Source organism: Furipterus horrens, unplaced genomic scaffold, assembly GCF_987537825.1.
Source record: "Furipterus horrens unplaced genomic scaffold, mFurHor1.1.pri manual_scaffold_2, whole genome shotgun sequence".
Taxonomy (NCBI): Eukaryota; Metazoa; Chordata; class Mammalia; order Chiroptera; family Furipteridae; genus Furipterus; species Furipterus horrens.
The window spans coordinates 48,320,604-48,572,216 of NW_028327172.1; the positions used below are offsets into that span (position 1 = coordinate 48,320,604).

General features: G+C 41.7%; 2 protein-coding genes and 1 pseudogene across 2 annotated transcripts; 2 read left to right on the plus strand and 1 right to left on the minus strand.

The window, feature by feature from the left end:
* The first annotated feature begins 43,953 nt into the window (after nucleotides 1-43,953).
* TSKU (tsukushi, small leucine rich proteoglycan) lies at nucleotides 43,954-58,137 on the plus strand. The gene is made up of 2 exons (XM_090267782.1): nucleotides 43,954-44,182; nucleotides 55,630-58,137. Exon 2 carries the CDS (start codon nucleotides 55,638-55,640, stop codon nucleotides 56,697-56,699), a length of 1,062 nt encoding a protein of 353 aa, XP_090123908.1. The 5' UTR covers nucleotides 43,954-44,182; nucleotides 55,630-55,637; the 3' UTR covers nucleotides 56,700-58,137.
* A 44,101-nt stretch (nucleotides 58,138-102,238) lies between these two features.
* On the plus strand, nucleotides 102,239-242,434 carry ACER3 (alkaline ceramidase 3). The gene is made up of 11 exons (XM_090267783.1): nucleotides 102,239-102,411; nucleotides 187,530-187,640; nucleotides 195,803-195,855; nucleotides 201,578-201,630; nucleotides 203,629-203,710; nucleotides 206,112-206,147; nucleotides 215,293-215,351; nucleotides 229,573-229,674; nucleotides 232,436-232,540; nucleotides 241,564-241,609; nucleotides 242,146-242,434. The coding sequence occupies exons 1-11, from the start codon at nucleotides 102,309-102,311 to the stop codon at nucleotides 242,197-242,199; spliced, it is 804 nt and encodes a 267-aa protein (XP_090123909.1). The 5' UTR covers nucleotides 102,239-102,308; the 3' UTR covers nucleotides 242,200-242,434.
* On the minus strand, nucleotides 212,217-212,422 carry LOC150018532 (beta-defensin 1 pseudogene; annotated as a pseudogene).
* Nucleotides 242,435-251,613: the final 9,179 nt, after the last annotated feature.

The following is a 251,613-nucleotide window of genomic DNA, read 5'->3' on the forward strand; positions in this document are numbered from 1 at the left end:
GGTCTGTGGCCTTGGAGCCTAAGTCTCCTTACTGTGAAATGGAGGACAATTGTGGCTGCCTCCAAGGTCACTGTGAGGTTTGTGTGAGATGGTGACAGGTGCCCCAAGCACTGGGAGGGAGCTGCCTAGTGAGTGCATGTTAGCTCTCCATTCTGGAAAGCATGGGGCCAGACTGCAAGGTGCAGAACCTTTGCATGTGATGGGACCGAAGCCACATCCTAATCCATGATGGGTCAGAATTCTCTCTTCCTAATGAGTCTTGTTCCCTGTCTGTGTGGAGAACATTCCAAGAGCTGGAAACTGCCAATTAAGGCCAGAGTAGACTCCAAAGAGAGGAAGCACTTTTCAGGTGAATCTGAGGCCCAGCAGCAGTCCCCATGAGAGCTGTCCACCAGGGCCTGTGCCCAGTTGTGTGTATGCAAACATGGGATGAGATTACTTGTGCAGCTGATGCCTGCTCTGTGGGTTTGGGCTTTGGCAGGATGGGACACCCTAGCTAAGTGAATGCTATGTCTGATTTTCTGAGACAGAGGCAGCCAGCTGGGCCCAATATGCCTCCTGGAGCCAGCCTCGCAGCTGCCGTTTCCATTACAGGGAGGAGCCTGGCTCTGGTAGGGGCCCTGGGGCACAGGGTCCCAGCTCCCAGCCTCAGGCAGGGACACAAATGGGAAAGGGGACTCTGGGCAGGAATAGGAAAGGGGTGGGGACCCAGAAACATTGACTCAGGAATAGGCTGAGAAAGCAATACAGGGCAGGGAGTTGGGGAGTGGGAATCAAGTAGTACTGGATAAGAAGAAGAAACAGAATTCAAAACAAAATTGTCATAGACGGCGAAGGGATAGAAAGCCAGAGAGAAGGGCAGAGAGAGACAGAGACTATGGAGTCGGGAGCAGTGGAAACAAAGGAAAAAGAGAGAAATAGATTCAAGAAAGAAAAGTTAAGATAGGAAGTAGATGTTCAGAAAGAGAAATAAAGTCACAGAAAGAGGAAGTAGAGACTATAAGAGAATCAGAGACAGGGGAAGAATACATGATAAGACAAGGAGCACAAAGAGAGGGAAAAATAAAAGGCTGCGGGCTAGAGTCGGGAGCTAGGGGAGGGCAGAGCCAGCAGGAGCCTTAGAATCTACCACAGTCAAACCTCTCCCATTTTACAGAGGAGAAAACTGAGGCCCAGCAAATCAGTGACAGAATCAGGCTTAGCATACAGGCAGCAAAGATGGTGAAAGGATCAAGAAACTTGGCAAAAAGCTGAGATCCTGGAGGAAAGCCCCAAGGGAGAGAGGAGCAGGAAGAGACGCGGAAGGGGGCCAGGGTCTGGCCCACAGGGCGGGCCACTGTGGCAGGGAGACTCAGGACCCCCAGAGCAGTGAACGTCTGGCGTCTCCCTAAGCTGAGGATCTGGCAGTGGCAACAGACCAGAGAATCTCCTGCCTGATCCAGGCCCCAGCCACAGGCAGGGAAACTGAGGGGTGGTGTGGGCTGAACAACATTAACACAGTGATTTTCATGTTCACACCTTCTCATTGAGCCCAGTGATTTGGCTCCTCAGACCTCTTCAGATTAAAACTGGTAAATCAGGAGGAAGACACTGGAGACGGGCACACTGGTAGGCCTAAGAAACGTGAGCTGACAGTAGAAAAGGAAGTGGTGTAATTATGAACAATAAATACAGAAGTCACCAATTCTTAGTCTGGGACCATGCAGAGCAGAGGCATCAGAATTATAACCGTGAGTGTGCTTAGTAATGATTCATGGTTATCAGGAATAGGTAAACCACCCTTAGTGAACGCTGCTTACAAAGGCATAGAAGCATAACATGAACTTTATAAAGAGTCTCAAATCAGGAGTCCAGCAATGTACTCTGAGGGTACAAGATTCCTATGTGGATTTTCAAGTGTGTGTTTTCTTTATCTAACATTATTTTTAAAATTCTCTCCCAGTATGAATGCAAATGGTTTCCTTTTCAGTGACAATCCAAAATAAAAAGAGATGTTTTTAGAATAAGACTTGAATTTCTTCTTCAGGATTACTCAAGAAAGACTGAGTATTGAGTGATTCAGCAAATGCTGACTTACTTCCCCTTGCCAGGCTCTGGGCCAAACCAGGAGACTGGCCCATCATGGGGTATTATCGGAGCCCAGAACGATGTCCACATATAGCAGGGGGCAGTGGCTATGATGGAAGATTGGTTATATGTGATCAAACAAGTAACTGTGTTAAGGATAATGAAAGCCAGGTTTCTCACTGTTAGAAGACGGAGTTATAAATATGGAAAGGGAGAAAAACAGAATTAGCCCTCTGTTGTTGGACTGAAAACCAATCCACAATATAAACTCATAATTTTCCAGAGAGGTATTCTTTCTAGCTCTCACCAGTGAGAGGATCTGGGCACAGTAACACCCCAATAGCAATGAGCACCCCTACCACTTATATCCAGGGTCTAAAGGAATAGTTTATTTCAGGCCTGAGGTAGGAAAAGAACAAAATGATCCTGGAATGGCTTGTTGTTCTGGAAAGGAAGGAAGTGATCAAAGAATGATGGGGACATATGAAAAAGACACAGAAGTTTCTAGTCAAATCCAGAGCACTCTGTGCATCAAAATAAATAGTGATAGTAACAGATTATAATGCACTGACAGAGAAGGAAAACTCTGACTCCAAAAAACCTCCGCTGCCTTGTGGCATACCTCTTCAGGGGAAAGGCTAAGGGAGTAAACCCCGACAGAAAATCCGGAGCCAGAATCCTTAAGGCGGTTTGACGTTGTAGTCAACACCGGCAACTCCTGCGGCGCACCTGAAGCCAAGCTGTATTGACTCCGTCTTTCCCTTGGACCCTTCAGCTGCGAAGAGAGGGGGGGTCTGCTGCATGGGCAACAGCAGACCCTCCATATCACCCTGCCCAGGCTCTGTAGCTTCAGCTTCACTGGAGAGGACACTCCAGCGTCATCGCAAGATGTCGATTCAACACGGGAGGAGACAGATACCGTGTCACTCCCGAGTCGGACTGCACAGCCATTCTTGGCGGTGCAGATAGACTCTTAAGAAGCTACACCATCGTCTCTCGAGACGGACGGCTGCCGACAATAATGCACTGAATAAAATAAGAAACCATGAATTTTAACTGTCAGGGAGGGAGAGTAGGAAGGAGGAGAGAGGGAGAATTTGATGAGGAATGGAATATTTATATAGTTTCACAATACTTTCCCACATAATACTTATTCATTACAAATAAAAACGGTATAATTTTCTGCAGTACTTTTCCTGTGGAGAAGCTTGGCAAACACCATCAAAGTGATCGAATATCACCATTAATGGGACAAATTGAAATTGTGTGCTACCTGATATGATGCAATGAGAAGACTATAGTGTCACTTCTGTGATACTCCTGCTAAAGATTCAAAACCTAAATCTGATCATAAGGAGACATCAGACCATCCAAAATTGAAAGGCATTTAAAAGTATCAAGATCGTAAAAGTCAAGGAAGGACTAAAGAACTGTTTCAACCTGAAGGAGAATAAGAGACAGGACATAACATAAGATTTTGAACTGGATCCTTTGGCTTTAAGGGACTTTATTGGGGTAATTGGAGAAATATGAATGAAGTCTATGAAATCTAAGGAATAGAGTGTAGTAATATGTAAGTTGAATTCCTAATTTTGATTATCCTGTTGTGTGTGATTAGACAGGAAAACATCCTTGTTTTCAGGAAACTCTAAAATACACATTCAGGGAAAAATAAATTATGTGTGCTCTACTTGCAACTTTCTATAAATGTTAAATTGTTAAAAGAATATTTTAATCTTCCCACAACAAAATTCACAAGATAAAGAGTTTTTTTTATAAGCAATGTCAAGCCTTCAAATAATGAATAACTCTAAATTCATACAACTCTTCAGAGTTAGTACGGTAAAGGACAATTGTAAGCTTATAGAACTTAGGAACATGTATGTAAAAATCCCCAATAAAATACAAGCCAAGTCTAGGACACCAGACTCCAAGAGCCTCTCTTGAGAGCATTTTACCAGCCCTTTGCCCCGTGGTTCTCCAGTTCCTGCAGAAGGGGACTGTGCCACCGCAGCGCCATCCTGGATCATGAGGGCAAGCCCCCTTGAGAGGTGACCGAGTGCCAAATGGGAGAGCCTGTGGCTCTGGGGACTTCCTGGAGCAGTGTTGCTAAACTACCCCTGAATTGCCTATTCCAGACTTGTACGTAAAAAAAGGCAAACTCCTCTTATGTTTAAGCCATTCACAGCCAAATCTTGTCTGAACTAAAATTCAATGATAGTATATTAAAAGAGAAATACCATATTTTTACCTTAGATGAAAGAGGTTCAATAAAATTTAATCTTCATTAATAATTTTTTTAAAAACTTGATATGGGAGAGCTGCAATGCAGGTGAAGAAAGGAACATTTGCTGAATGGTGCTGAGACTTTTGGAAAAAAGTAAAATGTGATCTGCACCTTACACCATACACAAAAATCAATTCCAGATGGATCAAGGGCTTAAATGTGAAGGCCAACTTTTTGTTAATTTTAGGAGAAAATATAGGAACATTCCTTTGTGAACTTAAGATTTCTCTCCCTCTCTTTCTCCCTCCCTTCCCTCTCTCTAAAAATAAATTAATAAAATCTTTCTAAAAACGCAAACAGAGCCCTGGATGGTGTGGCTCAGTGGACTGAGTGCCAGCCTGCGAACAAAGGGTCACTGATTCAATTCCCAGTCAGGGCACATGCCTGGGTTGTGGGCCGGGTCCCCAATTGGGAGCGTGCAAGAGGCAAGCAGTCATGTTTCTCGCACACATCGATGTTTCTCTCCCTCCCTTTCTCCCTCCATTCCCACCTCTCTAAAAATAAATAAATAAAACCTAAAAAAATAGTGTCATAAAAATGCAAATATAAAGGGAAAGAAAAGTGCGATAAGTTTGACTACTATATAGTTTAGAACTTCTGTTCATCAAAAGATACCATAAAGAAAGTGAAAATACAAACTGCAAAACGGTATGACAAATCCTATTTTCCAAAGATGATGGCAAGAGCATTTCCCATCCACAGGCTCTTTAAAGCCTTGCCACTCCCCATCAAGAAGTAGAATTTATGTCCTCTCCCCTTGGACCTGGCAGGTCCTTGTAACTGTCTTGACAAATAAGGTGCAGCCAAAGTGATGCTACATGACTTTCAAGGCTATAGGTCATACAGATGTCATACAGGTCAACCTCCATCCCCACCCACTGGACTTGGCAGGTGACATAGGACTGCTTTCTGGCTCAGACCCTGGCTTCAGCCCATCTGATACATTTACGTGGGCTTGACTTCTCCAACTGTCTCAGCAAAACCAGGACTACCTGGCCTGAAGACCTGCTTTGCCCTTACCTGGAGGCAGACACTTCCACAGTCTCCAACCTGAGAGGTGGAAGGAGACAGAGAAAACAGAAATCAAAGGCATATCCAACATCCATCTGTGCTGAAGAGTCGGGGAGAGAGGTGGCCTAGGGCCAGCTCATGTGGGTACGCTCAGAATAGCAAGCCATATCCCCACTAGCTGCCTGGTGTTGTCCTCCAGAGTCACGCCCAGGAAGGGTGGGGAAAGGGTGGCACTTGGTGAGTCTGAGTCCTTGCTCTGCCCCGACTATGCTGTGTGACTCCGAGCATGCCACTTTGCTCTCTGGGCCCCAGGTTCCTCAGCACCAGAGCTCTTGTGTTTCTCATTCTCATATAGCTACTGCCTCACAGGGGGCCTGGTCCATGGAGCAGGCGCGCCCTCGAGGGAGCGGGAGGTATGCCCTCTTCCCCTACTCCTCACTCTGATCCATGCCAGCAAACTTCGATCCACTCAAGACCCATCTCATCTATCATCCCTGCAGGAAGTCCTCCTTGACTCATCAAGGGACTCAGGGGTCTCCAAGCCTCCCTCCATCAGAGCACTGAACTCTACCTCTCACTTCAGCTACCCCTCATGGCGAGCCCTCTGAGAGCAAAAATCATGTCTGAACCACCTCCGTGTCCCAGACCCAGCCCAGGGCCTGGCACCAAGCAGGCACTAGGACATGGTTGCTGAACTAATTATTTAATTAGCACATAATGAAATTTGTTCCTGTAAGAAGACACAGAAAGGTCTGTTGGGCTGAAGGCCATGCAGCATGTTTCCAACAGAGTCCCCAGGCTTCTTTGAGATTCCTGAGAGAGTTATGGGGCTGTTGGGGAAAGTCACCAGCTTCCAGGCAGCTGCCTTCTCAGCTGGTCTCACGATACACATGAGTCTCTAATTTATTCATTTAATTTTCCAATATTGGCATCCTTTCTTTTCTGGTAAGATCTACAGACATAGAAGAGGATATTAATTGGCACCAATGCTGATTTAAATACATCTTCAGCCCTGGCTGGTGTGGCTCAGTGGATTAGGCATTGGCCTACGAACCAAAAGGTCACTGGTTCAATTCCCAGTCAGGGCACATGCCTGGGTTGCCAGTCAGGTTCCCAGTTGGGGGCGTGCGAGAGGCAACCAGTTGATGTTTTTCCTGCACATTGATGTTTCTCTTCCTGTCTTTCTCCCTCCCTCCCCTCTCTCCAAAAATAAGAAAGTAAAATCTTTAATTACATCTTCATATCTTCCATGCTTTAGTCAAAAGGCACAGGGTAAAACTCTCAATTATCTGCTTGGGGATTGTCCATGACCCCTGTAGACTCCCAGGTAGCTTTTCCCCCCTCATCAGAAGCTAAGAACTCAACCTTTTCCAGTGTAGCCTGAACCAAATAAAATCTGATGTCCTGAGGCTTGCTCACACACCTCTGGCCTGTCTCAGTTCAGTCCTATGAGATTTTATAAAAATACAAGATGGTGTATATATAGGATTGTATATCACTCAATGGAATGTTAAGACAATTGTAAAAATGATGATGTAGAAGAATATTTAATTTAATGACAATGAGAGATGTTTACAGGATTTTATTCAGTAAAAAGAACATAGCCTAAAAATTAGTATTTTATAGATGAGAGTTTCTGTGTGATTACGTATTTACCTAGGTATATGTAATGAATCCCAATTGCAGATCAGTCAGACTCAGAAGTGTAAAACAAAGTGATAACTTCATTTTTTAAATTTAATTTCTGTTATGAACCCCCATTCTATGTGGTGGAAACTTAATCTCGGTCACTCCTGGGGTCCCCACCCACACAAACCACCCCCTCTCCTACTCCCTGTTCTTACAGATGGGTCCTCAGGTATCATCTGTTCACAATAGTGTCCTCTGAAACCTCCCATCAGCTTATCTGAGCCCTGCCTGTTAGTCCTCAGGGGGTGCTGCCTGGTCAAGCCTTGTTCCCCACCACGTGGCTTTTCAGTTCCAGGCAGTTTTCTTGGCTGCAGGACCCCTGTGGTAGGCAGAGAAAAAAATAAAATTTTCCTCCCTCAAGACATATTCACTTTCTAATCTCCTAGAACCTTGTGATATGATCCTATATAGTAAGAAATGAAATTGCCTTATATGACAAAATATGGGATTAAAATAAAGACCTTGAGAGGAGAAGTTTATCATGAATTATCCAAATGGGTCCTCACTGTGATCACACATATTCTTATAAGACAGAGGCGGAAGCTCTGACCACTGTGACTCAGTTGGTTAGGTGTCATCCCACAAAACGAGAGGTTGCCAGTTTTGATTCCTGGTCAGAGCACATGCCTGGGTTGTGGGTTCGGTCTTTGGTTGGGGCACTTACCGGAGGGAGCCAGTTGATGTTTCTCTTTCACATTAATGTTTCTCCCCCTCCCTTCTCCTCTCTCTAAAAAATAAATAAATAAGATCTAAAAAGAGAGAGAGAGAGGAGGAAGGAGACTGGATAGACATGAAGATGAAACAGAAAGATGCAGCCACAAACTAAAAAATGTCAACAGGCACCAGAGCTGGAAGAAGCAAGGAGAAGTTTCTCCCTGAGAGCCTCAGAGGGAGCATGGCCCGGCCAGCACCTTCACTTCGGTTCAGTGACACTGATTTCGGATGTCTGGCCTCCCGAACAGTGAAAGAACACATTTCTGTTGTTTTAAGCTAACAAATGTGTGGCAATTGGTTGCAGCAGCCACAGGAATCAGATACAGCTACACATTAGGTGTACTGTGATCTTTCCACCTGTGTGTGAGCCAAGGGGACCCCTCGAAGCTTTCCATTATGCCCTACAACCCCCTCCCCCAGGGCCAGGACATCCCTCTCTCATCCCCAAGCCTCTCCTGGGCTGGAGGGCACCCTGCCAGGCTCCCTTGACCCATCTGCTTGGACTTCTGCAGTCATGTCTATTCTACTCTCCAGAGCCTCAGCCGCGTGAAAGGGCATCAAGTGCTCTGGCCTCCTCCCCACCCCTGGAGTCCCACAGCACCCCTCCAGCACACTGGCTTCCTCGGAAAAAGTAAGGTGAGGTAGGAGTAGATGATGCTGGGCGCCTTCTTAGCACTCCCAGTTCTTCACCTTCCCTCTACCTCTCTTTTTCTTCTGTCCATTAAAACATTCTTTATCTGGTCTGGAATCTGACTCTTCATCAATTCTTTCAAATATGTTGCTTACGTTCAAACCTCAAAAGCCAACTGTTTGCTGCCTTTATTATCTGTGCTCCACCATGACATAAAGTGAAATTCCCCAGCAGCCTAGGCAAGGACAAGGCCTGGCTGCTGTGGCTCAGTGGATTGAGTGTTGGCCTGCGAGACAAGGGTTGCTGGTTCAATTCCCAGTCAGGGCACATGACTAGGTTGCATGTCAGGTCCCCAGTTGGGGGCGCAAGTGAGAGGCAACCATACAGTGATGTTTTTCTCCCTCTCTTTTTCCTTTCCCCTCTCTCTAAAAATAAATAAATAAACAAATAAATAAATAAATTATTTTTAAAAGAAAAAATAATTGCCTTTGGGTTACATTTTCTTCAGGGTACTTTACTTGGCCATTTCCCAAAATAGCTAACATTAACATGTATTATTTTTGTAATTGAGGAAACCTTGTTATATTAAGGAAATTATTTAAAGTGTATAACATTTAAAATATTTTTAAAAGAAGGCATGGAAAGAAACAAGTGCAAGAATAAAGCTGCAACTGCATTTGCTATGGGTAGGACACCCACTTTGCTTTCGGCTTCCCAACAACCAGTAAGCATGAGAAATGCCGTAACAGTGTTCGTGAGGTTGGAATGGACCAACTGCTCAGAAGGACTGCTATTCTTAGGCCTCAAAGCAGACAGGAATTTCTGCCAAGGATCTGATAGACACATATTCTTAATCTGCTTTTTCACAGAGAGGAAACTGAAGCTGAGTGGTAAAATGTCTTGCCCAGTGATACAGCTACAAAGAGATGGAGCTGGATTTACACCCATAGAATAATCATGCAGGGTGATCCTTTTAAAAGATATGTCAATCGCCCTGGCTGGTGTGGCTCAGTTGGTTGGAGCGTCGTCCCATAAACCGAAAGGTCATGGGTTTGATTCCCAGTAGGGGCACATGCCTGGATTGTGGGCAACTGATGATGTTTCTCTCTTGCATTGATGTTTCTCTTCCTCTCTTTCTCCCTCCCTTCCCCTCTCTCGAAAACCAATAAGTATGTCCTCAAGTATTAAAAAAAAAAAAAAAAAGGTATGTCAAATCATGTCATTCTTCTGCTCAAAATCTCCAATAACTTCTTAGTTTATTCAAGGCAAAGATCAAAGTCCTTTGACTGACCCAGTGACGCCTGGCTTCTTGCCCTAATGTTTCCTGTTCCACTTCTCCACCCCAACGGGTCAGGTCAGCTCACCCGAGGTCCTTTGTCCTGGCTATTCTCCTGGCCAGGAACACACCTCCCCCAGATGTATCAATATGGCAAACTCCCTCACCCCTTCAAACCTTGGCTCAAAGGTCCTCTTCTAAGCAACCCTACACTGACCTCCCCATTTAAAATTGTGACCCATTCCCCTTCCCCCACACTCCCCCTTGTACTGCTCTATTTTCATTCATAGCACTTGTCACCTTCTGACACTGTTTGCTGTTTATCATCTGCCCCCTCTGCCAGAAGGCAAGCTCCACGAGGACAGAGCTTGTGACTCTCATTCACTGATGTTACCTGAGTGCTGTCGACAGAACCTGATGCATAATAGATGCTCATTAAGTATTTTTTGAGTGGTTGAATAATGCTCAGAGAATGCTTCCCATGTTGCCTGGTGCAGAGAACGTGGTTTAATTTCTCTTGTGATGACCAGGGCCACTTCCCTTCATGTGTGTTGTGTTGGGTCAGGCCTGTGTTTAGCAGGGGGATTGGGAATAACTCTGTCCTCAAGGACTCCCCATTCTGATGGGGCACATATCCAACTAACATAAGGGGAACAGCAAGATGAATGTTTTATTGGAAAAAGAAAGTGTCAAGATAAGGGAGAATTTATGTGCCAAAATCATGTTGGACACCCTCACGTGAATTTTCGCACTAAATATTCATGAGACCCATAAATAGGTATGAACAGCCCTATTTTAAAAATTAGGAAACTAAGGTTCAGTGGGTCAGGTAACTTACTCAAGGTCAGGTTAGTGAGTGAGTCATTCTGGCCTAGAGAAATCTTAGGGGGTTGCAGTAGAGCTGGCAGAGGAAGGGTGAGCAGGATAATAACAGAAAGAGAAGGCTGGCCTGCGCGTCTCAGGTGGTGGGGACAGTGGGAGCCAAGGCACAGATGGAGCAGTTTGGGGGAGGAAGGAACGTTCCTCTACCCTTCAAGGTTCTTCTGTTTGATCTAAAAATTAAATCTACACAAGAAAGATTAACAAGAAAAAATAACCAAATTTAATTACATATGTATGTATGGGAACCCCCCATATATATGAGAAAGCCAGAGCTATCTCCCCATCACCACCACCACACACATGCCAGGTTGAGAGACAGAAAGTTAAAATGAAGTACATATGGAAGTCTGTGCTAAGGATGAGGTAGGTGCCTGGGGCTTCAGAGGAGGTCATTGCAAGACAATAAGAAGAGCAGATGCTCAGTAATTAAATGCTTTCCCTGACTTCTAGATAGTTCATAAAAGCTTATTTCTGGTGATAATTCTTACTATAGGAAGACCCCTAATTTAGATTCCTTACAGGAAAGGTAAAAGTTTCTGGTGAACTCACTGGGTCTCAATTGCCTTCAGCTCAAAACAATTCACATGCCAAAGTGACACATCTGGGGGAGGCCTGTTTTGTACCTCTTTGGGAGCATGTGGGATTGTTACAGAGCAGGTCCCCCTCCAAATCCCCAGGGGCTGCAGCTGGGGGATGGAGGGGGGCAGCTTTCAAGATGCCTTTGCATATTTATAGCTGGTAGACAGTATCTTAGTTATGCAAATGACTTTAGTTCTTCCAAGGCACCAAGGAGATGGGAGGGGTTTTGACCATGGAATGACGTGGAAAGTGCATACAGGGCCTGCAAAAGGTTCTGTGAATGGTCAGAACTGGTTACCACACCCACTGCATCACAGGCCATGGTCAGGGATTTAAAAATAAGGCGGCAGCCATTTTTGGTAGAGTAGAGAGTTCCATGCAGTTTGCAAGGAGGTAGAAAGGGAGAACCACATGGTTTGCAGAGAGAAGAGATCCATGCGGCTTTGAAAGGGCAGAGAGAGAATCATGCATGATCCAGTGCAACACAGCACATGTTTTCCTGGACTGTTACACAGAGGCTGACATCGTACCCCAGATCCTGAAGGAGACAGTTGACAGATAAGGGATGGGGAACTTCTGGGCATGTTTTTGGCTTCTAGCCTTTTGGGGAGCAAGGGAAGTGCTGGGTCTCATGGGAGAACAGGGTTCTGAGCTGAAGTGCTCACTGCCCTCCCCAGGTTGGAATATTCTAAATAAAGACCTGTTTTCCTCAACACTAGTTGTTGGGTTTTACACCAAGGCACTGAAAGGGATAAAGAAGCCAGTGACTCTCAAACCAGTAGGAGATAATTATCAGGTGAATCATGGAAAAGGGGTAAGGAAATGACATTCCGAAGTTCTTACACATACCTCTGGGATCAAAAGGAGGAAGATGTAGCTAGATAACTTTGCAAATAAGTTGGAGATAGACCTATAACTTGATTACCCTTAGTTAATCACACCCTTAGTTAAATAGTTAATTGCATTAGATTGTGAACCTGGATTAACTAGTAATGGAGAAACAGGGAGAAGGAGAGGGGAGGGGAAGCTCATCGAATTACTATAAAACCAGTTTTCTTTGTCTACTTAGCGCATGCATGCCCCTGGCTGGCTGTGCACCTAACTGTGCAGACTCATGAATAAACTCCTCACTTTGCTGCTGAAGTCCTGTGTTTTACTGTGAGCGTTTCTGACAGCGCCACATGAAAGAATCCCCTTTCGCTCTGTAACAGGATGTGTTCAAGGTCAGCCAGAATCAGGTAAGGGTAGATCTGTCTGCCTGGCCACTGTGGCCCATGCTCAGGTGGGGCAGGGGCCTGGTACCCAGCCTAAGAATAGGATATGCCCAGGCTCACTACCAAGATGGGATGAAGCCTGTAGTCATGGAAACAGCCTCCCCGCTGGGTCTCCACTCTCACTGGCAGGACTGTCCCCCAGACCCTGGTCTTCTTGGGTCTGCCCCTAGCCTGAAGTTCCCCGGGGTTTGGAGCTCTGACACGTCAGCAGCCACCCGGTCAAAAGCTTGTCAAAACAACTTCCAGGTACCTTCACTCAGTCTGCTCTGAGCCCAGGGGCCAGCAAAAAGCAAGCCAGGCTCTTCGTCCATGCCTTTAGCACTGTGAGCTTAAATGGGGCAACTGGCCTATTTTGTATAAGGACTGACCTTAGACACTGACTTTTTCACCTTAATTCTCGTGTTAAGATTATTATAATTTATATAAAGGCTAAGATTTATTGAACAGTAACCATGCATTCTTACATTTCTTATTTAACTTCATTCATATAACACCCTTGCAAGGTAAAAATTACATCTCTATTTTATTAAGGATCTGTGACTTTCTTTTTTTTGCAAGGCCACAGTTGATTCGTGACAGAGATTCAGTCATTCGTCCCCTCATCTCTTCATCTACTCTTCCATCCTTTTCAAGCACCTCTGCCCTCAGCCCCTGCACCAGCTTCAGAAGGCATAGATGGGATTTGAACACGGCTCCTGACCCTGAACTCATTTCTTTGTCAGACATTCAGATTTCATGTCCATTGACATTTATTGTCATTGTGAGCCTTCAGTGTTGGATGTTTTATCTATGTCTTGACTTGTAATTCTCCTAAAAATGCACCTGGAGGAATCAGAGAAAAGAAAACAGGGTCAGAAAGCAGAAGCGATTTACCTAAGACTACCCTGCGGAATCTAACATGTTTAATTCCCACCTCAGCTTTCACATTCCAGTCTCACCATCTCTATCTCATGTTTGTTCTTGGGTTCTTACATCCCTCTGGCTGGGCCTTGAGGTCTAATTCCTCTTAACCAAAGTAGTCCTGATATCAACTAGCCCGGCTCCCAGCAGGCTCTATGGGAAGAAGCCAGCAGAGGAAAGCAGCCCTCTCCAGGGGTTCATGAGTGCAGCCCTTGTTTGGGGGGCCTGCTCCCTGGCCAGGGCACTGGGGCAGTCAGAGACAGAAAGGGGGCCTGCTTCACACAGGGTGGGGGCAGGGTAGCCCCAGGCCAGAGATAGCCAAACAACCCTGGCCATGGGTCACGTCACTCCCTTCTCTTCTGTGGAAGGCAATGCTAGGATGTGTGAGTCCAGCGTGCCCCTTTGACTGTGCTGGGGCCAGTGGCTGTCCTGGAGCACTCTCCCAACAGTGGGTTAGGGGTGGGGATTCAGGCTGGCCAGGGCTAGGCAGGGGAGCCAGGATCCAGGAATGGGCTTTGGGAGAAACTGAGACCAGCCCTGAGCCAGGCTGGGGAGGCTAAGGCCTATGGGGTGGAAGGGGGCCAGTAGGTGCAAAGGGGTTCTGGAGAGAAGAAATAGAAGAAAAGAACACAGACAACCCAAAACAAGAAGAAAGGGACAGAGAACGTGTGGACGATAAAGGGGGTCTATGGAAAGTAAACTCACAGGGCTATCTGATCACAAATTCCTGGCAGAGCAGGTCATGGTGGATAATCTCCCCCAGGCCTATAACTTCTGTAGTAAAAGGATTATCTTTGCCTTAAGCAAAGCTCTCCATTGTTTTTGTGCATCTGGGTTAACACAGCTTTGAAATGCCTCTTTTTAGATTCTTCAAGAAAAACCCACCCTTGATTACCAAAGGGAAAAGGGGTGGGAAAGGTAGAAGCGGATAAAGTGGGGGATAATGGTCATGGAAGGAGAGTAGACTTGGGGTGGTGAACACACAGTACAGTATACAGATGATGTGCTGTAGAATTGTACACCTGAGACCTATATCAATTTGTTAACCAATGTTACCGCAATAAATTTAATTAAAACTTTTTTAAAAAGAGAAACCACGCCGACGGAAGCACAAAATCATGTTAACTAGACTGCGATCTAATTCCCACCGTGCCTTCTCCCACCTTCATGTAATGCTCCCTGGGTTCCCTCCTCAATTCCAAATTCACAGAAGCTGCAAACAGTCATTCTGAGAAGCACTTATCTCCGTTAATTGTTTCCGGGTGTGTCCTCTGTTTGGCTCAAATAAATTTTAATAAAAATTCTCTACAGGTTTGGATGTTTTTCCATTAACAAGGGAAAGAAGTGCAAAGAACAAGTAGAGAGAAAGGCAGAGGGAGAAGAAAAAAAAACAAAGCCCAAGGCACAGAGGCTGAGAGACAGGCACACAGAGAGAAAGGAGAGAGACACACAGCGACAGGCGGGGGGATGAATGGCACAGAGAAGGAGTCGAAGAAGAGAAGAGGGACTCCCCGTGCAGTGCAGGGCCAAGAGAAGCCGAGGGCAGCTCTTTAGCTGGGGCTGGGCTGCCGGCCTGCTGGACTCTGGGAAAGAGGCAGGGATCACACCCTTCTGGAAGCTTCAGGGTCCCTCAGCGAGGAGGGTGTGGGGAGGAAGCCAGACATGAGCCAGGTCTGGAAAGAGGAAGTGGAAGGATTACGCAAAGGCCTAAATTGGATGGGGAGGGGAGGTTGCGTAGCCTTGTTACAGGAACCCCTGGGCTGCTCCAATTGAAAACAAACCCACGGGCTCTTTAGTTAGGGGCCCGATTGCCCGCCGCCAAAACCACAACTCAATACCAGAGTTTAGTGAAAAGAAAAAGAATTGTTTATTTAACAGTTATATAGATTTAGTTATTTGCGGACAAACACATATCCTTGCCTCCCCCCCTACCAAACCAGGCAAGTTTTAGGAAAGTTAGAGAAACCGTTTCCCTACTTTCCAAGCACAGTTCAGCTTTACCAGCAGCTGCCAATCACTCAATTCTGATTGGGGAGGTCCTTTCTGTGCTGTGCTGCTCTCCAGCTCTCAATGCAGGACCGCCTGGATTCTCAGCCTCCTTGCAAACTGCCTTCTTCCTGCAAACCGCATGGATCTCCTCTCCTTCTCAAAACCGCATGGCGAGAGCCTCTTAAAGCAACCTGGAGAACCCTTCACCAATCACCAAGCCACATGGAGGTAGCACGAGAGAGAGAGAGAGAGAGAGAGAGAGAGAGAGAGAGAGAGAGAGAGAGAGATACAAACAGTTCTGACCATTCACAGTACCTTAAGTAGGCTCTGTGTGCTTTCTCCATACCATCCCCTGGTTCAAGACTCCTCCCATCTGCCTGAGGCTTTGGATGCATTAAAGCCATTTTGCATAAAAAAGACACTAGTCACCAGCCTCAGGCATGTGGAGGCATTCCAAAAGCTGCTTCCTTCTCCCCATCCCCCAGCAGCAAACTCTGGGGATTTTTGGACTCCCCTGTTTCTGTAACAGCCTGGTTTCTCTGGTCTGCATTTTCTCTGTGGGCAGACAGGACAGAACACCCCAGGGTTTGGGGCTCCTGGACCAGAGAAGGACTGGTGGATGGGGTTGTCAGAGAAGCCCAGCTCCCCTACCCTCACCTCTTTGAAGATGAAAAACAGGTTCCCCCTCCCCACAGAGGGGAAAATAACTAGCACAAGGTCACATGGTTTTCAGGTCTACTCTATATGCAGCCCCTCTCACTCATTCATTCATTTATTCACTCTTATTCAACAAGCACTAACTAAGCAGCTTCCATAGACTAAGAACTGTGCTAGGGACTAAGATGTAGATGGCCTCTGCCTCCCCAACCACGACAACACAGTGAGCTAAATGCTGTGATAAAGGGAAGCTCAGGGGTGTGGAAGCCAGTCTGGGGGTTCAAGGGCGGCTAAATCAGGGCTAAATTGAGAGACACATAGGAGCTATGGGAGCAGGGAGAGAGAGCATGGCAGGCAGAGGAAACGGACCCAGCCAAGCGCACTACAGCGCCAGGGTCACAAATTTATCTCCCTGTGTGCTCCAGCGCTCAAGGAAGCTGTAATGTTTTGCTTGTTACTCAACTGACTGTCCTCCCAAACCACTTCCCCTGCCCCCACCTTGCTTAGCAGGAAAAAATTACATAATGTCCTCAATTGTGGTTTAAAGCTTGGTCTGATCTGGTCATTTAAACAGTTTCTTTAAGAAATATTCATTCTGTCTGGTCTAAAAACGCTCCACTCCTCAGGTAGCTTTCACCTCCACCTGCATCCCCAGGGGTGTATGTGTGGAGAGGCCTTAATGTGAGTCAGCAGGCAGGCACAGGATTGCCCTGAAGATGCAGATGCAGCCTCTATCTCTCTAGGGTGATCCTGTGCCTACCTTGTTGCAGGGCTCCTCACATGAGGTCTTGAGTTAGTGAACTCTAGGTCTTCTTTCCACCCAGACCATGCCCCAGCGGTGGCCCTGGCTGACTGGCTACACCTTGGCTCCAGATGCCTACAGAACCACAGTCTCTGCCTTGTTCCCCATTAGTTCCCTGCCCAGTGGTCTCCCCTCAGCCTTTGCCTTTACCCTCCTGCTTTATTAGCTCACTAGCTCTCAATTCAGCCTCCAGGTCACTTAGAATACAGGACAGCTCAGGAGAGCAAACACTCAGGCCTCCTTCTCTTGGGCCAGCTATAAGTCCAAGTTTACAAGGCTACATGTCCCTGTTGTTGCATGGTAGTGTATAGAATGAACGCACCATCCCTTATTCTTGTATATTTCCCTCCAATTTTTTACTCTTATGAAAAATCCTGTAATAAACATCTTTGTACCTTCCTCTTTGTGCCCGTATGCAGGTGTTTCTCTGAGGTTGATAATAAGAGGCAAATTGCTAGGTCAAATACACTAAAGTATGTGTAGTTTAAATTCTCAGAGTCTGCCAGTTGGCCTCCAGAAAAAGCCATACCAACATTCATTGCCAGAAACTGTTATGAACATTGAATAGCATAGATATTTTTCAACATGTGTCAATCTTATAGGCAAACGCTAATTTCCTGACCCATGTTTATTTTAAACTTTTGTTTCCCTGAGGACCAGCAGGGTGGGCATCTTTGTGTGCAGAAATCCTTTTCTTTCTTTTGTGACCTTCCTCTTCAAACACTTTGTCCAGTTTTATATTGGCTTGTCTGTCTTTTCTTTTTGACTTATAGTTCTTTCTGTCTTCTAGACATTGCCTTCTTCTAAGATATGGGGCAAATACCTCTCTTGATTTGTCATTTGTGTTCTAACCTTATGTTGTCTCTTCTAACAAAGAAGTTCCTAACTCATACATGTTCAAATGTAGCAAACTGATCCTTTGGGACTGTTATCTTTTTTTTTTTTTTTAATTAAAATAAATATTTGCTCAGGTCTCCAGTCTGGTCTCTCTCTCTTTGGGAGAGACCTCCTGAATTGTCCCCCACACAAAGGATTTAGTTCAATTTTTTCAGCACTGAAAGAGCCCTGTGTCCACGCAGCCCCTGCCACCACAGCTCCTGCCTACCACCCAGCATCGCCACACAGAAACCTGGCCCCCACAATCTGACAGCAGCAGCAGGGCCCTCTGTCAGGCCACATGTTCCTCTGAGGGGCTATTCTGCCACCTCCATGCCACACTTAGATAATCACACGCACACCTGGGCTCCTCGCCTAGCAGGTCCCCTTGCCATGGCCACAGGCAGCCCTAGCAAGGCAAGGTTTGGCCTCCAATCTCGTTTGGATAAGAATTTGGACCCTTTTTCTCCTACAGTATCTGGCAGCTTTTCCTTTCAACCCACAAAACACACTAATTATGCTCTAATTATACACCCTCTCCCTGACCATGTTGCTGGCCCACCCAGGGACAGCTTTTCCCCATGTCTCCTTCCCTACTCCTGTCAAAGGGAGGCTGTGTTTCCCAGAGCAGGGCAGAGAGGAATGCTCTGGCATGCCCCCTCGCCCTCTCACAGCCCCTCACACCAGGCAGCCTCAGCCACAGTGTTGCAGCTCTTAGGAGGCCCTTTCTCAGTTTTCATTTCCAGGCCTCCCCAGAGCCAGGGATTCAGGCAGCTTCCAGTGTCTGCCTTCTCCACAACCTTGACCTACTGCCCCTCCCAAAATGAGGATTCTAAGAAAGGCTGCCCTGGGGGATTCCAAGGCTGTTGTCTGCCTATAACTTCTCTCCTTAAATAAAATATAACTTAATTCCTTACAGGACACTCCTTCTGATAGAGTACCCAGTGCCCATCTGAATTCTAAGGTGACGACTAAGGTGCCCCTAGACATTCAGAGTAGCACCCATCAGTCACTGTGCTGGAAATGTCACCACATGTGAACTCCATTCTGTTGTGCAAAACCTACGCCTTCCCTCCCTGTTCCTAAAAGTAGTTCCATTGTGTGTTAGGGAGCAAGGGGGCCAACACGATAGGATGGAATTTTCTCCTGGCTGCATGATCCTTAGCAAGTTATTTCCCCCTCTTGGAGCATCTGTTTTTCCCTCCAGAAAGTGAGGATTATCACCTACCTGCCAGGGCAATGATGAGGGGGAACTGAGTCATACATGAAGGGCCAAGTGCAGTGTCCAAGTGAGCTCTGCCCGTTCCTTCTTCCATGTGTGGTTGTCCTCACTCCCTCTCCCACCAGAGGCCAGAACTTCTGCATGGGCGGATCCAATGATGGCCTTTGCTGTGAGGTCTAGGTTAGGGCCATGTTTGCTCTGGTTGACCCAGAATTTCTCCCTGGCCCCTGACATTAGCTTCCCCCTCACCTTTCAGCCTGAGGAACTCCTCATCCCAGGACACCAAAGGACCCTGGGGGAAAAAAATCAGACTGGAAGTTTTTGGCTCAAAGCAGCTAACCTGGCCTACCAAGCAAGCTGATGGTGGGTCTGCATTTGAAATACACACTTTGATTCAAAGGCTGAAGAGCAATAGGACTGGATGGTCTTTGTTCCATGTTCTCTGTTTTGTTTTTGTTTTTTTTTTAACTTGATGAGGTTCCTGGAGTGGGCGCACATTCTCACATGCAAGCCTTGTTCTTGCTTATGCTCACAGTCAAGCCCACAGTCGCACAGACTCAGAGCCAAGAATGGATAATCCAAGCAGTCACTGCTGCCAACTGAGTAGGGGGTGCAGTTGGCAGTGGGTGGGCAGGAGGTTCTGTTCCAGCTCCCACTCCAAAAGGGGCATGGCACGTCCAGCTGGAAGGGGCTCTGATGCTCCCCCCATGACGGCAAAATGGAAGGTGCTTACCTGGGAGGCCTCTGACACAGGCTCAGGTGGAGAGAGGGCTGGGCTGCATCAGCCATGCTCATGCGTGCACAGGGGCAAACTGCAGGCTTCACTTCTGCTGTTGATGGAAACGACTCTGGTCAGTTCAGGGTTCTCTCAGGCAATTTAAGGCTTTCCTTTCACCTCCTACCTGGGGTGCTGGGGTTTTGGAGGTGATCAGGGTGCATAGTGCTAGGGCAACGGCAAGGACCACCCGTCCTTGGTCACCTTCATTCCATAACGTCAATCCCCTGCTGCCCTCACATTCCCACTGGTGGCTCTGGTCACGAACATCTCTCCTCACTGGCTTCTGTTGAAGGGAACACATTCCCATCTGAACAGATCCATTCTGGCATCTGACATATGACAAGGGCCCCTGTGTTCTGGAGGCTCATACATATCACAAGGACCAAAATACACATATAAATACAGATATAGATATACTATACAGATATAGTCTTTCAGAAATTATTCTGGAAGCCCACTAAGTGACTGAGCAAACAAAAAGACCAGAAAAAGAAGGAAGAGACCAAGTGCCCCATCCCCACCAGATCACAGACTCTCGGGCTGAGAATACTCTGTGTGAGCATCAGGCACCCCTGTGTGGGACACTCTGAGATGTCAGGAGGCAAAGGAGCATCAGAGAAGTGGGCCCCTCACCCCTTCACATATCCAGGTGGGATCTCAGCTGCACAAACACCCACCCCTGGCAAGCCTGAGTCCTTTGGACCAGCACTACCAGCACCACTAACCTCACAGCAAGTTAAGCATCCAGAAGGAATGAGTTTGGAGGGGGTTCGGTGCAGTAATTAAATCAGGCCAAGGGGAGCAGGTGGTTGTTACATGATGGGATGTGAGGCAGCAACCTTAAGGTCCTAAAGGAAAACAAGAACAGAGGCATCCACGTGGGCCTGTCAAAAGCTCTGGGGAGGGGCCAGGAAGGGGACAGGGAAAAGGACAGGAGTCCACAGCTGTGGCCTCCTCTCAGATTCAGCAAACCGCAAAGCGAGAGATTCCAGCAGCCTCTGTACAGCTGAGGAGGTGGCCCAGAGGGAGGCAGGGCCCCTTCAAAGGCACGCATCTGAGCAGGAGTGGAAGCCAGGTCTTGTGATAGATGGGCTCTGCCTATGTCCCCATGTACCCCAGGAGCCCTAGAAGTTCTGGGGCTGTGACTTGGTCTCACACGACTGGGGCTCTGTTTCTTCATCAGAAGATAATGATGTTAATGAGATCAAGACACTGAGCCTCACCTTGGCCCTGACTGTAGCTCCTATCCCCAAAAGACAAATACAATCTTAAGAATAATTGGTCAAATTAGCAAGTCAGCAAAGAGGTTTTCTGCTGGTTGGACTGCTTCCACCTCATCTGATCCACCCGTAGACCTACACAAGAAAGCAGAGAGCCTGTGTCACCTCTCAGGATCACTTATCAGTGGTTTCTGAGCAAACCAAGGACGGGAGCTGGGTCCCACTCCTCCCTGGGTCCCTAGCACCCAGGACAGAACTTCTTACAGAGGTCTCAAGGACACTTGATGACTGAATGAATGAATGAATGAATGAACTAACAACACCTGTTTTGCCTGGAATAATACTCTCATACCAACAGCAGAGCCTCACACTGCATGGTGACAGAAGAGACACATAAGGCGACTGGGTGATGTCTTCCCTTTGCCCCTCTCGATCTGTTGTCCACCTTTCCGCCCCCTACTCTGTGCCCCAGATGCTGACCTGAAGGGACTGCACCAACAAGCTCCAATGTCTTTTGGCTTCTGGTTAGTTCTAGACAAAGGGGAGCCCAGCAGGAGACGGAAGAATAAGGGAGGAATCCAGAATACTTATTCCCCAGGCGCCCCCCTCTGAGTGGTGGCCCAGACCGCTGCAGCTCTGGACAAAGGGTGCCACTCCTGCCAGGCCCTCTCCAGGACTCTTTCCCCGGGTCCCACCAACATCTCCCTCCCCTCGCCCCTTTCACGTTCTAGGTAATATCAACTTTGCTCTTCCTGACTCCAGGATCCTGTGGGATCCTGTGTGGTTTCCCTTCACAACACATCCTGCCCATCTTTATGCATAGTCCCTTTATGAAGTCCACTTTGAACTATCCTAATTAAGTGAGAATCTGTTTTCTACTGGGGCCCTGTCTGATACAAATGGGTAACTGGATGGATGGATGAATGGATGGAACTAGTATAATGTCATAGTTAGTCCAAGTTTTATAGCCTGGATTTGTATCTTAACTCTACCACTTACTAGGTGTCTGAACTTGGAAAAGTTATACAATATCTCTAAGATTTTATTTTTCAGCTGTAAAATGGGAATGCAAATAGTAATTTACCCACAGGGCCGTTGTGAGGATCAAATGTGAGAATAAATGCAAAGAATTGAGCCCCTTGCTTGGTGCACAGTAAGTGCTCAATAAATGGTCACAGTTGTACTACGGCTGTCCCATGAGATGGTAAAATGAAGGCCCATATGCCTCCCTCATGAGCCTCCTCAAGTTCATGAACCTGGAGGTCCACCCAGGTCGTGGTGTACAACACCTACATGCTCTTTCCCAGGCACCACGGGCTGCCCTCCCTCCCCGGAGCCCGCCTGCTGTTCTCACTAATGTACAGTAGTTCTCATTCCTCCCCTCTGAGCTGGGGCGCGGCTGGCGGGTAGACCTGAGGCAGACGGACAACTCTCTTTGTCTCCGCTGGGCATTGCCTTGGATTTGCTCTTTTTTCTCTAGAATGAAGTGAAAGGATATGACTGAGTACTTGATGACATAAGTGACTCTGGCAGTTCATGGGAAGGTTCTAGAAACTGCAGCCCTTGAGCCAGCTTCTAACTCTGATCTGTCAGAAGATCCAGTAAAGATCAAGAGCAGTGGGCCTTTCTGTTGAGGGGTATCCCAGGCTATGAGCCCTCCAATGAGGCTGGGAGAAATTCCCCAGAATCTCTCCCTTTAGAGACCTGGGCAGAGGGGACACACCGTCACCAGGAAGGCAGCCTCCCTCCCCACGGGGAGCAGCCCTGAACTCCAGGCACAGTCACTTGGTGCCTGTGAACCACCCACCCCCTGCCCAGCCACACATACCCCCTCCCACCCCTACCATCAGTGCAGGGTCACTGAGGCCCTCTCTGAACCAAGGGCCACCCCAGGCCCTGGGAGCACATACAAGGTAGACGTGGTTCCATGAACATCACATATCCAGAGATGGTCACAGTGAGAAATAGTTGAATTCCACCCTTCCCTTTACAGATGTGGGCAGTGGGTCCCAGAGAGGGCAGAGATCTGCCCAGGACCTCACGCTTTGGGACAGAGCCTATTGCAGCCCGGGTTTCCCAGGCCAGTGTTGTTTCACCTCCTGAGTCAGCATGAGTTTCAAGACAGGAGATTGTACAAAGTGGCTCTTGGCTTGAGGTCAGGGAATTGAGGGTCTTTGGAAACTGACCTGAATTCAAGGCCTGGCCCCACCACGGGCTGGCTGGAAGGCATTGGCAGGGCACCTGAAGTCTCTCAGCCTCCATTTCTTCAGCTTCGAAATCAGAACAATATCGCCTTCCTTGCAGAGAATATGGACCATCCCGTGTTGTGCCTGAATAACATGTAATAGGTTGAACCATAAGAAAGTGTTGGTTTTTCAAATAATGGTTTTACCTAATAATTATCATTTTATTAGTAATAGCATAGTCATCATTAACTGTGCGCTCTTGTAGATGTAATTTTATCTCAGTCTCCTCATCTCGAAAAAATGGCACACGGTGGATGCCCACTAAAGATTAGTCTCCTCCACCTCATGCCCCTTCTCATGCAGTCGCTTCTTCTTCCGTGAGTGGTCACAGGGCAGCCTGAGCTCTTTTCTGAGAACCATAGCCCCGTGGAGATGAAGCTGAAATTGTGACAGAACTGGGAGAAGAGTAAGAAGCTGGCTTCTATCATCATCTTCTCAGAAGTTTTCAGAGTTAAAAGAAAAGAAAAAAAAAAAAGAACAGGTCATGCTTTTAAAAACCTGACACAGTGCAACCCTATGAAGTCATGCCTGGAACTTCTGGTGAGCTTGGGGACAGGACACCACATGCAGGACTGCAGCCTCTCCCTTTTCCATGCTCCCTGCCAGCGCTCTCCCAGACTCCCTGAGCAGGATTTAACAAGAAAGTCTGTTCAGTGTGTTCTGGGTCACAGCTAAGCCAAGAGCCAAAATGTTCTTTCGGCAGCTGCTGCCACCTTGGAGCTATGGCAGAACTGAAGGTTGCCGCTTTGGGGAGGCCCCAGCATCTCGGAGTCCAGCTTCCTGTCCCTGGATGAGTGAGTGGCTGTCAAACACTGAGGCTGGTGCTCTCCAAGGAAGGAGACGCAACCCCACCCCTAACTCCCGCTGCAGGGTTTTCTCTCACACGGGTCAGGCAACCATTGAGTCCAACCTCAGCCCTTCCTTTCTTTATCTAATCATCAACAGCTCCTGACAACATATCTGTGCTGGCCTTAGGGACACAGGGACAAACAGAACAGCCTTGTAGATGCCTTAGTCTCTCTCACTGTTGAGCAGCCAACTGCTCCACCAGCCTGGACTCAGGTAGCACAGGACACACAGGAAGTACCTCCTGAAGAGTTGTTCAACATCATATAAAGGGATGAACAAATGAATGATCAGCTAGATGCCATAGGAACAGTTTCAGTAGCAAGATTCTCACTGCTTCCCAAGTTGCCCTCTTCCCTGGAGGGAACAGGTTGGAAGTGGAGGGCCCAGGTGGGGCAGGGCCCCCAGGTCTCCTGCCACTGTCCATGAGAGAGGCCACAGACCTTCCTTTACACTGGGCTCCAAACCAGGAGCTGGGGAATCCCCAAGTCTGAAAACTCCCTGGTGTCTGGCTTGTCCCCCGCTCTCACCCCTCCCCCACAGGCCTGGACACTCTCGGCACCATTTCTTGGAAGGAGACAATGGCTGATGATTAGAAGTTTTGGAATTCAGTGCAGGAAATGGTCATTTAAACAAGGGGAAAGGCTGCTGACTGGAGAGACAAGAATTCTGGTTCTGAGCCCCACAGGCATGGGGTGCAGGATCAGATGGACCTGGGTTCACCGGCAGCTCTTATGCTTGGAAGCTGTCCGATTTCTGGCAAGTCAGTCACTCCCCTCACTGAGCATTGGGTTTCCTTCTTTAAGAAGGGATTATAACATCTGCCCCAGCAGATTCCTGTGGGGATTATATGAAGAACCAGGAGTGCAGATAGATATTCAGCTGGCATGCAAGGATGCTAAATTGACGCTTACTGAATAGCTGCTGCTCAGACCCCCCCCCTCGGTGCCCCTCACATCCAGCACACCACCCTACTTCCACAATCCAGCAACTAAAGGGTTAACATCTGGCCTAACAGTGAGTCTCCAGGACCCTGATGACCCTTCTGATTGGTTGGTGCCCATATTAAACTAATCGCTATGCAGAAATGTTCTGTAAACTGCCAGAGCTGGGGAACCCCGATCCACACCTCCAGCTCAGATCCCTTCTCCTGATCCTGAGTACTCAGCCCCGCCTCCTGGGCTCCACCTGGATGTCTCACAGGCACGGCATGCTGTCCACTCCCAACTGAACGGAGTCCTGCTAAATCCATTCCGGGAACTGGCTCCACCTCTGCCCAAATGCTCCAGGCAGCATCCATGCCCAGTCTGTCCCCTGTCTGGCAATTCTGTTTCCTCTAAGTCCTCCAGATCCATCCCTCCTTCCTGTCCCCACCTGCCTTGTGTCCTCATCATTCCTCTACTAAATCAGACTGACCTTCTCACTGGCTCTGGGCTCTGGTCTCTGCCTCTATTTCATTCTCACACTGTGCGCTACCTTCCAAAAGCAGGGTCTCTCTTTGACCCCTCAATGTGATGACAGCTATCACTGACAGCCCCCAATGATGGCTGTCTCAGTTTGGGGAGCTTCTCAGATGAAGATTTGTTGGCAGAAGGTTTATTGAGGATTGATCTCAAGAACAATACCTGTGGGGGAGTGATTGAAACAGGACTGGGCAGCAGGACAGCTGGGGCTCTGATGCAGACTCCACACAGGCCTCAGCCCCCTTCTCGGGGAGCTCTGGAGCTGGAATGACTTTTCATAGTTGTCCCGAGTTGGGCAAAGAAGCTGAGCCTTTATACCACCATCCGGACCCGTCATTGGATGCTGGCTTGTCCAGGAAAGTGGAGTGACAGTAGATGAGGAGTATCTCTTCAGCCTAAGGCAGTGGCAGTAACAGAGTTTCATCTGCGAGCTGTCAGCCAGCGGAGGGACAAATGCTCCAGTCTGAGCAGGGAGGCATAGGCAGCGGGCAGTGTACCACAGGGCCCACTACAAAGGTGCTTTGAATCGAGTAGATCTGCAGGAATGTTTGTTTCATGGTGAAAAGAATAAGTCACCATTGTCTTCAAGATATATTTTGAACGTCTTATTTAGCACACAAGGCTCTTCATGATCTGCCCCCAACACCCTCTCTGTTCCACTCATTTGTCACCCCTCCCCACTTGCTTCCAACTTTCCAACCATACTGTGCTTCTTGCAGTTTCCCAAGCTCAGCATGCTGTTCACACCTCTCTGCTTTTGCACATGTTATTTCAGCTGCCTGGAATGCCTTTAAATGGAAAAAAGAAATCCTACTTTCTTCTTCCAGCCCATTCCTACTCATCTGCAAGACTTGGGCTAACCTCTACCTCTCCTGGGAAAACTTCTACTAATTCCTGCAAGCTGGGTGCTCTCACGTGATCAAGGTGCAGTTGATGAGTGCTGATCTGCATGAGATCTTTGTCCAAGCTCAGATCCACAGGGCCCGGTGCCACGAGGACCCTTGGTCACTCGGGACGCATTTATGGAACTGCAGTAGGAGAGCCTCAGGGAACGGTAGCCAGGGAGAAGACACAGTCCATGCAAAGCCTGGAAGCAGGAAAGTACTCACATACCGGGAGAGAGCCAGCAGTGCCTCATACTGTGCGACACAATTGTTGTCAACCTGCCTCTCCCCTCTCTGCCATCATCATCGTAATCATCAAGGCCACAAAGTAAACTACACACCGGGTCGGTGCCAAGTGCTTACTACGTACCAGGCCCTGCGCCAGGTGCTTTACAGACACACTTCCCTTTAATTCTTATTTTATCCTCACTATCAGTAGCCCCCAATAGTGGGTACTATTATTACCAACACTTTACAGATATGAAAACTGAAGTTCAAAAAAGTTAGGAGCTCTGACCAAGGTCACACAAGTGCATAATGGACTGTGTGACCCAAGGATGCTATTCACCTCACCAGCAGGCAGCTGGGAGACACTGATCCCATCCACTCCTGCTCCTCCCACCCCTCACTGACTATGGCACTCCCTTCCTAAATGAACACCCCACTGAGGATGTAGTGTTAGCCCAGCTGCTGCCACTAGAGACTTGGGTGGGGCCTTGGGGAGGACATTTAGAATCATGTCTGCCCTTCTAAATCAGCCCAAAACTGTATTTGATTCAGCTAGTTTTGACTGTTGCTTGGAGAGCTTTTCCCCTCCTCCCTGAAGGGAAAGAGACCCATCCCAGAGCCAGCCACAGCCAAAGCCTGGACTTGGGGCTCCCAGAGCAGGGTCAGGCTACTGTAGCAAAGGCCATCTTTATGGCCTTTGAGGGTGCTGGGAAATCCTTCCTCACCCACACGAAGGCCCCCCTCCCCAGGCTGCTGGCAGTGCTTGAGATCCCTCTGCAGGGAGGAGCATCTTGACCCCTGCTCAGGCCCAAAGTCTCCCCCCCAGCTCGGATCCCCCTGCCTTGGCTCCCTCACCTTAGCAAATGCACAAGCAGCCAGGGGCTTGGTCCTAGGGACTTGGGGAGGGAGCAGACCCCAAATCAGGACACAACAGGGACAAATGGACACACAAGAGGCAGCATAGTCGAGAAAGAGGTTTTTAGTCAGACTGGTTTAAATTGGGCTCCAACAATACTGACCATGTGAACTTTGGGAGGATACCTGGTTCTCTGGGCCTCAGTGTTTTCATCTACAAAATAGGATAAGAATTACTATCTGGCAGAGTTGTTGTGTGAATTCAATAACACAGATATTGAGGATATTTTATGAGGCAACAGGAACTGGTGCCCAGAACATATAGATGGCAGCTGAGATTATTAGTCATTCTGGGGTCACACAGAGCTAGTGGACTTGTCACATCGCCCCAGTCCTTGCTGGACAACATAGAAATCTCTTGGCCTGACACTATATATGTATCTGAGAAAACCCAAAACACTAATTTGAAAGAATATATGCACCTCTATATTCATTGCAGCATTATTTATAATAGCCAAGATATGAAAGCAACCCAAGTGCCCATCAATAGACGGGTGGATTTAAAAGCTGTGGTACATATACAAAGGAATATTACTCAGCCATAAAAAAGAATGTGATCTTACCATTTGCGACAGCATAAATGGACCTATAAGGTATTATGCTAAGTGAAATAAGTCAGTCAGAGAAAAACAAATACCATAGGATTTTACTTACATGTGGAATCTAAAGAACAAAGCAAAACAAAACAAACAAACAAAATAGAAACAGATTCACAGATACAGAGAACAGATTGATGGTTGCCAGAGGGGAAAGGGGTTGGGGGACTGGGTGAAAAAAAAGTGAAGGGATTAAGAAGTACAAATTGGTAGCAACAGGACAGTCACAGGAATATAGATTACAGTCTAAGGAATATAGTCAATAATATTGTAATAACTTTATATGCTGCCAGGTGGGTACTGGAAATATTGGGGGAAACACTTTGTAAAGTGTATGATTGTCAAACCACAATGCTGTACACCTGAAGCTAATACAAAAATGATACTGAATGTAAAGAGTATTAAAAAATAAAATTAAAAAAGAATGCTATTTTTTTAAAAGACACCTGCTCTACCTTTTCACGTCCCTCACCTGTGCTTTGCTCCATCACTTCCAGCTTTCCCTTTCATACCCTAAGTTTTTACTGAAATTACATGTTCACTATGTGTTTACTGGCCTTTCTCCCAAGCTTGATGTGGTTCTTTAGGGAGAACCTAACCATTTCTGGTTCCCATGTGTCCTTAGAGGCCAGCACAAGATCTGACCAGGGCGTCCAGTGCCCAGGGCTTATTGAACTGTATGGAGCTCTGTGGCTTCTGAAGGCAGAATGGACCCCAGTGGTCCAGTGATGCAGGGAGGAAGGTACAACGCGAGGAAGGTGTTTCTGCTGGGATCATCCAAAGTAGGAGGAAGAAGTGGTTAGTCTCCTGGAAGCATGCAAGCAGAACCTGAGAGGGTGTTTGGTGGGGATGTGACCAGCAAGGCCCAACTGGATCCACAGAATCTATGAGCCTACGGAGAATGTCTGAGTTGGAAGGCTGTTCAGAGACCCTCAAGTCCAACTCCCTCAAAATACAGATGGGGAGACTGAGGCACAAAAAGGGAACAGATTTGCCCAAGGTGAGCCAATGCCAAATCCAGAATGAGGAGCAGGTATCCTGGCTCTGAAGGAAGAGGATGGGTACCATTTTATCCATTTTACAAAAGAGGAGACTGAGGCCCAGAAGGAGGCAGAAACTTTCTGAGAAGGTCTCCAAGAGAGTCTATGACAAATCAAAATCCATCTCTGGCTCCAAGGCTCCCCCATGGTTGCCAGGGCAAAAGGTTTCTGGCTGGAGGAGTAAGAGTCAGAAGTCTGAACCCCACGCCTATTGAGGCTAGAATGAGTCACACTTCCTGGGGCCATTGGTCAGCACTGGAAAAGCCACCTCACATTCCCCTGGCTCCATTGACCAAAACACCAAAACTCTGAGAGGGGAGGCCTGCAAGTCACTTATTACCCACCCACTGTGGTGTTGGGGGTGCGGGGGCTCAGTCCTTGGTCACAAACCCTTCCTCTCTCAGGAAACAGAGACAGAGAGAGCCAGAGAGGCTCTCCAGCTCTGAGGGGAGATTGTGCTAACCTGGGAAAGTCAGGCAGCAGGGAGGAAACATCTTCAGCCACCAGGCAAACAGCTGCCTCCCAGCTTTTGAGAACCAGGAGAAGAAACAGCTCAGACTTTGCACGTGCCTCTCAGCTGTGCTCCCATCAGACCCCTGCTCTTCCCTTTGGTGCCCTGTCCCTGCCCCCAGAATCCATCTTCTCAGTTGCTGCCTGCCTCTAAAGCACCAGATGCCTCTCACTAGACATGATTTCTCATGGCTTTGTGCCTTTGCACATGTTGTTCTCTGCCTGGAATGCTGCTCCCTCCCTAGTCCCTCTAACTCCTACTCATCTTTCATTTCTCCGCTGAGGCTTCTCTGAGAGGTCTTCTAGGCCCTTCACTCAGCCCCTCCTGCTCCCTGAAGTGAATCACCTACTCTGGCTTCCCCCAGCCCAGGTGCCTCCTTCCCTCTGTCACGGCATAGGTCACACCAATGGTCACTGTCTATGTCTGTGTCTGGGTCTGCCTTAGTCACCAGTCTGGAAGCCTTTAGGAAACAGGGTTGGGCTTTGACTTAGGCAATAGCCCCAAATGCAGCAAAGGGCTGACCACAAAGGAGGATCAGCTCATTCATTCATTCATTCATTCACTGCATAAATAATGACCAATTATCGACTATAAGGCAGATGTTGTTCTAGGTGCAAGAGAAAGAGCAGGCAACAATGCAGACAAGTCTCTGCTGCATGATAGTCAATTATTCTGGGGGTAGGGGGGAGGTTCAGAGGACAGTGTCAATAAAGGAACCCAAATTAGTTTGGAGATGATAGGTACTATATGAAAAAAAGTAAAACAGTGTTTATTGAACCGGAAACTACAAATATGAAGGCAGGGGTTTCAGATAGGCAGAGTGAACTGGAAGGCAGTAAATTCCAGACCTACCTGCCCCCACCCCTGCCCATAGGTCTCTCTGTTTCCTTCACTCTCAAGGGCTGCCAGCTGGTGGGGTAGGAGGCATGTGAGAAGGGAGCCTGAACCACCCCACCCCCGGAAGTGCCAGACGGCTCTCCCACCCACAGACACGCTGCCTGGCTCTCCAGGAATTCAATTCAGTAACAGTTACTGAGCAGTTAGTTATGAAATAGTCACAATAACTGTCAATTATTGCAGGCCTGTGAATTTCAGGGGCAGAGGTGGCCTCCCTCTCTCACAGAGCCTGTCTGAGGCCTGGCCATGTGGGGAATTGCCTAGGGTCACACAGTTGGTCCCTGGTCCAGCTGGGATTTGAGCCTCCATCTGGAACTTCTGGGTCCATGCACTTCCCACCACACCCCACAGCCTCCTGAAGCCTTAGAGGATAAGCAAGTAGTACCAGTGGTGGAAAGAGCCAGAACCTGAGTCTGGATTCCAAGGTCCTAATCTCAACACAGTTTTGCTGACTCAAGAGAATACACTCAACTCCTCTGGGCCTCAGTTTCTCTTTGTGTCAAGAGGAGCCCTTAGCCCAGGCCACCTGCAAGGAGTGCTGTGAGCACCAGATGAAATATGGTATATAAGTATTTTGGAAAGTACCATCATAACACACAGTCAGCCCCTCTGCCCCTGAGACCTCCTGGGCTACGCTCCCTACCCCTCCAACTCAGCCCTGGTGTCGGGGCCTAAGCCAAGCTGGCTGAACACTCGTGGAAGTTTGGCTGCTGAACATGGGCACAGCCTCTATGAACCCTGTTTACGTCACAGTCTGGCAGACAGAAAGCCAGCATCAAGGTCAGGAATGGGGATTGCCATCTGGATAAAGGTGACAGCTGGGTCAAGGGTCAGGAGTCCTGCAGGTCCATGCTGAAGCAGGATGACTCAGTAATATCTCTGCTTCCTTGCTGCTATTTCCATGCTTAAAGGAGGAGGGACTACTATGTGCAGGTGCTTTATCAGGCATTATCTCATTTAATCTACCGTGCACATCACAGATATGTCAACTAACCAGCTCGATGTTGCATGCTGATATTAGCCTACTCAGGCTACCATAACAAAGGCCACGGACTGGGCAGTTCAAACAACAGAAGTGTATTTTCTCACAGTTCTGCAGGCTAGAAGTCTGAGATTAAAGTGCTGGCAGTGTTGGTTTCTTCCTAAGGCTTCTCTCCTTGGCTTGAGATGGCCGTCTTCATGTTTACATGGTACCTTTTCTGTGTCTGTGTGCATATTGCATTAGGGGCCACCCATATGACCTATTTTAACTTCATTACCTTTCTAAAGGCCCTATCTCCAAATATAGGCACATTCTGAGGTACTGGGGGTTAGGATTTGAAGATATGGTTTTTGGCGGAGATGCGATTCAGCCCATAACAATGAGTAAGTGACAGATCCAGACTCTGAAATTGGATCTTTCTGGCTTAAACATCGACCCTTTTTCTATCATAACACATTATCCCTCTCCCTTTCCCCCAAACCCAAACCTTTCTCTTTGGCCTGCCACAAGGGGAGCTAACATGTTCTGAACATCATTTAGTATAACAACCCTGTGAAGTGGACACCTTGAAGAAACCGAAGCTGAGGAAAGGAAAGCAGCCCGAGTGCACACAGGATGTTAGTGGCCAAGGCAAGGCATGCACTGGCATGTCTGAGCCTCTCCTCCTGCCACAGTGCTTCCCCTCCTGGGTTGATATTCACCTTAACGACCACAGTACAGCCACACAGCAGTATGGCAGCATAGCCAAATGGAAGCTGGCACCACTGGCTGGGACACAGGGCTGCCAGGCACTAACCATTGAATTGCTGAACTACCTACGCAAAATGGAAAGCACTAGAGGAAATTAAGGGAAATGGCTGTTTACCAACCAATCTAGAAGTAAAGCAATCTCCTTATAACCAGTAAAGCAGTTCTGATACATAGAGTCTGAACCAGTCCCATTCGCCTCCCTTAGCCATTCATTTGGGAGTTAGGGCCACAGCTAAAAGCCAGAAGTAGCTGATGGGAGTGCAGTCACTGCTAGGAACTACTTCTGATCTAGAGGGTGCTTGATAAGATGTTTCCTTCCTTTGAAACGAGAAGCCACGTCTAAGGAGTAATAACTCAGAGCAGAAGGAGCAGGGCTGGAAGGGGCCTGGGAAATCATACTGTCCAAACACCTTACTGCACAGGAAGGGAGACTGAAGCCCAGGGGTAAGAATATGCCCAGGTTAGTATGGTGAGCCTGACCAGAGCCAAGGCTGACTACATCTGACCAAGCGCTCAGACTCCACCAGAACCAGCCTTCCATGCGCACTCATTGCCTTATCCCGTGAGGGCTACATGTGAGTTCAACAGCCTTTTGGTCCTCTGGTTTTTCCTGGAGATAGGAAGCCAAGAACACGGCACCAGAGTCCCCTGGAGTGCCCTCACCTGAACTGAGCTGACCTAGGCTGAATGAGGCTAGCAGCCACCCCCAGAAGAGATGCCTTATCCACCTGCCTGTCCAGGGCCAGGTCAGCTGACCATGCTGTCGACCACAGGGCCTTAATGGACCGCTATCCATGAGTGAGAGGGCAGGGGCCTCACGGCATAATTGGAACTCCCTCCACCCTGAACCCTATGTAAGTGAAGCTGTTAAGAACACAGACTATGAAACCAGAGGACCTGGGTTCAACTCTTAGCTCTATCACTTACTAATTCCATGAATCCAGTAAGTTACTTAATAGCTCTATGCCTCAGTTCCCCTTTCTCAGTTCCTCATCTATATTTTCTGCAAATATGGATGACAATAGTAGTGCCTTTCACATACAGAGTTATGAGGATTAAGTGAGATAAGACAAGAACTGTAGCTTGTGCGTTGTAAGTTTCAGGGAAGTTAACTTGAAGTTTTATTTACTGGGGCCATTGTCCACAGGTGCCAATAGCACAACTAACTTCAAGTCCCAGCTCTGCTCCTTTCTCAGAGCGTGGCCTTAGACAACCACTTTCTCACTCCGAGTCCCCATCTATAAAATGAGGTCACAAGCCCTACCTACTGGGGTCGCTGTGGGCATCAACGCTGACAACGGCATGAGCCCTGGGAAATGCTCTGCAAAGGTTTAATTGCTGTGACTAGCGCAGAAACAAAAAGAAAGGCATGTTGACAGACAAGTATCGTCTTCTTTTTGGTATAGGGCCTCTCCTGCAGCTCCCAATAGTAGGTCATAGAACCAGCAGGGGTGGGAGGGGCCCTGCCACAGCCACAGGCAGTTCATTGACCCTGGCTGCCTGCCTCCCTCCTTTGCGTAATTGTTCCTGGGATATCTGTTCTGATAGCTCAAAGCCATCGCTGATGAACTTTTTTCAACTACCTGGCAGGGTATCTGAGTTATGTCACGCACTGGCCTTGGGCACACCCTAATGGAATTGCACACTGGGTCCTGTTCTGCTCTTTCATCAACTCCTCTCCCTCCTTCTCTCACCTGCCTCTCCCTTCACCTCTTACTCTACTCCTTGCCGCCTCCTAAACCGAGACCACCCTACTTCCTCCCCAAAGGTCCTGGTTTTAAGGACAGACCTTGATCTCCCAGCTCCTGCACCTTTAACTGAACACTCAGGATTTCAATCTTTGGGCATAGGGGAGCAGTTATAATAAATAGTGAACATAGCCAGAGCAAAGGTTGAGGATGGAGAGCCTTGAGGTGTCCAGGGCCTGTCACCTAGTGGGGGTGATCATTAGCTATGTATGGAGGTGGGCAGATGTATGGTGGGAAATGAGGCTGGACAGGTGGGTGGGATCTCACCTCATGGTCCATCAAGAACATGAGAGGTTGCAACTGGCAGAGGCAAAAGGGCAAAACCCTGATGATCAGTGTGTTCCCTGGGGCCACAGCCCACTTGGAGGGCCCAGTGTGGCCCATCATTGGGTGTGACCCAGGGGATCTCTAAGCAGGTGAGCTAAAGCTACATCAGCTGAAGGAAGCTGGAGGGGAGTGGCCAAGTGCTCAAGGGCTCTCTGATCGAACACCCTGAGATTTAAATCTCCATTTAGCCACTCCTAAACTATACAACCACTTCCCCTCTCTGAGCCTCAGTTTTCCCAGCTACAAAATCAGACTCACCTACTTTGTTGTGAGAATTCACACAGGTGATGGTAGCAATTATAACATTTAGCACAGTGCTTGGCACACAGAAGGAGCTCAATAAATATTAGTCTCTTCCTTTGCTCTCCACTCTACTACCCTCTGGTTTCAGTTCTGAGGGCAGGTGTGTGAACTGAGTCACCCCATTATACAATAGGTCTTATTGAATAGCACTTCTAAAATGTTTACTGTAAGATGTTATTATTATTGATAATAGTAAATACTTACTGAGCAGTTATGTGTCCAGAATTGTGTGAACCACTTTATATAAGTGATTCCATTTAATCTCTCCCACCACCTCCCAAGGTAATAATTTTCTTTATTTTATAAAAAATGGAGTCTTTAAGGGGCTGAAAGGAAGTGACAGAGCCAAAGTTCAATCCCAGCTCTGTGTGGTCTAAGAGTTTTGCATTTCCCTACTTTTTCCTGCTGTTCCCACCATGCTTTTTAGCTTGTTTGTTTTCCCAGCGGCCTCCCTGCTCCATTCACTTCCCAGAGCATGAAGCAGTGAGTGCCCAAGTGTGATGCAGCAGAAATAGCATGGGCCTCAGGATCAGAGGCTCAGGTTCAAGTTCTGGCTCTTTCATTTGTGAGCTGAGTTACTCTGAGCAAGTTGTTTTACTTCTCTGAACCTTGGTTTCCTCATCTAGACAACAGAGATAAGACGAAGTAATGGATGTGTGCACTCAGCCCAGAGTCCAAACTAAATGCTTCTTTCCTTCCCTTCCTCTCACACAGGGGTGTAAGAACCACTTTGTGCACATGACCTTGCTGTGGTCACGTAAGGAGTAATTAACCAGAACCCTCTGCTTGGCTGGTAGACCCAGAATGTAATGGTCTGGCACCATTTGAAGACGGGACCCTGAACCTCACTGTCTTCAGAAGTCTCAAACATTGTTCCTGTTGTCCCAGACCAAAGTAGACAGTCTAGAACTAGGGAGAATGGGGATTTAAGAAGACTGACTTGGAGCCCAAAGGAGTAGATTCTAGCTGTAGCTCTGCCCCAACATGTTGTGTAACCCTGAGCAAGCCCCTACCCTCTCTGAGCCTCATTTCTCCGTCTGTAGGATCCAGGCTTCTAAGGTAGTTCAGCCTGTGCTGATTGTCAAGAATCCTTCCTGAAACGTGCTTGCCCTTGCCCCTAGGCTCTGATCTTGTCCAGGCCAGTGCAGAGGCTCTGTCCTCTGGGCCCCCAGGAAAACAGGCCCCAATGCACAGTATGGTTGGGTAAAATAGCCAACCAAGGTCTCCCAATCAGAGAACTAAGACAGTTGTTTATTACAAAGAGACTCACTCATGGCAGACACCCACCTTCCCTATCAAAATAAAGTAAGATATGCATGTTCATAGGCAGATTCCATAGTCTCATTGCTTATAAGCCCCAGTCTGAGCAGGCTAGGCCTCTTATCAGCACTTTTAAAAAAATCATATGGAAATTCAGAAAAGAGGCTTCATTAACTTGCTTGAGATCACAGCTGGGAAGTGATAAAACTGAAATATTCTCTGATCTCATGGTCTACATCCTGTGAATCCAATCACTGTATTTCCATGATTCCAACCTCTTATGACTCTGATTGTAACAGTCTATGTTCCAAACATCTGGTTACTGTCCCTTCCATGGTAGTTCTATTACGCCTCTAACATTCAGTAAGTCTAACTGCCCATTCTTCTACAAATACTCACTGAGTGCTTAGTATGTGTTAGGTCCTGACTTGATGTTGGGGACACAGCAACAAGCTCAGTGGAGTCTCTAGATGCACAGTACAGAGGCAGAGAGGAGAGGTGGGAGCCAATCGTGACACAGCATGGTGAGGCCCACCACAGAAGCAGAGGGTGTTGCAGCAGCACCGGGCAGAGCACAGGACCCACAATAGGGGGTCAGAGAAGCCCCACTGTACAGTTGTCAGCCTAGCTACAACCAGAGGAAGCAGTGGGCTTTAGCCAATGTTCCAGTTAGAGAACAGCAAGTCTAAAGGCTGGTGGGAGGCGAGGGAAGGGGACACCTTGTCCAAGAACTGAAGGTGGTTGCATATATCTGGACACAGAGATAGAGGTGAGAGGTGAGGCAGGAGAGATAGCTGGGGCCAGGTCACACAGCGTTCTTTATGTTGCAGTAAACAGTTACAACTTCATTCTAAAAGCAACAGACACGGGAAGATTTTAAACCAGGTAGAGTCAAGATCAGTATTGCATTTGAAAAGAAATCCTCTTACTTCTCTAAAGAGCTTGGGCTGGAGGTGGTGACATGCAGGCAGGGAGGCCTTGAGGAGGTGACTTCCATGGTCTGGGCAAGAAATGGCATCACCTGAACTAGGAACAGGTGAGGCAAACAGAGAGAAGAAGGCATATTTGAGCAGCTTGGGGAAGCACTGACTGTAGGGACAAGAAAGAGGGTCTTGGACAGCTGGGTGGGTGGTGGCTCCTTTCCCTAAGATGAGGACTAGGGAGAGGCAGGTTTGAGTGAGAGAGAACTCAATCTCTGATTCGGGTAAATGGAGTGTAAGGTAAGACCTATGGGACTGTCCCAAGTGGAGACAATGAGCAGGCAGGAGACCAGAGAGGTGTGACAGAGGCTGACATGACAGATGGCAGCTAAAGGCACAGATGCACTTATTCAGCATGGCGACCAGCTGAAGGCATGGGGCTGGGTGGGGTGGGCAGCCCCAGGAACTGGTTGCAGAGTAAGAGGGGTTGGAGGTACAGAGCAGAACCTAAGGAGCAGTCATGTAAGGGCTGGGGACCGCGGAGGAGTCTGCAAAGGAGACCAACCAGGAGCAGCTATGAAATGGGAGAAAATGAGGAAGGAGACCAGGAGAGTCACCCATGACAAATGTCACAAGGTGAGGGTTGGTGAACCATTGTTGGCAGCTTAGCAATAGCAAAGGCCATTTTATGGTTTTCTAGAGGCGGTGAATGGAAAGTGAAAACAACGACTCTAGACTGTCACTTAAGAAGTTTGACTGATATAAGGTGAGGAACTCAGTAAATATTTCTAAGTGAAGTGAATGTAACAGAGAAAGGCTAGGGAGCGCAACAGCAGTGAGTACAGAGCCACTAGGCTGGAGGAGGTATTCCTTTGTTCTTTTGGCTTGTTTGGTTTGAACATGGGAGATATTGAAACAGAGGTTCTCAAGCTTCCCATGGTAACATGTTAGTGGGATGTAAAATCAATTTTCAGGTAATGACCACCACTGTTATTCCTAATGGAACAGATTAAGATAGAAAGTAGCAGAGTGTATTACCTGTGGTAAGGGTAAGTGTTGGTCTGTCAACTTTTGTTTCAGCCTTATGTGTATGTATATGTACCTGTGTCCCAGGTTGTGTGATAATATCCATTTCTTACTATGGCTGTCATTCTAAAAAATTTGAAAATCTCTTGATATAACTTGTTTGCTAGGAATGATTCTAATGTCCTCCGAGAGTCAACCTCTCTGGAGACAGCCTTCTGTAGTTCTGTTTGTCCTGGGACATAAGGTAATAAATTGAGCACACATCCCTTTGTATGCAATAATGTAATCGTGCACCCCAAGCCTGATAACAAAGTTCCTGAGTTCATGGCCCTCAAGGTCTAGACTAGTCAGGAAGGCTTCTGCACCATGATATAAAGGAGACCTTGTCCCAAGATAGAGGGCGCTGCAATGAGGGGCCAAGGAGACAATGGCTGGACAGACTTTGTCAGCTGGAAATGGCCCTCCAAGTATGCTGTTACTAATAAGCTGTTCTTGTCCATGTTCATTGGGGACAAAGCCCAGGACTGGAATCCCATGTCCTGACTTCCAGTCAGGAGCCCTTTGCCTAAAGAGTGTGGTGGCAGGATACAGTCTGCTTTTGTCAGGAAGACAGGACAAAGAGGAAACAGGGGAGGGTCCAAGTAATTGATAAGGACTGAGAGGCTAAAAGGAGAGAGAGGCACAGAGGAGGGAACACACAGAGAAAGGAATGAGTAGTCCCTATGGGGGAGGGGCTGAAGGCTAGAGAGAGTTGTCAGGCCTTACTTAAGAGACTGACAGGCTATCAAGAGAGGAACAAGGCATCCCAGAGCCTTCCCTCCTCCCTGGGTACCCTTCCCTGGGGTTCTCTCTGATGAACATCTGACAATGCACAGACCATCTGCTCCTGATAGAGGTGTCCTCACGGTACTATAGAAGCACAAAGGAGGGACCTCCAATGGTAGAGTTAAGGGTTGGGAAGTTCGGGAGCGGGGCACTTCCTGGAAGAGGGGATACTGAGCTGAATTTTTAATAGTAAGAGATGCAGTGGGCAAGGGACACTTCTGTAGATGGAACGGCAAGAGCGAATACATGGAGGAAGCAAACTACCAGAAGCTGCAGGGGAACTCCATCAGCTAGGAGCATTGGCTCGTCAAGTCTCAGCAAAAGGCAAGGCTGGAGAGGGGCTGCAGGGACACTCAAACCAAGTGTCTCCAGGCTCAAAGAGAAAGTATGACAAATGAAAATGTCTTTGTGGAGAAGGCAGCCCACTTGGAAGACAGCAAAGACTGCAGCTGGTAGACTGAGGTAAGAAAGTCATTCCAGGCAGGGGAAAAATGAGGGAAGAGTTCATCCTGCAGTGTCTGCTGAGACACTGGCAAAGCCCATGCACAGAATTCCACCTGCCAAGGAATGGCTGGAGTTATCACAGAAAGCCAGTTTTAAGTTCTAGCTGCATGACCCTAGATGAGTCAAGTCTGAGTCTCAGTTTCCACATCACTGAAATGGAGGTGTTAAGTGACTACCTAAGACGTATGCTCAGAGGTTTGAAAATGAGACTGTGTGGGGAAGCACTTTGCAAACCCTAAGGCATTCTGTCTGCCATGTTTCCCAATCCCTGAACTGACATCAGAATCATCATGGGAGCTTTTTAAAAACACAACGTACTACGGGGCACCCCAAATCTACAGAATCAGAGGCGGTCTCGGGCAGACATTCTTTTTCTTCCAGCTCTTCTTTTCTCTTATCTCCTCTCGTGGTCCTGATGCTCTATTAACTTTAGATCTGTCAGCGTCTGACAGTTGGGAAGAAGAAAATGCAGCAAATATATATACATATACAGTATTTAGAAATCCTGGGGGTCCCTGAAAATACATTGGATTTGGAGGGTTTTCTGGTCCAGTCTTGACAGCTATGATAAAGGAAAGAAAAAGAAAGACCTCTTAGCTTTCACAAAACATGGGAATGAACAAGGCAGAAAAAGGGAATGATTGTGCCTTTGACCTTCAGTCTGGAGAGTCCTGAGAGAAGATAGGCCCTCAACTGGTTGCCCTCAGCTGCAGTATGATGGTCAAGTAAGTCAATTAAAAGCATACAGCATTCTACAGCTTACAACATATTTGCATCTGTATTAATTAATTGGATCCTTCCTATATTCCTGTGAGATGGGGCTTCTTACTTATTCCCATTTGACAGGTAAGGAAACTGAGGTCCAGGGAAGGAAATGACTAGGCGAAAGTCCATAGGTAGCCAGGGATAGAGTAGTGATCTGCACCTGGGATGCTTAATTTCCAAGCCTCTCTACCACATTCTGCTTCTTGTGCTGACTGGAAAGCAGGAGAAAGAGAACTGGAGCTCTAACTTGTTCCGGCTCTGCCAGAACATGCTGTGCAAATCCCAGACAGATCTCTTGCCCCCTCTGGACTTCACTACTATCGATCTGGGGTGGTTGTCTTAGGGATTAAATGACATAATGACCTTAAAAGCATCCAACACAGGCCCTGGCATGCAATAATGGCCATGATGACCACAAGAAGGTGAAGAGAGTGGGGAAAGTGATAGTGTATATGTACAAAAGGTGTGACAACATAATAGGAGGGACCAACTTTGCCAGGTGGAGGGCTTCCTTGGGGAAGGGAATTTGGATAGAGACTTGAAGAATGCAGAGGCCCTTGTTTCCCTTGCTCCCCAGTTCCATATGACTAGAGGAATAGAGCTCGGGGTGTATAGGAGGGGATGGCCAGAAATGAGGCTAAAGAGGTGGAGGTTGTGAGGGCCCCCCAAATTAATACTTTTCCTCACAACTTCTAAGCTCCTCTAGTTGGGCTAATAATTAAATTAACAGTGGCAGAGTGGGCATACATGACACTTTGAACAAAGGAGAAAGGGGAGGAATGGGGTTTTAGATTTCAGAAGTGAAGAGCGGGCGATTTTCAGGTAGTTGAGAAGGAGCAGAACACACATGGCAGACAAATTATTGCTAGGCAACTCAAAAAATGGGACACAGTATCTAGTTAACAGGCCCCTACCTAAAGTCATCCTACTTACCATACGTAATTCAAACTAGGCTAAGGCAACATCCTCAGGTTTCCTTCCCTAAAGGTTTTTCTCTCTGAATTTCTTGGGTGGGAAACGGGACAGGGTCAAAAATTCTTTCTTTAAAAAATTTCTTTTAAAATTATGTTTATTGACTTTAGAGAAAGGGGGGTGAGTGGAAAAGGAGGGAAAAGAGAGAAAAGGGTGAGGGAGAAAGAGAGAGAGAGAAAGAGAAACATCAATGTGAGAAACACTGATTGGTTGCCTCCCATACATGCCCCAGGGTGTGTGTGGACCTGATGGGGAATTGCACCCCCAACCTTTTACTGTATGAGAGGACTCTCTAATCAACTGAGCCACACTAGCCAAACTTTCTTTAAGTCTTTCATTTCTTAATAATCAACTTAAGCCCTGGATGGTGTGGCTCAGTGGATTGAGCACCGGCCTGAGAACCAAAGGGTCGCTGGTTCGATTCCCAGTCAGAGCACATGCCTGGGCTGCAGGCCATATCCCCAGTTGGGGGTGCGCAAGAGGCAACCACACATTGATGCTTTTCTCCCTCTCTTTCTCCCTCCCTTCCCCTCTCTAAAAATAAATAAAGCTTAAAAAACATAACCAACTTAAAATCAATATCCCAAAAGGCAAATTCTGTGGTCCCCTCCCTTCAAGGTGAAGGAGGCATGTCACATGGCCTTGAATGCCAAGCCAAGAAGTTTGAATTTCACCACTGAGAGGTTTTACAGGTGTCATGGTCCATTCTGCAGGTCTGCAGTTTAGAAAGGCCTTTTTTTTCCCACTACAGTGTGACAGCAGACAGGAGGGGAAGTCTAGAGGCAGAGAGACCATGGAGGGGTGCTTAGTGCAGTGGACAGGTAGGGCTGATGGAGATTCCCCACCGGAAGCCCACCTCCCAACTGGAAGCCCCCGCATGTTACCTCCCAGTTAGGGAAGATCAGGGATATGATGAATATAGACATGCTCAGAAACTGCCGCCAGCCACCAGCCCAGGTGTTGTTTGTCATGCTTATGGCAACTGAGAGGCCCTTTGGAGGGGCTTAGAGCCTCCAGCCCAGCAGGCTCAACCCCGCACACAAAGGACAGTGGAGTTCGCATTCCTGACTTCTCCAGGAATGGAGTATTCATCTCCATTTCTCAGATGCTGCAGTGAGCCCCACTCCACACCACCACATCAAAGGAGAAGGCTGAAAGTCCCTCAGCAGGGCCAAGGGGGTGGGGGATTCCTTTGAAAGACAGTCCCTCCCCCACAAGAGGAAACGAGGCTGACCACAGGTGAGCTAGCGGGGCCAGAGGGTCAGGTGACTCTTTCTGTGTCTCCTCCCCTCCCCAGCCCACTGGGCTTTCCAGACTCTACTCCATCTCTGATGGGAGACATCTTAGGATAATAATAATGGCACAGCTGCACACAATGGCCCTTCCTGTGAGCCAGACTAATACTTTACCTAGTTACCTTGTTTTACTCCCCACAACAGCCTCTCGGAGACAATAGGTAAATTCCTTAATTTTACCCAGAGCGGGTAAGTGGCAGGACTGGAGACAGACCTTTTGTCCAAGCTTGGGGTCCTCACCAAATGCTGTTTTTTGCTGGTTTCCCGGTCTCTCCCCTCCAGGCAAGGAGAAGGGTGCAGGAAGGGCTCTGACTCCTCCCCAGGGCCTTGGGATGCACTGGGAACGCGAAGTGGGTGCAGAGATGACTCTCAGCAGCCCATTTATTCAGCTTGATTTTGAGAGGTAACAGGATGCAAAAGAGTCTATAGTACAATTTCAAAGACTGTTTGATGAGGAGCCTGAGCAGGTGGCCCCCACTGTCCTCATAGTTCTGGAAGCTGGGTAGGATGATGGGCAGAAAGGAGAGAAGGGAGCTCTCCCTGCCCAAAACTGATCAGGTCAGGCTCCCAGTCTTCCCCCTGCTCTTCCCTACTGGCAGGGTCCACAGGGTCCACCAGTCTCAGCCGGCGGAGTGAAGTCGCCACGCACAACTGCACGGAGAGTTTTGAGTGCAGGGGGAAGACCTGTAAATGCACTTTGTTCGCTGGGCAGCAGCTTTGATTTAGCTGTGCTGAGGCCTGGGGTAGTGGCCTCTACCTCCCCATCCCCATCTCCCTACTTGCCTCCCTCCTTTTCCCGGCAGACAGGCAGAAACAAACACACAAGCTGAAACAACAGTTTTGACTTTTAAAAAATAAGAAAAGAAGCAAAGAGACTGGGTGTGCCAGCTTGGGCCACTGCAGGGGAAACATTGTCCAATCCCAGCACAGCAGGAAAGTTCCGGAGAGGCCCAGGATTCAAGACTAAAGCCTCCCTCAACAATGCCCCAGAGCCCATGTCCCTGGGGTGCCTTAGAAGTCCCCCTTCATCCTCCAGTCTGTACACTGGGAGGCTCAGATCACCCCCATCCACCTGCCCTTGTAGGGAATGCATCCATCCACCACGCAATTTTTTAAAAGTTTTTTTTTGGATGTTTTTCTGCCCTTTTTATCATGGACAGGGGTGAGAGGGGGTGAGCTGCAGAGGAAAGAATAGACTTAAATCGCTTCTTAGTCACACATGCAGTTTCCCTTCTTAGAATCCCAACCAGGAGTTCCATGGTTCCTTCCAAGCCAAGAAAAAAAAAAAAACAAAAAAACCAAAACTCCGATGCTTTCTTCTTTCTTGTTAGGCTCTCTGCCTCAGCCCGCTCGCTCTTTCTGCGGGTTCATCTTTCAGCCTGTCTCTCTCTGCTTCGGATTCTTGGTCTGCCTCTCACTAACGGCTCTGAACCTCTTTCACTCGTTAAAAAAAAAAAAAAAGGTGGGGGGTTACCAACTCGAGAAGAGGGAAGCCTCGCCCACCCAATCTCTTTCTTAACAACTCCTCCCTCCAAACCACGCCCGCCCCTCACACACTCACACACACACACACACACACACACACACACACACACACACACACACAAACTCCTGCGACCTCCAGATGTTACCGACCGTGCGGACCATCTGCTGAGACTGCTCAGGCGCTCCGGAGAGGGGGCAGGGATCCGGGTTCCTGGAAGCTGGAAGCGAGGCAGACTAGAGTGGGAGGGCGATGCGTACGCACTTTTGAGACGCTCCCTAGGGTGGAACCCGGGCTCTGCGGGCGGGCGGGCCGGCGGGCAGAGAGCGCTCCAGGAAAGGCCCGCACTTTGGTGACACTCCCTAAATCTTCGGGCCGCCGGCTGGAGCCTCCACTGGGAGTCTGGCGGGTGGAGGGTTAGCCCGGCGACAGGCGGGGACCAGGGGGCGGGCCGCGCGGCACTGAGAAAAGCGCCGGCCGGAGAGCCCGCGGCCGGGCCGCCTGGGTGAGCGTGCCGAGGCGGCTGCGGCGCAGGCTTCCAGGTGGGTGCGGGTCCCAGGGTGGAACGGGAGTCCGCCCTGCGGGCGAAAGTCTGAAGCCCCGGACACCAACCTGGCCGCCCCATCAGGCAGGCGGGAGGAGCTGGACACAGGGCCGAGGACGAGGGCCTCTCAACTTTTCCTGGACTCGGGGTGTCAGCAGCGGCCGCCGGACGCCGGGGACCCGGCTGGAGTAGGGAACCCAGCCCAGGGGGAGAGGGCTTCGAAGAGACAAAGGCTTGGGTCGGGGGTGTGGGCCCGCGTCTCTGGGGTCTTTGTGCGGACACGTGCATCTCGCATTTGTGGGCCTTTGTGGATTTGGGTCTGGGGACGTGGATCTGCCCCCGCCTTTGTGTGTTCGTGGCTTTGCGTGACTGTTTCGCTCTTTTGTCCACATTTTGTGGGCCCTCGTTTGGTTGTGGGTGTTGGTGGGCGCATCGTTGTGTGTCCGCATACGTGGTCTGTGCCTGTCGACGTGTCTAGGTTGGGTGTCCGTGGAGTGTGTGCGCGCCTAGAGCCAGACACCGCCCCCAACTCCTCGCTCCCATGCTGTCCACCCGGCCCCCCGACTTGGCTGCAAACTTTTCTCCAGGTTTCTCGGGCAACAGCCTGGGTCCTCCTCTCCTCTGAAGCCTGGGCAGGGGGTGCTGGCATCCCTCCCCTCTTTCGTCTACTGGGGTCCGCAGAGTCGAGAGGGATGAGACAGGACTGGCGGGTGGGGGAAGCGGCAGCGCCTGGGGACTGGCCCGGGCCAGGGCGTGAGGAGCGTGCCCGACACCCTCGCGGAACCAGCTAGGGGGAGAGAGGGAAGCGGCGGGTGTTGGGCCCCGGCCGAGGAGAGGAAAGGGCTGCCGGCGTTGCCCGCCCCGCGCTTCTCCGAGAGTGTAGGTGACGGAGAGAGACAAGTCTGCCGGGCTGAGAGGCCGCCCCAGTGCCAGCCCCGCTTTGAGATCCGCTCTCCGTTTGCATTATCGGGGGACTGGCCCTCCGATCCCGTGACAAGGTGACGGTTTCTTGGGTCCGGGCACGCCCATGGCGCTGGCTCCGTGACTCCCAGTTGGACTGCGGGGAGTTGGGAACCTTGCACAGAAGGGGTTGCGAATGGCCCACAGTACTGCACTGGCAAGTTGCTCAGCCGATTATGGACGAGCGAGCACTCTCTGGCGGTGCAGAGCATTCGACGGGGATAACCAGCGCAGCCTTGGAGAGCCAGCCTGAGAACCGTGTCCTCCCACACTAGGCCTGGGCGAGGAGGTGTCTCAGGAACCTCTCCAGCCCTTCCTCCCTACTTGCTCTACCCTTCGGAGAAATCTGCTTGCAGAGCCCAAGTCTGACTCTAGCAGGAGCCTGCTGGGCTTTTGATCCCGAGTGACCGAGATAACCGAGATAACCGTATTACCTTCCCAGCTCCCACTGTGCCTTAGTCTTAAACCTTGAATTTTGCCGGTTGTTGCAGATGTGAAGGAGGAGCACAAGCCACTCAGTTGGGAAGGATGCCACTGTTAACACTTTACTTTCCCTCTCTGGGCCTCAGTTTTCCCTCTGGGAAGAGAGGTGTTGACAGCTTCCCTCCTTCCTTCCTGTTCTGGCTGACTGGTTGAGACCCCCAGAACTTGGAAACACTTTGATGTTTCTTTTCACACACACCTCCATTCTGACATGACCAATTCCCTGGCACTAATTTGCTCTTCTGAAGGGGGAGAGGGAAGGTGGCTTTGAAGTTAAGGAGGGATGGAGTGAGATGGGCCAGGACCCTGGGGAGTCCAGGCATGAATGGAAGGCTGGAATGCAATAGCCTGGGGAAGCCAGGTGAATATACTGTGGAGGTAGGAAGTGTCTCTCCCACAGAGCGAATAGCACTGCATTGCTCTGTATGTTCTGATCACAGCACAGAGGTGGTCAGTCTTGTGGACCCTCAGATGTGTGGGGGTGGATTAGAATTCAACTTGAGGCTGGGAGGGAAGGCAGGGGCCAAATCTGAAGTCCTCAAATGCCAGGCCTAGGAGCAGGATTTGAACCTGTAGGCAGTAGAGAGCTGCTGGAAGGTTGAAATAGGCATGGCAGAGTGGGATTGATAATTCTAAAAATCCTTTGGTTTATCGGTAGTTCTGGAGACTGGGAGACCAATCTAAAGGCAATTGAGCGCTCCACCCTTTTAGAGTCAGAAAGGCCTGGATTTTACTCCTACTCCATTGTTTCTGCACTCTGTGACCTTGGGCAAGTAACCTGACCTTTTTGATTCTCTGTCTCCTCCTCATCCTGATGAGGATTGGAATTCATGTAAATTAGGATAATGAATTACTTTTGCTAATAAAATGAAAAGAGGTTCATAGTCTGTATTACATTATGCAGACATTTATTGAATTGCACTGACAATAGAAGGCGGAGACAGCATCTACTATGGTTCTACACCTGATTTCACCACCTGGCAAAGCCCTTAGTATCCTGAATGCCCGGGTGAGTTGTTAGCCTCTCCAAACAGAGGAAAGCTTTCTGCCCATGGCCTTCCATTCACCTGGTTTATCCCCCTTCACCTGGCCAGGCCCCATATGGAGAGGAGGTAGACACAGTCAGATTCAGAGAGGGCCACAGATCATGAAGTGTGTCTTACCTTGACAGACGGCCCAGAGGCCATGGAGGCCCAGGGGAGAGGTGGTCTTTTGCCAGATGAGGGAGCAGGTTAAATTGGGAACATCTCATAAAGGAGGTGGCTTTGGAATCAAATGAGTGAGATTTTGCATGGCAGACAAAGAAAAGAAGGTCATCTTCATCAGAGGGAACAGCCTGTGCAAAGGCGTAGGGCCCTAGGAGTGAGATAGGCCTCTAGACTAGTCAGCTGTCTTTGTGAGATAGGTTTTAAACAGGGAGCAGCGGTGGGGTCCTAGTCTTCTGTTGGAGTTGTACTCTAGGGCCCAGCAAGCCTGGCCGTTGTAGGCAGGAGGCCAGGAAGATGACTGTTGCAACAGCGCAGGCTTGGAGGCCTCCCAAGCCTGACCCGGGCAGGGTGAGTGAGTACCTGGCCTAGAGGTGAGGAACAGAGAAGATGCTGACCCCCCTCCACCAAGGGGTAGCTGCTGATTCTCACTTTGTCCTCATTTTGTCACAGAAGCCACAACTTCTTCAGCCTACTTTGGCCTCTGAGACTTTTCCACACTCACTTACCAATTTCCTGGTAGAGCCCGGTCAACACTTACAGCCCCAGGAATGGTGCACTGAGAAAGAATCCGAGGCCTTGGGGGATGTATTTTGAATTCTTGTCTACCCACTGCCCCTACCTGGCCTTCGGATCTGCTGGTGTCGCAGCTCCTTTTTCTTTCCTGGTCCCTGAAATAACCCATTAGTGGATTCAAGGACCCACATGCAATGAGCACCAGTGTGTGCCAGGCCCAAGGCTGAGTCTTCACTCTGTCTTGTGCCATCATCCCAGTGACCTGCTAGGAGCAGTGCTAGGATTCTCACTACATCATAGATGAAGACTCAGACTCCGGGGTGAGGATACATGCAAGCTTCATGGCGGGTAAGGCACCATGGGGCTGGAGCCCTTTCTGTCTGGTAGCAAAACCCATTTCCTGTACCCCAGACTGCCTCCCCCTGTGTCCACATGTGCTGCCTGAGAAAAGCTTCAGAAAGAAGACACACTGAAGGGAGAAATAGTGTTAGGTGGGGCCCTTGCCCATTTCTCTGTAGATTATCCTCCTTAGGGTTGATGTCAGGGAGGAGACCAGGCACTGAGGTCAGATTACCTGGCAGGTATAGCCTCTGGCCTCCCTGGCAGTGTGACTGAACAGATCACTGAACCTCCCTGTAAAATAGGTAAGATGCCACCTAACCTGCTGATCTTGCAGGGTGACTGAAAAGATAACAATTGGGGAGGCACTGGAAAAGCTGAGAGTGTCCTTAAGTGAGGTGGTTGTATTCTAAATGCCTGGCATGTCTTCATGTAGTACCCACTGTGTGCCAGGCCCAGTGCTCAGCCCAAAGGTCATAACAATGACTCTAACCCCATCCCTGCCCATGGGAGGACAGGGAGGTAAATGTAATTAGAGCCCAGTATGATCAGTTAGCTATCATCCACACGGCCCATTTGTACACTGAGGCATGTGGTATCAGTGGCACTGGATTTGGAGCTAAAACCCCAAAGGTTGAGACCCAGTTCCTCTACTGCCCAGCTGAAGACTGTCAGTCTCTTTGTCTGTAACGTGGGGACAGTGGTCCCCACGGTCAGAGGTTGTGGTCAGGCAGACACGAGGTGCCGGTATGGAAGTGCGTGGTGAGCTGACGTGTTTGTCCAGATGGGCGGCATTAGCGGTTCTATTGGGAGAGCCAGGCCTCAAGGCTCCAGGAGTTGGCCCTGAAATTCTTTTTGCCTTGAGTTTCCAGAGCTGACTAAATGGTTGGGGGGCAGGATGTTAATGGAATTTCCACCTGGGGATTTCATTGGCGTCAGCTTGAGTGAGCTCACCAGGAAGGGAGCAGGGTGGGAGGCAGCTGGGCACTGAGGTGCAGCCAGGGAGGCAATAGTCTGTCTCAGGTCGGTGCAGGGCTCTGGTCCAGCCTGAGGCTCAGCTCCCCACCCACCTCGTTCCTGGGCCAGGGGCTCCCTCTTGAAGCTGTGGTGAGGAGCTGTCAAATCTATGGGCCAGAGATGCTGTGTTGCAGCACCAGAGGCAGGCAGCTGGGGCCGTGCTGGCAGACACCAGCACCATGACTGGAGCATGTTGGCACAACAGTCACAGGCCTGCCTGGTGCCTGGCACTGCACTGGGTTCTTGGGTATGGAAGAACATAAAGAAAGATGACACGGTCATTGCCCTCAGGAAGCTTAGTAAATCATCACTATCACCCTCCACCAGGCAGGCCCTGAGCACTTGGCATGTGGCAGATAGTGAGTGAGCTGAATGCTTCACACACTGTCTCTTAATGCTTTCACCAACCCTGTGTTGTGATCCCTCCTAAGGACACTGAGACTTAACCAGATTGAGACTTTACTGAGGCTGGTAGATACAGAGCTGCATTCAGATCTGAGTCCAGCGGTTTACTCTTAACTGCTGGGCTCTTTATTTATCCAGCAGTGTTGCCCGCCAGGCCTGGCTCTGGCCCCAGGTGGGGGAAGGGATGAACAGGTGAAGAAGGCAGGGTCACTGCTCCAAGCTGCTCGCACTTCAAGTCAGGAAACAGGCAGGTAAATAACTAATGACAGAGAATTTACTCAGTATGTGTCTGTGGAGGTGTGCCCAAGGTGTGGTGTGGCAGGCTCAGGGAACAAGCAAGGGAGGGCGGGGTGGCCTGGGAGCCTGAGTGGACAGAACGGGCTTTGTTCCACTGGCAGGGCCAGGGCAGGCCAGTGGATGTGGGCAATGCTGGCGGCAGTGTGAAGCATCAGGACTCAGGTCCTGGGTCCATTTTCTTGCTGTCACTGCCCTTCTGTGCCTCGGTTACTCTCTGAGGTGCCTTCCAGTTCCCCAGCCCTGGGGCTCTCTGAATTTGGGGAAGCATGAGCAGAGGCTGAGATTAGTTCTGTGGCTGTCACCATCCCTGTAGGTTCACATCAAGGTGTGTGTGTGTTGGGGGGGACTCACCCTTGTCAGGTAGCTCAATTGGTTAGTGTCTTCCCGATGTGCCAAGGTTGCGTGTTCAATGCCCAGTCAGGGCACATACAAGAAGCAACCAATGAAGGCATAAATAAGCGGAACAGCAAATTGATCTCTCCCTCCCACCCCACCCCACCCCTTCCTCTCTCTGTCTCTCAAAAAATTAGTAAATAAGATGGGGAGCTCAGCCAGGGGAAGGAGGAAGGTAGGACAACTTGCAGATATCTCCATGCTAGGGAGAACTTGACTTCTGACAGTAAAAGGGCCACATCATTTACTCGTTTGACCTCACAGGCCATCAGCAAACTTTCATGGCCCCTGCCAAAGGACTTTATGCTATGTCCCCCAAACCAACGGGGGTATAATTTCAGGGCTTTTGTCTTCCTGCTCTTGTGTTCTGTAACCTGGCTGATCAGTGAGTGGATCTTTTATTTGGATATTGGGGCTTGGAAAAAGAAGTGATATATCTGGGGCCAAAGATCCCTTTCCTCCCTCAGCCTTCCATGGCAACTATCTGTCTGCCTTCTCCTTTCTCCAGAGGGAAGATCATAGATCCCAGAGGGAAACAAAATTAATACTGTTAACACAGGTGTGAAAACCAAGGCTCAAAGAAGTAAAGAAAACTGCAAAGGTCATATAGATGGTGGCAAACCTGGTCTCCTGGGTCAAGGCAGGTGTAAGTGATCTTGTTATGAGTTGATGTCCTGTCCCCACTGCTAGTCATTAAGCCCCCAAGGACTTAGCATCCCCACCCCACACCACCATACACTTCACCCAGTACTTAACAGAGGTTTAGTAAATGCTTTGGTTAAATTTTGAGAGCCTGAAACACTGGAGCTGGATTGTCTAGACCTAAAGTCTTATTGTGGAACTAGAGAAACTGAAGCTCAGTGAGGGGAGGGGACTTGTCTGAAGATGTGAACAGGTCATGCAGAGTATGAACTAAAACTGGGGTCCATGACTGTCTTCCAGGACCTGCCTTGTCACCGTGCACCGTTGCTCTGTTGCCACCCCTTCACCCTGACTCCCGGGGAATGGTGAAGGAGGTTGGCAGTGGTCTGTGGGTGCCCTTTCTGGGGAACTCCTACCATACTGACTGCGTGCATATCTGTCACTGTCCTGGCCTTGTGATGTCTAGTCCTCGTAACAACCCCTTTAGAAAAGGATTGTTGTCTCTACCTTAGATGAGGAAACGGCCTGAGGGAGAGGAAGACACTTCCCAAAGTTGCCCAGTTTAGCAGGTTACTCCTGTTCCCAGGATTGTAACACCTTCAAATCAAAATTGATCCCAGAATGACAGTGTCCATCTCAAGGGCCAGTTCTAATCAGTGGGTAGAGAACACCCTGTTAAGAAGAGCTCTGAGGTCCTTTGCAGATTCCCTAGGAAGTGGTGCTGTGATTGATTAATTATTTCTGCAGTGGCTACGGGTATAGGTAGAGTGAAAAGGAACAGTCTTTCCGTGATGTGGCTTCCACCCGTTGGGGCCTCATTTCTCTATAGCAGTGTTCAGCTTCTCAGTCTGCTCATCACAACCAGCCTTCCTGAGACCAGTGGGACCCTCAGTACCATCTCAGGTTCACAACTGAAGGAACTGGGCCAGAGAAGCAAGGTTTCTTTCCCAGTTAGCAGTGCACATTGGTGTCCAAGGCCTTCTCTCTGTGAAGGCCTTAACTCTCCACTGAGCTGAGGCTGGGGTTTTTTGTCAAGAGGAACTCATATTATTCATCCTTTCCCAGATCCAGAAGCCCTGTTGAGAAATAACATAGTGTGGACTCCCTGGAAAGAGTGACTCTCCAGAAGGGCGCTGATAAGAGCTTTGATACGTGTGGTACATGCTCGCTGAAGGAAGGAGGGAGAGAGATGGGGTCGGGCCCACCTGCTGATCCCCACCCCATCAACTCCTACCTGTGGAGGAAGGCAGGGCAGCCCACACTGTGCTCTTCCCCTGTACTGGGGTCCCCGCTAGGTGCCTTACTTCTACCATTTTGTTTCATCTTCATGATGGTCCTGTGAGACCTATTAATATTCCATTTTCAGATGAGGAGACTGAGGCTCAGAGGTTGTGGCTACCCAACATCAGAGATAGCCATGAGGCAGTCCCATCAGGAGCCTTTGTTACTCAGTGTGTTTATATATATATATATATATATTTGTTTGTTTGTTTGTTTTTTGTTTTGTTTTTTTCCTTTTACTGTAAGAGGACATGGAGTGGGAGTGTATGTGAAGAGATAAAGACATTTTTAAATCACTCAGAGCTCTACCATCTAAAGAAAACCACTGTTGTGTTGATATATTTTCTTTTGGCCTTTCTAAAATTAGGATTCAGGTTGGGTTTTGGGTTTTGGTTTTTTTTAAATGCATGGTTACAGTTTACCTAGACATGCAATTTATCCTTCTGATATCTATCATTATAGCATCAGCCTCCTCCATGAAGTTGCAAACTCTTTTATTTTTTGTTGACTCCCTAAGATTCCTAGGAGAATCAGCAGCCAACTTGCATGGCCAGGGAGACCCTGGACCTGGAGTCAGGAAGCCAGAGCCTGAGCATCAGCTACCACGCCTCACTGGGGATCTGAGGACAAGTCAGGGCACACTCTCTTCATGACTAAAGTGAGGGATTGCATGCCCACTCTGGGACCTTCCAGCATCAAATAAGCAAAGACCTCTTTTTAACTATGAAGGGCTGTACCCCTGGCAGGAATTTTCCTTATCTTCCCTCAGTCTCCTCCTGGGAAAATTCTCCCCTCCCTTTGGCCCCTGAGCCTTTTGCAAAGAGTCTTCCAGCAGTAGTGCCAGAGCCTAGCGTCTGCAACACATGAAGTCTCCCTCCTGTATGTTACTCCAAAAGACATTTCCTCTGAGCAGAACGGGGGCTCTGACTTTCAAAGACCACCAGCTCACACCTCTGCCTTTGCCCACTTCCGGGTCCAAAGTTGTGAGGCCTCTCAGGGATTTCTCTTTTCTCAACATCCTGGGATACCCGAGTCTTCTGGGCTCTGCTGTGACTTCAGGAAAGCCCCAGAGCCATTAAATACTGAAAAGCGTGGCACCTACCTCACCACAGCAGTCAGTTGCAGCTAGAGCTTGGCCCTATGACTCTGGGCGCCAGAGAAAGTATACATTCCACTGGAACCAAACCGATTATGGGGTTACAAAGGCAAGGGTTCAGCTCCTGGCTCCACCACCTTCCTTTTCTCGTGCTCAGTTTCCTCCGCTCTAAAATGGACATAAGACTGCTGACCTCCTGGAGTGACTGAGGATTGTGTGCGAGAACACGTGTCCAGCACAAGCACATAGTGAGGACTGGCTCTGACTCAACGTCAGCACTTTCCAGGGGACCGTCCAGGCCTAGCACAGAATAGGGGCCCAGGGAGAGGCGTCCACTGTGCAGGGCTGAGCAAGGACCTGTCCAGGAGACCTGGGGAGTGTTCAGAAGCAGTTCTATGCTAGGTCTCATTTTACGCCCCTGCTCCTTTTACATCAGCTGTCCCTACCATTGCCTCAATTCCATATCTATAGAGTGGCCCACTGATGACCGCCTCGCACGTGTGTGCATCGCGCTTCACAGTTTGGATTGCATTTCAGTGAGAGTCAAGCGCCTTAAGTGAGGAGGGCAGGACAAGAGTTTCTGCTTTGTGGCTCAGAGGACAAGGCTGAGGTCTGGAGAGGAGTGGCAAGATGCCCCCTCTGGAGGGGTAGCCTTTGGGTTGTGTTTGAGCTCCCGGTTACATAAGCAGGAACTCATGAGAGGCCATTTGGCATTTAATAGGCACATTGTATAATCGCCTTTGGGAACCAAAGGGTCATCTCAGGGCCTTTTTTTGTACTTGTGTTGTTTGTTTAAACCCCAGGAAGGGTGAGTATGAGCAGATCAACTTAACAGGGAAGGTGGGGCCCTGAGTGGTAATGAATCCCTGTGGTAAGAAGCTCACTCAGGGGAACAAAGGGTGCCTGAAGCAAATTGATTATTTTCCTTTTGGCTCCAGACATTGGAACACTCTACCCTACCACAGTTGGGACCAAGCCCAGGGTGCACCTGGCTGGATTTAATCCTCAAATTGGATTCTATAATAGAAAGGGGTGGGAGAAGAGGGACCCCATAGGAGGGCAGAAGAGAAGAGCCCCACTTCTTCCTGCCCCCATGCAGAGCCAGAGTGTGGATCAAGTAGCCACCCACCCCTTTAAAGTTTCATGGAAGGTTGGTAATACTATTGTGTTGTTCCCTCCCCGTCCACCCCAGTCTAGAAGATCCATCCCTCCCTGAAAGCCAGGGAAGACAGGGCAGGGTGGGCAGAGCTAGGCTATCACAGATGAAGAGATCTGCTGGAGCGAGGCTTAGTGCCTTCTATCTCCCAGGCTGTGTGGCTGCTGTTTGATGGGAGGGGATAACCACAGACTGTCCGGTTAGATGCTGTCATTCCTCATCCTCCCATGAGTACCACAGAGCATAATCACAGAGCCACAGTGGGTGTGCGTACAGGCTTTGAGCCAGGCCGATGTGCATTGGTGTGAAGCTTGAATGTAACAGTGCATGTGGAGTGCCTGGCACCTGTGGCAGCTATGGTATACTTGTACAGGGATGGAAACTGAGGCCAGGAGAGGCGATATGGCTTATATCATAGTATGTGTCTGGAAAAAGCCTCTCTTGGATCTTGTCTCTCCACCAGCGTTCCTGCCAGTACTGCTGGAGGCAGCAGATGAAAATAGAGGACTTGGACTTGAGTAGGCCTGGGTTCTGATCCTGCCCTTCTTTTTACTAGTTGGGATAAACTCTTTTCTCTCTGGGCCTCTGTTTCTTTGTCTGTATAATGGGGGAACCAGCCCAGCTGCCTAGGTTAAAGGAAGAGCCAAAGAGGGGTGATAGCTGTATCATCTGGGGGAAGGGACAGAACCAGAGGGAAGGGCCTTGGAACAGGTATCCCTAGAGCCCATTAGGATATCTAGACAATTGGAATAAAGGATCCTGCCTCTGGAGGACAGACCAGGTGAGGGGGCTTAGGACTGTGGACTCATCCATTGTCACCCACAAAAGAGGTAAAGTAGGGCCAGTCCTTACAGGGAGAGGCCTCGATCTGGGAGGCTGGCATGTGAGTCTCAGGCATGGCTCAGCCACTGACAAACCGTGACAGTGAGCTGTGCTTCTTCTGTGCTCCATCTAGGTCCCCTCCCAGTTACTTGTGGCCAGGTGTGACTTTCTGAACCTCTCTATAAACCTCGGTTCCCTCTTCATGAAGTGGTGACAGAATTTTCTACCTTGCAATTTTTGTGGTTGTGAGGGTGAAGTGAGTCTGTGTGGTGAGTGAGGCAGCTAGCACAGCACCCAGCACTTGGCACATGCTCAGCACCCTGACCCTGAATGGAACACCCTGACCCTGGCCCCTAAGCTGTGAGCGCCTCCCTGAAAGGGCCTGAATCAAGACCAGCCCGTGGGCCCTAGATCATCAGAGCCGTAGAGGCAGCTAAAGAGCCATCTAATCCAATGGCTTTCCAGCTGGGTTCCTTAACATCTTACAGTAGCAGGCATGGAGGGCTCTGGGCCCCCACCCTCACTTCAGCCAGAACAGGCCCACTTTCATCTGCTAATCTTATTTAAAATAGGGTTCTGCTGCTTCCAGTTTAAAATCCACCAAACTGGCCTCACCCCCTTTACCACACCAATGGGGAGACCAAGGCCTGAGAGTAATAGGGATGAGGAGCTATATGAGGAGGAGTATTTAGGGAAAGCATCCTGGGAGGACAGGGTGTAGGTGACAACTTGCAGCTGTGCCTAGACACATTGGCTGGTGTCCTGTGGGTGGGGTTAGAACCGTCTGGTATGGGAGACTTGCTGTTGACTCTCACCTCTGGCTCTCTTTCTAGCCCCCACCATGCTGAGGCCCCTGCTGCTGCTGCTGGCTGTAAGCTGGGTCCAGACGACCCGACCATGCTTCCCCGGGTGCCAGTGTGAGGTGGAGACCTTCGGCCTCTTTGATAGCTTCAGCCTAACACGAGTGGATTGCAGCGGCCTGGGCCCCCACATCGTGCCCGTGCCTATCCCTCTGGACACAGCTCACCTGGACCTGTCCTCCAACCGGCTAGAGACCGTGAACGAGTCGGTTTTGGCGGGGCCAGGCTATACCACACTGGCCGGCCTGGATCTCAGCCACAACCTGCTCACCAGCATCTCGCCCACCGCCTTCTCCCGCCTTCGCTACCTGGAGTCGCTCGACCTCAGCCATAATGGCTTGGCAGCCCTGCCTGCGGACAGCTTCACCAGCTCACCCCTGAGTGACGTGAACCTCAGCCACAACCGGCTCCGTGAGGTCTCAGTGTCTGCCTTCACTACCCACAGCCAGGGCAGGGGGCTGCACGTGGACCTCTCCCACAACCTTATCCACGGCCTCGTGCCCCACCCCACTCGGGCCAGCCTGCCCACGCCTACCATTCAGAGCCTGAACCTGGCCTGGAACCAGCTCCGCACTGTGCCTGACCTCCGGGACTTGCCCCTGCGCTACCTGAGCCTGGATGGGAACCCGCTGGCTGCCATTGGCCCAGGTGCCTTCACTGGACTGGCTGACCTGACACACCTGTCGCTGGGAAGCCTGCAGGGTTTCCCCCAACTGGAACCCTATGGATTCCGCGAGCTACACAGCCTGCAGGTCCTGGACCTGTCAGGCAACCCCAAGCTCAACTGGGCTGGAACTGAGGTGTTCTCAGGCCTGAGTTCTCTGCAGGAGCTGGACCTGTCGGGCACAGGCCTGGTGCCCCTGCCTGAGATACTCCTCCTTCACCTCCCAGCACTGCAGAGCGTCAGTGTGGGACAGGGTATGCAGTGCCGGCGCCTGGTACGGGAGGGTGCCTACCCCCGGCAGCCTGGATCCAGCCCCAAGGTGGCCCTGCACTGCATAGACACTGGGGAACAGGCTTCCAGGGGCCCCAACACCTTGTGACAAATGTTGTGGCCTGGGGCCACATAACAGACTGCTGCCCTGGGCTGACTCAGGTCCTGGGTAATTTATATTTTAATGTGCCAATGCCAGTGGGGACTCTGCAGGCCTGTGTAGCAGCACCATTGGAAGATAGCTGTGGACCTGGGAAAAGGCTTTGGACCTGGGACTACCACCCAGGAGCAAAGTCTTGCCCCTTTGTCTGTATTGTCCCCACACCACAAGCAGAGGGTCTTTGATGCCAAACCAGACAGCAGTCCCCTGCTGTCCTTCCCCAGTTGACCATGAAGTGCCTTCCCTCAGGCCTGGGCCAACCTGACCGATAGAGGTCAGAGGTCAGGTCCATGGCTCAATGCCCCCTTGGGCGCATGGTCCAGTCACTCAGGGGCATGGGTTTTTGTTTTGTTTTTTTTTTCCTTTTCTCTTCCCCTAGACCCCTGGGTAGAACTTTAGTTATAAAAAGGACTGAGAAATAAAATCAAGTCCACCTTCTCATGTGACAGGTGGGAGAACTGAGGTGTAGGGAAGGAAAATTGCTAATCAGAGGTACTCCAGTGATAGAGGCATGGCTGGATCCAGTGTCCTGCCTCTCAGCCGGGCCCCTATGCACTTTGCTGTCTTCTCTCAATCATGCCCTCCTGCTCCACTTTCCAGGCTCCCCTTTGCGGTCAAGACCAACATCCTGCCATATGTGCCCTTTTCCTGTCACCTCAAGGACAGACAAGGGCCACCAAGGTGGGACTCTGAGCACACTGACCAGCTGTGTTGCACGGGCTAAGTCTCTTCACCTCTCAGAGCCTCTGGAAGTTCCAGGCATACCAACCACTCCCACCTGCCAGTTCCCCACTCTGGGGTGGCGTTCCCCAGCATCAAAACTGGAAACATACCCATTGATCCTTGAGGCATTGCCTCTAGATGCACCCCCAAGCTGTTGACAAGGTCCTGGAGCCCCACCTGGCCACAAGCAAAGAGGAGCCTCCCAGATTCAGCTCCACTGGCCCAAAGCCCACAGCCCATCTCACCCCACTGAGTGCAGCGGACGGAGGCAGGTAGTTCCCACCCAATTTTATGCTCCCCACCAGGGTGGCATCTCAGCTTCCCAGCCCTGGGCTCTTCCCTTAGGGTTCATTTTATACAAGTTGTTGCCTTTTTAATGGACTGCCACTTTCAACCAGCTCCCCACTCCCACCCCTGCTGGCAGGGGATGAAAAGTGTCATGTAAAAAAACTTTGCGTTTGTTCATTTTTGTAATAGGGCATCCTGGGGATTTGTTGGGAGGAGATGCTGGGTGGAAGCTAGCCATCAGTGGCCCTGTGGGCATGGGGGCTGGCCCCACAAAGATGCCCATAGGACAGTGAGAGCTCTGTCCTCCCCCACCAGGCCTACCAACACCTAACTGATCCTTGGTTTAATAAACATAAAAGAGTCCCTCTTTCCATCACTTGACCAGTGTCCACTCACATTCCCCGGGCCGGGCCCTGGGTCCATAAGAATGAATCAGGACCAGCCCTGCCCTGGGCAGTGTGTTCTGCCTGAAAAGCCCAATAACCTCCCAGATTAGGGGTAGGGGGTGTGGGGAGGTTACATGGTGGGGGATTACTCCGGATTGGGTTGCACCCTGTCTACCCTCCTTATCTCCCCTCTCGCTGCTGCCCAGCTTCATGAACTTGAATGCCTCTGCCTTTGCTCAGACTGTTATTCTGGGACCTTGCCTTTGCCTTCGTTACCACCTCTCAACTCCTTCCCATCCTGTTACCAGACAAAGCGGGGTTCATTCACGTGGCACCTTGGTTGAAGACCGAACAACTAGGGTTGAGAAAAACAGGTCTTGATTTACAATATTCCAACCATGAGGGTGGTGGGAGCACTTCAGCTCAGAGCCCTGTTCTCCCATGACACCCAGCACTTCCCTTGCTCCTCAAAAGGCTATAAGCCAAAAGCAAGCCCAATAGTTCCCCATCCCTTATCTGTCAGCTCCTTCAGGATCTGGAATATGATGTCATCAGCCTCCATATAATAGTCCAGGAAGGCAGGCGCCATGTTATACTGCATCATGGTGAAGTCCAGGAAAAGCACAAGTCCTAAGTGTCCTCTCCATATGTCTCGAGCTCCTACAGTCCAGGTCTACAAGGCAGAGTCCTTGGTGGCTTCGGAGTCAGCTGAAGCAGGCACAATCAAAGCAGCAGCAGGCCTGCTTTCCTACTAGCCCGGGTCACCTGGCTGAATGCTTACTACAAACTGCACAGCTACCTCTCCCTTCTCACCGTGGACTGGCTTCACTACAGGCAGCGTGGCTGAATCCCCTCCTGGATCACGGCTCCTTCCTCATAACTACTCTTCTACACTCACTCTGCCTGCTTGGCCCTCCCATGGCGGACCAGCTCTCCAGCAAAGCTGCCTACATCATGGCTCTCTACACACCTGATGACCTAGCCTCTTAGCCAACTCCTGTCTACCTATACCCTTTACAGACTGTGTGGCTTCTCTTTTTATCCTTATGGCTCTCCCTAATTTTATATGCTGACCATGAGCACCATACATCATTGTTATGAAAAGTATCTTAAGCCTCTCATCCGCATTTTTTACCTGGGGGAGGGGGACAGCATAAAAGTATTAAGCCTGTCACCTGCCCTTCTACCTGGGGACAGCATCACTTCCCTTCAGAAAAGGCTAGTACCTTAACTATCATCTGCCCTTTTGCCCTGGGCTGTAACACAGCTATACTCTAGTTACCAAGTTGCCATAGATATGCAAAGTACTTTAAAAGCTGTATTATCTCCTTTCCCATCCCCAAAACCATGAGCTGTGGGGACTGGGGAGAGGCTTTCCCTGAGGTCCCTCTCCACTTTCCACCTCTAAGCTCCAACAGTGCTTTGTTCCTTCCTGCCATTTCAACTGCTGTGGTGGCCTAACTCCTCTGTACACTTGCAGTGACAGGGAACTCATTTACAACTTATTGGTGTGACTAACTCAGCAAATTCTTCTAATGGGCCAAGATCTACAGGAATATCCATAACCATCAGCAGGAACAACTGTAGGTCCACACCCACCTCTGCCCTAAGGGGCTTCACAATCAGTGGGACAGGAGGAAGAAGAAGGACACTTGACTGTAAGCAGCCCAGAGAAGTGTGAAAACCCTGTGGTAGGGTTAGGAAGGCTTCCTGGAGGAGGCTTATTCACATAGCTGAGAAAGACAAGTGGGCCTGGAAATGTGAGCAATGGCCAGAACATTCAGGTCATATGTATGGGTGGGGAGCTTGCCTATATTGTTGCTCGGGGCCCATTCCTGCACACACACCAGGAGCCCAAGACTGAGAAAGTCAAAGCCCTGAGGCATGGGAAGAAGTGTTGTCAGAGTACTCCAGTTCTCTAGCCCTTCCACATTCCCTGGGATTAGAGAGATTTCAAATGCAGGGGCCAGGGGGAGATCCCTGGGACTTTCACCCAGTGAGTCTGGGTGCACCCAGAGTCCAGCTTGAAGAAGGAGCCTTTGGGGGAGGGACACGGAACACAGGGGTCTTAAAGAGGGACCAAGCCATCCTGAAGGCAGGGCAGGGGAGGCTGGAACTCCCACATAATAGGGAGTTCTGAGGCAGGTCACCTCCGCCGAGATACAGCTGTAGTGGGAGGGTGGGTGCAGATGCCATCACACAGTGCAGCTTCCTCCCTCCTGTGGGGACATCATCCTGCACCCCCAGCCCTGGCCTCCTGCCTGTCTTAGCGGGAGCAGAAGCCCCAGAGCCAATTGGGACCCTTCCAGAGACTCTCAGCCCGCAGTGCCACCACGTGGTCACTCATGGCCAGACATCTGCAGTCAGGGGGTTCATCAGGGCAAGGCCAGAGTGGACCTCCACAGTTCGCACAGCCAGCCTCCCCTTCCCCGAGCTGGACGGCTTCCATCCCGCCACACTCTGCCCACCTGGAATCCTGGGATCAAGAACGGGGTCATTGAAATCTTAGAGTTATAGAGGTAAGTGCAAAGATTCCGTTTCAGAGTTCACAGAAAAGGGTTAACATCCTGGGTCCATCACAAATCAGTTGTGTGACTTTGGCCAAGTCACTTGACCTGTCTAAGCCTAAGAAATGGGGATGATAATGTCTCCCGACACAGGACTGTATGAAGAGTAAATGAAATAACATTTCTAAAGAATCAAGCACAGTGCCCAGCACAAAATAGACACCCCATAAAGGCTTTTTCTGGAACTCCCTCATTCAACCATAGGATCATGAATTAGATAGATTACAGAACCATGTAGTCCTAGACTCCTATTCTGATAACTGACTCAGCACTAGACAATTTCATAAAAGTTTAAGATTTAGAATTGTAGAGCAATACTCTAATACACAGGATCTAGCATTAAGTCAAGTACGAGGTCCTTCTGAGGTCTCACTGCCCATGAAGCCAACCCTGGTGTGCTTAAGTCACACCATTTACAAGGAAGAGACAAATGTCCAGACAATGTTGGTCAGTACAGCAGGTGAGAGCCTGTGAATCTGTGTGTAACCCAATCCCTCTGTAGCTCAGAGAACTGATTAGATTCTTTCAAACCCAGGAGTTGTCCTCCATGGGTGTTATCACACCACCCACTGATTTCCCCAAATTGTCATGGCTAAAAGGCTTTCAGAGAGAGGGCAGGTAGAGATGTAGATACTAACACCCACCAACTGTCTCTAAGCCAGCTCACAGGATGTTTCTCTGGACAAGACTGCCAAGCATGGGGTGGGAGGTGGGGGGCAAAGCTCTACCCTCTGCTCATACCTAATGTCCACCAAGATTATATAGAATTCATCATAGACTAATAGGACTTTGACCATCAATGTTTAATGCTCTGTGTTGGTTAATGTCTACTAGGGAGCAAATGTCATTGATACCAAATGTTTATCAATACCTAATGCCATCAGTGACAGCTCTCATCGATGGCAGACATCCACAAAGGGAAAATGTCTTGCAGTGGCAATGCCCACTACTGCTCAATATATACCAATGCCCAGTGTTTGCATGTAGCTAATTGCAATTATAACTTCTCTATGCATCGATACTTAATGTCAGTCCATAGCTCAACATCTGGGAACAGCATATAGCCACCCAGTTAAGTCATATGCTTTGTGTTTATTTTTCTGTTTTATTTCTTTAAGTACCAGTAGTTGTATTTATGGGGATTATTATGTTTCTTGAGTTTAGCATAAATTCTTCCTGTGTTTACAGTTTAATTCCTAAAGCTATTTATTATTATCCTTTACTTAACTCTTAGTCAAAATATTCTGAATTAGGAGTGTCAGCATACATTCCTGTTTCTTAATATATACACATGTGTATATGTAGCATGTATATATAATCATTATACACACAATACAGGAAAACAGAGAAAAAGAAACTGGTTTGAGGGCAGAAATGTCAAGCCTGAAACAATTTTCTAAATAGATGATTCTTAGAAACAGCAATTTTTCCAAAGTAGAGTGATGATTCATGGCATCAGCCCTTCTGCTCAGGCGAAGAATTGACAAAGGGCCCTACTTCAGGCTGAAAAAAGCCAGGTGTCCTAATAAGGTTAAATAAAGCGCAACACATGGGCTCCTTAAGGCAACATAACCAGTGGTTCAGATGCAGGTTCCAAAGGGAGGCTGCCTGGGCCCAAAGCCCAGCTCTGCTGCGCACAGTTAGGGGGGCTGGGGTGAGCTGCTCAGCCTCTCTTGGAGCCTCAGCTTCCACATCTGTAAAGTGAAGATAGTAGCTACCTCATGGGATTGTTGTGGGGGATGTAAGTCAATGCACATAACACACTTATAATAGTGCCTGTCGTATAATAAGTGTCACACAATAAATGATATGAAAATTTATATTTTGGAAAATTCTTTCTTTTGTCAAACTGACAAGCATGCTGTGGCTCAAAATCTTCTCAGGCAGGGTTTCTTCAGCGGCCACCAGCTCTCAGCAGTGACGTCATCCATGTTGTTATGCTTAGGAATTTGTCTGAAAAGAGTTTTTATCCTCCCTGCCACTACATGTCAAAATTGCCTCACCATGACAGCTTCCTTCTGACCCAACACTTGTAAGGACACAGTGCTTAGGTGACATCCTCACGATCACCTTCCACAGGCCTGGCAGTCACAGACAAATGGCCAGCCAGCTGTGGTTTGAGAAGCAGGGAAAACCTCCCACTCGTCTCCTGCTCCCTGACAGCCTCACTCTGCCTGCAATTCCACCACTACTCTGGCTTAAGCTTGATTGTTGTCTGATGTCCTTGCTGGGTAGGCAGGGGCTCAGGACATCACGAGTGTGATTGGGGGATGGAGAGACGTGTCTGTGTGGCAGCAGGACATTCATTCACTAACTGGGGAGCAAGGGGTACCTGGCCACTTTCTTTAAACATGATATACCCTAAAAACGATTTTAAGGTGCTCTGCTGATAGGACAGTTGTCAAGACTGTGATGGTAGGGGCAAGATTGTGAGACCTGCAAAGAAGGTAATTGAAAGATAAGGTCTCTTAGATAAAGCGGCCATCTCTACCACCCAACATGATATCCTATTATACTGGTGGCTCTCAGTGACCCACACCCCCTAGTATTATCATCCTGTGTAGAACCTTCCTCTTGAGCCTGGCTAGGCCTGTGATTTGCTTTAATCACTCCGACGTAATAGAAGTGACTCACAGACGTGAGTCTTAAGAAGGCCTGGCCGCTTTCCCTTTTGCAATCTGGGGAGCTGCCATGCAGGAGTCTGGTGGGACCTCATGGAGAACCTGGGGTGAGGCCAGTCATGGGGATGGGCTGTGATAGCGATGTGGAGAGAGAAAAGCTGAACTATCCAGCATCCAACAGATCTCAGACCCCACCCGGGAAGACTCACTAGCTTAACGCACAGGAGTGACTGGACAAAACCAGCAGGAGACTCAACCAGCTGATCCCAGCCCTGATTGCAGAATCGTGAGCAAATAAAATGATCACTGTGCTAAGCTATTTTGCTTGGGAGTGGCTTCTTACATAGCAATAGACAACCAAAACACCCAGGTCACAAGCTCCTTATCCTCCCAGCCAAGTTGCCCCTGCTCTACCCACCCTGGCTTCCCAGGTAAAAGAACTACAAACTGCAGCTTGGGACACGAGTAGCTGAAAAGTCAAAATGCAAAGAAGATGCCAAATGACAAAGCCAGACAGCCAGAGCCTTCTTGAAGATGTCCAGACCAAAGGGACAGGACAGCAAAGCACAGTTGAAAGGGAACACATGTACTCTGTTTTAAAGTTCACAAGGTGCTACCTGCCCATGAGTTTGTCTCATATTTTTGTCTCATGGCCACCCAGCAGGCTTGGCCAGTCTCCCCTCTGCCTCGCTCTCCTCCCAGGCCCCTCCCCCAGCCCAGACAAATGGCTTGCAGGTCCCCAGACAGACCCACCTCCTACTCTGGGACTTCCCCTTGTCTCTCCCAAAGCCCCAGCTGGGAACTGGAGGAACAAAGAACTAAACCCACTGTTCTGCTAAGGTGCCTTCTCCTTCTCCTAGGGGCTTTCATCCAGATCCAGGGACTTCTATGAAGGGAGCTGAGGCCGTGGTGAGGCCAGTCACTGGGTGCGGCTGGGGGGAGCTGCTCTGAGGTTGGGAGCCCAGAGGGAAGCTGGTTTGCAACACAGGGCACTCCCAGCAGACCCTGGATGCTTCTCGCAGACTGTGGACAAAGTCATACTTAGTGCAAGCTTTAAAAATACTCTCCCCACAGAGACACAAACACTGTAATTCCCTCAACTTGCTCCACCCTCCAATAAAATCTGACAACGTGTGCAGACACGTGAGGGGTTGGGGACCAGGCCGGGTGCTGGGAGGGAGTGTGTCTCTCAGCCCTAACAGACCTCTCAGGAGTGACTACACAGAACCTTCCCTTGCTAGCACGTTCTAAAGGAAAGTGACCCTCGAAAGAGCAAGGGCAGGGGCCGTGAATGCTTCCCTGTTCTCACAGCCACCAGCCTGATTACCCCCTACTTAGCCTTCCTGCCTCAGCCTCTGTGCCACCTCCTCGGGGAAGCATCCCCTCACCACCTCCCCCAAATCTTGCCCCAGGCAAGTTTAGATGCTCCTCCTCTGTGCTAACCCAGTACCCTCGGTTTCCCTCCACAGTCACAGTCATCACGTTTATTTTTTATTTTTCCAGCTTCTACTTTACACTGAGGACAAAAACTGTGCCTACTTTGCTCCCAGAAGGTCCCTAGTTTCCAGGCTGGTAGGCATATACTTGGTTGTCAATACACACCCAATAAATGAATAAATGGGTCTGTTACATCCATTTTACTGATGGTTAAATGGAGGCCCAGAGAGGTTAAGTGACTTTGCCAAGGCCGCACAGCAAGCTCAGAGCAGAAATTAGGCCTTGAGTCTTTCAGTTCCTCCGCAACAGGAACCTCCCTTCCCTGATCCTCCTTTCTCCCTCAGGTGACAAATATGTGCACTGACAGGTCTGATGCTGAGATGGGGCAGGAGTCCCCTGTGAGGTTCCACCTCATCTACTCCAGCTTCTTGGCAGGACCTACCTCTGCTCTGACTTTCTCCCAGTGACTAATCTGTGCCCTGCCTCACCCACCCCAACAGCAGCCGCACTGGCTGTGGAGGGGCCACCCTACCCCTCTGAGCCTGCTGCCCCAACTGTAAGATGAGTCAGCCTAGGAGATGGTGAGGCTCTTTGTAACTGAGAGTCTGTGAACCCCTATGAAAAAGACCGAAGAAGACTGGTGTGTGCCAGCTCCATGCTGCTTGTATGTGACACAAAGCACACACTTTGACCAAGCACCAGAAAGGCCCAGAAATTGTTTTCTCTCTCTCTCTCTCTCTCTCTCTCTCTCTCTGTCTCTCTCTCTCTCTCTTTCTTTCTCTCTTTACAAAAGTACCAGAATTTTAGTTCAATGATACATAAGGTTTTAACTTTAGTGTGTGTGCATATGCACACACATGGATGGTGGTGGTGGTAGTTTTCAGGTTTTAAAAACAAACCAACCCGGATGATTCTACTACATAACTGAGTGTGGGCGAGACTTTAAAGTTTACACAGATCTTACATTTGATACCCAAACCTCAGCTGCCTTTCACAGCTCTCAGGAGGAAAGCAAGGCAGAGTTTATCACTAACTCATTTCACAAATGGGGAACGTGACGCCCAGAGAGTAAGAGGCAGAATCTGGGACTTCATCCTCAGAAGCCCTACTCCAAACTATCCTCTTCCCATCCCTCTGCAGAGTGATTCAGGTTCAAAAACAACAACAAAAGAAGAAAAATATAATTACTCAGCTGGTGGTCCTGCCCAAAGAGCTTGCTCAGCCCTGGCAGGGAGCAATATCATTTGGTGGGGAGCCCATTCTGTAGGAGATGGGGGTGAGAGAGATGACAAGAATAATAAAACTCTGAGACAAAGGCTGCAGGATTCTGAGAGGGTGACTCAAAGGGTTAGAACAGTCCAGGGGGTGAGCCCTCGGGCCTAGGTACTCAGTTTTGCCCACACAAACATTTTTAAGCCTTGTGTTTGTCAGGAAAACACCACCGTTCTGGCCACAGGGCACCCAGAGGAGGTACAAACACAGCCCACATCCCCGTGTCTCCCTGTGGATTACAATACAAGGAGGCAAGTGGCTCCTGTGGCGAGGCTGGAACCTGTGTTCCAAACTGGGAAAACTTGGCTGAATTGAGTTGCGGGCGGAGGCTTGAGTCAGGTCTCTGATCGGCCACAGCGCTGTCCCCACTAGGGGGCGCTGCCTGTGGCACTCCCCTTTCTTGGTTTGTTTGCCCCTTTTCCTTCCCGAAGGTTCCAGGAGTTGACACTCTGGCCTAAACCCAGAGTTTGTGGTGTGGGGGGTGTCGGAGGAGGGTTGGTTCCACGAGCTGAGAGCCGAGGACAAACTCAAAGAAGCAGAAGTCTGCATAAGCGGTGGTTTCTGAGTTTTTATTTTTACAAGGACTTCATTGCCTTCACATTTCCCCTCTGATAAAATAACTCCCAAGCTTTGTATTTTACAGAAGTTTAAAACTAGCATTTATTTGGCTGGGTTTTTAAAAACTCAACAAATAGTCAATGCTTATATATTGGCTTATTTCATTCTTACTATGCAAAAACATGATTGACAGGTGAGAAAAGTCAGGCTTAGAGACATGAAGTAATTTATTTGCCCAACATGTCACAGCAGGTAAGCCAGACTCCAGATTTTTAAAGGAAGTCTATCTGATTCTGGAACCCATAAATAAACTGCTAAGTTCATAGAATGGAAAGTAGAATGCTAACCTTACAGAATCAGAAAGAGAGAATTCCAGATGTTACCCTCCTTGGCTCTTCCCTCACAGAAGCCAAGGCTGGGGTTTGGTGAGGACCTTGGAGGGACTTGATGTCCTACAGGCCACTGGTCCAACTGCTTTGGTCCTGGCTCCATCCCAATCCACTGTCCTCTGAGAAGCATCAGTGGGGAGCAGCTTCTAGTCACCACTGCTTTGTCGCTCTCCTGGCCAAGGTTACCCTAGGTTTGGAAGCTCTTCAGAGAAAGGCCCTGTAGGCCCAAGTCTTCATTTCCCCCCTATTCTTGGGTAAGCTGCCTAGTGGGCCTAAATTTGACCCAGGATCCTCTGACCTCCTTCGTCAGGCATCCTGCTTGCCCCTCATGGGGCCCTGCTCAGCACAAGGTAAACCCAAGAACATTTCCTGACTCGCTGCTTGCAGCAGGTGAGAGCACTGTCCAGTTCCCACCCAAGTCTGTGGCTTTTTAATGGCGACCTCAGAGATTGAACTGAAAATATTTGGTTATGTGGGGATACCCAGGCACGAAAGTAAGTCAGCAGGGAAGATATTTTGCCTCTCAAATCAGGTGGCAAGGCAAGTTGGGGGCACCTTGCGTCCCAACCGGTCCAGCCACTTTCTAGCTGCATCACCCCAGATGAGGCATTTACCCCCTGAGATCCAGTTCCCTCAACAGACAGTGGGGACATTTACACCACACTCAGAGCTGCCGTCACATGGCCTGGGACACTGAGGGGCTCAGGGAGTGGGTAGTGTAGGCTCTTCCCCCCACTCCCTGAGGCTGAGGTTCAGGGCACATATTCCGGGACAGGGCTCCGTGTCAGTTTTGACCAGGCAGTACCGGTGCCATGCTGGTACTTAAACCCCGTGACCCTCTCTCCCTGCTGCCTCTTTGCCGATAGGTCTGATCTGGATTGGGGCATTATTTCATTGACAATTAGCCAGGGGCCCTGATGAAACAAATTATAGGAATGCAAAGTATAGCCAGAAATTATGGAAGAAAAGGAACTCAAAGTAAAAATAAAATTAGTAATGACTATCATCTAAACAAGCATGTGACATTTCAAAGCAATTAGATATCCATGATATGTTTTGGTCTTCACAAAAATCTTCTGAGGAGCTAGGACAGCATTGTTAGTGCTCTTTACAAAAGAGGAAACTGAGGGTCAGAGAGGAGGTATATGGTTTGTTCAGGGCCATACATCCAGTGACAGAGAGGACAGTGAACTCTGACCCTGGTCCCCTGGCCTGGTGAGAATGGGTGAGTGGGAAGGCACAGATAGTAAAGAAGGAAAAGACATGGGAGCACAGAGTCCCCTTATGTCTGTTCCCCAAGATTGCTGTAAGTAATCAAAGAAATACAATCAGCATGCTGTGGAGATCTCACTTGCACTCTTGTTTTGTATCTAGGAAGTGGTCCCTCCTTGGAGAAAGAGGTAGGAAACTAGGCTGTCTCATGCCCAGCTTGAGAGAGAAAACATTGGCACAAACTTGGCTGGAGAGCAGTTTGTTAATAGGTTCCCAATGCCCTAAAAATTGCCACAGTAATTCCACTTTTGAAATGCATTTCTGAGGAAACAATCATGGAGAAGTAAAAATAAAATTAACTACAAGAATATTTATTGCTCATTAATTGCTCAATAGCAAAAATATTGAAAACTGTTTAAAGGTTTACCAGTAGGGTAGTTGTTTAAGTAACTTATGTTTAAGGAGAGAATCTTGGCCAACTCTTAAAAATTAAGCAGCCTGTAGGCAAAACAAACAAACAAAAAAATCCTTAATCCAAACCTCATGTTATAGATAATTCACTCAAAATGAATCACAGACTTAAAAGTAACACATAATATTATACAACTTTCAGAAAAAAGAAAACGAGATAAAAATCTTCAAGATCAAAGGCTAGGCAAAGAGATTACAATTGATATCAAAAACACAATCTATAGCAAAAATAACTGATAAACTAGACTTCGTCAGAATTTTAATTTTTGCTCTGTGAAAGACCCCATGAAGAGATGAAAAGACAAGATACAGACTGGAATAAAATAGTTAGAAACCACATATCTGACAAAATATTTGTATCTAGAATAGAAAAAGAACTCTCAAATCTCAGCAGTAAAAAGAACAAACACCCCAAGTAGAAAAATGGGGGAAAAAATAAACCATGAGTAGATATTTCACTGAAGAAGATATACTTTCATAGATCTGTAGAATTTGGGAGACAACTATCTTGTCCCTGTCCCTAGTGCCTAGGGACAGAACCCTAAGTTTCTAATTTTCTAGTTCCAGACCCTGAAACCCAGAGAAATTGAGTGACATACCTAAGGTCACACAGTAACTTCAATAGATGATTACTGAGTGTCTGCCATAGTACAGCACTCACTTGACTCTGCTGGTATGGTTGGAGCTACCTAGACACTGGGGTAGCACCTCGACCCCCTTTTAGGAGTAGGGAGTGGAAAGGAGATATGGAGAGATTTCAGTGCCAAACCTGCTCTGGGGTCCTCTGGGAGCCATAATCACCCTGCCCCCTGCCCCTGCGCCCCACCCCCCAACCCCCCAGCCGCCCAGGCAAGTCTGCATGTACTCCACCCACATACCTCACTGCACAAAATTACTTCTATGCCTCCAAAATCCCTCAATTCCCACCAGGAATCCTAGCTCAGCTCTTGCAGCCCTGAGGGAAATGGGTCAGGTAGGAGGAGCTAAGGAGAGAATGTGAGCAAGGAAGAAAACGGTTCCTGGTCTCCACAAGCAGTTCTGAAGTGACCTTGAGCAAGTCACTTCTCCCTTTAGGACCTCGGCTTCCTCGTTTGACTACCAGAGTGCAGGTCCTGGGTAGCTATATCACTTCAGGGCTACTGTGACGATCCAGTAGGATCACATATAGGGAAAGGCTTAGAAAAATTAGAGACCTTGGATAACAGAAGCAGTACAGGAGCTATTGATGTTTAAAGTGATCTGAGACCCTTCTTTGTTCCCTTTTCATTCATTCATTCATTCATTCATTCATTCATTCATTCCTCCTCTTTTGGCCAAGCCCAGGCCAGACACTAGGCATAGAAACATGAGTCACCTGGGGTACTACCTTCAGGAGTGTCCACGGTGGCAGGAGGTGGGTGGAGAAGGGGTTCACAATGCAGGCAATTAAATCAACAATTGCAAATGATAAAGGGAAGCTCAGGGCATCATGGGAGAATCCAGAGAAATGAAATTGACTCAGTCTTTGTGAAACAAGGAAGAAGTAACCGTGGGCCAGGATTTGGACAAGGAATGAAAGCATGCCCTGGTGGACAAGATGGGAAATGGCATAGCCTCCTTGCAAAGCCAAGGCATGGCTGTGAGAAACTGCCTCCCCCGTGTGGTTCAAGAAGAGCTTTCTAAAGATCTGTGCAAAGACCAAAGCATTTCCTGTGAAGTCAGGGCCTGGGAAGGAGCTGGCTTTGTTTGGAATACTCTGGGGAGAGAACATGAAGCAGAGAACAGAGAGGCTGGAATAAAAGGCCTTTCAGGACTTTCTTAGGTCTGAGTTGATCCCGATTAGAAGGAAAACAAGGTCATTTTTCCTCTGTACCCAAGAAGCAGTGTCACATCTCAGGACTAAAGAAGGGTCTCAGGCCTAAGTGACAGGGTTACAGAACTCACAAGTGGGATCTGGATGCCACTGCAGGCACCACAACCACGCACAGCCTTTGCTGCCTTAAGGGCCTCATCGTCCCAGAATCAAGCTTTTAGTACCCTTTGCCGTCCTTCTCCTGGAAGAGGATGGGCCCCACTCCTCCTGCCGGAGTGAGGGCCTGTGAAAGAGGGTGTGGGCAGAAGAAGGGCCAGGGGCTGAGCTCCCAGCAGCAGAGCCAGCTCAGCGAGTCCTGACCTAAGGACTGCCACCAGGCCACCAGGTGATGCAGAAGTCATTTCTTGTTCTGGTGCCCTGTCACCAATTTTTCTCCTATCCCTTGGAGACCTGCCTTCCTAAAACAAGGTACAGTGATCCCCATTAAACACAGTTTTCTTCCTCTGGCGATACTAGGAACTTTTGGCTTCTTTCTCTGCCCTCAAGGACAGTAGGTGAGTAAACTGAGAATCTTCCTGGTTTTAAGATAATTCAGAATGGAGAGGAGGAGGAATTGGGGGGGGAGGGGTCTCTTGTAGGCCCAGTCTTTGTGATGGTCTCGAGGGAATAATGATGTCTGAGCTAGGGCTGAGGGTCTGGAGAGGAAGAGACCACCTGGCAATTGGTGACTGACTAGATGTGGAAATAAGAGACAGGGAGAGGTCAGGGTTGACTTCAGAAGAAAACGCAGAAGGGAACAATGGGGGAGAGGGCTACAAAGTGAGTTAGCAGAAAATGGCCATCATCTCTTTTGAAAATTTACCCTTTGCATAATAGGGAAAACATTGTAAACTCAGATGTCAAAGAGAGGTAAGTTAAATAAGCTGTTACATCATATTAGGCAATATTATGAAACATGAGTAGTAGGAAAATAGTCACAATAATTTATGCTTTGAAAAGGAGTCATAAAAGGTATTGTAGGCTAATCTTATTTCTGTAAAGAAAATAAATGTATGTGTCTGTATACGAATTTTTTAAAAGTCAAATAGTAAACATCAAAATGTTAAAAGTGGTTATCTCTTGATGATGAATTTTTCCTGTTCTTTGTGTATTTTCCCCATTCTTTGTAAGGAGAAACAAATGCTACTATATATACCCTCTGCTATGAAGAAGTACGTGTCCTGGACTGACGGTCCCTGAGGGCAATGCCAAAGGGTCAGGAAATACTTCCGCCCCCTATGTATGTGTCTCCACCCCGGATGTTCAGTCACATGGGGAAGCAGCTCCCTGGGGCCCAGGCACTGGCCGAGTGTCTGCTTCTCTGGGTTCTGAGTGACACAATTCCTCTAGATTCTTGGTTCCTGGTCCAGGTGGTACAGAGGCCACCGTAAATTACCTCAATATCTCTGGCCCAGGAGAGTCTTGGGAGGTCACTCTAAGTGGGTTGAGGTTGACCTGCCAAGGCCAAGAGTGTGGAAGAGGAAGAGGACAAAGGTAAGGTGCTGTTGAGCTGGTCCAGGAGCACATGAAAGATGTGCAATAAAAATGTACTGAATGAATTAATGAAAGAGCAAGATCAACTTTATGAATCTTATTTGGGTATATTGGAAATTCTTTTTTATAAATGACAAGTGAATTAAAGAGAATTATAAAGAAAGTAATTTCAATGCCAGTGCTAATCACCGTGTATCAGCTGCACCAGATAAGCAGAGCTAAGTCTTAGCAAGATCCAGTGGGCAAGAGACACCATGGGTCCTTTGAGATCCAGCTGAGTTTGCCCTTCCCTGTGGCAGGGCCCAGGGGATGGTGGCAGCTCAGTTATAACCCACTAAGTGAAGAGAAGGGAATGGAAGCCAGGCCTCCCTAGCTGTTTCTTGTCACCTCTCTGAACTCATTAACGTTTTCTCACACTTCCCTCCAAAAGTTCTGCACACACAAGATTTCCTTGGGCACTTTGACTGAAGTTGACAGAAAGCCCCTGTTCTTTTCCAAGTGAGAGTATTATTAATGTCCTCTGATTCCAGAATGGCAGCTCCTTGTTTTTTTCTTCCTTTCCTGAAAATCTATTAATGTAGAAGCATCTGGGGAAGTTCAAAGTTGGCGATGACCTTGACAGCTTCTCTAGCCGCTCTGTTGGGGTAGCCCTCAGGCAGTCAGTGGTATTTCATGGGCGCATACGAGCCTTCCAAAAAGCTCCATGGTATCTAGATCAATTCCCATCCGATCACTCTGACATCTGAGCAGATGTGGTTGCCATTTGCTGGCAATTACTCCTCACCCTGCCTCCCTCTGTTCTGCACCCCTGTCATTTCTGCCCTTTGGAACTGGCCACATTTTAGAATCAAACATCGAGTCATGCCCTCACGAAGGTCAGAGCTGGAGGGATCCTGGGAGAACATCAGGTCCGATCCTCTCATGTGCGAATTCATTTCAGTTCTTTGTGTCCATCATTACCAAGCTGTTCCTCCGTGCCAGGCTCAGTGCCAGGCTCTGGGGGCACAGAGCTGACACTCCTCAATTTCCCCAGCAGCCCTTGAATAATTTTCTCACAGTCTGAAAGTAGAGACAGGCTGTGTATGTACCAAATTTATTCAGAAAGATAAAACTTCAATAGAAGGCTGGATATAGTCCAAGAGCGAGGAGCATGGAACAGAGGAGGGAATGGCTAACTGGATTTGGCGAGGTCAAAGGAGGCATCATAAGTGGAGGTGACATTTGAAATTTAAAATTTGACATTGTAAAGATAATAGTCAAGGGTGTATCGGGCAGATGAGGGCATAACAAATATTTTCAATAAAAATAGAGTGGCTGCAAGATGCAGAGTTTGAGCTCTGGAGTCAGACTGGCTGAGTTTGAATCCACCTCTAACCGGCTATTGTGACCCTGGTCAAGTTACTCCCCTCTCTCAGCTCAGCTTCCTCATCTGTAAAGTCAATAGACACCTGGAAGCAAGGCTGTCACATATAATCCTGCAGTATGTCTCAATGCTCCTTCTAAGGATGTGCCTGCCCTTCACCACTTAGAATTATATGTTTGTTATGACAGTTTTCTGGTGGATAATAGCCAAGTGCATGTTTTATCAAAATATTACGACAGCTTGTGACAGATGGAAATAAAGTGTGTTGCAGGAGGGTGCTTTTTTCCAGTTTGCACAAAGACACCAAGTGGGTTACAGATGACCTGGTACCCATGATGTCTTTTCTTTCCTTTTCCAAAAGTAAAACTTTCTAACAGGCAGACGCCAGAAGAGCTTCAGTCTTTTTGCCGCTCTTGAGATGTCCACCCAGAACCATTCCTGGTTGTTTGGGGGCCCTGTAACCTAGGTTACAGGTCTCTGTCTGGGGGTCTGGGCTTTAGCCCCCACCCCCACCCCCCACCCCGAAGTGCGAGTGTGACTACCCTTCTACACAGAAGCCCTGAGGGCAATGGGAAGGACCAAGCTCCTTCTTCCTCACTGCTCTATCCCTTTGGTCCCCCTAAAATCACACCCCAACCAGATAGAGGATAAACATTTCTGCACAGAAAGATTGGGACGATCCAAAAGGCATTATAATAGCTGAAGAGAAAGTTAAAGTTCTCATTCTCTCGACATTTCCCAGCATAAGAAACAAAGCCTTTGGGATCCTTCATAAAGAGGGAGTTTCCCTCGTGATACACCCCAGTTTCTAACCTCCCCTCCCTTGCTCTGAGAGTCAGCCCTGTCAACTCCAGAAGCCTCCTTCTCTCAAGCCTCTCCACCTGCCTTTACCACAGTCCCACAGAAACCCAGTCCCTACCACAGCAAGGGAGGGCTCGCTTTCTGCACCCATCCTGCCCCGGAGCCCAGATCTGCTAAGTAAAGATCCCGGAGAGTGAAGCCAGAAATCTGTGCTTTTAAATCTGTGTTTTCAGACCCATTGAGGCTTAGAAACTTCTACCCTGCCTTGGCTGGGTAGTTCAGCTGGTTGGAGCATCATCCCGTACATCAAAAGTTTGGGAGTTTGATGCCCAGTCAGGGCACATACCTGGTTGCAGTTTCGATCCCCAGCTAAGGCACTTATGGGAAGCAACCAATCATTGCTTCTTTCTCACACTGATGTTTCTCTCCCTCAAATCAATAAACATTAAAAGAAAACCTACCCTTTAGTTCTCTCCCTCAAACAAAGGAAGACTCAGATTGACCATTCTAGTAAGGATTTTATTAAATTCTTTAGTTTTCCTTATGGTGTGTGTATGTGTTTGCATGTGTCTGTTGTGTGTGTGTGAGATATATGTGATATGTGATATGCATACGTGCGTGTGCTATGTATGGTGTGTATGTGTATGTTGTGTATTGTGAATTGCACCTGTTGTATGCGGGTGCGTATGTGTGTGTGATAAGTGTGCATGTGGTGTGCGTGTGTGTGTTGGCAGGGCAACAGGCAGGCAGGAGGAAGTTGGATCAGTTTTCACACTACACACCAAAATGATAAAAGTGCTTATCTCTGGGTAGTGGGGTCAATAGCTATTTTTCTTTGACCTTCTCTATATTTTTCAACTTTTCAACAAGGGGCATATGACTTATGTAATGAAAAGAAAAAAATTTAAAGGAATTCACCGTATCTCATTATCATTCATCTTGAATCAATTTAGTCCCAGCAAAGCCTGATGTGTCCGTGGGAGTCACAGACGGCTTCCAGAAACTGCTGTTCACAGGAGCCATCTGGAGACATGGGCTCCACTCTGTTCTGCCATCCACAGCTTGCCCAGATAGCCTGGTAGGGCCTTGGCAGGGACCTGAGCTTTTGATTCTCGGGCTTCCAGGCAGCTTTGGAGCTGGGTCCTAGCCAAGGTGGGAAACCAGGTGCAGAGTCCAGCTCTGGAGGGAGGCCTGGTGAGAGCCAGGATGGCGCCACCGCAGTTCTATCCAAGAGCTGCCGCAGCCCCTCACTTCTAAAACATGCATTATTCTCCTTGCATTGTTTTTGAAATTGGGATATAGCTGGAAATGGGCATGTACATTTAGTGAGGTGATGTTTCCTGTTTTCCTGAAAGGCTCTTATTAAATTGGAAAATCATATTTATACAGAATGGAGCACAGTGCCTGGCTTATAGCAGATGCCAATAAATATCTGTTAATAAATGAATGCATATATGAAAATGATACCTATCTTTTTGTAAGAGCAATATGCCTGCCACTCATTCCAAGGTAAGTGATGTTTGTTTGGTGGTCTCCCTTGGGCACAGTCCCTATGAGAACCTCGCAGACACACAGTGATCTGTGAGCCCTGCCTAAAGAGACACTGTTTCCCCTCAAGTCTTTATACACACAGCTTTCCTCAACCATCTCCCAGGAGCAAGAGAGAGTCCATGCTCAGTGCACAAAGTTGATGCTCCGTGCGGGGTTCCATCGTGCCACGGCCTCCTCCTGTCCATGGCATGAACAGATTCCTGTCCAGAGCCAGAATTTATGTCAAAAACTCCTGTGCTCACATTAGGTAAGGGATGGAACTGAACACCCAGTGTCTAACCAGATGTGAATTTACAGCAGGCCCCTCCCACCCCTATTCCAGAGCTAAGGAATGACAGTATTTAAAGGTATATTGGACTGAGCCTTACTTAATGTAAAAAAAATAATAATAATGATTTATTCCAGGTGTGGAGTGTTTCATCACTACAAAAAAAAAAAAAAAAAAAAAAAACCCTAGACAACTATTTTAAACAATTTTCTTCTTGGCCTTAGAAGGGAGTTTCCAAAGGGGTGTGGTATCTAGCTCTGTGGTCTCTAAGTGGGTCCTCTTGGTGGACTGAGTACCTCTATCTCCATTCTCTAGCTCATGTTGTTCTCCCCTCCCCCACTCTAATCTTCTTGTTAGGTGCAAGTGGACAGGAGGAGAGAGAACGGACAGACAAGGTATAAGGACTGTTGCAGATAAAACTTGGTATTGGCCCTGACCAGTATGGTTCAGTGGGTTGGGTGTCATCCTGCAAACCAAAAGGTTACCAGTTTGATTACAGGTCAGGACACATGTCTGGGTTGTGGGACAGGTCCCCTGTTGAGGACATACAAGAAGCAACCAGTTGATGTTTCTCTCCCTCTTCCTTCCGCCCTTCCCCTTTCTCTAAAATACTTGACATTGGGGTCTTCTTCAAGAGACCTGTGTGAAATTGTTGGCATTTGTTGTGTGGTGGGAGGAGGGGACTCTGTGGGTCCCTCAATGCCCTTCCTCATCCATGGGGAAGTCCCTTGACTTGGCTTTGCCCTCTTTGGCTGAAAGCTAATGCCTTTTCTCTCGGATCAGTTCCTATTTGTCCTGTCTGAGGGGCACCTGCCCTTCTAGGTGGTCCTCTTCATCCAATCCTCTTCATGGGGACACATCTGGTTCATGGGAAACCCCAGGCATCCTTATTCTGCCAGCATCTGAGCTGTTTTGCAAGCATCCCTTCTTCTCATGACTCAGCCACTAGTAGGCACTCTAGCCAACCCTCTCCTTCAAACACACTTCAGGTGTGGGTCAGAGACCAGTCCTTAAACCCACTAAACATCAAGGCACACAGGCCACATTATCTGGATGGTTCCCTGGAAGCCCCCCTCAGTTGGTTTAAGAAAGAAAGAAGCTCCCACGTAGGGGCTAGGCTGGGGCACAGGCAGGAACAGAGATGGACAATACAGTCCACTCTCAAATGAAACCTTCATCACCCTCTTCTTTATCTGCTCAGATCTCAGCCCCCTGTGTATCTTCACCGGGAGGGTTTTGGTCTCTCAGTCAGCTCCCGGCAGGTTGTCTGCCCTGGGTCTTTGGTGCCTTCTGGACTCGGAGACAAACAGGAAGTTGCATCAGCCCTGTCAGGCCCCATTGATTCCAGCAGGCTTAGATTCGAGGAATCAGTGGGAAGTGGGTTTAGATCCCAGCCCTTTGCTTAACAAGCCCCTGGGGCAAGTTGCTGAACTCTTGGCCTCAGCTTCCTCACTTGCAAACTGGGTTTAAAAATCCTTATTTTACAGGGCTTGGGAGTAGTTCAGAGAGAGAATATTGCAGGGCATTTGGCACACTGCCTGACTTATAATAAATGCTTACTAAATGGGAATCATTATTCACATGGTCCTGCTGAGACATGAGCTTCCTGCTCTGGGCCTGGAAGGCATTCAGGATTTTAAGGGCTGTTCCCAATAGGATAACTTCATCCATTTTGCTGCCAGTGCTAGTTTGGCTCCCTGAGGCAGGCGTGGTGGGGAAGACCACAGGTGTAATCTTCACACTGGGCCAGGTTCCCTGTCACTTCGCAGCTTGGTGACCTTACACATCTCTGAGCATCTGGCCCTCTCTGAAAAGTGAAGACAACATCAAACTGGAAAATAAACCCTCCTTGGCCTCAACTCACTGTTGTGAGGATGACATTAGGTGGCATATGGCAGGTGTCTGGCACATTTGTAGCCCGGGAGCCCTCCGCGGTGGTTAATTCCCTCCCCCTCCTCCTCTGGGAGGGAGCAGTGGTGGTGGTGTCTTGTCACCTATATGTCTCAATCCACAAAACTGTGGTGGATGGTTGACGACAAGAGCGTCCCTTGTAAAGGGTCGCATGCACTGTGAAGGGTGAGTGGGCTCTGAGCATTAGCAAGAAGAAAGGAGAGGCCAGAGGTTTTGTGAGAACTTCCTGAAAAAAAAAAGCCCCTTTAAATATGCCTCCCCTAGGAAGACTCAAACCACTCTGTGCTGCTGAAATGTGCTTCTTTCACGGGAATAGCTTGCACACAAGTGGTGAAGAGGGCACAGTGTCCATATTACATGGCAGTCGTATTGATTCACATGCAATATAGTGCTGCATGCTCAATGTCTTGAAGCGATTGGAAACAAGCTTTCTCACACCTAAAGAGGAAGCTGTAGTTATTTATGACGATCTTACAAAAATGCGGAGAATCCTGCAGAAGTGATTGGTGCAAGTTGTCACTGATTTAGTGGCTTCAAGAACCACTATCCTTTCCACTATGTTAGGTTCTCTGGGGAAGTGGAAAGTGCAGATAGAGAAGCTGTGGAGATACTTCCTCTAGTATTTATGAAAAAAATTTTAGTTTTTGAAGAAGTCTTGACCTTAGCTCAGATTTTTCACTTTGATAAATCCAGTCTCTGTTAGGCGGTTGCCATAAAGGTCCTGCTTCTGGGGGGAAGTACCAAACGTCAGGTTTAAGGCTGCTAGGGGAAGTGACCATAGGCTGGGTACAAATACTGTTGGTGATTAGCCATGGTACAGTCTTTGTTAGAGTTCTGCTTACAGATGTCAACATAAGAAATGTCCAAACCTGTAAGAATTTTTATGAGTTTACTTGAGCCAAATTCACAACAATTGCCGGGAAGCAAAACCTCAGTGGACTGAGAAATGCTTTCATAAAATTGCAGCTTTGCACCTTATTTTTTACATTACAGTCAAAAGGGGAAGGCTAAGGGGGTTACATGAAATCTATTGGTGATAGATTAGGGAGGCAGGAGAAAGCAAAGCTAGGGTGGAGGGACCTCTGGAATTGAATAAAAAAGTAAAATAATAAACACATACTTCTTTTACATAGATGAATACAGGATAGTTAACAATCAACAATTAACACAATAACAATGAAGGGATTTTTAAATTTTATTTATTTATTTATTTTTAGAGAGAGGGGAAGAGAGGGAGAAAGAGAGAGAGAAAGAGAGAGAAACGTCATTGTGTGGTTACCCCTTGAGCGCCCCCAACTGGGGACCTGGCCTACAACCCAGGCATGTGCTCTGACTGGGAATGAACCAGCGACCCTTTGGTACTCAGGCCAGTACTGAATCCACTGAACCACACCATTCAAGGATTTGTGGTCTCCTTCTGGTGTGGTGCCTGTGCTTTGAGGGGTCTCGTAAAAGGAATTTTGACATTCCAAATGTATGTTATCTTAGATGCAAAAAGACAATGGAGAGGCTCAGTTAAGGTAAAGTTTGACTTTTGTCAAGGTAGATTCAGGCCTAGGACATGACTGCCTGCCATGACCTGCTTTTAGTTAGAAAGTTTTTAATTTCAAACCATCCTATGTGGTTACTTTAGGTCTCTGATTTTGTAAGGCCATCCTCACAAAGTCCCACAGGTTTTGAGTGATGTGCTCAAAACTTATTATTATTATTATTATTATTATTATTATTTTTGTTAAACCCTATAATTTTTACACCACAAGATTCTGCAAAAGGATTTTTTACTTCATTTTATTTTAAGGTTCATACGTATAGCATTATGACAAAAATGCCCACATCAGGATCCCATGGTAAATCAGGATTACCCAAACATCCAAGAAGCAAAAATTAAAGTGTTTGGAGGTAGTTCATTTTCCCCTCCCCATATGTTTTACAGATTTGGTGAAAGCCATGCTACCAAAATAAGAGAATATTCCTCACATAGAAAAAAAAAAGTGAAATTCAGATGTCACCTCTTCCAGGAAGCTCTCCTTATAGCCTTCTACCAAGTTGGACTATGGACCCCTCTTCTAAGCTCACTTAGTTTCCTGCATTTCTCTCTGTCACTCATATTATATCATGTGGTCATTGCCTATGGCCAGGTCTGCTCCCATCCTCCCAAACTGGTCTCACTGGCCTTTAGGGGTCCAGGGCCCAGCACAAAGCCAGACACTGGGGTGGAATCTGCAAGTGTTGTGAACTAAAGTGAATCATACAGAAGCACAGTTGGGAGCTGGTGAACATAATAGTTCTGCTATAATTCCAGTTAGTGACAACTTATTTTAGAGAGTTTATCATTGTAAGCCAATAGTAAGCCTGAGTATAAACACGTTTTTATAAAGCTTATGAAGTTTTTCAGCTTTGTTTATTAGCTCTGGCACAAGCTTCCTCACAGCCTAAATCCCCTCCCTACCCCCAAGATTTGAGGAGCTGTGTGAATGCATGCAAAACCTAGAACAGGACCCAGAAGGCTGAAAAATGAATAAAACCAGAGCAGCAGACTATGGGGGATAAAAAACAATTGGGCTGAAGCCCTGGTCAGGTAGCTCAGTTGATCAGGGCATCATCCCTATATGCCAAGCTTGTGGGTTCAATCCCCAGTCAGGACACATACAGGAATCAGTCAATGAAGGCATAAATAAGGGAAACAACAAATTGAAGTTTCTTTTTCTCTCTCCCTGCTTCCTCTCACTCTAAAATCAATAAATAAAAAAAATTAAAAATTACATTAATTGGGTGCTAAAGACTCTAAGTAAAGCCACACATGCTGTGTGACCTGGAGAGTCACTTTGTCTCTTTGGGCTTACAGTTTCTCATCTGCCTAACTGACGGCCTTGGAGTGCTTTCCACCATTTGTTCATCATTTGTTCATCATACATAGGTCTTCAGGACAAGACTGCCCACAGGAAGTCATGGCCTGGAGAATAAAACAGGCTTACACACACACGGTCTTTCAGTGGAGCAAAGAGAAATGAACATTTACTGAGTACCAACTGTATCCTTGGTGCTTCATATCTACTATCTAATTTAATGTCTCCTCCAAGGTAGGCATCATTATTTCCCCAATTTTACTGTGTGGAAACTGGAGCTCAAGAGATGGAGCTGGCAAGCAACGGAGCTGGCTTTTGAACTTAGGTCTGCCTGACTCTAAAAAGACTAAGATGTTTCCTGCCCAATTCAGACAGTCTATTACTCCGTGAGTTAAAGAAAAAAAAAGATTAATTCAGGAAAATGCATGTTTATTTTTTCCTTAGATCTGTGCTTTTAATCATGTAAATTAATTTTTTTTATTTAGGAAATGGTAATTATTCTGTTCTAGACTGTGTTTTACAAAAAAACTGAAAAATGGCTCATTCATTTGTTCATTCATTCATTCATTCATTAAACAAATACTTATTGAGGGTCTACTATGTACTGGCCATGCACTGTTCTAAGCACTGGATAATCATAATCACAAGATCTGTTGCATGGAATTGACATTGTACTGGGAAGACAGTCCATAAAGATGTAAACAACTAAATAATATGATTTCAGTTTATTATAAATTCTCTGAGTAACGTAAACTAGGAGAATTGTTATGGCAGATTTGAGAGAGGGATCCATCTAAGTTAAGGTAGAAATGGCCTTTCTGAGGAGATGAAATTTGAGCTGAGATCAGGTTGAGAAGGACCTAGTCATGTGATTACCTGGGGAAAGTGCTTCCTAAACTGAGGGAACAGCAGATGAAAAGGCACTGAGGTAGGGACAAGCTTAACTAACTGAGGAACAGAGAGGAAGCCAGTGTGGCTAGAGTGATTACATTGGGGAACACAATTTTTATTGAGTTAGATCTGACACTTGTTTTTGACTAACTTTTGGCATCTGAATCCAAAAATGACCCCAGTTTTTCTCTATCACATCAACTTTTTCAGGTACAGGATACCCTCTTTTTGTTCCCAAAATCATACAAAATACGTACAAAGGAAAATAAAGAAAAAATTACCTGAACATACTGTTTATTTAGAGTTATTTTATTTATATAAAGGCTATATATTGTTACTGTAAGTCAAATTGTGTACAAGGAGTAAAGTTCTGCTACCAAACATACATATTAAGGGATTTTATCTTTTCAAACAACAGTCTAGGAAATGCCAAAATGAGATACTTGAAACAGTCTCCTTCAGTTGGCAGAGCTTTAACAAATTGCTTCATGAGACCCAGTTTTATGTGCAGAGGTGGGAATATAATGTTCTTTTTGTCAACAAGTGGCTCATGTAGAATGATTGGATCACTGGGTTTGGGGTCAGATCTTGGAGGCCAATTCGACTCCACCCAATGCTTCTCACGAGCTCTGCTGTCCCACATACACAGAAAACAGGAATACTTGGTATATCCATGTTGCTGACCGAGAAGGAAGCAGACCATTTTAATGTCAACACAGATGATCCAATTATGCTTGTGATATTGCAACAGATCAATAACTCTCTTTATGTCTTCATATTCTTCACGAAACAAACTGAATGGCCAAGTGAGACTGCACCAAATAAATTGCCATTGTGGAGGAGGACACACTTCAAGCTCTGCCTTGAGCTATCGATGAACAGTCGCCATTCAGTTGCGTTATAGATTGGACTTCCCAATTCCTCCATTAAACCATGTATGTTATGGCAATACACAAAGCCACCGTCACTTTGAAAATACTGCAGAAATGCACTTTGTCTTGATCAAAAGTAGGATAGCTTCGCTCCTTTTTCAAGCAAGTTTTTCTCATGCAGTCCTGATGCTAGGAGTTCTAAAGCCTTAATCATTCAACTCATGCTGATCAAATCCCTTACAAACTGATTCATCTTCAATGTCAAAATCTTCATCATTGTTGTCACCTAGTTCTTCACCATACCCCTGTTTTTCAAAAGAAAACTGACACTGGGATTTCAATGAATGAGGCATTGGGCATATAGCTGATGGTAGACTAATATACTCTATTTTATGTTTATTTTTCTTGTTATATTCTGACATTTCACCATACAAAAGTAACAGTCACTTGAATGATCTCTGGGCTCTTGCCAAACCATAGGTATACCAAACGGCAATTTATCGTGTGTTCCCTTTGTCCACATCCGTAAACTCTCGATACACTGCTTGCACACCTTGTGAGGGGCCCAAGACTTAACTTGATCATCAAGTTTTACTTTAAAGTATGCAAAATAGGCTTGCCTGACAAATGCGCTGATGTTTGTCCTTTGACTGGGAATGGTGAAACTGCCACAGATATAACAAAATGAATCAGGGTTGTTTAGGCACTTATGATGAGAAATAGCAGAGGAAGACGTGATCTTAAGGAAAGGAAATAAGAACGTATGTAAATAAAAGAACAAATTCTGCTAACTCCTTGTATACAGACAAGAACTCAGACTACACTTCGGAACACGATTCACTATTTAGAGCGGCACACAAACTCTTACCACCCTGTCTCATGTGTAACTGAACAGCCTAGACAACTAAGAACCTATAGCTGGTCTCCAAGGTCGTCCCCCACCCCTCCCCATTCGAGGGAGGTTTGCTCTCAGCCAACAGGAGAGCACTAGTGCTTCCCTTGATCCAGGCTCAATCCAGCCTAGAGTGGTTGCATTAAGATAAGCTATACAGAAAAACTTGACATTATAGAAGAAAACTAACTGCAGTTTTGAAATCAGCATGCCTACTTAAGTCTAAAACAGCTGAAAAATTGAACTCAACAAGAATTATGTTAAAAATTGTTCCCCTGTGTTATAAATAAGAAACATGACAGGAACTGATGTAGGAGATAGGTTATGAAGCCATGGTAATAACTAGAGAAAGTCATTGGTGGAAGGTAAGCACAGTAATGACATTCAACTTCCGAGATGACAGGAACCTTAAGACACTCTGACCCAAGCACATCACATTGGTCCAGCTGGAATGAGCCTTCCAAAGACCCAACCAGGTCAGTTAGTGGTAAAGCCAAGATTTAGTGGAACACTGGTGTCCCTACTCCACAAGGTGTTACAACAGAGCTCTTGGCCAAACCAGTGACAGCCAGGCTGTAATGTAACCACCCAGGTCACCATGTTACTTTCTTCTCATCAATTGCACCAACCTCCCTGGTCTTCTGACTCACACCTTTACCTTCCTAAGGTTTATTGTCCACACAGAAGGTAGAATGGTCGTGGTAAAACTTACTTTAGATCACGTCACATCTCTGCTCAAACCCTTTGGTGCCCTCTCTGTACTTCATTGTACTTGTTCTTTTTTTTTTTGTCTCCCCACGAGACTTGAGGGCAGTCCCTTGTCTTGGATATCCGTGGATATTCACTCTGCCAAATATAGCATTTGTCACATAAAAGGAGCTCAATAATCGCTGAATGAAAAAATAAACGTGTAGATATAAAATCTTGCAAGACAAGCAGATTAGGTGATTTAATTTGTCTTAGTAGGAAAGTCTATCTGGTAATTATTTATGTATATCACATTGGTTAAGAGCATGGTCATTGAACCAGCCTGCCTAGGTTCAAATCTTATCTCTTCCACTTAGCAATGGTTTGATTTTGAATGAATTATTAGTCCCTTGGTGTCTCAGTTTTCTTGTTTATATAATGAGGATAATAATAGTATATAACTCACAGATTGTTGCAAGTATTAATTAGTTCATATACATAAAGTGCCTAGAACCATTCTTGTTACCTCTCAACTATTAGTTATTGATATCATTACTGATATCTACATGTGCATGAGGAAAATGAATGGCTTCAGTGGAGAGTCTCAGTTTAGAAGACAAAGCACTGTCTTTGGAGGGTTCCCCTAATTTGCTGGTGCCACAACCTTGGGCAAGTTCACATCACCCTTCAGACTCTGTTTTCACATCTGAAAAATGGAGATGGTCTACCCCATCTGATTGTGTTTTTGAGCTTGAGTGAGATCATGGTTATCAAGTTTCTGGCCTAAGTACCTGGCACATAAGCCAAGGGCAACAAATATTTCTTTTCTCTCTTCTCCCAGCTATAGCCTGTGAGCTGGCCAAGCACCAGATTCTGGTTAACTGCCCACACCCTCCATGCCTAGCACAGAACTGGCCCTGTGAACAGACAGTAAACACCTGTGGACCCTTCAGCAGGATGCCATTGCAATATTTCACACACCTGTCTTCTCAGTTTTATTTTTTTCTGCCAAAAATCTTGTCCAGAGCACCATCTTCTCTCATGGTGGCTATGCCAATGACCACCTACTGATCTCCCCACCCCAGGAAGGGCTTGTCCCTCCAGCTGTGCTGAACATGGTACAATATTTGTCTTTCTAAAGTACAGCTCAGACCATGCCCTTTACCTTGCCCAGAAGCATCTGTGACCCTCTAGGGGTTACCCAACCCACCTCTGCTCCTTAGGCTGGTGTTGGAGGCTCACCACAGCCCACTCCTGGCTGTCCTTGCACGTCCTCTCTCTCTCCCCATCTAACCTTACACACACACACAGACACACACACACGACCACCAGAATGAATCACAGTTCATTGGGCCCTGACATTGCTGTGACCTTGCCCACGCTGTTCCCCCTGCCTGGCATGGCACCTACCCCATATCCCAAAGTCCCACTCTAATGGCACCTCTCCACCTAGCCTCAGCCAATTCCACAAGGTAGAAGCACCTAAGTTCCCACAGTGCTTCACAGTACTACTCCTTGCACACTTGCCACTGTGGACCTTGTATCGTACCTGTGTGCATAACCCAAGCGGACACTCAGTCAATGCGATGAACAAATGTGTGTTGGCCTCCCGCTTTCAGGGTAGGGATGTAGCTCATTCATCTTTGTGCCTCTCTTCTCACACAGGCACATGTTTTCTTGAACACAGCAGGAGCATAATACATATTTACTAGATAAAATCACCTCGCCTTGTCCACTCTAGTGTGCAAAGGTGTCTTGAATCAGCCTCTTGTTCCTCAGTTCCTCTAAGTCAGATCTCATAATCTCGCTTGGACTATTGCAACAGCCTCCTAGCAGGCTCTCATTTTTCCTTCTGAGCTGTACACAGACTACCAGAGTGACCTTTCTACAACCAAAATCTCATCATGCCTTTCCCTACTGGGAATCTTTCATTAGCTCCCCATTGCCACAGAATAAAGCCTCAGTTGCATTCCTCTTTAGTATAACCTTCTGTCCTCCCACATCCCTCGCCCCCAAGCATACTTCCTTGTACTCCTACAGAGGCTCCTTATAATACCATGGCAACTCTTTGTCTTTTCTGGTCTCTGCATCTTGGCATATGCTGTTCCCTCTTCTTCGAATGACACCTCACCTCCACTCCCTGTCCTCCATCACCTGATAACAGCTGCTCATGACTTAATACCTAGTTCTGACAAAAGCTTCCTCTGTGGAGGAGATGACTGACTGAATGCATGCCCCCCACTGACCATTCACCCACAAATACTGGGCATTCACTGTGCACCAGACACGCCCTCTAAGCAGCCACTGTGCTGGTCAGATTCCTGTGGCTGCAGTCATTGCCCTGTGTTGACATGAAGTGTGTTTGTGCCTGCTTTGCTTCCTCAGAACACAGAGGTCCAGGCTGTTCTTGGCCCTTGTCACCGAGTACCTCTGGTCACTGTGCACTCCCAAAGTGCCAACATATGCGGGCGACTGTAAATGAGCTGCATTGCATGCAGGGGTGTGGGAGTGAAGGGGAGGAAGTCAAGTGTGGAATAGAGCAAGACAACTGTGAAGGTCCAAACCGAGGCTGACAGGGTCTCTTGCATCTTATTTTAGAGTCCAGATCCTGCTTATCAATTGCAAAATGATGCTTCAGCTTTGACTGTCCTGGGGCTCCTGCTCAGTCTTCCGGTGAGTGACGCTCAGCGGCGAAGTCCTCAGAAAATTCTCTATAACTCCCAAAATGCTGAATCAGTGAACAGGTTATAAAGGCTGTCGATGGCCCAGCATAGCGCAAAATGTTGCTTTGTTACCTTCAGGGTCATGGAAAATAAGTAAGTTATGGTCTTAGCGACAACTCTTCAGACCCTGAAATGTGTCCATCCTTCTCTTAACAAAGATGCTTGGCACTGAAAACAAGGAGAGAAATTGGACTGTTCGTGCCCTAGAGAGCTGCCCCTTCTGGGAACAAGTGCTCCAAGACCATATGCTCCAAGACGCATCCCTCAACGAATAAGTCTCCATGTGGCTAAGTCCCAAAGAGCAAGTCCCCGAAGGATGAAGGAGCATGGTACATTCTAGGAATGAAAAGAAGACAGGCGGGGAATATCTGGACATTAGGGAAAAGATCCCAAGGTGAAGCTGGAGAGGTCTTGCCAGGTGGAGGTAGGGGGTGCGGTACAGTCTTATAACGACAATAACTGCTAGCATTTGTGTGGCACTCACAATATGCCAGGCGCTGTTCTAGGTGGGTTCACTCCTTTAATTGTCCTTATATATAACCTATGAGGTTAATAACTGTGATTATTATCCCATGAGCCATGGGAAGTTATCGAATGATGTCAAGCAGGGAAAGGAGATCAGGTTTATGTATGAGAATTTTCCCTCTGGCTTTGGCGTGGAGCACTGAAGGTGGTCAGAGTGGATGTTGGGAGACCCATCAGGAGGTCTCTACAGTAGCGGTCTGCGGCTGGAAGCCATGAGCTTGGACGTGGTGGGTGGCTGTGGGGGTGGAGAGAAGTGGGCATATTAGAGAGCTATTTAGGGGGAGAGCTGACAGAACTGCTTAGCATTTATTCATTCTTCAGCACTCAGTCCAGAGCTCCAACAAACCTCCCCTCCTCCAGGCTTGCCCACGCCTTCCTTCCTTCTAATAGACCTGATCTTACCCAACACCAGGCTCTAGGTTAATTTTTTAACAAGCAAATCACAGAAAGTCAGCTGCCCAAATAAATAATTCCTCAAACTATCACTTTGCCAAATGGATAATAAGCCAGAAGATAATTCCTCTAAAGCCAAATTATGCAAAGTTAATTCCCTAAATTTGACTGTTTCTTTTAAAACTATTACACATCTTACAGCAGTTGGTATTAGATGAGATAGTTTTTTAACTGGTTTTATTAATATTAAGCAGGTAAAAAAGAATACTTACAAAATATGCATGAGGGATAAAAAACAATGAAACAACAAAACTCCTGCACCCAAAACCAGTCTTTAAAAATTAACATTACCATTACCTTAGAGTACCCTAGAGGTGTCCCATCCTCATCTCATTGCCTTCCTTCTCACCCCTGAGATAAACACAGTCCTAAATTTTCTGCCTTTCTCCTTTAGTTTTTTAAATGTTTTATTGATTATGCTGTTACAGTTGTCACAATTTCTTTTCCCTTTTTTTCCCTCCACCCAGTGAACCCCCTCCCTTCAGTTGTCCCCCCCACTTAGTCCATGCCCATTGGTTGTGCATATAGTTCTTCTCAACATCTTCCTGTCTACTCCACTCCCTCCTATTATGCTTCTTAATTCCTGCACCATCTCCCTCCCTTTCCTCCCTTCCCCCTCCCTGTTGACCTTCCCCCAATATGTTCCCCATACCTATAATTCTTTTCACACTCTCATTGCCTACTTAGTTTGCCTTTGTTTTGGTTCCCTAGCTTCTGTTGTTGGTTGCTGTGATACAGTTTTCATTTTAATGTTTGTAGTTTTGATCCTCCTTCTCCTAAACAAGTCCCTTTAACATCTCATATAACAGTGCTTTGGATCTGATGAACTCCTTCAGTTTTGCTTTGTCCTGGAAGCACTTTCTCTGCCCTTCTATTCTGAATGACAGTTTTGCTGAATAGAGTAATCGTGGCTGTAGGTTGTTGCTTTTCATTACTTTGAATATTTCTTGCCAGTCCCTTCTTGCCTGCAGAGTCTCCTTTGAGAAATCAGCTGATAGTCTTATTGGGACCCCTTTGTAAGTAATTCTCTTCTTCTCTCTTGCTGCTTTTAAGATTCTCTCTTTATCCTTAATTTTTGACATTTTGATTATAATGTGTCTTGGTGTGGTTCTCCCTGGGTCCAGTTTTTTGGGAACTCTCTGTGCTTCCTGGACCTGTAATTCCATTTCCTTCCCCAAGTTAGGGAAGTTCTGCTTCATTATTTTTTCACATAATTTTTCAATTTCTAGTGCTTCTTCTTTAGCTTCTGGCAACCTTATGATTCGGTTGTTGGCCCACTTACAGCTGTCCCATAGGTTTCTGAGTCTCTCCTCATTTTCCTCGCTGTTCGTTTCCTCTTTCTGCACTGATTGACTATTTGTTCCTTTCCTATGTTCTGATTTGTTGATTGGATCCCTGGTTTTCCTTCCCTCACCATTAGTTTCATATGTGTTTTTGTTCATTTCAGCAAGACTAGCCTTCATTCCTTCCCCATCTTGTTTAAGATCCGCTGTTAGGTCTGGAAGCTGTCTTATAACTACAGCTCTGAACTGAGCCTCAGAAAGATTATCTGCTGGTCCTATAGATCATGTATTTGCTGTCTGGTCAACTTCGTGATTGGGATCCCTATCATGATCTCTGCCATCCTGACAGGTTTCTTTACCTTTCCTTCCTGGGTGGGGCTGTCACATCTCCTATGCTAGAGGGGGCGGAGCTCTGTGCACTCGTCACTACCGGGCGACACTTCTCACCACAATGTGGCGCTTTGTGTGGGGGTGGGGGTCCAAGATGGATTCCTGCTGTTCACTCTCCGCTGAGAAACTGGGAGCCTCCTCCTCTGTCCCCACACCCTTCGGCCCTCACAGTTTGAGGCAGTGGGGGTCTGCCTTCCCCGGTGTTGGAATCACAAGCTGACAGGTTTGGTCTGGAGCCAGGGGTGCTCCCTAGGCGCTTCTCACATCCCATTAAATACGGGTGTCTGTGCTTACAGCAGTCCTGCCGCCCTTTGCCACAGCTGCTGCCGCCGGCACAGCTTGACCTCTCCACCCCAGCTTCGCTCCTCCTACCTGTCCGGATGAGCACCACTTGTTTATAACTTCATACGTTGGACTTCCATGTAACTTTATTTTCTGGAACTTCTGGTTATTTCTGGTTTTGTGGTAGTTGTAGTCCTTAGTTGTGGAGGGAGACATAGCGTGTCAGTGTAGGCCTCCATCTTGGCTGGAAGTCTCTCTTTTTTTTTTTTTTTTTTTTTAGTTACATATTTGTATCCTCAAAGAGTACTTTTAGACTTGCATGTTTTTGAATTTTATTTATTTTTAAAAATATGTTTATTGATTTGAGAGAGAGAGAGAGGGACACCGATTGGTTGCCTCCCATTTGTGCCCCACCCAGGAATCAAACCCGCAACCCAGGTATGTGCCCTGACTGGGAATCAAACTTCCAGACTTTTGGTGAATGGGACAATGCTCCAACTCACTGAGCCTCACCAGTCTGGGCTGTTTTTGAATTTTAAATAAAAGGAATTAGAGTATATAAATTTTTCTGTTACTTATTTTTTAATTCAACCTTTTGTTTTAGAGATTCATCCTTGTTGATACAGAGACTTCTAGTTCATTCATTTTCTTGGCTGTGTAGTATTCTGTTTTATGAACACACTATAATTTACTTATCCATTGAGTTGAGGGACACCTAAGATGATCCCAGTGTTTTTCCAATATATACAGTGCTGCTAGGAACACTCTTAGATATGTCTCCTAGGGACATATGTTACAGAATTGAGTTAATTCATTCCTTACAACGATCATATGAAGTACACATGTATAATTAGCCTCATCTTATAGAAAAGTAATTGAGGTTCATAAAATTTAAGTGAGTAAAGGTATGAGTTCAATAAGAAGTATAAGATTTTTATATAGTGTATCTCCCCCTGTCATGAAGTATCCTCTCAGAGGAGAAATCTACTCTCTGGCCCATTTCCTAAGCCAAGAGTGCCTCTTGGGACACTCCAATCCCTACCCCATTTCTTCTTCCCCCACTATCCTGTTCCTCACAGTATCCCACCAGTTTCCTTCTCCCAACCTCATTCATCTCTGTCTACTTTCTCTCTATCCCTAAAACCCACCAATGTCCATATTTCAAATTGATGCTCACCACCCACTGAGTTAGAATCAAGAACAAGTGATTGGCCCTGGTTTACACAGAGTCTCCAAAATTGAATCCAACCTTTCTAACCCGAGAGCTCTTGCCTTTCCATACATTAAGCCATCTCCTCCAAGAAGCCTTCATCAAAGCAATGGAAGTTGACAAGGTAGCATGGTGTAAAGAGAAAGCATATCAGCTTGGGGTAAGTAAGCCTTTGAGTCTGAGTTTGAGCTCCATCATTTAGTAACTGTGTGACATTCGTCAAGTCACTAATTTGGTTAATGCTAAGGGTTTCATCTGCAAATGGGGCAGTAACTCTTACCTTACAAAGTTATGAGGATTCAGTGGGAAAAAAAGTGTATATAAACTGCCTACATGAAGTCAGCGCTCAGTCTGGTTCACTGTTTCTTAAGATCTGGTTCCTGGACCATCTGCCTCACAATCACCTAGGCTGCTTGTTCAGCACACAGATTCCTGGACTCCCAAGCAGTGTTTCTGACATTCTCATAAGTTTGAGAGCTACTGACCTTGTTGGTGAGGAAGCCAAGTAAACAGATGTCTACAGCTTAGAATACGTTACAATGGCAGGTCTGGAAAGAGTTTCTGGAGGAAGCCTGGAGTGATCTGAGACCTCAAAGAAAAGAAAAAGTCAGCCAAGGAAGTAGAAATGGAAGAGGAGATTCAAGTTGAAGGGAAAATGTTCACAAAAACCCAGCACTGAGAAAAGTGGCTCTTTTAGGGGACAGTTGGGGAGACGCCAGGTCACAAAGAGCCTTGTCGGTCATGTCAGGGTGTTTGGACTATATCCTACAAACAGCGGAAAATCACTGAGATTTGTTTATACTTAGAGGAGGGCATCGATAGTTCTAAATTTAAGAAAGAACCCTCTGGCAGTCACAGTGTAAAGAACAGGTTGTGGGATTGGAAAAGGGCAAGAGTTTCCTTAGGACTATGAGGCAGGGCACAGGCAAAGACGACCTGCAGCAATGGCAGTGAGAGAGGAAAGGCAATGGACAGGTAAAAGAATCTTCAGAGACTGATACTGATTGGATTTGTATGGATGGGGATGGGAAGGAGTCAAGACTTCTTTCTTTAGCAAACTGGGTCAGTGGTTGTGAATTTCACTGTAGTAAAAAAAACAAAAAAAACAAACAAAAAAACACTGGAAGAGAAACCAGTGTGGAGGGAAAAATGATGAGATCACTTTAGGACATATTGATTTTGAGATCCTTATGAAATATCCAAGTAAAACTGTCCAGAAGATAGCTGGAAATACAGCTCTATGGAATATTCTGCTAATTGCTCACTCAATATCCTCTTTCCTTTCTTTTCTAATGGAAGCCAGCTTTGGGACAGTGATGCACTCAGTTAAAATATCCACCCTCCTAGGCTCTTTTGCCAGTCTTCTCAGAGTCTTTATGGTTGGTCATGAGATCCAGTTCTGATTAATAAGCTCTAAGTGACATCACTGGGTGGAGGTTTGGAAAAGCTATTATTCTCCTGATAACAATGAACAGGCCGAACTGGAATTTGACTTTTACCTTTCTCCTTCTTTCTTTTTTCCTGCCTAAAGAGAGTTGTGAAGCTTATATAATATGCAGCCATTTTGTGACTGTGAGGATGTAGGCCCTATGCTAAGGGATGCAGAGCAGAAAGACAGAAGGATTCTGGTGTTGTGGAGCTGATATGGCCCTGGGCTGTCTACCATCTGAGAAAAATAAATCCTAATTTAGTTAAGCCACTGGGTTTGGTTTACTGTCACCTGCAGCAAAACATGATCCTAATTGATTCAAGGGCTAAAGCTCTGGAGACAGATCTAGGTTAGAGATAGAGATTTGGGTCAGCACCTAGACAGTAACTGAAAGCATTTGGGTGCATACAAGAAAACCAGGCACCCAAATGTGTGCAAATGTAAACAATTCTTGTGAGTTAAAGGACAGAGAGGGCTCAGTTGTAGGCAATGTTGAAAGGAGGAATTCCTGTTCACAGCTCTAGTGTCTGTAGGTTACTTTTTAATTATTGATATTTCGATAGCCTCATTCAGTACAAAACAACCAATTTAGAGCTATTTAATTAATGCTCAACCCCATGAAATTAATTTTGTAACAACTTTCCAGGTGCTTAACCAAGGGCTCATGACTCTGGTCATATGGATGGTGACTTACCTCCTGGGGTGTGGCATGCTGGGGCTCAGGAGCTGACCTGGTAAACCTCAGCTTTTCTGTGTTTCACGAGGCAAATGCCCCTGGAGTTCCTTTCAGGAAGGTTAGTGCAAGGACTACAAAGGATCCGAGCTGAAGTTTAACCTGTCTGCCCTATTTTTTAATATTATATTCTTTTTTATATTTCCTTTAAATTACTTTTTATATATAATTTTTCTTTTATTATTATTTTTCTTTTGTAATTATAGTTGACATACTAGATTAGTTTCAGGTGTAGAACATAATAATTAGACATTTATATAATTTATGAAGTGACACCCCAATAAGTTTAGTACTCATCTGACACCATACACAGTTATTACAATATTATTGACTATATCCCCTATGCTATAATTTATATCTCCATGACTGACTTATCTTTTGCCAAGGTATATACATGGAAAATTTCCTGATTCCTCTCTTTTCTCCACTCAACATCTTATTAAAAAAAAAAAAATCAAAAACAAAAAATCTATTTTCCTTAATTCATAAAACTGTTACTGTCAGTGTTTAGCTAGATATTGAGAAGGGGAGCAAAAGTGAACTGAGCATAGCATTTAATAAAATGAGGAACATAAGCATGCTTGCTAACCAGGAAGCTACAGTTTCACACTCCAGGGGATTATAGCTTTGCTCCACCAAGGGGGTTAATGTTCCTCCCTTCTCACCTCCAGCACCAGATTGTTGGGGGGCATAGGGGAGGTGTTGGACCATGGAGGCCTGTCAGTCTAACTGGGGGATGGACCCTGTCCAAAAGTCCATGGAAGTTTGAGAAGCTGATTGGTTCCTTTGAAAGGGCACCTGGTCCATCCCAAGCTCAAGCTAATATAGTCCCAGGGGAGCAAAGAAGTGTGTCACCCCCCACTTGTGACTTGCACTTGCCTAGTAGGTTCGCGTCTCCTCTCTCCATAGTCATGTGGCCCTAGCAGTCACATGGCCCATGGCTGTGGGGACTCCACATGCAGGGTCCAGAAGGCAGGCTGAATACCACAGCACAGCAATGGACTGAAGCTGGGAACACATGTTAAGCTAGCCGGATGTTGGACTGTACTGTACTTTGATATGGCACAGAACCTCTGGACATTCACTCTCTTTCTGGCCCTGATTTTCCATGGTGGGATGGAGGAAGATGGGACATTGGAAACCGAGGGGCAGCTTCTATTTCCACACTAATAAACCATCTTGCCACCTCACAATCGCCCTGGTGTGGGTCCTCGGAATGTTTTCTTTGTGATCAGATGGCAGAGCCTAATTTCCACTAACAACAGAAACATGTTGTTCCCTTTTATGAACATTTTTGTTGTCTCTATGATAAAGCCCAAATGCTTATCATAACATGTTCGTCCCCAGTTTTTCCATCCATGGTCCTTGATAATTGTCCTCACCTCTCCCCCATCTCTGCACACCCAGGCAGCCACTCTGAATGCCTCCTTCTGCCTACATTTCTCTTCCCTTTCAAGCCCTTGCAGGCTGTTTTCTTGCTCAAAAATGCTTTTTCTGTCTTCTGCTCTGCTTACCTATCCCCAGCCATGCACTGCAGCTAGATTAATTTTCTGGTCTTCCAGCAGCTGAGAATGGTTGGAAATCTAGGAGTGGTCCACCTCCTCTTTTCCCCTTAATCCCTCCCACCAATCTCTTTCCAAATTCTGTTGATTCTCCCCTCTAAACATCTGTAAGTTTGGCCCCTCCTCTCCATGACTACTTTTACTAACAACAGCACTGCAAATCTCTTCAGTAGCTTTTTGTCTTCAGTCTTTCCCAAGTCATTCAATTTGTCCTCCTCTCTGCAAATTTACCCATGTTGATCTCCTCCTTAAAACATCTTGGACTTGTGGCCAAGATGGGGGCCTAGACTGACACGCTCCATCTCCCTCCACAACTAAGAAGGACTACAACTACTGCAAAACCAGAAATAACCAGAAGTTCCAGAAAATAAAGCTACATGGAAATCCAAGGTATGAAGTTATAAACAAGTGGTGCTCATCCGGCCACGTAAGAGGTGCGAAGGCGGGGTGGAGAGGTCAAGCTGTGCTGGCAGTGGCAGTTGTGACAATGGTGGCAGGGCAGCAGTAAGCACAGACACCCATATTTAAGGGGAGGCGAGAGGCACCTGGGGAGCACCCCTGGCAGCAGACCAAACCCCTTCAGTTCTGATTCCAACACCGGGGAAGGCAGACCCCCACTGCCTCGAACTGTGAGGGCCGAAGGGTGTGGGGACAGAGGAGGAGGCTCCCAGTCTCTCAGCGGAGAGTGAACAGCAGGAATCCATCTTGGACCCCCACCCCCACACAAAGCACCACAGCGTGGTGAGAAGTGTCACCCGGTAGTGACGAGTGCATGGAGCTCCGCCCCCTCTAGCATAGGAGATGTGACAGCCCCACCCAGGAAGGAAAGGTAAAGAAACCTGTCAGAATGGCAGGGATCATGATAGGGATCCCAATCACACAGTTGACCAGATAGCAAATACATGATCTATCGGACCAGCAGATAGATAATCTTTCTGAGGCTCAGTTCAGCGCTGTAGTTATAAGACAGCTTCCAGACCTAACAGCGGATCTTAAACAGGACAAGCAAGGAATGAAGGCTAGTCTTGCTGAAATGAACAAAAACACATACGAAACTAGTGGTGAGGGAAAGAAAACCAGGGATCCAATCAATAAATCAGAACATAGGGAAGGAACAAACAGTCAATCAGTGCAGAAAGAGGAAACGAACAGTGAGGAAAATAAGGAGAGGCTCAGAAACCTATGGGACAGCTGTAAGTGGGCCCACATCTGAATCATAGGGTTGCCAGAAGGTGAAGAAGAAGAACTAGAAATTGAAAAATTAATGAAAAAATAATAAAGCAGAACTTCCCTAAGTTGGGGAAAGAAATAGAATTACAGGTCCAGGAAGCACAGAGAGTTCCCAAAAATCTGGACCCAGGGAGAACCACAGCAAGACACATTATAATCAAAATGTCAAAAATTAAGGATAAAGAGAGAATCTTAAAAGCAGCAAGAGAGAAGAAGAGAATTACTTACAAAGGGATCCCAATAAGACTATCAGCTGATTTCTCAAAGGAGACTCTGCAGGCAAGAAGGGACTGGCAAGAAATATTCAAAGTAATGAAGAGCAAAAACCTACAGCCACGATTACTCTATTCAGCAAAACTGTCATTCAGAATAGAAGGGCAGAGAAAGTTCTTCCAGGACAAAGCAAAACTGAAGGAGTTCATCAGATCCAAAGCACTGTTATATGAGATGTTAAAGGGACTTGTTTAGGAGAAGGAGGATCAAAACTATGAACATTAAAATGAAAACTGTATCACAGCAACCAACAACGGAAGCTAGGGAATCGAAACAAAGGCAAACTAAGTAGGCAATGAGAGTGTGAAAAGAATTATAGGTATGGGGAACATATTGGGGGAAGGTCAGCAGGGAGGGGGAAAGGGAGGGAGATGGTGCAGGAATTAAGAAGCATAGTAGGAGGGAGTGGAGTAGACAGGAAGATGTTGAGAAGAACTATATGCACAACCAATGGCCATGGACTAAGCGGGGTGGGGGACAACTGGAGGGAGGAGGGTCACTGAGTGGAGGGGAACAAAGGGAAAAGAAATTGTGACAACTGTAACAGCATAATCAATAAAGCATATTAAAAACAAAAAACAAAAATAAACTCTTAGGTCCCTAACAGTATTGTCCTTGTAGACCTCTCAGGCTTTATTTACTACACTTAAGGTGCAGAGAGAAATCAAACCCAGTGTTGGCCCACAGCCCTCTTTGTTCTGCACAGCCCCTTCTTCAGAGCTTGTGCAGCGCTAGTTTGGGACAATAGTTAAGAAAATGGCCTCTGGCACCAGATTACCTGGATTCTAGCCTCTGCTCAGCTGCTTATTAGCTGGGTGCCTTTGGGTAAAACCTTTAATCTTATTGTATCAGTTTCATTATCTGTGAATGAATGCTAAAGGTAGCCCTCATTCATAGGGTTGTTAGCTTGTGAAAGTGTTACCAGACTGGGGGCCTGGCAGTGAGTGGGTCTGCCTAGGGCCAGCAGTGTGTGGTTTCTTGACTTGGTGCAGGAAAGATTTTACATCACCAATCCAGGCGATTATAGGGGTACGTGTATTAAAGCTGGGCATAGTAAAACAAGAAACAGCTCAGCATAGAAGAAGCAACAGGAGAGCCCAGCTCACTGAGACATCAGAGAAAAGGGGGCCTTGGGGACAACTTCAGGGGATAGCCCAAGAGAGCCTAGGAGATGCATGCCCGTGGGGGAAGAAGTGAGGGTAGGAGAGGGGAAAGTGAGTGGAACAGGCTGCTCCTTAGACAAAGAGTGAAAACTGGGTCCTTTGTCATGAGGCTTTTATCTCTCTTGGAGGTGGGGATCTTAGGGGAGGTCTCAGGGGAGGGTTTCAGCAGAATATTCATCAGTTTTCCATGTGTGCTCTTTTAGGGTTCTGGTGCCCTCTGATTGGTCAGTGCCAGAGTAAGGGGGGTCTTTAGTCATTGTAGGTAGTCCTGGCATTGCCCACCTGGCTTTTTCTGGATCTGGAGCTGAAATACAACTGAAGACTAGATGTTATCTCTGGGGAGGTGACATTTTGTATCTGGCTGTAAATTGCTTTGCCAGTTTGTTCAGCTATCTGTCTCAGTTTCCTTATTCCACTTGCCAAGGAATTTTCCTAGCTTCTTACCATCCTATCTCAAAAGGTAGTACTGAAGTGTACTCAGAACAGTGTCAGAAACAGAGTCAATATTATGTCAGTGTTAGCTGTTATAGTTGACTGTTACATTTCATCTTTATCCTTAAAATTTGTCTGTTTTGTCCTCTTCTAGTGTCTAGAATAGTGCAGGAGACATGGCAGCAGATGGCTTATGACTATGGTATGGGGAGCGGGGGAAGGCTTGAAGGGAAATGGTAGGAGATTAAGGACAAAGGACACTTAGCTATCTCAGGAAGTGTGAATTTGACTTTTTGTTCTCCGTAATCCAAGTTTCATTTTAGTTTAGAAAACACAGCTGATGGGAAAACCAGGCCCAAATATTCCCCACTATCTCCCCTATGCATGATGGACACTGATTTCCTGTGCTTCACCAAAGAGTCTTTCTCCTTCCTTCCAGGTAATAATAATACCACAATACCATGATAAGTATTGATCTTATTTCATTTCCTAGATACTATATTTAGCAACTAAGTTTTTCATTTAATCCATATGTGAAGTGAGTGCTACTGTTTCCCCATTTTATAGGTGGGGAAATTGAGGCTGTGAGGTTAATAGGACCCAAATCTCAGCTTATTAAGAGGTTTTCTTGCCCAATAACTTATCGGAGCTGACAGTGTTAACTGCTGTGCCAGATTACTTTATGAAAGTGGATTTGTTACTTAATCAGAGAAATATCTATGAATTTGCTCACATGTGAGGTCCAGTGCTGGGCACTGGAAACATAAAGATGAATATGGGTGATCCTTGAACAATAGTATGGTGATTGTTGGAAAGAGGTGAAGGAGGGTTTATGGGGGATAAATGGTGATGGAAGAAGACTTGACTTGGGGATGGGGAACACAACAATACAGTGCACAGATGATGTGTTATTGAATTGTGCACATGAAACCTGTATAATTTTGTTAATCAGTGTCACCTCAGTAAGTTCAGTATCAAGATGGAATTTGGTTTGTTTCCAGTCTTTGGCTATTACAAATAATGCTGCTATGAATATCTTTGTACATTTTTTTGTGGACATGAGTCTTCAACTGCATTGATAAATACCTAGGAGTAGAATTGTTAGGTCATATGGTAACTTTGCTTACCATTTTGAGAAACTGCCAAATCGTTTCCCAAAGTGGCTGCAGCATATTACATACCAGCAGTGTATGAGGTTTCCAATTTCTCCACATCTTTATCAACCCTTGCTATTATTATTTTTTTGATTATAGCCATCCTAGTGTGTGAGAAGTGGCATCTGATTGTGGTTTTGATTTGCATTTCTCTAATGGCAAACATGAATATCTTTTCTTGTGATTATTGGCCATTTGTATATCTTCCTTGGAGAAATGTCTATTTAGATGCTTTGCCCACCTTAATTACGTTGTGTTTTTATTGAATTGTAAGAATTCTATATATATTCTGAATACAAGTCTCCTTATCAGATACATGATTTGCAAGTATTTTCTCCCATTTTTGGGTTATCCTTTCACTTTCTTGATGGTACCAATTATAACAAAAAAGTTTTTAATTTTGATGAAGTCCAATTTATCTTTTTTTTTGTTACTCATGCTTTTGGTATTTTTTATAAGCAAAGATTTACTTTTATCTAAACTTCTAAGGTTTTTATTGTTTTAGCTCTTACATGTAAGTCTATGAGCCATTTTGAGTTAAATTTTGTTTATTGTGACAGGAAGGAGTCTAGCTTCATTCTTTTGCATGTGGATATCCAGTTGTCTCAGCACCATTTGTTAAAAAGACTATTCTTTCCCTATTGAATTGTCTTGGTATCCTTGTTGAAAATCGATTGACTGTAAATATAAGGGTTTATTTCTGGAGTCCCCATTCTACTCCATTGATCTGCAAGTTTATCCAAGTCTATACTGTCTTGATTAGTGTAGCCTTTGTTGTGTTGAAACCTGGAAGTGTGAGTTCTTCAACTTGGTTCTTCATTTTCAAGATAGTTTTGGCCATTCTGGGTCCCTTACATATCCACGTATTGCTTTCATACTCAGAAGGGAAAAGTTTTTTAGTAAAGAAAGAAAGACAGGTGTTGCTGAAGGAACTGGGAAATCTGCTTTGTGTTTTCTGAGTGGTACTGTGCAGTGAACCTTTTCTCTAGGGCAGGGGAATTTTTCTCTCCTCAATTTTGTACTGGTCATAGATTTCTTTTTTCCCACTGTTGATGAACAATGTGCAGGGTATAGATTGAGCCAAGGCCTCATTTCCTGCCTTTAATTACTTGGCTGGGTAAGGGGTTCTTTCCACAAAGGGACTCCCATAACATCCTAATTTGGAGTTTATTCCTGCAAAGTATTATTACACTCTATTTTGTAGCCTCTACACTGTTTTTATTGCAATCTTATCAGCAAATCACTTTTGAGTGTGTATTTCTGTATATTCATTTGAGTATACAAATATATGTATTCATTTGTAAAATATATCGTCGGCAGCCGTCCGTCTCAAGAGACGATGGTGTAGCTTCTTAAGAGTCTATCTGCACCGCCGAGAATGGTTGTGCAGTCCGACTCGGGAGTGACACGGTATCTGTCTCCTCCCGTGTTGAATCGACATCTTGCGATGACGCTGGAGTGTCCTCTCCAGTGAAGCTGAAGCTACAGAGCCTGGGCAGGGTGATATGGAGGGTCTGCTGTTGCCTATGCAGCAGACCCCCCCTCTCTTCGCAGCTGAAGGGTCCAAGGGAAAGACGGAGTCAATACAGCTTGGTTTCAGGTGCGCTGCAGGAGTTGCTGGTGTTGACTACAACGTCAAACCGCCTTAGGGACTCCGGCTCCGGATTTTCTGTCGGGGTTTACTCCCTTAGCCTTTCCCCTGAAGAGGTATGCCGCAAGGCAGCGGAGGTTTTTTGGAGTCAGAGTTTTCCTTCTCTGCTGTACCCTGACTGGAAGATCGAACCAGCGACACTTAGCTCGCAGGCCGACGGTCAATCCACTGAGCCAAGCCAGCCAGGATTATAAAATATATACACATATGATTATTATATATATTTAAAATATAAACAAAACTTAAAGAATGAGATAAAAATGATTAGAAATAGTTTTCCTACACTTCATTGGCTTTATCTGTCTGGAGACTGTCCTCTTAGATCTTTCCTTTTTACCTCCTGTGTTCTCAACACTCAGCCAGGGCCTGGGTACATAGCAGTAGCTCAATGTCTGCTGCACAAAAGAAAAATTTCAGGTACCTTACTATTTCTATTAAAACACAGCACCTCTATTTCTAGGTTTTGCACCCTGTAATAAAAGGTCTGCATTTATCACCTGCTAGGGTCACTTTATGAAGAGGTTGTGGGCTCCTCATCTCTCCTAGTTTCCTCTTTTACCTTTGATTACGCCATATCTGACATATTTCTTTGGAAAACAGCATTTATAACATCCTTAACTATCCTCTTCATGAATAGAAAGCAAGCTCTCTAATTTGGACTATCATGGGTGGATGTGAACAAAGTACAGGGGAGCTCCTCTTGGGGGTAAGAGTCAGAGTGGGCTTCAAGAAGCTGGATTTGTAAGGGCCAGTGGAAGTTAGCCAAATGGGGAAGAGAGGAAGGCGGTCCCAGGTGAACCGCAGGAGCAAAGGCGGGAAGATGGGAGTTGATCTATGATAGTTAGCACAGTCCGAGCTCCGGAAGAGTTTAGTGTAGCTGAACCCAAGGGGGCATGGGCAGTTGCATTGGTGTTTTAAAATATCCCTCCAGCAACTCTATGAAGTATTGAGCCTTGAGGCTGATAGTACGGGAGGCTGTTGGTTGCCTGGAGAGTAGGGCACAATTAAAAAGGATAGCAATCTCTGGGCTTGGAAGCCCAAACTGAAGCAGGTAAACTCTTCATTGCTCTGGCTGTACTCTTTTTTAGGATCTCAAAACCCATTTTTAATTTTTTTTTTTTTTTTTATCCAGGACTGTTGTTGCCCTTTCCTTTTGTTTTCCAAAAAAACACTTATACTTTCAACGAAAAATCCGTATCTTTCCGGGAATCCCAGGGGCTTGATGCATTCTGTTTCTGGGTTCCTTTGAGGCCTGCGGCCACAGGAAGATACTAAGGTACATTTCTGCGCAGGTTTTGTCAAGCCAGGGCTTGGTTGGACGCTCCATCCCACCCCCGTACCAATTAAATCAAACTACACACACAGATGGAGGTTCAGACATATCCTGACAGAAAATCGCCTCGGGATATCAGGAACCCCGAACCTACAGCCAAGGGCGTGTCGAGGCGGGGCAGGCCTCCCAAGTCACCGCCACCGGCTTTTCCGATTCACACCCCTTCCTGAGGCAGGAGGGGGTAGTCCAACCCCCGTGCCTGCGGGGCGGGGTCCGGGAGGCTTCTAGGCGCCAGCAGGCGGAGCTTCCCTACAGAACTCTGTCGGTGACGGCGCCGGGCCCCGCCCCTCAGGGAAGGGGGCGGGGCGCGAAGCGAGAGCGCGGGCAGGGCCGGAGCCGGCCTTGGAGCCTGCGGAGCAGAGCGCAGCCAGTGGAGCGCCTGGGCGGCGGCAGCGCGCACGATGGCTCCGGCCGCGGACCGTGAGGGCTACTGGGGCCGCACGACTTCCACGCTGGACTGGTGCGAGGAGAACTACGCAGTGACCTGGTACATCGCCGAGTTCTGTGAGTGCCACCGCCGGTCCCGGGGCCCGGCCTGAGGCGGGCGGGAGGGAGAGAGGGCGCCGGGCTGAGGAGGAGACGCCGTGTGAGGAAGGGTGAGGGCGGACCTGGCAGTAAGGGAGGCAGCAGGCCCGGCCGCGGGGAGTGGAGTGGGAACCCTGGCCGGGAAGCAGGAATGGGAAAGCTGCAGATGAAGGGACCGGATAGGAATCCAGTGTGTCGCCGACGAGTGCCGGGGTCCGGACGGGTTGGGGGGGGGGCACCTGCTTCCACTGTTGCTGCTACCAACCTAAGGGCACAGAAGGGAACATCTCCCCTCCCCCATACCTGAAAACTCTGAGGTCTTTGTTTTCCTCTTTCTCTATTAATATTAGACCTCTTTGGTCATCTCCAGGAAAGGGTTTTCCAGTCTCAGATCTCAACCCCCTACCTCCCATTCCCTCCCACCTAGGATATTTGCAAGTGCCGGAGCACCACTGTTCGGCTATCTCCTTGCACCAGAAGTAGTAGGCAGAGCACCTAGTTAGTCTGTACCTTCCGGCTGGTGCCAGGTTCCCAAGAGCACAAGGGACCGAGTCCCTTTTACTCTGTCTCGTGTCCAACTGCCTAAGAGTTAGGGGTCATCTGAGGACACTACTGTCACTGATTGCACTTCCTTCAGCTGCTGCCCCTGACAGGCACCACTGGCCCCCTGGGCTGTGTGTGTGTGTGTTTCCCCAGATGTTATTCCTGCCAGGCTAGGAGAGCACAGGGAAAATCTGCCCCTTCTTTTTCTGTTGTTTACTTTGGTCATGTTTTGAGAGCACAGAGTTAGATACTTCTTCAGGCACCTGCTTCTGGCAAGGTACAGAGAATATTTTATGATTATTAACTTCCTTCTTTTCATTTGATCCACTTTCTCAGGGCATGGAGCAAACTCTTTAGCTGACCTTCCCGTTGTTGGGTCCTTGTCCCAGGCATGTGTGTTTGGCTTGTAGAAAAGAGGCAAGGGTTTTATACCAGCTGATCCTATTTAATTCTGTTTCCAAAATTGACTAAATTTTTTAAAAAAAGGGAAACAGAACTCATGCTGAAGTTTTCAGGGCTTTAGTACCATTCTCTTTATACTGTGATTTAGGCGGAGATATTTCCTGAACTACTGGTTTAAATTAATATTTTTAAAATAATGGTGAGAGAATATGAGCAAAGAAATAATTTGTAGGGTAATTATGTGGAAGTCTAAATGTTGGCAAAGGAAGCACTTTACCAGTTTGTTTGATCCTGTTGGCAGGCCCTTACCTGGTCCAGAGGAGGTCCATGAGGGAAGGGACTTAAAACCATGCTTTCTGAACTGGAAATGGAAGAGAAACTCAAGGGTCTTCAAATGTTGGGTGGGCTGTCATACAGAGCATTAAACTTTCAGTATTTTCCTATAATGTGGAATTGGCGCCTATGGGTGGAAACTAACTGTAAGGGGAGAGATTTTGCTTCAACATAAGGCAACTTTTTATCTAGAGATGGGATCTTGGAATGGGTTGACTTGTGAGGCAGAGGACTTCTTTACTCTGAAAGTGTTAAAACAGATATTGTTCTACTAACTCACCGGAATATTTTAGGGAATTAATTGTTTAGTAGAGAACAAACAAGGTGGGTTGGCTTTGGTTGGCCTTTAGGTTCTTTACCTCTTTACGGGTCAGTATAGGTAATAATGACTCTTAGTTTAGAACCAAGGGTTAGAGTTAAAATAGAAAACTGACAGTTAAGTCATGTGAACTTGATACTACTGTTCTGGCAGATAGGTCTGAGAAATGGGAAATGGCTGTAGGTCTTAATGTCCTCAGAAGAGGAAACTGAGCAGAATGCAGGGAGGGTTTTGACATAGGAATCAGGGGTTGCAGGAAGGTGATGAGTGCATGTTGGCCACCCTTTGCACATGTACCTTTGGAGAAAAAATGATCTGGAGGAAGTTGATGTCAAGTCTTCTTACCCAGCAAGTGAAAAGCATGCTGATTAATAATGATGTTTTTTAAAAACAAATGCAATTTATTATCATTCTAATATTTAAATTAATGATAGAAACATTGAGGATAATAATAATAGTGATAATAGCTACATCTAAGTCCATCCTATGTACCACACTTTCCTAAGCGCTTCATATATTTTAATTCATTCAGTCTTTACCATAATTCCAAAAAGAAAGTATTATTATCCTTATTTCACAGATTAGAAAATTGAAGCTCTAAGAAGCTCAAAGAGTAGTGTAGAGGTAATATTCAGCTTGAGGTCTGACTCCAGAGTTAGTATACTGTATTACTTCTGTCGCATTCATTGTGCCCTCCATGCAAGGGATGAGGACAAGCATGAAGTAGTATACTATCACAAAGGAAAAACTGCATAATTATTCAAGAAGCCTATCTTTCAGCATTAGGATGCATGTATTTTAGATAACATAAAGATGAATTTCATGAATTGCCTGTTCAGGTATGGCAATGGTTCTTATTCAAAAGCTATCTTCTTAACATCAGCCAAGTTCAATTCAAATTTCTTTTCTGTTTGAGCAGATCGTAAGGACCAGGGGAGAAGGTACAGGATTTCTCTTTAGTTGTGAAATAATAAGCACCTTGATGTGCCAGAAGTTATAGGTACAGGTAGTGCTCACTTTGCAACATAGTGTGGGACAACATAAATGACCATGCAAGTTAAAACTGACAAATGATCCTAATCAATGGGAAAAGTTACGATTGTTCTGTGACATTTACAGATTTTTATCATGCAGAGGGGTAAAGGGAAAAAGAAGGGGAAGGGTCTAGTCAAGGAACATTTATAAATGACCCACGGACATGGACATCAGGGTGAGGATTGATTCTGGGAGCAGGGGAGGAGGATGGAGAGGGGGGAGTTTGGAGGATGGGGCAAGGGAAAGCAATGGCGGGGGAGGGGAGGGTTGGGACAACTGTAAAAGAACAATAAAAAAGGCAAAGGCAAAACAATTTTTTGTCATACATTGTAAACCCTTTTTTGTTGGTTATAAATATATAGAGAAATGAAAATGATAGTAAAACTAGTATTTAGTACATTGAGAATTAAAATGTATTTTTTTGTAAAAGAACTTAAGAGTAGTTTGAACAGTGTCTGACTTGTTTGTTGTCTTATAACTTGTGATGTGGAAGGAGTATTTTTTCTATGCCTTGTTGAATTGTCATATTCCTTTCTAAGTTTGGATCAGCTTCCAGCATTTTATTCTTGCACTTTGAATTTGTGAAATATCTCTGAGAGTTCCTTTAACAGTAAGCTTTTGCTGGCATCACTTCTGGTCCATTTTCATACTTTTCTTACAGCCATTTTCTTTGTGTCACTTATTTGTGTCAATAAGTTTGCCTTCACTAAGTTCCTCTGGATGTATATCTAGAGTCAGTTGGATTTAGGGTATGCTGTTTAAAATCCAGTTTGTAAACCGGTTTGTTTATTGATGGTTTTCACTAGATACACCTGGTTAGCCAGACTGGCTTGACTACATGTCCAGAGCCACAGAAGAATACCCCACTTGGAACTTCTGCCTTAGGCTCTTCTAAAACACAAATGTTGGTGGTTCAATCCAGAGATGAAGTGGACCTGGTGTGAATTAGGATCCTAGGACCTTTCCCCTTGATGTCTCCCACAGGCACAATGCTTGTCTGCCTTCTCTTTCTTTTGTGGCACCATATCCTTTTCCTTGAAATAAAAGCCTTAGCCCTGGCTGGTGTGGCTCAGTGAGCTGAACGCCAGACTGGGAACAGAAAGGTCGCCAGTTCAATTCCCAGTCAGGCCACATGCCAGGGTTGCAGGCCAGGTCCCCAGTTGGGTTGCAGGTCAGTTGCCCAGTGGGGGGCATGCAAGAGGCAACTGATCGATGTTTCTCCTTTCCTCTCTCCCTTCCCCCCTCTCTAGAAATGAATAAATAAAATCTTTTAAAAAATAAATAAAAGCCTTAGATGAATAATGCTCTTATGGAGACTTATGAATCCTTTCAAATACTCAAACTTGTGAAATCTTTGTAATAATATTTTCTATGCATTTTCATGAATGTAAAAATAAGCTACATGGCCCCAGATGGTATCCTTGCTCAAGAGCCAGATGTCCATATGTCCCCAGAAATAAGGATAGACTTTCCCATTTCAGTTGTAAATTGATTCCTACACAATTACATTTGAAGCACCTACTGTGCACAAAGTATATGCTATGTTTTGGGAATACCAAGAGCAGTGAAATAGCATCCTAGACAACTAAAGAAATCAGAGATTAGTAAAGAAAATAGAAAATCAACAAAGTGGTAGTATTGGCATTTAGAGGAGTAAGCAAGTAACTCGGTAAAGGTATCTGGATGACTTCTTCCTTATTTATTTAAAGCTTCACTGAGGAAGTAAAGTTAGATGGTGTTAAATGATAAGAATTTTGCCAATGTCTAGCATAAGTGCCTGGCCAAGTAGATATTCAATTAATATTTGATAAATTTAATTATCGGACACCTGAAGTAAGGAACAGTATGTTCAAATTTATAGATAGTAAAGTAGAAAGCTTTTCTGGGGAACAGATTAATCTATTGTGGTTGTGCATAGAATGTGTGGTGGTAATGGAAAAAATGATTTAGGGACAGATTATTAAAGCTCTTATTGCCCTGGCTGGTTTAGCTCAGTGGATTGAGCGTCGGCCTGCGAGCTAAGTGTCGCTGGTTCGATCTTCCAGTCAGGGTACATCAGAGAAGGAAAACTCTGACTCCAAAAAACCTCCGCTGCCTTGCAGCATACCTCTTCAGGGGAAAGGCTAAGGGAGTAAACCCCGACAGAAAATCCGGAGCCGGAGTCCCTAAGGCGGTTTGACGTTGTAGTCAACACCGGCAACTCCTGCGGCGCACCTGAACCCAAGCTGTATCGACTCCGTCTTTCCCTTGGACCCTTCAGCTGCGAAGAGAGGGGTGGTCTGCTGCATGGGCAACAGCAGACCCTCCATATTACCCTGCCCAGGCTCTGTAGCTTCAGCGTCATCGCAAGATGTCGATTCAACACGGGAGGAGACAGATACCATGTCACTCCCGAGTCGGACTGCACAGCCATTCTTGGCGGTGCAGATAGACTCTGAAGAAGCTACACCATCGTCTCTCGAGACGGACGGCTGCCGACGATATCTAGAGTCAAACGGCAGTGGGGTTAACATTGTCATGGTCATCTATTTCTTCTATCACTCTATTTATGGATGATTGGAATTTCACTTCTAACATTGCCACTTTTGTTTCTTTGCTTGACTTTTATCATTGTCGGCCTGTTCTCTCTTTTCATTGTTCATTTTTATAAAATGTCACATACATTCATCACCAGGAAACAAGGAGGCAACTCAACTACATGCCTTGCTATCTGTACAAGAACTGAATAACAGATGTGCAGTGACTAATCACCAACAGACTTGCCCTGATGTTTTAGCCATAGTTAGCAGTTTAGGCAGAGAGATATTTTTTTTCTCAGCACTTTGAAAATATTATTCCATTGTGTCCTGGCTTTTATCATTGCTGATGAGACATTCTCCAACAGCCTAAGTGTTGTTCCTTTGCAGTTTATTTTGTCAAATCCACCAAAAGTCTTTGAACGAAGTGACTTGGTTAATCACTGACTGACGTGATTCTGTTATTTACATAGTGATTTGTGGACTGGAGATCGAGTAGCAAAGTTTGTAGTACTATAGTAATTACTCACAGTTAGTATACTGTGAGTTATTGAAAATTGAATTGTGTTGTTGGGGGATTGGTATTAACTAAACGATGGTAACTGAAATTTGTACATATTAGAACCTTGCAAAGTGAGGACTGCTTGTGTATTTCTAACCCTCAGAACATTCCTAGGAAGTAATACGCAGATGGTGTTATTCACCTTTTTTAGATGAGGATACTGAGTCTTAGAGAAGTAATCTGCTCAGCATCATACGGCTATGAAGTGGCAGAAATGGTGTTCAAATATAGGTCTGACAGCTTTCTAAAGCAAGACATACTGTCTCCAGGAAGTGGAATTTCAGGTGTAGTTGGTTTCATGGAAGAAGTATTACCTAAAGGAAAGTGGAAGTGAATGCTATGCCTTAATTATGGCCTTTGAGGAGAATTATCTAGTGAAAAAATTTTCAGAATGTTTTGTTTCTTCAGCAAACAGTTGAACACCTTTTTTTATCATTGACTCAGAATACAAAACTATGTGAAGACTCTCTGTTAAAGATAGTTAATAGGATAGTAGGAGTATTAACAGATAAATTCAAATAGGCATTGCCTGCCCTGGCTGGTGTGGCTCAGTGGATTGAGCACTGGCCTGCGAACCAAAGGGTTGCTGGTTTGATTCCCAGTCAGGGTACATGCCTGGGTTTCAGGCTGGGTCCCCAGTTGGGGGTGTGCGAGAGGCAACCACACACTGATGTTTCTCTCCCTCTTTCTCCCTCTCTCTAAAAATAAGTAAATAAAATCTTTTTTAAAAATATAGGCATTTTGTACTTTCAAGGGAAATACATTACTAAAAATATATTTGAAAGAAGACTGTCCAAGAATTGATATATTATGGAGGGTTTATTTATCAGAAAGCTAAAACTATTTTAAAATTTCTATGGGTTTTATAGGGGTTATAAAAGCTAGATAGTTGGCTGTCCCTTCTCACTTGTTTACTGCTCCTCTTTTCATCCTTTTCACAGGAATTGGGCAGGAGAAAAGTAGGGCAAGCTTCACTCTTTAGACCTTTATTATGGATTCATTTAGATGGGGTAAAGGGGTCTTTTTCTTGCCACTGCCACACAAGACTAGAGAGGCTTCAACCAGCTGTCTCTGCCACACACATAATGCCATTCAAGGCATCTAGCTGTTTTGTAGTTCATTGCTGCCATCCTTTTTCTTTCCTGTTTTTAGACCCCTTCCCACTCTTCTCTCTGCCTAATCTGCTAACTATGGATAGAACATCAGGGCAAAGTCTGTTGGCGATTAGTCATTGCACATCTGTTATTCAGTTTTTTGTACAGGTAGCAAAGCGTCTAGTTGAGCTGCCATCTTGCAATTTATTTTTACTTCTATATAAATTGTAATTATTAATATATTTACCTCATTTTAATTAATCAAAGGCACATGTAACTGTCAGTCAGAGGAGATCTAGTCACTGTTATCACATTGATTACCTTAATGTAGTGATATAATTGGTAGAAGTCCAAAGCAGAATCTCATAATATCTTCACTGCATCCTTATTGTGAATAAATGTGATTTTTGAAATACTGAAAATAGCCAATAGAAATAATAATAGCCAACATTGTGGGGCACTTAATATGCAAAGCTCTAGTGTATATTACCTCATAAGAATGTTTGTGTATAATCCTTATAACAACCCTTTTAAGTTAGATTCTGTTAGTGCTTATTTTATAGATGTGGAAATTTAGGGTACAGAGGGGTTAAATAATTTGTGCACAGTTTTCTGCTTTGCAAGAGGCAAAGCAAGGATTTGAATTCACATAGTCTGACTCCAGACCACATTCTCTTTCCCCTCTCTCTTATTTACTTTTCAAATTAGGTATAATTTACTTACAATAAAATGCATCAATTTTAAGCATATAGTTTGCAAAGTTTTCACAGGTGTATACATCTGTGCAGCCATTCCAATCAAGTTGTAGACTGTTTCTATCACCTGAGTCACCTAGCAGAGCACTCATTCGTAATCAAATGGTATACTGCTTGATCTCTAAGGTGTAGGTACTATTATAATTCCAATTTTGCAGTTGAAGGCATTGACATTTAGGAAGGTTAAGTAATTTCCGCCAGGTCACACACTGTTAAGTGGCAGAGTCTAAGTGATCCAAGGGCCTTTTGATTCCAAAACTATGCTCTTAACTACCTTACTATCTTGCCTTTCTCCATTACCACTTTTTCAGACTCCAAAGAGTCCAGGAACCTTACGTTGGGAGCTAATGGTCTAACCTCATTTTAGTATAAAGAAGACTTTGAGAATTGAAGTGATTTGCCCAAGATTATGTTGTAAATTAGTGGTGAAACCTAGGCCAGAATCCACATTTAGTAGTTTCTCAGTATGGTAAATGGTTGAGCCAAGGATGATGATGTCAAATGTTGTTGATATTACATTGTTAATGATTTAATGTGCATGTGAATTACCTAGAGATCTTGTTAAAATGCATATTCTGATTCAGTAGTTTTGGAATGTGGTCTTAGATTCTACATTTCTTATAAGCTGTTAGGTAATTCCAGTGTTGCTGGTCTGGAGACTATACTTGGAGAAACCAAGGCTTTACAGTTCAAAAAGCATTTTCAGTTCCTTTCTCTTGTGAGATGTAGATGTTATCCCTGTTTAACCAAGTCAAGTGTTCATTTCCCACTCCATCCCCTATACCCAGCCCCAGCAACAGGCTGAAAACACTGCGTCTGATGGAAAGTTTGGAAGTGATTATGCTGGGTATCAGCAAAATTGGAACTTAAGATTGAACTAGTTTTTCATTTCAGAAAGTTTTCGTTCTCATTTGCTTCTAATATCTTAGCCAAGCTCAAACCAAACACCTTTTAGATTCAAGTCTATAGTTTACTAATTGGAGTTTAGTAATACTTGAAGGCTAAGTACATTTTGAAGTCTAATCTTGACTTACCACTTAGGTCATCCAAGATATTAACTAGGAAGAATTGTTATATCTTAGCACATGTTGGAAGAAGTAAGTGACTTTTTTTTTCTTTAAGTGGAAGAGTAATTAATGTGTGGATAAATAAGGAGAACAAATACCTCATGGTAATTTGGGGAGCTCTACTGAACCAGTATACATAGAATAGTACGCATTTAAATGAGTCTTACCCAGTACATTATTATTTCAGGTTAAGATTTTAAGTTGTTTCTTTGATTTTTGGTTCTACCCTTGTCCCTTTGTCAACTGTTTACCAGTCAGTGGGGCGGGTGGGGGGACTCACTTGGAGACTTAGGTAATGTACAGGATCATTTATTTTTTATTTTTACTTATTTCTATTTTTGTTAAATTTTGTTGTTTATGCTCTTATAATTGTCCCACTTTTTCTCCCTTTGCTCACCTCCATCCAGTCCCTGCCCTTTTGGCCATTACCACATGGTTGTCTGTGTCCCTGGGTCATGCATATAACTTCTTTTGCCAATCCATTCACCTTCTTTCATTTTAAAAGAAGTAAAGGCATTGCCCTGGCCAAGTGGCTCAGTTGGTTGGAACATCATCCCGTTGGATTACTTGTCTGGGCACTTATCCACATTGCAGGTTCCATTCCTGCTCTGGGGCATATGGGAGGTAACTGATCAATGTTTCTCTCTCTCTCCCTTCCTCTCTATAAATATCAATAACTGAATTTATTTTATTTTTAAGTACATTTTATTGATTATGCTTTTACAATCGTCCCAATTTCTTTTCCCTTTGCTCCTCTCTGCCCAGTACCCTGCTTCCCTTCAGCAATCCTACCCCACCCCCCTTAGTTTATGTCCATGGGTCGTACATGTAAGTTCTTTAGCTTCACCTTTTGCTACATTATTCTTAACTTTCCCCTGTCTATTTTGTACCTACCAATTTTGCTTCTTAATCCCTGCACCATTTCTCCCTCTTCCCCTCCCAGCCGATAACCCTCCAAATGATTCCCATACCTATGATTCTGTTCCTATTCTGGTTGTTTGCTTAGTTTGCTTTTGTTTTTATTTTTTAGGTTCTGTTGTTCATACTTGTGAGTTTGTTGTCATTTTAATGTTCATAGTTTTGATCTTCCTTTTCTTAAATAAGTCCCTTTAACGTTTTGTATAATAATGGCTTGGTGATGATGAACTCCTTTAGCTTTACCTTGTCTGGGAAGCACTTTGTCTACCCTTCCATTCTAAATGATAGCTGCTCTGGATAGAGTAATCGTGGTTGTAGGTCCTTGCTTTTATCACACTGAATACTTCTTGCCAGTCCCTTTTTGCCTGCAAAGTTTCTTTTGAGAAATCAGCTGATAGTCTTATAGGCACTTCTTTGTAGGTAACTCTTCTCTTGCTGCTTTTAAGATTCTCTCTTTATCTTTAACCTTTAGCATTTTGATTATGATGTGTCTTGGTGTGTCCTCTTTGGGTCCAACTTGTTTGGGACTCTCTGTGCTTCCTAGATTTGTATGTCTATCTTCTTTGCCGAATTAGGCAAGTTTTCTTTCATTATTTTTTCTCGTAAGTTTTCAATTACTTGCTGTTCCTCTTTTCCTTTTGGCACCCCTATGATACAGATGTTGGCATGTTTAAAATTGTCCCAGAGGTTCCTAAACCTCTCCTCATTTTTTTCAATTCTTGTTTCTTCATTCTGTACTGGTTGACTGTTTTTTTCTTCCTTATGTTCCAAATTGTTGATTTGAACCCTGGCTTCCTTCCCTTCACTGTTGATTTCATGTGAGTTTTCCTTTGTTTCACTTAGCATAACCTTCATTTCTTCCCTTATGTGTTTGTCATATTTAATCTTGCCTGTCAAGTCTGTGAGCACCATTATCACCAGTGTTTTGAACTCTTCATTTGTTAGGTTGGCTATCTCCTCGTTGCTTAGTTCTGCCACTGCAACCTTTATCTACTCCCTCTTTGGGCCATACTTATCTTCCTCCTTAACTTGACTGCCTCTTGTGTTTGCCTGGGTCTTAGGTAGAGCTGTTGCACCTGTTACATTGTAAGAGGTGGAGCCCTAGGTATTTGTTAGTGTGGGGCAACCCGTTTCACCATGTTGTGGCGCTATATGTTCGGAATGGGTCTGAGAGGGAACAATGCCGCTTGCTCAGCCTTTTCCAGGCATTTCTCCTACTTCCCATGTGGGACTGGCACCCCTCTAGCTGTTGCCCTGGTTGTGGTTCCCAGAGTGGGTGGGTTTGTGTATGTTCTAGGACTGTGGGGGCCCTCTAAACAAACGGACTCTGCTGAGAAACTGGTAGATGTGTAGTTGTAGCTCATTATGGAATGAAATTTATTCTAAACTCTTTAGTCTTTCTTTCTTCTTTCCTTTTATTCCCTAAGTTCCCTACTTATACTGTATTCCTGCCAAAACAGGCTATTTACGTATATACTTATAAGCCTATGTGCCTTTCATTGTTCATGCCATTGCTGTGAGAGATAGTAATAAATTGTTTTTTAAAGCCATGCAGTTTTGGGGTTCTTGTTATTCAGCAATAGAAAATTGAAACAGTGTCTGAAGTTGAGTTTCAAGCAATTTTGATTTCCTGTTGTGTAAACTGAAGAGTGTACCAAATTACACCATAGCTTTTACTTTTAGATGATGAGGCTTTAAACATAATAAGGTCTAATAACTTTTACAGCCCTTCCATCTGAAGACTTCAAAGAATTTTATAAGCATTTTATTTGTCTCTGTAATGTACTCATGAGACTCAGAAGAGGTATTTTAGTCAATGAAAGTAAATACTTGAAGGTTGAAATAATTCAGTTGCAGAGTTAGAAAACTCTTTGACTTATTATAGGTGTGCACTCTTGCTCTTAAAGTTCTTTAACTTTTCAGAGCAAGCTGCTTTTAACAGCAAGTGGATAGACTGGATGGAGCCAGTACAATACAGAACTCCAAAATTATAGGTGTTAAATCTAGGTACTGCCCTAAGACTTGTTTTTATGACTGACATTCACTCATTTATTCATTCATACAAAATGATAAGGAGAGATTCTAGATAAGGTTATGTTCCCCAAATGAAATATGAATATGACCTGCTGGGTAGCAGTTATACCCCCATTCCCACCTTTTTTTTTTTTTTAAGCAGGCAGAAGGTCATGTCTACTTTGTTGTCTGATATCCCTTTGATTACCGGAGTTGATTCAATTAGTCTTGCCAATTAGATATTGTATGTTCTCTGTTCTTTCACTGCTCTAGGAATGTCAGACCTGAAGCTTGACAGTTGAATAGAATTATGACCTTGATAAAGAACTATTCTTTGGTTAAGAGCAGTCATTAAATAATCATTTAACTCCCTGTGTGCCTCCCCTGATCTCATCTTTTTCCTTTTACTCCAGACCTAACCATTATCCTTAATTTCATGTTTATCGTTTCCTGGATTTTTACCGCTTATGCATTCTTAAAATATACTGTTTAGGTTCACTTGTTTTATATGTTATATTTAAGTGAAATTGTCCCTTATATATATTCTGCAACTTGCTTTTTCACTCAAATTGTGGTCCTTAGTATTACACGTGTTCCTGAGAATTGTCTGTGTTGATGGGTATGAGTATTTATATATTTATTTTTATGTTTAGAATTCCACTGTATTAATATATTGATCCATTCTTCAGTCATTGGATGTCTTGTTTCCAGGTTTTGCTATAACAGATAATGCTTTGAACATTCTTGTACATCTTGTGGTATACACAAATGTTTAAGAATTTCAGTATGTACTTAGGAGTGTAATTGTTAGATTGTAGGACATGCCCACATTCAACTTCTGCTAGATCAGAAGTAGCTTTTTGGACTCATGACCCTGTATACATTTAAAAGTTATTGAGGACCCTGAGGGACTTTGTGATTAAATCAGTTGGTGTTTACTGTATTAGAAGTTAAAATTGAAAACATTTTGAATTTTTATTAATTCATTTAAGATTCATGCTTGTGAGAAATGAGGTTTATTCATGCTATTGTATCAATAGTTTGTTCCTTTTAATTGTTGAGTAATATTTCATTGAATGAATATTACCATAGATTGTTTATCCATTCTCCTATTGATGGACACCTGGGCTGTCTACAGTTTTGGCTATTATGAATAAAGCTGCTATGAATATTATTATATGTCTTTTTGTATGCTTTCATCTTTCTTGTGTGAATTTCTAGGAGTGGAATTGCCAGGTTATAGGGTTAGTTTGTATTTAATTTTATAAGGGACTGCAAGACTCTTTCCCAAAATGATGTACTATTTTTCATTCTCATCATGGAGGTTTTGGGTGTTCCATATCCTTAGCAACATTTGGTGTTGTCATTATTTTTACTTTTATTCATTCAGGACTTGTACTTTTAATTAGTATTTACCTGATGACTGAAGATGTTGAGCACATTTTCATGAACTTCTTCGCTATTTGAATATCTTTTTTTGTGACATGCCTTTTTAAATCTTATGCTATTTAAAAAAGCTTTTTTAAAATTATTGAGTTGTAAGGGCTCCTTAAATATTCTGGACCTAAGTCCTTTTATCAGACGGATGTTTGTAACTATTTTCTCCCTATGGTTTGTCTAGTCATTTCTTAGAGGTGTCTTAAAAAAGAAAAAAAAACCTGGCTGCTGTGGCTCAGTGGATTGAGCGTCGTCGGCCTGTGAGCCAAGTGTTGCTGGTTCTATTCCCGGTCAGGGCACATGACTAGGTTGCACGTCAGGTCCCCAGTTGGGGGTGCAAGTGAGAGGCAACCACACAGTGATGTTTCTCTCTTTCTCCTTTTTCCTCTCTCTAAAAATAAGTAAATAAATAAATTCCTTTTTATTTTTAAAATATTTTTTATTTATTTGTTTATTTATTTATTTTTAGAGAGAGGGGAAGGGAGACAAAAAGAGAGGGAGAGAAACCTCAATGTACCAGAGAAATCTCTATTGGATAAATCAGTGGACAGTACATACTGGTCTATTCCTGGGCTCTCTAATCTGTTGATATATTTGTATATCTTTATAACATTACCACAAAGTCTTAATACACTATTAAAACTTTGAAGTCAACTCCTGTAAATAGTTAAATACAGCTTAATAGTATACCTTGAAGTCAACTACTGTTAGTGTTCCAACTTGGCTCTTTGTAAAGACTGTTTTGGATATTCTAGTTCTTAAGCATTTCCATGTAAATTTTAGAAGCAACTTGTCAACTGTGGTAGTTTTAAAAGATGTGCACAAATCCTTTGTTTTACGAGTTCTATTCTTTTAATGGTTACTTAGAACTTTTTAAAAGGAATAGTTGACTTAAAGTCCAGACTTATCTTTTCTCTCCTTTTAGACAAAGAACCTACTTTAACTTTGAATATGCTTCTCCTAACTTATATACTATTGTTATGCAGTATTTAGTTCTACCTTGTTCCAGTTTTCTTTGCTGCATAACAAATTATCACAAATTTAGTGGCTTTAGTTAACACACATTTATAATCTCATACTTTCTATAGGTTAGGAGTGTATGCCTGACTTATCTGGGTTCTTTGCTTGGGGTCTCACAAGGCTGCAGTCATGGTGTATGATGGAGCTGTGGTCTCATCTGAAGTTTTAATAGGAAAGACGCCATTAGCTGCATTCAGTTCCCCGTGGTTGTAGGACTAAGGCTTCAGTTTCTTGCTGGTTTTCGATGGAGACTGCCCTTAGCTCCAGGAATCTACTTTCAGTTCCTTGCCACATGGGACCTCCAAATTAGGTGACCCACAATGTGGTAGCTTGCTTCTTCAAAGCCAGCAAGGAGTGAGAGACTCCAGCAAGATGGGCACTCCAATCTTCTGTAATGTTAACACATATACATATATCTTGTCACTTCATTGTATTCTGTTGGTTAGAAGCAAGTCACAGGTTCTGACTACACACAAGGGGAGGAGGTTACACAAGGGTATGGCTACCAGCGGGTGAGTCTCAGGGGGCCCATTTTAGAATATGCTTGTCACACCCTGATTTCAGACTTCCAAGTGAGGTTAATTAATTGTCTCTATCTTATAAGTTTTTACCCTGTCAATATAGAACAGATTTTTGTTGTTTCTCTGTGCCAGTGGGTGGTTACTTTTCTTTTTTTAAAGATATTTTATTTATTATGCTATTACAATTGCCCCAGCTTTTCCCCCTTTGCCTCCCTCTGACCGGTACTCCAATTTCCTCCAGCGTGGGTCGTGTGTGTAAGTTCTTTGGCTTCTCCATTTCCTATACTTTTATTAATATCCCCCTGTCTAATTTATACCTACCATTATGCTTCTTAACCCCTGCAACATTTACCCTGTCCTTCCCTTTTCCTCTCTCAGCTGATAACTCTACGAATGATTCCCATACCTATGATTCTGTTCCTGTTCTGGTTGTTTGCTTTGTTTGTTTTTTAGATTCAGTTATTGATTGTTGTGAATTTGTTGCCATTTTAATGTTCATAGTTTTGATCTTCTTTTTCTTAAATAAGTGCATTTAACATTTCATGTAACAATGGCTTGGTGATAATGAACTCTCTTAGCTTTACCTTGTCTGGGAAGCACTTCATCTGCCCTTCCATTCTAAATGATAGCTTTGCTGGGTAGAGTAATCTTGGTTGTAGGTCCTTGCTCTTCATCACTTTCAGTATTTCCTGCCAGTCCCTTCTTGCCTGAGAAGTTTCTTTTGAGAAATCAGCTGACATTCTTATGGGAACTCCTTTGTAGGTAACTCTCTTGTTTTCTTTTGCTGCTTTTAAGATTGTCTCTTTATCTTTAACCTTTGGCATTTTGATTATGATGCGTCTTGATGTAGTCCTCTTTGGGGCCAACTTGTTTGTGACTCTCTGTGCTTCTTGGACTTGTATGTCTATTTTCTTTGCCAAATTAGGCAAGTTTTTCATTATTTTTTCAAATAAGTTTCAATTTCTTGCTCATCCTCTTCTCCTTCTGGCACCCCTATGATTTCGATGTTGGTACATTTGGAGATATCCCAGGGGTTCCTTATACTATCTTTATTTTTTTGAATTCTTTTTTTTCTAAAATCTTGCTGTTCTGGTTGAATGCTTATTTCTTCCTTAAGTTCCAAATTGTTGATTTGAGTTCTGGCTTTATCCTGTCCACTGCTGGTTCCCTGTAGATTTTTCTTAATTTCATTTAGTGTAACCTTCATTTCTTCCTGGGTCTGTTTTATATTGTTGCTGTACTCAGTGAGTTCTTTGAGCATCCTGATCACCAGTTTTTGAACTCTGCATCTGATAGGTTGGTTATAGTCTGTGCCCTGATGGGGAACCAAACCCACAACGTTTGTTGAACCCAACCTATTTTTGTGTATGGGACGATGCTCCAATCTACTGAGCCACCCTGCCAGGGCTGTTTGTTGATCTATTGATGATGGCCATCTGACAGGTGTGAGGTGATATCTCATTGTGGTTTTAATTTGCCTTTCTCTGTGATTAGTGACGTTGAGCATCTTTTCATATGTCTGTTGGCCATATGTATGTCCTCTTTGGAGAAGTATTTATTCAGGTCCTTTGCCTATTTTTAAATTGGATTTTTTTTTTTTTTTTTTTTTTGGTGTTGAGTTTATAAGTTTGTTATAAATTTTAGATATTAATTCCTTATCATATGTATGTTTTTCCATTCAGTGGTTTGTCTTTTCATTTTGTTGCTGGTTTCCTTTGCTGTACAAAGCTTTTTCGTTTGATGTAGTCCCATTTGTTTATTTTTGCTTTTGTTTCCCTTGCCTTAGGAGATGTATCAGAAAAAAATATTGCTATGAGAAATGTCTGAGATTTTATCACCTATCTTTTCTTCTTGGATTTTTATGGTTTCAAGTCTTACATTTAAGTCTTTAATCCATTTTGGGTTTTCTTGTATATGGTACACAAAGGTGGTCTAATTTCATTTTTTTTCACGTGTCTATCCAATTTTCCCAACACCATTTATGGAATAGATTATCTTTACCCCATTATATGTTTTTGCCTCATTGGTCAAATATTAATTGACCTTAAGGTGGGGGTTTATTTCTGGCCTCTCTATTCTGTTCCATTGATCTACGTCAATTTTTATGCTAGTAGTACCATGCTGTTTTGATTACTGTGGCCTTGTAGTATACAGTAGTCCCTCTCTATATCGCAGTTCACTTATCGCAGCCTCACTGTGTCGCGGGATTTTTAAAAATATTATATTTAATTATTTATCGCGGATTTTTCGCTATATCGTGGGATTTTGCAGTACTGTATACGTATGTTGTTAAAGTTACGTAGGTTTAAGAGTGTAGAATATGTTTTAAGAACATAAGTACTGTTTATAAAAGTGGAAAAAGTTAATAAGGGAGTGGGAAAGGTTAATAAGGGACTGGGGACGGTTTATAAGTGTGTGGGAAGGGTTTATAAAGCCTTAATATATATATAAATACTAAAATAAATATAAGGTTCCTACTTCATGGATTTTCACCTATCGTGGGGAGGTCTAGAATGTAATACCTGCGATAAGTGAGGGAATACTGTAGTTTGATATCAGGCAGCATGATTCTTCCAACTTTGTTCTTCTTTCTCAAGATTGCTGTGGCTATTTGGGTTCTTTTGTGGTTCCATATAAATTTTTGGAATATTTGTTCTAGTTCTGTGATATCTCAATAGGAATTGTGTTGAATCTATAGATTGCTTTGGGTAGTATGGACGTTTTAGTGATGTTCATCCTTCCTATCCATGTCATAAAGCAAATAAAGTCACTAGCATGATTTCAGGCATATAAACCCAATAGCTGTTAGGACTCTTGTGCTTTAAAAAAAAAAAAAAGATTTAATTTGTATAATATTTTTCACCTTCATTCCCTTTATTTTTTAAATAAAATCAAAATCAAGTTTAAACATTAAAATTTCATTATTTTGATTAAAGGTTAATGGGAAAGACCATTGAAATATTCCCGTTATATATGTGTGTAGGTGTAACAGCACTGCTGTTTTAGTTGGATCACAGAGAAACCTCTGTTTGCTACACTTGTCTTCCCTGACCTATGTCATTTTCTCGGATTTTCTTTAAAGCAGGCTTGTTTTCAGACCTTTAAAAATGACACTTAGGCAGTGAGTACCCTGGATAAAAGTCTTGGTCCATTGGAACTTGGCCCAAAGGATTCGGGTAGAACTAGGAATTTGATTTAAATTAAACACTGTTTGAGAATTAAAGTTAAATTAAATATATTCATAAACCTGTCTTTTTACTTAATGTGTTCTTTTGAAACATACTTAGTTGCTTACACTGTTAAAGAATGAGATACTGCTAAACATTAACAACTAATTACACATTTCAAAAACAATTCCACAGCTCAGATAAGTTTCATGTTTAGAAAATACAGCTCTAAATTTAATTATTTGTTTTCATAATTCATATTATTCTGGAGGCTGACTAAAAGAAATGAATGAGTTTTATTTGCCAAAAAGCTGTTTTAAATTACCAGGTTAAAAATATGTAATTCAATAAATATTTAAGAAACATTTATAACAGGAAGAGGATAAAATCACCACTAAGACATTAAAATTATTTATCTTTAAAATTCTAAATTATTAATTATGATGATGAAATAAGCAAGTGTGTTACTTACTTTCATTTCGTGGGTTTTTTAAACAAAAAAATTAAACAACATTTAAATTGAAATCAACACAAGAGTAAGGGAAGTAGTTGACAAAGTGGAAAGACAGTAGATTAGTACATTATACTTGAATCCTGACTGCCTAATACAAGCTGTGTGTGACCTTGTACTGTATTTTTTGCTCCATAAGATGTACTTTTTTCCCCAAAAAACTGGGGGGGAAATGTCTGTGCGTCTTATGGAGAGAATATTGTGTCACAGACCATGATGCGTATTACCTGACCTGTCAGCAGTGGTGATAGCTGTTAGAAGGGGAAGCGGTGGGCCCATGCGAAACCCTTGGGGGCGCTTAAATGCCCTGCTTTACTGCTGAATCTCAGGGTATCTGGTCAGTATGAAGATAGTGAAGAAAGAGATATCAGTGATTGTGAGCAACTGAGCTTCATAAATTCTGACGCTAGTGATGATGAGTTCTTGGGGTTCCCAGAAAACTATAAGAGTACTTGAACCTTAAAGTCTTTCCTCATTTGTTAATGACAGTGATGATGGTTCTTAATACCGCTGTTGACTGCTGTTTACATTGTTGAAATATTATTGTTACATTTTATTAAATATTTTAGTACACCATTTGGTTCAGAATTTTTTTTTCTTCTTGTTTTCCTCTAAACCTAGGTGCATCTTATGGTCAAGTGTGTCTTATAGTGCAAAAAATAAGGTGTATATTAGGGCAATTTACTTAATTTTGATTTTCACTTTCCTTAGCTGTCAAATTGGTTTTTGAAATAGGTTTGAAAATGACCTTGTATACTCTATAAAGTACCATATAAGAATTTAAAATATCATATCATACAATTAAATTCAGACTTCTTTTTCATCCATGAGCTGGAAAAGCATTCATTTTTGTGCTTTATACTGTCTTATTTTTTCCCAAACTAAGCTCTCCCTAACACAGTGCCTAAGCCCCTTAATAAGCCCCTCATATAGTTGTGGAATGGAGAAATGAATGTGTTCAACCTTTGGCATCGACATTATATATTACGATTAACCTCTTTAATAAATAGATGAATGCAGATGCCTTGTGACTTGTTTCAATAAACCTCATCAGGATACAGAGATATTACGTTAAATCTTGTAATTATAGCAGAGGCGTGTAATTGCTGCAAACTCTGGAGGCAGCTTATACAATTGGTAGGCTTTTGCCTGTTTCTGTCCTTCACTGGTTGAACAACGGTGGACAAGTCATTTAATCTTTTGAGCCTGAGTTTCTCTAGTAAAGGGTGTATACCCTTTACAGGATTACTTTGGGAATTTAGTGTTAGTGGATGTGACACTAATTATAAATCATAGAACAGTATGAAATGTATAAAATTTTTTTGTTTTATTAACATTGACAAGGATACCATCTGGGGCCATGTAGCTTATTTTTACATTCATGAAAATGCATAGAAAATATTATTACAAAGATTTCACAAGTTTGAGTATTTGAAAGGATTCATAAGTCTCCATAAGAGCATTATTCATCTAAGGCTTTTATTTATTTTTTAAAAGATTTTATTTATTCATTTCTAGAGAGGGGGGAAGGGAGAGAGGAAAGGAGAAACATCGATCAGTTGCCTCTTGCATGCCCCCCACTGGGCAACTGACCTGCAACCCAACTGGGGACCTGGCCTGCAACCCTGGCATGTGGCCTGACTGGGAATTGAACTGGCGACCTTTCTGTTCCCAGTCTGGCGTTCAGCTCACTGAGCCACACCAGCCAGGGCTAAGGCTTTTATTTCAAGGAAAAGGATATGGTGCCACAAAAGAAAGAGAAGGCAGACAAGCATTGTGGCTGTGGGAGACATCAAGGGGAAAGGTCCTAGGATCCTAATTCACACCAGGTCCACTTCATCTCTGGATTGAACCACCAACATTTGTGTTTTAGAAGAGCCTAAGGCAGAAGTTCCAAGTGGGGTATTCTTCTGTGGCTCTGGACATGTAGTCAAGCCAGTCTGGCTAACCAGGTGTATCTAGTGAAAACCATCAATAAACAAACCGGTTTACAAACTGGATTTTAAACAGCATACCCTAAATCCAACTGACCTTATCTTGCTCAAGAGCCAGATGTCCATATGTCCCCAGAAATAAGGATAGACTTTCCCATTTCAGTTGTAAATTGATTCCTACACAATTACATTTGAAGCACCTACTGTGCACAAAGTATATGCTATGTTTTGGGAATACCAAGAGCAGTGAAATAGCATCCTAGACAACTAAAGAAATCAGAGATTAGTAAAGAAAATAGAAAATCAACAAAGTGGTAGTATTGGCATTTAGAGGAGTAAGCAAGTAACTCGGTAAAGGTATCTGGATGACTTCTTCCTTATTTATTTAAAGCTTCACTGAGGAAGTAAAGTTAGATGGTGTTAAATGATAAGAATTTTGCCAATGTCTAGCATAAGTGCCTGGCCAAGTAGATATTCAATTAATATTTGATAAATTTAATTATCGGACACCTGAAGTAAGGAACAGTATGTTCAAATTTATAGATAGTAAAGTAGAAAGCTTTTCTGGGGAACAGATTAATCTATTGTGGTTGTGCATAGAATGTGTGGTGGTAATGGAAAAAATGATTTAGGGACAGATTATTAAAGCTCTTATTGCCCTGGCTGGTTTAGCTCAGTGGATTGAGCGTCGGCCTGCGAGCTAAGTGTCGCTGGTTCGATCTTCCAGTCAGGGTACATCAGAGAAGGAAAACTCTGACTCCAAAAAACCTCCGCTGCCTTGCAGCATACCTCTTCAGGGGAAAGGCTAAGGGAGTAAACCCCGACAGAAAATCCGGAGCCGGAGTCCCTAAGGCGGTTTGACGTTGTAGTCAACACCGGCAACTCCTGCGGCGCACCTGAACCCAAGCTGTATCGACTCCGTCTTTCCCTTGGACCCTTCAGCTGCGAAGAGAGGGGTGGTCTGCTGCATGGGCAACAGCAGACCCTCCATATTACCCTGCCCAGGCTCTGTAGCTTCAGCGTCATCGCAAGATGTCGATTCAACACGGGAGGAGACAGATACCATGTCACTCCCGAGTCGGACTGCACAGCCATTCTTGGCGGTGCAGATAGACTCTGAAGAAGCTACACCATCGTCTCTCGAGACGGACGGCTGCCGACGACGACGATTAAAGCTCTTACATGACATCATAGCAAGTCTCAATTTTATCCTATAGATCAACAGCCCCCAACCTTTTTGGCACCAGGGACAAGTTTCATGGAAGACTGTTTTCCCACGGACTGGGGTTGGGGCGGGGCATGGAGCTCAGGTGGTAGTGTGAACAATGGGGAGAGGGATGAAGCTTCGCTTGCTCACCTGCCGCTCACCTCCTGCTGTGCTGCCTGGTGCCACTGTCAGTCCATGGGGAGGGGTTTGCGGGGTATTGGGGACCTCTCCTATAGATAATAGGATATCCGGTAGATCTCTTTTAGATAATTTGGTTTTGGAACCACCTATACTCTGAAAACTTAATTGAGGACTTTAAAGAGCTTTGGTTTATGCAGTTTGTGTCTATCAATATTTGCCATATTAGAAACAAACACGCACTCACTTCTCCAACCATAGCTGCAAGGTGCTTTGATTTGGCTCTGCACATGCATGGTTCAGGAGTCTTCCAGAGACTTGAGCAGAGTTCATACAGAGAATTTAGGGACTCCCTTTTCTGACCCCCACTCATCTGTGTTTCTCCCCTCACTTTCTGATGGCAATGGTCACCCTGGGCTCCACTTCCTGGTTCCTCAGGCCAAAAATATTTTATCTCTGTAGGTTAGCTGCACCATTAGGACTGTGGCTTGCCTTTAGGACAGACTGCAAAACCAGAAAATTCACTGTGTATCAGTCCCTTGTCTACAAAGGGATTACTGCTTTTAAATGTTTGATTTTTTGTAACATCTTTCACGCATGTACTGTCCATTGGATAGTTACTATTGGACCAAACCCCAAGATTGTGGAGCTACATCTGGGTTTTCATTAAATGTTATCCTTCCTTTTTGTGGCCCCATTACCATGGTTAAAGGGCATAAAAAAGACTCCTGGAATCCCCCTTCAGGCTTTCTCACTACTGTCCCACCAAGTATAAATCTTTGAGAGGTGCATTATGGTAACTTTGCTAAAGGATAACCCTCTCATCCTCTAACTCTGGCTTTTTCTGAATAGAAGATTGGCGTGACCCTATGGTAGACTGTGCTCTACTCCTCTTCACAGACATTTTGCCTTCAGGACCCGTTTCTGCTCTCAAAAATCGAGAACCTTCAAAGGGCTTTTTATTCATGTGTTTTATCTATTGATACTTACCATATTAGAAATTAATGCTGAGAAAAAGATTTTAAATATCTGTTTTGATTCATTAAAAATAACCTATTACATGTTAACATAAGTAATATAATTTTATGGGAAGTAACCAAAACAAGCAAAATTTAATAATGAGTAGCATTGTTGACATTTTGGAGGTCTCTTTGGTGTCTGGCTTAATAGACATCATCTGGATTCTGACGTCTGCTTCTACATTTAATCCTGTAATATGTTGGTTTGATTGAAGTGTATAAAGGAAATCAGGTTTTACACAGTTATATGTAATTGAAAAAGGGAGAATTATCTTAATAATCACCGTTTCTGAAAATTGTTGATGTTCTTCTTTGATAGTATACCAAAAATTTACAAGTGGAAGTCTTAGGGTTTATTGAAATGCAGAATCTGAGACCATATCTTTGAACTTTTCATACTATGTTACATTAAATTCCATTGGTCTGTCTTGCACTTTGGATAAAATTCGTTGGTCTGTCTTGCACTTTGAATGGGTTTTTATGCACGCATGATTTTATGGTATCATGCATCAGTCATTGAAAAATATTGGATCACTATTGATGTAGCCTTTTATATGTTGAGATATTTCTTTATATAATATCAAAAGATCACATATATTAATAAAGCACCTCTGATTTCATTAGAAAAGTCTTTTAAGTATTGGGAAGCTGTCAAATCCATGGTGGTAGATGCAAGTTTTTAAAAATTCTAGTTTTTGCTCAGAAGCTTGAATTTTATTATTGGTAAAAATACTGCCAGTTATATTTCTTAAAGTGGTAGTCCCACTTGACTCATTTCCATGAAATAGCATTTCATAAAAAAAAGCAGCTAGTTGAGATCACAACTCAAAACAGTCACACAAATACTCTTCCTTAAAACAACCATCATACTTAAGTATATAGAAATTCTTTGTGAAAATTCCCATTTTATTACAGAGAATATTAAAAAGAAGTGCACTCAAGAGTTGAGATTTAATACAATTAGTAATTTTCATTTTCATCAAAATAGAAGGCATTGTTAAAAGACTTCAAAAAGAAGACTTTATCAAAGGCATTGTTAGCTGGCTTTTAAAAAAACAACTGCGAATGTATGGTGGTGGGGAAGAATACAATGACTATAGTATAGTTTGGTTGCAACTACCCTGATTCATGCAAAGTGCCAGCATTTGTACCCACCATCACTTTTGTGCCATCAGTGCAAATGTCAGTGCAGTGAATTATGTAAATACAGTAACTCTCAGTATTATGAAAATAGTTTTGAACTCAAGGATCCCTGAAAGGATCCACAGACCTCAGTTTGAGAACTGTTGTTCTAACCTACTGAAAAAGACTTGTCCCCTTGCACATAGTATTTAACATTTTGCTTTTTGGAATCTACTACTTTGTAGAGGGATTTTAATGGAGTATATTTTAGCAGGAAGTAAGAAGATATAATTTATTGGTTGGTTCAGATAATGGGCTCTACTTAATGGGGAGAATAGAAATTTTAAAAATCCTCATTGGTGACCTTCCTACCACTGCTAAAAAGTTTTATGTACTTCCTCTTCTATTTAGCAACCCTTTCAACAATTAGATCTGATGAAATTCCTTATGGCTTAGGCAGCTGGGAAGATTTAAACTCTGAGAACTCATGCCAAGATTTCAAGGAGACCCAATGACTGTTTGTTAAAAAATATACAGATTTCCATGGAAAATTAGTTCCTTTTGTGGCCTTTTAGATAATATTTAAAACAACAGTACTGTATTAATATAGCAGCTCATATTTACTGGTACTTACTATGTGCCAACCACCATGCTAAGCACCTATTTAATTATAATGAAAAATCTGTTTAGGCAAGTCTTATGATGATGGCACAACATATTTAAAGTTATTCCCTCCTATGGAAAGAAAGCAGGTAACTTTCTTAATACTTCTGACATTTTATTAGTTTTCAGCTGAATAATAATTACATGTTGAATACTTTTGGTGGCTTTTGCATAACCAATTGGGACTATATTCTTTCATTATAGAAAACTCTTAAATTAGTCAAAGTCTTGCTTTCTTTTCCCTCTCGCCTGTCTCACGGCCATCTTAGTTCAAGCCCTCATCATCACTCACTTAGACTACCATAGTAGTGTCCTGTTTTCCCCTTCTACCATATTCAGTCTGTCAGGCTTATCTTAAAGTTACTTGTCTTTTTATCATTCCTTTGCCAAATTCATTTGCTTCCTGGGATGGAGTTCAAACTTTTTATGGTTCGGTAGATCACAGACATGTTGTCTATGTTTATCTTAGTTTCAGTTTATCTTAGTAGCTTTTTTTTTCTCCCTAATCCTCACCCGAGGATATGTTTATTGATTTTAGAGAGAGAGGGAGAGGGAGGGAGGAAGGGAGAGAGACAGAGAGACAGAGAAACAGAGAGAGACATGGATGTGAGAGAGAAACATCGATCGGTTGCTTCCTGTACATGCCCCGAACGGGGATCAAACCCACAGCCTAAGTATGTACCCTGACCGGAATGGAACCCGCAACCCTTCAGTGTACAGGATGACACTCCAGCCAGGGCTTAGTAGTAGCTTTCTTTTATCTCTTGTGACAACTTGCCTGGTAGACGTAAGTTACTTCTCTTGGTTTCCCTAGGCACACTATGTTCTTCCTGCTTTTGCACATGTCTGTGTTCTCTCTGCCCTGAATACTGTCCTCTGCACTTGTCTAAGTCCTAGTCCCACTTAAGGCGCACTCAGATATGATCTCTTCTGTGAAATTTTTATCAGTTATACCAAGCGAAGGATTAATTAGTTGATACCTTTTTCTGTCAATTTCCATTATGGTAAGTTGTATTTTTTAATTGGAATTATATTTACATGGGTTTCCCTCGTGAAAAGAGCTTTTCTCATTTTTCCTATTAGAAAGTAATTGCTTTCCTATTGTAGAACATTATGAATCAATCAGCAGGTATTGTTTACTTTCATTATGCTAGGCACAAAACTAGCCTGGAATAAACAGTGGTAAAATCTTCATGGAGCTCATAGTTTAGACTTGGGGAAGTACTTAAATAATTCAGCTCTTCAAAATGTTATGAAGAAAAAATAGAGAAAATACAAACAAGCAGAAAGAGAAATGAAAAGCACCAGTAATCACTCTCCAGCATTCCATTATAAAATAAAATTGGTAAAAATGGGATCCAGTCCAAGCAGGTCCGTTAACACAATTAAACAGCACAAATATTGGTGACTTAGATTCCATGGTACCAGCTCTTACTGCATCACCACTTCACCCTCAGCCCTTACCTGTGGCCTCATGGGAAGTTTCTTATGACCAGTTAATTATCTGCCATATATTCTCCAGACTGTTCTCTTTCTATATTTATACATATGTATATACTTTAAATTAAATATGATTATGCATTATGTAGTATTTTGTGACCCGTTTTCTCACTTAATGAATATAATAAACACTTCCATGTATTTAAAAGGTGATTTAGAAAATAAACTTAAAAAAATTCTATGTAACAGGGCCCTGGCTGCTGTGGCTCAGTGGATTGTGCGTCGGCTTACAAGCCAAGTGTTGCTGGTTCGATTCCCAGTCAGGGCATATGACTAGGTTGCACGTCAGGTCCCCAGTTGGGGGTGCAAGTGAGAGGCAACCACACAGTGATGTTTCTCTCCCTCTTTTTCTCCTTTCCCTTCTTTCTACAAATAAATAAATAAACAAATAAATTATTTTTAAAAATTTCTATATAACAGCTTACCTTTAAATTAAAAAAAAATTGACTCTGCATTTATCTGTTGAGTAAAGTAGTATCTATTGGTGCCCCTCATGTAAAATGATACATTAAGCATACACTATTCTTTTACTTTTCACTTTACTTTTTATCATACAAGTCAAAGTGATAGTGAGGATGAACGTAGGGGAACTCAGTTCCAATGAGCATTCCCATCCCTTGTCCATTGACCTACCTCCTGTGATAGCTCAGGATCCCTTTTCATCACTTTCCTCTTCTCCCCCAACTAGGAAGACTCTTCTATATGCATATAAAGCACAAAGCAAGACACTTGTATAAATGTACATAAAGAAGGCTGTTCACTGAAATATTGTTTAATAGAAAAGTATAGGAAGCAACCTAGAGTGCCCGTTGGTATAGGAATAAATAAATATAATTTGCTATATTCTTGTGAGACCAGTTGAAAGGAATGAGCTACACTATATCTTTCTGATGGGTCTCAATTATATTTTTTATTGATAAAAACTATTTGAAGAATGATATATACAGAGTTATCCTATTTAGATAAAAAAAATAAAAAACACAGCAAAGCAAAACTTTGTTCATGGACACATATATGTAAAATAATTTTAAAATAAATTACAGTGATGCACACCAAATTAACAGTAGCCATTACCTCTGGAAATGTGTGAAGGAGAATTGGACTGGAGAGATGGGTCCCCTTGACTTTATTTGTAATAATTTATTTCCTTTATTAAAATAAAGAGCTCGATGCAGGTGTAAAATGTAAACAGTGATCAATTCTAGGGGGTGGGTGTTTGTTAGGTTATTTTTATAGTTTCTGAAATTAAAACAACAGTCATGTTGTATAGCATCTGGTACAAAATTGATATTTACTGATTTTAGTTCTCCTGTTACTTCACCCATTCCTACGGGAAGAGTGGGTCAGAAACTTTATATTACACAGCCAGTTTAATATCCTAGTTATTTAAAGCTTCTCCAGCAACTTTAAGGACACCCCTCCCCCCAAATGATGATATATTCTGAGGTACATATTCAGGAATTTATCTTTATGATAGATTGGACCAGAAACCAGTTCTTACAAGAAATACCAATGATCCCTGTCTAGCAGCTTTTGTGTTGCTCTCTGGTTATTGCTTCTGCATTTGTAAGTCTTCCATAGATTATAACTCACTAAATGATATTTCAAATGAATTTATTGTGAGACCTATGTTATTTAGCTAATTTGTTCCTAGTAGACATGCTGCTGGAGTAATTATATCTCTGTTCCTATGGTTTCCTCTTTCATATTGTTTAACTGAAGTAGATAAGACATTTATCTATATTCTTATTTAGTGAAAAAAGTGCTATCTGTGTAAGGCAATCTGTGCTCGGTGCCAGATGAGAGGTTAGAACATTATGTGCTGTCAGAGGAGGCAGTGATCATTTTCAGTAGGGTGATTAGGCAAAACTTACCTAAATCGACTTGGGTCCTGAAAAGGTTTTAATAAAAATGGAAAGGAAGTTGAAATGATCAAAATAATCATTTTCAGATTTTGTTATTTCAGTAATAATGCCTCTTCATCCTGAGCATGGTTTGGAAACTTCCCCCTTTGACCTTTGGATAAATCTAAAATCTTCAGTTCACTAAATATTTCTCCAGGGAGTTCAAAACCATCTTACTTCCCTTTTTCTTCTGACTCTTGTCTTCTCCATCATGCTTATCTGTTTGTTAACTGCTTATTCTCACTGTTCAGCTCTCACCCTGAACTTTCTTTAAAGCATCATTATATTCACATAATGCTCTTTTTTGCTGTGAGTCTTTCTCTCCTATATAATCTCCTATCTTGTTAGGCTACAGTTTGCCTGGGCCAACCTGATAATGGAGCTCCCAATTTCTTCTCTTATCTCTTCACCACTATGTACTTGACCTTTCTTCCCAAAACTAAAATTATACGTCATCTTGAATTTAATATGAACATTTCCATTTTTACAACATATGGTTTTAAAATATTTTTTGTTATAACTTACATGCAGTAAAATGAAAGTGTAATGTATATTTTAAAAATAATGTAAAGTATGTTTTCATAAATTACTTTTTTGAATCCAGTATATGTGTGCCAAAGAAAATAGAATGACTCCTGTATTAGTACTGATAAAAAATTCTTCTTAAGGCATAGTTAAAGCGCTACCTCCTTATTGAGGCCCCCTCTTGGGTTCCCTCCCTCCCACTAAGTATGTTTTTTATACTGTTTGGTCCTGCCATGCTCCCTGCTAGTTGTTTACCTGTCTTTCCTATGAAACTATATACCCTTTCTTTTGACAGCAATCAGAGTTATTTACTTACTAAACTTTCTTCCTATCTCTCATGTCTGTACCTTGCCCATAAAAAAATGCTTAATAAATTGTTTGTCAAATTGAATTGAATTTGCATTTGTCACTTTTTAGAGTAAGACAGCAGATCCTGGAATAGTGCTGTTTCATTCAATGGTGTTTCATTATAATGTTGATGGGGGTCAATTCCAGACCAGGGCCACTGTGTGGAGTGTGCATTTCTCCCCATGTATGTGTGAGTTTTCTCTGGGTACTCTGTTCTCCTCCCACATCCCAAAGATGTGCACGCTAGGCTCCTAGTGTGCCTACGTTGTCCAGGTCTGAGTGGACCTGAGTGGCCCTGCAATGGAAGGGTATCCTGTCCAGGGTTGGTTCCTGCCTTGCACCCTGAGTTGCCAGGAGAGGCTCTGGCCACCATGACCCCGAACTGAACTAAGTGGATTGGAAAAAGATTATCTTACTTGGTTTTATTCCTCTTTCTTTAATGTAAGTATAGCTCACATTTATTTCAGTGTTTAATATTCAAAGTGTTTTGGGGTGTTTATTTAGAAATTTGGTGATACTTTTGTGACCAGATATGTCATAGCAACTTAACTCCTTATCAACTAGCCTATGGTAATATTAGTTCCATTCTTTGTTGTTCCACTTAAAGTTGCAGTTTCCAAGAACCTATCAATGACTTTAAGTAAGGACTTAGTACTGTACCTGTTTTTTTTTTTTTTTTCAAACTTTTTTTTTTAATTTTGGTTTTTCAATTACAGTTGTCCCCTTTTCCCCTAATTTCTCTCCCCCACCCAACCCACCCCCTCTCCCGCAATCATATCCCTCCCCGTTGTCCATGTCCATGAGTCTTTTATACAGGTTCTTTGACTAAACCCTTCCCTTACTTATCCCCCTTCTCTCCCTCTCCCCTTCCCCCTATTGACTGCTATTCTGCTCTTTGATCTATTTAGTTCCTTTGTTTGTGTTGTTCTTTAGTTTCCTGTATTAGGTGATATCATATGGTATTTTTCTTTCTTTGCCTGGCTTATTTCACTAAGCATAATTCTCTCTAGTTCCATCCATGTTGTTGCAAATGGCAGGAGTTCCTTCTTTCTCTCTGCTGCATAGTATTCCATTGTGTAAATGTACCACAGTTTTTTGATCCACTCATCTACAGATGGGCACTTAGGTTGTTTCCAGCACTTAGCTATTGTAAACAGTGCTGCAATGAACATAGGGGTGCATAAGTTCTTTCGAATTGGTGTTTCAAGGTTCTTTGGGTATAATCCTAGTAGTGGAGTCGCTGGTTCAAAAGGCAGTTCCATTTTTAATCTTTTGAGGTAATTCCATACTGTTCTCCATAGTGGCTGCACCAGTCTGCATTCCCACCAACAGTGCACTAGGGTTCCCGTTTCTCCACATCCTCGCCAGCACTTGTTGCTTGTTGATTTGTTGATGATGGCCATTCTGACTGGTGTAAAATGGTATCTCATTGTGGTTTTTATTTGCATCTCCCTGATGGCTAATGATGTTGAGCATTTTTTCATGTGTCTATGGACCTTCTGTATGTCCTCTTCCGAGAAGTGTTTGTTCAGGTCCTTTGCCCATTTTTTAATTGGGTTGTTTGTTTTCTTGATGTTGTGTACCTGTTTTTATTCTGATATCGGTTTTACTTAAAAACTACTAAGGAGTACCTAGTACTATAACATGTATTTATGATTTTTTTTTTCACCTTTGAGTGAACCAGAGTACCTTGCAGGTTTCTTTGTTATTGTCTGGATTGGAAGGCAAACTTTCCCTTGTGACAACTGTTCTTGAACTAGTTCAAGTACAAGAACTTTTCCCAGACAGCACTTTCCAGGCAGCACTTAATTCTTTTTTTTTAAAATAATTTATTTATTTGTTTATTTTATTTTTAGAGAGAGGGGAAAGGAGAAAGAGAGGGAGAAAAACATCACTGTGTGGTTGCCTCTCACTCGCGCCCCCAACTGTTGACCTGATGTGCAACCTAGTCATGTGCCCTGACTGGGAATCGAACCAGCAACACTGGCTCGCAGGCCAACGCTCAATCCACTGAGCCACAGCAGCCAGGGCAGCAGCACTTAATTCTTAACATAGCAAGATGGTGGAAGTCCCTGTATAATATTCAGTGCTTCTCATACCAGATATGATGTTTATATGCATTATTTGGTCATATTTATTGTTTTCATCATATTTAGTTATTTAAATAATTTAAATATATCGTGTTTCTTCTCCATTTTACAGATCAGGAAACTAAAGCTTAAGCATAAAGTTGCCCAAGTTCACACAGCTAGAAAAGTGGTAGTAGGTATGAACAAGATATTGCCTACTGTAAATTGAAGAGATTGAGTTAGATGACCTCCCTGTCTTTTGAAGTTCTGGGAGTTTAGTATTATTTGAACATTTGCCTACACAATAAAATATTTGACAAAATGCTTTGGAGAAAGTGCTGGGTTTCTTTAAGACTCAAACCAGTTACTACTTTCATCTAGCTCATTTGCTGGCTGTGTGCAGGAGGGCTCCTCATGGAACAGTATATGAAACTTGCATCAGCAGGTTTTAATGCTGCTGCTGCTTCTTTTTTTTTTTTTTTCCCCTAACCTCTGGGTGGTGGTTATACAATTGTAAATACAACTGAGCTCTAAATTGTCTACCCACTTGTCCCAGGGCTCTATATTCTCCCAAGCTTGGGAGGACTAACTGTTGAAGACACCACACTGGCTCCACCTACTGTCGGGCTGAGGCAAACATCTCCCCACTGTACATTCAGAGTTGTTTGAAATTTACTCTTTTGCTCATTGCCACTTCCCCCCTTTCTTTCCTATACCTTTTTTTTTTTTTTTTTTTTTTTTTGTAGGAAAAGCAATACTCTATTAATGCATATTTACTGTATAATTATTATACACACAAAAACTACAACACAGCACTAAATACTGTAAAGAAAAATAATCCCTACAAACTTACCTAATATAAATAAATGTCAATATACAATTACAAAATAAAAACTGCATTGAGAAAATAAAAAAGAAGTTGACTAAACACCATTGTAAGAATAATAAAATTTTGTTTTGAATTCCTATAATAGGATTATGCTCATGTAGAAGGGTATTTTGCAACATTAGCCATTGATGTGTGAGAGTCATAACATATAATAGATATTCAAAAACCATTACCTGTAAATTATAATAAAAATAAATCAGACATTTTAGAAACTCATAAAAATACACAAGGTAAATAAATAAACACAATTATAAATAATAGTAACCTGTGGAATTTTAAAGACTTCTTTCAGAACAAATGAAAAGACTTATTCCAGAAGGAATACATAACAGGAGAATTAGAAAATATGTTAAGAACCATTGAGTTTTTAAATATTCAGTTCAGGTTAAACACATAATATGTTAAAGATTAAGAACTGGGGAAGGCAATCAGAAATCAGAATTATGATTTCATGCCTGCAGTTAAGTAATAGTCATAAAGAGCTCAATTTCCTAACTATGAAGCAGCCTTTGTGCAGTTCTGCAGTCACAAAGTACATGTACTACAAAGTGTGTGCTTTGAACATTTATTAACTGAGGTCAGAGACAGCATCGATATTGAACAAATTACAAAATGAATTCAGAAAAATATAATGCAACCAAAGGTCAATCACATATTAAACATAATAGAAAGTTTTAAAATCTTAGTAAACAAAGGTAACTTTTCAGCTCTTTCTATATGCCACACATTGTTTTAAGCCCCCTAACATCATTAACATATTGAAATATTCTTGAGGTAAATTATCACAGTTTTTCAGATACAAACAAATAAGCCCAGGAGGTTTGTGTATAACAGTAGTTCAGACAGAAAGTAAATTTGAGAGCCTCCAGAGTCAGATCACACGTTCTTAGGCAGTAAGCACTGCTGCCCACACAAGAGGTGAGTACAAAGATCACAGCAAAACCCAGCACAAACAGAAATGCTTCCACAAATTACAGGAGTGGCACCTGTTACTAAGTGTTACTGAGCTACTCCTTCTGTATAATGGCATCTGAATCATCACTCGCTCGGTGTTTGATTTACATAGTGACTAGACCATGGTGCTGTTTTGAGTAAGCTTTCTTCTGGAAGAGTAAAGGTCTTTCTACAGTGTGAGTGTAGGGGTCTCCGAGGAAACTTTGATGTCCAGGAGCTAAAAACTGGTATGCTAAAAAAGTAACAGTGTGCTGCATCCAGATGGAAAAACAATCTGAGGAAAGATGACTTGCACATTTTAAAAAATATTAGTGTGCAAGTCCTTATCTTCCAAAAAGATAAACTAATTTAGAATGTAACACAATAGTAATGCATTCTGAGGGAAATATACCATGGGTGCGGGGTTGGGGAATGGAAGAGGTTAAAAAAAGTCAGCCTTGGCTGTTGTGGCTCAATGGGTTGAGCGCCAGCCGGCAACCTCTCAGTTCAATTTCCAGTCAGGGCACATGCCTGGGTTGCGGGCCAGGTCCCTGGTTAGGGGCATGCAAGAAGCAACAGATGGATCTCTTACAAATCAATGTTTCTCTCCCTGTCTCCCTCCCCTCCTTCCCCTCTCTCCAAAAATAAGTAAATAAAGTCTTTAAAAAAATAAAATAAAAAGTTTATGTGATATGGTAGAAGGAATATAGGTTTAACTATTGTAATATTTGCCCTGAAATTTATCAAATTTAATATTCTTAAATTTCTATTTGTAGGCATGTACTCAAGAGAGTTTTACATACATATTCCATGGTATAAAAAGCATAGTGTAATTCTGGAAATGGCAATCAAGAGGAGAATGGATGAATTTACTCTGTCCACACATGTGCAGATGTAATGAAACTGTCAAGAACACAGCAGTGGAGGGTTACCATGAGTGCAAGATGACGAACCCCTGCTGGGGAGGACATAGAGTTTGTTGAAGGGAGTTTGTTAGCAGCAGGTCTTTGTCAAGGTCTCAGCTTTGGTGGAGATATGATTATATTGGCTAAAAAGAAATACCATACCAACTGAAGTATCAGTTACACAATACAGGTATCCCCCATATAACACAGTACTTCTATAACACAGTTTCGCTCTAACACGGTTAGAGGATTGGGGAAAACTACCATATAACATGAAATTAGGGAAATCCCTGTACAATACTGAACGTTATAAAATTTTGGGCTGTATTAATCTAATAAACTCATCCATCAAAGAAATAAAACTGACAACATTAAATGCTTGTTGGAAAAAATATATGGCTGGAGTCAATTCAAAGTGAAAATCTAATCAAGCCAGCAGATAACAGGATGGATGCAATAGTAGAACTGGCTAAGTCTTTAGGAGGGGAAGGTTTTGATGATATGACTGTAGAAGATATCCAAGAATTGCTGGTGGAAGAAGAAATTGATGAGCAATCTTGGTGGAAGTGACATCTGCAATGTGCCAAGGTAACGTAGGGGATGATATCACCGATGGAAATGAAGAAGTTAAACAGTTTACTCTAAAAAGCATAAAGAAAGGCCTAGATTTATCCAGAGTCATATTTCTTTTTTTTTAAATAAATTTATTTTTAAGTATATTTTATTGATTATGTTGTTACAGTTGTCTCAATTTTTTCCCCCTTTGCTTTCCTCTGCCCAGTACCGCCCTCCCTCCAGCAACCCCAACCCCCCTTAGTTCATGTCCATGGGTCGTGCATATAAGTTCTTTGACTTCACACTTTCCTATATTATTCTTAACTTCCCCCTGTCTATTTTGTACCAAACAATTATGCTTCTTGTTCTCTGCACCACTTTCCCATTTGTCCCCCTTCCCCCTTCCAGTTAATAACTCTCCAAATATACCCCATACCTATGATTCTGTTTCTATTCTGGTTTGCTTAGTTGGATTTTGTTTTTATTTTTTAGATTCAGTTGTTGATAGTTGTGAGTTTGTTGTCATTTTAATGTTCATAATTTTGATTTTCTTTTTCTTAAGTCTCTTTGACATTTCATATAATAATAGCTTGGTGGTGATGAGCTCCTTTAGCTTTACCTTGTCTGGGAAACACTTTTATCTGCCCTTCCATTCTAAATGATAGCTTTGCTGGATAGAGTAATCTTGGTTGTAAGACCTTGCTTTTCATCACCTTGAATACTTCTTGCGAGTCTATTCTTGCCTGCAAAGTTTCTTTTGAGAAATCGGCTGACAGTCTTATAGGCACCCCTTTGTGGGTAACTCTCTGCTTTTCTCTTATTACTTTTAAGATTGTCTCTTTATCTTTCACCTTTGGCATTTTAATTATGTGTCTTGGTGTGGTCCTTTTTGGGTATAGTTTGTTTGGGACTCTCTGTGCTTCCTGAACTTGTATGTCTATTTCCTTTGCCAAATTTGAGAAGTTTTCTTCCTTCATAATTTTTTCACATAAGCTTTCAATTTCTTGCTCTTCCTCTTCTCTTTCTGGCACTCCTATGGTTCAGATGTCGACACACTTAAAGTTGGCCCAGAGGTTCCTAAGCTTCTCATTTTTTTCAATTCTTGTTTTCTCATTTTGTACTGGTTGACAGTTTTTTTCTTCCTTATGTTCCAAATCATTGATTTGAACCCCAGTTTCCTTCCCTTCACCATTGGTTTTGTGTGGATTTTCCTTTGTTTCATTTAGCATAGCCTTCGCTTCTTCCCTATGTGTTTGCCATACTCAAGCATATCTGTCAAGCCTGTGAGCATCTTTATCACCAGTGTTTTGAACTCTGCGTCTCTTAGGTTGGCTATCTCTTCATTTGTTAGGTTGGCTATCTCCCAGTCACTTATTTCTCCCACTGGAAGCTTGACCTGTTCCCCCTTTTGGGCCATACTTCTCTGTCTCCTCATCTTGACAGGCTCCTGTGTTTGTTTGCCTCTGTGTCCAGAGTCATATTTCTTAAATGAAGATCCTTGCACTGAAAGGAGCACAAAGTTTCAGAGAGAACTGCAAAAGTGCTTAGCACCTTATAATGAAATTTATAAAGATCTTTCAGTTAAAAGCAAGCAATCTAACAGATTTTTTGCAAAAAGTAGAGCATAGAAATCAAGATAATGCTGAAGAAAGTTCAGAGGATGAGAATATCTTGTGAGAAAGAACACAATTCGGTTAATGGAGCTTAGTAGTGGTGACAAAGAAAAGATTACTTAATTCATCTTAATATGTAATACTTTTGATGAACATTGTTTTAATTAAGATATTTCTCTTAAGTATAAAAATATAATAGTATGTTTTTAAAAAATTTGGAACCTAACCCCTCTTTTTGTACTCGGTCTTTGTTTCATATAACACGGATTTGCATAACATGGCATTTGTTAGGAACCTAATAGCCATGTTATACAGGTGTTACCTGTATATTTTAAAAAATAGAAATTTGTCAATTTTGACATGTTAACCTTTTTGAAGCTTTTTTGTTATATAAAAATAATAAGAGTTTCTTTTGCTAGCTTCCTCTAATTATCTGAAATCATGTATCTGGATCTCTTAACAAAATTGCTAGCATAAAGAGACATGCTCTTACTCTATAAAACAGTGGATATATAATGCTATTATGAATAAGTAGAAATAATATGTACTTATTCAAAATTAATAAATTCTGACTTCTTGATAATCATCAGAACAAAGGCCACCTCAAGGGCAAAATAACTTAATGGTACACAGTGGGCAATGGATTCTACTGAAGAGCAGTGCTAGTAGCAGGCGGTTGTAGAAACAACTTTTGGCACTGCCGTGGAGGAGGTCGATGTGCAGAGAGGCAGTCAGTAATGTAGGCAGGTGACCTTAGCCAGAGAGCAGGAGAGCACTGGGATGTGGGTCAACAGGGACCACATGAAGTTTTTACAGAATCCAGTTTAAAAGATAATATTCAAAGCATCCTTCAAATGTTAACTGAAGAATGTCATTCAGTTTCTGGAGAGAACTTATCCTCACCCAGAGAGAGAAGGTTCCTGTTTCCCTAATATGGTGCCCCTGGACAAGATTATCGGAGCAGAGTCTAGGCATTCACACTCCTGAGAGAATTCCATGACCACAGCCCTGGTAGAGTCATTTTTGGCCCTTCTTTCTTTCCTCTTCCTTTAGGCTTCTTGCTCAGGGAAGATCAATCTTGGTAAGCCAATCCTGAGCTTGTCTGATGTTCACCTCTATTCACTTCCGGGTCCCCTATACTTTTGATATTTGAGTTTTCTTTTTGCTTGCAAGAGATGACTTTACCTATTAAGAAATCCTGAAGGTACTGAAATGTCAACCTCATTTATAATTATTATTTTGGGAAAGAATACAAAGGGATTGTGTGTGGGGTATAAAAATCATAGTTTTCAGGTTTTTGAAAACCCCTTAAGTCTATTAAACAAATAGGATTTCTCTCTTGATAAAAAAATACTTTTTAATGTTTTGGTATATGAATGAATCTCTAGTTTTTATTCCCAGAAAAAAACTTTTAACTGAATTTTCTGGAGCACCCCAAACCCAATTAAACTCTTAGTAGAAGAAATTTAGCCATTATTTTCTACCATTCACTTATATTATTACTATTTTAATTTAAAAGTATGTAAACAATATAACCACATTATATATAAAAAATATGGAAGAAAGAAGAGGAAAAAAATTCATTGTTTCACTGTCTTAAAACATCCATTGTTGTCATTTTATTGCTTGGGGAACCTTCCCCACCATAGGTTTACCCAGCCATGATCCGTGAAAACAGTTTTGTAATTGTGCCAGTTATCAATTTTTTACACCTCAGCTTCAAATTCACTATTTTTGCATGCTCTGTGAAAATGAACCTGGATCCTTTTTAAATGTTTCCTTTGACATCTGGGAGAACATTAAACTGTCAGTGAAGGGCGTAGAGGAAGGGGTTTTTCTTCCTGGTTCTGGTGTGCTGCCTTGGTGGCTTGACCAGTGCCTGGGTCTTGCAGTGTGCAGGTGGCTTACCCAGAGTCTGTCTCATACAGTGCCTGAGGCTTCCTCCTCTCAGTGCCCAGCTCCTGAAGCATGGTCAGCTTCCCCGGTGCCAGCTCCTGCGGAGTACTGCAGTCAGCAGCACCGAGTGGGCAGCAGCCCCCTCCCTCCATGTGTTCGGCTTTCCTTGACACCCAGGAAAAGTAGATTAAGGATACATTCCAAAGGGTGGATTCTCAGAAAAATGTGTAGACATAGTTAGTGGTGCCACAGCAGCTTCTCTGGTGTTTGGTGAGCCGTGGTCATGCCTGTCCAACAAGGCCTGGATTGCAACCCTGGCTGGGACCTCTTTTAGTGTTCTGTCTCCATCTTATGGGTAGTGGCTATTCCATACATCTGCTGTTCCTGTATTCTATAGAGTTCTCTTTACTTCTTACTACCTAATCCTTCATTACTCCAGTTTGCTCTTTATTTCTCTGTCCAACACTCCATTGTTCTCTTACTTCAGAGTCAAAGCCAAGGTCCCCACAATACCCTAGAAGGCTTGAAAACATCTTTCACACTTTCCTCTCTTCCCACATTTCCTGCTAGTTTTGTGCTCACTTCCTCTGCTCCTTGACCTCTCATGCCAGCTCCCACCTGAGGCCTCTGCTCTCCCTGGCCCTACTGCAGGCAATATGTTCTCTGGTTACACATAAGCCTTTCCCTTTCACCTCTTTCAGGATTTTATTGAAGTTAATATTACGAGTGGAGGTAGAAATTTGACTGTTTGCATATAACAATATTTTGTTATTTAAATGAATATTTAATAGATGTAGTTCAAAGCCACAGTTGGCTTATTTTTATCCTGATGACTTCTGCAAAATAACCACTATTTATTCATAGACAAATTAACAGAGTCTGATGATTTCGTAATGCTATCTGGAATTATACTCAGGGCCCTCTTGATAGTGTACTCCTAGGAATAAACTTACAAATCCCTTTTTGTAGTGAAGAATTCACATTAAATTACTCTTCTCTATAAACATAACGATAGAAAATGGAGAGTTCAACTAGCTGATTTGAAGCCTGATTAAGGCAACTCTGCCCCCAATGATCCCTGGGAAGCAGTGTCCTCATTATTACATCATCCCCTTCATGACTTCCCCATTGTCCTTGGGATGGAGGCCAGAATCTTTACCATGGCCCAATAGTCTGGACCCTGCATGTCTCCCAACCCCATGTGTTGCCCTGCTTCCTATTTGCTCCCTGCTTTCCAGACATTCCAGACTTCTTTAGTGAACATTTCTTTCTTCCTCTTGTCTTATACTCGTGCGCATGGTAGTCTTTTGGCCTGGACTGCCCTTATTTCCTCCTACAGGAATTGTGATAACTTCTATCCTTTAAGTCCCACAGCAACCGGCACTTTCTTAAGAACATTTCCCCTGACCTCGCTCAAGAGGTAAAATACTCCATCCCCTCCTGATATACTCTTATAATAACACACTCTTTTCCTTAAAAGTCTCTATCATAGCGGTGACTTTACATGTATTAGTTTGATTCTTTATTTTTTAACTCACTCACTAAACTGGACAAGGACAAAAACTCTGCGCATATTTGCTCTCCAAACCCCAGGATCCAGCATGGTGCCACATCCCTTTAAGATGCTCAATAATTACTTGTTAAATAAGTAAATGGAGGAATAAGTATTAACATAAATAAAGAAACAAAAATCACAATTTGGGTTTCTAAGAGCTTCAGTCACCTTTTAACAGAATATCATCATCTTCCCATATACAGAGCTTTTTAACCTTATTATTCTTGGTTCCCAATCTGATGACGTGCCCCCCCACCCCCCGCCAAATACTAATGGTGCATAATGCACATGTGATTTTCAGCTTTCAATGAGCTATCTCTTTCATTTCTACATTTCACTCAATTTACTGATGAAGAATCTGGAGCTCAAAATGCTACATAGTTAACAAGACACAAAGTTAAGGCTGAAATTCTAACCACACCAAAGCTACCGCAAAATATTAAAAGGTGAAGAACTGGAAATTGGGTCCAATTCCAAGGCCCAGGGGGAAGTATATTTAAAATAGGGGTATCTCTCCAACTTCAAACATAAACAAAAATTTAATTTATTAAAAGGGATTACTTTATTAAAAGTGAATGAGATTTGGACCACATTCTATCTTACCAGGGAATATAACTGATATGAAAGTGTAAAAACTCAGTCATTCCAATTCATCACTTAGACAGCAACCTTTACCAATTTCTTCTTTGTATGTTGATTTTGTGCTTATTTGTTATACCGTGTAAGCACCAAGTTACCAGAGACTGCTATCCTCTATTTGTCTACAATGCAAGTTAGCACACCATTTGGTGGCTCTCAATGTTTCCTATGTATACATTTAGCCTCAAGGCTAAAATACAGATAGATAGGAACTATGTCTGAGAACACCTCCGTGCCCTGTACTCAGGGTCCTAAGAATCACCTGCGCCAACCACCTCTTTTTACCAAATTCATGGGCACCACTAAACCTCAGAGGAGATGACTGAGAAGATGATGAGCAGAGCTTTTGAAAGTGTTGAGTTAGAAAGACAAAAATTGGAGTCAAAGGACACCAAGGAAGGGGAACCCTGGAAATTTCCCATGATTTGGCTTGGGGATCCGAAAAAAAAGCAATACACCTTGAATAAATAAATCTTTACAATAGCAGAAGTCCTGCTTCAGATCATCCCATTCTCAAATTTAGGTTAAGGTTATCCAGGATTTCTAGTGGCCCTAGCTTCCTGCTAGAAGCAAAAATATATCCTCTCTGGAGGAAGTCCATCTTAGGTCTCACTTTACCTGACATTATTTTTCAATACAGTTTCTGGAAGTCAATAAAAATTCAACCAAGCAGCAGGGAGAATGATGCAAAGGGATCACAAACAGAAAAAAAAAAAAAAAAAACAATGTAAACAAACTCACCCAGGATTCAGATAATAAGGTCTTGAGACACAGAATGTTTAATATGGTTAAAGAGAGAATAGGCATAATTGCAAAGCTGGACAGGGAACTGGAAGCTGTGACAAAGAACTAAGTTGAAAAATACATAACTGAAAAATATAATAATCAAAATGAAGAACCATAAGGTTTTTAATAGTACAGTAAATCCAGTTAAAGGGAGTGTTAATGAACTGGAATATAGGTCTGAACAAAGTTTCCAGAATAAAACATGACGAAACAATAGCTTTAAAAAAAAATAGAGAGAGAACAGATATTGTGAATGTATGGAGGAAAAAGCCCTGGCTGGTTTAGCTCAGTGGATTGAGCGTCGGCCTGCGAGCTAAGTGTCGCTGGTTCAATCTTCCAGTCAGGGTACATCAGAGAAGGAAAACTCTGAGTCCAAAAAACCTCCGCTGCCTTGTGGCATACCTCTTCAGGGGAAAGGCTAAGGGAGTAAACCCCGACAGAAAATCCGGAGCCGGAGTCCCTAAGGCGGTTTGATGTTGTAGTCAACACCGGCAACTCCTGTGGCGCACCTGAACCCAAGCTGTATCGACTCCGTCTTTCCCTTGGACCCTTCAGCTGCGAAGAGAGGGGGGGGTCTGCTGCATGGGCAACAGCAGACCCTCCATATTACCCTGCCCAGGCTCTGTAGCTTCAGCGTCATCGCAAGATGTCAATTCAACACGGGAGGAGACAGATACCATGTCACTCCCAAGTCGGACTGCACAACCATTCTCGGCGGTGCAGATAGACTCTTAAGAAGCTACACCATCGTCTCTGGAGACGGACGGCTGCCGACGATGGAGGAAAAAACATCATGGACGTGGATGGAGGGAAAAGGTGCTGAACTAAGTAACTCTGGAAATGAAGAGAGTCTGTAGGACTGAAAGCAGAAGAAACTGTCCTTTGGTTGGTAGTTTGTGTCCCGTGGGGTACAGGTTAACAATTCTGGATTTGCGAACAGGCACACTGGAATTGAGGAATGAAGTAAATGAATGGCAGACAGTTGGAACAGGTTTCTCACCATTGGAGGGGAAGTTTACAGATACGCAAGGGAAGCGCTAGAACAGATTAGAGACACTAGTATGAATTCATATTTAGCTTAATATAGAAATAGATGGTTACACTATTTTATAGTATTTATACATATGCTGTATACTCTTGATAAATATGTATACACAGGTTACTGTACACATATATATATTCCTGCTCTGTCAGACCAAACTAGAAGCAGTGTCACATAGAAGCAATAAGCATACCTACCACCCAGAACTTGATTTCTAATACCATTATCCAATAAAAGAAACCAGAGCTCCTTGGGCAAATACCATTTCTTATTCAAAGGACCTGATCCTGAGGTTTGTTTACTTTTCATTTTAAAATGAAGTTTAGTGGGAGTTTGAGGGGGTTAAAATAATCTAGCACCAAACTGAGAGCTTCTTTTTGTAGTAATTAAAAACATTGAGTTAGAATTGAAAAGGAAATTACACTGTGAAAGTGTGAGTCTGTATTACTTAAACATGATGCCCTTGCTCCTTAGAAATGTGTGTATTATGCTGTCTCCCATGCTGTGAGGACCATTGGGCTAAAGCAGCTCAAGGACATGGAGTGAGTATGAGGGCCTTGTAAACGATCCCAGAATCAGAAGCTTTAGAATTATTTTTTTTTAATTTTATTTTTTGGTTTTGCAATTACAGTTGTCCCATTTTCCCCCCATTGCTCTCCCCCACCCAGCCCACCCCTTCTCCCACAATGATATCCCTCCCCATTGTCCATGTGCATGAGTCATTTATACACTTTCCTTGACTAACCCCTTCCCTTACTTATCCCCCTTCTCTCCCTCCCCACTCCACCCTATGGACTGCTATTCTGCTCCTTGTTCTATTTAGTTCATTTTTGTTGATAATGCTTCACAAGGTTCACCGAGGTGCATACATCTCAGTTCAAGCCCAGTCCAACTTTACACTGTTGTTGCAGCATAATCATTCATCACAGTCCCTTTCACACCCCAATGTGTCCTGATTTGGGACAATCCCTTGAAAGTCACAGGGTTGATGGTTCACCTGTCCATAATTTTCTGAGCACTGACTCTCAATTTTTTTCCCTTTGCTCCCCACTGCCCGGTACCCCCCTTTCCTCCAGCAATCCCCACACCTAGTTCAGGTCCATAGGTCATGCCTTTGTAAGTTCTTTGGCTTCACCCTTTCCTATATTATTCTTTAAAAAAAAAATAATTCATTTGTTTGTTAGTTTATTTATTTTTAGAGAAAGGGGGAAGGAGAAAGAGAGGAAGAGAACCATCACTGTGTGGTTGCCTCTCATGCACCTCCAACTGGGGACCTGACATGCAACCTAGTCGTGTGTCCTGACTGGGAATCGAACCAGCGACACTTGGTCTCAGGCCGACCCTCAACCCATTGGGTCACAGCAGCCAGGGCTTCCTATATTATTCTTAACTTCCTCCTGTCTATTTTGTATGAACCAATTATGCCTCTTAGTCTCTGTACCATTTCCCCATTTCTTCCTCTTCCCCCTCCCAGCTGATAACCCTCCAAATTATCCCCATACTATGATTCTGTTCCTATTCTGGTTTGCTTAGTTAGATTTTGTTCATATTTTTTAGATTCAGTAGTTGATAGTGGTGAGTTTGTTGTCATTATAATGTTCATAATTTTGATCTTCTTTTTCTTACGTGAGTCCCTTCAACATTTCATATAATAATAGCTTGGTAATGATGAGATCCTTCAGTTTTACCTTCTCTGCAAAGCACTCTATCTGCACTTCCATTCTAAATGATAGCTTTGCTGGATAGAACAGTCTTGGTATAGGTCTTTGCTTTTCATCACTTTGAATACTTCTTGCCAGCCCCTCCTTGACTACAAAGTTTCTTTGAGAAATTAGCTGATAATATTATGGGAATTCCTTTGTAGGTAACTCTCTGCTTTTCTCTTGCTGCTTTTAAGATTCTGTCTTTATATTTAACCTTTGGCATTTTAATTATGATGTGTCTTGGTGTGTTCCTCTTTGGTTCCAACTTGTTTGGGACTCTCAGTGTTTCCTGGACTTGTATGTCTATTTCTTTCACCAAGTTAGGTAAGTTTTCTTTCATTATATTTTCCAAATGAGTTTCCAATTTCTTGCTCTTCCTCTTCTCCTTCTGCCACCCCTATGATTCAGATGTTGGTATGTTTAATCTTGTACCAGAGGTTCCTAATCCTCTCCCTTTTTTTCCCCCTCTTTTTCTTCAACTTTTGTCTCTTCCTTCTATTCCAGGCAAATGTTTATTTCCTCCTTTTGTTCCAAATCATTGATTTGAATTCCAGCTTCCTTCCTATCGCTGTTGATTCCCTGTATATATTTATTCATTTCACTTTGTATAACCTTCAATTCTTCCTTTATTTTGGGCCATAGTCAATAATTTTTCTGAGCATCCTGATCACCAGTGTTTTGAACTTTGCATCTGATAAGTTGGCTATCTCTGTTTTGTTTAGTTCTTTTTCTGGGGTTTTATTTGTTTCATTTGGGCCATATTTCTTTTGGCAGCTGCTATGTGTTTGTTTCTGTGTATTGGGTAGAGCTGCTTTAACTGTGTCTTAGTAGACTGACCTAATATAGTAGGTATCCTGTAGGGTTCAGTGGCACATCCTCCGAATCACCCAGTGGGTACTTGAAGGGATGATCAATCCAAAATATATAAAGAACTTACTCATCTTAACACCAAGAAGACAGACAGTCCAATTAAAAAATGGGCAAAGGATCTGAACAAACACTTCTCCAAGGAGGATATACAGAGGGTCCATAAACACATGAAAGAATGCTTGACATCACTAGCCATCAGAAAGGTACAAATAAAAACCACAATGAGATACCACTTTACACCTGTCAAAATGGTCATCATCAACAAACAACAAGTGCTGGTGAGAATGTGGAGAAATGGGAACCCTACTGCACTGTTCGTGGGAATGCAGACTGGTGCAGCCACTATGGAAAACAGTATGGAATTACCTCAAAAAACTAAAACTGGAACTGCCTTTTGAACCAGTGATTCCACTGCTAGGATTATACCCAAAGAATCCTGAAACCCTAATTTAAAAGAACTTAATCACCCCTATGTTCATAGCAGTGCTGTTTACAATAGCCAAGTGCTGGAAAAAGCCTAAGTGCCCATCTGTGGATGAGTGGATTAAAAAACTGTGGTACATTTACACAATAAAATACTATGTAGCAGAAAGAAAGAAGGAACTCCTGCCATTTGCGACAACATGGATGGAACTAGAGAGAATTATGTTTAGTGAAATAAGCCAGGCAATGAAAGAAAAATACCATATGATATCATCTGATACAGGAGACTAATGAACAACACAAACAAATGAACAAAATTGAACAAGGAACAAAATAACAGTTATCAGGGGAGCGGGGGAGGGAGAGAAGGGGGATAAGTAGGGGAAAGGTCTAGTCATAGAACATGTATAAATGACTCATGGACATGGACAGCGGGGTGGGGAGTGACTGGGAGAAGGGGTGGCTGCGTGAGGGGAGCAATGGAGGAAAAAATGGGACAACTGTAACTGAAAAAGAATAAAAAAAGAAAAGCCTCCTAGGCCAATCTTATGCAGCCAGGCTAAAAGAACGGCTCCAGCTCCCAAGAAAGGACCCTAAGAGGTATTGATTTTAAAAAGTAGATAAAAGGGAAGAAGAACACTAAACATTTCCTTATATGTATTGCCCTTTTAACAGAAAGAGTATTTAAACATTTGGAATAATTTAAACTCACAGTGCTGCAAAGTTCTGAACATTGAAAAAGCTGCAGCTCATTTGATGCCAGCAAAAATAAGTTTAGTAATATTGTTCTTCCATATTTCAACAGTTTAATCTTTTTGCTCAATTTTCTTAACTTGATCTTTATTGGTGTAGGGAAGCTGGCTTGGCATGTGGTGGTGGGTGCTATTAATTTGTAAAATACATTAAACAGCAACACTTTAAAAGGATCAATAAAGTTATTGTAAGTCCTAACTCATAATGTTCTTGTTTAGATTAGCAATGCATATTTTTACATATATTAGAGAAGTATCAGGAAACTCACAGTCATCAGAATGAGTAGACAGTATTGAAAAATTGTGTGAAATCAATAGCAATAACTAGATTGACAAACTCTATGGGTTGCGTTTAGTCATTTTTCTAACATATAGCACATGAGTAAAGTATATAATAATAATTAATAATTTCAACAATGCCTTAACATTTTACTACACATTGATTTTAATTCATTTTCACAAATTAATATTCTTAAGCTCCCTCACTAGTATGTGAGATACATAAAACATACAAACATATCTACTTTCCTGTTGCTTTGATACTAATATATAGATTATGAACCTGAAAGTATCAGGTGACTTAAAATAACATTTTACTGAACCATGTTCTTTTTTCCACACGTTGAATTCCAGTCACCAGCAGAAAGAGAAAAAGGTGGCAGCAGCCCAGGAGATATTTTAATTCAACACACCTTAGAAACAATTCCACCAAAAATTGCAACAACATTTATTAAGTACCTACCATGGAACAAAAATCAGGCTAGTTGCTAGAGATGCAATAGTAACAAATACAGACAGAATCCTCAGGGAGTTTACATGCTGTTTAGGGGATAGAACAATGCAAGTCGGTGAGGAAATACTGGTTGCATTGACAGCAGATAGAAAACAGATATAAAAAAGATTTTAATTCCTGCTAAACTTAGATTTTAGCCTAACAACAATAACAAAAGCTCTTTGAGAGAGCTTATTTCATTACTATAGCTTGACTTTTTTCTCCTCCACTTGGAAATTTTTATGAGTTTTAATAGCTCTAGAAGTTAGTAGATGCTCAGTAAATGAATGTAACAAATGAATGTGTGAATGAATAAATTGCCAGATATTACTTCATTTAAAATTTACATTATTCTTGAGGGGAAGGAAAAGTAAATTGCTTTATATTCATTTTAGAGGTGAGAAATCAGATATAGAATGGGTTCCAGCCTCGGACTAAGGTTACCCAGCAGGTAAGCAGGAAATCAGAGGATGAAATACAATTCCTTTCACTCATGTTCTGGGGCTCTTTTCACTGTATCAACCTATTTCTTATTACCTACTTTTTTATTATCCCAATCCCACTGAAGAATTCCACTTGAGTTATGTGGCCTTCATTTCCAAATTAGCCAAGATGTGCACATAATTTTCTCTTAATAAATTACTTGATATCATGGGGCATCTCATAATCTACAAAATTACCATAATTAACAAGGGTATGTAATTGGTGAGTGGATCCATCAAGCTGTTCCTAAATTTTGCACAGCAGGTAAAAGATCAGAGGCAAAGAGTGATTATCCCTCTGTCAGTTTGAGAACACACAGACACACACACACGCACACATACATTGCAGAGGGCAAAATATGCTCTCCTTCCATCTAAAAAATAAAGCACTTTTGATGGTTATGTTGGGTTAATGTAGTGTGCAGAGAGAATAAAGCTATTGTTTCCAAATAAACAATACCAGGATGCAAATTCAGAATGATATGGACTTTGTATAGAGTTCCTAAAATCTCTGTAAACAATTTCACACGGTATCCAGAGAAATTAATTTAAAAAGTAAGCATATGTAATGTAAAAAAATGGCATCATAAATAGGAAAGCAATGGTTTCTAAAACATTTTGAAACAAACCCAGTCAGTAGTTCTTGCACACCTTAGCTTTTCCAAAGTTCTTGAGACACTTTCACTTTGAAAAGTTATTAAACACAAATAAGGTTGTGACTACCTAGGACCTCACAAAATATATAAAAAATGGAAATAAAATCATAATTGAAATGCAATATGATCCATGAAAAATAGAAGTGTGATATTGAGTCAGAAAGGTGACAGTGTGAATAAGGCTAGCCAAGCCACTACATAGATTTGTAGACTAAAGAAGTCATAAATCTTTGGAATCATACTCACTTTCAACTTTGTTCTAGCTCCTTTCCTTAGGAAGCTGGACTAAATGACCTAGGAAGGGATCTAAAATGTTTGTCATCTCCCTGTTTCTTATTTTGTGCCCCACCATTTCATGTCATTTATGCAGTCCAAAGTTAAGGGACACTGGAAAACAAAGATAAACACCCCCCCCCCAATTTCTTTCCTCTCTGAGCCTCAGTGTACTCATTTTAAGAATCCACATAAGGTTTAAGATGCTTTAGGGATACAGACTCTGGTCAAACCTAAAGTTCTGTAAGTTGTCAGTTCATTCTCCATCCATTCTATCGTTCCCAAAGTACTAGGCATTTTGCAGAAGGCAATCAAAACCATACATCAGGGTAATTTCCAGAGTAGCACTTCCTAAATTATGTGCATTTTCTACTTTAGAAAAATTTCAAATGAGGATAGAAAAAAGTGCAATAGAAATACCAGTCTCCTTAAAGGAGATAGATACATCTCCTAAACTTTAAAACAATGTTAAAAAAATTTTAGTCAGTGAGTCTGGGGGCACTCTGCAACTAATATACATAAACTCTAATGTTGATCACATGGGAAGTAAAAGCAAACAAAGATTTAAAAAGTGATACATAAAAAAACAGAAATAACACAATAAATGAGGGAAAGCATTTAGATAAGCAAGAATAATAATCATCCAGCCATTATGTATATACACACACACACACACACACGCATATATATATATGTTAGATGATATATCATATATATTATATATTTAGTTTTGCTAATAATATATATTAATTTTATATTAATAAGAGCTTATAACATTTCAAGGACAATGTATATAAATTGTAGTGAATTCACACATGAATAGTGTATCAGTTTTATACAATCATATTTTTTTGGAGAAGACATGGAAAAATAGTATTAAAAAAACTTCTTGTATCTGCTACTTTTGAAAAAGTGAATACAAAAAGGCAAGACCATAAACTCATGAGAGATGTTACTTATAGGAGGTACATTAAGAATAGGATGAGAAGAATAAAAAATACAGGGCAGGAAAGTGATGTGTCTCTGAGTATATCTCATTGTATGTTCTGACTTTGGAACCATGCTAAAGTTTTACATAATCCAATAAATAAATAAGTAAAAATCAACAAAGATGTCAGAAATCTTTAAATAGGATACAATCAGAAACAACTGAACCTAATTGACTTGAAATAAATAACCACATTAAAATGGGTTACAAAAAAAAAAGGAAGGAAAGGAAAACAATTACCTTTAGGACCCTGTATTTTGGCTTAAGGAAAATAGAACTATAAATAGATAGTAAATTCTTGTTAGTGGAGTTATTTTTTTCTAAGTGTTATGTTTAAGAAATTTTGATACTACTTTCTGTGTATTCAGGACTCAGTAAAATAAGTAATTAGTTTGTAGTAATTAGAGTTGTAGGTTCCTCACTTTTGAGAAAAGAAGTTATACTGAGAAAGAGGGACAAATAGAAATGATCATATGGTGTTGGATTGGAATAGAAAGTAGTAATAGCATAGACATATTTAAAACATATAGATAAATAAGTAGAAACATAGAGAAATGCATAGAAATGTGTGTGTTTATATGTCCGACCCACATTGAGAAAAACTGGGATCAGGAATAATATAATAACAATGAACCTACCATGTAACAAATTATGGATTCTAATCTAAAATTATTAAATTTAAATTATTAAAAATGAAAACAGGACTTCTGGAGAAATAGCTAATTCTAGAACCGAGGCTGAAAAGTACAAGATAACTCTGGACCACCTTGTGAAAAATAATTTTCAAAAAATTATGGAGACATGTCTAAAAGAAACAAGAGCCAGATTAAAGAAGTTCTCACTGGCCAAATCTGTGACAATTTGAGCATCCCAAATCTGAGATTATAACCTATGGAGTAAAATAAGAATGCAAGAACACAAACTGAAATAAACAAATATATAAATAAATGAGAGAGAAGTAAAAGCTCTTTTTTTGTGTGTTAGAATGTCAGCTGAGGAAAGAATGATGGAATTAGAAAATGACCATTTAGCAACCATCATAACATTAACAAATTCCATCATAAATCATCAGAATGTTAACACTACTGAATTAGAGTTTAAGGAGTAGCAGGATATGGATAGTCTTAAAGTAACTCCTCAGAAGTACCCATTATTTTCAAAGAGAAAAAAAAAAATAAAGATACAGTGGAGGAATTTAACAGACACCACATTAAATAAATGATCAAATGTTAATAACATCAGAAATAATACAACTCAATGCAATGTACCTGGTATTATAAAGTATATAATGCACAAAATATCATTTCTGGGGTATTCCTGCCAGAAATATAAAAGAAACAGATAATCATGAGGAAATACCAGATAAATGCAAACTAAGGGCCAGTCTACAAAATAAATTCCCTGTACTTTTCAAAATTTTTAAGATCATAAAAGGCAAAGAAAGACTAAAAGTCCTATTCCATGTTAAAGAAGACTAAAAATATATGACAAGTCATGACAGTGTGTGATCCCAGATTAGATCTGAAACAAGGGAAAAAATATACATACACACATACACATGTATACACACATATATAGAAGACATTATTTGAGAAACAACTAAGTTTTTAATAAGATCTATGGCATTGATTTTAATTTCTTGATTTGATCATTGTACCATGGCTATGTAAGAAAGATAATCTTTTTTTTTTTTTTAAGAAATACATACAGAAAAATTTGGTGATAAAGGGACATCTTCTATATAAGTTGCTTTTAAAAAGTTTAAAAAGATATTATGTACATATTGATCATATATGTATACAAGTATAAATATATGTGATATGTATATAGTGAGAGAGATAATGTGATACAGTACATGAGATAAAATGTTAATTGTAAAAATGTCTATTATTTATATGTTCCAAATATCATTTAAGTCTTAATTCCAAAATAAAAGTTAAATATTATGAAAAGATGCTGAACATCCTTAGTCATTAGGAAACTGCAAAAGAAAATCACAGTCAGATACCATCTAACACATGTTAGACCAACTAAGGTTTTAGAAGAAAGTGACAATACCTAGAGGTGGTGAGCATGCAAGCATCCAGAACTGGAATACATGGCTGGTTGGAATGCAGAATGGTACCACCACCTGGGAAGACAATGTGGTAGTCTCTCACCAAATTAAACAGGCACTTACCATATGTCCCAGCCATTTTACTCCTAGATATTTCCCCAAGTGAAACAAAAACTGTGTTCACATAAAAATCTGTATATGAATGTTGAAACCGTTTTATTTCTAATTGCCAAACTGGAAGCATCTCCAATCTCACTCACTGAAGTGGGGAATGGATGAACAAACTGGTGAAAACATATAATAGAACACTACTCAGTAATAAAAATAAATAAATTATTAACACAGGCAACAACATGGATGAATCTCAAACAATTATGCAAAAGGAGCCAGATCCAAAATGCAACATTCTGTATGCTTCCATTTTTATTACATTTATTTCAAAGTCATTATTGTAATGGGTGAGGGAAATAGATCCATAGTTGCCAGAGCCTGAGTAGAGGAACGAACTGGCTGCAGTGGGCAGTGTGGAAACTGGCAGATTGAGAGAGTAGTTCTACTTCCTTACTGTGGTGGTGGTTACACAAGTGGATACAATTTTTGAAACTTAGGAAATTCTATAATAAAGAAGATAAATGTTTCTGTAAATAAATTATACCTTACTAAAAAAGGACAAGAAGAAGAAGAGGAGGAGGAGGAGGAGGAGGAAGAGGAGGAGAAAAAGAAGAAGAAGAAAAAGAAAAGAAGGAGGAGGGGGAGGAGGAGGAAAGCACTGAAATTCTGAAAATATAAATACTTGACTCAAATATGCACAGCTCAGATTGTTTCTCTGAGGGCCTGTTACTCATCTCTCAACTTCTGAGACAAGAAAGAGTATTTCCACTTTCTACTAATTATTTATCACCCCTCCCAACTCTATGCGCTTCTCAAAGACTGAAGCCTGGGCAGTGCTACTTGCCAGTGGTCCTGGAATAACACAGGGTGAAACACCAAATGAGAGAAACAGATGTATTTTGAAGATGATGCTTTCACCATTTCAACTATCCTCCCAGCTAGTGGCCTTCCAGCAGCCTACACTTTCAGTAATGGCAGCTAGAGGACCCACAGCTGCAATGAAACATATGCATCTAATGACAATGCTTTCACATATGAGATGAAGTTATAATGACAGCCACAAACTCAAGAGGAAAAGACAAGGGAAGACTCATAAATTTGAAAAGTAGAAAAATTATTTTCCATTTTTCTCTCCCAGACAGAGGTAAAGTGTGAGACAATAACAGCTTAGGATGCTGCCTATGTATATAGGAATGCGAGTCTGTGGCAGAGATTTCATTGGGTTATGTGGCTTCCGGTATTGGCAAGCAAGGAGACATGGTATAGAATTGTACTATCAACATTTGGCAATTTTCTGCCTTGTCTTTTGACATGGTATACAGCCTATTTGGTTTTATATCAAGTCCTGATCCCTCTCTCCATGTAGACTTGATTTTTTTTTACACTATACTTTATATTAAATAAGGCAGAATAAGGGGTTTGTCACCATGCCAGAGAGAAGATTGCAGAGCAATGAACATTTCTGAAACTTAGCAATTCTGATGTGACATTTATTCATTGATTCTTTTCATCAGTAAACAAAAAAGTTAATAAATATTAGTACTAGGCCATTAATGGTCATGAAAGAGTGTTGTAAATTTTTAAATATGAGATAAAATTTTTGGATATTTATTAAAAATATGTCTTAAAATTGTCTAGAAAGCAGCAAATCTTATTTCCTCTAATTGAGATATGTTTTCATTGCTTAAGTAGAATAGTGCACTAAAATGACCCTTAAATACTTTTCCAATTCTCAGTTTCTCTACTAGAATAAAAATAAAAGAAAGAGAAAGAACAAAAGAGAATAAAAAATTTCTGATGTGTATAACAACACCTTATAAAACCAAAGAGATAAAGCAGCTTGTAGCTTGCTTATGATCATAGAACAAATTAGTGATTTGGCTAGGAAGAGAACACTTGAGTAATCTAAAACATGTTGCTTTACCCTCTATTCATAAAACAAGCAATCAAATATTAATAGAATATTAATAGAAATAATATTAATAGAAATAATAGGTCTCAGTCCAATTAGAAACATTCTTCATTACTTTAATAATTTCTTCAAATATGACATCAATTAAACAACAAAGAATTTTATCCATTCCAAAGAGACTTGAGGATTCCCCTATGCAAATTTTCTGATAAACATGTTTGTAAATCTCAGAAGAGAAATGAAATCAATGCAATAAACATTTACAAAGAATTAAGGTCTTCAAATGATAGCTCTTCTTTATAAAAACTTTTCTCCCAGACATTGGCTTCATGGATTGGTGCATGGCTATACTTCTTTGGACATATAATGAGTCTACTCATAGAATGAAAGACATAAAGAACTTAAGAAAAAAGTTCACATAATATATCAACTCCTATTTATTGACCACATTCACTGAGCCACTGTTCTGGGTAGTTTTTTGTGTATTGCCTGATAAAATCTTCCTAATACCTCTATGTGTAACTAATTCATTCATTCAAGCAATTTCAGCAATAGTCAATTAAACACTACCCTGAGCATTGTCCAAAGTTCTGGATCCAGAAATTAAGTTCTCTCAGCTCTCAGGAAATCACAGTCTTAAGGGGGAGGCAGACAAGTAAACAGGTCATTTCAAAACAAGATAATATCCTCCAGGAGAAGAAAGCTCAGAATTCTTCAAAGGCAAACAGGAGTAGTATTTAAGCCAGGTACAGGAAGGAAGATTCGTGGACTGCCGAGTCTTGCCGAGCCAAGTGATCGTCGTCGGCAGCCGTCCGTCTCGAGAGACGATGGTGTAGCTTCTTAAGAGTCTATCTGCACCGCCGAGAATGGCTGTGCAGTCCAACTCGGGAGTGACACGGTATCTGTCTCCTCCCGTGTTGAATCGACATCTTGCGATGACGCTGGAGTGTCCTCTCCAGTGAAGCTGAAGCTACAGAGCCTGGGCAGGGTGATATGGAGGGTCTGCTGTTGCCCATGCAGCAGACCCCCCCTCTCTTCGCAGCTGAAGGGTCCAAGGGAAAGACGAAGTCAATACAGCTTGGCTTCAGGTGCGCCGCAGGAGTTGCCGGTGTTGACTACAATGTCAAACCGCCTTAGGGACTCCGGCTCCGGATTTTCTGTCGGGGTTTACTCCCTTAGCCTTTCCCCTGAAGAGGTATGCCGCAAGGCAGCGGAGGTTTTTTGGAGTCAGAGTTTTCCTTCTCTGATTTTAGAGATGTCCTTCCTCTTTCCTCCTTTACAGGAGTAGAGATGGCCCACTTGGTGTCTGAGCCACCTGCCCCCTCCAGGACCTGATTCCCTGATTCTGATCAGAGGGGGATGGGTGGAAGGCTTGGGTGTGGCAGCAGGTCAGGCTTGGGCTGGGGCTATAGTCTACATCCAATATCTACCATAATATATGGTAAAGAGGTACTCAATAAATACTTATTAAATGTAATGTGTAAATTGCTAATAGTTGAAATAAAGTGACACATCTTCATACTATTATGTGAATTAACTTATTCAGAATCATCCCAAGGGACATGTTTTGGAAAGAATGGAGAGAGACATAAGGCACAGGAAACCAGCGAAATAGGGGAATAAAATAGAGGAAGCCTGAGGCATGAAAGTTCACCTTCAGAATTTTGCTTGAGGTCATTTTTCCTCTATCACAAAACCTAGGAAAAAACTTTCAAAAAGTAAAATAGAAATTTGACTCTTTAAAAAGAAAAAAAATAACCTTTTAATACATAAAATACTCTAGGCACAGAATGTTTTACATATAATTTTTCATTTTACCCTTATCAACATATTTTTCTTCTTTATCTGTATTTAAGAAAGCTATAGTTCAGAGATGTAACACATCTTACCTAGTTTCAAAAACTGAGTTATTTTAAGGCCCAGAATAAATTTTTATACCTAGGACAATACTGTCTGTCTTATACCTCAGGGGACAGCACTGTGGAATGCCTTCCTTGAAATGGTCTGGTTTTACTTTGGTACTAGGAGTTGGTGGGGCTGCCAGTGCCATCAGGGTGGAACAACCTGAGCCTGGGACCAACATAGTCCCAGGTTTTCCTGATAATATTTTATACCCACCTTTTAGTACAGAGTCAACTGGTTCTCAGAAGTCAAAACTGACAAAAAAAAAAGTCAACATAATGCCCAACCCTTCTGGTCCAGCAATTCCTTTCATTGGGATGTAAGCAAAGGCAATTATTCAACAGTGTAAAATACAACCAGATTTCCCATTCACTGTAACATTTTCTATGAATATAAGGAGAACATTTTATCAATTTCATTTTTGCCATGATTGTGAGGATTCTTAATATGAGTTGACTAATTTAGTGAGAAATTTAGGAGAATGGAAATTATGCAAAGAAAACAAATAAACTATGATACAATAAGCACTAAAAGAAGAGTATTTCCTTGAACCAGTGATTCCACTGCTAGGATTATACCCGAAAAATCCTAAAACCCCAATTCAAAAGAACTTATGCACCCCTATGTTCATAGCAGCCCTGTTTACAATAGCTAAGTGCTGGAAACCGTCTAAGTGCCCATCTGTAGATGAGTGGATCAAAAAACTGTGGTACATTTACACAATGGAATACTATGTAGCAGAAAGAAAGAGGGAACTCCTGCCATTTGCGACAACATGGATGGAACTAGAGAGAATTATGTTTAGTGAAATAAGCCAGGCAAAGAAAGAAAAATACCATATGATATCACCTAATACAGGAAATTAAAGAGCAACACAAACAAACGAACTAAATAGGACAAAGAGTAGAATAGTAGTCAGTAGGGGGGAGGGGGGAGGGAGAGAAAGGGGATAAGTAAGGGAAGGGTCTAGTCAATGAACGTGTATAAATGACTCATGGACATGGACAACGGGGAGGGATATGATTGTGGGAGAGGGGGTGGGCTGGATGGGGGGAGCAATGGGGGAAAATGGGACAACTGTAATTGAAAAACCAAAAAATAAAAGAAATTATAAAAAAAAAAAAAAAAGAAGAGTATTTCCCAAAGTGTGGTCTAAAAGTTTCCTATTTCAGAAACATCTACTTATTTAATATGCAGGTTCCTGGTCCCTATTCAATGGCCCACTCTTGGCCTTGAACTTGATTGAGATCCCTGCATTGTCAAGGATTCTCTCATTGGTCTTTGTTCAGACTACACTGTTACCTCTGGACTACAATGAACAAAGTAGCAGAAATGGTGCCCAGGATTCCTTTACCCTGTGCACTCTCTGCCACAGACATCTAGAATGGTCACCTCACCCCCTCTGCAGACTCTGGGCCACATGTCTACCCCTGTTCTGGGGGTGGCTTCTCCATTGAAAAGCAAATGGACTCCTTTGATCAATGTTTCTAGATTCTGTAAGAAATGCTCTCCCAGGTTGATCTTATGGTTTGTCAAATGAGGGATAGGCATCCTTTGTTCAATTAGGATCACTTTTGTTACTCTTCCATAGGACTCCTGCCGACCCTCCCCACTAGTGTGGGAAGCAGGGATACGGTCAAGAATGAAAGAGAGGGACCACATTTTATACAGGAATCCAGTAAATGCAGAGCTCAACAGGAGACACACTTGGAAGATTTTTCCTATATTTATACTATAAAATATTTAAATGTTTAACATGATTAGAAAGCTAATTTATATGCACTGCATATGCTGGTTAAGACTTGCAACTGAGATCATCATCAACAAGGCACAGTAGCAATATTTTTAATCACATTTATTTATCAATTCTACTATTGATGGATACTTTTGCTCTTCTAACATTTGGCTATTTTTAATGGTGCTGCTAAGAATATACTTGTACTTGACTTTTGGTGCACAAATGTGAACATTTCTGTTCAGTGTGTATTCAGGAGTGGGTTTGCTGGGATATAGAGCAGGCATAACTACAAATTTAACAAAATGTCAAACTGTTTGCCACAGACAGTTACCAGTTTCTACTCTGAACAGAACTGTATGAATGTTTCATTTACACCACACCCAAACCAACACTTGCTGCTTCTGTCTTTTTAATATAGCCTTTCTGTTGGATTTATGTCTTTTTAAAAAAATATGTTTAATTGATTATGCTGTTACAGTTGTCCCAATTTCTTTCCCCTCTGCTTCCCTCCACCTGGTGACCTCCCTCCCTCCAGTCGTTCCCCCCTTAGTCCATGCCCATTGGTTGTGCATATAGTTCTTCTCAACCTATTCCTGTCTACTCCACTCCCTCCTACTATGTTTCTTAATTCATGTGCCATCTCCCTCCCTTTCCCCCCTCCCCGCTCCCTGCTGACCTCCTCCCAATATGTTTCCCATACCTATAGTTCTTTTTCCACTCTTATTGCCTACTTAGTTTGCCTTTGTTTTGATTCCCTAGCTTCTGTTGCTGGTTGTTGTAATGCAGTTTTCATTTTAATGTTCATAATTTTGATCCTCCTTCTCCTAAACCAGTCCCTTTAACATCTCATATAACAGTGGTTTGGATCTGATGAACTCCTTCAGTTTTACTTTGTCTTGGAAGCACTTTCTCTGCCCTTCTATTCTGAATGACATTTTCACTGGATAGAGTATTCATGGCTGTAGGTTTTGGATTTTCATTACTTTGAATATTTCTTGCTAGTACTTTCTTGCCTGCAGGGTCTCCTTTGAGAAATCGGCTAATAGTCTAATTGGGACCCCTTTCTACATAATTCTTTTCTTCTCTCTTGCTGCTTTTAAGATTCTCTCTTTATCTTTATTTTCTGACAATTTGATTATAATGTGTCTTGTAGTGGTTCTCCCTGGGTCTTTTCTGGAACTCTCTGTGCTTCCTGGACCTCTAAGTCTATTTTCTTCCCCAAGTTAGGAAAGTTCCATTTAATTATTTTTTCACATAATTTTTCAATTTCTAGTTCTTCTTCACCTTCTGGCAAACCTATATTTTGAATGTTCATTCGCTTATAGCTATCCCAGAGGCTTCTGAGCATCTCTTCGTATTCCTCCCTTTTTGTTTCCTCTTTCTGCACTGGTTGACTGCTTGTTCCTTCCCTATGTTCCTATTTGTTGATTTGATTTCTGGATTTCATTTCCTCACCATTTATCTCATATGTGTTTTTATTCATTTCAGTATGACTAGCTTTCATTCCTTCCCCACCTTGTTCCAAATCTTTTGTTAATTCTGTAAACCACCTTATGACTATTGCTCTGAACTGAGCCTCAGAAAGATTTCCTATTTGTTCATCATTCAGGTCCTGCATCTGCTTTATCCTGACAGTTTTGTGTTTAGCTTTGCTTCCTGGGCGGGCTATAGAGGGCTGAGCCCCATGCACTCATCACTACCCGGTGATGGGCAGTGATCTTCGACTTTTTTTGCCACACTGTGGTGCTTTGTGTGGCAGCGGGGGTCCAAGATGGATTCCTGCCATTACTCTTCGCTGAGAGACCAGGATCCTCTTCCTCCGTCCCCACGCCATATGGGCCTCACCATCCGAGGCAATGGGGGGGGGTCTGCCTTCCCCAGTGTTGTTATCAAGAGCTGATGGGTCTTGACTGCAGCTGGGATTGCTCCCCTGGCGTTTATCACAGTCCCGCCGCTATCCTCGCTGCTACCACAGAGAGCACAGTCCTTCCTTTCTGCTCCAATTTTCGCCCCTCCTACTCATCTAGAGGAGTACCACTGGTTTATAACTTCATACATTGGGCTTTAATGTAGTTTTATTTTCTGGAATTTCTGGTTACTTTGATTTTGAGGTAGTTGTATTCCTACTTACTTGGGGAGGGAGACCAAGCATGTCATTCTAAGCCTCCATCTTGGCCGAAAGTCCCACAGTAGCAATTTTTGAGTAAGTCATTCAAAGCTGGTACTCACACATGGTGCTGTGAATAATAACTGTGCTACAAGATGTTGCATCATAATTATATAACCTGTATTAAATAAGCTATTTTTCAATGAAAATTAGATCATTCTAAATCAGACCAAATATTTATATTTTCATAAGAATACTTGACCTTGGCTATTAGATTGTCATCCTTAAATTGAAATGTCAACTTTTATTTTCTTTTTTATCAGATATGTTGAATTTCTAGTTTGGGCCTAATAGACTAATATGTGCTTAAATCTTTTTAGAGTAATTATTATACCCAGCAAGATAATTATAAAAATTTAGTTTTTTTAATCTGTACTCTGAGCGTCGGCCTGCGAACTAAGTGTCGCTGGTTCGATCTTCTAGTCAGGGCACACCAGAGAAGGAAAACTCTGACTCCAAAAAACCTCCGCTGCCTTGCGGCATACCTCCTCAGGGGAAAGGCTAAGGGAGTAAACCCCGACAGAAAATCCGGAGCCGGAGTCCCTAAGGCGGTTTGACGTTGTAGTCAACACCGGCAACTCCTGCGGTGCACCTGAAGCCAAGCTGTATTGACTCTGTCTTTCCCCTTGGATCCTTCAGCTGTGAAGAGAGGGGGGGTCTGCTGCATGGGCAACAGCTGGCCCTCCATATCACCCTGCCCAGGCTTTGTAACTTCACTGGAGAGGACACTCCAGCGTCATCGCAAGATGTCGACTTAACACGGGAGGAGACAGTTACCGGTTATAAGCTCATCCGACTGGCGAAGGAAACGAGCGCCAGGGGTCTCCTCTGACGGTGGGAGAGGTCATCGCACCTCACTGGACAGCTACCGCCCGCCTCAAGCTGGGCAGCCCCCAGCCAATTAGGTGCCGTCTCGCCATGGCTCGCCTGCCCCACTGGGTGCGTGGGGATCAGAGAGGCGTCTCTTGAAAAGTGGGCCACAAAACACTCGCACCAGGCAATTCCAAGCAAACAACAAGAAAGAAGCCTCCAGCTCTTCGCCTCGCTAGCTGGAACATCAGGACCATGTGTCCCGGACTTACTGCAGACCTTCCGTGGATCAATGGTGCCAGGAATACCGCCGTCATCGACAGGGAACTGGCACGACTAAACATCGACATTGCGGCTCTACAGGAGACCCGGTTGGCCGACAGCGGAACTATCAGAGAATCCAACTACACCTTCTACTGGCAAGGGAAGTCTCCGGACCAACCAAGACAGCACGGTGTTGGGTTCGCTGTGAAGAATACGCTTGTTAACTCCATAGAGCCACCCACAGGAGGCACAGAGAGATTACTTACCCTCCGATTGTCAACAACTCTCGGCCCAGTCAGCATTCTTAGCGCGTACGCCCCAACCCTCTGCGCCACCACTGAAGAGAAAGAACAGTTCTACCATGCACTGGACGAAGTGTTATCCAAGATCCCTAGAAGTAACGCTCTTTATCTCCTTGGAGACTTCAACGCAAGAGTAGGAGCCGACCACATGGCCTGGCCCACCTGCCTCGGAAACTTTGGGAGAGGAAATATCAATGAGAATGGTCAGCGACTGCTTGAGCTTTTGTGTCACCACAGCCTGTGCGTGACAAACACATTCTTCAAGTGCAAAGAGATCCACCAGGTGTCATGGAGGCACCCCCGCTCCCGCCACTGGCACCAGCTTGACCTCATCATCACCAGAAGAACGGATATTGGCAGCACCCTCCTCACCCGCAGCTACCACAGTGCAGACTGCGACACGGACCATGCCCTCGTGGTAAGCAAGGTGCGCATAATGCCAAAGAGGTTGCACCACTCCAAGATGAAGGGTCGCCCACGCATCAACACCAGTTGTGCCAGCAACCCAGTTAAGACCCAGCAATTCATCAACAGGATGGAAGATGCACTTGGCGAGGGAATGGCGGCAGACGACATTATCGAATCCAATTGTCCATGTCTCCGCGACGCCATATACAACTCCGCCATTATTGCTTACGGGAAGAAAGAGCGGAAGAACGCTGACTGGTACGAGGCTCACTGGGAAGAAATGGAACCCATGATCGAGGCTAAGAGGAAGGCCCTACTGGCTTACAAGGCCACGCCCACTCCCAGTACACTTCAAGCTCTACGGGCTGCCAGGAGCAAAGTCCAGAAGACCGCCCGCCGCTGTGCCAACACCTATTGGCTAAACCTGTGCAGAAGCATCCAGGAAGCCGCCGATATAGGCAACGCACGAGGAATGTATGAGGGTATCAAGAAGGCAACAGGCCTAATCCCCTCCAAGATCGCCCCCCTTAAGTCCAAGACAGGTGAGGTCATCACTGACCAGGAACAGCAAATGCGGCGGTGGACCGAGCACTACCTCGAGCTGTACGCGACGAGGAACACCGTAACAGACACTGCTCTTAACGCCATCCCAGACCTACCAGTCATGGAGGAGCTAGACACCCCACCTACTGCGGCAGAGCTCGGCAAAGCCATCGACCGCCTCGCTTGCGGGAAAGCACCAGGAAGCGACGGAATCCCTCCAGAAATCCTAAAGAGCGGGAAACCAGTCCTGCTACAGCCGCTCCACCATCTACTCTGTCTCTGCTGGAAGGAGGGTTACATCCCCCAGGATATGAGAGACGCCAACATTATCACCATGTCCAAGAACAAAGGAGACCGCAGCGACTGCAACAACTACCGGGGCATCTCTCTCCTCAGCGTCGTTGGCAAAGTATTCGCCCGGGTCGCTCTTGCCCGCCTGCAGACCCTTGCTTCCCGCGTCTACCCAGAGTCCCAGTGTGGCTTCAGAGCTGGCCGATCAACAGTGGACATGATCTTCTCCCTACGCCAGCTGCAGGAGAAGTGTCACGAGCAGCATAAACCACTCTACCTCGCCTTTATCGACCTCACGAAGGCGTTTGATCTGGTCAGTCGAAGCGGACTCTTCAGCTTGCTACGGAAGATTGGCTGTCCACCACATCTGCTTGCTGTGGTCATGTCCTTTCACGACAACATGCACAGCACGGTGTCCTACAACGGCGCAACCTCTGAGGCCTTCCCAGTCAGCAGCGGAGTAAAGCAGGGCTGCGTCCTCGCGCCTACGCTGTTTGGAATCTTCTTCTCCATGCTCCTCCAATACGCCTTTAAGGACTGCAGCGAGGGTGTCTTCATTCACACCAGATCCGATGGCAAGCTCTACAACCTGGCCCGTCTACGAGCCAAGACCAAAGTCAAAGAGGTGCTCATCCGTGAGATGCTCTTCGCCGACGACGCAGCCTTGACATCACACTCCGAAGAGGGACTCCAGCAGCTAGTCACTTGCCTTTCCCACGCATGCAAGGAGTTCGGACTAGCCATCAGCCTGACGAAGACGAACGTTATGGCTCAAGGCACGGGGACTCCCCCATGCATCACCATCGACGGATACACCCTGGAGGTTGTCAACGACTTCACTTACCTTGGGTCCACCATCTCGAGCTCTCTGTCAGTTGACTTGGAGGTCAACCGGAGAATCGCCAGGGCAGCCACAGTTATGGCCAAACTGAACCGGCGAGTGTGGAGCAATTCCAGCCTCACTGAGAAAACCAGACTGCGCATCTACCAAGCCTGCGTACTCAGCACTCTCCTCTATGGCAGCGAGACGTGGACCACCTACGCAAGGCACGAAAGGAAACTCAACAGCTTCCACGTGAGGTGCCTGCGACGCGTCCTGCATGTCGCCTGGCAGGATAAGGTTCCCAACACCGAGGTGCTGAAGCGAGCCAACATGAGCAGTTTGCATGCAGTTCTTAGTGAGAGACGCCTCAGGTGGCTCGGCCATGTCAAAAGAATGGATGCAGGCCGTATTCCCAAAGACCTCCTCTACGGCGAGCTAGCAGAAGGCCAGAGGATGACAGGGCGCCCAAAACTGCGGTTCAAAGACATCTGCAAAAAGGATATGACACAATGCTCCATCAATCTCAACACATGGGAAGTTCAAGCAGACGACCGCCTAGCCTGGAGGCTCGCGGTCAGGCAAGGTACGTCACGCGCAGAGGCTGCGCGCAACGAGGAGGCGGTCCAGAAAAGATCGAGGCGGAAGCAGCATCAACAGCAGCAACAACGGCCATCTGCCTTCACCTGTAACAAGTGCGGCAGGGATTGTCACTCCCGAGTCGGACTGCACAGCCATTCTCGGCGGTGCAGATAGACTCTCAAGAAGCTACGCCATCGTCTCTCGAGACAGACGGCTGCCGATGATTAAATAAGTGGAATTAGGGAACTCATTAATCAAGTAGATCTACATTATTTTAAGCAAATGGGTCCTGAGGAGCCATGAAATTTTGAGTAATGACAGTATCACTACCTTTTTCTCATGATAGGAGATATGAAATTAGCCAGGGATGGTATATTTGACCATAAAGAACACAAATAGATGGTTCCTCAACCTGAACAGAAATAGATGGAGTCTGAACACTCTGAAGAATCTTAAATGCATTGATTGGACAATAAACAAATATGAACACTTCATTTTTCCATATTTATTATATAACCTTTACTGATAACTTACTATCTATCACATGGAACCATGAATTCTGAATTATATTGTAAATAAAATTGTTTATGCTAACAAAAAGAGGCCTCAAGAAAATATTTTCCTGGGACCATGCATACCCTGATCCAAGTGGTAAAGACCCACACTCCTTACAGTCTATGCAAAGGAATCAAAAAAGGAATGAGATTCTAAGAAGCACCAACAAACAATAGGAGTCACAAAAATGGGGAGACAGAGAAACAACCCCCCATCGAAAGGAAAGGTAGAGTCCCCAGAAAGAGTGCTAAATGAAATAGAGGGAAGCCAACTATCAGATATGGAATTGAAAGCATGGATTATGGAGAAGCTCAATGAGCTCAGCGGAAACTACAAAGAACTCCAGAAAAACTACAGTGAACTCCAGAAGAACTAGAAGGAACTTACTGAGAATTATACCAGCATCAAAAAAGGAATGAAAACAGCAAAACACAAGATATGTTTAACTTTTGTATGCCTGAGAAAACATGTTCTCCAATGCAAAAGGAGAAAACCAGGCACAACACTTATTGAACAATAAAAGTAAGCTTATCTGGGAGAGAAACTGCATTATCTTTAACCAGAAAACTGTTTAATATCACAGAAGATAAATCTTAGGTTTAAAAATAGGAGACAGACTCTTACAGATGCACCCAACTATGTGGATAACTATAATAGAGTTATAGTTGTTAAGCTGGTAGTTTGGACTGATGCTCCATAGAATCAAAGTTAAAATAAAGCAATTTATATTTGGAGTTTATTCCCTGGGTCAAGTGGTATTTGATTGTGAGCCCCCCCTGGCTTTTGAGTAGCATTCAGAAGCCATGATGTTGTGCAAGATTAAATAAATCTTTTCAATTTTATATACTTCTGGCTGTATGTGTTCTATTCCTTCAATAAAGTCACTTTAAAATATTTACTCAGTGTCCACATGTCCATCAATGAGCAAGACAAACTCCCTATTATAGAACTTGCATTCTAATAGACTCTATTTTTATGCATTGATAACTTCTTTAAAGAAAATGAATAGTGATGACATCACAGAGTAAAAGGAACAGGAAGGATAATATCTCAGGAAGATGTTTTTATCAAAACACACAGAATGTTCAACATCAAGAGTGAACCCTAATATAAACTATGGACTTTAAGTGATCATGATGTGTCAATGCACGTTTATCTGTTATAATAAATGTTCTACTCTGGTATGAGAAATTGCTAGTGGAGGAGGCTGTGTGTGGGGCAAGGGAGGCTGTTCCAGGAGATATAAGGGAATTCATTGCACTTTCCTCTTAATTTTTCTGTGAACCTAAACCTATTCTAGTGATAAATCCCATTAAAAGTTAAGAAATTACCAAGCCATCACCTGGGGTGATGTGATCTGACTAAATCACACATCTAGGAGATGGTATAGCTAAAATTAGAGCTAAAGGCCTTTGCCTTCTGAGCCACTAATCTTTCTTCACACACACACACACACTCCATACCAAAAATAAATAAATAGATGTCCTTCCCTATCAAGAGGAAGAACCACATTCCCATGGAACTATTCCAGATATCTTTTGTAGTAATAGATTATTAACCTAATACTCTCTTGTCACAGAAACATGGTAAACTTGGGAGCTAGAATTAAATTTTTAAGTGGACAAAGGGATTATGGCAGAGACAAAGAGTCCATCTAATTTTTTCCTGATCAGAAAAAGCACTATATTTCCGATCCTGCTTTGTAGTTAATTAAACCAAATACCAGACAATGGAATATGGAAGGAAGTGAAGTATGCTAACTACAGACTGTGTTTCTTTAAAATCTTTTTGGTGACTGTCTAGTTCACTAGCTGCCATTACATGTCATCAACATTTAATCCAGTGGAGGAGTCTAAACTCTTAGTACATTAGTAAAACCTCTATACAGAAGATACCTGAGCCTGTAAGTTACCATGAGGAAAGCCACCTACTGAACTCCTTAATGACCTGTGACATGAATGGGTATTAAAGGGTTAAATCATGGACATTTGGATTTTTCTTATAATTTTTAACCAACCATACAGGAATTGTAGAGTAATCATATGTGTTGATGACTTCAAATTCAAAGATATTGATATTGATTCTTTGCTGGATGGTTAACAATGCATTTTGTTTTCCACTTCAATTCCTAGAATACCAAAAGTAGTAAAGGAAATTTCTTAACATGGATCATGGTTCAGTACTTACTACTGTATTTTCACATAAACACTCAATACATAAAACTGAACAAAATGAAATTCATTGAAATAAATACCCAAGAAATTTGCCCAGAAATTCACCCTAGACTACTATGCATGAAGAAAATGAAAACATAGAATTGGTATTTAGTTTCAATATGTTTCATTTGACTTTGGATGAATTAGAAACTTCACTGGGTGGGGTTGGACTAACACATCTATTTAGGAAGACATGTCTATCTCTAAAACAAATACATGATGGAAATCCAAGGATTCTTTGTTCTTCTCTGAAAACCTTCACCTTTTTCAGTGTGTCAACATTTCTAAAAATATTTTGCATTCATATGCTAGAGTGCTCCAAGCACCTGTTCTTTTAATCCTGTACGTGAGCCAAATCATATGCTATAGACATCATTTTGCCTCTTCAGGTCACGGTTAATTCATTATCATAGTGAATGCAGAATGCTCTGTCTTCCTCCTACAAGCTTCTTCTGAGATTTATTACAGGAGGGATTTTTTAGAATAAATCCCTTAACATCTGCCTAAATTTAGTGCATATGATCATTATCAGTCATTATAGCTAATCAACATCTAAGCCTCCTTAAAATAATATATTAATGAGATGAAATGAGAATAAAAACCCAATAATGTTAAATGTTCATTTTCTTTGAATAAACTTCCAGCAGCAGAAAATTTTCAGCCTTTTTGAAATATGGCTCTAAAAGAATGAGGCCTGTTAATTTTAAGCCTGTCGAGCTTTTTATCCGTAACCTCAACCTTCCACCATAAACGGGTCTACTAAGTCCCAACTAAAGCTCAGTCACACAGTATCCACCCAGCTGTTAATGCGTAGAATTTAACAGCATTAAACTGCCCATTTTCAGTCAAGTAAATATGTAATTTATAAAAAGTAAAAGGTAATTAGTTGAATCTTTAAAAGCAACATTTATATGACACTTGATGACTCTTATGGAAAGATCAGTTAATTGGTTTCTGTCTACTCACTGTTTTAAAGGGTGTAACTTCATTTCCTGGGAGCCATACATCTTCAGGATTGCATAATGTTTCTTATACATGAATAGCAACCTTCAATACCTCAACAACCGTAATACCCTGAAATTTTCAGAAGACTCAGAGACTATCTAAGCAATGATGATAGCATATATTTAAGTTCTCTCTCATAAATGATCTGTTTGGAATAACCAAATGACATAAATATGTGCAGAAATAATCACTCCCTCCCATTTCTTCCCAATAGTACATATACAACCTGAATTTTTTCAAAGAGGTAGATCTCTCTCTTACTACCTTTGTGTATATGGTTTCCTGCCCCAGTTCATTCTCAGGATATTTATTTAGGTTTCTGGCTACACAGCCCTCTTTCTAGTTATATCTTCTTTCACAAACTACAAAATAATCTATATATGTTTTCTCAGCTGTTTCCCCACAAATGCCCTGTGCATTTCTCTTTTATAAGAAAAAACTATCATCTATAGCATTTTCCCACTTATAGTGAGGCTAAGAATAAACTGGACTTCCATCAGATAAGGAAATGCAAATTCTGCTGGGAATGATATGTGATTTACAAGGGTGAGTTATCTTAATTTTTGACCATACATATAAAGAAATGCTTTACTGACCCGAAATTCTGAAAAATTAAAATTTTCATTGAAGTTTAAGAATTTTAGAGTTATTAAATAATTGTTTATTACTTGGTGGATAATGTTCCTAAATTAATTTTATAAACTCCAATACTGTTATGCAGAGATTCTAATAATAGTGTGTGTAAATATATGGTCACTGGATAAATGGATGGATAAAAAGATATAAGAAGGCTTAGGATTTTTTAAATTGATACTTTTATGAATATAGATTAACACATAATCTTCAAAAACATACCAGGCATCAGTTGTTTCATCAATAAGGAAATTGTAGTAAAAAAGCTGTAAACTCTCTTAAGATTTTAAATTTCCAAATAATGATCATGATTTTACCTTTGATTATTATTACAGAGGCATTCTAAACACAAATTAATGGAATCATATTTGCTGCAGGTATAGCATCATCTACATGTACAATTCCACAGAAATACTATATTCAACAATTCTATGAGCTGGCATCATTGTTCTTGATTATAAGCCAAAGGGTAATGTCTTCTGTATACTTCACTGCCACTGGTTTTATTCATATGTCCAAAATGTTGCCTCTGCCTTTGCATCACTTTGGATATACAGTGGAACCTCGGTTCTAGGATTTAATACATTCCAGAAGGCTGTACGGGAAGCGATTTGTTTGAAAACTAAATCCTACTCATACCCATGAATTCTCTCCTTTGTCGCCTGAGGGATGCGTGACTGATCATGCAAGTATCAGCATGAAATAGTTGTTGGGTTGAAAACTTAAGTTTTGTTCAAGATGAGAGAAGTTCGAGAACTGAGGTTTTACTGTAATTGGAGGAGTAGAAAAGAATCTAGTCTCTTTGACCAGAAGTAATCAATTTCTCAGAATTATGTTCTAAGTAAGAAGAGACAGGCTGAGACTGCAGAGAATAAGTACATGAATTCTAGAAGATTTATAACCCATTTGGAATTGGTTTTGAAATAGTTATTTGGTGACAAGGCAGGTTTTTGCCTATTAAAATTTACTAAAAAACAGTGGCTAAAGCAACAGTAAATTATATTTCTCACAAGTCTGAGGATTAGCTAAGAGATTCTTCTGGTCTAGACTAGTTCAGTTGATGCTGTATGGTCCTAGATGACTTCATTCACATGTCTTGGGCTCAGCCAAAAAAAGCTTGGTTGACTGGCACACCTGGGATCTCTTTCTCTACAGTCTCTTATTCTATAGTTCAAGGTTGTCCACATGGTGATGCAATGATTATCAGGAATGAAAGACTGTGTTCTGTAATGTAATAAGTACTTTTTAAGCCTCTGATTATTCCCCATTTTCTAATGATTTATTACTCAAAGCAAGCCACATGACCAATACCTAATTCAGGTGCAAAGAAGTAGATTTCAACTTTTGATGGAAAAAATTGCAAAAAAATGTATAAGCCTTAAAAATATCTAGCTTAAAATATTATCTGGACACAAATCATTCACATTCTTCTCACATGCAAAATATACTCCTATTCAAGGACTTGAAAAAGTCATTTTCTATTACCACATTAGGACTGAAATCTCAGGTTTGATCCTCTATATTGAGTCCAGGTGTAGAAGTGTCTCCATTATCACTGATCTGTAAGTGTACTTTCTCTGACCTTGAACTAAAAAAGGCAAGTTACTGTCATTATTCTTAGATGACATAATACTGTACATGTAAAACCCTAAAGATTCTACCAAAAACTACTAGAACTGATAAATGGATTCAGTAAATGAGCAGGATACAAAAGTAATATTCAGAAATAGGTGGCATTTTATATCCCAATAATGAACTACTAGAAAGGGAAATTAAGAAAACAACCCCATTTACTATTACAGGAAAAAAAAAAAAAAAAAGATACCTAGGAATAAATTTAACCAGGGAGGTAAAAGACTAGTACTTAGAAAATTATAGGATACTGAAGAAAGAAATCAAGGAAGATACAAGTAAGTGGAAGCATATACGGTGTTCATGGATAGAAAGAATTAACATCATTAAAATGTCTATACTACCTAAAACAATCTATATATTCAACACAATTCCTACTAAAATATCAACAGCATATTTCACAGATGTAGAAAAAGTATTCCAAAAACTTATAGGGAACCAAAAAATATCTCCAGTAGCCTCAGCAACATTGAGAAAGAAGAATAAAGTTGGAGGGATCATACTACCTGTTATCAAAATACTACAAGGCCATTGTAATCAAAACAGCATAGTACTGGCATAAGAGGAGGCATATAGATCAATAAAACAGAACAGAGAACCCAGAAATAAACTCACACCTTTATGGACAATTAATATTTGACAAAGGAGGCAAGAACATACAATGGAATAAAAACATGTCTCTAATAAATGGTGTTGGGAAAATTGGACAGGTACATGCAAAAAAATAAACTAGACTAACAAATTATGCCACACTCAAGAATAAACTCGAAATAGATGACAGACTTAAATGCAAGTTGCAAAGCCATAAAAATACTAAAAAACACAGCCATTAAAATCTTAGATATCTCTCATAGGAATATTTTTGCTGATGCATCTTCTTAGGCAAGGTAAATGAAGGAAAAAATAAGTGGGACTACATGCAACTAAAAAGCTTCTATCCAGCAAGACACCATAACAAAATAAAAAGGTAGCAAACTGAATGGGAGAATATATTCAACAATGACACATTAATAAAGGGTTAATGTCCAAAATGCATAAAGAATTTATATAATGCAAAACCAAGAAGACAAACAACGTAATTTTTAAAAGGGTGGGAAGAAGCATCTGAATAGACACTTCTCCAAAGAGGACACACAAATGGCCAATAGACATATGAAAAGATGTTCAATGTCACTAATCATAAAGATGCAAATTAAAACCACAATGAGATATCACCTCACACCTGTCAGAATGACTATCATCAATAAAGCAACAAACAACAAGTGCTGTCAAGGATTTGGAGCAAAGAAAATTGTCCTGCACTGTTGGTGGGAATGCAGACTGGTGTAGCCACTGTGAAAAGCAGTATGAAGTTACCTCAAAAATTTTAAAATGGAACTACCTTTTGACCCAGCAATCCCACTTCTGAGAATATACATGAAGAAACCTGAAATACTAATTTGAAAAAAATATATGCATCCCTATGTTCACTGCAGTGTTATTTACAATAGCCAAGACCTGGAAACAACCCAAATACCCATCAATAGATGAGTGGATAAAAAAGCTGTGGTACATTTGCACAATGGAATACTACTCAGGCATAAAAAGAAGGAAATCTTACCTTTTGCAAAAGCCTGGATGGGCCTGAAGATTATTATGTTAAAAGAAATAGTCCAGTTAGAGAAAGCAAAATACCATATGATCTCACTTATATGTAGACTCTAATGAACAAAATAACTTAGCAAAATAGAAACAGAGGCATAGCTACATAATTGACTGATAGCTGTCAGAGGGGAAGAGGGTTGGGAGGCTGAGTAAAAGAAGGTGAAGGGATCAGCCAAAGATCATATATGTGTAACCCACAGACACAGACAATAGCATCGTGATGGCCAGAGGGAACGGGGGCAGGCACTGGGTGCAGGTGGGCAAAGGATGGGAAAACGGGGATGGAAAGAAGACTACTTTGGGTGATAAGAGCATGATGCAGTGTGCAGATAATGTTTTATTGAGCTGTACACTTGAAACCTGTATGGTTTTATTAACCAATGTCACCCCGATAGATTCAATTAAAATTTAAAAAATAACAAAAACAAAAAGGTAAGTTATATACTATGCACACAATCAGCATTCTATGGCAAGACAGTTCCAGAACACAATGATATGTACGCTCATTTAATAGGAGAGGAATAATAAGCATATAGCAATCACAGCAATTTATAATTTCTGAAATCTATCTGGACACATATCACCAAATCACTGTGCTCCATGAGCAGGAAATGTTAATTGATTAGAGCCCAGCTCTGGTTTCTGGCAGTATCCCCTCATCCCTTACTCTTCAAGGTTCTTGGCTTCACCCTGTAACTTATTTTTTTTTACTATAATAAATATCATATGACTGTCTCTAAGTAGCTTTTTCAATCTGCTTCATTTCACAGGATATTTAGAGTCCAGAGACCTTGTAATTTGAGCTATTTCATCACACCTTTTAATTACACAATACCCTTAACCCTTTCTGGATTTTCTGTCAGGTTATATTCCATTCAATTAAACAAAAGTGAGGCCTATAACATTTTGTGAGGCAAGCATCTCTCTCTGAACTTCCTTCTAGTTATTTTGTGGATTAGGCTTCTGTGACTATGGCCTTTTGTTTCACTGAAATGATTTCCTAAGTACCATCTTAAAGGCCTCAAAAATCTTACAGGCATGCTTGATTTGATTTTTACCTTGATATTATTTCATATTCAAAAGGATGAAGAAACCATCAAAGATACAAGGGAAACAGGAGCCATTTCTATGATGGACTTTATTAAGAAAAGCTGAGATACCATGATTACTGAGAAAAGTAATGAATCTTAAACTGAGAAATTCTCTGAGAGAACTAATTATGCAGATTATGTAAAATATGCAGTTTCCTCAATGTATATGACCAAAAATAACAACTTTATACATCATTAATGTTAAGTAGACCTTGGTTTGTATTAGAGAATTCTTAAAAGTTACTTAGTTTATCATTCATAAAAAATTACCCTGGCAGATAGTAATAAGTACTTTTCATCTAGAACTCCTTTAAATATAACAGACTAAGGAACTGTCACAGTTTGTGATTTGAGGACACAGGGAAGACAGAGGTGTACTTACCTCCTCTGAATGCACTCCAATTCATGTATTTTCATTCTTATTAAATATTTCATTGTTTTGCCAAGTACCCAAATTATCTATTTACATTTAAGTAACATATTATAAAATATGATAGTTGGATGAGTGGTTCTCCAAGAAGGAGAACAATATTTCTTTATAATAATTTATAAAACACAATTTGATCCTTATATCCCAAATTGTAGAAGCATCAGTACCTTTAAGAAAGACAGTATCTGACCCAAACTCTAACCTATTGAGTCAGGTTCTTGATTTTGACAATATACCCGGTGATTTTATGTATATTAAAATTTGAGAGATACTGTCCTGGACACTGAAGATGGTAATACAGGGTAACTAATATGTTAACACCTGCTGCAAAGGAGCTCATTGTTCAAAGGAGATAATACACAAGTAAGCCAATAGTTACTTTATTGTTATTGTTGAAGGGTCAACATAAGTTCCTTTCTAGAACCCAGGTTTCGCTGGAAGTAAAGTGAAAGAGAGGAAATAGAGGAACTATTAATGGAAATACTATTCATGCTGTCACAATGCTTATTAACTAGTGGCCAAGAGAGCGACAGAAAGAAGAAATACAGACCTACATATATGGATAGAGGCAGAAAGCTGCAGAATTATCCAGCTATTTCTGTTAATAAGTGAAGAGAAAGATTTGATTTTTGAGAGCATGTTTATGGATGAAAAATCTGAACAGACTGATGATAAGAGATTACTGAGGTCTACCAGCTGACCTGGAGATATGTAAAGAAAAAACATGCTTATTTTTGAAATCCACTGAGATTTATGGTTGTATCTTACATAGCAACTGCTCACAGATAAAGCACATTGATGGAGACAATACTAAGAAGCCTGATACAAAAAGATGACATTCCCAAGTTTACTTAACCAAACAAGAACAACATAAAGTGACCAGAAAAGGATACAGAGTGCACTTTCACTATCTACTCTATTTACTTACCAATAGTTAAAAGCCCTTGGCTCTTCATGGAGAAAAAAACAAGGACCCATTTCAGAACCCACAATATATTTTATATTTCATTGTATGAACACATGCATAATAAGTTGTACTTATATTTTTATTCACATGGGACTTGCTAAAATTAAATTATGTCCCACTCATCAATGTACTTAGTAGAGATCATGATGCTGTCATCAGATTTTTGCAAGCCACTTATTTTTATATATGCACACTTTCTACTATTGTATTATTTTTTTTTTAATTTTTTTATTTTGGTTTTTCAATTACAGTTGTCCCCTTTTCCCCCAATTTCTCTCCCCCACCCAACCCACCCCCTCTCCCACAATCATATCCCTCCCCGTTGTCCATGTCCATGAGTCTTTCATACAGGCTCTTTAATTAAACCCTTCCCTTACTTATCCCCCTTCTCTCCCTCTCCCCTCCCCCCTATTGACTGCTATTCTGCTCTTTGTTCTATTTAGTTCCTTTGTTTGTGTTGTTCTTTAGTTTCCTGTATTAGGTGATATCATATGGTATTTTTCTTTCTTTGCCTGGCTTATTTCACTAAGCATAATTCTCTCTAGTTCCATCCATGTTGTTGCAAATGGCAGGAGTTCCTTCTTTCTTTCTGCTACATAGTATTCCATTGTGTAAATGTACCACGGTTTTTTGATCCACTCATCTACAGATGGGCACTTAGGTTGTTTCCAGCACTTAGCTATTGTAAACAGTGCTGCAATGAACATAGGGGTGCATAAGTTCTTTTGAATTGGGGTTTCAAGATTCTTCGGGTATAATCCTAGTAGTGGAGTCATTGGTTCAAAAGGCAGTTCCATTTTTAATCTTTTGAGGTAATTCCATACTGTTCTCCATAGTGGCTGCACCAGTCTGCATTCCCACCAACAGTGCACTAGGGTTCCCGTTTCTCCACATCCTCGCCAGCACTTGTTGTTTGTTGATTTGTTGATGATGGCCATTCTGACTGGTGTAAAATGGTATCTCATTGTGGTTTTTATTTGCATCTCCCTGATGGCTAATGATGTTGAGCATTTTTTCATGTGTCTATGGACCTTCTGTATGTCCTCTTCGGAGAAGTGTTTGTTCAGGTCCCTTGCCCATTTTTTAATTGGGTTGTTTGTTTTCTTGATGTTGAGTCGTATCAGCTCTTTATATATTTTGGAAATCAGTCCCCTGTCTGTGATGTCATTGGCAAATATGTTTTCCCATATGGTTGGTTTCCTTTTCATCTTGCTGATGTTTTCTTTTGCTGAGCAGAAACTCTTCAGTTTGATGTAATCCCATTTATTTATTTTTTCCTTTATTTCTCTTGCTTTAGGAGATGTATCCGTGAAGAGATTGTTACGTGAGATATCTGATATTTTCTTGCCTATGTTTTCCTCTAGGACTTTTATGGTGTCACGGCTTACATTTAAGTCTTTGATCCATCTTGAGTTTATTCTCGTGTGTGGTGTAAGTTGGTGGTCTAGTTTCATTTTTTTGCAGGTCCCTATCCAGTTCTCCCAGCACCATTTGTTAAAGAGGCTCTTCTCACTCCATTTTATGTTCCTTCCTCCTTTATCAAAGATTAGTTGACCATAGAGGCCTGGGTTTATTTCTGGACTCTCTATTCTGTTCCACTGATCTATATGTCTGTTCTTATGCCAGTACCAGACTGTTTTGATTACAGTGGCTTTGTAGTATTGTTTGATATCTGGTGTTGTGATTCCTCCTGCTGTGTTCTTCTGTCTCAAGATTGCTTTTGCTATTCGGGGTCTTTTTTGGTTCCATATGAATTTATGGAGTATTTGTTCTAGGTCTGTGAAATATGTCATTGGTATTTTAATAGGGATTGCATTGAATTTGTAAATTGCTTTGGGTAGTATGGCCATTTTGATGATGTTGATTCTTCCCATCCAAGAACATGGTATTTGCTTCCATTTATTTGTTTCTTCCTTAATTTCTTTCTTCAATGTTATGTAATTTTCAGAGTACAGGTCTTTTATCTCTTTGGTTAAGTTTACTCCTAGGTACTTTATTTTTCTTGTTGCTATAGTAAATGGTATTTTCTTTTTTGTCTCTGTCTCTGCTATTTTATTGTTGGTGTACAGAAATGCCTTAGATTTCTGTATATTTATTTTGTACCCTGCGATTTTGCCAAATTCACTTATTATATTGAGTAGTCTTTTAGTGGAGTTTATAGGATTTTCTAGGTATACTATCATGTCATCTGCATATAATGAAAGTTTCACTTCCTCTTTCCCAATTTGGATGCCTTTTATTTCTTTTTCTTGTGTGATTGCTGTGGCTAGGACTTCCAACACTATGTTGAAAAGGAGTGGAGAGAGTGGACAACCTTGTCTAGTTCCTGAGTTCAGGGGGAATGCTTTTGGATTTTGTCCATTGAGTATGATGTTGGCCTCAGGCTTCTCATATATAGCCTTAATTATGTTAAGATATGCTCCCCTTATTCCCATTTTGCTGAGTGTTTTCATCATAAATGGGTGTTGTACTTTATCAAATGCTTTTTCTGCATCTATTGATATGATCATGTGATTTTTGTCTTTCATTCTGTTTAGGTGATGTATTATATTTATTGATTTGCGAATATTAAACCATCCTTGCATCCCTGGAATGAAGCCCACTTGATCATGATGTATGATCTTTTTGATGTATTGCTGGATCCTGTTTGCCAATATTTTATTTAGGATTTTAGCATCGATGTTCATCAGTGATATTGGCCTGTAGTTTTCTTTCTTTGTTGTGTCTTGACCTGGTTTGGGGATTAGGATAGTACTGGCTTCATAGAAAGAGTTTGGGATTTTCCCCTCTTCTTGGATTTTTTGGAACAGTTTGAGGAGGATAGGAGTTAGTTCTTCCCTGAATGTTTTGTAGAATTCGCCTGTGAAGCCATCCGGTCCAGGGCTTTTGTGTGCCGGGAGATTTTGGATTACTGTTTCAATTTCCCTTTTTGTTATTGGTTTGTTGAGACTTTCCACTTCTTCTTGATTTAGTTTTGGAAGGTTGTATGTTTCTAGAAATTTGTCCATTTCTTCTAGATTGTCAAATTTCTTGTCATACAGTTGTCTGAAGTAATTTCTAACTATCATTTGTATTTCTGAGGTATCAGTCGTGATTTCTCCTCTTTCATTTCTGATTTTGTTTATTTGTGTCTTCTCTCTTTTTTTCTTGATTAGACTGGCTAGAGGCTTGTCGATTTTGTTGATTTTTTCGAAGAACCAGCTCCTAGTTTTGTTGATCTTTTGGATTGTTTGTTTAGTCTCTATGTCATTTAGTTCTGCTCTGATCTTGATGATTTCCTTCCTTCTTCTTGCCCTAGGCTTTGTTTGTTGTTGTTGTTCTAGTTCTTGTAGCATTGTAGTTAGGTTTTTTATTTGAGATTCTTCTAGCCTTTTCAGATATGCCTGTATTGGTATAAACTTCCCTCTCAGGACTGCTTTTGCTGTGTCCCACAGGTTTTGGGTTGTTGTGTGCTCATTATCATTAGTTTCTAGAAATTTCTTGATTTCTTCTTTGATGTCATTGTTAACCCATTCATTATTTAATAGCATGTTATTCAATCTCCATGAGTTTGGGTGTTTTTGATTTTTTTCTCTGAGGTTGATTTCTAGTTTCAGGGCATTGTGATCTGAAAAGATGCTTGATATGATTTCAATTTTCTTGAATTTGTTGAGGCTTGTTTTGTGACCTATCATGTGGTCTATCTTTGAAAATGTCCTATGTGCACTTGAAAAGAATGTATATTTTGCTTCTTTGGGGTGAAAAGTTCTATATATATCAGTTAGATCCATGTGGTTTAGTGTGTTGTTCAATGCCTGTATATCCTTGGTGTTTCTTTGCTTTGATGATCTGTCTATTGTTGATAATGGAGTGTTGAAGTCCCCTACTATGAGTATGTTGTTGTTGATATCCTTTTTGTGGTCTTCTAGTATTTGCTTTATGTATTTGGGTGCTCCTATGTTGGGTGCATATATGTTTATCAAAGTCATATCTTCTTGATGGATTGTTCCTTTAAGTATTATGAAGTGTCCTTCTTTGTCTCTTTTTATTGTCCTTGCTTTGAAATCCATTTTGTCTGATATGAGAACTGCTACCGCGGCTTTTTTTTCCGGTCCGTTTGCTTGGAATATTTTTTTATATCCCTTTACTTTCAGTCTGTGTAAATCTTTTGTTTTGAGGTGTGTTTCTTGTAGACAGCAAATATGTGGGTCCTGTTTTCTTATCCATTCCGTTACCCTATGTCTTTTAATTGGAGCATTTAATCCATTTACATTTAAGGTTATTATTGACGTGTATTTATTCATTTCCCTTTGTACCTCTGTTCCTCTCCTCTCTTGTTTTTTTCTTCTTTTTTTCTTAGAACAGTCCCTTTAGCATCTCTTGCAATGCTGGTTTGGTGGAGATGTATTCTTTCAGTCTTCCTTTGTCTGAGAAACTCCTTATTTCACCTTATATTTTGAATGAGAGCCTTGCTGGGTAGAGTATTCTTGGTTGTAGGCCTTTGTTTTTCATTGCTTGAAATATTTTTGACCATTCCCTTCTGGCTTGTAATGTTTCTGTTGAGAAATCAGTTGATAGCCTTATCGGAGCTCCTTTGTATGTTATTTGCTGCTTTTCTCTTGCTGCTTTTAGGATTCTCTCTTTGTCTTGGAATGTTGCCATTGTAACTATGATGTGCCTTGGAGTGGGTTTTTGGGGGTTCCTCTTGATTGGAACTCTCAGTGCTTCTTGGACTTGCATAGCTTTTCCTCTCATCAGGTTCGGAAAATTTTCTGTCACTATTTCTCCTATCAGATTTTCAATTCCATGTTCCTTTTCTTCTCCCTCTCGTATTCCGATGATCCTTAAATTATTTTTCCTAATGCTATCCTGTAATTCCCTTACATCTTGTTCATATTTTTTCAATCGTTTTTCATTTTGCTGTATTGTCTGGGAGTTTTTCTCTACATTATCTTCTAACTTACTAATCCGATCCTCTGCTTCGTTAAGTCTGCTTTTGACTGATTCTACTGTGTTTTTCAGTTCAGAGATTGTATTCTTAAGTTCTTCCTGGTTCCTGTTAACAATTTCTATGTCTTTTTTTATGCTGGTGTAGTTCTCTGCCAGTTCCCTGTAATTTTCTTGGGGCTGCTGGTAACTTCCTTGAAGGTTGTCATAGTTGATTTTAAGGATGTCGAGTATATTGAGCTTCTTTACCACCATTGTTTTGAATTCCATGTCTGACATTTGGGCTATGTCTATTTCGTCTATCTCTCTTTCTGAGGATTCCTCTTTTCTTTTCATTGAGGGGTTATTTTTGCGTCTTACCATGTTGGATTCTTTTTGTTTTTATTTATTTATTTATTTTGGGGGGGGTAGTCTGCTTTGACTTCCCTCCTTTGTGGTGTAATATTCTTTATCGAAGGTCTGGGAGTTTCAGTGGTGCAGTCTCTTTGATATCCTGAGCCTGATGGTCTTGAGTTACCCTTTATGTCGTTTGTTTATGCTGTTCGGTTATATTTCAGATGTTCTTTGATAGGATCTTCCTTCTGGCTACTTGGTTGAGAGTCACTCTATCTGCTTTGTCTTGAGTTCTTTTGTGGATATGCTGTTAAAGACATAAACACACAGCCCAGGCAGGAGACCCACACCCTCAGAAAGTATCCCCCACTCTATCCTGCTATCGTTAGCCAACTAGCCCATATTAATATAAATGTAAAGAGATTTGAGCTTTTATACTATAAGAAGAATAGATAAGAGTTGTTTTGGGGGAGGAAAAATATAATTTTTGATAGAGGGGTTGATAAATTAATAATAGTTGAGACTGTGCAAGCCAGTTAGTAATATTTACATTGTATGTTAATAAAAATAGAAGAAAAGGATAGAAAAATACATAGTATAGTAAGAAAGTGGGATTGTAATTATAATATATTATTTAGAGTGATAGGGGGGCTAAGCTAGACACACAAACGAATAAACCACGATTAAAGAGAAAGGATGAGAAGGAGAGGTTATATGCAACACGTTAGAGATTAAGTTTGTTATTATTGGAAGAGGTGAAGGAAAAACACCCCCCCAAAAAATCCCCAAGAAAATAGAAGAAAGAAAAGAAGAGAGAAAGAGAAGAAAATAAAAAATTTACCACAAAACCCCCCCCTAAAAAAAACCCCAAAAGGGAAGAAAGAAAGGAACAAAGAAAGATAGAAAAGAAAGAATAAAGAGAAAGAAAGAAAGAAAAAAGAGAGAAAAATTAAAAAAATATATATATATATATACCCCCCAAAAACCCCCCAAAAAAACCCCAGGAAAAGAATAAAGAAAGAAGGAAAGAAAAATAATTAAGAAGAAAGAAAGAACAAAGGAGAAAAAATTTGGGAGAAAAAATTTGGAAAAAAAAAATCGATGTTTTTACTCCGTTTTAGCCTTGGTGTGTTGCCTTCTTTTTCTGGGTCTGCAGCTGGTCTAGTGTGGCAGGTCAGAGGTTCTTGTTTTTTGCAGGACTGGTGTGCGCCCCCGGTTGCCGCTATGGTGCGCGCCCCCGGTTGCCGCTATGGTGCGCGCCCGCGGTTGCCGGCACGCCGCGCTCCCTTGCTGCTTGCTGGAGCCAGTTGAGGTGCCCTTGCGCGCAAGCCCGTGTGCTCTCGGGCGGCCCGAGAGTTTGCCCCGTGGTTGGAGCCCACTACTGCCGGGCCGCGGCGGTTCCCAGTTCGCGCCGAGGTGTCCCTGCCCGCGCGGGCGGCCCGAGCTCTTTCCCCGGGATTGGCTCCTGCTTTCGCTGGGCCGCGGCGGTTCCCCGTTCGCGCCGAGGTGTCCCTGCCCGCGCGGGCGGCCCGAGCGCTTTCCCCGGGATTCGCTCCTGCTTTCGCTGGGCCGCGGCGGTTCCCCGTTCGCGCCGAGGTGTCCCTGCCCGCCGAGGTGTCCCTGCCCGCGCAGGCGGCCCGAGCGCTTTCCCCGGGATTGGCTCCTGCTTTCCCTGGGCCGCGGCGGTTCCCCGTTCGCGCCGAGGTGTCCCTGCCCGCCGAGGTGACCCTGCCCGCGCGGGCGGCCCGAGCGCTTTCCCCGGGATTGGCTCCTGCTTTCCTTGGGCCGCGGCGGTTCCCCAGTCGCGCCGAGGTGTCCCTGCCCGCGCGGGCGGCCCGAGCGCTTTCCCCGGGATTGGCTCCTACTTTCTCTGGGCCGCGGCGGTTCCCCGTTCGCGCCGAGGTGTCCCTGCCCGCTCGGGCGGCCCGAGCGCTTTCCCCGGGATTGGCTCCTGCCTTCGCTGGGCCGCGGCGGTTCCGCGTTCGTGCCGAGGTGTCCCTGCCCGCGCGGGCGGCCCGAGAGCTTTCCCCGGGATTGGCGCCAACTGACCCCGGGCTGAGGTGCTTTTGCGCTCGCGCGCCGCCCCGTGCCTTCAGTCCCGCTGAGCCGAGCTCCGGGAGTTGGTCTCTCGCCTCTTAGGGCAGGGCCAGGGACACTTGTGCTCAGTGGAATCGAGCGTCCGTGGGTCGCCGCCTCCCGCTGTTCCCGTGCTGCAGCTGCCCACCTTCCCTCACCCATCTGGGCGGGCACAAACAGAGCCTGCGCTAGTGGTCTGCTTTCTGGCCTGGGGCCCTGCGCCCACGGGAGCTGTCTAGGGGTGTCTGTGCACAGTCCTCTGCGTGTTCAGTGGGCCCTCCCTGTGCCCGTTGGGGCACTGATCTTATGTCCGTTGGCTAGTGTCCGAGGGACGCCTGGACTCACGGCCCCGCGCACCTGGGCCAGTGAATGAGAGCACTTCCCTATGTGCGCCCCCGCGACCCAATGGTAGGGTTGAGGAGTGGATGAGCAGGCCTCTGCGCCTGGGCTCCTCCAGAACGGCCTACCACCCCCAAACTTTCCTCCCGTCTCCACCGTCCACTAGAGAAAAATATAAAGGAGAATTATGTTCTCACTTGCCCGGCAGCACGCTGTCTCCTGTCCTTCAGCGCCAATGCCACTTGGTCGAGTCCGTCTCTGCCAGCGGGCAGAGATCCGCTCTCCGCCTGACTCCTCTCTGGGGTAGCCTGTGGTCGCCAAAAATCCTTTGTGTGCTTCCTGCCACAGCTCGGGCAGCCGCCCCAGTCAGGAATCCCGTTTCGTCCCCTTTTTCTCCGCTATCCTCACTAAACAGGTTGTTCCCAGATGGATTTTCTCTAATCCAGCAGTGCCTTGGCTCAACTCCCGCCAATGTCCAGCTGCTCACTGAGATGTTCTGTCTGCAATTAGACCAAACTGCAGACGGGTCTCCGGAGCCTAAAACCGCAACCTCTCCTCACTCCTCCGCCATCTTACCTCCCCAGAATGCATATATTTAAAGTGTACAAATTAAGTTTTGGCATATATATACAGTAGTCCCTCTACATCTTGGTTCCCTTATCATGGCCTCACTGTAATGCAGGATTTTAAAAAATATTTAATTATTTATTGCGGATTTTTCGCTATATCGCAGGATTTTGCAGTACTGTATACGTATGTTGTTAAAGTTATGTAGGTTTAAGAGTGTAGAATATGTTTAAGAACATAAGTAGTGTTTATAAAAGTGTGGGAAAGGTTAATAAGGGACTGGGAACAGTTTATAAGTGTGTGGGAAGGGTTTATAAAGCCTTAAAATATATATACATATTAAAATAAATGTAAGGTTCCTACTTCGCGGATTTTCACCTATTGTGGCGGGCGGTCTAGAGCGTAATACCCGCGATAAGTGAGGGAATATTGTACTCATGTTGAACCATTATCGCAATCAGGATAGTGAACATATGTATCATATTCAAGTTTTCTCATGTCCCTTCTGCATGCCACTGTTTCCTCTTCCCAAGCCCTACCCCACAACCACGTATCTGTTTTTTGACGTTATAGGTTAGTTTGTTTTTCTAGACTTTGATATGAACTGTTTTAATCTATCTGTCAATTCTGACATCTGTGTTCATTATGGATTGGTTTCTGTTGATTATTTTTCTCATTATGGGTGTGTTTTTTCCTTCTTTGGATGCCTGATAATCTTTGATTGGATGCCAGATATTGTGTTTTTTACCTTATCTGGTGCTCCAGTGAACATAGGGGTACAGATCTTTGAGATCCTGTTTTCATTTTCTTTGGATATATACCAAAAGGTGGTATTACTTGATCAGATTTTTAATTTTTAACTTTTTGAGAAACCTCCATATTGTTTTCCATAGATCCTGTACCACTTTACATTCCCATTAACAATGAACAGTGATTCCCCTTTCTCCACACCCTTGCCAACACTTGTTGTCTCTTGTCTTTTTGATGATAGCCATTTTTGATTTGCATTTCCCTGATGACTAGTGATATTGAGCATCTTTCATGTATCTTTGGGCATCTGTGTCTTTGGAAAAATGGGTATTTAGATCCTCTGTCAGTTTTTAAGTGGATTGCTTTCTTTCTTTTGAGTTGGATATTAACAACTTATCAGGCAATTTGCAAATATTTTTCCCTCATTCTGTAGGTTGACTTTCATTTTGTTGATTATTTCTTCTAATATGCAAAAGGTTTTATTTTTTGTGTGTGTGTGTGATATAGTCCCACTTATTTATTTTTGTTCTTGTTGCTTGTGCTTTTGGTAATATATCCAAAAATTATTGCCAGGACCAGTGTTAAGGAGCTTTTCCCCTGTATTATTTTCTAAGAGTTTTACAGTTTCAGTTCTTATGCTTAAGTCTTAAACCACTTTGAGTTCATTTTTATGAGTATTGTAAGATAAGAGGTCCAGTTTCATTCTTCTGCATGTGGTTATCCTATTTTTCCTGCACCATTTATTGACGAGACTATCCTTTCTTCATTGAGTGCTTTTGGTTCCCGCATCAAATATTAGTTGACCATATATGCTCTTGATTTATTTCCAGTCATGGATGCATCTGTTTTTTGTTTTTTGTCTTTGGTTTTGATTTTGTGCCATTGCCATAGTGTTTTGATTATTATACCTTTGTAGTATAGTTTGAAACCAGGAAGTTGTGAAACCTCTGGCTTTGTTCTTCTTTCTCAGGATTTCTTTAGCTAATCGGGTTTTTTTGTGGCTCCATGTAAATTTTAGGATATTTTTCTATTTCTATGAAAAATACCTTTGGAATTTTGAAAGGTATTTCATTGAATCTGTAGTTGGCTTTGGGTAGTTTGGACAATTTAAAAATATTAATTCTTTCAATCTGTGAACATGGGATATCAAAGTCTTGTGGTCTTCAGTATACAGATCTGTCACCTCCTTAGTGAAATATTAAATTTATTAGTATTTTATTGTTTTTCAGGATATTGTGAATAGCAGTGTTTTCTTTCTTTCTTCTTCAGATGTTTTTACAGTTATTGTATAGAAACAGCTGTGATCTGCATGTTGATTTTGTATCCTACAATTTTACTGAATTTGTTGATTAGTTCTAGCAGTTTTTGTTGGAGTCTTAAGTTTGCTATGTAGTAAGATCATGTCGTCTGCAAACAAAGACAGCTTGGATGCTTTTTATTTCCTTTTCTTGCCTTATTAATCTGGCTAGCATTTCTAGTACTGTGTTGAATAGGAATAGTGGGAGGAAGTCAGGACCCCTGTCTTGTTCCTAATGTTAGAAGAAAATTTTTCAACCCTTCACTCTGAAGTATAATGTTGCCTGTGGGTTTGTTATATATGGGCTTTGTTGTGTTAGGTGTGTTCCTTTCATACCCAGTTTGTTGAGCATTGTTATCAAAAGTGGATGTTTTATTTTGTCAGATGCTTTTCCTGCATCTGTTGAGATTAATTTTATTAATGTGTGTATCACATTTATTGATTTCCATAGTTGAACCATCCTTGTATCACAGAGATCATGGTTTATGATCCTTTTATTGTGTTGTTTAATTCTATTTGTTAACATCTTGTTGAGAATTTTTGCATCTACATTTATTAGGGATATTAGCCTGTAATTCTTGTATCCTTATCTGGCTTTGGTCTAATGGTATTGCTGGCTTTATTAAAATGAGTTTGGAAATATTCCCCCTTGCTCTCTTTTGGTTTTCACTTCACTTTGAGTCTACGTGTTTCCTTAAAGCTGAAGTGAATCTCCTGGAGAATTTAATCCAGTTACATTTGGAGTAATTATTAATAGGTTAGGATTTACTAATGCCTACTGAGGACTACTAATGCCTTTCTTGCTGTTTTATAGTTCCCTATTCCTTTCTTCATCTCCTGGTGCTTTTCTTTGTGAATTGATGATTTTCTATAGTGGTATGCTTTGATTTGCTTCTCTAAATTTTTTGTGTTATCTACTGTAGTTTTTTGTTGCTTCATGGTTATCATGTTGCTTACATGATAACTTAACTCCCCATACTAAAATTCTAGCCTTTATACTCCCCTTTTAGGCTTCCAATATCACAGCTTACCTGTTTTCTACTGTGTATTAATTAACAAATTATTGTAAGCTCTAGTTATTTTAAATAATTTTTTCTTTTACCTTTATACTAGAGTGATTAATACACCATCATATTACAGTATTAGAATGTTCTGAATTTGACTGTATATTTACCTATACCAGTGTGTTGTATATTTTCATGTTCCGAAGCAGCGTTCTTTCAAATCAGCGTGATGATCCTTGTTTTTTATGTGTTTATAGCTATAACTTTTCCCTTTAGCACCGCTTTTGTTGTGTTCTATTAATGTTCTGTTGTGTATTCATTTTAATTCATCTCTAAGTATTTTCTAGTTTTTCTTATGATTTCTTCTTTGATCAGTTGGTTGTTTAAAAAATGTGTTAATTCTCATAATTTGTGAAAATTTCCAGTTTTCCTCCTGTTATTTATTTCTTACTTCATTCTATTGTGCCTAGAGGAGATACTTTATATGATACCTATCTTTTTAAGTCTTTTGTGACTTAATTTATAGTCTAACATATGGTCTGTCCTGGAAAATATCCCATATGTACTTGAGAAGAATGTATACGCTGTTATTGTAGGGTAGTGTTCTGTATATCTTGACATCAGCATCAATGTTGAAAAATCATTTATTTGGAATTTTGAATATATTGTGCCACTTATTCTTCCCAGAATCAATTTATAAAATAGTTTAGCCATTTCCTTCCCCATTTTACTATTTATTTCTGCTATTGGTGTGTTTTTTTTTAATTGTTTCTTTGCTATATTCGTGGTTGAGCTCTGTTTTTGTAAAGACAAGAACAAAGATCAGATTAAGGTTCATTGCCTTTCATGCTTTACTAGGAACATAGAAACTAAAAATATTACCACAAAAATGACATTTTAAAAAGAAATGCAAAACATGAACCCTAATTTGTTGCTATTAACTCAGTAGACAAAAGTAACGCAAGCCTGTATTTTATCTTGTCGTGCTGTATCCGTGGACCAGTCTTTCAGTGGCATTGATGTAGGCTGCCTTCTCCAACTCATTTTCTGCTGTATCTCTGAGGTTTTTTTCTGAGATACTTCTTTTTACCTTCAGAATTTAGAATTTTCTTTAGTGGATGTTCAGGTTGACAATTCTTAGTTTCCTTTGTCTGAAAGTATCTTTATGTTACTTGCATTTTTAAAAGAAATTCTTGTTGAATAGAGAATTTTCTGTTAGCACCTTGTAAATACCTTTTCACCATCTTTCTGAGAAGTTATCTGTTTAATTTTTGTTGAGGGCCAAGTGTATATATCTTCATTTAAAGCAGTATTGCTTAACCTAATTATCTTCTCGTGTTTTTCTCTTATAGGGAATACAGTGAGTAACCTGATTATGATTATACCTCCAATTTTTGGTGCAATTCAGAGTGTTAGAGATGGACTGGAAAAGCGCTACATTGCTTCTTATTTAGCACTCACAGGTATGTATAACACTTCATCTAAAACATGATGTTTACAGGCTGTTTTTCTCACTCATTCTTAATATTGGTTCTCCATTTTGTGTTATTACATAACTTGAATATTTTCTGAAACTTCTGAAATAAACCCATTTTTAAAAAATCACAAACTTTTTTAAGCATACAGAAAAGACTGGAGATAATATAACAGATAATATACCCCTGTATCTTATCATCAAGCCTTGTTGTATCTTAACACTTGGCAATATTTGTTTCAGATCTTACTTTCTTAAAGAAATAAACTACAAACTATAAATAAAATTGGAGCTTCTTTTATTTTCCTACCTGATTTTAATCCCCTCATTTTCCCACATACTTGTATTTATACTACATATATATGTATTGGTGAAAGTATATATAGTATGGTTCGCATATGTTTAGATATTTTGTAAAGAACACTGTACTGTATCTAACCTTCTGCAATTTCCATATATTCCTCTACTTTTTGTGAGGCAAGGGCTGTGTCTTAGTTACCTTTGAATCCCTATTAGTTGGCGATTTAGTGGTCCTCAATAAATGTTGGATAGATGTATGTGAACTTTCTCATAGCTTGAGTTAGGGACTACAGAAAATAAAATTTTTTGATTCCTATTTTATGTTAGGTACATGCTAGGTAATTCTCAAGCAATCTTTCATGATAAACGTTGTTATTCTTATTTTGCAGATGAGGCAATTGAGTCTCAAAGAGATTTAAGCAACTTGCTCAAGTTGATAAGTAGTAAGTGACAGACCTGGGGTTCTAGTTAAGGTCTGACTCCAAAGCCATTGTACACTCTCTTTCCACAATGTGGTTAGTCAAAATAAGTATGTACTAGAACATATTTTTATTCTGTTGTAACCTTGAAAACTTTGGTAGCATACCAAAGTATTTGAATCAAGAGGTTCCAACTTAGTGACATTCTATTGTATGCTTGAGAGACTCTTAAAACTAAAGTGCTGTGAATATGAACATTTAATTAGAAGATGCAGATGGGTCTGACCTCTATGCCAATACTATTACTATTTTGACTGCCTTAGTTTTCTCTTCAGCCATAGCCATGGAGGAAAACTTGTCCCTGTTACTAGAGTTTTGGAAAGCTCTGGATAATTCCTATAAATGTGAATTTTATTTTAACTTTGATAATTCAGTCTTTTCAAGGGAAACATTATATAAAATGTTGGCTAAGGGTCAACCTTATATTAATTAAATGTTTTAGTCTCCATGTCATTGGATCAATCAATTTGCATACAAGAGGAAAAAAGAAAACTGTTTAGATTCAAGGATTGCCAGAATTTCTTATTTGTGTAATTTAAGGATCAATGAATATTGTTTTATTTTCACATATTTCACATTAGCTCCATTGGCTTAAATAGCTCACCTTCCCCGTTCTTGGATTTTTTATTTGTGTCAATTTGGATAACATTTCGGAAAATATATGCCTGTTGGTAAATTATCCTGTAATGCTGAAAATTGGTTTACTGTGCTAAATTTCACCCGTTTTCTTCAGCCAGTCATGCCTCTTTTCAGTTCAGCCATTTTTCCTTTAAAGAAATGACCAATTTGAAAATCTATATTTCTTGTCAGGTTGGGCCTAATCTGGAGTCTCTGCCTTATTATCCTCATTGTCCACAACTCCACCACATGTACATTACACTTTAGCTTTGTCCAACTACTTGCTGCTTTTAGTAACATATATGTTTACATCTCTGATGTTAACTAGTAAGCTCACCATGTTTGTCATTCAAGATTCAGCTGAGGTGTTATTTCCTCTAGAAAGCTTTTCTTTAAACCATCTTCAGCCCCCTGATAGAATTAGATGATCCTTCTCTGCACTCCCAGTCAATACAATGTGCATCTCTATTGCTGCACTTAATACAGCATATTATAATTATCTGTTTACTTTCCCCTAATATTCTTTAGTAGTTAAGGGGAAAAGTGGCAGAATATGAGGTTGGAGAGATTTAAGCAGAGGCCAGATCATACGGGTCCTTACCATAGGCTACAGTATGTATACAATTTATAAATAAATATACATTTATGGGGTTGCTAAAAAAATTTTTTTGCTATCAAAGTTGGAAGGCTACTCCTGTAGACATTACTCTGCCTTGTAACCAGAGTGATGTATTTTAGAATGCAAAACTGGTCATGTTAATCCCTGTATGTATATGTATACAGTCGGCCCTCTGTATCCACGGGGGATTGGTTCCAGGACTCCCCTTAGATACCAAAATCTGAGGATGCTTAAGTTCCCTAATATAAAATGACATTACTATTTGCATATAACCTATGCACATCTTCCTGTGTACTTTTTTTTTCAATTGCAGTTTGTCTTTAACATTATTTTATATTGATTTCAGGTGTACAGCACGGTAGTCAGTCACACATCTCATTAAGTATTCCCCCCTTAACCCTCCAGCACCCACTTGACACCACACATAGTCATGACAACACTATTGACTGTACTCCCCGTGCTGTACCCCACATCTCTGTGACTATTCTGTAACTACCAATTTGTACTTCTTAATCCCTTCACCCACTTCTCCAACCCCTCTCCTCTCCAGCATCCACCAGTCGGTTCTGTGTCTCTGTGTTTGTTCGTTTAGATTCCATGTGTAAGTGAAATCATAGGACATTTGTCTTTCTCTGACATATTCACTGAGCATAATACTCTCTAAATCCATCCATGCTGTCACAAATGGTAAAATTTCATTTTTTATGGCCGAGTAATATTCCATTATACATACATACCACAGTTTTTTTTTAATCTACTCGTCTACTGATGGACACTTGGGTTGCTTCTATATCTAGGCTACTATAAATAAAGCTGCAATTAACATAGGGGTGCATATATTCTTTCCAATTAGTTTTTTTGTGTTTCTTCAGATAAATACCCAGAAGTGGAATTGCTGGGTCATAAGGTGGTTCCATTTTTAATTTTTTTAGGAACCTCCATACTGTTTTTCATAATGGCTGCACCAATCTTTATTCCAATCAACAGTGCACAAGGGTTCCCTTTTCTCCACATCCTCGCCAACACCTGTCATTTGTGGAATAATTGATGATAGCCATTTTGACAGGTATGAGGTGAAGTCTCATTTTGGCTTTAATTCCATTTCTCTGACAGCGGTGTTGAGCATCTTTTCATGTCTTGCCCATTTGTATGCCTCTTGGGAAAAGTGTCTATTCAGTCCTCTGTCTGTTTATTAATTGGATTGGTTTTATTTGTTTTTTTTTGTTTTGGTGTTGAGTAGTATGAATTTTTAATAAATTCTGGATATTAATCCCTTATATGTATCATTGACAAATATTTTCTTCTGTTCAGAAAATGGTCTTTTTGTTCTGTCCATGGTTCCCTTTCCTGTGCAAAAACATTGGTTCGATATAGTCCCATTTATTTTGTTTCTTTTGTTTCCCTCGCCAAGGAGATATAGCAGAAAAAATATTGCTAAGAAAAATGTCAGAGATTTTACTGCCAATGTTTTCTTTTAGTTTTATGGTTTCAAGTCTTACATTTAAGTCTTTGATCCATTTTGAAGTTTATTTTTGTATATGGTGCAAGGTGGTCTAGTTTCATGTTTTTTCATGTATCTGTCCAATTTTCCCAGCACCAATTATTGAATAAATTGTTTTTACCCCAGTTCTCCTGCATACTTTAAATCATTTCTAGATTACAGTCATACCTCAAGATACTGTATCTTCACAATAAAGCAAGTATCATAATAAAGCAAGTCACATGAATTTTTTGGTTTCTCAGTGCAATATATAAAAGTTATGTTCACACTGTGCTGTAGTCTATTAAGAGTGCAATAACATTATGTCAAAAAACAATGTATATACCTTAATTTAAAAATACTTTATTGCTAAAAAAATGCTAACCATTGTCTGAACCTTCAATGAGTTGTAATCTTTGCTGGTGGAGGGTTTTACCTTCAATTTGTAAAAAATGCAATGTCTGTTAAGGGCAATAAAGTGAAGTACAATGAAACGAGGTGTGCCTGTACATAAATGTTCACAAAGCAGCATTATTCGTAATAGCCAAAATGTGAGAAAATCCTAAATGTTTCTCTTAGGCAGCTGAAGCTGTCATAACAAAATACCATAGACTGCATGGCTTGAACAACAGACATTTATTTTGTTACAGGTGCTGGTATGGTCAGTTCTTATTGAGAGCCCTTTTCTTAGCTTGTAGATGACCACATTTCCTCTGTGTCTTTCATGGCCTATTTTTGGTTCATGCAGGTGGAGAGAGAGAGAGGTCCTCTCTCTTCCTCTTATTAAGGACACTAATCCCATCATGGGGCCCTACCCTCATGACCTCATCTAAACCTAATTACCTCCCAAAGGCCCCACCCCCAAACACTATCATTTCGGAGGTTAGGGCTTCAACATATGAATTAGGGGGGACAAAGACATACAATTTATAACAATGTCCATCAACTAGTGAATGGATAAATAAAATGTAGTATGTCCATACAATGAAATATTATTCATCCGTAAAAGGAATGAGTTATCAATACATGCTAGAACATAAATGAACCTTGAAAGTATTATGCTAAGTGAAAGAAAGCAGACAGAAAAGATCACCTATTATATGATTCCACTTATATGAAAAGTTCAGAACAGGCAAATCTGTAAAGGCAGAAAGTAAGTTAGTGGTTGTCTAGGGCTGAGGAGAGGGTAGATTTCAGGAGAAATAGAGTGACTACTAATTGGTGTTAGGTTTCTCTTTGGGGTGTTGAAATGTTTTAAAATTAGGTAATGATGGTTGCACAACTTTATGAACATATTAAAAACAATTGAATTGTGCATTTTAAATTAATTTTGTAGTATGTGAATTATGTCTCAATCAAGATGATAAACTAACAAATATTGGTGGTTTGCTTTAAAGTGGCAAAATATAAAGTATTGTGTGGAGGAAGGTGATGCTGTTCTATTACATTACTTTGCATTCTAAATGGCTTGTTGAAAAGCAATAAACTTTAGAGAGCTCTAAAAAAAAGTTAGACTTTTAATACTCTATATGTAAGTAGTACCAAGAGAACATATGAAAATGTTTGATGCCTTGAGTGAGGCATAATTTAGTGGCCAGTCTCCCTTTCATGATGAGTACTCATCCCACTTTATTTTTATTTTTTTACTTCATAGTATATTGTGACTTTAAATAATTCACAGGGTTTATTTTTCCCCCTTCCATTAATTTATCTACCTTTGCACCTTCTAATTTCTCCTTTTGAAAAAAGACACCAACCATCCTGCTTCCTCATTTCTTTATTAAACAAGTATAATAACTTTTTACTTCTTGGCTCATTTTGAGCAGTAAAAATAGTCATGTATATAGAGATTTTTTTTTAAAAGCAGGAGTAACCAAGAGTTTGAAATTTTTCTCAAGTGGCTTTGTACAAATCATCTTTTTAAGTATATTTTATTAATGAATCTGTTAGAGTTGTCCCAGTTTCTTTTGCCTTTGCTCCCCTTCCCACAGTACTCGCCTTCCCACCAGCAATCCCACCTCCCTTAGTTCATGTCCATGGGTCGTGCATGTAAGTTCTTTGGCTTCACCCTTTCCTGTACTATTATTAACATCCTCTGTCCATTTTGTACCTACTAATTATGCTTCTTAATCCCTTCCCCGTTTCCAGCTGATAACCCTCCAAATGACCCCCATACCTGTTATTCTGTTCCTATTCTGGTTGTTTGCTTAGTTTGTTTTTGTTTTTATTTTTAGATTCAGTTGTTGATAGTTGTGAGTTTGTTGTCATTTTAATGTTCATAGTTTTAATCTTCTTTTTCTTAAATAGGTCCCTTTAACATTTTATGTAATAATGGCTTGGTGAGGATAAACTCCTTTAGCTTTACCTTGTCTGGGATGTACTTTATCTGCCCTTCCATTCTAAATGATAGCTTTGCTGGACAGAGTAATCTTGGTTGTGGGTCCTTGCTTTTCATTACTTTGAATACTTCTTGCCAGTCCTTTTTTGCCTGCAAAGTTTCTTTTGAGAAATCAGCTGAGAGTCTTATAGGCACCCCTTTGTAGGTAACTTTGCTTTTCTCTTGCTGTTTTTAAGATTCTCTCTTTATCTTGAACCTTTGGCATTTTAATTACAATGTGTCTTGGTGTGGTCCTCTTTGGGTCTAGCTTGTTTGGGACTCCGTGCTTCCTGGACTTGTATGTCTATTTCCTTTACCAAAGTAGGGAAGTTTTCCTTCATTATTTTTCACATAAGTTTTCAGTTTCTTGTTCTTCCTCTTTTCCTTCTGTCACCCCTATGATTCGGATGTTGGCACGTTAAAAGTTGTCCCAGAGGTTCGTAAGCCTCTCCTTGTTTTTTTAAATTCTTATTTCCTCCTTCTGTACTGGTTGACTGTTTATTTCTTGTCTGTCAAGTCTGTGAGCATCATTATCACTAGTGCTTTACTGTGCATCTATTAGGTTGGCTATCTCCTCATCACTTAGTTCTCCCACTAGAACCTTGATCTGCTTCCTCTTTTGGGCCATACTTCTGTTTCCTCAACTTGACAGTCTCCTGTGTTTGCCTCTGTGTCTTAGGTAGAGATGTTGCGCCTGTCTGGATGAATATTTCTTCTTTATTTCTTCGTTTGTTGGACTTTTCATACAGTTCGATTTCCTGGTACTTCTGGTTGTTTTTATAGTTCTGAGGTAGTTTTATTCCTTCTTAGTTATGAAGGGAGATGCATCGTGTCTTTCTATGCCTCCATCTTGGCCAGCCTCTCTCTTGTACAAATCATTTGGTGACACCGCACTTACCATGTTCGTTGGGCTAACTCCTGTACATCTTTAAGGCTGACTCTCCGGATATCTACAGGCTGACTTTCTTTGTAAGTGCCCCTCTTCTGTGCTTCCATGGTACTCTATGCATATCTCCTTATCATATCTCGTTGTACTGGCCTTTTCTATTTATCAGCTGTACCCTCCATTAGACTATATGCTTCATTAAGGCCAAGGACTGGCCCTTATCTTAGTAACTCAGCATCTGTAACTGACTGGCAGATTGGAGGTGCTCAGTAAATAAATGCTTGTTGACTGAACCTAATGAATCACACTAAAAGCTCAATTATCATATGTGATAGGGGCTGATATTTGATCAGTTTAATTTTAAAAAGTCAAAACATATAATTATTGTAAATATATATATACACCCATCTTCAAGGTTTAATTTAATTAAAACATAGTTGTATCATCTTTGACATGGGACATGGCCTTTGAATATAGGATTCTAATTATAGTTCTACTTAACCTTTTAAAAAGCAAACAACAAATTTTTTATACCCTAAACTGAAAGCAGTTTTTTCAAAATAGACACATTTGGAAAGAACTTTGAGACATGTATACAAAATCTTAGATTTTTATTATTTTTCCTAATCTGTAATAGATATCTTACCCACACCTACTTCAACAGCAATTTTATTAGCATCTCATTTTTATTGAGTGTACTTTAAGCATTTAAAATAGTTTTTGTAGAAACAGTAGCTCTCTTTGCAGTCATAGTTCTGATAACTAAATACAGTGGCATTGATAGGTTTGGAAATGCTCTTAGTTAACGTTCATTTCAGTTATTTGGATCAGACGTGCAAAGTACTGAAGAATAGTTAAACACTTATAGCATTAAAGCTTACCCTGAACATCAGGTAATGTATTTTAAAGAAAAAATGGAGAATATTGATTAAACTAGTAAATTATGTATTGGAAGGAATTTAAGAGAACTTACACTGTATTTCTTCTTTCTATACCAAAATTTCATTCATTATAGAGCTTATACACAGTCTACTATATCCTGCTACAGATTTCATAAACTTTGTTCTTCCTAAAACTCAGTGCTTTGAGCCCCTGCTGGTGTGGCTCAGTGGGTTGGGTGTCCTCCCGCAAACTGAAAGGTTGCAGGTTCAACTCCTGGTCAGGGCACATGCCTGGGTCGTGGGTCATGTCCCTGGTTGGGGGTGTGCAAGAGGCAACTGATGGGTGTTTCTCTCCCTCTCTTTCTCTCTCCCTTCCCCTTTCTCTAAAAATTAAAAAAACAGAAAGACAGCTAGGTGCTTTTAAATGTCTTATTGTCTTCTGAAGTCATTTTGGTCGCCTCCAAAGAACTTAATGCTAATTGTTTTGTTTGTGTGTTTGTTTTAATTTCAGTGGTAGGAATGGGATCCTGGTGCTTCCACATGACTCTGAAATATGAAATGCAGGTCAGTAATGACAAAATTGACTAAATGCTTATTTCTCCTAATCCAGAGACACTTCAAATTTGAGAAAAGAGTATGTTACTAGAGGGTGATTGAGACAAGAGACTGGAAATAAAATGAGATTAGTAATCTCTGGAGTTTTTACTTCAGACCAAAGGATCCAGATTGACTAAGCAAGCATATAAGTGGTCCATGACAATTGAAGAGTATTAACTTTTTGACCACCTCTGTGTAGGTATGTACAATTTTAGAGCAGCATTAAAGAGTAGAGTCTCACAGAGACATCTTAAAAAGACATAATCAGTTCATCAAAATATTTTTATTCTTAGATGCCTGCATTTCCTCATGTTTCTCTCTTATGGTTTTAGAACTTGCAAGCATTTTTATTGTTTGCCCTTGCTCTAAGGAGACCATGTGTCTGGGTCTCAATCTTTTGACTTCTCTTTTCCCCATCACTAACCCAGAAACTTCTAGAACAGCACTATCTAGTAGAAATATAATGTAAGCTACATATGTAATTTAAAATTTTGTGTATCCACATTAATAAAAGCCACATTTAAAAATAAGTGAAATTAACTCCAGTGATGTATTTTATTTAATCCAACATCCCTAAAGTATTACTTCCACCTGTAGTTAATATAAAAATGTATTAATGAAATGCTTCAAGCCATAAAATCATATCTATATTTCATAGTTCCAGTGGATCTTAGAATAGGTTTATTTCAAGTGCTCAGTAACCACATAAGGCTATTATTAGATGGTGTTAATTCTGGAAGGATCTTATAAACAACAGTCTATGAATTACTGTAGCTATATTAAATGTATAAGAAATAATTCTCAGAATTCATTTTGATATTCAACACATATTTATAAGAAAGCATCATGTGTAATGTGCATGCCATGCTTGACTTGGATGTGTGCATCTCTATCACTGCCTTATCAGGTTATTTTATAAATATACTATGTATGTGTCTGACTTCTCTATCAAAATGTGAGTTATCTAGGAGTAGGCACTCTCTGGTTGACCTTGGTGTATCCTCTGTTTATATCACAGGGCTGCCACATAGCACAACATAAATGTTTTACGTATCAGTGTTCAAGGGTTGACATGTTGAACAATATTAGGTTTATTCTGTGTGGTCCTAGGGGCATTAAAGATAAGAAGACATCTTGCTCAGCACAGGGAAGAATGTCTGAGCTAGTAGATGGATGGCAAAGGCTGCCTTGAGAGATCATGAGTCCTCTGTCCTTGGAGATGCCCAAGTATAGGCTGAATAAACACTTTCATTAGTTCAAAATTTTGTATTTAGGTACCTGGGCAACAAGTATGCATAGGTAAAGATGATGCTGTTTTTTCCTCAAGGAGTTATTTGTCTAGGAGTGAAGATAAAATGCAGTCATAAAGGAACATACACAGTCCTATGGAAATAGAAAGAGAAACTAATTATTTAGGGTGGGAAGATCAGAGAATGGGTTTCACAGATGACTGTGACACATGTTGGAGTTGCATTGTCAACGACGAATAGGAATTTGCCAGACCAACTAGAACACACAAAGATGTGAGAGTATGGCTGGCATCCATACTGCAGGTAGTACATTATGGGTGTAGCCGTGGGATGAAGTATGTGGTCATGGTGGCGGTAGTGCTGCCAGTGCTGCCAGTAGTAATAGCTAATATGTGTTAAATTATTGAGTGCCTGCTCTGGGGCAGACATTGAACTATGTGGAGATGTGGTTTGGGAAACTAACCAGAGGACAGATTTAAGCCTCTTGGACTTTATCCTCTGTGAGCCATTAATGGATTTTGAGCAGAAGTGGGACACACTTTGATTGGCATATAAAGTTAATTGTTGGCAAGGCGGTTAGCAAGATAACACACATTTGGATGGACAAGATGGCCTTTGACCCTGAGATCTTTGATTCTGTGCTTTATCATTACTATAATACTACTTCATGGGCAAATTATACAAATGCCTTATTTTCTTCACCTTTTGGACTTCAGAGTTACGGTTTTATGTGCTCATCTAACTGGGCAGAAATGACATGACTCATTTTCCCAATGATTGAGGAGGAGGGAAGAATCATCAGTATCAAAGGACTTCTCTGTCTCTTTAATCTAAATATTAAGTGATCGTAAATATTCCTTGCAGGCTCCTTGTGTTATCTCCTTTCAGAATAAATTTGATTCAGCTACGTTACGCCATCATTTGTTATACACAATCACTGAAGTAAAGTAGGAAATGGCAGTGCTGGCTCTGGTGATCAGTAAACCATTCTGCCTGCCTGAACTTACCTTGTTGTAGCTATAGAGATATTGGGGGCCCTGTTCTGCCTTAAGTGAGTTTAAGCAAATATTGACAGTTCTGTCTTAAGCATGATTTAGAGCTTGGGTGGTATTTTATTCAGATTTATTATGTCTAGGTGGCTGCTTGGGTTCCATTTCTGATGCTACTCCTTTGCTGGCAGTTTGAGCACAGATATGCCACTTAATCTTGGCAAACCTTAGTTTTCTCATCCATCTAACAGGTCTGATAATACCTGTAAGAGTATTATGAGAATCAATTAATTGGCATATGTGGAAGTACAGTACCAGCATAGGGTCTGGTAAATAAATGTTTAATAAATAATAGTTCCTTTTTGTTTTCTTCAGCCAGTCAGAAAATCTGAAACCACGATTACTGATCCATTGTTACTGATTCATTCCTTTGAGCACTATTAAGTTATGTATGCCCTTGCGAAGGGTGACATTTTGAGCTATTACTAGCTCCTTTCTCAGTATTAATGTGTTAAATTCTTGTGGCAACTAACCAATAGCAATGCATTTGGAGATGGGGTTGAGGAAAATATTAAAGACTGGGTAAAGACACCTGGAGTGAACAGATGGCCTTCAAATAAGGGGTAAGTGTACCAAAGGATAATTTAAGATGATCAAGGTTTAATAGTAAAAGAGATTTTTAAAATTTAATCCAGCCGACAAATTTTATAAATGAAAAATAGCCCAACAACAACAAAGTGACTTGACTAAAGTTGCACAGCAAGTTAAAGACAAGATTAGGGTCTAACTTTCATTATATATTCTTTTGTTCCCTTTATTTGTTTTAGGACTATGTCTTGTATTGAGTGGGGGAGGAGTATAAATTTAGATCTTAAGTTTTTGGAAGTCTTCTCCCACACCCTTTTCATTTATTTATTAATTCAACTCATTCTTTTTTTTGCTTTCACTAACCAAAATATACAGTTATTGATAATTTTGGGGAGGGTGAAATTAAATAAAGGCAGTTTCTTAATTTTTTCCTTGTGTTTTCTGCCTTTTCCAATTATTCTGTAATGAGCATATATGCTTGATATTAGAAAATAAATGCTAGTAAAAAAATTGATTATTTAGCTCTTGTAAGTAAACATAATTTACTTATCCTAGAAAACAAACCAAAGAACAATGCTTGCTCACCTATAGCTCACCTAAAAATAGCTTACAAGTTAAGTAATAATGTAAGCCAGTTCAGACTTTATAATGTAAACAACAGATGTTCTAGTTACAAATACTACTACCTTTCTTTCTCCTTTTTTCCCTATCTTAGTGAATGAAACCATCTTACACTGAAAGCTCAAGCCAAAAACCTGTGATTCTTCTTTAATTTCTCCTACTTTCTCACCTCTATAACCACTAAATCCTCTTGATTCGACTTTCAGAATAAGTCTGGGAAACACCTACCTCTGGCATCTGTATTGCCACTACCTTAATCCATCATCTTCAACTCCGATTCCTATAATTGATGTTCCTGCTCTCCTTCTCCATCTGGAACAAAAGTACTCTTCCTACGGACCAAACTAATTGCTTTCATTCTCTGAGCAATATTTGCTAGGCTTTGTGTAAGCGCTGGGGAAGAGATATGTAAAATACAGTCTGCTCCCCCAGCATGTCACTTTGTATAGTCCAAGCTTATAAATTTGAACCATAGGCTTTGTGATCTGGCCCCTGCCTACCTCTCCAGACTCATCTCAGATCTATACCCCACCCAGCTGTGGAACTCTGTGCTCTTTTACCAGTCATAATTTTGCTAGTTATGGTTTTGAAATAAGACTATTCTACTTGTATCACCCAGATTTTAAAATCTGTTCTCTTTTAACATATGCACAGTTCAATTTAGTTCTTTAATCATAAATAAGCTGCCCACATCTGGAGTCCAGACCTTTCTTTTCTGCTACAGATTTGTATTTCTAGTTGCCTGATAGGTACTTTCTTTTTTTTGAGATTTTATTTATTTTCAGAGAGAGGAGAAAGGAGGGAGAAGGGGAGAGAAACATCGGCATGTTAAGAGATACACTGATTGGTTGCTTCTTGCACGTCTCCAGCTGGGTACCTGGCCTGGAACTCAGTCATGTGCCCTGACTGGGAATTGAACAGGTGACCTTTTGGTTGCAGGCCGGCACTCAATCCACTAAGCCACACCAGCCAGGGCCTGATAGGTACTTTCACCTCGTTGTCTTACAGGTACCTTAGACTAAACGTATTGAAAATTGCTCTTGTAATTTTCTGTTTTCAAAATCTCAGTACAGTATTCTCTCACTTATCACAGGTATTACGTTCTAGACCCCCCCCCCCCCACGATAGGTGAAAATCCGCAAAGTAGGAACCTTACATTTATTTTAGTATTTATATACATTTTAAGGCTTTATAAACCCTTCCCACACACTTATAAACCATTCCCAGTCCCTTATTAACTTTTCCCCACTTTTATAAACACTACTTATGTTCTTAAACATGTTCTTCACACTTAAACCTACATAACTTTAACAACATACATATACAGTACAGCAAAATCCTGCAATATAGCGAAAAATCCACGATAAATAATTAAATATGATATTTTTAAAAATCCTGTGATACAGTGAGGCTGCGATAAGTGAACTGCGATATAGAGAGGGACTGCTGTACTAGAAAGTCAGCATTGGCATCCCTCAATTTTGTATCAGATCAGCCACAAATCCCTGTTTATTTTACTTCCTAAATATTTCTCAAGCCTCTTCACTTATATCTATTCCCAGTTCTGCTACCTTAATTCGAGTAGCAACTTTCCTTAACCTGGACTGCTGTAACCTCTCTGCTATTTTTCCCACACCTATGCTTTCTCCCTTCAGAGCACTCTCCACACATGCGCCTGGGTTTAGGATTGGTTTAAGGATTAGCAGTAACCTGTCTAAAACACTTAGCTTAGTGTCTTGCTGTAGTTTAAGATTACTGCTAATTATTACTGCTAATAATAGTATTATTTTTTAGAGACTTATGTTACTTAGATTAATTAAATGAATTCCCTGACCATTAATATCACTTCTTATGTGTATGAGTGGACATTTTACCCATCTTAAATGCTATAGGAAAGGGGAGGAATGCAAAAGAATACTGATAAGGACCCACAGATTTCAACATGGTGAACATCATTCATTAATGGAGGTATATTACGGTTTGTGATACCAAATGATCTGAGTCCTGCATTATAATTAGGTATGTGCATTAGGACAGATGGATGGATAAGCTTGTTTGTTCAAAAACAATGAACTAAAATAAACACACTCAGTGTAAATTAGATAGCAATAAATATGTAAAAGAATTAGTAAAATATATTAGATAATGAAGTGACCATTTTAATCATGTTTTATTTTGATTTGCATGATAACTGCAGCTCTATAATATTCATGGCCTATTATTTGCCTTTGTTTCTTATAGCTATTGGATGAACTCCCAATGATTTACAGCTGTTGTATATTTGTGTACTGCATGTAAGTATTTAAGTTTAAAATTCAGCTGTTTGATATATTTTAAAATTCATATTGGTCTCAAAGTGAATTAAGTTCTATAACTTAGTTAATATTACTAAGATATTGTAATAGTGTAGATTATAATATTTGTGACCTTAATGTATAGTCTCTGGGAAATTACGATGTTGTTTATTAACTTTTGTTCTCAGTACCCTACAGCCAATTTAGGCAGACTCTTACTTAAATTTGACTTAATGTACATAATTTGCCTTTCCTTGAATTGTGAATGTACATATGTTTAAATAAATATTTTATATATTATGCCATAAAAATAGTATTTATCTACTTTGTAGCTGTAATTGATCTAGAGATACCAAGTCATCTCTAATTCTCACAGTTGTGCAAAATAAATGCATATTGTTCCCATATTAAAGATAATGAAATGAGGCACAAACAGATTTAGTAATTTGTCTAAGGATATATTAACGTAAGAAATGTCCAAGTCTGTAGAGAGGTTTTCAAAGAGTTTATTTGAGTTCAGATTGATGACATCTGCTGGGAAGCAAGATCTCAAATGCTCTGAGAATGACAGTTTTGCAGTTTCTTTGATGCATTGGGAATTAAGGAGGGGGAACTAGGGAAGATTACATGAAGGTTGGAGAAAGCAAGGCAGGGATTGGATAGTTTACAAGATTATGTGCTTTCTTAAGGGTAGTTAAGCTTATTTCAAAAGTATGTTAACCTAGATGCACAGAAACAATGGACAGTGCTTGCTTATGGCAAAGATAAACCTTTTACTAAAAAGTTATATGCCTGGTGCATCGCTACCCACCATGACCTGACCACTTAGGAATTTAAGATCAGATCCCCAGTGAAGTTACTTTCTGTAAGAACCCCTTTTTCGTTCACAAATATAAGCAGAACTTATGGTTACATGATGTACTTAAGGTCATGTAGTTAGTAAGTTTCTGAGCTGGAAATTGAACTACAAGTTTAATAGCTTTACCTTCTAAGTCTGTGTTCTGTTCCCTAGTGCTAATACGTAAGACATCTCTGAGCCCCTTATGTGATGGTTATCTGATTATTTTCAGCATGATCATCATTGCTAGCTCAAGAATGTCTTCTAAAGATATGTAAAATTCAGAATAGTTTAAAAAATATTTAAAAAGAGTTCTGAAACGTTTTTCTGTGAAGGGTCAGATAGTAATTATTCTTGTGGTTGTGTGCCTGTGGTCTGCTGCAGCTCTTCAGCTTTGCTGTTGTAGCATGGTAGATATGTAAACAAGTGGGTGTCACTGCATTCCCGTAAAATTTTACTTATGAAGAAACGGGCTTCGGCTGAGAGATTGCCCTTGGTCTGTAGTTTGCTACTCTGATCTAGAAAAATACTTTCAGATGAGCTCTTATTACTAAGTCATCAAGTTTCAGAATTTAAAGATAAGAGATCTTAGAAGTCATCTGGGCCACCACCTTTCTTTGCAGATAAGGAAACAGGAGTTTGGTCCAATTCCCACAGCCAGTTAATTAGTAAACTAAGAGACCTCTCCTGCTGCTTGTACTAAAACATAGGTTCAAATGTTGGATACTTAACTGATGTCCATGTTTGTTCATACTTCTTATTTACTGAATATTCTATTCTAGTGACTAAATATATGGAAGAAAGATTTTATCCCTGCACACAAGGAATTCATGGTTTGGTTAGGGAGACAGATAAGTAAAGAGACAATTATAATAGAGTGATATTTCCTATAATAGTATGCCTTAGTCCAGCTACCAAACGCCACATTTTCAGGGGAGAGCCTCTCATTGACCCCATTTAAGTAAGGTGCCTTCTCCTGGTCCCTTCAGGCATTGGATGCCATAGACAGTACAGGTTCTCTAAGATGAGAGTATGGGTGGGAGCAATGATAGGCATCACTAGACCCAGAGGCTTGTATGCAGGTGGGAAAACAGCATTTTACTTATTTTCCTAGTTGTGTATTCTAAAGCCATTTTCTTTCTTCTTTCTTTGTTTTAAAGGTTTGAGTGTTTCAAGATCAAGAACTCAGTAAACTACCATCTGCTTTTTACCTTAGTTCTATTCAGTTTAATAGTAACCACAGTAAGTCATATTTTGTCTGACAGATTAAGCGTGTGAACTAGCCATTTATGAAGCCTGGCACATTTTGCTTCCAGTGTTTACTTCGTGCTGTTCAAACCAAAATGTTTCTACACGAACTCACAGAGACTGCATTTTTTGTTTCCTGTTTAGGTGTTATTTTTCAACAAAAAGTTGAAACAACTTTTTAAACTCTGGTTAACAAATATGGGGAAAAAATCAAAATGCTAATAATGAGTAGCAATGAGAAAAAAGAAATTTTTTCTAATAACTATATTGCCTCCTATTCATTAATAAAAAGAGAGAGTGCGAGAGAGAGATTAGCTTTCCCCTGTTGAGCTGAGTATGTCTATTTTTTAACCTTTTCCTAATAAGTTGAGATAGCTTTCTTTTCCCCTCAAGTGAATTGTGTTTTGTATAGAGATACTTATTTCAACAACCTTTTATTGCAAACCTACCGTATCAGGCAATAGAAAATACAAAGATGACTAAGAAGCAGTTGCTTTGCTTGAGGAGTACATTCTAGTAGAATTGCTTCAAAAGATGATAATTACAATCGTCGTCGGCAGCCGTCCGTCTCGAGAGACGATGGTGTAGCTTCTTAAGAGTCTATCTGCACCGCCGAGAATGGCTGTGCAGTCCGACTCAGGAGTGACACGGTATCTGTCTCCTCCCGTGTTGAATCGACATCTTGCGATGACGCTGGAGTGTCCTCTCCAGTGAAGCTGAAGCTACAGAGCCTGGGCGGGGTGATAGGAGGGTCTGCTGTTGCCCATGCAGCAGACCCCCCCTCTCTTCGCAGCTGAAGGATCCAAGGGAAAGATGGAGTCAATACAGCTTGGCTTCAGGTGCGCCGGAGGAGTTGCCGGTGTTGACTACAACATCAAACCGCCTTAGGGACTCCGGCTCCGGATTTTCTGTCGGGGTTTACTCCCTTAGCCTTTCCCCTGAAGAGGTATGCCGCAAGGCAGCGGAGGTTTTTTGGAGTCAGAGTTTTCCTTCTCTGATGTGCCCTGACTGGAAGATCGAACCAGCGACACTTAGCTCGCAGGCCGACGCTCAATCCACTGAGCCAAACCAGCCAGGGTGATAATTATAATAATAGAGGCAAAACTAGTTATATAAGGATGAAATGAAGGAATATTCAAAGAAGATTGCTTGAGTGGGTCAAGGAAAGCTCCATGGAGAAGGCACTTAAGCTGAGTTTTAACTGATGATTAGAAGTTCGCCAGGCCCTTGGGCAAGAGTATGGTGAGACATTTCTAAATAGACTATATGACCTTGTCCATAAGCACAGAGCCATGTATACATGGACAATGAGGGTCCAGAGGAAGATGAGTGGTTGCTTTTGCTGAATAGAGAGAGAATCAGAAAAGGCTTCAAGGAAGAGGTGTAGCTTGAATTGAATCTTGAAACATGGGTGTTTGCCAGCAGGAGAGGTTTTCTGGACAAAGTGAAGAGCAGCATGTTTAAAGACACAGAAGCATGAATATAGCACATTTGGGGAAGCACTCTACTTCCTGGAGCCTAGAATGAAAAAGAAACAAGAAGAGAGTGGTGAAGCCAAACAGAAAGGCAGGAGTGAGGTCATGGAAGGCTTTAAAAATTGGACTCTGTCTTGTAAGTGATGGGAGTCATTTCAGGATTATGATTTGAATTTTGATTCCTCTCTACCATGCCGTTTTAAAGGTGTATGCCTGTAATGTAATAAATGCATGCAAAATCTTGAATAGGTGCTGAACTTAACCACCCACATGACACTGGAGCCTAAAACTAGGGTTTATGTAATTGGGAACACATCTAGGTGAGTGAGTTAGAGGTTTTGGGAAGCAGAAGCACAAGAGATTTGTTTTAAATGTTCTCACTTATAGAGCACCTATTATGCTAGACACTTCGACATATTTTACCTTCTTATTCCTTACCACTATTATTCCCATTATCCAGATAAGGAAAAATTAGTCTTTTGGTTGTGATGCCACTTAACACTTGCTCAAAGCATGCAGCAAGTGAGTGGCAGAGTCTGAAATTTAATTTGTGTCTCTAACTCTAAAGCCAGTGTTCTTCCTACTGTAGAAAAGGGTTGTCAGGCATAACCTCTTCAGCCATCACGAGCGTCTGGGCATCTCTGCCCCTCCTTGATGCTGAGGCAGAGGCTAGACTCATCCACAACAGTTTTGAAACATGTAGTTTACTATGGAAAAGCTAGCACTGGGGAAGACCCACCTGTAGGTACTAGCCCTCCTATGGCATACCAACTAATCTGATTAGTTTATATGACTAGAGTCAGGTCTAAGAAGCAGGACTAGGAAAGCAGGAGAGATTTGGGATTTGCAGAATTGTTGGAATAGGTTTACTTTCCCTCTCCATAATGCACTTCATTTACATGTGTTTTAATATTTTGCAGGTTTACCTTAAGGTAAAGGAGCCTGTATTCCATCAGGTAATTCTTAAAAATTATTACACATTTGATTGGTTAGCAATACTTGCCTGCCTTGTGTTTTCCTTTTCTGGTAAACACAAACACCCTAAGAAAACTCAGTGTTGAAAACAGAGGTTGCAAACTCGAGTGCCTACAGGAGCCAGCTGTAGACAACAGGAGTCTACCTGGAACAGTCAACGCCCAGGCCCACCTGGCTGTTGGAAGTCAGTAATGCAGGTGCAGCATTGCTCTCATAAGCAGAAAACAAAACAAAACAGGAAGCCTATGCACATACATATATAAAGTCTTTTTCTATGACATTCTTTTCTAGGAAAGATAGACTGAAAAGTCCTTAAATATTTTCCCCCAATATATAGTTTAATAAGTTTTTTGAGGTGGAAGTTTATTTAAACTGAGGGGAGCAAACACAAGAAACTTTGCTGTAGGAAATAATGATTTAAATGCATCCCATAATAAAACCAGAATGAGATAAAGCAGCAGACCCTAACTAAAGAGAGCTGTCTATTGTTTATTGAGTGCTCCCATGTGCCTGGCACTGTGCTCATTACTACACAGACTAATCTCCCCAGCAGTCCTGCAGATTAAGGTTATTGTCCACGTTATAAGGAAAATGAGCTCAGAAATATTAATTTGCCCCAGGGTTACACAGTTATTAAGAGGCAGAGCCAGGGGGACTGTAATCTGGATTTGTTTGACTCCTGTCACCATTTTTTTAAACAAACTAGCAAATAAAAATAAATAAATAAGCACACATTTCAGGATTATCAGAGGCCTTGTAGTTTTAGAATATTCTGTACTTATATAATAAGTAAATGTTTCTGTAACTTTAATTTACTTTTAAAACAGATAGACTACATACATTTATTTTTTAATTTTTTTAAGAGAGAGACAGGAAGTGGGAGGGAAGGAGAGAGAGAAAGAGAGAGAGAGAAAGATTGAGATTTGTTGTTCAACTTATTTATGCATTCATTGGTTCATTCTTGTTCGTGACTTGACTGGGGATCAAACCTGTAACCTTTGCATATCAGGACAATGCTCTTAACCAACTGAGATACCTGGCTAGGGCTGAAATCTGTTTTTTTAAATAAATTCCAAAACCACATTATTGTGCCTTGCTTTTCTACAGGCCAGCTGAATGTAGACACACTAAAGTTGATATTACAGGAGAGGACACCCTCAACTCACTTCACTGTTAATTATAGTTTAAAGTGATGTCATTATTTAGAAAGATTATTGATGCGGTGTAAAAAATCAAGTAAGTTTATTAAAAAAATAGCTCAGTTTTTATACATATTTTGTTTGCCTTTATAAGAAAGAAAACTCAACCACAAAAAAATAAAATTGGAAATCTGAGGTTAATTTTTGTAACTTTGACCATCACTTTTGCATTTTGTGTTTAAACCCTATTTGACGTTGTATTTACATAATAAAAGTAATTAGCTATTCATATAATTTCCTATGCTGCAATTTTCTTGTGTCTTTCCAGTAATAAATATATTCTTACCTGTGTAGAATGGTAATGTTTGCTGATAGGAAGGGAAGCAGAATGAAAGCTTATAACTATGACTTTTATCCTAGGCTTAGAAATTTAAAATTAGGATAGAGGAGTGAAGAAGTATGGGAATGCTAGGGTGAAGTGGATGAGCAACCTGAAGGTAGAACACGTTCATTCATTTAGCAGATATCCACCATGTATCTTCTCAGTACCAAATTCTGAGGTGGAAGTTGGGATTAAAGAGGAATTAAAGTAAGATTTTAAAGTCAGGCAGACTTGAATTTCAATCTAGTCACTTCTCTTATTAGCTGTATACCCTGGACAAGTTACTGAACTTTGAGCTTTTTAAGTGCCAGGTGCTATACTAGGCACAGGAAATATATTAGTAAATGAAATAAAGAGGTTCCTGCTCTTAAAGAGCTTATTATACAACCTAAAATTGGTATAAAAATCTCCTAAAGTTATCTGTGGATTACATGAGATAACACATATAAAAAACCCTTAGCACATAGTCGTCGTTGGCAGCCGTCCGTCTCGAGAGACGATGGTGTAGCTTCTTAAGAGTCTATCTGCACCGCCAAGAATGGTTGTGCAGTCCGACTCGGGAGTGACACGGTATCTGTCTCCTCCCGTGTTGAATCGACATCTTGCGATGACGCTGGAGTGTCCTCTCCAGTGAAGCTGAAGCTACAGAGCCTGGGCAGGGTGATATGGAGGGTCTGCTGTTGCCCATGCAGCAGACCCCCCCTCTCTTCGCAGCTGAAGGGTCCAAGGGAAAGACTGAGTCAATACAGCTTGGCTTCAGGTGCGCCGCAGGAGTTGCCGGTGTTGACTACAACGTCAAACCGCCTTAGGGACTCCGGCTCCGGATTTTCTGTCGGGGTTTACTCCCTTAGCCTTTCCCCTGAAGAGGTATGCCGCAAGGCAGTGGAGGTTTTTTGGAGTCAGAGTTTTCCTTCTCTGATGTGCCCTGACTGGAAGATCGAACCAGCGACACTTAGCTCGCAGGCCGACGCTCAATCCACTGAGCCAAACTAGCCAGGACTAGCACATAGTAAACACTCAGTAAACAGTAATATTGATATACTAAGGCAAATAACATATGGCTGCAGGTCTCAAGGTGCTCACTACCTGGTCAGGAAAATAGACTTGTAAAAACATTTGTAGTATATGTGTCTCATAATAAATATGTAAAAGCAGTGCTAACGTAAAGAAGGACACAGTCTGTCTGCTTAGATGATTCAAGAAAGGGCATGTAGCTAAGTTATTATTTATTCTAGTGTTAAAAAACAAAGGTATTGCTTTTAAAAGATAATTGCATTTTCTGAGATGTTTCTATTTGTCAAAGTTTGGAGTATTGCTTTTATTCTTTCATCTAGCTGTTGATGTTACTTTTTTTAAATTATATTAAGTTGTTACAGAAGCTCCAATTTTTCCCCCCTTTTCTCCCCTCTGCCCAGTACCCCTCTTCCCTCCAGCAATCACACCCCCTTAGTTCATGTCCATGGGTCATGCATATAAGTTCTTTGGCTTTACCTTTTCTTATATTATTCTTAACTTACCCCTATTTTGTACCAACCGATTATGCTTCTTAATCCCTGCACTATTTCCCCATTTCTCCCTCTTCGCCCTCCCAGCTGATAACCCTCCAGACGATCCCCATACCTATGATTCTGTTCCCATTCTGGTTTGCTTAGTTGGATTTTGTTTTTATTTTCTGGATTCAGTTGTTGATAGTTGTGAGTTTGTTGTCATTTCAGTGTTCATAGTTTTGATCTTCTTTCTCTTAAGTAAGTCCCTTTGACATTTCATATAATGGCTTGGTGATGATGAACTTCAGCTTCACTTTGTCTGGGAAGCACTTCATCTACCCTTCCATTCCAAATGATAGCTTTGCTGGATAGAGCAGTCTTGGTTGTAAGACCTTGCTTTTCATCACCTTGAATACTTCTTGCCAGTCCCTTTTTGCCTGCAAAGTGTCCTTTGAGAAATCAGCTGAGAGTCTTACAGGCACCCCTTCATAGGCAACTCTCCGCTTCTCTCTTGCTGCTTTTAGGATTCTCTCTTCATCTTTCACCTTTGGCATTTTAATCATGATGTTTCTTGGTGTGGTCCCCTCTGGGTCCAGCTCACCCAGACTCTCCATGCTTCCTGGACTTGTATGTCCATTCTCTTCGCAAAATTTGGGAAGTTTTCCTCCATTATTTCTTCACATAAGTTCCCAGTTTCTTGCTCTTCCTCTTCTTCGGGCACCCCTATGATTCTGATGTTGGCACCTTTAAAGTTGTCCCAGAGGTTCCCAAGCCTATCCTTATTTTTTCCAGTTCCTGTCTCCTCACTCTGCACTGGTTGACTGTTTTTTTCTTCTTTATGTTTCAAATCATAAATTTGAACCCCGGTTTCCTCCCCTTCGCCATTGATTTTGTGTGGATTTTCCTTCGTTTCACTTAGCATAGCTTTCACCACTTCTCTTATGCGTCAGCCGTACTCAAATATATCTGTCATCAAGCCTGTGAGCATTTTAATCATCAGTGTTTGGAATTCTGTGTCTGTTAGGCTGGCTGTCTCCTCATCTGTGAGGTTGATTATCTCCTTGTCGCTTAGTTCTCCCACTGGAACCCTGATCAGCTCCCTCCTTTGGGCCATACTTCTCTGTCTCCCCATCCTGACAGGCTCCTGTGTTTGTTTGCATCCGTGTCCCAGGCTGGGCTGTTGCTCCTGTTACGTTGCAAGCAGCAGAGCCTTAGGTATTCGTCGTACAGGGCAACCTGTTTCACTACGTGGTGCTGTATGTGGGGTACGGGTCTGAGAGGGAACAATGCCGCTTGCCCAGCACACACCCCTTTTCCAGGCACTTCTCCCACTTCCCTATAGGACTGGTGCCTCTCTAGCTGTTGCCCTGGCTGTCGTTTCCAGAGTGGGTGGGTCTGCAGATGGTCTAGGACTGTGGGGGCCCTTTAAACAAGCGGACTCTGCTGAGCGACCGGCAGTGTCTGCCTCCGCCCCAACCCCCACTGGTCTGCACAGTCAGAAGCAATGAGGCTTGATTTACCCTGGTGATGGGACCATGATCTGGGTGGTCTGGTGAGGAGCTGGGAATGCTCCCCAGGTGTCCCTCCTGACTTTTGAACATGTGACTGTGCTTTCTGCCAACCTGCCGCTGCCACCGCTGCTGCCACCACCACTCCTCGTCCTCTCCACCCCGGCTCCACGCCTCCTACCTATCTGGATGAGTATTTCTGTTACAGAACCCCTGGGCTGCTCCAGTTGAAAACAAACCCACGGGCTCTTTAGTTAGAGGCCCGATTGCCCGCCGCCAAAATTATAACTCTCAATACCAGAGTTTGGTGAAAAGAAAAAGAATTGTTTATTTAACAGTTATATAGATTTAGTTATTTGCGGATTTCTGTTATTAAGTCTTATGCTCTTTGAAACACCTATAAACACATATCCTTGCCTCCCCACTACCAAACCAGGCTAGTTTTAGGAAAGTCAGAGAAACCGTTTCCCTACTTTCCTAACACAGTTCAGCTTTACCAGCAGCTGCCAATCATTCAATCTGATTGGGGAGGTCCTTTCTGTGCTGTGGTGCCCTCCAGCTCTCAATGCAGAACCACCTGGATTCTCAGTCTCCTTGCAAACTGCCTTCTTCCTGCAAACCGCGTGGATCTTCTCTCCTTCTCAGAACTGCATGGCAAGAGCCTCTTAAAGCAGCCTGGAGACCCCTTCTCCAAGCCACATGGAGAAGGCCCCTTCACCAAGCCACGTGGAGGGAGCACACGAGAGAGCGAGAGAGCGAGAGCAAGCGCGAGCGCGCGAGTGAGAGTCAGAGCGCCAGAGCCAGAGCGCGAGTGAGAGCCCGAGCGTGCCAGAGAGCAAGAGTCTCAGAGTGAGAGCACGAGCGAGCGTCTGAGAGAGTCCCAGAGCGAGAGTCTGAGAGAGAGTCCGAGCCTGCCAGAGAGAGAGTTCGAGTGAGAGCTTGAGAGAGTCTGAGCGCCAGAGCCAGAGCGCGAGTGAGAGCTTGAGAGAGTCTCAGCTAAAATGTCTGCAGCTGCTTATATATCCCTGACTGCGTCATCTGACGCAGTGGGCGTTGCAAACAGTTCTGACCATTCACAGAACCTTACGTAGGCTCTGTGTGCTTTCCATACCGTCCCCTGGTTCAAGACTCCTCCCATCTGCCTGAGGCTTTGGATGCATTAAAGCCATTTTGCATAAGAAAGACAGTAGCCACCAGCCTCAGGCATGTGGAGGCATTCTAAAAAGCTGCTTACTTCTCCCCATCCCCCAGCAGCAAACTCTGGGGATTTTTGGACTCCCCTGTTTCTGTAACATTTCTTCTTTATATCTTTGTTTGTTGGACTTCCATGCAGTTTGATTTTCTGGAATTTCTGGTTATATCTAGTTTTGAGGTAGTTGTATTTCTTAGTTGTGGAGGGAGACGCAGCGTGTCTGTCTATGCCTCCATCTTGGCCAGAAGTTGAGGTTCCTTTTTTTAAAAGATCTTTTTTTAAATTAAAACAATGCTTACAAAAAGTTCTCGTGGCTTCTGGTCTCCTCCCATGGCTTCCAGCTCAGAGGCAACACTTGGCCTTCCCTTTGTAACAAGTGCCTTCAATCCCAGTATAGAATGGGTACTGGTAAAAGTGACAGGTCCCTCCCTTTTTGGCACATTGGTATTCTGGATACCTGTGGAATAGACCATAAGAAGGCCAATGCCTGGGGCCATCTGGGAGAAGGGTAGGCAGAGAGGCGGCATCAGAATGTAGAAAACCCTCATGGTGGCTGCCAGGCTGAGCCGGGATGGCAGGAGAAAGAGAAGCTACTTGGAAGCTGAGCTGACAGGCTTCTAACTTGATTTTCTTATGTACAGAAACTTAGAAAAAGTACTTTGGAATTTTTAAGTGGAAAATTGTTTTGGAGTTTGTGACAATATTTACAATAACTTTCAAGGTCTTGAAAATAATGGAAAAGGAGGGAAAAGCAATGTCTAATCTTGAGGAGCTCTGTCTTGAGAGTTTGGAATTTTGATTTCTTACCACTTTGATTTCTTGCCACTTTGTTATCCATGAATGAATTTCACTGTGCCTATACTTCAATTTTCTCATCTGTAAACTGTTCAAAGAAAGTATTATTTCATGAGGATAGTATAAAAATATAAGACAATAAAAACAAAAATAAACAATACAGTGTGATACTAAAAGTACATATTGAGTCGTAAGATGACACTCATAACTTTTCCTCTAATGATCATGGAAAGCTGAAAGGAGATATTTGAGTTGGGCCTAAAGAGATAAGTAGTGATATACTATTAAAAGGAAGGAGTTAACAAATGCTTTTAAAAGTATCTGCCTTGATGAAGATGATTGTCTTGCTAATCAGATTAGCTTCCCAGAGGGAGAAAATACTGGTAATAGTTCTACTTTACTATATTAAATATAAGGTGATCCAAACATCCCCAAAAGAGAGCCAAATGCAATTTATCTAATTTGATAGCCTTGCCAAGGGTAGAATACACAAATCACATAGCTGCCACATTCAATAGAAATATCAATATATCTTAAATAAGGAAACAAAAAAAATGAGACTAGATTAAAAGAACATTTAAGAAGTTAGAGAACTCTCTTTGAGTAGCTAATTGACAAATCAGTACTTGAATATCTCATCTAATGCTTAGATGAGATCTCATCTAATGCCTCAGAGTACTACTACTTAAAATCTTCCCGCCAAAGTAGATGTCTTCTAAAGATTGTTTCTAGACAGGACAGATCAGTATCTTATTTTATTTTATTTTTAAATTTTTGATTTATTTACTGTTTTTCTATTACAGTTGTCTTATTTTTCCCGCTCCACCCCCCGCCCCCAGCCCACCCCTTCTCCCACAGTTGGTCCCCACCTTGTTGTCCATGTCCATGGGTTATTTATACTAGTTCCTTTACTAAACCCTTCTCCTATTTACCAGATCAGTATTTTATAACTCTCCCTTCTAACTTGGCCCTTGTGGTTCTTAAGAAAGAACACACTATGTAAACAGTTTGAAAAGCAGGAACTTAAGCAGATTTACTTAAATTTTATTATGTTTCATTTGTGCCATTTTGTTATAAATTAGACATGTAAGAAAATTATTGTGTAAGCCCACTGGAAAAACAAAAGAAGCTGACGTTTTTTAATGCCTGTTTGTGCCAAGTATTATATATTCTTCCGTATAGTTTACATGGATTGACTTACCTATTACCTTAAAAATATAAACAAATCTGTATAAAATTATCGTTTTCATTTTGTTGGTGTGATAACTGAGAGTCAGAAAGATTAAATAGTCTACCCATGTTTCTCACCTAGTTAGTGGCAGAGCTGGGAGTTGAACTCGGGTCTTTTTAATTTCAAAGCCCATATATCTTCTGTGATGTGATGATGATGTCCCTGTAGCAGATTACTGTGGAATCTAATTTATTATCATAAAGATAAGTTATTAGAAGAATGAAAAATGCTATTTAAATTTTAGTGCATACTTATTTTAGATTTTAGTGCAACAATGAACTTATTAGAGCAAAATGTGAAGACTGAGTATGTAAAACTTAAGTATAGCTGTGCTTTACTTTAGTCAAACCAGAATTCAGTTATCAGCTTTAACAACTAGCAAAAGTCAAATATAAATGAAGTACTTTGGGAATAAAAAGAGATTAAGTAATATGTATAGAAGGATTTCAGGAAGGCTTCACATAAGAGATGACATTTGAGTATGATTTATTGGACTGTAGAATTCTTTTATATAGAATATCTCTTAACATCTCCTAGCACAATAGTATTCTGGGGAATATTATTTGGGAAATCCTGTACTAAAATACAAAATCCTGCAGAACATGAGGAGAGAAAGGAAGACTGCAACCAAATTGTGAAGCACTGGATGTCATGCGGAAGTATGGATCTTAATGCTTTTGCCATTGACAGAGGCATGACCTGATAAGATCTATTTCAGATAATTTTGGCAGTTTTATGTAGGATGAATTAGAAGGCTGTATACTTGGGGCAGAATTAGGATTTTAAACCAGTTTTGAATATCTTAAAAACTATGTTTTTACCAATAGACCACATTGACTTATGAGACTTGTGTAATTATTTTATAGTTACATTACTAAATATAGTAATATCTTTATTTAGCATATTAGTATTTAAACTAGCGTTTAATTCTGTAGGAAGCACCAACCTTATCATGTCAGAGCGACTTGTATTAAGTCCCCAAATAAAATGTCTCTTAGCCTAGTTTGACTTTAAGTATAGCGATATGAAACCACTGTCACCTAGTTCAGTCCTTTCATTTTACAAATGGGAGTTCAAAGCCAAGGTAAATGAAGTGACTTGTTCAAGGTTTTATAGTGAGGCAGTAATCAAATCATAGAAAAATCTAGATTCCCCCAACTGCATAGGACTTCTGATATTGATTATTCACAAGAAGGCTATTAATTTTTCCTCAAAGGTTAACATGACTCTTAATTATATAATTACATATTTTTTAAAATTCTGTTCTTTAAACTGTAATGGAAATAATAAATGTTTACATTTAATTGAGAGGTCTGTTTTTGTAGGCAAAATATACTTCATTTGCCAAAGAATAATGATTTTACTAACTTCATTTTTTCCTTTCTTATTTAGGTCATGTATGGAGTGTTGGTCTTCACATTAGTACTTCGATCTATTTATATTGTTACATGGTAAGTAGTTTGGATCGTCAACTCTACGGTTAGAGTACATTCCGGAGGTAAATCTATAGCCTAACTGAAATAACAGATAAAACCAAACCCCAGCAGGGATATTGATTGAAAACTATAACCCAATATTTATTATAGTATAATTACAAGGAATACTAGTTCTTTAACAAGTTGTTAATCAGCATCATGTGAAAACAAGAGTTCCAAAATTAAAGAAATTTGAGGAAAGCTATATATGATGTCCTCCTTTTGTTTATACATTAGTATATTAAAGGCTTTTAAAAATCCTAAGCTAAAAAAAATTTGTTTCTCAAGCTACTTGACTAAGAAACCCTTTTTATAGAACACCTCTCAAAGAGGGCTATTAATGTCACAAAGAATCAGCGTTCCAGAAATATGATTTAGGAAATAGGCATAATCTTTAGAGTTTATGAAGAGTAAATAAAAAATAATCATTTGAGTACTTTACATAGGGTCTGGCCATAGAGTAGGTGCTCAATAAATAAATAAATAAATATTTATGTATTTATTTTCTTTTTAATTAAATTTTTATTTGGAGGTAATTGTTGAAGCAAAGCACATGCATTTGTAAGATATTGGTACCCTTTACTAATTTCCTCCAATGGTAAACATCTTGCAAAACTATAGTACAATATTACTCCCAGGATTTGACATTGATAGAGTCAGGATACAGAAAATTTTGTCAACACAAGGATCCCTGTGTGGTCCTTTTATGGTCACATCCATTTGCTTCCCACCCATCCCTTCACCATTTATTCTTAACCCCTGGCAACCACTAATCTGTCCTTCATTTCTATATATTTTTTCATTCCAAGAACGTTATATAAATGGAATCATGTAATATATGAACCTTTGGGATAGGCCTTTGCACATAATTCACTGGAGATTTAATATAAGTTGTTGAGTGTGTCAATAGTTTATTCCTTTCTATTGCTGAGAATATTCCATGATATGCATAAACCACAGTTTAACCATCTACCTGTTAAATGACACCTGGATTGTTTCCAGTTTTTTACTAAAATAAAGCCGCTATGAATATTTGTTTACACGCTTTTCTGTGAATATAAATTTTCATTTCTTTGGAATATATGCCCAGAATGGAATTGCTAGGCTGTATTGTAATTCTATATTTAGTTTTTCTCAAAACTGCCAAACTATTTTCCAGAGTGGCTCTACCATTTTCTATTTTCACTAGCAGTATATGAGTGGCTCAGTTTCTCTGCATCCTTGTTAACATTTGGTATTGCTGTTTTTTATTTTAGCCATTCTTAGGTGTATGTACTGATATTTCATTGTGGTTTTAATTCTCATTTTTCTGTTGTCTAATTACGTTAAATGTATTTTCATGTGCTTATTTGCCATCTGTGTATGCTCTTTGATTAAGTGTCTGTTTGTATCTACCCATTTTCTAATGGGATTGTTTCTCTTCTTTTTCCAGTTCAGTTTTGAGTGTTTATACATTCTAGATACTGAACCTTCATCAAATATGTGCCTCAAAAATATTTTCCTCTAGTCTGTACCTTGCCTTTCATCCTCTTTACAAGATCTTTCACAGAACATAAGATTTTAATTATACATTCTAGATACTGAACCTTCATCAAATGTGTGCCTCAAAAATATTTTCCTCTAGTCTGTACCTTGCCTTTCATCCTCTTTACAAGATCTTTCACAGAACATAAGATTTTAATTTTGATGAAGTTCAACTTATTAATTTTTTTATGGATCATGCTTTTGGTGTCAAGTCTAATGATTCTATGCCAAATCCTAGATTTTCTCCTATTTTTTTCCTAAAAGTTTTGTATAGTTTTGCATTTCACATTTAATTAAGTTCATAATCTATTTTGAGTTAATTTTTGTTTAAGACGTGAAGCTTAGGTCAATGTCTGTTTGTTTTCTTTTAACCTATGGATGCCCAACTGCTCCAGGATCATTGGTTGAAAAGGCTGTCCTTTGTCCATTGACTTGCCTTTATACCTTTCTCACAGTTTATTTGGGTATATTTGGGTGGATCTATTTATGGCTTTTTAATTTTGTTGCATTGATCTATGTGTCTTATTTTTTCACCAATCCCACACTCTCTTGTTTACTGTAGCTATAGAATACCTCTTCAAATCATAGTTCTGGAGGCTAGAAGTCAGAAAGCAAGGTGTCACTAGGGCCATGCTTCCTCTGAAACATGTATCAGAATCCATCCTTACCTCTTTCTAGCTTCTGGTGGTTTGCTGTCAATTTTTGGCATTTCTTGATTTTTACCTGCAAAATTATTCTAGTCTCTGCCTTTGTCATGACATGGTATTCTCTTTGTGTCTGTCTTCATATGTCCTTATAAGGACATAAATCATATTGGATAAGGAGCGTACTCTACTCCATGATAATTTCATGTAGACTTATTATATCTGCACTGATTCTATTTCCAAATAAGGCCACATTCTGAGGTACTGTGGGTTAGAACTTCAATATATCTTTTTTGAGGGAAAACAGTTCAACTCATGACAGTGCCTTTTCCCTGTCCCATTTAAAATATATTATCTTAAATATTTTCTCTACATGCATCTATAACCTCATCAGACAGTATTATGATATTTGCTCCAACCATAAAAACATAATAAAACTCTGGAAGAGAAGGAAAATGTATTATATTTACCTATATTTTACTCTTCATTTGTCTTCCTTCCTAACTAACATTCTAAGATTCATTCTTTCATCATTTCCTTTCTGTTTAAAAAACTTCCTTAGCCATCCTTTTAGGGTAGATATGTTGGCAACATAACCTCTTAGTTTTCCTTCATCTGAGACTGTCTTGATTTGTTTCATTCCGGAAGGATACTCTGACTGGATATAGAATTCTAGGTTGACAGTTCCTTTTTTTGCAATACTTGAAAAATGGTGTGCTTCTTCCTTCTGGCTTTCAAGTTTTCTAATAAGAAATCCTGTCATTCAAATTGTTTTTTATCTGTAGTATAGGTAAAATATTTTTTCTCTCTCACTGCTTTCAAGATTGTTTCCCTTGTCTTTAGTTTTCACAAGTTTACTATGATGTGTCTTAATGTGGATTTCTTTGAGTTTAACTTGTTTGAGGTTGACTCAGCTTCTTGAATCTGTGGGTTTATAGTTTTTTTAATAGTTATTTTTTGGGGAGTGGCAAGGGTTGACCAAATTTGAAAGTGTTCTGCCATTATTACATCATCAAGAACTTTTTCAGCTGTACCCTTTTTCTTCTCTCCTTCCAGGACACCGATAACATGAATGTTAGATTTTTTGTTATAGTCCCACAGGCCTCTGAGTGCCACCTCATTACTGCTAAATACTAGTAGGCGTCTAGGTTCTTCCTAGGCCTCTCGGTACACAATGGTGGACGGAGTTCCTCATTACTGTTGGGATGGGGTAGAATTCCCATTTCTTTGCTAGGCTTGTCTTATACCACCCAGGCTGGGAGAGCTAGGAATGCCTAATTATTTCTCACCATGTAGCCTCCACTGACATCTCAGTAATATGACCTTGATACCTCTGGACAGTGGTGAAAGTGACTCTCCAGTAGTCTCCTCTGACATATCACAGTGTGGAGAGAGAAGAACACTCTGTTGCCATGTAAGGATGAAAATCAAGGCTCCCCATGTGGCCTCCACTGACTGCAGGGAGTAGGGAGCTCATTATTGCTGGATGGGGATTAAAGTCCCAGCCCCTCCCTGTTTGACCTTAGCCTGGAAGGAGTTTGGGGCTCACTCTTACAGCCTAATTAGGAGGGAGGTCTAGGCTCCCAATCAGACTTTGCAGCATGGGGGGCGGGGGGCATAGTTTTTTCTGTGGTATTTGGCTATAAAATAGCAGTTCTTATGTAACTTTTCTGTCTTGCTAAGCTGTCTCTTTCCTGGTCCTTTGGCTAGAAAAAATAGGCTTTAGTTGGGCTATTTTTTTGTCTGTGCCTAGTGGCATTTCTGGGCTTCTAGCTTCTTCAGTTCTAACACTGAGGTATATGAGGCAAAAAGAAAATGTTCGGAACTCATTACTGTAGTATTTTCAGGTCCAGAGTCCCTAACGAGTCTGCCTTCTTCTCTTCATTTTTCAGAGTCTTCTTATGTTTGTTTATATATAATGTTCAAGGTTTATAAATTGTACTCAGTGGGAAGAATAGGGGAAAGTAGGTCTGTTTCATCTTCTCAGAAGCAGAAGTCCCCAATTTATTCTGTTTTTATCTAGGCACCTTAGGGAAATGTAAAGAAGCAAAAAACAAAATAAAACAGTCCTTGCCTAAAATCAAGTCTGATAGCTAGGACAACAATACTTTTAGAAACACAAATGACAAACCTATAAAAAGTATGTAACAGTGTAAATCCTATGAAATAAAAACATCTTTCTTCAATCTGCCTTGCCACAGCTTCTCTATTATATCTCCATTTGGTGATTATTTTATTTAATACTGTTCATTGTTTACTTACCTGTCTGCCCAACTAGATTGTAAATTTCTTAAAGGCTTTTTTTTCTTGGTAACTCCTGGAACTCAGAATAATGTTTATTAGTAAAGTTTTTCTTTAAGTCAAATTGAAACTCTAAAACTTTCGTTTCTCTTAAAATGTTTAACAAGATATCTGAAAATCTTTCCTGTAACAAAACATTAGAAATTTTGGGTAAATTACAAAACATCCTTTTAAACGCATAGCCAAGCTCAAAAGAACGTGAAGAAAAATCTGGAGTATCAGATCCAAAGAATGAGCTGCAAACTAGACTGAGAAATGAGTTATGAGATCACGATCATTTGCAGATACCAGGAAATTGGAGTCTTGGGTTTGAAAAGCTTTAAGAGAGATAGAAGACAAAGCTTTGGCATGTTTCAGATGGGCAGTTGGAACTGTTTCTTCACTACCACACACATGTAGACATAAAGCCAGGACCATCAAAGAGATAAACTATTAGTGAAAGACTAGGTTAGAAAAAAATTTACCCTTCAGTAACTTGTCTTTCATCCTCAGTTTTAGGTAGGAAAAATGACTCTCCTTAGAATTTGTAATCACTATTTTGCATTTAGACAGACTTGGGACTCAAATGTAACCCTCATTGTCTGGGAAACCTCCAAGTGTAAAATTAACTCAAACTGATCTAACTTTCATAGAGCCCCAGCATATCTTAGAGAAGCAAAAGCAAATTATCTTCAAAGATAATTTGTACCCCTGTTGTATGTCTCTCATGATTTTAACAAATTGGCGATCAAATGTGTACACACCATCAATAATTCTAAGTCCAGAGGAGGAAATAAGCTACCATTATCAAAAGTAATAAGAAATAGAAATCAGCAAAATAAACTCTTCAGATTCTGAAACCTAAGTATTTTAAAAATATTTAATGAAATAGAAGAGAAGGATGAAAAGGTGACCAAGGAACAGTAGATTATCAAAAATTAAATTCCAGATTTGAAAAAGAATTAAAGAACTGATATTAAAAAAAATTGAACTACAAAACTCAATGGATAAGTTAAAAATAGACAGAGTTGAAGAGAGATTTAGTTAAATTGGAAGACAAGTCTACAGAAATGGAGTAGAAAGCATCACAGAGAAGTAACACTTCTAACTGCAGTTCCAAAGGAAGAGAGTAGCAAAAAATGGGGAAATAAAAGAGGTAAGAGGTGAGAAATTTCCAGAACTGAGAAAAGACATGACTTTTCAGCTTCAACAACAACTTCTAAACAATTCAATGAAAAATCTTTCTCAGGTATGGCAAATGTGATAGATTAGCTCACTCAGCATCATTCCATCTTTCTTATAATGTAGATGCTAAAAAGCTAAAAGTTTATTTCCCGTATTTCCTTTGCAGGTAAGTTTCCAGGTACATTCAGGTTCTGCCATTTACATGTATTCACTTGAAACTTGAATTCAGAACCAAGTCATGTTCAGGGAGAGAAGTGGTAATATGAAAGGCATCCATTTACTGTTGTGTATCTGAGGTGTGCATGTTATAGCTCTAGAACAAACAGATGTGATGGCAGCTTCCTGATTTGGGAATTATAGCTAAAATGGTTTGATTTTGCATGCAATGGTTGGTCCAGAGGCTTCCCAGTTCTCCAGCTTCCTAAAAGTGAAAAAGAAAAGAGATTCTTGGCAAGATAATTCTGTAGTCTTGTGCATAAATCACTCCTGGAGAGCCTAAATCTTTCTCATTCAGCATTTCTGTTGGAATTGAAAGTACTGAATTCTTTCCTGCTTTAAATAGAGTTGAATCCTGAAAAAGCATACTGAAATCACTGAATTCCGCAGTCAGAGATCTTAAAAACATGGAGAGATAAAAGTCATTTCCAACAAAGCAATAACAAATGGTCTACTGCAGACTTAACAGCAACAATGGAAGTAAAGCACAGTAGACTGTTATCTTCAAAGTGCCAAGAGAAATTAACCATCAACTTAGGACTGTATACCTAAATATCTTTTAAGAACAAGGGCAAGATAGACATTTTGAAACAAACAAAAATGAAGAAAGTTTTCCAATACACCTCACTAAAAGACCTTCTAAAAGATTTTGTTTTGGGAGGATGAGCTGAGATACAAGAAAGAACAGTGAAAGAAAAAAAATAGTAATCTATTGGACTCTCTGAACAAAATATTGTGACTATTTCAAATGATACCTGATTTGAAGATTTAAAAAATGGAACTAAAAGGTGGACATAATAATATGAGATGCAAAAGGATAACTTTAGTTACATAGTTCTTAAGGTTTTTGTAATTTGGGAAGAGGGTACTACAGTGATTAATTTTAAACATTTTTAAAAAGATTTTATTTTATTTATTTTTAGAGAAAGGGGCAGGGAGGAAGAAAGAGAGAGAGAGAAACATCATGTGTACTTGCGTCTTGCATGCCCCAAACTGGGGACCTGGCCCACAGCCCAGGTGTGTGCCCTGACTGCGAATAGAACCAGTGACCCTTTGGTTTGCAGGCTGGCATTCAGTCCACTGAGCCACACCAGCCAGGGCTAATTTTAGATTTTACAAGTTCATTTTTGGTAAACACTAAAAACAGTAATTGATTTTATAAGAACTTTAAAAATCATAAGGGAGTTAAATGGGATCATGAAAACTGAATGCAAAAGAAATCAGGAGAAGAGAAAAATGGAAGCAAAGAAAAGGACAAATATAAAGCAGAAAATAAAGGAGTACAAATAATTCAAATTATATCAGTAATCACAGAAAATATCAATGGACAAAGCTAAGCAATTAAAAGATAAAAACTGTCAAACAGGAAAAATTATTCAGCAATGTGATATTCATAAGAAACAGTAATTTTAAAAGGAAAGGATATTTAAAAATATACTACACAATTACTGGCTAAAAGGACTAGCCATTTTAAGAAAATGCAAAAATACTTAAGGCATTTAAAACATGGATGTTCACTATATTAGTACATTCAGTTTAATCAAAAAAAATGGAAATCTTAAATTTGTGTGGAAAGTTTTAAGAAAAATTTGACAGAATTGAAAAAAATAAATACTTCATTATGCTGAGATTTTTAACACTAATTCAGAATGAAAAATATAAATAAATATAGATAAAATTTGAGTAACAGCAAAATGATCTAGTACACTTAACAATTGAAGAATGCATGGTCTTTACAAGCATGCATGGAGTGATTATAAATGTACAAGATACTAGCTTTGAAACAAGGTTAAAAAAAACTTTAAAGAATTGGTATCTTTCATAACATATTTTCTGACTATTGCACAATTACTTAAAACAGTATTAGTCAAAATAGCCCATATATTTGGAAACTTAAAACCACACTTTTTTAGAAGTATATTTTATTCATTATGCTTTTACAGTTGTCCCAATTGTTTTCCCCTTTGCTCCCATCTGTCTGATCTCTTCCCTCCAGCACCGCCTCCCCACCCTTAGTTCATGTCCATGGGTCGTGCATATAAGTTCTTTGGCTTCTCCATTTCCTATACTATTCTTAACGCCCCCGTTTATTTTGCACCTACCAGTTATGCTTCTTGATCCCTGCACATTTTACCCCATTCTCCCCCTTCACCCTCCCCACTGACAACCCTCCATATGATCTACATATCTATGGTTCTGTTCCTGTTCTAGCTGTTTGTTTAGTTTGTTTTTGTTTTTTTAGGTTCATTTGTTGATAGTTATGAGTTTGTTGTCATTTTACTGTTCATAGTTTTGATCTTTTTCTTAAACGTGTCCCTTTAACATTTCATATAATAAGGGCTTGGTGAGGATGAACTCCTTTAACTTTATTCTGTCTGGGAAGCACTTCATCTGCCCTTCCATTCCAAATGATAGCTTTGCTGGATAGAGTGGTCTTGGTTGTAGGTCCTTGCTTTTCATCCCATTGAATACTTCTTGCCAGTCCCTTCTTGCCTCAGTTTCTTTTGAGAAATCAGCTGACAGTCTTAAGGGAACTCTTTTGTAGGTAACTCTCTTCTTTTCTCTTGCTGCTTTTAAGATTCTGTCTTTATCTTTAACCTTTGGCATTTTAATTATGATGTGTCTTGGTGTAGTCCTCTTTGGGTCTAGCTTGTTTGGGACTCTGTGCTTCCTGGTCTTGTACATATATTTCCTTCGCCAGATTAGGGAAGTTTTCCTTCATTATTTTTTCACGTAAGTTTTCAATTTCTTGCTCTTCCTCTTCTCTTTCTGGCACCCCTATGATTTGGATGTTGACACGTTTAAAGTTGTGCCAGAGGTTCCTAAGCCTCTCTTCGTTATTTTTTTGTTTTTTTTTTTCAATTCTTATTTCTTCATTCTGTACTGGTTAACTGGCCCTGGCTGGTTTAGCTCAGTGGATTGAGCGTCGGCCTGCGAGCTAAGTGTCGCTGGTTCGATCTTCCAGTCAGGGTACATCAGAGAAGGAAAACTCTGACTCCAAAAAACCTCCGCTGCCTTGCGGCATACCTCTTCAGGGGAAAGGCTAAGGGAGTAAACCCCGACAGAAAATCCGGAGCCGGAGTCCCTAAGGCGGTTTGACGTTATAGTCAACACCGGCAACTCCTGCGGCGCACCTGAAGCCAAGCTGTATTGACTCCGTCTTTCCCTTGGATCCTTCAGCTGCGAAGACAGGGGGGGTCTGCTGCATGGGCAACAGCAGACCCTCCATATCACCCTGCCCAGGCTCTGTAGCTTCAGCGTCATCGCAAGATGTCGATTCAACACGGGAGGAGACAGATACTACCATGTCACTCCCGAGTCGGACTGCACAGCCATTCTCGGCGGTGCAGATAGACTCTTGGGAAGCTACACCATCGTCTCTCGAGACGGACGGCTGCCGACGACGACGACTGGTTAACTGTTTATTTCTTCCTTATGGTCCAATACATTGACTTGAACCTCAGCTTCCTTCCCTTCACCATTGGTTTCGTGTGGATTTTTCTTTATTTCACTTAGCATAGCCTTCACTTCTTCCCTTATGAGTTTGCTGTACTCAGGCATGTCTCTCAGTTCTGTGAGCATTGTTATCACTAGTGTTTTGAATGCTGCATCTGTTAGATTGGCTGTCTCCTCATTGCTTAGTTCTCCCACTGGAGTCTTTATCTGATTGTTTTCACCATTTTAGTTTCCCATTCTTAAGAATGAGGAGATAGTGTCAAATATGTAATGAATGCATCCAGGATGAAAGATAAGAATCCAAAACACATAATGAGGACAAATCAAGACATAGGAAACAACTTATGCATAAAGGAAAAAACTTCAAAAATCAAAAAACAAGAACAAATATTAATTCATTAAGATTTCTAGAAATACACTGTATCTAGAGTAGGATGCTATAAAAAAGGAAGATTCAGAGAATCCCTTTCTAAAATATTGAAAATATAAAACAAAAAGCTGTAGTGAAGGGTTTGAAAGATACAGCTAAAGAAGCCATTGGTATATCCCTTCTTCTGAACACACATTGTGATTACATCATAGTCCATCATCCCCACCTCCCTCCATTTACCCGTAAGCACCCACCCACAGGACAGGCATTAAAACCATGGTACAGGCCAGAGTAAACAGGACAGAGCAAGACCTCAGGTCCCTTAGGCTCACTGCCACTGTTGTGGAGAGCCAGCAAGGTGTTTCCTCAAGTCCATGGACTTCACTGTGGAAAGTACAGAAGCAAAAGACAGAGAGAGACAAACACACACATCCTGGGGGCCATTATAATGATGAGAAAGAAAGAAAGAATAGAAGAAACTGTAGAACTATTACTGGATCGGAAAAGTGTCAACAAAAGGGGGAGGGTGGCTGCAGAGAATATAGGAAGAGATGAGATTATCACCCAAATAAAGCAGGAAAATATTCTATAATTGAAAGAACCCTTTGGTTCTTCAACATAATGGTGAAAATATACCCATGTCAGTTTCAGAATTCTAGACAAGGAAGATTTCATAAGTTTATACAGTTAGAAAGCAGATCTACATACAAGGGATCAGGAATCAGAATGGCTTTGGACTTACCAAAGCAAAACTGGAAGCTGGAATTATAGAATTCTAACCTAGAATTCTATAGCCAGCCAAACTATCAATAAAATATGAGGACAGAATACATTTTTAAGCATTCAAGTTTTCAAAAATGTATATCCCATAAACTACTGCTCAGGAACCTGTTGGAGAAAGTGTTTGAGCAAAAGAGAGAATAAACCGGGAAAGAGGAAGACGGGTTACAAGACAGGAAATTCAACACAGAGATAGCAAAGGCAATTCCCAAGGTGAAGGTGAAGGGAAAGGATTTGTCAGATGTTAGGTACACAGTAGGTGGGCAGCCAGTCAAGAATGAAGCAGTGTGACTCCAGACAGATATGTTGAGGGCCTTTTGTTATACACTCTTGTACCGGGTAATATACGGGTAGTCTGTCCTCAGAATCATATCTGTACTTAGCTTGCGTGGACCATGTGCTGATAAAAGTTCTTGCTCTCTCCTGCGTACCCTGCTACCTGGATAACCAGACATGCATTTCACCCCACAGAAGAATTTTGCTTTGAACTACTGCTGAGAGCTGAAGATTGGCCCTGGTAAGTAAGCTTAGAAGCAAGCAGAAATAGCATCCAGCTCTTACTGATCATACTCCTGTCACGTCTTAGCACTGGTCCACACTGCAACCCTGCTAGATGTCACAGTTTTAAGCCTTATATTGCCTGGAACTCATTCTTGCCTCCCCAAAATGGCGCTGTGGTAAACTCCAAAGCAAGCTGAAGATAGATTATGATTCTCTTAACCTCACCTTCTGTGAGAACCTTCATCAATCAGCCTGTGCTTTCCCAATGATTTTTAATTACCTTTTTCATTCATTTATATACAAATACTTATCGTTAAAATATTTGAGAAAATCTGTCCTTGTCATTCACCATATTAAAAAAAGAAAAGCTGCATGATAACAATATATTTAGAAAAACCATTTTTATAATTCAATCGCTATTTATGATCTAAAACTAAACAAAATAAAATCCTTTCCACATTCATAATAGAAGAGAACTTTTCTAAGCTATAAACTAACATCTAACACATTTAGTCATTAAATGTTAAAAAAACCTTTAAAGTCCTGAATAAAACAAGGACATATGTTATCACCACTACTATTCAACATTATACTGGTAGAAGTCCTATCCAACATAGTATTTGCAAATGACATGATCATGTACAGAAAATATCACAGGACATGTACCAAAAAACTAGAAGCAGTAAGTGGAATTCAGGGTCAGAAGAGTCAAGTCAGTATCCAAAAATCATTTTAAGGACTTACTAGCACCAAACAATTGGTAAATGAAAGTTTCAAAAGTCAAATGTTTTGGGGTTAAATTTAGCATGTATATGCAAACCTGTATATTGCACATTATGAGGATAGTTTTTTTGTTTGGTTTTGTTTTTTTCTGAGAGAAATTAAAGAAGACCTAAATAAATGGAAAGATAAATATTGAGAAAGCTCACTATTGTTAAGATGTGAGTTCTTCCCAAATTGATGTATAAGTTCAACACAATCACAAAATCTCTGCAGGATTTTGGGGAAAAAATTGAGAAACTGATTCTGAAATTTACGCGGGAAGGAAAAGGATCTAGAATAGCCAAAACAGTTTTGAAAAAGAACAATTAAGTTAGAGGAGTTATACTACTTGTTTTACTCTGTTCTACATTAATTGAGACAATATAGTATTGCTGGTAAGAATGAAATATAGGTCAATGGAATATGCAAAAATAGACCCATTCAAAAATAGATGCACGCATTCATACTGATCTGATTTTAAATAAGCATTCTAAGGTAATTGTGTGAGGAAAAGATAATCTTTTCAAATTGTGCTGAATAGCTTCATATTCTTGCTTAAAAATGAACTTAAACTCACACCATTACAAAAATTTACTAGAAGTGAATCATTCCTAAAGGTAAAAGCTAAAATTACAAAACTTCTAGAAGAAAATATAGGAGAAGTCTTTGTAGGCTTGGTTAAGCAAAGAATTATTAAATAGAACACAAAAAGGCAAACTATAATGAAAATATTGATAAATTGGACTTCATCAAAATAACAAACTTTTGTTTGGAAGGCAAGTCACAGAGTTGGAGAAAATATTTGCAAAATACATATCCAACAAAAGATTTACCTTTAGAATATGTAAAGAACTCTTACAACACAATAATAAGGCAAACAACAATTTTTTAATGGGCAAAGATTCAACAAACTATCAAAGAAGATATATGGATGGCAAATAAGCACATGAAATGATACTCAATAACATTAGTCATTAAGGAAATGCAAATTAAAACCATCATTAGATACTACCACACACCTACTAGAACAACTAAAAAGACTGATGTCATACCAAGTGTTGGTGCAGATGTAGAATAAAGAACACTCATACACAGCTGGTAGGAGTAAAATGATACAGTCACTTAGGAAAACAGTTTAGTGGTGTCTTGGAAAGTAACCTTCACCTGCTTTACAAGCCATCCATTTCTCTCCTAGCTTTTTATCCAAGAGAAATGAAAACATATGTCCATAAAAAGACTTATTTATGAATGGTTGTAGCTGCTTTATTTGTCATAGCAAAGGAAACTGGAAACAACACAAATGTTATGGTATATCTATATAGTAGAGTACTACTCAGTAATAAAAGGAACTGAAGTATTGATACAAATAACTACATGGATGAATTTCAAAATAATTATGCCAAGTGGAATAAACCACACAATAAAGTGAATATACAGTATTCCCTCACTTATCGCGGGTATTACATTCTAGACGCCCCCGCGATAGGTGCAAATCCGCGAAGTAGGAACCTTACATTTATTTTAGTATTTATATATATTTTAAGGCTTTAAACCCTTCCCACACACTTATAAACTGTTCCCAATCCCTTATTAACCTTTCCCACTCCCCTATTAACCTTTTCCACTTTTATAAACACTACTTAAGTTCTTAAACGTATTCTACACTCTTAAACCTACGTAACTTTAACAACATACATATACAGTACCGCAAAATCCCACGATATAGCGAAAAATCCGTGATAAGTAATTAAATATAATATTTTTAAAAATCTCGCAATACAGTGAGGCCGCGATAAGTGAACCGCAATATAGAGAGGGACTGTTGTACTGTATTCCATTTATGTCACATTGTAAAAGAAATGCAATCTCAGCTTTTGGAGGTGATGGATATATTTATTATCTTGAGCTTGATGTTGGTTTCATGGGTACATACAGATGTACTCATCAAACGTACACTTTATATGCGTTTTAATGTAAGTCAGTGAAACCTCATTGCAACTACAAAATATATATATAAGCTCTTAATATTTTGGGTAACTCACCAAGCTTCAGTTTTCCCATAAGTTAGGTAAAAAGAATAATACCTACCTCACAGGATTTATTTAAAGATTTTACTTGTGTGTATGTGTGTGTGTGTGTGTGTGTGTGTGTGTCTAATTTACTATAGTGCCTGACACAGAGCAGGTGACTCAATGTTAATTCTGTTTCACCACTCCCCTTGCACTTCCATGGGACTGAGAAAGTTACCCGGGGCTTTCAGATTACCTTTTAGATACACCTGGCCAAGTCTTAGAGGCATATTCTCTCTCAGTACCTTTTAATGGCTAAATGTAATAGGCAAATATATTAGAGAATTTAATAAATAGGTTTGCTTTTAATACTAACAAAAACATTTTTGTTCTCATGAAAGTGATGACTTAAAGCTTTGATAATGAGATGACTTGACAAAATTTTATTGTGCTTTTTTATTTTCTCACAGGGTTTATCCATGGCTTAGAGGACTGGGTTATACATCCTTGGGTATATTTTTATTGGGATTTTTATTATGGAACATAGATAACATCTTTTGTGATTCACTGAGGTAAGATATATTATCAATGTTTGAGAAATATTTTTGAAAGCAATATATTAAGCAGAGTTTCATAGGCATACAGAATTATTAGTGCCCTGAAGTGAATTTTTGCCATTGTTGAAATGAAAAAGATTTGTATAATACAATGAAGTTAAATTCTAGGAAGACTTGTTTAAATTACCTAGAAATTTAGACCTAAGAATATTTTGTAATATCTGTAGTGATTTTTAATTAAATATTGACTAGGTCTTTGAAATCTGCCCAATTTTCTTTGCTGAAGAAATTAGAATGATTTGAAATAAGGATATGAAATACATGTATATAATTTTGTAATTTAATATGCTTAATGTTATTTCCCATTAAAATGAATGTGTTAAATAAATTAAAATAATGGATCCTTCCCATAAACACAGAGGGCAGAGGAATGTATTGGACAGCACCAGAGAGAAGGAATCAGCAAAAATCATACAGTGGGAAATCTGCAGGATGAATGACCTGGTCTCTTCAGTAAATAAATTGCAGAGGGGAGAAAAAAAGGAGAAGGAACATATAGATTAAAAGACACTTAAGGGATATATCAACCAAATGTATTGTGTTTACCTTTTTTGGATTTTGAGTCAAACAAATGAACTGTAAAAAAGAAATAATTGAACCCTGGCTGGTATGGCTCAGTGGATTAAGTGCTGCCCTGCAAACTGAAAGGTCACTGCTTCAATCCCCAGTCAGGGCACATGCCTGGGTTGCAGGCCAGGTCTTCTGGTTGGGGATACATGAGGGACAACTGATTGCTCTTTCTCTTGCACATCCCTATTTCTCTCCCCGTTTTTCTCCCTCCCTTCTCTTCTTTCTAAAAATAAATAAATAAAATAATTTTTTTTAATTGGAATGAGTTAGCAATGATATTGTTTAAAAAACTTTGAGATGATCGGAACTTTGATAATTGAATATTTGATGATATTAAGGAAGTATTGTTAATATATTAGGTATGAAACTGGTATTGTGATTATTTTTTAAAAAGGTTTTATTCCTTAAGAGATATATACTAAAATAGTTAGAGATAAAATGATACAATATCTAGGATTTGCTTCAAAATAATGTGGGGTGATGGGGAGAAGTGGCTGAGAGTTTAGATGGTACAATATTGGCCATAAGTTATCATTGTTGAAGCTGGGTAATGGGTACATTATTATTTTGCCTACTTTTGCACTTTTGAAATTCTTCATAAATACAAAGTTGGATAAGTAAATGTAGACTTTAGTGTACATAAGCAAACAAGTAATACAACTTGCTTAGAAAATGGAACTCTAATTCAGTGTTTCTGAATGGGTAATACCCGTCAAAAACCCCATTAATGCTCTTATACTGCTGAGGTAAGTCAGTCATCATCTGGGTGAGAGCCACTAAGAAACAAAGTAGGTTCTGAGAGATGATGATTGTCTCAAAAATTCATGGGGATATCTAGAAAAATAACTTGGTATTTCATGTTGTTTTTCCCTCTAATAAATGAGAATATTAATATGGTATACATTTAATCAAAAGATCTAGAATTTTAGACTTTGCTGTGCCACTCACAGACTGACTTGGACAATTCAATTAATCTCTCAGAATTTTAGGTTCCTAATCTAGAAGGCAAAGCTAATAACAGCCACCTCAGAGACTCACTGTGAAGTGAAATAATAGATACAAAAGGACGTTATAGACTGTGTGGTGCACTTCAAAGTGAAGGTTGTATGCAGGGTGTAGAAAAAGCATACATCTGGTCCCTTAAGTGCGTGAATAGCTAAGGAGACTGGTGGTCCCCACAGTGCATTCCAGGAGACATTTGTTCCGTAAGGTGTCAAGGTCGTCGTCGTCGTCGTCGGCAGCCGTCCGTCTCGAGAGATGATGGTGTAGCTTCTTAAGAGTCTATCTGCACCGCCGAGAATGGTTGTGCAGTCCGACTCGGGGGTGACACGGTATCTGTCTCCTCCCGTGTTGAATCGACATCTTGCGATGTCGCTGGAGTGTCCTCTCCAGTAGAGCTGAAGCTACAGAGCCTGGGCAGGGTGATATGGAGGGTCTGCTGTTGCCCATGCAGCAGACCCCCCCTCTCTTCGCAGCTGAAGGATCCAAGGGAAAGACGGAGTCAATACAGCTTGGCTTCAGGTGCGCCGCAGGAGTTGCCGGTGTTGACTACAACATCAAACCGCCTTAGGGACTCCGGCTCCGGATTTTCTGTCGGGGTTTACTCCCTTAGCCTTTCCCCTGAAGAGGTATGCCGCAAGGCAGCGGAGGTTTTTTGGAATCAGGGTTTTCCTTCTCTGATGTACCCTGACTGGAAGATCGAACCAGCGACACTTAGCTCGCAAGCCGACGTTCAATCCACTGAGCCAAACCAGCCAGGGCTCCATGGTCAAGGTAACACCTAAATAAAGGGCTCCATGGATAAGTGGGTTTCCTGGCGGGGGAAAGATTAAGATAAACTCTTTTAGTTATGGCAGGGCTTTTCAGAGTTTTTAATCTGTTAATATGCATCACAGATCTTCAAGAGGGCAATAAACTATGTACTGTTTGCCACATTTATTTTGACCAGAGTCATTTCTTCATGGAACTTTTGCTAAGAATATTATTTCTCAAAATACATTCTGGATAACAGTACAAAGACTTGAGAAAATTAAATAATTGCTATATTTGAGAATGGTATTTCAGAGTGCTCTAAGACTAACAGCACTAGTTGCTAAGTTATAAAATTAAAAAATTAACATGGTGATTTTTTCCCCCCTCCTCACAGGAACTTCCGAAAGAAGGTACCACCTGTCGTAGGTGTTACCACACAATTTCATGCATGGTGGCATATTTTAACTGGCCTTGGTTCTTATCTTCACATCCTTTTCAGGTAGGAAATAGACTTTTTAAACCTAGTATTGGAGTGGTTTGTCTTGTTTTGTTTTGTTTTTTGTATTTTTCAAATAGGATTTTGGAGACAGAATCAGGAACTATAGTTCCAGCTTTGCCTCTGCAACTGGGAGACCTTACGCAAGTCCCATACCCTCTGAAGCTCAGTTGTCCCATCCCTAAAATGAGACAGTGTTGTACTAACTAATCTCTCACATGTGATCTACATTTTAATACAAGTAGGATATGAATATTTCTATTTCTTATTGATCAGCATTAAAGAATAAGTTTAGGGAGAAAAGAAAATCACCCAGATCTCCTGGAAAAGTGTGAGTATCTGAAGTCCCCTGCTTAACTTGTCTCCTTCTCTGAAATAAATTGGTTGCCACTTTCGTTTCCCTGCTCCCCTAACAAAGTCTATTGAAGTTCAGCCATTAACAGCAAAAATGAAATCAGAATTCTCTCTGATCTCCCTATCCAAACAATACTTCCATATCACTCTATCTCCTCTTATTGGGCCGTATTTGTCTTCAAAGCATTTATAATCAGTTATATATTTATTTAATTGTTTACCTCCCCCAACTAGACTATAAATTCCTTGAGAGCAACTGGGACTTTATCTTATTCACTACTACACTCCCAAATGCGTAGAACAAGGCCTGTTATGTAGTAAGCACTCGATATATTTTGTTAAACGATTTAATGAATTAATATGTGCATATTGATCTCTTTACCAGGGGTTTAATCTCAAATTCTTCTCAAGAATTGAGAGAGCTGAAATATTTGTAGAAAGGGGAAGAAATTTCTTTGAACCAATGTGAAAATTTACTTAAGCAGCCTGGCTGATTTTATTAACTAATTGATAAAACCAATTCATCTATATTACTATTGATGTGATCACTCAATTTGCATTTCCTAAATGATTTCATAATCTAGATTAAGAAATATTTAACTTGGACCACACAGGGACATGATCTTGATAAGGTCATGGAATGAAAAGATGGTGCAATTCTGATTTAAGTGAAATGTTTAGAATACCTCTTAAAAGAACATTTGTATCTCACCTATCTGGAGATCAACTTGCTTAGGCAACCTGAATTATTACCTAAAATTTAACTACCTGAGAATTATATATATATAACATTTGCTCAGCTCAGTAGGGATCACTGAATTCATGCTGTGAACAGCTCAAGGTTATTGATCATGGAAGAGCTCTTTAAACTCTAGCTCTAAGTATATTTATTTTACTTTTTGCAATGTCTTACTGCATTGGTCATTTGGATTCTCAGCCCATAGCGTATGAGAAATATCTGATTTAAAAGGGAAACGATATGAGAGAAAATGCTTGTGGAAATTGACATGATAGAAAAGGAAAAACAAGAATAACTATAAAGCAAACCAAAGAATTAAAAACCTAGCACTTTAACACTGCCCAGGAAGTCCCAAGGGCATTATCACAGTACAATACAATACAGTCTATAATAAATACTCAAGAAGAGGTGAAATATACTCATTCTATTTTAAAAGACTAGTGTTTCCCACTTTCCCCTTTCTTTTTTTACTTTCTCCTTTCCATCTTCCTTTCACCTTTTCCTCTCCTGGTGTGGAGCCCTTCAAAGAAGCAGGACACTGAGGGGGAAGAAGTGGTGTGCAGACATAGTAGCATTCAATGTCGAAGGAAAAGGGGTCAATGGTAGCAGCATGCTGAGCTTCCAGGAAAGTTTGGTGGTGACTAGAAAGGGCTGCTGTATAAGGCAAGGAAGCGGGGTGATGAGGAGAAGGGGTGTAGGGGAGGTAGATGGAGGAGGTGGCTAGATTTGGGAAATAAACTAATTAAACAATGAGTAAATATATTGAGGATAACAAAAGCCTGTTTTCTCCAGTCTCAGAAGGGATTTACAAATATGAAAGAGAAAAAGCTAGAAGAAACTTTGAGGGAGTAAGATTAGAATTTAAAGTATTGGTATAAACTGATGTGTATGTGACATGCATACACATAATTGTTACTGTTTATTAATTATTGTATTATTTTCCATTCAAACTATTTTAAACCTACTTTTGCTCCACCCTGTATGTACATATGTATATACACTCAGATATAGAAAGTTATATGTATATGTGTTTTATGTATTATAAATTTGTATTATACATGTGTTTACACATGCATATATTACCTACCTGTGTCCTCTATGAAAACTGAGAAGCCAACTTTGACCCATTGACCAAAGCTAAGATAATTTGAGTATCAGAATTAAATAGCAAGAGTTTCTAATTACAACCTATTGAATAAAATAGGAATTCATAAGTGCATAGTAATATAAATAGATAAATGAAAAATGAGGAGAAGCAAAAGCTCTTCCTTAAAGAAGAATACCAACTCATAAATATAGAAGGAATAATGGAAACAGATAATCACCATTTGGCAACCATCTTAGGGATAGTTGATGGGCATTAGTTATCAATGGATGCTCTGGTTGGTAGGCAGAAGTTTGATGAGGAACACATATTGGCATAATTCAGAAAGTCTCACCATGACATACTAATACAAAAGGGAAAACGGTGACTTTACAGTGAAGAAAACTGGCAGCAGGCAACTTGACCATGAATTTAAGGTTAACTGCCTATGATGGAGCATGTCAGTATAGTAATGAACTGATATGATGTGCTGAGATGAGCTCAGCATCATTTCTGTAGTATTCATGCCAAACAATGCATGGTCTAGGCATGAGGAAACATTGATGGACCCGGGTTGAAGATTCTTCAGCATAAAGGAAGTTCTGTACTCTTTTAAGACCATCAAGTACATGAGTGAAAATGGAAGACTTCTAAAACTGCTCTAGCTAGAAAAAGACTACCAAGACATGACATGAAAACTAAGTGCAATGCATGTTTCTGGATAGGAACTGGATCAAAAAGAAAAAAGAAATTGTTGAGATAGTCAGCAAAATTTGAATGAAGTCTTGAGTTGGATGGTAGTATTGTGTTAATGGTATATCCTGATTGGAATGATTGAATTGTGTTAATTTAGCAGTTTCCTTATTTTGTGGTGACAGACACTGGAATGTTTAGAAGTGATAGGCATCAGGTTGTACAAAGACTCTATAAGGTATAGATACACATATATAAGTGTATTTGTGTGTGTATGTATAAAACGAAAGTAGCTAAATGATAACAATTGGGGATCTGGCAGAAGAGGATACAGGAAATCTTCATACCAATTATGTAGCTTTCCTGTAAGTTTGAAAGTTTGGTTTTGTTTTTTTCTTTTGTTTTTTAGCTATTTGTAGTAAAAAGCAACTAGAAAAATTGTCTTCTAACTGGTAATGGGATACTTTTTGTATCCATACAGTATTTTGAAATTCCCTTTTGTATTCTTTAGTTGCAGTGCAAATGGTATGATCACACATTACTTGTTAGTGTAAATACATGCAACCTTTTCTGAAATAAATTTGACACTACATGTATTCATGAAAATAAAATGTTTATATTTTTATCCCAGTCATTATATTTCTCAGAATTTATCCTAAAGAAATAACCCAGCCCTGGCTGGTGTGGCTCAGTGGATTGAGTGCCTGCCTGCGAACCAAAGGGTCACCAGTTTGATTCCCAGTCAGGACACCTGCCTGGGTTGTGGGCCAGGTCTCCAGTTGGGGGCATGTGAGAGGCAACCACACATTGATGTTTTTGTCCCTCTCTTTCTCCCTCCCTTCCCCTCTCTCTAAAAATAAATAAATAATTTTTGTTTAAAAGAAATAACCCAGAATGATGAAAATGTGCGTGTAAACACAAAAGTGATTATCACAATGTTATTTAATTTAACAAAATAATAACAATAATTGAAGAAAAATAAAAGAAACTACCCAAAAGTGCAGAATCATAATGTAAATTATAGTATGTCCTTTATTCAGCCACTTAAAATTATAAATATGAAAAATGTATAGCGACATGGAAAGATATTTTGATTTTTTAAGTGAAACATTAAAATTATATATGTAATACTTAAACTTGTGTAAAAATAAATTTGCATGTTGACAACAGTAAAAATAAATACAAAAAAATTGAAGCATTTTGATTAGATTTGGTGGCAGGGTTTTGAGTTAATTTTTTTCTTTATTTTCTGTGAACGTTAAAGTGTTTCGCTATGACTTTTAAAGGAGGAAGGAAAGAATAGACTATATTCCATCCTAAATAACTAACATAAAAGAATGGATGTTAAATGTTAGTTATATGGAGTTTTGATTCTATGGGTACATTGAATGGAGCATGCAAATAATAATGTTTACTTCAGAGGGATGATTCAATAATAATATATATAATACATGTGTCCTTTAAGATTTAACTACTGTACAAATGTTTGTTTCAGACAATTAACACAGTAGAATAAAAATATCTGAGTTCAGTCTTTGCTCCATCACTTTATAATTGTGCAACAATCTTGAACCAAACCAAGTTACTTATTTGGCTCTAAATCTCAATTTCCTGATCTGTTAAATAAGAATAATACTGTTTACTCCATAGATTGTTGAAATGATTAAATTGAGTAGGACTTCCTATTGTAGTAATGCCAGCCTAGGTCATGTAGACAAATATCCTGCTAAAAACAACTAAAAGTGTTGGATAAAATATTCAAATTATCAAAGATTGGCAAGATTAAAAGAAATTAGTAAGTCAAAGTCTAAGAAAACAGGTACCTAAAAAGGAACACCACACTTGCTTTGGGCCAGGAGAATTTTTGTCAGTCCGTCAAATTTAAGCTTTGATTTTATGGCTTTGTGGAGCAAAGGGGATAGAGGTCAAGGCCTAGGGCTAACTAAAAGAAAGGAGCTAGCCCAAGAAAGAAAGGAATGGAAGAGTTCCTCACATCAAGCAGGGTGAATCAAAAGTAAACTCACTTTATACTCCACCTTCAGCTGACTGCAAAGTAAGTTGTTTTGGCACAGAGCAGAGCAAGAAAAAGACAGAAGTCATGGCCATCAGCCATCCCTTACATGGATTTGCAGCCCATCTACGTGAACTTGGGTGAAGGTTGTCTTAGACCTGTATTATTTCCCCAAGTGTCTGGCAAAAGCAAACACCAAACCTTTTTGGAGAAAGACTTCTTCATCACAGTGTCCAAAGAACTTTCAAAAGTAATTTTTAAGAAAAGTAGTACACAGTCAAAAATAACCAAGCACACAAGGAAATAAAACACTATAAGCAAGAACCCAACAGAAATAGTATAGTAGAAAGAAACCTGCAAAAAATTCACATATTAGAATTATCAATGATTATAAAAACAATGTCAGTTCCTATGCTTGAAGAAACAAATCAAACTTAAAAATAAGTTAAAGGAAAAAAAAACTTTTTTAAACAATTTTTTTAAATAAACAAATAGAATCTCTAGAATTGAGAACCGTAGTAACCAAAATGTAGAACTCAATGTACATGACTAATAAGCGATTAAACTCCGTTGAAGAAAGAATTTGTGAAGTGGAAGATAGATCAGGAAAAAATTACTTACATGCAGCAGAGACAAAAATATGGTTAAGAGAAATGGAAGATAAAGTGAGATTAATTGGAGGTCCAGAAAAGAAGTTGGGGGTGGTGGTGGAATATTTCAGTTACTAATGTTATACAACAACCCCAAACTTATCAGTTTAAAATAAACCAGTTTATTTTGCTCTCAGTTATGTGGGTCTTGAATTTGGAAGGGCTCGGCTAGGCAGTCCTCACATGGAGTCTGCCGTAGGGTTGGTGTCAGATGTCAGCTCAGGCTGCAGTCATCCAGCTGGGAGAGATGTACAAGATGACTCACTTACATGGGGTGTCATTTGATACTGGCTGTCATCTAGGAGTCATTTGATACTGGCTGTCATCTAGGAGCTGCGGCTGTAAACTAGAGCTGCCTGCACATGGTTTCTTCATCCTCATTGTAATCAGCCTTCATACCTGGCAGGTGGCTTCTCCCAGAGGGAACATCTCAAGGGAACAGGAGAAAGCAGCAGGGCCTTTATAACCTAGTTTCAGAATTCATATGGTGTCACTTTAACCATACTCTATTGGTCAAAGTTACAGATTTGAACAGGAGAGACATACATCCTATCTCTTGAGGGAGGAGGAGTATTGAAGATTTTAGGATCTCCAAACTGAAGTCTGAAGAGGAAGCACTGCTCAGCTGGTGCTGGTGTCTGAACTCAGAGGAGAGACCTCTTTGAGATGGAACCCAGGCCTCTTAAGAAGGGCACTTCTGCTACAAGAACAAAGAGCTGCTGCCATAGAGAGAAAGTGTGGTCAGGATGCTGTTCACAGGAACCACAAGCCAACAGCCCCTCATGAAAATAAGACAGGAACACCCTGGCCAGTGTGACTCAGTTGGTTAGAGCATCCTTCTATAACCAAACGGTTGCGGGTTCAATTCCAGTCAGGGCACATACCTGGGTTACAGGTTCGATCCCCGGTCTGGGCGTGGACAGGAGGCCACCAATCATTGTTTCCCTCTCACATTGATGTTCCTCTCTTTCTTTTCCTCTCTCTCTAAAACAATGAAAAAAGAAAATGTCCTTGGATGTGGATAAAAAAATTAAAATACTTTTTAAAAAGCAAATAAAATGGGAAGGAAAATTCCCTTCTTTCTCCTCCAGCTTTGCAGTCTCTCTTGAATGCCCTCTATTAGAAGAGCCTATCAGGGAGCATTTGTCAATGCAGAAATGTGGTTTGTATTCTCAGCTCTTGCACCACAAACAGAATATCGAGGGATGGATTTGGAGCTGAGATACAGTAATTTAATACTGAGATCTGGTGAGATTAAACAAGAAGAAAACCATAAATAACCCAGTGTCAGGAATGTAAAAGGAAACATCATTAGATGCTGCAAATTTGAGAAGATAAGATTTTTAACAACTTTATGTGATAGGTAGTTTTATTTATGTTTGAAATGTTCCATAATTATGTAGCAGAAAGAAAGAAGGAACTCCTGCCATTTGCGACAACATGGATGGAATTAGAGAGAATTATGCTTAGTGAAATAAGCCAGGCAAAGAAAGCAAAATACCATATGATATCACCCAATACAGGAAACTAAAGAGCAACACAAACAAACGAACTAAATAGGCAAAGACTAGAATAGTAGTCTGTAGGGGGGAGGGGGGAGGGAGAGAAGGGGGATAAGTAAGGGAAGGGTCAGGTCAAGGAACGTGTATGAATGACTCATGGACATGGACAACGGGGAGGGATATAATTGTGGGAGAAGGGATGGGCTGGGAGAGGGGAGCAATGGGGGAAAAATGGGACAACTGTAATTGAAAAACAAAATTTAAAAAAAAAGTTTGAATTTTAAGTTCATACTGGGTTAGGCACTTGGTATATATTCCCTCCTTTAATCCTTACGACCGTCCTATAGGGCAGGTATTATTTTATACTTGAGGAAAGACAGGCTCAGAGCAGTCAAGTACCTCACGTGTGATCTTAGTGTCATTGCCTGGATTTGAGCCCAGAGTTTTTCTCTTTCCCCAAACCAATCTAGGAAATCTTGGAAATCATATAATATAACTTCTTCATTTGATGATAAAGCAGACTGAGGCCCAGAGAAGTGACTTGCTCAAGTGACTTGGTCACTGGCCAGTCAGAGAACCATGTGATATATTGGCTTATGGTTAGAACCTGAATTCGAGTCCTGTTTAGCATTTACTAGCTGTGGCACCTTGAATGGAATATTTGACCTTTCTGAGACTGTTTCTCATATGCAAAACAGGGCTAATAATGCCCACCTGGGAAGGTTGTTTAAGAATTAAGTGTGTAAAAAGCTCTGGGCCAGTGCTTGCCCCACTTCTGTAGGTACCGTTGGGAGTGGTGGAGAAAACAGCAAGGGTTGGAATCCAGGCTTCTCCACCCCAGTCCAGGATTCCTTCCTAAAGAAAAGGGAAAAGGGGGCAACTTCGTTTTAGAGATTAACATCTGAAAAGATTCCAGAGGAGTTACATTTTAAGACAGTCGAGTATTCTTCATAATGTTGATGCTCCTCTTTACAGTTCTGGTTTTGGGTAGAGTGACATTATAGCCACATGAAATTACACAAATTCAACTATATAAACTCTTTCATCTTTTCTTTCTCTTATTTAAAAGAAAAATTTTCACACTATCACATTATGTCTTGCATATGCACACATGATACACTATATTACTATTCAAATATATTTAAATAGTGTGCTGTACACATAACTGTATGCTTTATGTTATGGACAGTTTAATGAATTTTTCACAGGTAAATTTAACTTTATCTTTGCTGTATGCACTGATACTAGAATCTGATATCTTCAGAGGTCACTCATTTTAAAGATTACTATGTAAAAAGCTCTGTTACCTGTTTATTTTATACCTGTATTATAATCCTGTAGAGCTGATACAACCATTTCCAAAATGTTCTAAGAATACTCTAATCCTTACTACCATATATCTTCAAAGACAAAACTAGCAATCATGATATGAATCCTATAAAGCATGAATGAAATGCTCCCTACTAAACTGTAAACATCCAGAAGTCTCAGTCTGAGAGCTGATCATTTCTCTTGTCTCCCTTAGCAGCTTGCCAAATGTCCTATGCAGAGTAAGTGCTCAAAAAAAAAAAAAAAAAGAAAGATTGTTAAGCCCTGGTCGCATGGCTCGGTTGGAGCATCATTCTGTGCACTGGAGATTTGCTGGTTGATTCCCAGTGAAGGCACATTCTTAGGTTGTGGGTTTGAGCCCCTATTGGGACACATACAGGAGGCAACCAGTCAATGTTTTTCTCTCACTTTGATCTCTCTCTCTCTCTCACCCCCCCTTCTCGTTCCCTCTCCCCCCTCTTCCTCTCTCTCTAAAATCAATGGAAACATGTCCTCAGGTGAGGATTAAATATATATATATATGTTTGCTAAGAGAACAAAAGATATGCCATCGTTGCTTGTTCTTTGTATATGCGTAGGCACTGTGATTAAATTTGTCAGTATACCAGTTTGCATGGATTAAAAATCAGTATAAAGAGCTTTCGCCCCTCCCCTCTTCTTTCAGTGTATATACAAGAACACTTTACCTGAGATACAGGCCAAAAGTGAAGGTAAGTCCACTTCAGAGGGTGTGCGTGTGTGTGTGTGTGTGTGTGTGTGTGTGTGTGTTGGGAGAGGGGGGATATTGGGAAGATGGAATGGAGGTGAAAGAAAGGGATGGGGTGGAGAGGTAGAGGAGTGAGTATGGGCTTCAGAACCAGATACTCTTGAATCTTAATTCTTCCATTTACTGCTCTATGACCTTTGGCAGCTCTTCTCTTTAAGCCTTAGTTTCTTCGACAATAAAATGGACCTGTTAATAGCTACATTGCAGAGTTGTTATAAGGATCTGAGATTATTTTAATGCCCAGCTCCATGCCTGACAAATAGATGCTTAATACATTTAAATAAATTAAATAAACATAGTTTCTGAGGTCTGGTGCCAGCCTGAAAAAATATGCTGTGCTCAGGTACTTCTACCAAGACTTATCACTAGCAGACATACCAAGCACTGTAGGCATAGCCCATAGGTTCTTTCTCACTTTTTCAGGGATAATATGAAACACTTCTATCTTCTTTCATTTTGTCCTGACTTGTTTCCAAACAGTTTCTCTTCGGAATATGGCCAGTGATCCTGTTGGAGCCTCTCAGGAAGCACTGATAAATTATTCCACCAAGAAAACAAATAAAAACACCTGCCATAGGCCTGGACAAAGGAATAAGGAGATCCTTAAAGATCAGCGAGCGTGTTCAAATGTATCATGACCATCACAGCTAAGGAGTGACTCTATGCTGCCACGCAGAAGACGAGGAAAGGGGCTTGTTGGATATTTAGCTTATGTCATTATCTCATTCGTCCTCCTCACCCTCGGATGTTTAAAAAGAAACAGAAATGATATGTCTGTATGTACTTGAATGCTAGAAAAATTGGGATTTTCTTAACAGGTTAACAGTTTGTGTTGATCACAGGAAATTTACCATTTCCTCTTTTTTTTTTTTTTTGACAAAGGTTGCATGTGAATTATACTTTTCTTAATATTTGGTTAAATAATGAAATCAGCTCTACTGGCAAAACCCCATATCCAGGCCAGCTGTGAGCTAGCACTTAGCTAGCTCTGTCAGCCTTGATTTGTATTTTTGTCCAAGTAACCTCATGATGTTTGGTTTTCCAAGGTTTTTTGTTTTGTTTTGTTTTAAAGAGCTGTTGGTGGGATTCTGGTAGTTTTTCACTGTCTGCCTCTGTGCTAATCAGAGTGTGTCATAAGCAAGCACAGACCTTCCACTGGGTTGTCACATCCCAGCTCTGGCTTGTCTTTGTGTGGTCACAGCCCATCAGAGCGGGGGGTCATCTTGTAACCTTTACGAAGGCTATGAGGACACTTGTGTAGAATGTTGTACTCCAGACAGTTCAAAGTGGTGGTTCTGTTTCCCTTTGATCTTTGCAGATGTTTAAGTTGTTACTGTTTTTTATGGCTAGGCAAACATGATTGGTGGTCTGGTCTACCCATATTCCATCCTCCTAGCATAACTTATTTGAAGTTACCAGTGAATGCCATTATACTCTAACTTTTTAAATTATGCAATTGCCCAGTTTTCAGAGAAAATGTGTTGGGTTAACTAGAGCTAAATGATTGGGATCCTATTTACATAAAGCTTATTATTTAGAATACCCACTCCTTCTTTTTTTGAAGGAAATAGATTTAAGGGTTGGGAACAGCTCTAACTTACTTGAACTTATAACAGAACTCCCGAAAGTTAAAGTACTGAAAAATGGCAGTGAAATCTTACTGTAAGACAGCTAGAGCTAATTTGGATTTGAAAGTATAACAAATTGTATCACTTTTCACTAACATAACACCTGTCTGCATTTAAAAACCTAATTTGATTTCTTTGCTCATATATCAGCATATTTGTAACTCTATACCATAAGCATTTTTATGACTTTCCTTGTTATACATTATTATAAAATCCAGATTTTTTTTTTTTACCACATGGTGACATTATCCCAGATGAAATCCTGAGCTATGAGCTTCAAAAGGAAGCTCTTTCTTTTCTTTTTCTTAACAAAGGTATTAAACACTTCTCTCATTTTTCCAGTATTCAGGAAGTAGCATTAGCACAAATCTAAAACCAATACAAATTTTTTTCTGTTTTCTTCACTTACTGGCCTTAGTTATAGTCCAAATAGTATTTCCCTTACCTTAGCATGCTAACATGCCATTAGGCAGGTATTTCCACCCACTTTTATGACCCTCCAGATAGAAAAGCACTTGCCAAAACATAAATATAAAAGAACTGTGGTCGTGCCTTAGGAAAACATGAAACTAAACAGTTCCAACACATAGCCCACAGACTGTTCTTCCTTTTACCACAGGATTCTGACTTCTGGCTACATTTCATGTGCAGCTACATAGGCTGTCAGCCTTCTTACATTTTTTAATGAGTGCCATTTGTTTCACACCATTGTCTTTTGTACTTTTCACTCAAGATATACTTGTGCTTAAAGAATCTATATAGAGAAACAGAGGCACATCCTTGATAACACTGCTAAACATTGGGAGACTGAGATTCTACAGTATTAAAGTCAGATTAAGTGTACAGAGAGCACACCCTGACAGAGGCCCTTGAGAGCAGTTTGTTGAATGAACAGTTCAGCTAGCACTTGTGGAATAAAGTTGTCTAGCATCTCACTGGAGAACTCTGGGCACCACTGGGTAACATTGTGACATTGTGGTCAGTTTTTAAAAGACCTTTGTTTCCATAGTGAAAACAAACAGCATGAAACATTTTACCAGTGTTGTGCAAAAAGCCCAGACTAAATCCAGTCTCTTTCATTTTCCATGTTAGTTTTTGCCCCACTTGGCTCTCTTTTTAGCAACCTAAGTATTAACACACTCAAGGCTTTGTATCTGTGCCACAGCAAGTATTTTGGAAATCGTCTTTATTTCAATGGTTTTATTTTTTTCCTTCTAGGATTCTGGGTGGGCATTATAGTGTTGAATTACTACCCCCTCCCTTCCCTTTATTTTCTTGGAAGACGTTCTGTTAACTAAGAAAGTACAAAAAACAAAAACAAAAAACCTGTTTCCTGCTAAGCAAATAATGGTTTGTTTGCTTGCATATCACCTGATGTAAAAGGTGCTCATCTGTGAGCCCTATAGTAAATTATATTTTAGAAAACATTAATACTTTATGAGGATGTGACAGGCAGTTTGCTTTCACATTTTAATATCCTTCCTATGCTGCCATCTTCACTCCAGAAAATTTAAAGCAATTAGACGTGTTTTTTTTTTAAAGGAGAAACAAGGTAAAAGGTGGTTGTTAATCAGATTGGTCATTCTACCCACTCTTCCCCACCTTGGAACTTCCATGAAACATTGCCACTGCCTGAAGTGATCTCGTTTATCCTTGTGATATTATATAAATTGATAATTAACAGGAGACATATTCATTTTTGAATAATCTGCAAATGAGAACCCCAAATAGCGGTATGTGGTTTAGCAGAATTCAATCAAATATTATGGTTTAACCTTATTGCAAAATTTCCAAGACTATTAATCTGAAAAAGATGATTTGTCTTATACTGAGAGGAGGTATGAGTCAAAGAAAATTAAGAGACCAAAAATTTCAGATACGAAATGCACGAAAGTCCTTAAATGCCTGCAAAACCAAAGTTCCATTTTAATGCAAACACCTTCTGAATTTAGCAAATGCCCCTAAAACTATTAAATAATTTACTTTAAGGTTTTCCTATGAGTTTTATGGGTTCCACATTACTTTACTCTTGAAAAAAATCATTTTGTTGCTAAGTGTACAGTTGTAACCCTCAATTCTACATTTACATGACAGAAGAAGTTCTTTTAACCCTGTGGTTTATGATGTGCTACTGGATAAACATTTGTGTAAAATTGAAATTTCAAAGAGAACCAGTTATAATTGGAATTTGCAACTATGTGACAATTCTCATATCTACCTCTGTGTACATTTTACATCATATCAGTGCCATAGTGTGATTAGTTTGATAACTTTGTCTTGTTTGGAAATAATGACTAAAATTTGGCTAAAAATAGTTCAGCCCCTTTGGGGGAGCTGTAAAATGAAAAAGAAGAATGGTCATGACCTATCTGACTGGAAAAATTCAGTGCTGTTTTTTGAATTGTTGCACTTCCTTCAAGAATAAGACTTTTTATTTTAATGTCCAACTATAGTTGCTGGATGGGAATAAGTTGACAGTATTGCTGAGGTTTATGTGAGCTGCTACTGGATTTAATTTCTCCTGTTGGAGAGAGAAAATCTCTCCTCTGTCCTTTTAGATTCATAGTTGGGAGCCTGAGAATTTTTAGTCAATAGTTAGGCACCTGACAAATAGCAGGTTAGCAATGGAAAAGGTGGACTTTTATTCACATACTTAACACGGGAGTTCAAAGAAAAGTATGACTCAAGGCAGAATTTGGGGCTTAATGAAGAAAGGGGCTGGGGACAAAGGGCACTTATGAGAACATAAATGACTTTTAGGGAAGATAATGGGCCTTTAGAAGAACAGATGGAAAAGATGATAGTTTCATGACAATATCTGTTCAAGTGTGGTAGGAAACTCCCACGGGAGAGGATTTCTGGCAGTTGAGTTCTTTTGGGAGACTCTACTTTTAAACAGATAAATGGACTTCAGGAAAAAGGCTTCTTCTTATATGTCTGCTGATTCCCAGATGCCTTCGGCTCAAAGTAATTATTTTTCCACAGTGTATAGTCTGCACCTCTCTTCTCCTTTCTAAAACCTCCCCAAAAGTGTAACCAGAAGCTGAGCTGGTGGCTGTGGAGAGATGTGTGCTACAAGTTGGGAGGTAAGAGATCTTCAAAGGAAAAGACAGATTTACAGAGAAACAACAAGAAAAACAAGAAGTAATTGTTGGAGCAGATTATAAACTCATTGTTTGAGGCCTGAGAGCAGTCAAAAGGATCTAGATTGTTGGTCTTGCAGTGTCTTTAGGTGGTGGAGTAAGGGCAGAAGTGGCAGTCTCAGCCATGGTTATTTCCTGGAGCGCAAAGAACCATGTTCTGGTGAACTTCCTGAGAGTCAGGAATTGTGATAAATCCTTCAAAGTTATAGCATGTCATCCAGCTTGAGCTTGCAGGGCTTCAGGAAAAGGGCAATTTTAGTTCTTAGTGATACCAAGTCAGGAATGGAAGAAAATTGGAAATGTTAATTAGTGAAAAAATGCACCAGATGGTAGGATCCAGCATACAAATAGGCGAAAATAACTCAAAAAGAACGAACAGGACTAGAATCTAGTTTTCCATTGAAACAAAAGTTCTTTCTATAATCACCCTCATTTTTATCAAAGATAATCTGGGTAAGACTATTTTTGTTTGCAAAACAAGTCTACTCTCATCAAACTTGGCCTGATTGTTTAGGTGCAACAAGAATAATAATCACATAGGCCTTTTAAACTTTGTTTTGCTGGAACTTTTAAAAGGAATCTCAGATTGGACTTTTTAAAGCCTCAAGGCTAGGAAGCCAAGCCAAGAACTCACCATCAGGCTTCACTTGCAGTACCTGCAGATCTAGGTGAATCCTCCTTCTCAGGGTTCTCAAAACACTCTGAGCTTCTTGGGCCTGCCAGGAAGTGGCCTTTCTTACTCACCTGTGAGCCTGGGAACCCTTGCAAGGGTGCCAGGTCGGTTTTCCAGGAGAGCTTTGTAAGCACTGGGTCCTTTTAAAGTCAAACTTAGTTCCTTAAAACTAGTCATCTCTTATTCTATGCATATTTTCTCAAATATGACATTCTAATCAAAGCCTTGAAATATAACCAGTGCTTCCAATTGTGTCCTGTTACACAAAGATCAAATTCTTATTGGACATATTCAAATAACTCGTCGTCGTCGGCAGCCGTCCGTCTCGAGAGACGATGGTGTAGCTTCCCAAGAGTCTATCTGCACCGCCGAGAATGGCTGTGCAGTCCGACTCGGGAGTGACATGGTATCTGTCTCCTCCCGTGTTGAATCGACATCTTGTGATGACGCTGAAGCTACAGAGCCTGGGCAGGGTAATATGGAGGGTCTGCTGTTGCCCATGCAGCAGACCCCCCCTCTCTTCGCAGCTGAAGGGTCCAAGGAAAGACGGAGTCGATACAGCTTGGGTTCAGGTGCGCCGCAGGAGTTGCCGGTGTTGACTACAACGTCAAACCGCCTTAGGGACTCCGGCTCCGGATTTTCTGTCGGGGTTTACTCCCTTAGCCTTTCCCCTGAAGAGGTATGCCGCAAGGCAGCGGAGGTTTTTTGGAGTCAGAGTTTTCCTTCTCTGTCAGTGCATTATAATCTGTTACTATCACTATTTATTTTGATGCACAAAGTGCTCTGGATTTGACTAGAAACTTCTGTGTCTTTTTTATATGTCCCCATCATTCTTTGATCAAATAACTATTGCTATAAAAATAAGAATATTCAATAAGAGTTTCCAAATTTTGGAGGAATCAGGCAAGAAGAAAAGATAAATGTTGTATTTTTGTTTACAAAGATATAATCTAAATTCTGTAAGTTATAGATAGCTTAAAAGAGTGAAGAGACTCCTTAAATCTGGAAAATAGAACATTGAGGAACCAGTAGCACTAAACTTATGTTTAGTAATTAATGATTCAGTATTTTATCTTATTTGGAAGTGACCTAGACCCAGATATAGATACTGCTTCACTTGAAATTCAAACTGAAGATAAAACTCTGGCCTTGGACCATAAACTTTCACCTTGGGTAATGAATCCTTGACATCATTGAGGGAAAAGTGGAAAACGTAAAGGGTAACAAATTTTATCAAACATCAGTCCTTTCTCTAGTAGGCAGTCAGAGCAGCTAAGGAGGAGACATCATTAAAGAATTCAACCAGAATTATTAGCAAAGAGTTTCTCTATTTGTGCACACTCAGCCATTTGGAAGAAGCAGCACTGACCCCTGTTTGAATACACTTTATCCAGTGTTGTTTCACAAGACCTTCATTTATTATTAAATTTAGCAAATTACTACTTGTTTTTATTGGTAGTTAATGTGGAAAATGATCACAGGAATATTCTGTACTAGAAAACCCTAAAACCGAAGACAAGAAATTCAGTTACAGGCATGTGAGTGACCTAAAATCACCCCGCTGCGGTTAGCTCCGTAGCTGGCAATACTCCACCGCCAACCACAGCTCACACGTTGCTCTACTCACATTTCCTTTCAGCCCTCATTAACAAGACCTGCTTCATTGCTTTAAAGAACACAATGTCGATACTTAAACTAGATTTAGTCATTGGTCATTTAAATATTCACAAAACTCGTGGCAATGTTAGATCTGCAGATCACCACTTTTAAATTGAGTTTACAGAGGTAACTAAAATTGCAGCAGGGTACATTTGTTAGAGAAATCTTTTTAAAAAATAATATATATATATATATATATATATACATATACCTATATTCATTCTGAGGTTATCTGTATCTAAAAGAAAATGATAAGAATGTTCTGTGGTATCAAATGACTGTAGACCGGGGGTAGGCAAACTACAGCCCACAGGCCAAATCCAGTCTGCAGTAGTGTGGGCTGCAAAGTAAGAATGACTTTTACATTCCACAAGTGTTGTGTAAGCATACAGAAAGAAAGAAGAAGACCTGCAAAGCCTCGACAGCTCAGTCTCTGGTTCTGGGACACCTTCAGCAAATGAGTTCCATAGTGGAAACCCAGTAGCTCTTATTGCCCTTCTCTGCAAGGTGGTTCAGTGTGTATGTGTCAGAATGAACTATTTTATACATTTAAAATCTCTCACTTTGTTGAATGTAATCATGATTTGTGTTTAAATATTTACACTATAAAATTATTCATACCAGTTTTACTAGATTGGCAAGTCTGCTGTAAAGTGCCTAAACCTTTGAAAAAATTACATAATTTTGTTTTTGCTTTAAAGGGAATTCCATTCCATACTGTAAAGTCCAAAAATGCCTAGTAGCATTCATCTTTTTTGAGTTGCCTTCCAGAAAGTTGAGCTCTTTAGACCATTTTTTCTCACTCCATATAAAATGTGCTATGTATGCAGTAGTTGCAAAGGACCTAATAAGCTATACCATAGTCATGTACACTTTTTTTTTTAAGGAAAAGTTCAAAGTTTTCCACAATTAGTCCTTGTTTCTTTTTGGCTCTTTGTAGAGCTAAATTGTTTAATACCTATTAATACCTGAGTCTGTTTCAAGAAATAGCTATTATTGGTTTCTGTTTAATGTACTGATTGGGCATTGTTTATTGTCAAGCATTTTCATACTTTTAATATTTCTGAGTCATTGATGTGACCAACCCATAAACTTCATGTTAATCATATGGTTTCCTAGTTTAATTTTGGTGTAGATGTTTGCTCTGCTAGCAATTACTTAATAAACAGATTGTACTGAATCTGTACAAGAAACTAGCCATTTTCAGGTGATCTCACATCTGCTTATTCACTTTTTCCATTTGATTTGCCACTGCCACAATCATTTTTCTAGATGATAGAATTATGTGTATTTAATTTGCTATAAGCTAGGCTATATTTCAGCATTAAATTGCCCCTCTATTAGTGACAGTATTAAATGATACTCTTTCAAATAAGACTCCTGGTAATGTCTTATCCCTGGGTTTATATTTAATATACTAGTACATTTACATAAAGGCAGGGCCACCATGGTTAGCTGCACATTTTGTGCACTGCACCAAGGCACTCTGTTGGGGGTGGAGGGGAGGCTGAAATCCAGCCTCTGCTCAGCTTGTCAAGGTATGTGCCTTGGTAGGTTTGCATCTCAGGACACACTGTATTCCAATTTCCAAGTGAAAGGGGCCCTACAGGCCAGCCTCAATCCTGTTCATGGGAAGGGATGTTCAGTAATTATGCTAGGACTTTTTTGTCATTAGTCTTAAACTAGACTGTAGTACCTTTTGACTCCAAGCCTGGGTAGTTTACAAGGCTAAAAACAAAAAGGAAGAAGAATATGAAAAAGAGATGGATGTGACCTGCAAAGCCTCGAAGATTCACTTTGATTTCGGAAATTTGCTTTCCTTCTTTAGACCTTCAGCAAAGGAGCTCCAAAGGGGAGATCTGGTAACTTCGGTTGCACATTTATGACCTGTAATACCAAGTGTGCTCCACGTTAGAAGCTGTGGAGTAAATGCATGAATCTTCCAATTTTACACAAAGAAGGGGGGACAGATCAGAAACAAAAAACTATTGCATAAGCTACATATGTCTGCAGTGACTGAAGTGCCATCTACAAGATTTAAAACAAATTAGAATTTCCCACAATTCACCTAGTTTTCCATACCACAGCACTTTTTTTGAAGTTCTATGAAAGTTTATGACAAAGTTCTATGAGAAAAAAATCTGGAACAGTATTGTCTTCATTATAAATTTTGAAAAAGATAACAATGAGGAACAAAAATGATTGTAAAATTAATGTGGCTATCCTATTAAGAAAATACTTTGTGATTATGTGACGTGAGTCTGCCTGAACACCTGCAGTGACAGCATGAAAGACCATACCCAGATAGCCTATACAAGGGGCCATGAAATCATCAGAGTGCCACTCCTGCCTGGCCTCTCCCTGCTGTCTCCAGGCCTGTCTCTGCTCTGACTCACTTCCCTGGGGACTATCGTGTAGTTAGCTCTCTTTCTCGCAGAGGTACTTTCAGCCCAAACCCTGAAGAATCCACCCGCTCCAGCCCATCGCCAGCCATCGAGGGGCTGCAGCTAACGTATGTCAATGATGACGTTAGAAGGGGCTCTGGAGCTGAGACAGGGAGGGAATAGAGCAGAACAGACCACGAGGTGATCTAACCACTCCAAACTCACAAGGCCCGGTCACACTCAAGAAATTATTCTCTTGGAATCATGTTGGGGTTGGGAGGTTAGCCATGAAGCAAGGGATTGGGAAATATGTCTGAACCCTTGCTTACAAACATGAGAAATAGTCTTTCCCCTGCAGTGGGTGCTGCAGAGGGTGTGGTTTATTCCCAGGTCTGAGGCATTCAGCAATCAAGGTTCAGGTGAGAAAATGCAAAGTGGTCCTCGTCAGATGCGTCTTCTCC

Coding starts and splice junctions, on each gene's coding strand:
- TSKU (XM_090267782.1), top strand. CDS start 55,638: ATGCTGAGGCCCCTGCTGCTGCTGCTGGCTGTAAGCTGGGTCCAGACG.
- ACER3 (XM_090267783.1), top strand. CDS start 102,309: ATGGCTCCGGCCGCGGACCGTGAGGGCTACTGGGGCCGCACGACTTCC. Junction 102,412..187,529: donor CTGGTACATCGCCGAGTTCT/GTGAGTGCCACC, acceptor TTTCTCTTATAG/GGAATACAGTGAGTAACCTG. Junction 195,856..201,577: donor CTCTGAAATATGAAATGCAG/GTCAGTAATGAC, acceptor TGTTTCTTATAG/CTATTGGATGAACTCCCAAT.